Below are 288,358 nucleotides of genomic sequence, written 5' to 3' on the forward strand. Positions count from 1 at the left end.
CCTTGCCATCATCCCGATCCACCTCCCTCCTGCTACCCTTCCCCCCCCCCGGAGCAGAGGGACTTCTGAACCCATCCGCCTTCCGCTCGCCTCTCCTGCCACTGCCACTGCTCCCCTCCCCACCGCTATTATCGCAGCCCTGGGGCGCTCCTGCCATCATCCCCCTCGGTGATCCCCCCCTTTTCCCGGCTCACCTCCCGCCCCTGCCCTGGAGCAGTGGAATAGGAGACACAGCAGCTGCATCCTCTGTTGCCATTCTCCAAGTTGACATCTGCCAACCCTAAGCCTACGCTACCTTCCTCTATTCCTTAGACCCAGCCTTCCTCAACCTGATGCCTTTTGGACTATAACACCCAGAGTTCCTGACTACTGGCCATGCTGGCTGGAACTGATGGAAATTGAAGTCCAAAGTATCTGGAGGGCACCAGGCTGGGAAAGGCAGCCTTGGACACATCATAATGACCTTTGCCACTGAGGAGAAATAGGCTGCTCCATGCTCTGTTAAACTGAGACAATGCCCAGCTTAATATAAATGGATCCTAGACATCCTAGACGCCAAAGAGCTTCACATTATCTGAAATTTGCCACAGAGAAATGAGCGTTCTGATTTTAGGGTGTGTGTGTGTGTTTTCATGAAATAAAGCTTTAATGAAAATAAGGCTTTTCACAAGAGAAAAGTTCTCACACTTTGCAGTACACATCATACTTTAGCTTTGCTCCCAGCTTGGTTCCTGCTAAACACTCCTCAAATTTAGCTTCCATTGCCTGGCTCTGTGCTTCGTCAAAAAGGCTCTTCCAATCTCCTACTACACCTGGAACAAGAAGGAAATGGGGGCAGGGAGGCAGATATTTAATACTTTAAAAATATAAAGATCATTTGATAGTCAAGAATGGTTCACCAGCTTCATAATTTGCCAGGTAAGGGGAACGCAGCCCAGACAATTAATGGCTGTGCCATGTTCCGGTCCTCCTTGCACCCGCAGGTTTGTTGGTTGCTCTATCAGCCAGCCCTCGGGCCTCCAGATGCTGCTTTTAAATGCCAGATCGGTGCATAATAAGACCTCCCTCATCCACAACTTAATTGTGGATGAGGCAGCCGATCTGGCATGTATAACCGAGACCTGGGTGGGTGAGCAGGGAGGAGTCAGTCTCTCCCAGCTATGCCCACCGGGGTACCTGGTTCAGCATCAGGGTAGACCTGAGGGCCGGGGAGGGGGGGTTGCTGTGGTCTATAGGAATTCTATCTCCCTCTGCAGGCTCCCTGTCCATGTGACTACTGGTCTGGAGTGTTTGCACCTTGTGTTGGGTCAGCGGGACAGATTAGGGATTCTGTTGGTGTACCGCCCACCCTGCTGCTCAACAGACTCCCTAGGTGAGCTGACGGAGGTGGTCTCGGCTGCAGTGCTGAGATCCCCCAGACTGTTGGTTCTGGGGGATGTCAACATTCATGCCGAGGGTGCCTTATCCGGGGCGGCTCAGGATTTCATGGTCTCCATGACAACCATGGGACTGTCCCAACATGTCATCGGCCCAAAACATGTAGCGGGGCACACTCTTGACCTGGTTTTCACAACTGGACATGGAGATGGTGATCTGGAAGTGGGGGACCTTACATCAGTCCCTTTGTCATGGTCGGATCACTGCTTGCTGAGGTTTAGACTTACAGCAGCTTTTCCCCTCTGCAAGGGTGGGGGACCTATTAAGATGGTCCGCCCCCGGAGACTAATGGATCCGGATGGTTTCCAAAGGGCTCTGGGGAGTTTTCCGGCTGATAGGGCTGGCTCTCCTGTCGAAACCCTGGTTGATCTGTGGAATGCAGAAATGACCCGGGCAGTTGACAGGATTGCTCCCGAGTGCCCTCTCCTGAGTAGAGTTCGTACGGCTCCGTAGTATACCCCAGAGCTGAGAGCGATGAAACAAAATAGGAGAAGGCTTGAGGGCAGGTGGAGACGAACTCCTAGTGGATGCAATCAAATATTGGTAAGTGCCTATAGTAATGCATATTCAGGGGCACTGAGGGCAGCAAAAAAACAATATTTTGCTGCCACTATTAAATCTTCAATTTGTCGCCCAGCGGAGCTTTTCAGAGTTGTCCGGGGGCTATTACATGCTGGCCCCAAGGACATGGTAGAATCATCTGAGGCCCTCTGTAATGAATTTGCCAGGCACTTCCAGAATAAAATCTTTTGCATCCGCCAGGACTTAGACTCCAGTGTCATAGCAGGTGAATCTAGTGAGGTGTCCAGAGTACAGTCTTGTCCTGTAATCTTGGATGAGTTTCAGTTAGTACAGCTTGAGGATGTTGACAAGGTGCTTGGACAGGTCCGCGCAACCACCTCTGCTCTGGATCCTTGCCCCTCTTGGCTAATAAAAGCTAGTAGGGATGGAACAGCCGGCTGGGCCAAGGAGGTGATTAATGCCTCTCTACGAGAGGGAGTGGTCCCAGACCGTCTGAAAGAGGCGGTAGTGAGACCACTCCTGAAGAAAACTTCCTTGGACCCAGAAAATCTTAGTAATTACAGGCCGGTAGCAAATGTTCGATTCCTGGACAAGGTCCTTGAGCGGGTGGTGGCGGGCCAGCTCCAGACACTCTTGGATGAGACTGATTATCTGGATTCATTTCAGTTGGGTTTCAGCCTGGTTTTGGCACAGAAACAGCCTTGGTCGCCCTGTATGATGACCTATGTCGGGAGAAAGACAGGAGAGGGAGTGTAACTCTGTTGATTCTCCTTGATCTCTCAGCGGCTTTCGATACCATCGACCATGGTATCCTTCTGGAACGTCTGGCTGAGCTGGGAGTGGGGGGCACTGCATTGCAGTGGTTCCGCTCCTACTTAGCAGGACAGCTCCAGAAGGTGGTGCTTAGGGGACATTGCTCGGCCCTGTGGACTCTTCGGTATGGGGTTCCACAGGGGTCGGTCTTGTCCCCCATGCTGTTTAACATGTACATGAAACCGTTGGGTGCAGTCATCCGGAGTTTTGGGGTGCGCTGTCATCAGTACGCTGACGACACGCAGCTCTACTGCTCCTTTTCAACTTCATCAGGTGTGGCTGTGGCTGTGCTGAACCGGTGCTTGGCTGCGACAATGGACTGGATGAGGGCTAATAAACTGAAGCTCAATCCAGACAAGACTGAGATGCTGCTGGTGGGTGGTTCCTCTGATCGGATGGGGGGTGTTCAACCGGTTCTGGATGGGGTTGCACTCCCCCTGAAGGAGCAAGTTCGTAGCTTGGGGGTTCTCCTAGAACCATCTTTGTCACTTGAGGCACAGGTGGCCTCGGTGGCACGGAGTGCCTTCTACCAACTTCGGTTGGTGGCCAAGCTACGCCCCTATCTGGACAGGGATAACCTAGCTTCAGTTGTCCATACTTTGGTAACTTCCAAATTAGATTACTGCAACGCCCTCTACATGGGGCAGCCTTTGAAGACGGTCCGGAATCTGCACCTTGTGCAAAATGCGGCGGCCAGATTGATAGCTGGACAGGAAGATTTGAGCATATAACACCGATTCTGGCCCACTTGCATTGGCTGCCTATATGTTTCCGAGCCCAATTCAAGGTGCTGGTTTTAACCTATAAAGCCCTACATGGCTTGGGACCACAATACCTGATGGAACGCCTCTCCCGACATGAACCTACCCGTCCACTGCGCTCAACATCTAAGGTCCTCCTCCGAGTGCCTACTCCGAGGGAAGCTCGGAGGATGGCAACAAAGGAAAGGGCCTTCTCAGTGGTTGCCCCCCGACTGTGGAATGATCTTCCCGATGAGGCTCGCCTGGCGCCAACGTTGTTATCTTTTCGGCACCAGGTCAAGACCTTTCTCTTCTCCCAGGCATTTTAACAGCATTTAATAACATTAAGTTTGTTTTAATGGACCCCAGAATTGTTGTTTTAAATGGATACTGTTGTTGTTTTTATACTGTTTTTATGTTTTTTAAAAATTTTGTATACTTTTAATGATTACTATTTTTAATTGTTGTAAACCGCCCAGAGAGCTTCGGCTGGGGGGCGGTATATAAATGTAATAAAATAAAATAAATAAATAAATAAATAAATTGTCAGTATCCAGGCACAAAACTAGTTGCTTGGCTTGAGGAATTTGGAAAGTATTTTAACACAGACACAAAAGCACACAGTCCCTTTCTCTGACAAATCTACCAGTCTTGCTTGCAACATTTCTTATTTGGTAGAAATAAGATTCATTGTCAGCTGCTCCAAAACATATGGGGTGGGCAACTTGTCACCTTCCAGATATTTTGGCCTACAACTTCCTCATTGACTATGCTGGCTATGGCTCATGGAAGTTGTAGTCCACACTACTTGGAGGGCCACTAGTTGTCTGCCCCTGCCATACCCACTTACTTGGAAGTAAGACTTACTGAAATCAACATTCTGAGTAGAGATGCATACAATTGTGCTGTTCATCGAAACAAAATGGAGGACACCATGATTGCTCATAACTTAGGGTGACCATATGGAAAGGAGGACAGGGCTCCTGTATCTTTAACAGTTGCATAGAAAAGGGAATTTCAGCAGGTGTCATTTGTATATATGGAGAACCTGATGAAATTCCGTCTTCATCACAACAGTTAAAGGTGCAGGAGCTATACTAGAGTGACCAGATTTAAAAGAGGGCAGGACACCTGCAGCTTTAACTGTTGTGATGAAGAGGGAATTTCACCATGTTCGCCATATATACAAATGACACCTGCAGAAATTCCCTTTTCAATACAACTGTTAAAGATACAGGAGCCCTGTCCTCCTTTTCATATGGTCACCCTACATAACTTACTCCTCCAAAAACCAAACCATAGCAAAAACAGAACACTATTTCCACCTAACTCTTTTTAAAGCAGTTTACCTTTCCGAAAGAGAAGGGGACCAGCCACACCATGCGTCTCCTGTGACCTGGCCCGCACTGCTTGGAAGGCAGCCCTGCTTGCAATCGACTTAATTTGCTCTGCTGTAGCTGCAAACCCAAAGAATTCGGCTATTCGCTTCACGCCAGCAAGCAGGTCCTGAAAGCAATTGAGTGATATGATCATATAGAGAGAGGAGCAATTTTTTACACAGTAAACTAGACCAGCCAATATTGGATTCAAAACACAGAGTCGGTGCTCAGTACAGATCTGCTTGCTTTGTCCAAATACTGGTGACATCACTACAGGTAGATAAAGAACCAGAACAGGCTTAGGACTCAGGGCACAGGGAGTGCAGGAATTCAAACAGGCATTCAGTGTTCAGTTCCCTCCCCAAAACCCATCACAGATCACCTTATTGGACTATGCAATCACTGTTCATGCCATTAATATGAATGTTGGGGAGAGTCACCCTAATTAAATGGCTGACAAAACTGAGGCAAATCTTAAAGGAAACATGGCATCCCTCTCTAACAGAGCTTGCTCTTCCCACTTCTTTGGTCTGGTTAGCCACAATAATTTCTCAGTTCTGTAAACTTGTTTTAGCTGCTACAGCACTGCCAGTGATCACCTCAAAACAAAGTAGGAATTTTTACTCAAAACAAGCTGGGAATTTCCCAGTTAGGCCATTTCTACACCAGCCCGATGTAGAGGGAGGGAGGGGGAGGATCTTGCGATATCCTGATTGTGAGATCCTCCCCCTAGTCCACATGCGGGCATTACATCCAGGGAAGAAGGAGGGTGTTGCACCCAACATTAAAAAAAAAAATTTAAAGAAGCTGAGTGCACGTGTGCTCCAACGAAAGGTGACTTTAAAAAAAGCCCCGACCCCTTTCCCCTCCACCCCTGATTCCTCCTGGCCCAGCTCCTTCCCTCTACTGCTCCCCACTACTCACAGGGAGGAGAGAAGAAGCCAGGACGGGCAGCCAAACCTCCTGCGGTCTTGGGACGATCCTGAGAACGTGGGAAGAATCCGATTTTCCCAGGGAGTACTTATCCCTGGAAAACCCGCGCTCATCCCCCCCTGCCCTCAGGAGTCCCTGTGCGTCATTTGGGTGCACAGGGACTCAGCTGTGACCAGCCCATGTTTGGGGGCAGGTGTAGAAATGGCCTAAATGGCATTATAGCAGGGATGGGCAACTTGTGGCCCTCTAGATGTTGTTTGACTGCAACTACCATCAACCCTAGCCAGCATAGCCAAGGTGAGAAAAGGTGCCGACTGCTGGCCAAAACATCTGGAGGCCTACAAATTTTCCATCCCTGCATTACAGGGTAACATTGTCACCAAGATTGCTAGGTTGTTTCACTCATGTGCTTCAAGGATGCAGGCAAAGATCATAGCCCACTAATTCCAGGTGCATATGGGGTGTGTGTACGGAGTTACTCAGTGGTGAGAAAAATATGCGAGTGGTTTTTGTCTTTCATTCTCTCCTTCCTTTATTTTCATTCAGATGTTTATTTATTTACTTATTGAATTTATATACCGCCCCATAGCCAAAGCTTTCTAGGCAGTTTACAAAAGTTTAAAACAGCAAATGTTAAAAACAAATATACAAAGTTTAAAAACTTAAAAAGCATAAAAAACAACAGTATCCTTATAAAAGCAGCTATTCTGGGGTCCATTAAAAACAAACAAACTCAGCTCATGTTGTTAAATGCTGTTAAATGCCTAGGAGAAGAGAACCTAACCTTAGGTCTAGCTATGGCCTGAGTTTTTGCCTTCCAAAACCAATATGAGTCTGGGACCACCCCTTTTTAGCTTCATGCAGAAAAATAAGCCTCGCTAGTGATTACGCATACACCCACCTCTTTTAATTCTTCATATGTCAGAATAAAAACATTTTCATCATCAATGTGTTTGTTCCAGGTAACTGCCTGGTCAAAATAGGATCCCCAGGCAACTGCAGATCAAAAAAAAGTAACATGCATCAGAATGGTTTTATTTCAATTGGAGACTGCCAAAATCTTAACAGCAGGCTATTTTAAAATATTTTTGTGTGCATACAGTATCAACTTATGTCCACAGTAGTCATAGGATTGTATCCAGATTTCATTATAATTAGAGTAGACACACTGAAATCAATGGGACTTAAATTAGTCATGACTAACTTAAGTCCCATTGATTTCAATGGGCCTACTCTAGGTATGGATCCATCTCGATCCAACCCACATACACTCACACAGAAAGGGGGGGAGAGTGATTATTTCCCTTAGGGGAATCACTGAGAGTATTGTTACTTTTGTCTGCAATTGAATAGGTTCAACTCTTGAAGAAGGCCCTTGCGAACATTCTCAGTTCTGCTTGGGCTGGAGAGACACAATGGTGTTCTCGGTATGAATGCCCATGATGCATATGCATGTCCAGCAAATAGGTTTTGCAGGTTTTATACTGCTTTGAAAAACTGCCAAGTTTATTTGACTGGAGATGAACGTGAGACAAAAGAAATAAGTGTACGTACCCCACGGACAAAGATGCCTCTATTATACCATTTTCAACTCTCATAAAAACTATGATCAGTTGGCAGTCCAGGTTCATCAATCAAACTTACAGAAGTTACAGATCTGTCACCTCCAGACTGCACCTCTGTTGCTAGAAAAGCATTTTTTCCAGCACGCCAATAAGGAGGGGCCATAGCTCAGTAGCAAAGCTCCAGCTTTGCATCCAGAAGGCTCCAGGTTCAACCTCCAGCAGAAACCCTGGAGAGCTGCTGCCAGTCAGTGTCGACAATACTGGGCTACATGGATCAAGGGTCTGACTCAGTATAAGGCAGCTTCCTATGTGCACATCACGGTTGTGGGCAAAATCCAATTCTTCCCCTGCTAGGGCCACCATCAGCAAACCTCAAATAATCTCAGTAGAACTTAATTTAGCCAACCTAATATATTTAGCCCAACATATTTAGTCTCCCAAATCTATTCAGAAGTAATAGAGTACCTTGCCCATCCATAAATGCCGAAAAAAACTCATCCCAGGAGTTATAACTTGGAATACTTGGAGCGTTGTTGTGAAAATGGAAAAATGATGCAGCTGCATCTTTAGGGTTTCGAAATAACACCAGTACCTGAGATGAAAAAAACAGGATAGCAATTGTTAGTGCCTCCCGGCATGAACAAAAAGTACTGCCCTATCACCCCCACCACCACACAAAAAGCCACTTCACTATCCACTGTATGTGCTTTGTGCTCTCTAAATTACAGCTCGAAGAGAGTGATTCTTTTGGAAGAGAAGGGCAGGTTGAATTAATGGCCACGATTATTCCACGAGACCGTCCCCGAAAAAAGCATGATCTCAGGCACTCCGACCTTTCTTGCTTTGCCTGCCTTAAAGTGGGTACGCTGCAATGTTCTGCATGCAGTCAGCACCACACAACTACCTCTTTGCCTAGCTGCATTTTCTTGGGATGAGTTGTGTTTCTAGCACGTGTCTGTATCTTACCTGCTACCAAAACCAAAACATTTGGTATTATGAAACTTACATTTGGATATAGGTACATACTACAAAGAATTCCTGACTGACCTAACCCAGAAGTAGGCAACCTTTTGGGGCCCTGGGTCCATTTGGCAATGAGAGAAACTGTCTTGAGCGTTGCTGCCAAACGGCTGGCATGGGAGTGTGACAATGGACAAAAACCCAGCTCAAAAGATTGTGTCTTTGAACCCAGAGTTTTCAGCACCAACAGAAACCTATTTTACATCAATCCCAGCTGCCAGTAAAAAAAAATGTGTGTGTGTGTGTGTGTTTTATCTGGGAGGGGTAGGGCACCTTGGAGGACACCCAGAAAAGTGTTGGGGGGCATTTTTGGTGCCTATGGGCACTATGCTGCCTACACTTGACTTAAACTCTTGTGTTACATTATCACCAATACCCAGGACTCATCTACACCAAGCAGTATATTCCACTATGAAAGCAGTATGAAAGCGGTATATAAAAGGCAGGAGACACACAACTGCTTTATAGCGGTATTGAAGTGCACTGACAACTGTTGGGCCCATTGACACATACCCATATACAGCTTTCATATCACTATATCCTGCTTGGTGTGGCTCCTGCCTTTTATATACCACTTTCATACTCCTTTCATAGTGCTATATCCTGCTTGGTGTAGATGAGCTCCCACTGCCAGAAATCTGTTAATGTGCTCACGAGGTTCTCATTGGCTCAGTTCAGACAATACATTTCTCAACAGTGGTTTTAGAACTCCGTGGTGGAGTTTTTACACCACCGTTGGGAAATGTGTTGTCTGGTGGGAGAACTCCACCCCACGGTGGAGGGGTTTTTTTTGGAAAATACTCCATGCTGAATATCCATACTGTGCAGAGGAGAGTTCCCGCACAACCATTGTGTTGCGTGTTGTGTGGAGGGCTCTGTGGAGTTTTCCATTGCGTTGAGTTGACTTTTCCCACTGTCTACAGAGTTCCCTGGCAAAAACAGCAAAAAGAGTGAGTGCTGCTCTAGCAGAGCCACCGGGATTGTTTTTTGGCAGCAATGGCTTTAGGGATACCATTGGGAGGACCGGGGGATGAGACAGGGTGGAGGAACTGTCAATCAAACATTGCAATGGATTTTATTCAACACCACAGTAGCCCATAGACACACAACGGTGGAGGTAGAACATGTTGTGTAGGAAGTACCCCCTAAAAATTCAACCGTTGAGTGGAATTTTCACACTGCATTGACAAACGTGTTATTTGAACTGAGCCATTGACTGATCATTCCTTTCAAGTTATAAATCACTTCTATAAATCTACTGACAAATCATAGAACTGGATATTATCATTCAGGGTAGGCACCTACCTTGGCTTTATTTTTGAAGATGGACTTGGGAATATTGTTGTAATGAAGATGTGTAGCCACAATCCTTGGAGATGGGAACTGCTTCATCCGCTTTTTAAAAAAAGAAAGAAAAAAGAACCGCCACACATACATGATAGTGATCAGCTCTACTGACTCATATAGACGATTCCTCACTCTAATCAAAGGGCAATTGCAATAATGTTGATTTTCCAGAATAAACCTGCATAATTTATCATCCTCCAAGCTGAACAGAATAGCCCTACACTTCTAGGTTCACCACCTGTTTTGGGCCACTGGGCCCATTTGGAACTGAGAAAGTGTCATGGGAGATGCCAGCTCACAAAATGGCTGTCACAATGGGTATGGCCATACACAAAACTTCCATTTCATAGAAAGACAAACTGATGATGGCTATATGACAAATAACTTACCCAAGAACCTGGTTTGACTGGTATCTGAGCCCAAAAAAACAAACCCGCTCCTTTGAACCCACAATTCTCTCTCTCATACAGGATCTTCACCACCACCCTGATTTCACAATTCCACACCAGCTGGCTTGGTGGATCACACATAGAGTGGGGGACCTCCAGAAAAGCACCCTGTCCATATTGCTTTATTTCCTTTCAGTGGGTTGGATCAAGACTTAGTCACTGAAATTAATTTAAGTCCTATTGAATTCAATGGGTCTACTCTAAATCTGGATCCAATGCAATTACTGCTACACGTGCAATAAGTGAAGCCTTTGAGGCTGTCTTTGCAGCTTACTAACCTGATACTTTTCTGGATCGCCACACTCAATAAATGGCAACTCTGTGTTCTCATGCTTAGTTTTCAAAGTTGTAGCAATCAGATCGTTCACAATCTGAATGAGCCAATTAATACCTGGAACAAACAAGGAAAAGCGTCCAATCCATTAATGCTTATAGAAGACTGCAAGACCTTTTATTACCCCAACTGATACAAAATGATTTGCCCTTCAATGTGGTGGAAATTCTACACAAGCTACATTGAAAGGCTTCATTTAAATTAAGTGAACTTGAGGCTGCTGATTGACAACCTATAGCAACTATTATGTGGATTAGTCCAGTTAACACAGAGAGACTTTAAGCACAGGGAATTCTGCACTTGTAAGCTAAATTAGAGTAAGCTATACAAGAGAGAAGACCCCTGTCTATACGACAACGGGATTGCTCCTCATTGAATATAAACCCGAAGTTTTGTTGATTCGAATCTAGGCAAAGAGTGTCACACTGCAGCAGCAACAGCGATTTATCCACTGAATTTTTTTTTTTTTTGAAGTGCAGTTATTAATGCGCACATGTGTACATACGATGCTATGATGCTATGGAGAAGAGAGGAGCGAAGCTATACATTTTATCTGCGGAGCTCCGCAGATTCCTATAAGAGAAAAACTGAGAGGGGGAAGGAATGAGACAGCAAAGGAGGATGCAAGATGGGGGGGGGAACAGCGCATTGCAAAGGACAACCCTCCAAAAAGAAAACGGAGGCTTTTCTCCAAGGAGCGAGATGGGGACTGAACACGTCTCTTCCCTCTGGCTGCCTGTGCCCCCTCTTTGTTTTAATATAATAAGCTTTATCTGCGGAGCTCCACAGAATCATATAATTTAAAATGAAAATGGCAAGAAGGAACAAGGGAGCCAGTGGAAGACGTGATAGGTGGGAAATTGACCAATCTCTTTGTCCTGCCCTTAAAGCTACACCCACATGTCAAAATGTGATTTAACTCCCCCAATGACATAACATGGTGCAAACTCAGACGTTGATCCAAAATTCATGGTAAATCACAACTATGAATATGTGCATTATTGGGTTAAAAAACAGCGCTGCAGCGAATGGACAGCGGCGTCAAGTGTCCTGAAACGTGAATCTGCGCGTTTAGGTCAGGGTAAAGAACCCGTATAGACGTGCCCAAGATGTCTGTCAAAAAGAGATGAAAGTAAATAAATATTTTTAGAGGGAAAAGTTAACAGTACAACATGCAATAATATTGGCTCAGCTCAGAGGTAGGCTGCTGTGCCTCAGGCTTATGAACTCCATGCTCTACTTCCTTCTTTCCTCATGTGCTCTGACACCCGCCCTCATATAATAATAACTGCAGTTTGCAGTGATATCTAAATTGGGCAAACTGTAGTTGCCACAAACCATAGTTAGCCTCTGAAGCAGAACTGAAATTCTACTTCAAGTTGTGATTTCCAATTCAGGTTTGGAGGCAAACTATAGCTTGAGTTTACCATACAGACATCGGAGCAAAAAAATGGTTACCATCAACGAGAAGGGGAGGGTGGAAATTGGAGCATTCAAGAAGAGGAAGGAGGAAGAAAGAATGCATAAGCCTGAAGCGTAGCTCCAATGGCAAAGCTATAGACTGGCCATTGTTTCTTTGGGTCGGTTCACTCAAAGTGTTAAAACAATACAAAACACTTTGACTTAAAGTGCTTTAAGGAAACATTTGCCCTGAGATGGTCAGGACAAAAGCAAAGTTGTCAGTCACATGGGACATCACCACCAAGGCCGTTTCCTCTTGCCACAAGAAAGCCTGGTCTTCCAAGCTTCAAAGCCAGTTAGAACTACCTGCTGAGAAAGCCTAATGATAGCACTTCAATCATTCACAGAAATTTTATTTATCACTAAAACCTTTTACCATGAATCCCCTCTTTTTAATGGCTTGCACAATGCAGCAGCTAGATTAGTGTTAATTAGTAGTAGCAGTGTTACTTAATAGTAGTAATGTCTGAGAAGGTGGACTAGAACAGAGCTTTCAATAGCTGTCAAATGCATCAAAATATTTATTTATTTTATTACATTTTTATACCGCCCAATAGCCAAAGCTCTCTGGGCGGTTCACAAAAATTAAAACCATGAAGAACATAATAAAATAAACAAACAACAATCTTAAAACACAAATACAAAATACAGTATAAAAAGCACAACCAGGATAAAACCAAACAGCAGAAGTTCATATAAGATTAAAATACAGAATTAAAACAGTAAAATTTAAGTGTAAGTTAAAATTAGTTGTTAAAATACTGAGAGAATTCAAAGGTCTTCAGCTAGCGACGAAAGGAGTACAGTGCAGGCGCCAGGTGGACCTCTCTGGGGAGCTCATTCCACAGCCGGAGTGCCACAACGGAGAAAGCCTTCCTCCTAGTAGCCACCTGCCTAACTTCCTTTGGCAGGGGCTCCCGGAAAAGGAGTAAGCATATTGGCATTGTCTCCCAGTAAAGCAGGGCTGGGGGAACCTGCCAATGTCTAGATGTTGCTAGACTACAATGTCCATCATCCCTGGAACTGGCCATATTGGTTAGGGCCAATGAGCATTAGAGTCCAACATCATCTGGAGGGCTCAAAGGTTTCCTCCCCGCCCCTGCTGTAAGCCGTTTAAACGGCAACAATTGCACACACTTTCTCAGCAATAGTATTTCATGCCTCCATTTCTACCAAGGATGGGCAACTTGTGACCCTCCAGATGTTTTGGCCTACAATTCCTATCATCCCTGATCACTAACTATGCTGGCTAGGGCTGATGAAAGTTGTAGGATCAAGTTGCCCACCCCTGACTTATACAGTATTTAAAAATGTCACTTTGCTATTTTTCTCATTATTTCCACAGCAGAATAATTTAAGATTGTATTCACCACATTTGGGATAGGACACCAACACCAAATCATCTTTTCTGCTTTCAAAATTCTCCAGAGCTTGGAATGTTTCTGCGCTGCATACAGTGGCCGGGTAGACAGTTCCCTGATAGGAAAACAGAAGTTCGCTGAGGTTCAGGCCTTTGGATTTTTCTAGTGCTTTCTCGATTTCTTCTACAAATTTTTTGTCAGACATGGTTGCCTTCTCTGTCGTGGGTGACTGCAGCATTGTTAGGGCAGCAAATGCCTTTAAAGAGGGTATTTCAAAGGGCGGAGTCATCATTCTCAGCACTGTGCTTATCTTTTTACCTTTTCTATATTTGATGAGAGAGCAAGACAGGCAGATTGGATCAGTTTCCTTTTCTCCTCCCATTCCATTCTCCAGAAGAGAAAAACAACCCACTTGTCCAGCCTTAAGTACTATTTACACACTGGAGTTAATCCCCACTGAACCCAAACAATCCGGGCATGGCTGGGTCTGCAAAGTAAAACAGTCACAAGAATTCTATCACTTGGCAGGCATATAAGAGAAAGTATCACATTTAAACTTATGTAATGTTCACAGGAGCTGAGTTTCTCACATTGTGATCACGATGTTTGAAAGGTACTTTGGAAATCAGCTGAATGCTTAATGCTCTCAATTTCATTTCTTTTATTACTATAAAGCAAACATGATGGGTGTTTCAGTAACTGTCTTACATAATACTTGTGCTATACAATTCATTTCTGATTCCTCATGACTGCTCTGTGAGGTAGACCCTTATTGTATTATACTAATGGGCTGAAGCAGAAAGCCAGGGATGTAGCTCATTACATTCGTGGCCAAGATAGGATTATAAATCAGATTTTCGACATGCAGAACTATCTCTTTGAACTCTGGGGTTTAGACAGAATATGTGCAGCAAGACAAAGAGGTGTAAATCCTAAAAGAAACAGTGTAAATAATACTCTAGTTGTTAATTAACATGACTTAGTGATCAGTATTGCACCCTTGTTCAGGAAATACATGTAAGTTTCAATTGGAAACTAGATAAATGTAATAAATAAATAAATAAATAAATAGATTTAAATCTGTGATTTAAATCGATCGTTTTTCTTCCCAATTTAAATCAGTGGTTTAAATAAGTCTGATTTAAAATCAATCCACCCTGTCTATAGTTAACTACAAAACGGTAAATTTACCTGATAGCTGTAAATTATTATTAAAGCCTGTTATCTTTCTGTTTTTCCAGCACAATCCTATGCATATCCATTCAGAAGAAAGTATCTTTAGTTCAATAGAACTTATGCCCAGGTAAACATGTATAGGATTGCTGCCTAAATGTTATTTTGATGGAATGTAAAGAATAATTTAGAAAGGGGGGGGAGGATTAAACTCTCCACATAATACAAAATGTTAATGATTTTAAAATTATCTCTCAAGGCTCCCTAAAAGCAATGGAAAGTTAACTGCAAGTGACTTGTTTCAGTAGGAACCTACAACTGGATCATTCCGACAGAGCTTAACAGCGCTCATGGCTAGGGCATGCTGGGAGTTGTAGGACTTTTTCTATCTAAACATTTTGTGAACCGTCCAGAGAGCTTCGGCTATTGGCCGGTATAAAAATGAAATAAATAAATAAATAAATAAATGCAAAGAATTGCACCCTTAGCTGCATTTACTAAGGGTTGCCTCCAATGTTAATCCTTCTTAGAGTAGACCCATTGAAATGAATGGGGCTTAAGTTAGTCATGACTAATTTAAATCCCATTCATTTCAGTGGGTCTCCTCTAAGTAGGACTAACATTGGATACAACCCTAATTCTCCCCCTTAGCCTGCTGATTTTCCGCTTCAAGAGAACCGACAGCAGGACGCAAAACACACCGCTAGGGGCCAGTACAGAGAGAAAAGGAGGGCACACGCATGCGCAAACGAGAGAGACGGTGTAAGCAAGTCAACGAGCCCGGAACGACAGAACAAATTGCGCCTGCGCAGGTTCGTCCTTCTCCTTTCCCCGGAAGTAGAGATCAAGGAAGTAGTGCGTAAGTGACAGCGAGAGTAGAAACCCTGTCGTGCTGTGGAGCCTGTGGTTGGTACTGCGCATGTGCAGCCAGCGGTAAGTGCTGCTTGGAGGAGGGCAGAGACGCGTCTATAATGCCTGTGATGCGTAGAGGGTTAGGGCTCTCGGCATCTTTTGTGCATGGATAAAACTACCGGCGCAAGCGCGCCCATATCGGCCTGGAAGAAAATGAAGGCTCTTCCTTTCCTTATCTGCTGCCGAAAGGAAAAGGGTTAATCACGGGCGGGGGTGTGGTCTGTAGGAAACAGGCCAATGGCAACTCGAGGAGAGTTTCGGTGGGCGGGGAAGAAGGGATGCTCCGCCCAGGCCGTTGCTTTGGCCGCCAGAGCCCTCGTGGCACAGGCAGCCGTGTGTACTTGCGGCCGGCCGGGGAAGGTGGCGCGGCGCTTAGCCTCGAAACCAGGCATCACCGAGGCGGACATGGGTCCCGAAGAAAAAATTGCACGAATCCTGCGCATTTTTTCCGCGTGCGAATAAGTAGACACGTGTCTATTCCATACGTGGCAGTGTGCAGCAAAACGGACATCTCTCTGTGTCACACATGACCAAATTCACGCGTAGGTTTGTGAAGTTTCTTACCCACAAGTGGTTTCCCTGTAGGAAACTTCCTCTTCAGTGAGCCCTCTGAGCGCCAAGTAGATATTTCTGCACCTGCAGCATCTTTCCCTCAGGACTGAAGGACAGATTTACACATGCATGAGAGTTATTTATTTTTCACCTGATACCCTTCTGTTGAAGATACAAACTGTCTCCGTTGAAAAGTACAGCTTTTGAGTTGATCTTGGGTGAAATGAAATCTTCTGTTGTGGTGACTATTTCACCGGGCCGATTTCACACCTGCATGCCATCACTTTATTCCACTGTCAATGTGTGATTGATTTACGTATGTGAATCAACCCCATTATCAGTCTAGCACCTATTTCAAGTGTAAGGAATCGATGGAAGGCTTGAACCTTGGCATATCTTTTTTAAAAGAGCAAATTCCAAAGAATATTTTACACTAATATTTATGCTTTAGAATGTTCAAAGCACTTCTACATTCGTTATCTTAGTTATTGTCTCTGTAAAGTAGGTTAATATCCCCATATTGCAGATTGAGGGCTGAGAGAGTAGTAGGCCACCTAGTGAACATTTAGCTGAGATCTGAACTGTAACACTAGTTCTCAGTAATCACATAGCAAGTGTGCCATTATTTTCAATTAGTCTATAGATATTCAAAGTGGGAAGGGAATTTACTGGAAGTTCCAACTGCATCGATAGTCTGTTGCCTAAAACCCATTGTCCGGGTTCAGATGACACGCCATGGCTTGGCATGGGTTATTCAACTGATTGTGAGGCTGAGGTGTGTGTGGTTAACATTTTTAATATGCAGTTCCTGATTGGGGGTTGTGCCATGTGCACCCAGTGAGTGAGGGTTAAACAACCCCCATATAAACCTAAAACAAGCTCACGGTTGCACAGCATAACAATCCCTGAGTGGGGGGGGGGTGTATATTCAAAATGCGAGCAGCCCCATTTTCTGAGCCTGCCTTCAAATGTTTCAGCCTCCATGCAGCCAAACTATACAGATAGGGTTCAATCCTATGCATGTTTAGACAGAAAACAGTCCTACAACTCCTAGGCTGGGGAATGCTAAGAATTGTAGGACTTTTTTCTGTCTAAACTTGCATAGGATTGCATCCTTAGTTTCCTACCTGTTGTATTATAACATTTTAATATATAACCAGTGAAATGTTTATTCATCTCTATCACTAGAAGTTGAGATTGGCTGTGCAATGAACCCCCACTTAGGAAAAAAGATCTTCAAAGGAATTGTATTTATGGAACTTCTTGGCGTTTTTGGTGCATATGGGCTATATTTCAAAATGGACAGAAGTCAAGGTAACAAACTATAAATTGAAATAACTCATTTTATTGCATTGTATTCGAGTGTCCTTCCAAGTGGAACGGACACCACGGGTAACTTGAATTCCTACTCCTTCCTATGTGCCCTCAAACTCTATACTGTACGATTTGGAGTAGATATCCTTGCATTGGGGTTGCCCATGTGGTCTGCCCACAAAGAACCAAGCGGGGACATCTACTCACATGACATTGGAGGATCCTCTGGAGCAGATACAGGGGGTGAAGGGAAACTCCAGGCTTAGAGTCCGCTTGCATAATGTTAGATGTATTTATATTCAATTTTTTTATATACTGAGCAGCTATGTCCCATTTCTATGGGTTCCCTACATTGAGTGCTAGTATTATTTATTTATTGCATTTTTATACCGCCCAATAGCCAAAGCTCTCTGGGCAGTTTACAAAAAACATTATTAAACATAGAAACCATAATCTAAGTGACCTTGAAAAGCTATATTTTTTCAAGTTCTGTAAAACTCCTGATGTAGCAAACCAGGAATGTATTTGGATCATTTGTCACAAAAAAAAGTCAAAATAGCAGTTTAGATTTTGAAACTGATTTAACCACAATACAGTAGGTCTTGAAATCTAGAATGTTAACTGTGTGTTGATGTTTGATACTAGCCGGTTGGCATTTATTTAATATTGTCCCAGTTGATAACAATCAAACAACCCATGTGAACAAAGTATGGATTTTTAGTGAGCAAGCATGCTGATTCTTAACCACTTCCCTAAACAACCTAGGAGCATCGAAACCTGGGACTCGGGGTTGCTTAGGGTTAAACAACCCAGGGTTTGTTATGTTAAAACTCTGGATTGGTCAACCCCAAACAATCCAGAGTACCAGGTTCAGGTGTCAAAACAATAACCCATGAACGTTCCTGGGTTGCTTAGGAAAACAGAAGCAATGAGCACACAGGAGGCAGTGTGCTTGCTGCTGCACAGAAACAACTACCTTGATTAAACAACTCCTAGTTGGCAGTTATGTGCTAATCGCTGAACTGTTTAAGCCTATTTTCACTTCTATGTACTGACTCTAGCATAAGAGCAGGGACATCCTGGGTGGGTTATACATTTGTATAATAATGTGACTGTAGGTAGCTTCATGCATTATCTAGGACTGGTAAAATACAGCAATCTTGCACTTCACATTTGCCACACAAAGGACAGGTAATCCACCTCTAATCTAGGGTAGGAGATACTCAGAATAGGTTGAGGATAATTTGAGATACTGAGAGTGTGGTTGAACATTTTGACATAACTTCAACTAAATTCTGCCTTAATACAGATTTAATAAATTGAGCTAGATCATGGCTAGTCCCAATATGCCACACTCTCAAAATGAAAGATGGGCTGTGCCATTAAGATCAGAACAGGTAAGGTGATATATCGTCCCGTAATATCCTTCTCCATATACTACATGCAACTTTGTACTACCTCCTCATCTGATGTCTTAAGCCAATGGAGCAACGGATTGAAGTTTAATTTCTGCTTTTCTAGAGCTCCTACCATTGAGATTTTAAAGAAGATATGAGCCCAAATAGGCTCGCTTTTTTGTGTGTTTGTTTGCTTGCTTTTTGCTGCTCTGTCCAGTGTGACAATAATCAGAACAAACCAGTTCTCTCTCCTGTCTCAGCTGAAGGTTTGGCTTGAGGTGGCTTGCTACATAATCTGCACTTGCCAGTCCCCTAAAACCATTCACCCTATTGTGAGACTCAGGGAGTATAACTCAATAAACAAGCTTCAGGGCAGAGCTTGCACAGATATATGACTGACTGAAATTAGGATATATATTCTCAATGTAAAAATATATCCTGTATAATTGCTGTAACTAAAATCAGTTGCAATTCACTGTTCAAAACAGACAATTCTTATGTTCTCAGATTTCAGGCAAAAAATGAACAGGAGATTTCCTTCTATCTTGGAAGGTAAGTTTGACTAACACATGTCTAATAATTACTGCTGGTGCAATTATTTCCTTAGACAATTAAAAACGAATTACACACAGCTAAAATTAAGGTAGGGCTTCCATATTAGAATGAGAGTTCAATCACGATTAACTTCAAAAGTCCATCATTGCTCAGCCGTGCATAAGATAAGAGACTCTTTTTATATTTTCACAGTTTATTACAAATGTAATGAGTGGTCTGGTATTTATGGAATAAGGGAGAGAGATCAAGAGACGTGGTTAAGCAACAAAAACTAGATGTAAGTAGAAAGAGCCTTTAAATAGTTTATATGAAAGGTTCTATATTGATTTTCTGTTCTTTTTGCTTCTGTCTTTGTTTTTCAGCATTTTGTGCTTGAACTTCTTTTTCTGCTTGATGATACTTTTCACATCTCTATTGTGAATCCAGTTGTCACGCTCTGCCTCCCACCTGAGCTGTTTGAAATCTAATGGAGGAAGACAAGAAGCAAGTTAGATAAGTTAATGGAACAGTAGCATCCTCTGAAAACTTGGCACTGAGTTTTCATGTAGATCTGAAGAATACTGCCTAAGTCAGAGATTCAAAAGACCACAATAAAGCATGAATAACTTTCCGATTTCTTTTGTCCTCAAAAATAATGCTACAAATTCTACAGAGTGCCCAGACCACAACAGACAACCTTATCTCAAACTTCCACTTTTCAAAAATGTGAAATTTTTCAAAGTAAGCAACCCTATCCTTTGGAGCAGCTTTTGAGGGGCTGGAAGGGGAAAACTCATGAAAATCACCCTTCCCTTCCATCAGTCGGAGAGTCCTGTGGGCAGAACTCCACCCACATATAGTCTGAATCCAATTTTATAAATGTTTCTGGCAAAGTAAGTGATTATATAGTGTACAGTGTTTCCAGAGGAGCTTTTATTTGCTATCTTAAGTACAGGGTTGAACCTGTACTTAATCCATATAGGAAAGAATCCGTGCATGAAAGGGCTGAAATAAAACCTTTATTCCAACCCCACAATCTTCAATGCTGGAGTAAATGGGCAATTCATCCAAATTCCATTTTACATTCTTAATGATTGCCCCTCTAATAGTAGAAAGCTCAACAGCAGCCTCTTATCAAATGTTACCTAGGAGAGGCAAGTGAGGAGGAAGGTTGATTCCAGTGCTGTGCCTCGACTGTAAGTGCTGCCAGCCTGAATTATCCATGCTCTTCTCCAAAATGGCTCACTTCCATCTCTGAAGGTTCCAATAATAGCGAAGTACCTACTATTATCCACTTTCCTTACTAGTGACAAAATCAGACCTGCGGGGGAGTATAAATGCTTGGGACTTACCTTCATTAATCCGTTTGAAAATGCAAGCTAAAACATAACTGTTGTCAGGCTTAAGTAGTACACAGATTCCTATCCCGGGAAGCATGTAGGTTAGTTTACTCCACATGGCATAAAGAACTTGTCAATTTGTAACATGCAGGAAGTTTCTTAGAAATTAAACACTGGCTTTCTGGACAAGTATAATTTGCAGAGAATGAAGCTAAGTTTGCTGGAGGGAAGTGTTAATGAAAAAAGTAATTTACAAGAATATAGAGGTGACTGTGCAGCTCTCCTTAAAGCTGCAAAAGAAATAATTTGGGATAACATGCAAGGGAGGTCTAACATATCAATGTCCACTAAATCCACAACTAATTCTCTTCCATTCTGAAAAGTTCAATTTCCCGGTTCTAGACATTCTATAAATGAAATGTTACATCAGAAAATGTTGTCCACATAAATTTTGGATCGGTGGACAGGCTACAACAGGAATCTAGAATCCACATGGGAAAATGAATGTAGATAACAGGTTCTGGTGCACAAGGATGAAGACTCAGCAGTACTTCAAAAGGCCAATAAGTGAGCAAAACACTATCTGAATTAACCCCTAAATTGTGCACTCTGTTGGAATGACTCACTTTGTTTACAAAGTTTCAAGTAAAAGGAAATGAAAAACACTGATAAAAGATCATTAAGAAAGTTTGCTATCACTACAATTAAGGTAAGGTAGTAAATACATTTGCTGATTGTGTCATGAAAAGTAACTTACTTGCATTATCTTTGTTAGCCATTGCATTCATCCCAATACTGTCAAATTTGGACCCAACGTTTTCATCTAGTAAGTAACCAAACTTCAAAAGAAATGGAACACAATTAGTGCTTTGAATGCCAGACCAAATGCATTTGAATAGAGATAGAACTTAGGGACACCTACTTCTTCTGCAGCAGCAAGAATGCCAGTATCTTTGAGTTTTCTTTTCTTGCTTTCCTTCGACCCTTTAAGTAAAAACACTACAATTCAACCATTGCTTCTACATAAAGAGACAAATATGAAGACTATGCGGACACTGCTCTACCCACTGCTGACATGACAAAGCAGCAGGAGTAGGGAGGGACGACTTGAGCAGAAGATGGAAAGAAGGAAGCACAAAACAGGGCAAGGAATGGAAGCAACACACAAGCTGAAGTTACAGTTCTGCCTCTCAGCTGTGGTTCTATCTGCAGTAAGCCACCACCTTTTCAGATTCCAGCCTTCACAATACAGTCCACCAATTCACCTGAGGTAGCCTTATGCCGATAGATCTTTTAACGTTTAAGACATCCCTCTCCCCTCAGACTTTTAAGTAGTTGGTGTTATATCAGCTACTTCCTATTCACATAGTAAAGAAACTATATTTATTAATAAACTACTTAGCAGTTCAACAATTTTATTTCAGTTGTTTTGGGAAATCTTGGAGTAAATGGCATCTGACAATACTGATTTTTAACTTTTTATTACCAAATCCTAAAATAGCTATCCTATTTGATAGATTTCAGATGTACTATTGGAAGAATATGACATTGTTGAAAAACTGAATATATTGCACTGTTCTTCCTTCAGTGTTCCTTTTGCATCTTATGGTCCCTGCTGCCTTTCCATCCAGCTTCCTGTTTCTTATACATGACGGACCTCTGCTCATGCAATGGGACTTTTCCCTCCTTCCCCACCCCCTGCACTCACTGAAAACTGCTCCAGGGGATCCCCCAACCCTCCAGAGCAGATTGAGAATCTGAGGGGGGCTGCAAGGGGGAGAGGGAATTGCCCCCTCCCCATTCTGCTGACAAAAGCTTCTCAAGTCAGCCAGAGGGATAAGTGGATACCACCCTTACTAAGAAAGATCACTATCTCTCGTTTTCTTCCCACTTTACAAACTTGTAATGATTTGAGACATGTCTCCACCAGAATTACACAAGCCCTCAGCATTTTGATGCCCAAACCTGCATAGGCTTCTCATGCTCCATATCTAAACATTACCTTTAATTGATCCAGCAAAATCCATTTCTTTTTTTCGTTTACTTTTCTTACTAGCCAGTTTGACTTGAGTTTCTTTATTTTCACCTGTTATCAAAAAGGAAAGCTATTTTAAAAAATATTCCAATCGTATAATAAAATTGAAGTTTGTCCGTGTGAGTATTCTTGTATCTTTCATGTAGGGAACATTACTGAACGTTGTAAACATTGGGTTCTCCTCAATGCATGTGATATTTTAAAAATGGTCCTATGTACAATATAAATATTTAAGCCATGGTGGCATATTTAAATCATGGTGTGTGCCAGGTGTGATTTGAATAATCACAAACCATGCATAGCTTGTCATGTTACCCAAACCAGGGTGGCATGGCTTGGCCGGAGAAGGAAACAGCCCTACAATAGCCCTGCAACAGCCCATAGGTTGTGGTTGTTCAGGTCGCACTCTGCACACACCATGATTTAAATAAGGCTTATTTTGATCATGCAAACCAGATAAATGTGTCAAATTCAGCCATCTCCAAAGGATATTCCTCCTAACTCCAATTCTCTGGAATGTCTACATTGATGTCAACACTGCAGAACACATTTTCCTGTGTGGGATATTTTCCTTAGGCCCCACTGTCTCGCTGGCAACCAACATGTATCTTTCTTTTAAGCAGCATGCTGCCCTTCAGATCTCTGTCTAGAAACTCACACTCCAAAAGGCAAGGCACAGAGGAGATGGTACCCTGTCTAGGGAAAGTACCCTGGAACTTATCTTCAGCATCAAGCCCAAGGTCTGCAGTATATCAAAGGAAATGCCTCTTGAGCATATGCATTTTCCTACTGAACAACTGCAGCCTGCCACCCACTTTTACAAGTAAGGATGCAGGTTTACATAAAGAATGACTGCCATACAGGCCTGAGCCCCAGCACCTCTCTGTTAGAAAATCATTCCCACCTCCTTTGCCAATGCAGTACACTGAGAATTCAGTCCTCCGAAAAAATTCCACTCATGGTCTTGTCCTATCCTTGTGTAGAAGGACAAAAATGTTTTCCCTGCATTTCTAGATCAAAACCAAGTTCTCTATTCTTTGCTCCACTGCACAGAGCCAAGACTCAGTCAAGGAAGCCATTTCTAATACTAGGGATGAATTTCTCTCCACAAAGACATCCACACCACAAATCCCAAATTCCTTTCTTTCCATTCATTTGTCTCCATCTCAGAAACATCCCTGGCTATGCTTCACTGCTATAAACACTGTCCTATTGACTAAATTCCAAGTTCTCATTTAACCATGCTTTAATATGCCTATATTAGAACAGTCCTGGGCTCTAAACAAAACTCTTCCCCACTGATTTCACTGCTGTCTGCTATAGCACCTGCCCCTTTCTAGACTTTGCTCCAGGCAAATCCTGTCGATTATCTGATAGAACCCTATGGTAAATATATGTCTTAAAAAAGCATACTTAAGAGTTTGAATTCAAAGCTTAAGAAGGTGAGCAATTTTAATTTTGAAGTATTTGTTTTTTACCTGGAGTATTATCATCATCAGACACATCCATGAAAATCCCTCCTTCTTCACCGTCTTCCCCAAATTCTTCATCCATACTACCCAGAGAGACTTCCTCATCATCAAGTTCATCGAAATCGTCCTCGTCAGAAGCTTCCCACTCTACTTCATCACTTCGACTTTTCTTTTTCCCTTTGCCTTGTATATTTCTGGAAATAAAAAAAACTTAAATAGAAGTCCATCTTTCTTCAAGTACTTGTGTAAGAAGTTCATAACTAGTAAGGAAACTAGAATTTCTGGTGTACTTAAGTCTTCAAAAGATGCTTAACACCACAATTTTTAAAAGTCTGTCATCCTCTGTAAGAAGTTCTGAAGAACCCAAATAAGCAAACTACAATATTGTTCAAAAATGTTATATATGGAGGGATACAATCTTTGCCTGTGTGAGGATTTTCATAGAGCTCGAAAGCATGCGTGCACGCACACACACACACACACAAAACATATAAGCAGGCAGCACACCAAGGCAGTCTAGGAATAGGACAAAGGATGTCTTGTGCATCTCTTCCTATCCCCATGTAGTTGTTCTCTGCTCAGTCAAGTTATACGGGCTGACCTGGAGTGCTACCTGCACACATGCCAAGGGAGGGGAGAAGAAAAATAGGGCTCTCGTCAGCACTGAGGCCCCTTCTGCCTATTAGTATTGTGCCTGTCTAGAGAAGGATGATCTCACATGTGGAATTCAAGCCTACAATAACTGGGATACCAGTAAACAAAATTATCATCATCAACAAGAGAATGAATCCAAAGTGATTAAGAGTGATCATTTGTGGAAAAAATCAACTTTAAGCTGGTTGTTTTTAAGCTTTATTCCAATGAGCTTCCTTTATTTAAGATGAAAATATTTCAAGGCTCGTTAGATGTAAATAAGGAGCACACTCAAAATCACTTGATACAGAGGATTTGCCTTGTTATGCCATTTGATCCCACTAAGCCACAGTGGTGAAGCACTTTCATCTAAACGTTATGGCTTAGCATGTCATGCGAACTATGATGTAGTGTGTCGTGTACCTAACCATGGTGGCTACATAGCCATGGTATAAACACACTCAATAACCATTTTGCAGCCTAACCATGGCTGAGCGTATTATCTGAATAGGCCCTTTATATTACTCACAATCCATGTAATAAGGGGGGGCGGGCGGTTTCCACTGTTCCAATGTGTGCTGATAAATTAAACAGGAATTCTAATTCACATAACTGATTATGGGAATGGAACCTCCAGGAAGGGGTTAGTTCAGGCCCATTCACACAGTATCAGGATTGTTATCTCTCACATATATCTTGCAGGGCAGCACTCAGTCCTCAGCATTCAAGGTAAGGAAACCAAGGGTGGGAGAAGTCATATTGTCCCTCAGCATAGTTTAGAGTGTAGAAGCCAAATATTTACGAAAACAAGCTCTATCTCTTTCCATCCCCAAATAAAACAGTTACCACATAGGTTGCAGCCAGAGTCTGGCTGGGCCAAAAGGCAGAGAAGAGCCCTCCGCCATTAAACCAAAAAATTGGAAAGACCTTGTTCTAGCCATCAGTCACCTGCAACTACCTCAGATTCTGAAAATTTTCTCTGCCTAAAAGCTAGACAGTAACTAAGGACGTAATCCTATGCATGTTCAGACAGGAAAAAAATTCTATAACTCCTAGCATGCCCCAGCTAATGCTGGGAGTTGGAGAACTCTTTTCTGTCTAAATATCCATATCAAGAAGATCAAACAAGGATAAAGTCTGAATATATTTTATATAAAAATTACATTTACTTCATAGTAATTTAGTTGATTAATAATCCCACAAGCAATGTAGTCATGTTTCAAGAAGGAAGAAGCACTCCATTTAGTAACTGAAGCTTCTGATTTCTTAAAGAGAGTGAAGAGTTTTAGTAAAGCCTTGAGAACCTCCACATGCTACACAATCAATTTACACAGTTTGCCGAAACTTCTAGAATTCAGATATTTTTCTTTTCCATAAAAAGGGGGGAAAGCTTACCCAGCAAAATTAAGGTCGTCCTTGACAATTGTATCAAAATAACTATCTTGTTCAAATGAGTCTGAAAGAAAAAAAATTACAATTTATTATTATTTGCAATAGGTGCCCTATACTCTTGCAAGAAGCAACTGCAATCTGAAAACTTTTGAAGAACAATCCTTACTTTATATTCATGCAGATGTGAAATTTGGCATTTGCCTGGTCTCCTCAAGTAACTAATATCCCCAACTGAGTATTGCAGTGCAAACTAATGTTAAGCCAACTCTCAACACACAGGTTAGTATGCAAATCAGTCCTTCAGCTGGATAATGGATGACTACCCACCCGTGTCCCCTTCAGATTTCTCTGGAGGATTGGGGCACCCACCAGAGTGTTTTTGGCAAGGAGCTAGAAGGGTAGGAGAGCAAAGTCCACTGCATGAGCAGAATTCCACTCCTACAACATTCGATTTCACCCACATCTTTGAACTGGGACTCCATATAGAAAGTCATCTTGAGTTTCATCTATTGATCAGACTTACATGTACTCTCAAAGAACTATCTTCAAGGGAAGTCAAATGTAGTCTATGTACATTACGGTCTAGTTGGGATGAAAAACAGGACAGGGTGGGTAGCCTTACCGAGTGCTCTTTCAAACTCATCGTCATCTACATCTTCCACACTTTCATCATCTCTCACAGGTTTCCGTTTCTCCTTCTCTGTGTCTAACTTCTTATAAAATCTGAAAAATTGAAAAAAAAATGTTGTTGATATAAAACTTGGTTACAAGGTCATACTGATTTGTTAAAGTAATAATAGGAATCATTCAATAGGTTTTAATTGTTTAAACATCAAGTAGCGTTGCATTGTTTCAAATCAAGGGTGAAGGTCTTTCAGCCCACAGGGCCAAATTTCAGTTTAGAGAAGCTCAAATTAAGGCTTAGGAGAGGCAATTCAACCTTTGCACAAAAGCCAGGAAACGGGGTGGGGCAAGATAATGGGGCATAGCCCTCTGAGGAACCCCAAGAGGCTCAGATTTGGCCCCTGGGCCGAGGTTCTGCGTCCCTGTTTTAAAGTCATTAGTACTAGGTTCCAAATTTTATTGGGCTGGTATCTCCTTGCAACATCAGCATAGTAAGCTTTATCATGCTGTGATGTCACAAATTTCCATTCCCCCCACCCCAGCCTAGGCATTATTTGCTGACACAGAGACTGAGTTCTCACGATCACGGGGATAAAAGAAGCCATTGCGGCTTCTTCCCCAAAACGCACACTGGTTGTTTACGTAATTACCCACATTGCAGTGCCGGTTGGTGTGTCGTCCAAACCCAGCACGTGTCACGAGGTGGCTTTGTGCCCACCTCACAACCCCTACTGTACATCGTGGGTGTTAAGATGGGTACGAAGCCACCTGTGCTGCGCCATCTGCCCTGGGTTCAGACAACACATCAATACGTTCTGCAGTGCAGGTAATTATGTAAAAAATCAGCATGCATGGGGACTGGGAGAGAGAAGCTACAGTAGCTTCTTTTACCTTCATTGTGCTCACCCAGCCAGAGCCTTTCCTTCAGGTTAACTGTGAAAGCATTCCTTCTAATGTCATATGGCACTTTGAAGTAAAAAAAAAAATCCTCTCCTATGGTAAAACACGACTGTAAACATTTACAATGGCTTTGATGTGCTAATGTTATATTGTGAATGATAGTATAGATTTTATTTGGCCTGCTTTCTAACAGTTGCAGTTATCTACCTATATTTTGCATTTTGCTTAAGCTTTCCCTGTCCCTTGTGTTCTGCAGGTCAATTCATTCATTTGTAAACCGCCCAGAGAGCTTCGGCTGTGAGGCAGTATATAAATGTAATTAATGATAATAATTCCTTCATAACCATTTTGACAGAAGAGGGCTCCTACAAGCCATTCTCAGGAGGCTCATAGAGACAGGACTAATTGTGAATCACTTATATGTGGGTATAACTCACTGTTGCCAAATTCTTCAGCAAGCTTTCTTGCAAACAGACATCTTTTTTAAAACATATATTTATATGTATTTGCTTTCTTTAGGGCTGAAAATCCAGGAGTGACAAGTTAGTGCAGGCTACCACTAACAGATGATACAGATGATGCCCAGGCAGACACAATCTGAGCCAAGATGGCATAGTTCTTTGGGAAAGTTCCTTACTGGTTTTCTGTAATGTATGTAACCTTCCTAAGGACTGTTATCTAGATGGGTATATTTTACCTGACACCCTAAAAAGCTTTTTCCTCCATGGGTCTTAAAAACTCTTCTTAGCATTAATAATTTGATGTTTTTCCAGCAGCGATCACCCTATTCTATAATGTTCTATTCATATCAAAGACTTGCAAGACTTCTTTCACAAAGAAAGATGTAATGCCAAAAAAAAAATACACACGAAGGATCCCTCCAGACAAGAAGCAAATAAGAGTACTAGAACCACAACAGTATCATTAAAAACAATATTTCCTTACCTGTGGAAAAATAGTTCATCTACTGGGATTTTGCTTTCATCTTGTGCAAGGAACTCCTTACTATTAACTAAAAATAAAGACATAATAGTTGCTTTGTCAAACAAACTTGCCATGAATATCATTTGTATGCCATGTATTGTATATATTTTTTCCTAAGCAATGTTGCTAGCTCTAATAAGTTAATCAATGTGGTCAACTAAACCTTTGTGCAGATTAAAATTTGTCCTCTAACCAATTGATGCAGGACTAACAAAAAGCAACAACTATGAAACCTGAGACACTTAAAGGATCTGTTGTCATGCAAGTTAGGGCAGCAGATCCACCCCCTCCCCAATACCAAATCCGATGAATAAGGAACTTAAACATGGTTCTTCCTTTTAGTTTAGGTCCAAAGATAGAATATACTGCTTACTTTATGATTAAATTACTATAGCTTTCCCAATACAGTAGAGAGAACCCTGTTTGCTTCACTCCCTAGAACAAGTCACAGTAAATCCAATTTTCCAATCTCCTCTGAGCCAAAATGGCATCAGAGGAGGAGACATGGCTGTATCACAAGGGCATTGCCTTCCATAACTGTATACCGAAACCACTCGGAGAAAAAAACACAAGATCCCCACCCAAGCTTCTGTCACTATATCCAATCAAGAATCTTAATATAGCAGATTGGAGTTAGACAAAAGATAGCCAGATTTTTGGAACCAGAAAAACATATTGCCAACATAATAGCTTTTCTAATCCCCCAAATGGTTGCCAATTAGAAATTTTATCCAATAAACTATCCTCCAGTAACAAGTAAGTCCATTATATAATCCTTTCAAGTAAGTTTAAATAACAATCATTTATAAAGAAGAAATGTAGTTACATGATATCTTGGGAACATGGATTACAATAGAAAGTTGAGAGGTCCTACAAAATCACTATTTTATTTACATCACAGCTTTAGTGGTGTTAGCATAACATCATAACTAAAGATACTGTCGAGGAGTTAACTCTTACCTATTCATTTGAATCTGAGTTTTGAGAATTTAATTATTATCTATGTATCTTATTATGTCCCTCTTTTTAAAGGAGGAGCTGGGTCTCCTGAGAGGGCTATTTTAATTAATCCTTCAATGTCAAAATATTTAATGAGTTTAACTTCCATCACCTAAGTGCAAAACCAGAAAATTTTTGAACTATCTGCTATTGAAAGATTGATGATAATTTTCCAGGAGATGCAGTGTAAAAAAGTAGCTGTACCCCTTGCCTAACCAGCTGTCTGCTGAAATAACAGAGGTCAGCAAGTTTTAAGCAGGGATAAGTTAGGTGTTACTTACTGCCTGCGTTTTCCCAGATTCTGTTTGCCCTCCGAATCCTACCACCCCCACCACCCCCAAAATTTGCTCTGGAGAATTAAAGGAACTTCCAGAACACTATGGGCAGTGACATGGGCGCTGCAGGAAGAATTGGTAAGAACCACCACACACACCCTTCCATTCTCAGCATCCTCCACTTTGGACAGTGTTCTATTCAACACCACTGCTAACATAAATTACGTTGCACTAGCATAAGCAACCTCCAGTGCAATGCCAATAGCATTTGCTGGTGCAACAGGTTTCCCAAGAAAACACATTGCACAAGCAAACACTATTGGCAGTGCACTAGAGGCTGCTTATGCTAGCACAATGTAATTTAGCACTATTGTCGAATAGGATACTGAATAGAATGTCATCACTGGATTTCTTCTACTGAAATTGATGGAATTTATAACACTGCATTGTATTGATTGTACCACCAACTACAATCTTTGGATTGAAATGTCTTTACTTACCAGCAAGATTTCGCACATCATTCATTGACTGTTTCTTCTTTGGTTGCATTACCACACTGCTGGTGTTCTCTGCATAGGAAAGTAAAGAGGTCATACAAAGCTAATTGTCACTAAGGTTAACCTGTCTTAGCTGATCTGCTACCCTTTACAAAAGTTGATAGGCTTCATACCTTTGCCCTTACGAACTTTGGGATTTCTGTAAACAAAACGATCCAAGAATCTCATTAGTGTGAAATCTTGCAGAGGATCTCCCGAGTATTCAATGTAATTGCCCTGAAACAAAGTCAAAATTCGCTATGTCAATTCACATTAACAAATACATAGGTGGAAGTTGCAGGAGAGCAACATCTGTTTAAATTAGCAACTAACAAATAGAAGGAACTGTCACAAGGTGGTGATCTGGAAGATCTGAGTCAGGGGAGGGAAAGCTGAAATTTGCTAGACTAGTTTGCTGCTATGTAACTGGGATCAGAAACAGCTCTTCAAGCCTCCTAAAGCAGAGTCAAAGCATCAGGGGAAGAAGGAGGCAGAAAACAGGACTATAGAAGAAACACACAGAAACATGGCTACCTTGCCTCCAACTTTAGTGGGAGACTTAAAGGGCTGTGTCTAGGGAGCAAGCTGTCAACCTTAGGCCAGACTGGTTCCCCAGGAAACACATCTACAACTGAGTATGTTGACATACTCAAGCTTTTTCTTTGGGTCTGGAAAGGGGCAGGGAAAGCCAAGCTACACACACACGATCCCATCAAAGACAGGACAGAAGAGATGACAACCAACATAATGAAAAAATGAAGAAATTCAACTAACCTCTAGGATTGTTTTTGCAAAAAGGGCCACCGATGGATGAAAGTGTTCTGAAAGCTGGAAAAGCAAGATTTGTTTATTAATAATATTTATATACTGCTTAATATAAAATCACTAAGCAGTGTTGTAAGATCTTTGAAATTTCTATAAATGTTTATTTAAGCATACAAAGGGTTCTTTCCACCAAGATGGAAGAAATTAAATTACATAATGTAAAAATATATATTAACACAGTTTTTTGGCATGCTATTTACAGATTAAATAAAAATCTTAACCTAAAAAGGTGTGAAATTGCTCCAGCTATTACTACATGGCCTAAGTAGCTTTGAAACCAGGAAATGGGAAGGGGGGGAGCAATGTACACATTGCAATCCCCTGCATGGAGGCTGTTGAAAACAGCTTCTGTGTGGCTGCTTTTCCACACAAGTAGTGTCACATTGCATGGATCTGCCACAATTTTTTCTCCTTCTCTCATAGTACCTGAACCCAGGAGTGATGAGAGGTTCAGGACAAACAAGGAAGTATTCCTTCACAGAATAAAGAAATACTAGTTGAATAAAGTTCAACTAAAGAATTTCCTACCACAAGCTATAGTGATTGCCACCAACTTGGATGGTGTTAAAGGGGATTAGACAAATTTGTTGAGGATAAGGCTTTCAATAGCTACTAGTCTTATTTGCTTATTGCATTTCTATACTGCTTAATAGCTGAAGCCCTCTGGGTGGTTCACAAAAATTAAAACCATGAAAACAATTCAAAGTATAAAACAAACAGTATAAAAACGCAGTATAAAAGTACAAGATAAAAGCACAATCAGGATAAAATTGAGCAACAATGCAGAGATTAACATAGATTTAAAATTCAGATTTAAAACAGCAACGTTTAAAACTAAGATGATACTGTTAAAATTCTGGGAAAATAAAAAGATTTTCACCTGGCGTCAAAAAGAGTATAAAAGAGGTCCCAGGCAAACCTCTCTAGGGAGCTCATTCCACAGCCGGGGTGCCACAGCAGAGAAGGCTCTCTTCCTGGTAGCCACCTGCCTCACTTCCTTTGGCAGAGGCTCACGAAGAAGGACCCCTGAGGATGATCTTAGGGTCTGGGCAAGTACATATCCTTCAGATAACCTGGCCCCAATTCCAGTAACATTACTGGAATGTTAATACCAGCTCTCTGAATCGGGGCTAGACCTGGACTGGCAGCCAGTGAAGCTGGAAAAGGACTGGTGTGATGTGATGTGGTCTTGTTGGCCAGCCCCTGTTAACGAACTTGCTACCTTGTTTTGCAACAGCTGAAGTTTCCAGACCATTTCCAAAGGCAGCCCCAGTCTTGGTTTTATGCTACATCCAGCATCAGAGGCAAAACATCTCTGAATACCATTTTCTGGGGGAGGAGGGTTGCCTTCATCTCCTGCCTGTGGGCTTCTTATGGGTACCTGATTGACCACTGATGCAGGAGGACTCTTCTTATGTTCTTATCAGATCCTGCCACACAAAAGCTCTTTTCAGCAGCTCCATGTGGGGGCAGTAACATACAGGTCAGCCTTTAGTCTACTTTTATATGTTAGATCTGGGAATTCTTTTTTGTACATGCAACCATGACCCCACTCTAAACCTCAGAAGAAAGAGAAAACAAAACAACTATATCGTTTCCAACAAAATTGCAGTAGAACTGGCCACACATTTTGTACATTAGCTCTACAATGAACATAAAGCATTTTTTTTACGGGCTGAATAACCCCTACATATCAACAATAAATATTGTAAAACAGCTGGCTAATGCCCACAAATCTGGAAGAAAACCCTCATACGCTCTCCTTGCCCAGAGTAAACATTGTCATAAACTGTGGTGAGTCACAACTCCACTGAAAATGATTGTGAAGCAACAATAAGCTCAACATTTAAGTGTGGAATTCTCGGGCCTGCTGTAAAACTCTAATTAAAAGCCATTGAGCATTTAAACAGAGCTCAAGTCCCCTTAAATCAGGTGGTGCCACTTCATTTAAGGCTTAAATAGTAGACAATGAAATGACACCACGAAGTTTCCGCAAAAGTCTAGGTTCCATCTCATTAAAGCCACATCTTAATTCCTGGTGAATTTTGTGTCCATGAAAATCTGAACAAAAGTACCTTCTTTAGTTCCCAAAAACTTGTTCTATCAGCTCCACAGTATGAAGGATTTCGATGTAATGGATCATAGCCACCCACATTCTTGCCACCTGAAAAAGAAAACGCATTTTATGTCAACAAACACAAGCAAATGTACATATTTAAAATGGGAACACACAATTATCTAATAGAACAGGAGAGGAGAGAGGCCTCTTCTGCAGTAAACATCTAACTAAATCTGTGTGCTCTAATCCAGTTTCATAAAACCTGGTCCTCAAATGCCTAAAATTTAGATTGCAAAAGCTAGCGAAGACAGTAGAAAAGGGAATATGCTGGGTAATTCCACAAGGCTGCCAAATGTCTAAAATGGAGCAGGAACCAGTGTCACCAGAGTAATATGAGTGCTGAATAAATCTGGGAGAATTACTCATGTGACCTAATCAATATCTCATGGCTTCAGCTCCACTCTGTAAAATGGGAATAACAGCAACGTAACTCAAAGGATGGTTTGGAAACCGAATGAGAGATACAATTTTAGTTTTTCCTTACAGGAATGGAAATAAGAGGCACAAAAAGACCAATTAAGAAGTGTACAGCAGTTACCACAATTATATCTTAACTACTGGTGGCATACACTTAGCACACCCACTCTCTAGTTTCTTCTATCTCTTTCAAAGCAACAAGTGTTGGAAAAGTGAAGTCACTCCTGAGCATTGTCCTTCAAATTAAAATTTGTGGATTTTAAAACATTCTAATAGGACCTCAAGCCATTACATTCAGTGTTTGCCAGACTCTCACAGATTTACAAATATTTTTACCTGTTAGATTCTGGTGATGTACCCATGACGCTCCTGAAACTGGGTCATGAGGTTTCACAGCCTCTCCAATTCTTTTACTTTTGATCTCTTTGTCTGCATCTACAAAGCTTTCTTCCTCCTCTCCGGCTTCCTCATGGTCATGAAAATGTTCCTCATCATCAGATTCCTAGGAAATTAATCAGTCTTAAACAGAGGGGAACCATAAAATGGTACTGATAAGGAAATGCGAGCAACCAGAGGGATAAATCTTTGAGAAGGCAGCTCAAAAAGAGAGACGGAAAGTTGCTGCTAATTCATATGAGCAGACTTTTTTAAATTTTGTGACATTTTGTTTAGTCTCAACAAAAGTATTGTCTGACTGTGCATTTTAAAATTTGTGTTTTGTATGATATATTATTCATAATTTGTCCAAAGCAAAAGATGTAATTAGACAACGCCTATATGATATTGAACAACAGAACAATTTGGCCACTTTAAGAAAATTTTGTCCATGGTATGACTATTTTCCATCCCGCCTTTTTGACACATTGGCATCTTATTTGCAAAACTCAACTGTTTTAAAATACAGATGAGCTTTTACTTATGCAAGACTGAATATACTGCTATTTATTTATTTATTTATTTATTTATTACATTTTTATACCGCCCAATAGCCGAAGCTCTCTGAGCGGTTCACAAATCAGCTGTACTTGAGGGCCGATTTAAAAGAATCCCATTGGAAAACCGTTTCTGCCCATGTGGAGATGGCAGTATCGAAACAGTAGCTCATGTATTATTATTTTGTACTTTTTATAGAGACTTGAAGAAAGAGGTGATCACTCCACTACTGTTATCTATTCCAGGGCGGTCAGTTATTGCTTCTGTGTCTTTCCTTCTTGCAGACCAAAATAAGCAGGTGACAGCAAAAACTGCAAGATTTTTAGCAGGTGCTATCAAAATAAGTTCTACCATCTTATCAGAGTCTTAATTTCTTACAGCTCCTTTGACTGAACAGAAGTTTGTTTTATTTACTTATTCCTATTCTATGTGTAAAGACCTGTATTAATTCTGGAATTTGTATTTAATGTAATTTTTAAAATGAAACTTGGATAATTTTGGTCAAGTACAATCTTGCTTTTATTCTTTTGTACATCTCATTTCAAATGCTAAGGCCTGTGGCTGATGCAAATAAAGGAATTCATTCATTCATTCATAATTTGTATAGATAGCTACCTTGAAGAAGAAATTAGTTGAAAGGCAGGTTACAAATACTTAAATAAATACAAACTACAGCTCTGTAATTACAGCTGCATAATTTCTAAGCCAATATATGGCTTTTCAAGTTTTAAACTACTTGAGGTTGATATTCTACAATACTTTCACTCAGAAAGTAAATGCAGAATGTACAGTATCAGTGACATATTTGAAGAAAGATGCTACATTAAAAATAAATCAGACTGCAACCCTATCAGGTTGCTGCTCACTAGATGGAAGTGTCAGATCTCAGAGGCATCCAAGTATCCTATGCTCTCCCAGCTTCCTGCAGGCAGGGTGGAAGGAGTGACAGAGGCAATTTTGCCTCTCTGTCCTCCTATTTTTCCTTTCTTCCCTATATGTGTCTCTGACCCCATATAAAGTAGTCGTGCTGCTAGGGTACCACTGGGGAGTCCATAGGTTTCTGTGTATCCTGGCCTCTCCTCTCCCCTTCCCGCCCACAAGAAAAACCCCTTTTCAACCTCAGCCACTTTTGTGAGCTTGGAAAGCAGGCGCTGCAGTTTTTTCCATGGTGGCTGTGAAAGAGAGAGGGAGGGATCAGATCTTGAAGTCTCCCTTCCAAATTAATAGCAACATCTACAGCTTCAGGAGGGGGAATCTGAAAAATCCTATGGTTCCTGGGATGCTTTCCAGGTACCATAGGATTGCACCCTTATTGCACAGTTTTTAAACAAATCTAAACCACTCATCTCACAGAAAGGATATTTTCTAAAGCAAAACAGATTGAAAAGCAACTTTTTCAAAACTGAGGTCAACAGCTAGCATTTATTTTTAGTTATTCTTTTACACTTTTAGACTATGCAGTAATCAAAGTTCTCTGGATGATGTATAGGTGAGTTAACTTAAAATCATGATAAATAAATCACAATAAGATAATAAAATAACACAAAGCAGTTTTTAAAAAAAATCACCAAGTAATACAAAGACAGACTAATAAAAACAAGGACATCATACCACATGATCCTGTAGCTGCACCCTTAAGCCTGGTTTTACTTTGAGAAGTTCAGACAGAAGGTACAGGGCTCCACAGGTGAAAGTTGGCATTTGTCCACAGGTGACTTGAAGCAATCGCTTCACAAAAGCTTTCACCCGACGTAGTACTATATCAGCCTTCAAAGATTTATAGACAAGGTTGAGAAACATAGACTGCTTGGCACATAATGCTAATCCTGGATCCAGCAGCTTCCTGCAAAAAATAATGTCATTCTCCACATTAACCTCCGATTACGAATAAGGCTATGAAATTATTTTAATGGATTTTCAAAGTATGAGTTATGTCCCATTCTCAACTTGCTCACTACTATTGACACACCACATATTTTACCCATCCTAGTTTAAAGTGGACAACTATTTTAAATGGATAAAATCCAAGAATAACTGACATTTAATTAAATATAATGAACAATGCATTTCATTTAAAAGGCTTGTTTCCACAACCAACAAGCCTGAGTGAACAATCCCTGTATTCACTTTAACCTTTAGTTTATTTAAACGTTAAAGATGTGAATCAAAATCTGGAATGAGTTAAGAGACAAGACAAAGAAAAGCTCTGGTCCATGGATAACCAATAGAATTCCAGGTGAGTAAAAAAAAAAAAAAATCAGGCACCTTAAAGCACAGGGGTAGACTTTGTTTATTACTTGTACCCTAAGATGCACCAACCAGAGTTTGGTGCAAAAAGACATAGAATTCTGAACTCAGATATGTGCTTTGAGTGCCAGAACTGAACCAAGCTCATTGTCCTTCCACATAAAAATCCATTCCTGGCTACCCACCCAACCTGCTCAGCTTTCATGTCAGCACTACAATTTGGGGAAGGGGGTAGTTTTGTTGCTGTTGTTAAAACATCTGATCTACTTCAAAACACCCAGAGATCTATCAGTAAACCCTAATCCACCTTATGAACACCCTTGGCTTAAAGACCAACTAGTTTACCCTGGCATAAGTTTTCAAGCAAAACAGTTTGCGTATCAGTTGTCAAACATGGCAGTTATTGCTGGTTGATGGAAGCGCCGTTTACATGCCATTACTGTATATTCACAATTTAAACACGTATATCCCATCCAAAAAATTGGTCAGTCGATAATTACTACTCCAAAAAATATTTGATTGATTCATCAAAATGTATGTAATGCTTACTTGTACAAGGCTATGTAGTATCGGTCAGACACGGTCTGGCTGGAGTCCATCACTTGGAACAGTAACATCAATGCCTGGATGCTGGTGCTGAAGTTCACAAGATGCAAAACCTTAAACAAAGTATCCATCTGCTCTTTTATTTTTTCATCGCTAGCCTGAGCATAAGGGTAAGCTCTGTTCACCCCTGTCAATAGTGCACTAAGCATTTTGGATTCAACATCTTTCTTCTTGACGCAAGACCGAAAAAAGCAAAAGTAAAGTGTTACGAGTTTGTTAGCTAATTCACACTCCTCGTGGCTGAGGACTATCTGATTCAAAAAGCAAACGGCATAATATTGTGCTTTGGGGTTAATGTTTGATCTGTAGAGAAGCCTCTCCACTTCATTACACACCACTCCTTTCATGTTGGGGTGCTTATGAAGCAAAGTCTCTAGAAGATAAGATGCTTTGGTGGCTACTTTGTTTTGAGGATCTCCCAGTTTATTTACCAACTGCACCAGAAAGGCTTTCTCTTGCTCTACTTTATTACAAAGAAGTTCATGAGCAACAGCAAGCGCACGAGCCTTCGTTGCCACAAGGGGATCGTGGGTCAGCGATTCCAGCACCTGCACAAATTCAGCCACCCAGTGCTTCAGGTGATGCTCAAAATACCACAGTATCAGGCGTCTGTCCCTCGAGTCCCTGTTGCCACTCGAAAGCTTCTCCAGAGTGTCAAAAGGATGTTGAGAGAAAGTGTGCAACTTCCGACTGTCTGGTAAAATATGTGTTATGAGAAGCTCCTTGAAAGTATCCAGGGCCATTAAGCTCTGTCTTCTGCTGCCTTTCTTTTTGATCAGATTCACCAGGGTCTCTATGAATGAAAGTGAATGGACAGCAGCATCTTGGATAAGAAGGGTCATAGCAGCCATTCTGTCAGCAAGAGTACCTGATGACACAACGGTTTTCACCCAAGCAGATGACGATCCTTTCCGCAGATTTGTCTTGTTCTTGTAGAGGTCTGCCTCCTGCTGGTACAGCTTTTCAGCCAAAGCCTTATACCTGGATACAAGAGACTGATTTTGAGGCTCAGTAGAAAATTCACTTGTATACTCCAGATCATACCATTTGCCCCCTGGTTTTATCAGCAGCACCTGCCGCTCATGAAACTGAAAAGCTTCTTCTTCCTTTGCTTTCTTTTTCCCCAGCAGCAGAGCACTGTTCTCATTACTACCAGGAACTGGCTTTTTCTTACTATCTTTGGCATTACTTGACTGTATGTTTTCTTTACTTCCTTTTACTTTGTTTTCTGTTTTTCCTACTGTAGTTATATCTACTTCCTTTCGGTTAATTTTTTCTTTTTGTGGGGGCTTTCCCACCCTTTCTACTGCTGTTCCATCCTCTTCTTTTTCTTCTTCCACCAGGAATTTTTTTGAATATTGGCTCACACCTAGTGAATTTATAAATGCCTCCAATTCTCCTTGGTTTAGATCATCGATTGCTCCTTTTTTGCCACCATCTACAAGTTCTTCCATCTCATCCAAAGCGGAAAGCATGATATAATCTTGCTGTGTAAAACAAAACAATGTCTCATTAATGTGTTTACAGAATACAACTGAATCATTTGACAGTGATGAACAGCAAAGCACACATAGGTTTACCATATATGCATCCAGAATCACAAAGAACTTAGTAAGTTTTTAAAGTCAGAGTAAATGAAAAGTAAATGAACAGTAAACAGACTGCATTTTAATATTCATCCATAAAAAGACTTTGCTTCCACATTAGACTGAGATTTCAATAAGCCTAATAGGCAAAAAGCAGTCACAAGAGTACCAAGGAAAGCAGGCCACACTGACGCACCATAAGAACATAAGAAAGATTCCTGCTGGATCAGGCCAAAGATCCACCAAGTCCTTCATCCTGTTTTCCACAGTGGCCAACCAGATGCTTCTTTGAAAGGCACAAGAAAGATAAATGAAAGTGGGTCATTTACTCCAAGCTCTGTAGTCTACAACCAATGCTGTCATTGTGTTTCAGTCCTTCATCACATGCCATTAACTATCACTGCTTATAACTTTGAAATATCCTTCAATGTAAGCAATATCCTACTTACCTTCAACGCAGTATCCACTTGCCCTCACAAATGTATAAGAACATAAAAAGAGCCCTGCTGGATCTGCCCAAGGACTTTATTCAACAATCTGTTCATGCAGTAGCCAATTAACTCCCTTTGAAAAGCCCACAAGTAGGACTTTAATGCAATAGCACTCTGCCACTCATGTTCCCCAGGAACTGGCATACTTGGATACTGGAGATAATATATACCCATCATGACTAGTAGCCACTGATGGCCTTATCCTCCATGAATTTGTCTACCCCATGCCCTTTAAAGCAACTGAAGTTGGCTTTCGTTGACTAAAGGCAAGTTTCTTCTACAGCCAATCTATGATTAGAATGTTCTTTGCACAAAGCCAGTGAGAGCGAGAAGCTGGAAAATGAAAAATACTGACTTTCTCTGGAACACCCCAAAGTTACACAGACACTAGGGCTGGGAGCCTTCCCCAACCCGGTACCCTTCAGACGTTAATTACTTTTCCCATCATCCTCAGCCATCATAGCCATTGGCTGTGCTGAGGTGATGATAAGAATTGTAATCCAACACATCTGGAGGGCACCGGGTTGGGGAAGGCTGCCCTACAGCTTCCACTTCGTAGGCATTGGGTCAGTCTTTAGGCTAAAAAGAGCTGCATGCCAGGCAGAAACTTAATAGACGAAGTCGCCCTCAGGACAGGATATGCCCTCGTGAAGAACCTGCGCCAGACCAGTTCAATGTCTGCCTTCCAAGGCATCCGCGCTCTGTCAGGAGAAAACCTCCAGGCGAAGCCGAGGCTCGCAAGGCTCTCAGCCCCCTCCCCGCCACGTGCGCACACGCAAAGAGGTCCACACGTGCGCCCCCGTCCGCCTTTCCTCGGCGCCTCAGGGACGCTCTCCCTTACTTTGGTCCCGCCGAGGCGCAGCACCTCCTGCAGCGTAAAGCCGCTTCCATCGTCAGCCTCTTCCTCGCCATCTATCCCGTCAATCTGTCTGAGATTCTGCTCCGCCATCTTCACCCCGTCAAGTCACGCATGCGCTACTCTAGCTTCCGGGTAGCGGCGATGACGACGCCAGTTCGAAGGAAAGGTCCTGCAAGGTAAACAAACGTGTGAAATAAACGTCGATGGCTTAGGAAACAAATACGGGGAAGCAGCCTTGCTCGTCTCTATCTATGTCAATTGACATCGCTTAGAACAGACGCGGCCTAGAACGTGGCCCCGCTTGGCGCATTTTCAGAAAAGCTGTTTTACTCAGCTGCCAGGAGCAGCCGGTCGACGAGGTGAAGGAAGATCAACGTGAACTACGGACGGCGTCAGCATGCCGCTCGCGCTCTCCGGGCAAACCCTTCTCCGAGCCGCGCGTTTCGTCGCGCGAAAGGACCGCTTTCTCCGTCTCCATGGTAACGACGGCGCTAGCTGGGCCCGCTCTCTCGCGGGGCCTACCAAACAACCCAAAGCCCTACGCACGTTTACTCTGAAGTAAGTCCTATTGAGTTCAGTTGGGCTTAAGCTCAAGTATGTGCATAGGCTTGCAGCCGAAGGGCAAAATCCAACCTAAATCCCACACAGAGTAGACCTATTAAAATAAATGGAACTTAAATTAGTCGTGACTAACAAGTCCTTCATTTCAATGGGTTTACTCTATGTAGGACTTACTTTGAATTTTGCCCTAAGTTAGGTTTTTCCTGAGCGCGAGCTGGGCGAATTTTCGTTGTCTCGCTCCCCTCTTCACTCCTCGACCTAACAGGACCACGTGCATCTCCTGTTTGGAGAGTGAAATTTATTTATTTATTTTACCTCAGACAAGCACAGCCCTGTACTAAGGAGAGACGCCTCTGAGGGCTTAGTGGTTCCACAGAGCTCGAGCTTAAATACTTCAGCCCTAGAATCTAGTTCCAATCGTGGAATGTGTACGGAAATAAGTGCCCCCACCCCGAGTTTCATTTCTTCCCCGTCATTGAGGATTATGATTCATGGCTGCAACGCAGAACTGTCAGTGTCAGCTCCAAATGTTGCAGGAGGGTGGAGAAGGCTTCCATAAGATGTCCACTTTCCTGCTGTCATGCACTAGTCACTCCGACCTATTGTTCTCTTGCCCAGACGGGTGCTGAATCTCAAACACCTGGAGGGCACCAGGTTGAGAAGGCAGCTCTTTAGACAAGGCAAGTGGCGATGGCTGCTCCTTTTCCTTGCTCTTGACTCTGCTCACATGCTTGGAGAGGGCACCTGAACAGTCAGCAACAGCAAGGAATAGGGCCAAGGGCTTTGGGTGTCAGTAGTAGGTCTAGTCAGCTGCCTTAACAATGCTTTTTTCTAGCTTTGGGGTTGTAATTCTCAAAAAGACATCTTTGCACCACAAAACACCAATTCAGATAGTCCAAATCTGTACTTATGAAAACAGGAGAGGAGGGGGAGGCAACAAAGAGGGGGAGGATAGATGCACACACAATTTGATTCTAGATGTTTTCTTGAATTCTGTTAATTCACTTCTCAGGTAAGTATGCTAGGATGACAGCCAATTTAAAACTGTACCATAACAAAACAACAGGCGTAAAACCAGCAGCAAGCAGCATGAAATCACTAAAACAAACCAGAAGACAAAAGCGACATAAATAAGGAGGGAAATATTCTAAAGGGCAAATCAGATGCAACTAAAACCCCAAGAGAACAGGGTGACACCTAAAACATAGTATCAACGGCAGTCGGTGCACATTTTTACAGAGGTAGTGGGCATTGCTAGACGTGGGCATTGCTAGAGGTAGTGGGCATTCCCTTCCAGCAGCTGCATACCTATGCTCAGGAGAGCAGGGGCACCCAGAGAAGGGTCTCTGGTGAAGGTCTTGATTGCCAGGGAGGTTCATTGGAAGGAAGGCAATCCTTATACCCTGGTATTTGTTATCGGCAGTATATAAATAGTTTCAACAAAGTTATTTTGGCAGTTTAGGGCTTGAAAGTTCAAACCCAGCACTTTTAATAGAACTTAGAAACAAACTAGTAGTGCAGCAACTGACCTTAAATAATTATTTGAGCTTAAATAATTATTATGCTTAAAAGCACAACTCTATTTTCTAAGTTCTCAAGGATCTCTAAAACATTGATTGTTACACACAGTGGGTTTTTTTTAATAATTAAAATGATTGTCTCATTTAACACTTGACAGTGTTGGTCACTTCCAGAGAGATTATTCAGATGGACCACTTGAGGATGGTTAATGTTACATTTTTACACAGGTTGTTCCACTCTTTTGAGATGCCAGTGCTTTAGTTCAGAAAATAAAGCAGCAGAAAATGGCCCAGTGACTCCAATGTTGAAACATCTCATGATGAAAATAAAGTCAACTGGTCCCATTACAGTAGCTGAATATATGCGAGAAGTTTTGACTAATCCTGTGAAGGTACGAACAGCAATACCACTAAATTTGTGTGACACAGATTTGTCTTTGAGATTGAAACTCAAATCTCAAAGACAAATTTGAGATTTATATTTGTCTATTACTCAAAGGGCAGTACCCCATGGTGAGCAGCAGCCCACAACCAGTCCCGTTGATTCTGTTATACAAGTGGCCCCCACCACTTGCACAACAGAAATGTAGCACTTCCAGGGCTTTGCACAACAGACAGTTAGCACCTCCATGAGCAATCTGAAATGAGCAGAAACGAGAAGTGTATGATCTATGAGAGAGAGGTCTATGATTCTATAGAAGTAGATGTTTATATGAGAGAAGTGTATAATTCTGTAGTAGTAGTAGTAGTAGTGTGGATGATTATATGAAGACAGCGGGAGGCAGATACTGGATATGAAGGATTGGTGTGAGATATTGAGTTGAGAATATAGATATTAAGATAAAGAATAGTAGAATTCTATGGAGAAATCTTTTAAGAAAGAACTGACAGAAACCAATAGGCAAAGAAGCCTTGTAATCATACGCATTGCAACTAAGGAAACCATTAAGCTTATGTATACGCACTTACTTGTGTTAATAAATTCCAATTAATTTCAAACAACTGGTATAGTCTGCGGAAGAGTGACTGAGGAGGGAACAGTTAATGGTGGCAGCGGAAAGGGAAACTGAGGGCTGGGTTGCTGGGCTGTGGGGCCTAAAAGAGTAACGGCAAGACAGGAGCAGCAGCAGTAAACCTAAACCATCAGCACAGGGGAGATTGAAGTAGATCCTGAGTGCTAGTGGCGTGGATAGTCTTGTCAAGTAGCCCATGGGTGGTACAGGTGAAGGCAAGACTTCACAGGTCGCCCCCAGACTGTGGAATGGCCTGCTTGAGGAGATTCATCAACTTAACACTCTCTCTGAGTTTAAGTCAGCCATAAAGACTAATCTCATCCAGCAGGCCTACCCAGATGAGTGTTAAACCAATAATTTTTAAGATCTGTTGATCTTTCAATGCTGTATTGATTTTATATGCTCTTTTAATTAATTTTATGTATCTGATTTATGCTGTATTGTACTAATGTTGTAAGAAATTATTATTGTTGTTGTTGTTGTTGTTTCTGAAAGGGGGCAGGTCAGCGGAGCTCGCATAACAGAACTCTGCCAACCTGTCTCCTTATAGAAATGAGCATTTCCAGTCATTTCAGGGCTTCACCCTAGAAACACTAAATCTCCATTGCTCAATTGGTGGGGACTACTCGCACAACAGAATTGATAGGATTGGCCACACGTGAAATGGAAGCAACAGTGAGCCCTAAGTGGAAGAGCAGGATTGGATACTGCCCCAAGCTTTTAACATTTTCTAATAAATATTGTTTAAATATTTCAAGCTCCTAACCAAGTTGATACCTATTTATCAGGAATCATTACTGAAAGCATCTCTCTATGTTCATTCCTTTGGGCAAACCAAATATACGCAGCAAGTGTTAACAGCCTCCCAACCATTTTCTTTATTTTGTTTGTTATTAAATGAAAAGTAGGTTGAAGAGGCTGTCAGTTTTAACACAGGAATACTGAAGGGTGGGAGGAGACACACAAAATGAAGCTGCTTGACCCTTTTCCCACCTGGCTATTTTTCTGTTCCAAATTGCATTTCTCCAGGCTGTTTTTGTACCCACTGAGGAGAAGGTACAATCTTTCCTCTGGAGGTTGAAAAGCAGCTTGTATTGGGGCAGCAATTTTAAGCAACAAAATAGCCAGAGGAGAAAAGGTTAAGTAGCCCACCCTCCTTTTTTTTCCTGCACTGAGACTAAAATTTGGGGGGGGGGGAATGGGAGATGTAAACGTGTCGTTTAATTGGCTTTTTTATTTCATTGAAGGACCACAGTGTCCTGCTCTCCTCGCCCCCCATTTTATATCATGTGTGCTTTGTTGTCACAAACAAGATTCCATCCTAGTCTCAGGTTACTGCTTCTCAACCCACTGCATGTGTCCCCTGGCCTTAGGATTCTCTGCCTGTTCAGCCTCCTGGGCCCTCTTTTCACACAGCTTCTTAGCTAAGGTAAATCGTTTTACCATATCAGCAAATCTGCTGTTGTATCCAGTCACCCTCCAAATTTTTTCTGAGAAATTATGTTGCAGAATGAGGAAATAGTTTTTTTTAAAAAATGCTCTTTTTTTCAGAAGGTTATTTGCTTGTTTTATTATAATAATAAAGCAGACTAGCTTTATTAATCAAAGTTTGGGAACTTTAGTGGGATAGAAAGCATTGACCATAAAAAGGACATGCAGTGATGAGTGCATCAAATGATACATTCCTTCTTTTCCCATAGGGATACTATATGCACCAAGACATGCTAGGAGAAAAAGGAGATTTTGTTACTTCACCTGAAATAAGTCAGATCTTTGGGGAGGTAATATTTTTAAGTACAGTTATTTCTTAAGGAATATATGTTATGAGTGTTCGGTCATGTAGATCCTAACAAGTTATGAAATTATGGTGTTAGTGTTTAAGAGGGCAATCCAACAACCCTTCAACAATGTCTGAGATGCTATAGGATGCTGCAGGTCTCCTCCTCTGCACCTATAGACAGAAGTCCGAGTGTGGAGAAGGAGATCTGATCATGAATCTTCCTGTCCCCACTTCTCTGGTGAGGTTACAACTGTGACCTCATGAGAGAAGTCAAAGGGAAAGGGGGGCATGCTGATGGGCGGGGGGGGAGGAAAGTTTTGGATACACAGCATCCTATGGCCTCTCCAGTCCCCTCTTCACCTGCTGAAAGATAAATCAGCCCATCTAGCTGCTTTTTGTATTTTAAACAGAGGAAAAATTGCCTCCATTCGCCAAACGCACTACCTGGCTCTTGCCGGCAGAGCATTGGATAGTCTGAGGCCTTTGTCTATCAGGAGCACAACCCATAAGGTTGCACTCTTGGCCTTTATTTTGTCAAGCCTTTTGTGCACTAGCCCTTTTAAGTACAAAATGCATGTCACAATTATGTTTTTGAAGGTCAAAATATTATTTCCAAATGTTCAGTTTACAAATTACAATGTGCCTTTTTTCATCTGATAAATCTGATACTTCTGCATCTAACGCTTTTTATTTGGGACCTATTCACACATCACATTAACCCATGGTGGCTTATAAGCTAAGCACAGTAGCTTATTTGGCAAATAGCCTACTGTCCCCCAACAGATGATTGGACAAATAAGCTACACAGTGTTGTTGATTCGCTTGCCTGACTACCCATCTGCCTGTACCTCCTCCCTCTGTAGTTCTCCTGCCCAGCCAAGCAGGTATCCAGGCTTCCTTTGTGGATTTTCAAGCCATTGCCAGGTCCTCTTCTCCACCCATGTGTAACAAAAGGGGTGGGTGGGTTCTAACTCCTTGAAAGTTTGCAGAAATTGCACACAGTTAAGCGACTTAACTCCTATTGATTTCAATAGTATTTAAGCAGCTTAACTGTGTGCATGGTTACAACCTTGGCACTTCAATTACATGTGTGTTTTTAAATGTCATGATAAAATACGTCTGTGCCACTCAATTTATAATGAAGGTGTTTTAATAGAAACAAATATCACATGCCTCTTTCTCTTCTGCAGTTAATAGGTATTTGGTTTGTTAGTGAATGGATGGCCACTGGCAAACCAAACAAATTTCAGCTGGTGGAATTGGGCCCAGGTAGAGGTAGCCTTACAGATGATATTTTACGGGTAAGTAAACACAGCCTTTTTCTCCACAATACTGTAGGCTAAAACTTTTCTTTATTGTGTATACCTAGAATTCTGCATATGCCACCAATTAGACTACACAGAAAGATTTCATGCAGTACAGCACAGTTGTAGTCTTACAGATTTTTAGATATTTTGTCAGTATCATTGATTTTCAATAGTTAGGTTCCAGCTTGCGCTTTTGGCCTGCAAAACAATAGCATATCCCTGGCGTTCTGAAGTAATGCCATCATTTTCATCATACTACCAAAGTACCTGATGTTCCCATTATCCTGAGCACTTGAAAAAAGTCACTTAGTCACATCTGAAAAATAAGGAGTATATCCAGATAATTGAGAAACTATTGTTAGAATCTCATTTCTAAGCACAATCTACAGGAATTCTGTAAAATCACTACACATACTTTAGTTCTAATACTACTGTCCTGTTTTTAACAGGTTTTTAATCAGCTGAGCTCTTTGCTTAGTAAATGTGATATTTCTGTTCATTTGGTGGAGGTCAGTCCCAAATTAAGTGAGATTCAAGCATCAGTATTAACAGAAGAAAAGACAGAATTACAAGAGGGGCCTTCCGCTTACTTGCAAGGGGTTACTAAGACCGGACTGCCAATTTCCTGGTATCGAGACTTGAATGATGTGCCAATAGGTAAGATTTTGTTGGGTTTGTGCTTATTTAATTATATGTTCAACAACCAGTAGGTATTTTCTTAGGATTAGGAACAGTTTTGCAATTGGAGCGGGGGAGAGGGGTCACAGGGAAGATAAATGTAGATGTGATTCTGCCTGAGGCTTTTTAATATGAGTAGCCTGAATGCAAATGAAAGTTGCCTTTTTGTGGTGATGAACACAATATTATAGTAGTTCTTCATTTTGTGATTGAAAATTATTGTGGGAAACATTACAAACTTGTAGCATCCCCAACATCATGGTACATTCATATAGACTTGCACCTCTGCCTGGCCAACCTTACTGGTGTGCATAGACAGGTTTCCACACCAAGTAACCCTACTGAGGATGTAAAGCAGGGGTGTTAAACCTCTTTCAACCTGAGGGCCGAATTCAACTTCGGAGAATCTCTTGGGAGCCACATTCCAATGATGCGCAGGGATGAAGGCAAAGTGAGCGGGACCAAAAACAAAATAAATAGTACCAAAATTACAAAAAATAAACAGCATATTTGAGCATAAAGCTCTTACTGCCAGTAACTAATCCTTAGGAGAGGTGTTTTAGCGTTTTAGAATGAGAAAAAAAGCCTCCACAAAAGTAGGGAACCCACTGAACGGCTGGTGGTTTGGGTAAAGGGAGTGGGGCCAGGGGAAGGAGGGGGCTTCTGGGAACCCCCAGAGAGCCAGATTCCCCCCTCCCTGGGCCTGAGGTTCCCCACCCCTGTTGTAAAGGATAGGGTGGGATAACCATCTAGCAACCAGGGTACAAATGGAAAACCCTGTACTAAGTGCACACCCACTAATGGATTGTCTGTGGTCACCAATTAAACATGGGGGAAGAGGTGCCTGGCCTCAGTCAAATGTCATTAGTTACCTCCTTCGAAGTGGGTGCTAAGCATTTTTCTCTGTCGGTGCTAATCACATCTGGAGGGGAAGGGATGCTCCGTGAAAGTACTGCAGGTGGTGTGGAAGCACCTGCAGTGCTTGCAATGCCCTAGATCTGGGATAATAGTGTGAAACAAGGTCCTACTTAGCAAACAGAATGTTTGAGAAACATATAAACATGGCTCCGCACATTTTGCTAAGAAAATGTTATCTATCAACAAGAGAGACAAAGGACACAGTGCAGCACAGAGCAAAACATGCAGATTTGCAGCTAAAGTTGGTAGTTACTCACAAATGATACTCATAAAGATGTATTATACTGTTACTCGATGTATGGGTAGCAGCATTCATTGATTATACTGTGAATCCAGATTCCAGAACAAATACCAGTGCTGTTTTGAGAAATTCAATTAATATTGATATCCACCATGGTGGGTTTTTAAAAAGCAAATCCATCTTTATTAATCATCATCATTAGGATTCCCTTTTGTGTTGAAGTACTTCTTTACACAGCATGTAGTCAAATATGGAATTTGCTACCACAAGACGTAGTGATGGCCACCAATTTGGATGACTTTAAAAGGGGGTAAGACAAATTCCTGGAGGAGAATGCTGTCAACTGCTACTAGTCCTGATGCCTCTATGCTACTTCCATTATCAGAGACAGTTTGCCGGTTGCTGGGGAACATGCCTGGGATGGTGCTGAGGCACTTCCTGTCCTGCGGGTGAGTTTCCTGCAGGCAGCTGGTTGGCCAGAATGCTGGACTACATGGATCCTCGACTGGATCCAGCATCGCTTTTCTTACATTCTTTAAAATCCTGGTGAAATATGACCATTCTGTAACAATTAAATGTGTTAAGAGAAGATACCTGCATAAAATAGTCCTAGAAGAATGTAGTGATTTTGTTAATTGTGTACTTTCTAAATAAAGCAGATGGTAGAAAAGAGGCGATGAGAGATCTTCCACTACAGCTACAAGCATTTATTTGCTAATCCAAGATAATGTATGTGTGTCAGAACTACTGTTTCTGAAGCAGTGTCTACACAATGAATCCTGGAAAATAAGTCCAAAACTGAAATAGGAAGAATGGTATTTTCTCATGATGTGAAAACAATTTTGAATATCACATGATTGCCGTATTCAAGTTGTGCATAACCGTAGAAGTAGTTGTTATTGTCATAAGCTCTTATGATCAATCATTTCCATGATATTTCCATGTTTTGGAAGGGGGGGAGTTTAAGTTTGACAGTGAATTACTTTAAAATCCCATTCATTATATGACTTAACTTCTTCATTCATACAGAATCCATGCCAAGATTTCCTTCAGTTGATTAGCAGAATATCTATGTGTCTCTAATTTATTAGATTTATAGCCTCTCATATAACAAATGCTCAGGACATGTTATTGTTGTTATTTTCTTACCCACCTCTCCCTCTGGATCAAGGCGGGGTACAACACAAATACAAAACACCATAAAATACATATAATTGATTAAAAACATATAAAACTAATACATTATTAAAAGATAGCACATTATTAAAAGGCATCTTAAAATTCAACTGGGTAGGCTTGCTGGAAGAGATCAGTCTTCTTGAATTCGAAAAGACTGTTAAGTTGACGAATCTCCTCCTTCTGCCATTCCATAGTCTGGGAGTGGCAAAAGAGAAGGTCCTCTGGGTAACTGTTGTCAGCCTAGTTTTTGCTGACCAGAGTAAATTCTTCCCAGAGGACCAGAGTGTGGGGGGGCAGATTGTAGGGGAGAAGGCAGCCCCGCACGTAACCTGGACCCAATCCATGTTGGGCTTTAAATTTATTTATTTATTTATTTTATTAATTACATTTCTATAACGCCCAATAGCCGGAGCTCTCTGGGCGGTTCACAAAAATTAAAAACATTCAAAGTATAAAACAACAGTATAAAACCATAATATAAAATACAATATAAAAGCTTAACCAGGTAAAAAGAGCAGCAATGCAAAATTACAAATTTAAAACACCAAGTTAAAATTTATTTATAGACTGTTAAAATGCTGGGAGAATAAAAAGATCTTCACCTGGCGTCTAAAAGCATATAACGTAGGTGCCAAGCAAACCTCCTTAGGGAGCTCATTCCACAGCCGGGGTGTCACAGCAGAGAAGGCCCTTCTCCTGATAGTCACCTGCCTCACTTCCTTTGGCAGGGGCTTGTAGAGAAGGACCCCTGAGGATGACCTTAGGGTCCGGGCAGGTACATACGAGAGGAGGTGTTCCTTCAGATAGCCTGGCCCCAAGCCGTTTAGGGCTTTAAATGTTAATACCAGCACTTTGAATCGGGCCCGGACCTGGACTGGCAGCCAATGAAGCTGGAAAAGGACTGGCGTGATGTGGTCTCGTCGGCCAGTCCCTGTGCTGCCCTGTTTTGTACCAGTTGAAGTTTCCGGACTGTTTTCAAAGGCAGCCCCACATATAACGCATTGCAGTAATCCAAACGAGAGGTTATCAGAGCATGGATAACTGTAGCTAGGCTATAGCTGTCCAGATAAGAGCGCAGTTGGTATATCAGCCTAAGCTGATTAAAGGTGTTCTTTGCCACTGAGTTCACCTGTGCCTCAAGTGACAATTCTGGATCCAAGAGCACCCCCAAACTATACCTATTTAAAGGTAATAACCAACACTTTATACTTTGCTGGGGAACTAATATCCAGTGGAGTAGTTGTAAAGCTGGTGTAATATGGTCACCCCTAGGTGTACCAACCTGGATGCCATATTTTGCACAAAAATAGCCTCTCCAACAGAAGAGAATAAAATGCAGTCAAATTCACTGAAATTATAATCTTGAGCCCCACAATCTAGTTCATACAACAATCCCAAATGAAGACTTTGGGTATTCATTCAGAAGATGCTGTAAATGTGGGAAATGTTAGTTTTTATTGTTGGAATTTAATTTACACTTTGTTTTTCTCCTAGGCTATAGTTTTTATTTAGCACATGAATTTCTTGATGCTCTTCCTATACATAAATTTCAGGTATGATCACAAGCTGCCATATGACTTTGTTTAAGGAGCATGTACAATAGAAAGAGAAACACAAACACATGAAGGGAGTGTGTGTGTGTGTGTGTGTGTGTGTGTGTGTGTGTGATGAAACTGGCACATTTTAATCTGGTAAAAGAAATCTCCCAAATAAATATAAATTAGGGTGAAATCCTATGGGATTGCCACCTGCTAGAAACCTGTGGGGGGTACTATTGACCCCTAATACCATTGGTTAAGGAAAGTGAGCAATTTGTCTATTATGAAAACAGACCATATATATTGTGTCCCCTATGCTCCTTTCTCACAAGGAATGGAAAGGACAGGTTCTAAACCATGCATATGTAGACATGTTGAGTAACTAATACATTTAAACAGTATTTTGTGGCAGTCATTTTGAGCCCTAGCACCTTATGTGCATGTTTTTTTCATTTAACAGTCATTCCAGTATGGTTAGGGTTGATCTCCAAAACATGTAATGATATGTGAATAAAAACATTATTTTTTCTCTAGATATGGGGGGTCAACCCTGAAACACCACATGACAATTCACATCTCAATGCATGGGCTTGTGGAAGATTTAACCCTACCTGCTAAAGAAAGATAGTATAATAGTGATACAATGCATGTATCCTATTTTTGGAAGCTCTGAAATCAGTTCATTGGGAGTAGTTATCATATAAACGTTTGAGAATCGAGACTTGCATAATAAGGCAAGATGCCGTCAGCTTACACCTATTTGTTTAAGTTGGCAAATATTTTCAGGACTGAATTTAATTTTAATTTTTCTAATTGTTGATCTACAAAGATTTATTGCTGATAAGGAAAGGATATTGAGCAGCTAAGCAGGAGGTAAGTGCAGTGGTACACAGTGGTAAATGAAAATATGTTTGCAAGTTGACTTTTAAAGAGCTTCACTGAATGGTAGAAGAATTAATTATTTGGAGGTCATATTCTTGTCTCATTCCTGAACAAATTTACATGAAAAGGTAAAAGTTGTAGCTGACTGATCAATAAGATCCATATCAATCTAACTGTATTTTAAATTAACAGAAAACAGAAAAAGGGTGGTGTGAGTTGTTGGTTGACATTGATCCAGAAAGTCCTGATAAGCTGCGATTTGTCCTTGCACCATCTGTCGCTCCAGCTACAGAAGCCTTCATACATGTAAGTTTCTGATTATATAATTGCATTTCCAGGCTGTACAATCCTCTCCATTAAGTTAATACTGCCTTTGGCCCATTTCACACATAATAATATGTGAATGAGGCAGCATGCTACTTACTGTCAATGCAGGAGTAGCTAAGCAAACCATGTACCTTCCATCTGTAGTTTGCTTATCCTTACATGCGAACCGAGAACTCTAGCTTGTCTCTCCCTTGAAAAAACTGGAGTCATAAGCTCGAAACCCTGTCTTATTGTTGTGCACAAACCAAGCCAAGGTGTTAAATATTTTGAGATGCCCACCACTTTTCAAAAAGTACAATTGAGGTTATCATCACTGTTTCAAACATACTTACCTCCAGATTTCATTGAATAAAGTCCATTTCATGCATTTGTTGTGCTATAAAATTGTATGAAAAAGTTACACGTCAATCTGAACTACAACAGGTAATAAATGTTTAATTTTAGGAAAGGAGGGGGACAGGCTTTTTGTTTTAGTAGCAGAGTATTAAGCTATATACTCCTTGACAGAAACATCCTAGGATCATCTTTATCATCTTACCTTCTTGTTTTAATGAAAACATTCAGTAAGTATTTCCTAAAATAAAACAAAGATCACATCTTTGTTCTAGTTCAGTCTGACAAAGGGGTCTTCTATCTATAGTATTGCTTTGTTGCACAGCAAATGCAAAATAATTACATTGTTGCAAGATCCAGATATCTTTTTCCAGGCAGTGTTTGTTACAGATTTGTGCCTTATAGGTTTACTGCTACAGCTTCCTACAGAAGTACATTTCTTTTGGAAGACACAAGTTCCCTCATAAAACTCTCAACACCCTTAAACAATTCCCAAGATTCTATGAGAGTAACAGCAGCTAAATCAATCAAAGGTTATAGCATAGAGAAAACATGGCTCTCCTTTGTACAAGATGTTGCATTAATTGTGAGATTGCTCCTATCTTGGAATCATAGAATAATAGAGTTGGAAGGGGCGTATAAGGCCATCAAGTCCAACCCCTTTCTCAGTGCAGGAATCCACGTTAAAGTATACCTGACAGATAGCTGTCCAGCTGCATCTTGAATGCCTCTAGCATGGGAGAGCCCATGACCTACCCTAGGATATTGGTTCCATTGTCATATTGCTCTAACAATCTGGAGGTTTTTCCTGATGTCCAGCCAGAATCTGGCTTCCTGTAACTTGATCCCATTATCCCATGTCCTGGACAGCTTCAGCCCCTATTCTTCATAATTGTTTAACTTCTGAATTCTATTTTAGAGCAAAGAATCCAGAAATCATGTGGAAGTGTGTCCTGATGCTGGTGTTATCATCCAGAAGCTGGCCCATAATATTGAAAAGAATGGAGGAGCTGCACTGGTTGTAGATTATGGTCATGACGGAACCAAAACAGATACTTTCAGGGTAGGTTGATTCATGTAGATGTCCTGCAGGCTAAGACAACAGTTAGAGTGTGTGAAGAGACTGACTGGGTTTGGATGATCGCCCGGGGGTGGGGGGAGAGAAGTACCATGACTTCTCCCCACTCCCTGTGTGCCACATTCATGACCGCCATTTGCATTATTCCCCGTGCTGCAGCACGGATTGGTGTGTCGTCCAAACCGTGCATGGGGGTAGCTTTGTACCCACCCTACAACCCATGATGTGAAGTGGAGGTTGTAGGATGGATAAGAAGCCAGCCACACACACCCCACACACAACGCACCATCTTGTGCTGCAGCACGGTGAATAATGGCTTCTCCCCCTGCCACAATCATCCAAACTCACCCACTGTTTGTTTGTTTTTAAATACTGGCAAAAGAAAACAGCTGAAAGTTTCTTCAAATACCCAAATCTATTGCACACTGTTGCCACTAATGCATATCCAGAGAAATGTGGCATCCCTTAAAAAATGGTGAGGAATAGCTAAATTGTTGCTTAAGGCATACAACCAGGGTTCTTGCTTTTTAAGTTGTATTCTTCCTATTTTTCAGGGTTTCCGTGGTCATAAACTTCACGATGTGTTACTATCCCCAGGAACAGCAGATCTCACAGCAGATGTTGACTTCAGTTATCTGCGAAGAATGGCACAGAAAAGAGTAGCCACATTGGGTCCCATAATCCAACAGGAATTTTTGAAAAACATGGGCATTGATACCAGATTGCAGGTAGGGCCATTCTTTGCATCTAATATTTATTTAAAAGCTTATTTAACTAAATCAGATTTAGGTTGTCTAAGGGTACAATCTTATGCATGCTTAGACAGGAAAAAAATGTCCTACAGCTCCCAGCATTCCCCAGCAGCAATGCTGGAAGCTGTAGGACTTTTTCAGCATAAATATGCATAGGAATGCAACTCATTTGTCCCTTTGCAACAATTGAATTATTTCTACTTCCATTGCATCCTTATTCAGCAGACAAAACATGAATGTAACTTAATGACTATAACAACTTTAGGAGATATATAAATTGGGAAAAATATGAGTCAGTGAATGCTAGGATGGAAATAACTGGAAAGTGATAGATTCTGTATGCACTAACAGGTAACGCTACAGTTTAAAGGCGTATTAATTCATTTTTCCATTTAGGTACTATTGCAGAATGCTAGTGATGCAGTTACTCACAATCAGTTGCTCCGAAGTTATGAAATGCTGATGGACCTAGATAAAATGGGAGGGCGCTTCAACTTTTTTGCCATTGTGCCTCACTACAGATGTATGGCTTCAGACCAGCTAATGAAGCCGGGTCACTCAACATCACTTTCAGCACCTATTGCTGGCTTTGGTGAACTTCTATGGAAGTGAACCCTAAATGTGAAAATTTTTATGTCAAATATGCAGGTGTCCTATAGCAATCCATTATGGAAATAGGTTTCAGATAAAACGAACATGACTTATGTCAAATACCCAATAATTCCATTATTATTATATCATGTAACATGCTCCCAGAATAAAAAATTATGGCTTCAGTAAAACTGGGTGGAAAAATGCATCTCTTGTTCATCTAATATTGTGTTAATATTGTAAAATGTACGTGATTGTACTACCTAGTATTAAGCCTTGTGGTAATTATTTTATTTATATCATTTGTAATACCACTCCACATCTAGAGAGATTCTGGAGCGGTGAATAAGAGATAAAATGAAAAAAGACACCTGCCACAGGCATTTACTAGAAAAGAGCCTAGTTAGAGGCAGAAAAAATTAGGCATGATACAAACTGAGGGGGGAAAGTGTATTTTCTTGTCTTTTTAAGTGTTAGGCCTTAACACTTAGCACCAGCCTCTCTGCTGGTTTGGTGCAAAAGACAGTGTGTTTCTGGGTTATGAAATACAGTGATTATAATAACGTGTATAAGTGATGTCTCATTCTTTCTCCCTGAGCAACAACTATCTGTCATTTTTAAAGAATCCCAGTAAACAGGAAGACAGACCTGCTAGGTAACCTGAATTGTAATGTGGTGATGAAACTTCTGACACTGTTTGAATGGTGTGTGTTTCAAATGTTCAGAGCATGAAGTTGTTCAAAGGTTTACAGCCCAGCTACTTTGAGATTAAAATCTCATACATTCCCTAACTGCAGATGTGGAGATGTAAGGCAGGCATACCTCTGGGAAGAGGCCACACGAAGTAAGGAAATTTGGAGACATGTGTGCAAGTAATAAAAACCTAGACTATGGCAGAGCAACCCAAAAGGGCATGGGGTTGCTAAAAATGGCACAGAAGAGGCATTTCTGGCAGCTGCAGCTTCTGCCACTACAATACTGTGGCCTAGAAAACCTAAGCATATTGAGGGCCACAAAACATTGAGAGCAGGTGTTAATTTCACATTGGTTATTAAATCAACCAGTTAATTCACTGCATGTTGCTATGCTAATAACTGCGGTGCAGCAGAGCCGTATAATTCTCTTATAGCCATATTACTTGTTTATATTTTTAGCTATGCTTATATAAGGGATTCTGTTACATATTCACCAAAGGTAGAAGAGGTACAGAGGATATGACAGAGAAAAAGAACACACATGATAGGGAAATAAAATTTATTTTCAAGCTTAGAGGATATTTACAAACAATGGGACATATAAAAATATAAAAAGTACTTGACAGTGTCTTTTTGAGGCTACAGGTTTTACATGAATATCTTCTAGCATCAGTACAGCATTATTACTTCAATGAATGCAACTTAACTCAAAAACAAAAATAAATGATAATGCAAGACTGGGTACAAATTAATCTGGAGCAAATGATTAATGCCAACCCTTTTGTGACTTAAAGCTTTGATTTAATAATATTTTAGGCATTCATAGGAAAGTAAGAGTGCAAGCTATGCAATTTTATTTATGGTTTGTAAAGTGTGTGTAACAGCAATTACAGAGTAGAAACATTCCAGTTACTTCTCTTAACCACAACAGAGTTCCTACTCTACTGGTTCATAACATTGCTGTCCTGAAAACTAAAGTTAATCCAGGAAGCATAAATTACACTGTGCCCTCTTGACTTTGTTTGCTATTTAATATTCTATACTGAAACTGATCTTAAGGCTGCATTCTGTATATGCAGTTACATGGAAGTAAGCCCCATTGATCACACTGAAACTTACTTCTGAGTAGACATATAGAACAGCAGTTAATGAGTAAAATTGGGAACAGTTTTGACGCTATCTTTTGGTGCATAAGTTTACAAAGAACAATGAAAAAACAATGGAACACCTATGAACACATTCACTTCTAGAAGATACATTTTACTCTGGCTTATCTAACAGTTTTGCTCAAACAGCCACTTTCAATGTGCAACCCTACCCTATAAATACAAATAGTTCCAACTGTATCTTCAAGAATTGAGTTCCTACATGATTAGGAGTAGTTTAGGGCAGACTCTTCCAAGCATTCCACTGATCCATGACATTTTATCTGCATCATCTTCATTCCTGCTGTGGATGATTTCTTTACACCGAGAGCACTACCTCTAGCATCTACTGTGGGAAAGGTCAAGTAGCAGATGACAATAAAATTACAATATTACTAATTAAAGAATAACATTCTACGAGTATTTTCTAGATTTCATTCTGAATAAGTAAATTATTACAACCCACATGTGAAAGACAAATCAAACTGCAAGAAAAAGATTAATGTGTGCAATCCGTTGACCAGTTTACTACAGCTCTTAGACCCAATTTACTTACACTTTATCAATATAGCAAAGTTTCTGCCAAACTGGTTCCTCATGGTCAGCACATGTCAATATGAAAACACTATTCATGTGGGTCACCCAACCCACAGAAGTGATGGGTTTCACATTACCATGTGAAATGCAAATTTACCATGGGGGTAGCAAACACAGATAATGTGCAAATTGAGCCTGAGTCACATTAAAATAAAAATAACTAAATAGGTTTCAAAGTACTAAAAAGTATATCAGAACATGATGGCAAACACATGAGGAATAGCTCGCTCTCAAAATCTGCTAAATATACCCAGAATTAGACCAGTGTTTCTTGTGGGCCCACCATGATAATCAATGAGTTAGTGAGATATTATTCTACAATACAGGACAATCCATATATCAGTTCCCTCTATATCAAGCTTCTTCTGCAGGAGGAGCAGTTGCATTGAATAATTCACAGAAAACACCATCTGTTTTTGCCGGCACATTCATACAGCTTCTTTGAAGTGTAGACTGCATTTCCCTGGAAATATGAACTTCCCAAGACAATTTGTTTCTCAATAATGTAATATAATAAAACTTTTGATTAGAATGCCGGGGGGAGGGGGGGGAATAAACCAAATTTTGGTTTTAGGCTCTCAGTTTTCTTTAACATTCAAAGACTCCAGTCCTACACACACATTGACGAGGCTTACTTCTAAGAGACATGTATAGACAATTTAGAAAAGTGGTGGTACAAGCTGATACATCCAGACACAAAAAGCTTATTGCATCCATATTTACTGAGGTAATCACAGTGAACGTTTACCCACATAGATGTTGCTGGCACTATGAGGCCAAAATACCTCTGCACTTGAACCCAGCATTCATATCCCATCCCTGCTGTGTTCAGGTTAGCTGGATGAACCCTTTTTGGAGATGTCCCTGTAATTTATAGGGCAGATGTTAGAGCACATTGAGCCCTATTCCGAGTATCTAAGTGTAACTTAATACATTCTCTTCTTCAATCCATTATGATTTAAGAGTAACCATGAAACTTTAGGTTATGTACCTAAAGCTTCACTTCTGAAGTAAACTGCTGCTTCTGTTACTTCTCATGTGGTGTCTGGTTAGAAATCTGGACTATAGAAATCATAGAAGAATTGATCTAACCCAACTTAAGCTATGTATGCACTGGACCATTCCTTATTGGGGGTGGGGGGAAGTGCTATTTTCAAGATATCCCTTCTGCTTTATTCCAGTCCTGCTCTTTACAATTCACAGAAAACACTTGTGGCATTATAGAATGCAGGACAAGGGATAAATAAGTTAGTTGTTGACAACTGGAGAAGGAAAGAACATGCTGATGACAGATCTGGAGGAGGAGGAAGAAAAGTAAATAGTCAAGACAGCAGAAATGAGAAAAGCAGGTGCAAAGCAACAGAACCGACAGGACCTGTAACAGACTATTCAGCCAACAACAAATAACTAATACTGTAGTCATGGAATACATAATAACTTGGGCTCATTTGTGTTTGTATATTCATTGGGGGGGGGGGTTAAAATTAATTGGTCATGTTGATTTTAAATCCATAAAACATAGTACTGCTCATATCCTTTAGACTAAATAGCGATTGCCAATCTGCATGTCCTCATCTGTAATTGAGAACTGTGTGTATCACACAAGAGGCACTTACTCATAAGCAGACCCACTGGTAGGAGAGAAGGAAATGGGGAAGTCAGCCTTCAGGCTTTCCTCCAAGCCACTTCCCATCCCGTCTCTTCCAGTAGATCATTTAAGTGGAAGGCAACTGCATCATCAAGCCGAGTGCCATTCAAATGGATCTATGGGACAAGGAGAAAGAATGGAGGCAGACACTCTTCCCCATCCCTTCCTTATCCCTAACTACTGTTGATGCAGCTGCCTTTGTTCTAGAGATCCACCAACAGGGAAAGGGTGGGGAGTGGCCTGAAGGAAGGCATTAAATCCAGTTTGCCCCTCCCCACTTTGCCAGCAGGATGTGTCAAGTGATACAAAACCAGTAAGTGGGAGGCAAAGGTTAATACCATACCATACCCACCCCAATCATCAGTAGCCAATAGAAAAGCTGCTAGTGGTTATGGTGGTCTCCAAGGTTTAAAAGAAGCAAAAGAGAAGCGAAGAAACAAACTCCTTTCCACAACAACAAACTGGAAAACCACGTGGGGGAAATTGCACTGGGGCCTCCTCTAAAGTTCCTTGAATTAACTGAAAATTAAGTAAAGTTAAATCCTTAACCATATTCTTTCTAAAATTGAAAGCTGCTTTTAGGCCCAACTGCTGCAGACAGATCATGCTTCCCAACCAAAAGTGAACAACACAGAGTCATTTTCCCCCCACAAAGATATCTGACATTTCTACTACCATAAACTTCCTGCTACAAATAGTTCTTTCACAGTGGAAGGCTAAGTTATCCAAGATCTTAGGCATGCACTCTAGTCTACTTGCCTGGGCAAAGATGTAATATGTGCATGCAAGAAAGCTGTATATACAGTTGGAGCTTCAATTTATTGTGTTAGGTACAGCAATTCCCACTGCAGAAGAGACAGGTTATTTTTTAAACAAAACAGCAGCTTATGTCTAGCAAATGGAACTGGTATGACAAGTGAAGCATTTTCTTCTGGTAGCATGCAAATCGCATCATTGAATCTTGGCCCTCAGACAAACGAAGGCACAAAGCCCTTTATACAAACCAAAGTCACACTAACATCTGCCACACAGTACTAACCCACCATGTTTATTGCTCTCATAATACAACTGAAAGGGTGAAAACACCGAATATCTAGATTCAGGAGGAATGTGAAGTACTTTTACTGCTATGACTTTCCATGTATCAAAAGACTGCAATTAAGCTGTAGGTCCTAACAGTGAACATTATGGACTCCCTTCACTTTTATATTTTTCCCAAATCATGCCTGTTAAATAAATATTCTACCAGTGTTTTGTATGGGTTTTAAAAATCAAGGGTTTTTCTGTCTGTCATGATATACTTCAGGTTTCTTTACAGCTTCCCAGTAGATGTGTCTAAATACTAGAAAATAGTATTCTATGGCTTAATAGGTAGGAACTAGAAAACCATTAAAATTGCTTTGTTATTGTGTAAACTACAAAAAACTTGGAAAATTCACAAACATCAAGTCTCTGTGCACTTCATCTGTCAGTAACATCACTGTGATGTACCAGTAAGGCAATGTTACACAAATACTTCATGGCTTTTAACCCAGTGCTGGATCACATTCATAGTTGTAGAAACTAGAGAAAGAATTACTTTCCAGATCATCTAGTCCGTCCACAAACTGATGCAGGATCCTTCGATGCTTTGCAGACTGAATCACCTGGAGAACAGAGGGCAACACTTGGTTCAAAAAAAAATCAGTATTGATTTAATTTAAGTGCCTTTCCCTGGAGAATAATTATGGGTCTTCCTCCATATCATCTGGATTGGGGGCCATAATGAAATGTTTGGGATATACAAGGTGGTGTTCATCTGCATGTTCTTCCCAGCGAGCATCATCACTCTCATGGGTAATGTAACGCTCTCCAATGCGAGTTTCAAACTCCCGAAGGTCAAGCCAAGTTTGATAATCCTGAAAGAGAAAAGTTTAGATGAGTGATTTCGGAAAAACAATACTAAAACAAATAAACTTAATGGAGCAATGATTTGCCTGTAAAAACACTGTATGTTGCCTAGCAGGATTAAGCTCCAAGGATGGGGAAAGTTTGTTGCCTGTGACTCTGCCACTACCACTGCTTCAGTATACTTAACATTCCCTAGTGTAACAGTTTGTCTGTATGCTGCAGTAAGCTAAGGAATGTCCACAGGCAGAGCACCATCTCTAGAATGTGGAGAAAGAGGCCAATATCACAACAGCAGGACTGAACAGAGTTGCAAAAATTCCAGGATGTTCTATCCAACACCTTCATGCCTCAACAACAAGGCAAGCCAAAGCCTTTTCACCTTGAGATACACAGGCTATCCCAGCCGAATAAAATAGGCAAAGATTATAGTAACAGACCACCATGGCTATAAAGCCCACTGTCCTCATGCTCTCTGTCAGGGTCAAGTTTAGAGGGAGGCACTTGTGAATTCCCTTCCCATTTTGACTTGCTCCAAAAAGGGCGAGGGGGGTTGTATACCCATTCAGATTACAGCAATTTCTTTACATTTGTACATTCTATAGAAATATATGTATCACCTTCTGGGTGATAAATATGATGCAAATAGAAAATATACCTTTGTTCTGCTTCCTCTGTTTGTGACAATACAATCAGTTCCTCATTCTGACACAGGCTGAGTCCAAATTATGCAGAAATCGTTCTTAAGAGGCAAACACTGGGTTCCAAACCCCATGTTTTCCTTGGAACAATAGGGGAGAACTTGGTTTTCTCCTGCAGACTCCTCCCCCACCTCAACCCAATTTTAAGTTGCTTTTTTATCCTCTCCAGCTGGGCTCCAAAACTAAGAGGGCAGGAATGGTCTGGAGAGATTATAGCAGGTAAAACAGCAGTTGTTGTTTTTTTTAAAAAAAAAACTCCTCCCTTCTATCTATGGATCCTCTTTTGCAAGCATTGTATCCATCATGAAGCTAGTCACTTTATCTTGTCAAAAATACGGATGGAAGACGTGGACAGGATCTACACTACACCATGTACATTGATGGTGCTATATAAATAAATAAATAAATAAATAAATAAATAAATAAATAATTCCTAGAATGTAATTGATATTAGACACAGCATTCTAAGACTTATGGGATGAGCTAGAAAGAGAGAATCACACAGGTTTAATGAACTGGATTCAAATAGGAGATTAAAGAAAAAATTTAGAACAACAAAGAAATTGAGAATAGGTAGGCAGTTTCAGGTTTAACTCATTCTATCCCAAGTGTCTGGGCAAGCATAGCATATAGGAATGCATAATACAGCATCTCAAATGATCCAATGCATACTTCTCATTGGCTCACCTAACCCAAATTAAAAGGTCTCATTTCATGTCCAAAAAAAAAAGAGGTAGGAAAGAAAATTGAATCAAACAGTAGCACTGTATAAAAAGTTCTCAACATCTAAAATTATAGAAGTGTTCTCAATTGTTAGTCAGATTATGATTCCTGTAATTGGCTTGGGTAACATATAACATAGTAAAATAGATATAAAATAACTGTACCTGTAACCAAGGGTGACTAAGTGATTTGTCGACACTGTAACGTTTTCTCATCTTCACTTGAAGCAAATTGTTTATTAAATCAATAGCTGGAGAAGGAAGCAAGAGAAAAAGTAATGAAAATAAGTATTTTATTCCTTCCTATCCTTCACAATAATGATTCTGATAGGAAATGATAGTTCAGGACTACAACGTATTCAAGAGACAAAGGAAAGCTCAAAAACATGTGTAGACAGACAGTAAGGGTGCAATCCATCCTGCTCTGATGTCCACAGCAAGACTTTCATTTATTTTAATGGTTGGACTGCATTTGAACTCAGCAGAACTTACTTCTGAGTAAACATGCAAAGGAACAGGCTGTTTCCTAAGTTTGGATCCTTTCGATACAAGTTGATACCTACCATTAAAACTGTTCTTAGTTATTCCCTTCAGACAAGTTTGCTATGCCTGAAAGTTTGTATTTGCGGCAAGGTATGTAGTTGGCCTAAATAATGAGTTCTAAATTGACAATTCAATACACACCAGCACTGATACGCATTACATAAACATACTTGAAACACAAGTAATGTTCCTCTTCTGGGGACCGGCAGCCTACAGGCACTACCAAGTACTCTGTAACTTCAGAGCAAACAAAAAAAATTGGGATGTGTGTTAAGAAGCATTTGGGAATAGGATGTGTGCTAAGAGAAGTGTGTCAAGAAGCATTTTGGAATGACGTATTGCACCAACTGAAAAGCTCTGTGATGGAGCAATTGGGGCTTCTTCAGTACACAGGTCTCTCTCCCTTTCTACAGCTGGGAAAGCCCTGAATAGACTCCCTTACAGTACCATAGCCCCAGGAGCCTACTAACCTCTAAACCAGGCCCTATACATGAAATAGAAGGCTTCCAACTTTAGAATAAAAGCCATTCCTCCATCTGCTTAATTACATTGATTACCAATGGGAACTACCCTATACTGCCTCTGCACTCTTGCTGATTGTGTGGCACCAGCAGGAGCCAATGCTAGCATAACAGGAAACTAGTGCATCCTTAAACCTGGAAACAAGTGGAAATGCTCATTTCCAGATCAGGATAGGTCAGCAGAGTTCCCTTCTGTGAATTCTGCTCACCTGCCCTGTTCTTTGCTTAAGGATCCACTAGCTTCCTGTTGCACTAGCGGTAAGACACGCAGAATGCTGCCCCGACTCCTGAATAACAGCACCTGTCTCCTACTAACACAGTTTATCACTCCAGGGTTCCATACATCATAAATGCTATGCCTTATTTTCCAAGATATAGAATAATACTACCTAGAAAATATTATGCACCAAGATATTATATCCAAAGTATCCTGATTAAACTTACCTTCACTAGATATTTCCTTCCAGGGATTTGGCGGATACATAAATGCTGCGTTTTGGATCTGGTCATTTATATCTTCATCCTCATTAAATGGAAATGTACCACTAAGGCTCACATAGATGATGACTCCAACTGACCACATATCCAGGGATCTATTGTAGCCCTTACTCCTGAGCACCTCCGGAGCAAGATAAGCTGGGGTTCCCACCACAGACCTCCTGAAAGACTTTTCACCAATAATGCGTGCAAAACCAAAATCACACAGCTTCACCTGTAAAACAAACACTCTTTGATTAAATTATCATACATTTAACATCGAAACACCAATGTCTAAAAGACACAAAACTGTGATGGCTGCCATTTTTTCTTTAAGTTCAGGAAGTTGTGTGAACTATTTTACCCAAAAAATGTCTCTAGAATAACAGCATTATGCAGTCCGCAATAATCATTAATACCAAGTGGCCTGACAAGACACAGTGGGCTGGTTCGAACATAATGCCAAACCATAGCTTAGCATTAAAAAAACAAAGTTAGCCTCACATGAAGCTTAACATTTTATCTGAATTCAGACAAGCTGTGATTAATCTTAATTATGGAAAGTGAAAACAAGCCAACTTTAAACCATTGTGTGTGTGAAGATGGCTTGTGGCTTAGTCAAGTTAACTGTGCCTAAGATTAATCACAGTTTAGGGTTTGGATGACACACTAAAGTATGGTTAAACTAAAACAAAAATGTAAGCTTCCAGTCCCCTGTGGCCACACCAGGAGGAGTGCATGAGCAATGGAAAAAAACTAGCACATTCTCATAACATTAATCTGTGGTCTCAGACATCTTTAATGCTATGGTTTCATGTTACATCTGAATGCAGCCAGTAGGTAAATCGTAAGAAATGATTCTAGCTAACAGTTCATTCAGATGCCTACAAATACTGGAAGTTCCAAAATGGCATAATAAAAAAATACAAGAATACCGAATTAATGAAAATCGTATCCTAGATTTGCTCTTGCAGAATATACAGTCATCAGAGTTACTGCTTCATTCCTTACTCACTTGAGGAAATGGCTCTGCTGATGCTAAGAGTACATTTTCAGGTTTTAAATCACAGTGCACTATATTCTTGAAGTGTAAATTCCTCAAAGCAACAAGTATCTAACAAAAGGAAAAGAAAAAATATTTTCAGGATCACTTAAATAGGTGCAAGTTATTTGAATGTAGTTCAGGATTTCCCTAAAACCAAGTGCAAAGTCTTCAGATGAAGTGTTTCCAAAGTCCTGCCCCTCCCCTCTTTTAAAGACTGGGGGTAGGGGGGAAGAAGAGGAAACACTAACCCAACTTCACAAGAGTCGGAGTCATTATTCAAACGTTGTTTGTGAGAGGTGCTTCTTTGTAGTTGCAATGAAGAGAAATCTCAGTCTCTTACCAGTTCCCAATGGTTAACAGAATGCATTAAGGTTAATGCATTCCGTTAACCATTTTGTGGTTAAGCAGCATTTAGTGTGTTGTCTGAATGGGGCCAATGTTTCAGAGGTTCTTAACATTATTTTTCACATACATCTTTCTAAAATAATTATATTAAGTAACAGCTCCAAAAATGCAGTATATACATGCTGTTCAAATGCCTTTAGAAACACATTTTTTACTAAAGTTTGTGAACTCCGGCTATTGGGCGGTATAGTGAAAGATTCCTTCACAATAACATCAGAAATTCTTCTTTCATATAAGCAGAAGACAGCAGAGAACAGGAATATACCAGCCATTGCCAATGAAAGACCCACCTGGGTGACCATGAACTTGGTGATTCTTTCTGGAAGCCGGCTTTTCTCACTGGAGAGAATCATCTCCAACATATCTCCATGAAGTTTTTCCATCACAACAAAAACCCTTTCTGGAGTTTCAAACATACATTCCAGGTTTACAATCCCAGGGTGGTGCAAATTCTAGGAAAATATTTAATATTGACATGAACAACATACATTATGTACTACATGTCAGGGAATATCTACTACAAATAGGCCGTGTTTCGTCTGGATACTAGCTATGGTTTAATTGTTTTGAAAGCACTCAAGAAATCCCTAGCAATATTTATAGACAAACAATATACACAATGGCTCTGTTTATAGCTTTCCTGTGCAGTTCAAACTGTTACTTAACAGAAATATTAAATATACAAATCTGAAAAAGAGTACCAAGAAATTGCACTTTGCCATATCAACAGTAATCATGTAAACACTCTGATAATCTAGCCTTGTCTTTCGGATAAAAATGAAAACTAGTCAATGAGTACAATTTGAGCCTCTGATTGCTCAGTCTATTCACAATCTTGCAATAATAAATTGATTCCTTTGATGTAACGTAAGAGATTCAAATCATCCTCTTTGTACCTGCAAAATGGCCACTTCATTGCGCAGCTGACTTTCCTGTTTTGTAGGGAATCGCATTTTATCAATGACTTTAATTGCCACATCCCTTCCGGTCTTCCTATGTTTTCCTACACAAACACAAAAAAAGGAAAAAGGAAAAGAAAACTAAGCATCTCCAGCCTACCTAAAAGGAGAGAATTCAAAGCAAACCTTTGGCACATAAAGGCAAAGGTTGGAAATAACATGTATCATAACACTGAGATCAGGAAAAAAAATTACTCCTGTACAGAAGTTTAATCTGTTCACATCGTTGGGATCATGCTAGCTTGCTCCCAACCACCTGAAACTTGTAAGCTGAGCTTCACATTTGCATGGGGGCTTACAAACTTGGAGCCCACCATGATAGGTTCTAGCCATATGACCTGTGTACAGCAAAATCAAGATGTACAGATTTCGTGGATAAGTCCTACATCTGTTGAAGCATGCAGGCTGCTAAGCAAACATGAAGTCCAGTGCATGAATATCAAGTGAAGATGTGGGTAGGGTCGAGTTCTGCATTCCAAATCACTATCCCAACAGAGATCTGCACTGTGCTAAAGATCGCACCATATTAAAATACTCCCCATGACTTGTTCTGCTAAGACAGTTATTGTCCAAGCAGCTTAAGGTCTAATCTTATCTTAAGACTACATGCCTTGCATGTCCAAGATGAGAAGAGGATGTGGGGAGCCTTTCTCAATCTACCAAAAGTCAGAAGGTACTTGAAGATAAATTACACCTGTCTCACTATATTAGTTTACCAATACTTGGCAACAGTCATCCATGGCTGTCTATATGTGCTCAAAGCCCCACAGTGGCCGTGAATGGGTGCTGAGTCAGTTATATGATACAGCTGCAGATTCACAGACACCGCGGGGCTTTTCCATGAAGCTGAGCAGTTAAAAAGTTGTGGACTTACCACAACTTTTTCAGTGGAAGCGAGATCACCCTGGCTATTCCGCCATCTGACCTCGCTCTGTGGTCAATTGGGGGGGGGGGGTTCCAGGAGGATGCTGATGGGCAATTGGTTGCTGGTAGCCAGGAAGGTGGCGGAGGGGGGCAGTTCCAGTACCCGGATGACAGCTGGAAACCCGGGGCTCCCTCTTTGGTATGGGGATTACCAAGTGCAACCCCACAGGAAAGAAACCACGGGGTTCAGGGGGAATGCGGTGCCAATGTGTCGCTGTCAAGGCAGCCCCCAAGTCTTGATTACATCATGTTTATTGCAATGTTCTCTACATGGGGCTACTGTTGAAGACCATCCAGAAGCTACAATAGTGAAAAATATGGCAGCTAGGCTGCTAACTGATGTTTGGTGTCTGAACCATATTACACCTTTTCTTTCTGGACTCAATTCAGAGTGTTGGTTTTAACCTTTAAAACCGTAAACAGCTTAGGATGGCTATCTAAAGGACTCCCTATCTTGCTATGAACCTGCCTGGGCATTAAAATCTGCAGGAGAGGCCCTTTTGAAGCACCAGTACACGCAGAAGCCCATTTGTTGGACATATGTAAAAGAGCTTTCCTCTGCATCACTCCCAAACTTGGAAATGACCTCCCCTCAAGAACCACAATTGGCTTCCATTCTCTTGACTTTTAGAAAGGGTGTGAAGACTTCTCTTTAATTTAGCCTTTTAAATTATGTAGTTGTTATGTTTTACTCTTTTTAATGTTATTTATCTTTAAATGTTTTATTGTCTTAAAATTGCTGTGCACTGCATTGATGAGGCTTTTAAAAAATAAAACGGTATATAAAAGTTAATAAAAAATAAAATATGGGTATAAAAACTCAATCTACAAAATCAGGAAATGCAGCTCCACTCTCATAGATTGTAGTCAGAGGCAACTTAATTCTCTTCAAATGTGCTCTTTACTTTATATCAATTCAACAGAAAACAGAATTTCAGAGGTTGCTCTATGTGAGATTTTATAGTGTATAACTAATTTCAATAACAGTTTCAATGTGCAAAATGTCTTGCATCTAATTACGTTCTTAGCCAGTCACTTTTATTATTCATCTTCTACAGATGAGAAACTCTGGCGAACAGATCTGTCCATATTTGTCCAGTGAGTTAATAAAAGAGCTAAGACTAGAAAATCCAGATTCTGCCTACAGTACAACTCTAGCTGCTAACACACTCATCCTCAGTTAAAATTGTTTGTGTATAAAATGTACAAGAACCTTGATATTCAACCCTGATACTCTAACATATTAAAGGAAAATGGGAATCTAAGAATTGAAGATACACCTGTTCAAATAAACAGCTTACCAGTCTATTTGAGGTGTGTGCAACATATACATAAAGGGGTACAAAGAATGTTAAAGAAATACTACAAGGACATTGCACCACTAGAGGCCTAGCTAGACCTCACCTGGAATTCCTTATTCAGTACTGGTGGTTCTGTAACAAGTCAGGGTACAATAACTGCTCTGGAAGAAAGTTGCAAGCAGAAAGAGTACCTGCCTTAAAGATTTGAATATAAGTAAGAGGTACAAAAAATTAGGATTAATTTTCATTAAAGTAAAAGGCAACCTAACAGCAACATTGCTTAACATTCACAAGGTAGCAGGAGAGCCAACTAAATAGGAATGTAAATTGTTAAAGTTGTTAAAAGGCTGCATAAGACAAACAGCGACCACTAAGTCTTAAACCAGGAAAAGAAACGGCATGAAGCAAGATTGTCCAAGCTGAGGAATCAGTCTGTTAGGATTCTGAGAAATCTTTCTAGCCCTGATGGCTGCTGAGATCAGTTTGGACAGAAAACTGAAAAAAGCAAATCAAGAAAAATATTTTATAAAATCTCAGGTTTAGGAAGTTGGTCCATCAAGCTCCGTATTGTCTACGTTGACCAGTAGCAGGTCTCCAGGGTCTCAGAAAGAAGTCTTTCCAGTCTTACCTAGAGATGCCCGGGATTGAATCTGGGACCTTCAGCATGCAAAGCAAGGGCTCTACCACTAAGCTACAGCTCTCAGCTCCCATTATTGTTCCATAACTCTCATCTTTTCTGCAGTCACATATCATTTTATAACCAAGTGCCAAGTTTGTTTTATATCTCAGCCTTTCACAAAAAGAACATTGCATAAAAGTCAAATATCTCTTTCACAAGTCTGCACTTCCAGCGATGTTTATTCAAGCTTACCTCCATACACAATTCCAAACTGACCAGAGCCAAGCACCTCATCAGCAAAGATCTGATATACCGAACTGATATCCTGGAGATGGGGAGGGAGTAGCCAAGGGGAAAGAAACGTTAGGCTAAATTACAGATGGATGGTAACAAGAGGTAGAAACTAGAACATTAAAAATTGCACTACTTACACACTAAAATAGGGAAGAAAAAAGTTGTGACAAGCGTTTTTAAGGAGTTCTGTCCGTTCCCACCTGAAAGAACCGTTAAACCCTTCTACTGCTATTTACCACGTTTGACATACTAAGGGTGAGATGGAGACAGCACACACAAGTGACATGCTCCTCAGTCAAAAGGAGTAACAATCTCCACTGCAATGTGTATTCCAAAAAAGGTGTCTCCAGCTGCATCCTGATAGAAAAAAAATCAGCCTTCTAGTCGGCATGGAGGTATGCTTGCATGCTAAGGCCAGTCTACATAAGTAGCAGCCTATAAATCCTCTCCGCTCCCAGCAAGAACCATGGCTCTTTGTTTCTTTAGCACATGGATGCCCAAGTTATGCATCAGGAACAATGTCATTCATGCTCCAGTGAAACATTCATTAAAAAGAGAGTGGGACAGGGGGAGTGCAACTCTACTGATGCTCTTGGACCTCTCAGCAACTTTCGATACCACCAATCATGATATCCTTCTGGATAGGCAACCTGGGCTGGGAATTGGAGGTAGTGCACTGCAATAGTTCTGCTCCTACCTGGATGGCTAATTCCAAAAGGTGGTGCTGGGTGATTATTGCTCTGTTCCTTAATGTTATACCACGGGGCATCACGGGGCTCTATTTTATCCCCTACACTGTTCAACAACTACATGAAACTGTTGAAGGAGTTTATCTGGAGATATGGACTAAAGGGTCTCCAATGTGTGGATGACACGCAGCTCTATCTTTCCATTTCATCAAATCAATGTGAGGCACTGGCTCTCACTGGGTGCAGTAATGGACTGGATGAGGGCCAATATACTGAAGCTCAATCCAGATAAGACAAAGGTACTGTAAGTGAATGGTTATTGGCCCAGATGAGTGATATTCAAGCTGATCTGGAGGGAGTTGCACCATTTTAAATTGTGGCTTTATATTATGTTTTATTTTGTTATTATATTATATGGTTTTAAGCTTTGTCTTACAAACCACCAAGAGAGCTTCAGCTAATGGGCTGTATAAAAGTGTAATAAATAATAAGTACAAAATAAAGAAAAGTCAGCCCCACCAAGAATAGATTTAAAAAACACCTTCATTCACATCCAAGATTCAATAAATGCTGATGGCTTTAAATTATAGCTTCAAAATTTGGCTACTGACATCTATTTCATTTAATTCAATTCGTTCATACCAGGGGACGGACGGACGGACAGACACACACACACACACACACACGTTAACAGTATCATTTACAAAGTTTCTAGTTACAATAGTATTTATACTTTATGACTCACCACATTTTCTTGGATCTGGCAATTTGAAACAGAAATGCTGACGGACAATTCTTCTGCAATGAGAAAATACATGTGTTTTAAATGTGGAGGCAATACTACGGTGAAAGACAAATGGCCAAGCAACCAAATTTAGAAGACAAGTTCCAGTCAATATTTAATATTCAGCTACAATTAAGTTTCCAGCTGCTTGGTGAAGGTCCTCGAACCCGCAACCTGCAACTTTTCCCTCGCATTGATGACAACACCATCAAACTCCTCCCCTCCTTAGACAGTGTGGAACATTTTCCTCCAGCAACGTTCTATCACTGGCCATCAACTTATTGTTTTAGGTCCCTCTTGCCTTGAAGCCACATGCTCTCCTTAGGTCTGTGCTGCTCAGGAACTGAGAGACTTGCAGACACCAATGCACAAAATTGGATTTCCAATGTCCAAAAATGGGGGGTGGGGAGAGAATCAGCCCCAAACTGCAGAAAATATGTTGAACTGCATTTGTGCCAAATTCTCAACCCTGAAATCTATTTTTAGTTCCAGGCCCAAGTCCTGCAATATGCGAGAAAGGGTGTCTCTAGCTATGTGGAGAGTACACTTTCCTCCTACTGAACACCTGTATCTTATCCACCTTCCTGCAAGTAAGCATGCACTTGTACAGCTTGTGTGACATGACTATCACACAGGCTGGAGCTCCAGCACTGGTCTTTTTGGAAATTAAGCACTGCTACTGCCTCCTTTATTAATTTGCAATCAGATAACCCAGTCTTCTCAGCCAGCATCCATTCCCTGTTTTTCTCTATCATTTCCTAGCAGCTTCTCAAATATGATTTTCTTCACATTCTTTGCCCTGACCAACTTCTCCATTCTTTCCCCCAGCCCAGGGCTACACTGTGTAAGGGCTCAATCCAAGAATCTGTTTTTAATACTAGGGCTAAATTCAGACTCCCTCCACAAAAAGAAGCCCACTCCAGGTTTCCACCACCCTTTCCCTTCTTTCAAGCCCTCCTTTTCTCACCCGCCCCTACATAGTACACGCATACCACAAAGGAGATAGAAATTGCACGTGGAGCAGGGAAGCAGAGGAGGAAGAGGAGGAACCCACCCAGCCACCAAACCCAGATTGCAATTTTTCGTGGCACCTACAGACATGTTTCAAAATGTAAAACGTGTTCACTGCCCTAAAAAAAAGAATTGCCAACCCCTGATATAAACACTTCACGGCTTCACAGTGCTTTAGCCAAAGGATATGGCTGGGTTCACATGCCACAACAATCCATCATGGCTGACAAGGCCTGGCTTGTTGTAGGGGTTGTTGAACCCATGGCACTTCCAACCCTTCTTGGGTTGCAGGCATCAGTGAGCGAGACACTCAGCAATTTGAAGGGGTTGTCACTCATTCGCTAACCCCCTTTTTTGATTCTTTGTATATTTAGGAAAATATATTATTTGTATATTATGGAATGTGTTTGAGATATGTATGTATGTATGTATGTATGTTTGTTTTATATATTCATTTGTTTACTCTCCTTATGAACCACTTTGACCATCGTTTGGAAAAGCGAAATAGAAATAAACTTAAGGCAGAAGAGTACTAACATTGCTTACGTGAATGACGTGCCGCACAGTTTCACATTGAAATCAACCCTTTAGCTATTACATATGTAGAATTATCACACCAAGAATCCATGACCCCCAGGGGGCGGGGGGGGCACACTAATATATTAATGTCACTTTCTGTCACAGTTGGGGGTTTAATTTTAAGATGAAGCCAGCCATATCAAATGTTGCAGGCTTAAGCGATTGTGCCCCTGGGTGGGATACACTTAAAATAAAACCTTATTAGATATTACTGAAAAAAGCAATGCCTAGCAGGAGATTTTTGCAACAACGATCACTCGTTTAAGTACACATTTTGGGAGCAGGGATGAGCATACGATTTTCAATTATGAAGAGCATCAGGTGCATGAAAAGCACAAAGGAACTTTTAGATTTGAGTTTTCAGGAATGGAACTTACTACTGAATGGCATAAGCCAAATATGAAGATAACAGAATGGGTAACAGAAAAGGGTAACTAAGAATTTGCTCTTCATGTTGTAAGTCAAAAGAACTGCTAGACATGAAATAATATCACTCAAAGTGTATCCATACTATGGAAGAGGACCTCAATACTGTCAGGCATTTGCATCTACAAAAAATACAAAACTTTGTTGAACCAAGGCCAGTTACTCAGCAGTTACTTACTATGATCTTTCCCTTGGCCTGCCGCAGTGCAAATGCTAGCCTGAGGTGTGACCGGCATCAAAGCCTGACAAATAGCTTTCTCCCAGCTCTGTGCTACATCCAGTCCAACTCCAGTAGCAGCTAAAACGGGGTTGTGGTGGTTGCTGCCGTTGTTCTCACCAACAAAGTACACCATTGTGTCAGTTATTATTTCAAAGCAGTGAGGGTTGCTGCCCTGCACCACATTAGAGAAATCCCGTGGTTGAATCACCTGGAGGATTTCGGAAAGCGGAATCTCCTAAAGGGAACACAAAGTGTAAAACACACACACACAAAGGAGGGGTGAAACAGCAACCTATGCAAGTCAAAATCACAGTAGTGAGACAAAGTAGTAAGCACTACTGCTGCACTCAACTAGGAATGTTTGGGTAGCATTGAGTGGTATAGGTCTTATGCTCCCAAGCATTCCACAAATACTTCATTAAAAAAGTCCACCAATGAAGTTTGGGTTTTGCTGAAGACCCAAGTTTCCATTTCAAGTTATGACACATATGGCCCAGCTGTAGACAACATACTGCCCTCGGGGTTCTCTCATGTGGCCCATTGGGTGCCATGCTCACTGTCCAAGTTCCCACCCTCACTGATTTTGCAGTGTCCAAGCTGTAGCTGCTGCTCACATACTCCCAAGGTTTACCAATGATGCCGATAGGCCCTTTGGAGCCTCTAATGAGCTGGCATGCCATACAGTCAGCCCTCCAAGCGTGGATGCCAGAGTGTCATTTGGCAGCCACATTCGGAAGGCTGAGCATAGAGAGCACCAGGTAAAGCATCCACTCTGGCATACTCTGTATTTGGGCTGCTGTATCCTTTGGGCGTTTCTATTCTTGCAGAGGACAGAGTTTTGGAAAAAAAGGAAGGAGCAGACCAGGCAGGCGTACTGGCTGGTTTGTGGCAGGAGAGGAGCCACAGTGGGAGCTTTTGCATCTGTGAGACAGTAAATGCAAGAAAATGAATGGATGAAGGGGAGAGAAGGAGGATATTTGTGTGCACAAGTGCGAGTGAGTGAGTGAGTGAAAACGAGAATATAAATGCATGAAAGATTATAATGAATGAATGGGGGTGAGGTGGGGAAAAGGGGAAGAAAGAAAAGCGGTGTCTCCACCCAATGAGAGTATGCGGTTCCCAGCCACTTTCCCACAATGGAATATAGCTATGTCCTGTCCCGTCCCCCCACCAAAATTGCCCTCCCTTGGGTTATGGCAGAGGTGCAGAACCTCAGGCCTGGGGGCCAAATCCAGCCTTCTGGCTTCCAAACTAGCCCTTCAGGATTCCTTGGAGAGCCTTGCCCCCTTCCCCTGGCTCCAGCAATAGTTTGATGACTTCTGAGCTTTTGTGCAGTTTTTCCCATTTTACGTGGTTGAAATGCCTCTCCTAAGGCTTAGTACTGGCAGGAAAAGCTTAAAGCTAAAATATGCTGGATGGGTGGGTTGTATTTTGTTCCCTCCCCTTTTGCCTTTGGCCCCACCCACCACAGGAATGCAGCATTTGGAAGCTTCTCCAAAACAGAATTTGGCCCTTGGGCTGAATGAGGTTTTGCACCCTGTGGTACAGGATGGAATCACCTTTCATCTCTGGTGCTGCATTGTCAACTGCAAGCCATCTTTTACCTCAGTACCACTGTTGGCAAGCTAACAACCCGACTTATATTTCTGAATCATTGTGCTGTATCCAAAATAGGAGAGTCTCTCCACACCTACTCTACAAACAGGTGTGGGAGGCATATTTTCATAATTTTATAGCATTTCAAATGCTTTACAATTCTCCTTATTTACAGCTACCCTTTGAACTATGACACAGGCCAGGACTAATTTTGGCCCTTTCAGTTGTCTTTATGCACAGACAGCAGACACTCTCTCCAGACGGTATTCTACTTCTGTTATTTCTTCCCCTCAAACATTTCCTAAGTCTGGTTTCAAAAGGAAGAAAATATCCATATATGGCTGGGTATTGTAGTGCACAAAACAACAAATAGAAAAACCATACACTGGAGACACAGTGCAGCTTCAGCAAAAGCTCATCTCATTCTAAACATACCTATGATGTTCCATTTTCAACAAATTAAAAAACAACAACTACGGAGCTTCATTCAGAAGAAAAAACAGCAAATGAAGGGATTCAACTAGAGATGAAATAGGCAAGTGCCATTTTCAATGGGAGCTAGCATTGGTAAGCAATGAGATTTGTATCATCATTTACCTTGTAATACTTTGTCCCAGATTCATTCTGAAATAACGTAAGACATTTGCTATCCAGTCTCCAGTAATGTCTTTTTCTCTGCAACAAACATAGAAAGGTTTTGCATTAAGACATGGCTGCTGGCACCCTCTACTTGTATCGGTCCTGGAAGATTCAATGGCATTTACTTCAGCTTGTGTTTATATCTTTGAGGTCTTCTTAGCCACTGTACTGTTATTTATTTATTTATTTATTTATTGCATTTATATACTTCCCCATAGCTGAAGCTCTATGGGTGGTTTACAACATCTCGAAGTATGCAGTATGTCACATACTGCATACTTTGGGCTGTCTACAATCCTACACAGCACATACAGGATCTGGATCAGTTTGCCGGTACCTGCTGTGCCCATTTTTGGCACAAGGTGCTAACCCCACCTTGTATCCCAGGTCAGCAGCAGTAGGTACGACCACCATGGTCCCAATACTTTGGAAGAGCCCTCTGTGCGGCCTAAGAGAGCTTCTATGTGACTTGAGGGGATCAAAGAGAGCAGGTGGGGAGACAAAACTCTGGCCCCACTTCCCAGCTGCTCCTCAGAGGCTGCAACAGAGCTGACACAGGAGGCTTGCCTTGGATAGGGATAACGGAGAACCTTCCATAACCTAGGGCCAGCCTGCAGTGTCGGGAAGAGGAGAGAGCCTTTCCCCCAACTCTTTGGTCCACAGCCATTCATTCAAACTGATGTTATCAGTACTGGAAAAAGAGAGGACAGGCCCAGGCCCCAGAGTATGGAGTAAGGGAATTTGGGGGGGGGGGGGGGCATGTTGATTTCACAGGCATGTTACTATCTCATGTTAAAGAGCCTCTGCAACAGCTATGATCCTGAACCGAGCATGCACACAGGGCTTCTGTTGGTTGCTATGGCAGTCAACTCAGCAAGCACACAGGAATCTTGTTTCCTTTCATAGCTGGCAATGGAGAAGTCCTGCTTACACAGAGCTACTTTGCAGGATCATTGCCCTTCTTGGGAGTTTGCAGAATGCTTAGTTTAAAATGTAAAGCAATATACTGAAAAGTAAGGAACCTGAGATGACTGACCAGGTTGTCTCTGCTAGTATAATGAACCATCCATCCTTCCTTCACCATTGTACTGCTCTTTCTCTTTGTGTGCTTGACTGATTGCACAACCCTCATTAATGGAATATTATTGCTCGCCGATGGGCTGTTGGAAAAAGAATTGCACAGCTTTAATCATACATATTTTGTCACACCCAAGAGTAGGGCTGTAATTCAATGCAAATTTCAAGGGGAGAGTGCCTTCTTGCCGGTAAATTCTACCTCAACAACCATCTTCGAAATATAACCATCATAACATAGGTCACATCTGCAGTGAGCATTCAGATGAGAGGAGCTTTTTAAATCACCCATCCACCCCAGGATCAGGCAAAGTCATTTTAGCGCATTCAGGGCTTACAGTGCAGAGTCTAAGATGAGTGCCTCAGGATCCTTTGCAATGTGATAGGAGATGCTGGGACACACCTGTTACCTCTTGTGTAGCAGGTGCTAATAGTGTCTAAGCCATGTTCTGATCATGCACTGCATCTACTTTTGCCAGCCATTCTGTGCTGGAGCATGAGTGCTGCTCCAAACAACCTCTTAGGGTACTTGTGCATTTTGGCCAGCTGCATTTCTCATGACCACAAAGCTCCTCATATTTTCAAGTTCATGTACATAATGAAAGAGAAAGGTTTTATATACTAAGCTGGGATAAATGTTTTTGGCCCAATGTAAGGTCCGTAGATTATGCAATGCTAGACCACAAATGTATCCTGAATTAGGATTAGTGTACCTGAATCTTGTAATCCCTCCACAACTCAGTTACTAAATGCAAAAATGTCTGAACCAAACCAGAAGATAAATAACTCAGCACCCTTCTCACTAGAAATCAGGAAGAGAAGACGAAAGCCCACGCTTAACATGAAAGCAATCCTCCTGTGCTCCTCTCTCCTTTGCAGGGCAAGAAAGATACTCTAAGAACCAATCCTGCACGGTGTTCAGTAGGATGGGAGCTCAATACCACTTCCACTCCTACATCCATAGGAGGAGAGGACATAGGATGAAAAAGATGGTGCCCAAGGAGTGCCTTGTACTCTGATTCCCATTTGTTCAATCAAAAAGCACACAATGGACTGATGGAAATTATATCTTAGGTGGACAGGTAGCACTTTTACTGAACAAAGTGTCCTATAATCATTTCTTTCATCTTCACAATATCCCTGTGAAAACTTATGCTTATTATTTCCATTTTACAGTATGGAACTGAGCCTGAGAGATTCCATTCTTAAGGCCACGTAATGAGTCCATAACTGAGAATTGACCCAGGTCCAGTGTTCTATCCCATAAACTACACTAGCTTTCTTCTTTTTAATTCACCCTTGTATGTATACAAGAAAAAAAATACAAGTTACCCTTTTAGAAGTGACATTCAAATTTGCTTCATCTTCACTTCCAAACACACACAAAAGGTGCTAAATTGATTCCTTATGCAACTCCATTTAATCAATTGACTTGCATTAGGATTGGAATGAGTTTGGCCTAAGGTCAGGAGAATAAAGTAGTACTATAAATCTAGGTCAGCATAGCATTTTCCATCAACTAGACTGTATAGCAAACCATTCTTCAATAATGTACTTTATTTCAATGTTGACTCTCATAGGGGACTCAGCTTCTGAAAGATTCATGTCTACATACTTCTGCATTTATCAGTTCTGTTAATTGAGCTGTTTTCACTTCTGCTCAAGGGTGGAAAAGCATAAAACCACATAAATGAAAAAAGCGAACAGCAACTTTCATTTGGGATTGCACAGAAAAATGACTTTAATATGGGGCTTCATAGTCTCTCAATTTCACAAACCTGATGGTTTTGACAGCCTCTTCATCTTTGTCTCCATCGAGATCTGCTGGATCCATAAAAAACATTTTGTCTTCTGGAGGAGAGGGTTCTTCCGCATCATCCAAGCCCCTACCACCATCGCTATTCATTTCACTGCTGTCAACCTCCATTGGCATATCAATATCTTGACCTGGACTAGCCGGTTCTTATTCCAAAACAAACACAAAGAAAATAAAACAGGACGTCATTATTCATTTCCGACCAATGGCACAAACTTTTACCACACAGTTATAGCCAAAAAATCTAATCAGGAAAGATATCAAATTAATGACAATATTAGTTAAGAATCTGTTGCAACCCTCTGTTCATATATAGCAGAATTACAGAAATTCAGCCAAACGCAGCCAAGACAGGAGAACAGGCAGAAACATTTGGGCTAAGCTTTTTGTTTTGCTAAGGCTACTTCATGCTATGTAGGTACTTCCTGACACAGGGCAATTCTCCATCAGTGGAAAGTTGGCATATATATAGTTCTTCCACCTCCTGTGCCAGCTGACTCCCTATCCTCTGATGCAAGAACATCATGACCAGGTCTTTCCAGGAAAGGGTGTGGACAGGATAGGGATCCGAGAACAAAATTCCCTTTACACCTGGTTCATTACTAATGCAAAGTGCAGCCCCAAACACATCAGAGCCCCAAACACATCAGAGTACTGAAGGATAGGCAGCCATAACACACTCTCTCTCTCCCTCTCTCTCTCTCTCTCTCTCTCACACACACACACACACACATACACACACATAGAAACAATCCTATCTCTTCAGAAAGCCACAGGAACAAAGCTACAGAAAAGGAACTTGACAGAAATAGCTAAGCTCTCCACCACTTCATTCAATCAGCTTTAGAAATGATTCTAGTAATGATCTCTACACAGAACAAATCAGAAAATGTATAATGCTTTACAAAAGACACTCCTAATTGATGCTAGTAATTAAAACAGAGGTGTCAAACATAAGGCAGCATCTGTTTTACACACCACACAAATGACTAAACTAATGTCAGGGATAGGAAGCCAACTTCATAAGAGAGCAAATGGTGGGTATTACGAGAGCCTGGCATCAAACTTTTACCTTTGGTTAGTGAAGAGGGAGGGACAGCATGTCATCCCTGTTTCATAGCTACCATTTACAGATAGGAATGCTTGCTCCTGGAATCCCCAAGATACAGCAAAACATACCATAAAATTACATATGTGATTTTATTTATCGTTCACCACCCTGACAGTTCTGTTACTGAAGGGTGGCTTATAAATTGACAGAATAAATGTATTATGACAAAGCATAAATATTTAAGAAAAGATAAAAGCTGCCAAAACAACTTCTATTCACAAAGTATATATATAGTATCTTACTGAAGTGAAATGGATCATTTAGTGTCAAATCAGGAGGTAATTTTTCCCCATAAAAATCTGTGCCTGTTCCCCACAGCACAGCATCAGTTGGATAAGGAATTTAGTCTCTCACCTCATTTGAGTTCAACACCATTGAATTAAAGTTATACTAATACAGCTTTTCCCAAACTGATGCCCTCCAGTTCTGTTGAACTACAAATCCCATTATTCCCAGCCAGTACGGCTGATGCTGGCTGAGGACACCAGGTTGGGAAAGGCTGCAGTAGTAGAAAGAGAATGTGCATCTGTGGGAATTTTCTTTCCACGTCTTTTCAGCAACAAAGTCTAGTGCATCTCTGAAAGAGCTGACCAGAACAGATAGGACATTTCCACTGAAAGAATTAGAAAGAATACTCCTATCAACTCTGCTGAGCAAGACAAGACATTACTGTTTCATTTTAGCAAAGATCAGTTCTTAACTACTTCATAATAAAATTTACAAAATACAGAAAATTACTCCACTCTTCAAATACTTTTCAGGTCAGTTTACAATATGATGTAAAAATGAGGCAGACATGTATACCAATATTTCGGGTTGAAAAATATGCAGAAGCTAAAACTAAAGATTGTAATTGTTACCTTTCCATAGCCCCTTTACTGTTTCAAAAACATGTTTGCTCTTACCTCCATTGAACACTACTTCTCCAAGACAATCTTTAGGTACTTTAGAGGCACAACGTTTGTGACAGTTAAATCTGCAATCTAAAATGAGAAAAAATGCTTATGTTTTCATAATTTTGAGAAGAACTCCTACAAGGCATCCCTTTATTTTCCAGATATATTTTTGAAGTGATCAGGAAATACAACTGCAAGGTTCTTACGAAAACATATGCTGCGAGACCACCACTGCATATTCTTTCCTCTTCTCAACTCCAAGTTATTAATGGGAGTGATGGGAATAAATTGTTGTTGTTGTTGTTATTAAAAAAAATCTTACCCGCCTCTCCCTTTGGATTGAGGCAGGGAACAGCATTAATACAACAATATAATATAAATCAAATGCACTCTTGAGAAGCTACCTTAAGACCAACGTTCAACATAAAAGTAGCATTGCCAATCTCTTAAGTGCAGTTAAGGCTTCAGGTTCTCACCCTCCTTGTCAACATTAGACAATGCACAGTGTTACTTCTACAATTGCACTAAGCAGGTTTAGCTTTTAATCAGAATTTGGGCTCGTTCAGATGACACGCTAAGCCATGCTTAGACTACTAAGCCTTTTGCAGCAAATGGTTAGTGTGTATGATTAAAATGTGATTATGTAGCCACCATGGTTAGGAATGGTTTACACAACACGCTAAGTCATGGTTCACACAACATGCTAAGCCAATATGTTTAGCTCATAATGCTTAACCACAGTGTCATCTGAACAGGTTCTTTGTAATCTGTTCCCTAACCACGGTTTGCATCAATCGAGATATTAATGCTACACAAAGATTATGCTGACAAGGAAAGAGATGGGGAGATTGTGAAGGAGAGGAAAGAAGTGAACATTAGGAGTTTCTGCATACAGACAAGATAGGAGTTTCTGCAAAGACAGGGGACTCCCCAGGTATGCAGAAAAAAAGTCGTTTGCAAGTTTAAAAAAGAGGACACAAACAACCCCAGCCTAATCAGGTCAGAGTGGAATAGTTCAAAGTTTGCAATGTTACTTTTTGAAACAATATTCATTCAAGCTTTTCTTTGATGGTTGAGTGTATTCAAAGCCTTAATCGAACAGATTAACCTTGCTATGGAAAAACGGAACTCCTACCTTTACACTGCATTCCTTGGCGAAAGAGGCCCTTGAGCAGCCGTTTGCAGTACTGGCATATAGTGGGTCGACCGTAAGAATGAACAGCAAAGGTATGTGGAACCTTCACCCGACAGAGGACCATCTTTTCCATCCATATTGGACGCCCACTCCAAGAAGGAATCCTCTTACTGGGCTCTGGATGACAACGCTGAAAGAAAGAAAAAAAGAGATAATACAAGTATAATGCAGACTTTACTCTCCAGGTCTTTTTCCTAGCCTCCTACTTTTCCTAGCTCCTAAATCCTTTTCAGCAACAGACTATCGCAAATTAGATCTCTAAGAAATGAAACACTGTTTCTACTTAAGGCTGAAAAAAAATTATGCCTGATTAGTTCTATACACAGAAGCCAGAATATTACTAACCAATGCTGGTATGAGCTGAAAGCAAGAACTTTCAGCATTTGCCAGAGGTATTTCTCTGCTCTTCCGAACACATCCACCATTACATTTGATAAGCTCATGCCTTGTTTTAGCTAAGGACTGCTGACAGGCAGAAGTAACATCGGGGCCTGCTCCTGCTGGACTCTTCCCCCCCCCCCACAGGGCAAACTGCCATCTTGGCCCTGTGGGGAAGAAGAAGGACCGAGGGGACAGGAGCAGGCACAAGTAACATCGGGGCCTGCTCCTGCTGGACTCTTCCCCCCCCACAGGGCAAACTGCCATCTTGGCCCTGTGGGGAAGAAGAAGGACCGAGGGGACAGGAGCAGGCAGAAGTAACATCGGGGCCTGCTCCTGCTGGACTCTTTCCCCCCCCCCCCACAGGGCAAACTGCCATCTTGGACTCTTCCCCCCCTCACAGGGCAAACTGCCATCTTGGCCCTGTGGGGAAGAAGAAGGACTGAGGGGACAGGAGCAGGCAGAAGTAACATCGGGGCCTGCTCCTGCTGGACACTCTCTCTCTTTCTCTCTCCTCCCTCCCTCCCTCCTTGACTCCTTTTCCTTGTGTGTCATGTCTTTATTAGATTGTAAGCCTGAGGGCAGGGACTGTCTTTTTTGCTAAGTGTAAGCCGCTCCGAGAGCCTTTTTTGGCTGAAGAGCAGGGTATAAGTATGATAAATAAATAAATAAATAAATAATAAATATATACAATGGCCACCAGGTGATGCTTAATTCCTGAAATGAGAGATGTGAGCATTCAAGCCTGACTGAAGTCACACCCTCTAATCTGAAAATCCTTCATGTTGTTTTGGAAATAAGTTTAGCAGTTTCATACTCCTGTAACACCTGCATAAACAGAATAACGTGCACCAAGACATTGCAGAACTGTCCACTTATCCTTTTACATTCAGGTATTGTTAAATTCTAATTTTACAGAATACATATGTAGCACTTTCTTACGAAGTCCTATTCCTAACCTTGATTAAGTCCCATTGATTTCAATGGGTCTACCCCAAGGGTGATTAAGTCTGGATCCAACCCATAACGGTAAGCGATTCATTTTAATTATAAATATACAAAAGCTACCAAGAAAAGGCACAACAAATATGCAAACACACATATTACAGTGCTTTGGAGGGGACTGAGAGAAAAGGGAAAGATATCGTGGGTGATATCCAACACTGGCCAAGCAGAAGACAAGCTTGCATAATAGATCTTTACCTTCTTCTTCTCCAGAATGCTATAATGAGAGAGAAGAAATCACCCAAAATTGGGGAATCAGGCACTTCTTGCGCAAGGTTCTCGATTTTGGCAATTTCCCCTCTCCCATTGCAGCTCTATCAGCCACAGTTCAAAACATTTTGTAGGTTCCCCCAGACCCTCTAGAAAAGCTTGTGGGAGACCCAGGAGGCTGCAGTGGGAAGGAGCAGAAGAGAAAGGCCTACTATGCAAGCTTGCTTTCCACTTGCAAAACACTAGATTTTACCCATAGTGAATTATCCAGGAGAGCCTTGCATCATATACATAAAATGATCAACAGCATCAATTGCCATACTAAAAAGGCTTTCTGTCATGCTGTGGCAAGTTCACAAGTTTAAACTACTGCTGTGTTTACTATTTTTAAACATCACCTTTAGATACTTTTTATAGGAAAGTGATTTAGAAGTTTTACAAACAAATTTGCAGGGCAAAAATTTCTGGGAATGAAAACCAATGCAGGAATTCTGGTGTTGTGCTTTGATTAGTGGGAGTAGCTTATCCAATTTGATTTGACAACATTTTTTCCCTTCAAGTGGGCATAAAATACCTCTTCCGTGGCAGTGACTGTGTATTCAGTTTGTACTGATCTTGGGACTGAAAGTGAAGCTCCAGGCAAAGACACGTTAGATAAACGCCTCTTTCTTACTCCGCTGCAGTTGTTTGGGATCTTGAAGGCACATCGCTTATGGTAGTTCAATCCACACCCTAATGGAATTAACATTTGAAACAGGGAGGGGAAAATATAAACTACTTGTTGCAAATGAAACTACACATTGAAATAAAATTAAGAGTGATTGTTTAGGGAGACATTTAAAAAAAATGGATCAAAACCCAAATATGGCAAAGCTAACCTCAACAGTTTAATTTTTAATCATCACCTATAATACTGCAGTAGTCATGTAATTAACAGCAGATTTCTGCAATGCATGGACATTTTTGGCTTCAATACTTGCTTTTCTGACCCTGCTTCACCCTGACTAAAGCCTGAAAACAGGGCCTGTTATGCAATTCATGTTGCTGCTGATCTTCCTCAGCTTTCTTTCCCCTGGCAGACTATCTAAACAATGTACACCTGGCTATGCTAGAACTCCAGGAGTTGTGCAGAAGCCAGTGGGCAAGACGTGTTGGGTTACTAATACCTGGATGACAGCCTGTTGACAGGACAACTAGGGAAGATCCTGCAGCCAAGTGAATAAAGGCCACATGGAAAGGAATCTCCGTTTGGAACTTTCTTCAAAAGCTATAAAAAGCCCAGGCAAGCAAAAGAAACCTTTCACTAATTAACACTTCAGCCCAAAACATTTGCACCAGCATGTCTTGCCTGCACAATGGCATCATGTCATAACTTCTCATGTTACACTGAAATTGTATTTTGCACACTCTAAATCTTCTAGGATGCCCCCCAAAGCCTTAGCCTATGTCTCAGCATCCCCCTAAAACGAACATTTTACTTGCCACAAGAGAAATTCGTCATGTCAGGTGGGGGTGGAAGTGTGGGGGAGGATTATTAATTTCATAAGATTTTTTTTCAAAACCAAAAAATAAAAACCTGCCTTGCTTTATACATATATATTAAAATATATCGAAGATGTACATTGTATATCTGTAAGTGTATACTGGCCTTTGGACACACATTGTCCATATGACTCACTTTTATTTATTTATTTATTACATTTTTATACCGCCCAATAGCCGAAGCTCCCTGGGCGGTTCACAAACTTACCTTCACATTTCAACCCTTGCCGTACCAAGCCCCAAAGCATCTCTCCACAATAGTCACAAAAAGTGGGGGCCTTGTAAGAATGCACGTAAAGCATGTGAGGACGAATCTGGAAGTCTTCAACTGTAGCCAACGCTTTAAAAAAAAGTGATGAAAAAGAAAAAAGTTCTACTCTTCTCCTGCAATAATTTTCAAGTACTGACTGAAACATTTTTCTTTAAAATACTGATAGCTTCAACAGACTGCCCTGTGTAGAAACTCTAATGGCTACGCTCAAATGCTATGACACATACATTGTGAAACACTTCTGTACACAAAGACTTTTACACAGTGTTTTTGAATATGAGCCACATTTTGAAGTTTCTACTGTTTAAAATATCACAACTGCTATTACAGAACAGAGAATTTACTAATCCCACAACAATAAGATAAATTAAGATGATACAATGTATTATATAAGAATTCAGGAGTTTTCATACTTGAATCTGTGGTTGAACGAGATGTCATTTCATCAATTTTGTGCCAAGAAACCTTTCATAAATATTTATGTAGCAGCTTACACGTTTCAATTACTTCATAGCAATGGCAATATCATGATTTTATGTATCAGATCCCTTGTGTAGTCAAGAAGAGTGCATCACGGAAAATACAATATCCTTACCCGATAGAACAACCTCAACAAGGTCACCTTCACGTATCTCTTCAGCCGACGTAATCCGCTGTAAAATATTTTCTGAGTTCAGGTCATGGCGGAACAGGAGAATTTTGTCATACATGCCAAAAAACCCACACTCTGGAAACTGCAATAAAAAAGCAGAGTCCGAATTAGAACATGCTGTAGCTTGCTACTCTCATAAACTTGTGGTATTCTTACTTATTACAACTACAAAAAGCTTGAGTGTTCCTTCAAATACACCATTCCTTTTAATACATTAGTTTCTGGGCGTGGGAGGAATCTCCATTTCAGCAATGTATCTTTCTAATTGCTAGATTTTAAAACAGCAAATTGAAATTTGTTTTCTCCATTTCAAGCCTAATTACACGTTACACTAACCACAGAGTTGTGTGCTATACTTATAATAACCCCCCTGAACAAATACATAACTTTTCAGACAAAAGAGATAGCAAATGAAGTTTGGCACTTAACACTGTTGGTATGTAAACCCACAAGGTATATTGTCAAACAGAGCAAGCATTGGATAGAACAAGTCTACTATATTTGTACTGGCACATTTGGATCTTGGCAAAACACACACACATACCATGTTAGCCAAAAGCTAAACATCTTGAGAAGCTGTCGTCTAGGGGCAGGTCCTGACTCTGCATTTTTGTATTATATAGAAAAGCATCCAGAAATCAGCTAAAGGTGTATGATTATAGACCTAGGGGGGATCTACACTATTGCTTTTAAAGCGCTTTAAAGCACTTTGAAAACATTTTGAAACCTGTATATGCAGTGTGTCCTGGGCCCCAACAGTTGTCAAAACTGTTATAAAGCGCTTTAAAGCAGTAGTGTAGATCCCCCCCTATTCACCTGAACGTGTGAAGGCTTAAAGTGGGTAGAAGGGACTGTGCACATTGGTCCCACCTTCCATCTCTGGGTGTGCTGGCTTCAGTTCAGACCTTGTCTTGTTGAATCAGCAAGGTCTGAAAGGAAGTTGTACTCATCCTTCTACCCAATTTAAGCCCTCACGTGTTCAAGCAAATGCCTGAACAAGAGCTAATACGTTGCAACGTTCAGACCTGGACTATGAGATGCATAAACTCCAGAAAAGGTCTGACCCTTCCTGCTTTACAAAAGTCACCCTGTTGACTTTCTCCTGAGTAACCACCACTGAACACAATGGAGCCTATTTCAGAGTCAATATGTATAGGCCAGTGCTGCTAACCTGAAACTATCATGGGTACTGATAATAAAAGAGACCCTATATAGGAATATTTTAAAGACAGTCTCTCTATAGGAAAAAAAGAAAGCATGAAAAATATATATAGTGAGACAAACAGATGCAAACCCCATTTGTAAGAATAAAACTGTAAATAATACTCTATTTAGCTGTAAATCAGCATGGTTTAGTGGTTAAATTTGCACCATTGTTCAGGAAATAAATATAAAAGGTTCAAAGGGAAACTTGATTTAAATCAACCTTTTTTCTTGCCGATTTAAATCAATTCACTCTGCCACCATATCCCACAGTTATTGTCTCATCATCTGTTGACATCTAATTTCTTTGGAATCACAATTCCAGCATCATATTAGCCCTTATTATTATTATTATTATTATTATTTATTTATTTATTTATATAGCACCATCAATGTACATGGTGCTGTACAGAGTAAAACAGTAAATAGCAAGACCCTGCCGCATAGGCTTACATTCTAATAAAATCATAATAAAACAATAAGGAGAGGAAGAGAATGCAAACAGGCACAGGGTAGGGTAAACAGGCACTGGGTAGGGTAAAACTAACAGTATAAAGTCAGAACAAAATCAAGTTTTAAAAGCTTTAGGAAAAAGAAAAGTTTTTAGCTGAGCTTTAAAAGCTGTGGTTGAACTTGTAGTTCTCAAATATTCTGGAAGAGCGTTCCAGGCATAAGGGGCAGCAGAAGAAAATGGACGAAGCCGAGCAAGGGAAGTGGAGACTCTTGGGCAGGCGAATTATCACATTTTCATTGTGGAAGGGGAAGGCCAACAGAGTTGGTTATGTTAAACGGTCTTATTTACTCTAACATTTAATGTGATGGTTGCATAACTGCTTTCAATTAAGAATTTTACCAAGTAGTCACTATACTATTGAAGGTCATCAAATGGCAAGCAAGGATTTCAGTGAATGCGAAAACTATTGTTCGGGGTGGGGGCAGACAACACATGCTGATGTTCCAGAAAGGGACTTTTGAATGGACATCATGAATTACTTTTGATGTAATATAAGGAATGACCCCTGAAAATCATGATGGTGCCCAAGCAAAATGGTTGCCACAGGTGCAATCACATTTTCATTGGACAGGCTGACCAACACAAATTCCAACAACTTGGCAGGATTCATACCGAAAGGCAATATCTAGAACTTCTCTCATCTGCATTTCTCTTCTCACTGCCCCAACTGCTGACTGAGAGGCTAGTTGCAATTCATAGAATAGTTGCCTGTATAACACGTCTTAATAAATGGCACTTTAGAACAAGTCATATTGCAACATCCATCAATTTTCTCATACCTGCCAAATCTGTATTGAACAGAAAAAATATAAATGAATCACCATCCTTTGCCCACAATGTAAGTTATATAAATTTTGCCCAGTATATACTTTTTAATTCACACAGTAAATGAAAAATGATAACTGTAACATTTCTCAGGGATGTAACTGAGCTCCCACTTCTCCACTTTAGAGTCAAGATCCTTCATCTGTTCACCATTCATAGCAAAGTGTTCCTAAAGTTTATTGCAGTGGTCAAATGGGACTGTTTATTTACAAGCAAACAGACCCAGCTGTGCACAGGTGGGAATAGCCCTTACATTGATATGGTGAAGGCTGTAAGCAAACTTACACAGCTATCACAGCTGGACACATTGTGCCCACCTTGTCTCAATGAATGTTGGCACTTCTAAACATGACCTCTGCCATGGTGCACTCCATTCTCTTGAAGAGGGAGGCTGCCCGACATCAGGGGAGAGGGAGCAAGTATATAACTCTGTTCCTCAGCTTACTAAATAACCCTTAGTTTGATTCAGTGAAGCCTTCAAACAATCCTACACAGTGGTCAGAGAGCAGGACCCACTGGGCCTCCCTCATCTGAGTGGAACCACACATCTCTAGACACAGGTCCTACTAGGTGCACTCCTGTAATCTCTTAAGTGACGGGTCTGTCCATTTTAATGTCGTGGGGGACAACTGCCCCACAGCAGCAGGCAGGGGGCACAGACATATGTGTCCCGTGGCCAACTAATCTCCCCTGGCTTCAAACTAGTTAGGACACTCTGTCCCTAGTCACTAAAAATGAACTGCAGGCTTCAACAAATGGTCCCTTTAGTACGCATGCCAAGTTTCAGACATCTAGATTTCATAGTCTTGAACCTATGGTAGTGATGGACAGATAGACTGGATTTGCATGATTGCAAGGGGAAAAGAAGCCATCACTCTACTCCCCATGTGCGTGCTGTACGCATGCTAATTGTTTACATAATTACTCATGCTATAGCATGGGTTATTGTGTCATTAAACCTAGCACGCAGCACAGCAGGGTTAGCATTGCACCACCTGCTCAAGATGTGCAGTAGGGCTTGTAGGGTGGGTATGAAGCCATCCTCGCTGTGCACTGGGTTTGGATGACATGCCAACCCACGCTGCAGTACAGGTAATTATGTAAAAAAACGGCATATACATGGCATGCACAAGGATGGATAGAGAAGCCACAATAGCTTCTTTTGACTTAGAAAGTGCTTGGACTGCAACTCCAATCAGCCTTAACCAGCTTAGCTAGCAGTGAGACGTTATGGAAGTAGTAGTTCAACATCTGGTGGGCCACATGTTCTCCATCCCTAGGTTATGCAATATGTTAAAGGTTTCTGTTCTCTCAAAAGTTCCAAAGGTCCTAAGAAATTAGTTAAAAACCGGGCTGATAAACTGAAATTTGATTCACAGATGCATATACCCTTCCTTAAACATATATACTCCTTTGGATAAAATAGAGGACTTATGTGTGTAAAAGTTAATGACACCTCTGTGTGATGTACCAAAAGCAAATTATTTTGCATGTACAATCATCAACATAAGGATCTTCATTTCAGTATGGAAAAATAAAATGCAAGGAATCAAAATATGCACTATATAGTGCATATTTTGATTCCTTGCATTTTAACATTTATCTGTTAAAAGAGCTTATCAGATTCAGAACATATTTAAAGGGTCAGCGCTTGCTGATGAAACTATAGCTACTACACTGATACTACAGGAAATAGAGACAATGGTCAGATGGCCTGAGACACTAAGTGAACAAAATAGCCTGTCTCTTTGCTAAGAAAAACTATTTCTGTTTAAAAGCAAGAAAATGGACACATAGGGACAGATTTTGCTTCAAAGTTTTATGATCCATTAATAACTCTCTGGGTGATCAGAAGCTGGACCCAAGGACACAAATCCTACTTCTTTGGTACAAGGATATGATAATTCTTTCCTAGCTCTGCATTGTCCTGAAATCTATGCGCCAATTTTCTTCCACACCCCTCCTGAACAAGAAAACAATGGGTATCTTATTTTTGGACTCTGCTTTTTACTAAAGCAACCCAACTTCTTGGTGCTCACCACCCCATCCTAGTCTAATAGTTTTATAACCATGTTTTTAAAAGTATGTGCATTAGGTGCAATGAATTCCAGGTTCACTGCCTGAAAACCTCTGAACCGGTTCTTTCGTATGCAGCGTGAAAATGTCTGGGAGATAAGTAAAATTGTGAAAGAGTACGAATTCCACATACTATTCAAGAAAGTGCTTTTGTTTCTTAGCTATTTTCTCTGAATCTCTTGCACTCTGGCATTCTTTTTAAATGCAAGATTTCTGTACAAGGAACATAAAGTATACCTTCTGATCAAGTAGATGACACACTTTTCCAATCCCAATTCCCTGTTAAGTACTGTATTTTAAATAGGCAACAGCACCAACATTTTATGCCACTGAGATTTTTCCAGCCCTCCAGGGTATACAACATGTGAACTACCAGTTTAATGTTTTTATCCATTTGATCTGTAGTGAAATAAATTCTACATATTATGGAAGGAAAATGGGGCCCAACAACTGCTGAGTCACAATTCCTTTGCAGTTATCAGTTATCTTAGAACAACAACTTCTGAAATCTACTTCAATCCCTAGTAAATTAACCAAAATCAATTGGTTAATTCAAGGCAGAGACTGATGTAAAGTGTGTTTGAAGTCCCTCTCTTCCTCCTGATATGCATCTGTGAAGGTCAGAAGTGCATTTTTAAATGCACTTGAATCAGGGTTTTTTAAAAAATAATTTTATACATCAGGAAGATGGATTTACAATTACAGTTCAAACTGCTTATAATTTGCTTGTTACCAAAGCTGTGAAGTGTTTTTATCTGAAGCACATTTTTAGTTCCATACCCACCATTTTTCCATAGAGCTGTGTACATTTAGGAATGGTTTCCCTCTCCCCTTTCCCCCCCCCAGCGCCCCCCATCTCTCTCTCTCACACACACACACACACACACAGACTAACTTATCTTCCAGTTATGGAAGTAAATCTTGCATCACTATTAACAGGCATAATATTTTTAAAATGAGAAAACTTTGCCACCACAGGGAGGATGGAACAGCATCAAGACTGCTATTTGTCCTGGGATGAAAGTTGTTGTTGGTGCTTTCACGCAGTTAATGGGAGGGAATATTCCTGTTCACAAATTATGCCTCTCGTGGCTTGATTGTTCTTACTATGGTGGTGGGAATTATGCTAAGATTAAAACAGCAGCAAACGAACAATGAGGGATAGTAAGAACCAGCATCCACGAACACCAATATATTTCTGAGTGAGGCTGAGTGCTTCCCTCCATTCAAACAACACCCTCACCTTTGAACTATTGTCTCATTTCAATTTGGAGGAATACAGCTTAATCAAGGCCACTAAAATGGTAGCCACTAGAGAAGGAAACTTCTTGAGTGTGCAAACTTACTGCCAACTCAACACAGATGTTAGTAATTTCTGCTCAATGTTCCTTTGGCTAAGGAGAGAGATCGAAGTGCTTTTTTTGTACAGGAGGGACAATTCTAGAGAGTGTGAGGAGGAAACGGAACTACTAACATTGTCAGAGATGGCCTTATGGGTTCCCTTCCTACTGCCACTAGTGAAAGAGGAGTGTTAGAGAAAAAGGACAAATTGAAAAGGGAAAGGAAGAGTAAAGAGGAATGAGATTACAAGGGAAACAGCAGGGTGACTCTGTCCCAAGAGATTTGGGAGCTCTACTTAAGTTCTGTTCTCAGTTCCAATCAACAGGAACAGTCTGGGGGCCTTTATATACCCTTGTCTGAAATAAAAAAAAACTTTTATTTATTTTAAATAACAGTCTGGGGGACTTTGGATGAAATAAAAAATATTTATTTTTATTTATTTTAAAATTTTCTAATACTGTGCTTTCATCCAGATACAAATCCCAGGGCAGTTGACATAAAATGTCCAAATAGCCAAACAGAATTAAAACAATAGAGTTTGAGAGGCAAAGGACCAAAAAAAACCACAAACAAACACTCAACCAGCTAAAACCATGGTCAGGAAATAAAAATATTTTGACCTGGTGCTGAAAAGAATACAAGATTGGCACTAATCTTATCCTCTTTAGGGTACAATTCACCAAAAAGTGTCTCCTTCACAGATGCAAAATGTACTTCTCCTACAGATGGAGCTCATATAAAGATCGCATGAGATGATCTTAATGCACAGGCAAATTGATGTAGGAAGAGGTGCTCTATCAGCTATTTGGGCCCAGGTTAAGCCCCAGCATCTTGAATTAGGCTATGAAACAAACAGGCAACCAATGTAATCCCTCCAGGATAGGTGCAATATGGCTCCTCCTAGATAGAGCAGGCAGAACTCTGCTCTAGTTGCAATTCCCAACCAGTCTTCAAGGGCAGCCCCATGTATAACACACCACACTCTTCTCCCAGGCATTTAACAGCATATGTTGAGTTTTTAACTGACCTGGAATAGATGGATATTGTTTGTAATCTGTTTTTATGCTTTTCATAGTTTTAAATTTTGTATATTTGTTTTTAATGTTCCGTGTTTTAATCTTTGTAAACTGCCCAGGGAGCTTCAGCTATGGGGCGGTACATACATGTAATAAATAATGATGATGATGATGATGATGATAAAAATAATAATGTCACACTTATTCTGTTAGTCACATCAGTCACCGTCATCACATCAAAAAACAATACAGAAAACCTTCAGAAACTGGGCCTACCAAAATACATCCACACCAACATCCAGAAAGCAGCCATAATTAAAACATGCTCAACTGTCAGGAAATTCCTGAATCTGTAAAAGACTAGAAAAAACACCATGAGTGAGAAAGAGATTAACAATAATAATAACAACAACAACAAAGTAATCCAAGCTAGAAGTTATCAGAATATGGATCACCTTAGCCTGAAAGATGAGATATTCAAGATACTGAGGTGGTGTCCACCTCTAAGACACTTTCCAATTCCCAATATATTTTAACAAAGGCTATTGATTGAGGATAAGAAGCCTAAGTAAGGCATTTAATGTAGACATGCCTTCAGTGATCTGCCTTCAATTAACTGAGCTTTGATAGAAGAAAATAAAAAGCTGCTATGAAAAAGCTCACACTAACCAACCTCCACATGAAAAGATTTGTTCTTACATCAAGATGAGGTAATAACAACTTAGACACCTTTAAAACGTAATTAAACAAATGCATGGAGAATAAACTGTCAGTGACTACTGGTCATCATGGCTATATGCCACCTTCAGCATCAGAGGCAGTATGCCCAGTAGGGCTGTGCATGGACCCCCGATCCACTTCTCATCCAGAGCTGCAACTTCCGGATCGGGTCCACTCCTCTCTGCAGCAATCCACCTATGGTCCGCTCCGCTTTGCTGCGGAGCTCCAGATCCGAATCAGAGCTCCGTGTTTTCCCCCATAGACTTGCATTGAAATTCACACGCCTATAACTTTTTTTTCTGTTAACATGAGAAACCTCAAAATCAGCACCATGAGACCTTATCCATGTATCCACATTCCTGCCCAGCTGGAAGCAAATCCAAGCATCCCCTGATTTTGGAGGAATTTTTGAAAATCCTACACCCCATTTTCAGAAATGGGATTTACTCCGACATTTTAACTGATACAATCTTGAAAGTGGGCACCCTCACAGATGCCATCTAGATCCACATTCATGGCAAGCTTCAAGCAAATCCCATCATCCCCTGATTTTTGGCATTTTTTTCCCTTTTTAACTCACCCCAATTCAAGTCCCATGCTAGAACACCGTCAGTTTTCACATTAGAAACCTCAAAATTGACACCATGAGAGCTTATCCAGGTATCCACATTCACACCCAGTTGAAAGGAAATTGAGCATCCCCTGATTTTGGGGGAATATATGAAAAATCCCCCACAAAAAGGGACAGTATGTCCATAAGGAAACCATACCTGCCCATAGGGATCCATTGCAAAGTGCTTGCCCATAGCAATCAATAGCACAGATGATTTGGGGAAATCAAGATTTTTTCTAAATAAGGATCTTCATCTCAGGTGAAACACTTCCAAAAATGCACACACACACAAAGAAATCTTGAACAGGGTGAGCACGCAATGCAGCTGCCTTTTATCACATGGAAGGATACCGAGTCAAAGCAAGATACGCACAAACCATCCCTGTGAGGCGGGCACAGAGAAGGACAGGCATCATGCCCCATTAGCACTGGGAGCAAGCATGCCAGAGGCTTGTGGGGTTGAACCACAAAGCCCATCATCTAGTACATCTCCCAGGCACCAGGAGGGTAGAGAGGCAGGCAGAGATGTACGACTATGCCATAGATCTATAGGGAAATAAGTCCCAGCAGATACCCCAACACAACAGCACCCAGGCGGAGGCGGGAAGGCAGGCATGCAGCAGACATTTTTGGGGGCACAACGAAGTGAGCCAAGGATTGTTTCAAAGCCAATAATGCAAACCGTCCCTGTGAGGTGGGAACAGCACAGAGAGATGCCTTTTCTTTTGCATCCCATAACTAGGAGGCTAGGAGGATAAGAGTAAAGCTTTGTGATCCTTGCTTCAGAGTTGATTGACTGCACTGTGATCACAGCCATTAATAACGTTAATAGCAGTACTAATATTAATAGTAATAATAACAACCACAACAATAAGGAGTTGAACCACAATGAAAGCCTGCCTGACTTCACTGAAGAGGGAAAGCCAGGAGAGCTTGGGCTATGGGGTGTATAATAAATGTAATAAATAAATAAATAAACACAGGAGGGGTGGAATTAAAAGCAGCAGTGTTGATGAAACACAACAAGAAGATTTTTTTTTTTTAAAAAAGGCTATGTCTGTCTTTTACCAGTAAGAGGAAGGTGGACGTGCCCAGGGGGAGGGGGAATTATCTAGGTACCAGTCTTTCAGATGCTACCTTACACTTCAACTCATGATAGGCATAGGTAGCTTCCACTGGTTAACCTTTGGAGGGTTCTGATGACCCTCCAAGGACAGGAGTGTGCACTGGGCACATCCACATGCCCTAGGGGACCTCATCCCCTTGCACCACATCTATTCATTTGTTCACCAAGGTTAGGGTGGGTAGCAGTGCTGTGTGTCCTATCTGTTATTTATTTGCTTAGTATATGATTGAAGGTTGTGTTTGTGCATTTGGTGGGGCTACTGTTTCAAAAAACACTGGGAAAAGTCCGTTCAGAGACTAAGAAAGAAAAGTTTCCCAGTATCCCAAGTTACTAAACATCCCGTTTTGTTTATCCACCCCTCCAACTTTGGGATTGGACAATGCTTCATCAGGTGATCACGATTGGGAGTTGACTGCCTCTCAGCGCTTCAAAAAAAGGTACCCCTCCCGCTTTTTTTACCCTATTTTTAAAAAAATTATAGCAAGCAAACCGCAGCATGAAAACTGCTAAAAATAGGCACAAATGACCCCCACCCACGACTAAGCACATTCAGTTTCAAGGAGATAGCTTGAAAAACAAAAAAGTTATATGCTAATCTTTTCCGCAATGCAATCCTATGGGGAAAATATCCAAAACGGCGGGTGTAGCACTCATGTAAAAGTGAATTATTCGCTTTCAGTCGCTTCTCTTCGCCATGCTTCGCTAGCCACCCGATCCGCTTCTCTTCCACCTGTAATGAAGGCGAAGTCCCCCGCTTCGCTATTGCTTCTCCGAACTGAAGAGAAGCGGATCACAGCCCGTCACTGGGGAACAAGAATGGAAGAGAGCTACTACCCTCATATTCGGATTGCAAGGTTTGTACAGCCATTTGTTTGGCCACGGTGGGAAACAGACTACCTGCTGAACTACATAGACCTTTGATTTGATCCTACAGGGCTCTGCTTATATTCTTATTTGGCTCAAGCTACACAGGTATCTATCACTTTGGCCAATATCAGATGAACAAATTACAATAAACTGCCCAGAGAGCTCCGGCTATTGGGCGGTATAGTAATGTAAGAAAGAAAGAAAAAGTCTGCTTAAGTCACTAAGCAGATCCCCTTCTGCCCGCTGTAATAGCTGGCCTCAACTAGTATAGAAAGCTTCCTTATCTTGCAGATATAGGACTGGATCCAGATTTAGTTGTTACTAACTCAAGTCTCAGCCTAGTCAAAGTATGATTAAATCTGGATCCAACCCTTTGGTTATTTATGCACAGGACACACACTCTTCCTGTTACAGGAGCCAGACAACTGAGCTATGCAACAGTTCAACTATGTGACAAAGACCTAGTTCTTACTGTGGTGATAAAATTGTGTCTCAGCTTTACTACTCCAAACAGCAGTCAGGGGTCACATGACTGAATATGGCTTCATACCAAAAAAAACCCCACCAATATATTCCTGCATGTAGAAAACTAGGACTCTCCTCCCTGACATCTAGCTTTCAGTGATCAGGCCATTTTTTGTATGGAGGTGCATTGAATAACATGAGACCTGCCATCTCAAGCAATATAGCCAAGGCACAGGTTTACCACCTCTGTGAGAACTAGGCCAAAGTCATTCTTTGATCTCAGCTCTTCCGCTGAATCTGCATTCTCTGCTTTGTGTATTCCCTCCTATTCAGTAACATTTCTTCCCGCCTTCAGTCTCTGGAATGCATCAGCCAGAGCTCTACTCTTTGTCTTTGTTCACCAGCTGTATTCCCCACTGTAATGGTCCACAGGTGTTTCCTTAGAGCAAGCGGCTGCAGAATCAGCTTTTGACTGGATCTTCAACTGAAGCAGTAGAACTGGTAGCTTTGCTCCTATCTTATACAAGCCCCCAGCAAATTTACATGGGCTTTAGAAGAAAGAAGGTACTAGTTCCAACAACTCCCTTAGTAAGAAATCCACTAATGGAGCTTTATTGCTGACTTAACTACAAAGGGCTACTTTTTAGTTTAAAGTAGGCCTTTCAGCAAGACAATTTACCTTTGTATGCAGAGTGTTAGTATAGCCGAGTGGACCTGAAATGCCCTATTTCAAATCAGACATACATTTCAGGCTTGTTTACACAAACAGGAATACCCAGGATTGTAACAGGCACGGCTGATTCACACTTCATGTATTATAAGCCAAGGTCTAAACTAGAAATCGTTGGCTGTTTCAGCAATACACTATTGCTCTCTCTCGCTCTCTTTCTCTCAGTTCATTTGCAGGTCACTCATGTTTATAGGGAACTCCACATTCTGACTTCAGAATAGCAAAGAATAGCAAACCTGCTATTGCTTACACTGGCAGTGGCCAACATCATCGAAATGGAGATTCTCCCCGCCCCCGCCCCAAGGTGTTTGGATGCAACCATCCCAATGATGTCAATAAACCCACTTACTCAAACTGGAGAGAGCCCATTCCAATACGACTGAGAAACCTAACAGGCAGATACACTACCCATTGTAAAATAGGAGAGCACCCTAAGAATAGCTCTGGAAGACCTTCACAATTACCAATTAGATGGGCATTTGTTTGCATCTTGAATAATGTTTTCGGATGAGCAACAGAGCTGTCTGAAAGAGTTCCCAGCTCCCTTGAACACTGATTTTGAAGCATGCTGGCTGAGGAATGCTGGGAGATATAGGGCTTTTTTCTATCTAAATCTGCATAGGATGGATAAAAATCAATGTTTTTTTAAAAAAAATAAAAAACGGATTTTTTTAATATAAATTGGATTTTTTTTTAATAAAATGCTTTTTGAGGAAAAATCTATCTAAAGATAGTTTTCTATTTAAGATACATTATAGTCCAAAGGTTATTCATCATGAAATAAGGATTAGTTTTTAATTATGTAGCATGAGGCTGTTTAAATTTTTTGGTAAATGAATTCCATTAATCCATTCACAATGTCATGCTCTTCCAGAGGTTTCTGTAAGATTATTTTTCTCCTTCCAATAAAGTACAGCAGAAAAGTTGTCCTATTATACTGGAGATAGTTCACCTCACAATAATTTCATAATTATCTATCTATGATGTATTTATTTATTTATTTATTTATTTAGAATATTTATATAACGCTCCCCATTGAAAAATTTCGGAAATAAAATGAAAATAAAATGAAAATAAAAACAGAATAAAACAGTTAAAACAAAATTTAAAAAGAAGCAAAACAACAACAACACAGAAATCCAAGGCTGCATGTTAAAGAAAGGCTTCTTGGAATAAAGATGTTTTCAGGAGGCGCCGAAAGGAGTACAAGGTCGGAGCCTGCCTAACCTCCAGAGGCAGGGAATTCCACAGGAGGGGCACCATCACGCTGAAGGCTCTTCCCCTGGTGGATTCCAATCGGAGGATGGATCTAGGTGGAACCACCAGGAGCAGGCCCTCGGATGACCTCAGTGACCGGGCAGGTTGGTAAGGGAGAAGGTGCTCTCTCAGGTATCCTGGTCCCAAGACCATTTTTATCTATGATGTGTTTCTAATAGTATAACCAAATCACTTTTTAAACAAATATGTATAACTGTAAAACAACTATGAAAAGTTGCTATTCTAAAAATGAAACCTACATCTGGTTGTAAATGTTACGATTATACCAGCAAGAATGAGTCTTTGGTAACTCTGAGTTGTGTAAAATATAGCGAGGAAGAGTGCACTTTTGGAGGGGGGGGGAGTCAAATGATTAAATTGAGTCTTTCTGAGTAGTGATTTAAATCAAATCCAGCCTGACAGGATTGCACCCTAAATGTAACTTTTTAGTTTACCTTCAGGATAATTACTAAAAATAAATAATCTACAACTTTTCAATCACTGAACTTAGTATAAATCTTGTAGAAAACTAGAATCTGAAATAAATAAAAAGAGCTTGGAATTCCCTGGTGTGGTGCACCAAACAATGATAAATTAAATTATCACAGAAAAAAGGTATGGCCTTGTTTAAAAGCACAACCACACCAAATTTCCAAATATATACAACTGATAGCTCCTCCAGCCGCTTACTGAAGTCTCCATTTTTGCCAATTTTGTTCCATGGCATTATATTAATTTGAAAAACCTATTCTAGGTTAGCTCACTATTTCCTAGAAACATGTTTTTTAAATACAACAATTATTTCTAAATACAGGAAATCATCTTTGAACACCCTTTTTCTGCAGTAAGCCATGCCAAGTTTTCACTGGTGAAACATTAATGAGAATCACACCAAAAGGGAAATTAGTTGTGTCTGAGCTCTTGTGATCTAGTTTAAGTAGACAGTGCTTTATACGTTCGAATATTTAAATACAACACTAGGTAAGATTCTATACATAGTCCATATCATTTCTTCACTTTCATGCAACAGTATGTGTGTGCACAAGTAGATGTGTGTATTATAATGGTTCTAACACTTCATTTACTTTATCAAGAACCAGTGGCTACATAAAATTAATGAACGAAGAGCCAATTTTAGGCAAGTACCATATCCCAAAATGAAGTACCTTGACTTTCAACATGGCAGAAGCAATGCTTAATATTTGATAAAAATATTTTAGGGTTACAAAAAGACATTATAACCTGCAATTATTGTACTTCCTCTAATTTTCTTTTTCCTTCCCAAATATACAAACCTTAACCTATAAGGGAAGAATCCTATTGTGTCAATCCAGTAATTTAATTTTTTGAAATAAGCATAAGGAACCTCTACCATTAGCTGGTGCAACAGGATTCTCAAGGAATCTTGTCATGTCAACTAAGGCAACTGCCATTGTGCTAGAGTTCCCTTATACTAGTGCAACATAATTTGTTAGTAGATTGACATAAGAGCACAATCCTCTGCATGTGTAGACAGAAAAAAGTTCTACATTTCCCACCTTCCCCTGCCAGCTATGCTTCTTCAATAATGGCATGGATTCTAATAAGTATATAAGAATCCATGCCATTACTGTGGAAACTATGGGAAGTTCCACACACATCCCCTTTTGATTCTTTATGATATGTACAAATGTACACAATCTGAGTATTGATGTTGCTGTAGAACCACACTCACCACAGTTTGTTCAAATGCATTATGTTTTCAGGCGGAAACAGTTCTACAAATGGTTTTGACTGATCACAGCAGCTAAAAGAATGAGTCAGTTCGCACTTAACATTAAACCACCATGGATTAATTGACCTATAGGGGCTTTGCAGCACATGTCAACTGCCATTTTGAATATGCAAGTTGCAGCGGGTGCCAAATGTGGTTTGTCGTATCATGTGAGCCTGGGCAGCACTGTTTATGTGAGGCTTAAACAACTCTCTGATAACCCTAGAACAAACCATGTGTCCAACCCATACATTCAAATGCATATTGTGTGTAGCATGAAGCCTCACAGGTTAATTAATCCATGGTGGCTTAGCGTTATATGCAAACTGGTCCAATAAGAGGAACATGTGTTTTCCATTAATAAATATATATTAAAAAATCCCTATGGAAATCAGAACATTGTACTAAAAGTATTTTATGACAATTCACTGCTGCCTAGGATAGCATGGAACTTAAATGCCTAGCTCAGCTTTCAAAAGAACATTATTCTTGCTTAAAATGCAAGTCTCAAGCATAACATTTCTGATAAGCTACACTATGTTTTTTTAATTATTTTCCACCTAAACACTTGCACTACAACTTTTAAAATAAAATTATATAGGACTCTCAATAGGCACAATAAATAGGTTAGCTTCTCAGGATATGCAAAGTCTATACCGTTTCAGCAACATTTCATTTTAACTGCAGTCATCTAGTAATGCTTCATATACATAAAGGAAGCCACAACTCTTGGAAGATTATTTAAGAAAAGAAGGGATTAACATTCATGAGACAAGATGAAGGAGAGATAGGTCAGGTCTGAAATGTATTCTTTGCAGATGGCATAGAATACGTTATGATCAAAACGACAGACAACAATGGAAGGCAACATCGAAGACACAGCTAAAAGGATAGGGAAGTTGTACTCAGACATAAGCAGAAACAGCTCACATAGAAACAACTTTGATGCAGTGAAATAGGTCAAAAAGAGTGATGTCTGTAGAGGGAGAGAAAGCACTTTTAAAAGAACTGAAAAACATTGCTTTTAATAGAAATCTAAGAGGATGAGGCAATCATAAGCTGTTATCATGTGGGTCCCAAAGAATAAGGGACAACGAAAAGTCAATTCTTCTGCTGCCCCATTCTCTGTTGATTTAGGACTTGCAAACTTCTAAGTTATAAAGGACTCTCAACAGGCTCAGTAAATAGGATTAGTTCTCAGGATATGCAAATTCTATACAGTAGACTTGTTTCCACAACAGTACAATGCTCCTAACCCCCAGTGCTCAATGTTGTGTGTTTGTAAAATAGTAAGATGCCAGATCCTTTTGATCTGAGAATAGAACAGTAGCATTTGTAACAAGTCTTGCTGTCTATATCAGTGGTTCCCAAATTGGGTATCCACAAAAGAACTCATGTGCCACACGAAATCGATTAACCTTGTGAACATGAAGTATCCATCTGCAAAGGAGCCTTTCTTTGCAATGTATTTATATGTTTGGCAACTATCTTGACAGTCTGTAACCACCCCCACCACCCTTTCTGCATTACATGTCCATCCACCCTACCACCATTTCCTTTCTGGCCTCTGATGAAACTGACAAAATTGAGGGGAGCTTTATCAGTTTCATCAGTGAATGGATTTTGTTGGGGGTGGGTTTCCTTCGAAGGGGCACCTATATGCCTATCAATGCTGGTGCATACATACATTCCTTTTTAAAGAAAAACACATAACAGTGAAATTAACAAGTCTCCCCATAAACCTTGTCAATTTCACCAGAAACCAGAGGAAGAGGAGAACTTTGATGGAAATGGTAGCACAGCAGATTCCCACAGTCATGGGGAAGCAGCACAGAAGAGGTAACAGAGTCATGCCATGCCAGATAGTGCTGAGCAAAAGGACACTTCCCTACAGGAAGAAAAGGCTAAAATGAACTAAAACTGCATTTTACATAAAATGCATCTGTTCACAGGCAAAACAAAACACATTGGAAAGCTAAAATGAAATTGTCAATCCACCTTCTTGCACTGCCAACTATTTTCAAAACTGATACAAGTGGATTCCAAATTGCATTCCTATTTTTCACACATGTATATCAACAGCAGGAAAGAGACTCAAAAGTGGTCTATGTGAAATTAATCTAGGATTAAAATGAGAGAAAGGGCAAAAACAGTGAAGGCCACATAGCACTGCATCATATTTTAAGAAAAGGGTTACTAGCTGAGAAGACAATGCAATGAGGAATAATTAATGGAAATAGAAAAAAGGTGTATTAGATGCAGGTTAACTTTTGGAGGAAGTCAATTAAGGATAACAGGAAAAGCCAAAAAGTTTCTGTAACAATGCAAGGGATGAAGCTGAATCATCAGGGAGAGGCTGGCTGCAAACCAGAAGAATGCAGAATCAGATGAGTGCTGGCAGTTCAAAGAAATTAGAGCACATAAGATTGGGCAAAAGAAAAGATAATGGAGAATAACACTTTAAGGGATGCCAGAAAAGAGAACATGAACCATTAAAGGAAACAGCGTGGGAGACATTCGTTCGGATAATAGAAGAGTGGAACTGTAATGAAAAATGAAAAGCAAATCTGGGGAAGATGAGTAATAAAGAACAGTAACTTTTAGGGGGGGAATACTTTTGATCTAACTTAATTATGATTACTGATTTAAGTTTCAGAGGGTGGGGTGGAGAATGGCCAGCTTGCAGAGTAAAAAAAAGTCTGTACATACATTTTAAGTTTCTCATCCTGAAATAACGGATTCCTATCAAGAAAAGTAGAATTCCCAATTGTCTATTCTAAAAACATAAGATACTAGAAAATGCTTCACCATGCATGATTAGGTTTAAAGCTAGTAGAGAATACTGGACCACTTTAATTTATTACTATAGTTTTCACCTTTCACAAGTTACCTTGAGGATCAAGGGAATCTGGTCCCAAGAGAGAGCAAAAATAATAGGAAAAAATGGGAAAAAACATGTGAGTATTATAGACAGACAGCTGTACTGGTCACAGACTGAAATGCAGAAGCAAAGGACATGGAAAAAGAATAGCTATTGCTCTTATTGAGGCAACAGTACAAGAGAAGGAGCAGGTTAATTACTCCATGATTTGCCACCATTTCATGCAAACAGACCCATTAACTTATCTCCAGTATAGTTATCAAAATGTCTCCACTTTGGGCTTGCTAAAACAAGAACAGCTTCAATTTGTAGTATTCTATTATTATTATTATTATTATTATTATTATTATTATTTATTTATTTATATAGCACCATCAATGTACATGGTGCTGTACAGATTACACAGTAAATAGCAAGACCCTGCCGCATAGGCTTACAATCTAATAGAGTTGTAGTAAACAATAAGGAGGGAAAGAGAATGCAAACAGGCACAGGGAAGTGTAAACAGGCACTGGGTAGGGTGAAGCTGAACAGTATAGAGTCAGAACAAACTCAATATTTAAAAGCTATAGGGAACAGAAAAGTTTTTAGCTGAGTTTTAAAAGCTGTGATTGAGTTTGTAGTTCTCAAGTGTTCTGGAAGAGCGTTCCAGGCGTAAGGGGCAGCAGAAGAAAAAGGACGAAGCCGAGTAAGGGAAGTAGAGGTCCTTGGGCAGGCGAGAAGCATGGCATCAGAGGAGTGGAGAGCACGAGCGGGGCAATAGTGTGAGATGAGAGAGGAGAGATAGGCAGGAGCTAGACCGTGAAAAGCTTTGAAGGTCAACAGGAGAAGTTTATATTGGATTCTGGAGTGAATTGGAAGCCAATGAAGAGATTTCAGAAGTGGAGTGACATGGTCAGAGCGGCGGGCCAAGAAGATGTACTGTACCCAAACACCTCAAAAACATATTACAGTACTAATGAGTAGATAGTTTACTTCACTCCTGAAGAGAGCAGGGCCTGCAAAAGTACTTTCAGTCAACAGAGTTCAAGTTAATTGAAACATTATAAAAGCAAATCATAAGTTTGTCATTTTGAGTGACATCTTACAAAAAATGCTTGTTTATACAAGACACACTGTTTGTAATTTTCCCTCATGTACCTTAAAATAGCCAGTGCCACGCATGGGTAACATACCTTGTCCATGTTTGAACTACTACCCTGCAATAAACAAATATGTAGATGAGGATCGTTTTCTGATTTTTTTCCCTCAATGCTGCTTTAAGAACTTTTATTTTAATGCAATGTCATTCAGGCACAGTATTATTATTATTATTATTATTTATTTATTTATTTATTTATATAGCACCATCAATGTATATTGATGGTGCTATATAAAGTACTACTTTTGCAATTATTTCTGTACATTGAGTAGAAAAATCTGAATTACGAAGATGCATGTCTTTTCTTTTCTGGGTATTTTTTTAAATTAAGTAGAAAAAGCCATGTCTTTTAAAAACTCTCTTAAAAGGAGTCTTCATGCAGGTCTGCAAATTCCTGCAGACTTGCCTTTCATGAAAAGTTAACTTTTTTTCAACCTAACCCTTTTCACATATTTTTCTCTACAAGTATAAATTCCAAAGACATCCACGATGAAGGAAAATGTTGCATTAGAACTCATTCGCCTGATCTCTTTTGGAATACTATCCATTCCAAAACCAGTACTACTACATAATTATGTAGGTTACACAGCTAATGAAATAGCCAAATAAGAAATTAAACTCACTCAAGAACAGGTGACCCCCAAAGTTAACAATCTAAAATTATGAACTTTAAAAGACCATCTTTCAACTTAACTTTTTTTTTTACAATATCCCCAGAAAAACCTTTTAAGATGCTTATAAAAAGGAAGACTGAAAGCATAAAGTGCTACCAGAACTGATTAGAAAGAAGAGTCCATAGCTCTCTTCCCCCATTATCCATATGAAGGGCATTCATAGATAGGACAAGTGTAACCACTAATATCTGAACAATAATTCCTACATGTGAGGCGCTACTTATACTTATGGGTTCTTCTTCAGGCATCTAGCTAGACCACATGTCAGAGGTAGGAGAAGCAGTGGCATGGCGCCAATCTTGTGTGGAACTGCCCTCTATGCAAGTAATACATGAAGAGTGATAGTGTAATCTGGTAGACAGATTCTACTTGGATCAGTGACCTTGGCTGAGTCTCTAACCAGCTATGGAACTCACTGGGTTACCTTAGACCAATCACACACTCTTGAATATAGAGAGGTTAGCATCCTTTTTTGGCCCTAACTTGCTATAAAGTTGACAAAGCAATCAGTTCTACAGAGAAAAACTCTGCCTCCTGTGGAATGGCACAGATAGGAGATCCTTTAATATTATAGAATTCAAACAGGATTGCTACCAGCTCCTAATAGGCAGAGAAGTGCTTTCATGCTGGACAACATTTACAGTATATAATAGTTATACATGCCTACAATCTCAGTTTAGATCTCTTTGCTAAGACTTATAGATATGTCTAACCAACCTGGCTGAGGATCAGATTCACTTACAAGACACGCCTGACCTCTTGGAGTTATACTGCCACCTGTGCACCAGCTGCAGGAGTACTTATGAAAAAGAAATCCGCTATAAGTAAGCACCCCTCCTCCCCATTTCCTGATCAGAAGTCTGGTGCCTGCACAGGACATGTGTTCACTCTGCAGCTGCTGCTGGCATAATTAGAGCATTCGATCACATACAGCTGTACTAAAGCCAACTGGAGAGGACAAGACCAGAATCTGAAGTTCTAGTGATTTTACAGTACAATTGGCTCCCTATACAATATGCTTCTGAACTTTAGCTGTGTGCTCATTCAAGTGGAGATTGCCAAGAACAGACAGGAAGACACACACTTAAAAGGCTAAACCAAGGGGGAAAAGGTGTGACAAATGTGAAGTCAAGAAAATCAGGAAGTAGATAAAGTGTTAGAACACATCTCTCTCTCACACACACACACGAAATGAATTCAAAAGAGAAAGCATGAATCATTAACTTGAAATACAAATGCTAAGGTTTCTCCCTAACAAAATTAAGCATGTTGTCCAACTATGGAAGTGAACTACACAAATGGTTATGCAAGCTGCCAAACTGACAAAATAGAAACAATAATCTGTCAGAGGTGTGATTTGCCAGGAAAAAATATATCAAAAGAATTATATTTCTTAAAATCCAGTGTCACTTGAAACCCACTTAAAATCCATGAATATGAGATGACTGAATGCCAGATTTAACAAGACTACACACAAAGGAAACAATTTAGAAAGGCATAAAACTAGAAAATTAAAACAACTTGTCAGTGCACTATTTCAATTCATTTCTCATGTTGCCTCACTACATTTTGAAAAGCTGGGTCTGATCATTTTTGACCATGGAAGAAAGTATTGGATTTACTTATCTTGAGATCACTTCTTGAGAATTCAACTCAAATCCTTCCACCAACTACTCAGACCCATATCCATGTACATTGGATCCTTTTCACAGGGCATGCTGGATTTTTGGTGAGCCCACTATATACTCTGTAATAAGCAACCAAACTCACCAGTAACAGAAAGAAAGACCAAGCCTTTCAATGCCAATATGTAATGGAACAAAAGCACAAGAGTCTTATCAGTGCCAGCATCAACAGTAGGCATGGTAAGGCACCTGCAAAGGACACACACTCCAGCAGTGGCCCACTGAAAAGGAGCCCCTGAATTTGCTCTCCTCTTCCTCATTCCAACCTGCCTGTTCACCACCTTCTCACTCTGACCCAGACAATGGTGGCAGTGAGAAAGAGCAGTAAATGCCACTGCCTTCTTGCTCCCTCAATCGCTACCTGTCAAGCAAGCAAGTGGAAGCAATGATGAGAAAAGGGTTGAGGAAGAGTAATAGCCATTGGTGACAATGGTGTTGAGTAGATAGACACACTGACCTGGTTCGCATGACACAACAGCCCACCGTGGATTTACCCATGGGGGATGTTGTGTTATACCAGGTGCCATTTTTGTATGGCGCCCATGGGCACCTGACTTACCATGATACAAACCCTGGTAGCAGGGGTTGTTTGTGAGTTAGGCAAACCTCAAATATCCCATGGCTTGTTTTAGGGTTATTTGAGTGTTGTCTAAACCTCAAACAACCCCTTACGCCTAGGTTTGCATGGCACAAAAGCCTGGCAGCATGCAAAAATGGCAGACACTGGCACCCAGCACAACACAACCAGGCTACTGAGGGAGGAGGACAATTGAGGATGCCTTGCCCAAGGGCCCTCAAAAATCTGGAGAGAGCACTGAGTGTTATGATCTATTTTCATTCCCCATTCCTATGGAATTGCCATGCCTGATAATCTCTTACCCAGCAAAGTAATGTAATTCAGATATGAGAGTAGCAAGTTCAGATGTGGAAAACTCGCAAATACTCATTTGGCTATGAACTTTCCTCTGTAGCCTTAGGCAAGTCACCACCAACCTCTCGAGCTGAAGTGCCCCCCTAAGATTTTACCCAGGTTGACAGTGGACCTTGGTATTATGGACCCCTTTTCCGCTCCCTTCTCCATAGGGAGAATACAGGACCTCCTGATTCAAAGATTCACTTCTCCCCATAGTAACTGGAGAAGGGATGACCAAAAGAGTACCTCTCTTCTAATCTCTCTGCAGGTACAACTGAGGTAGAGGTGTGGGGGGATAGGTATCCAAAATGTGAACAGACCTTCTCTGTCAACGAGGCCTGCTGTGGTGCTAACACATGACTCTGAGGCCTTTGGAAAGTAGAAGATACAAATATAATAAATGTTTCTAAACAAGATCATACCATGCATGTACTGGACAGTGTAAAAATTTGCCAGTAACATTCAAAGATGTAATCATACTAAAATGCTGAAAGAGCCAAGAATGTCAGTAGTTCCTCTGGATAAATGGTAATACTACAATCAATTCAATAAGTAATTCCGTTGAGCACTATATTCTCGATTCAGAGCAATACTTAAGCTGAAATCCTGTAAGTAAGCTCCAATGAACTCAATGAGACTTTCTTCTCAGTAGATATGTATAAGATTGCACTGTTGACTCACATTTGGACATTTCTTGTTTACTCAGGCCCTATTCAGGCATTTGCTTCAGGGTTTAATAAATAGATGAAGAGGGGAAGAAGAAAGAGGAAAAAAGAGGGAAAGAGCAAGGTTGAGCACGCTAACTCCATGGTTCCCCCTCCCACTTCACTATTCTCATCACCCTCTACATGCTTGGGGTGAATTTCCACAGCAAAGATGCTTCCCATGCAATTTAGAACTCTTGATTTTCCAGGATAGTAAATCTTGGGAGAGTCTACATCGATACAAAAGGCTTCCTGATGCAGAGGGTCACCAAAAACATGTCGAGGGTGATGAGGGTAGTATCCGAGGGAAGATGGAGCTAGCATGCTTATTCTCACTCCTCCCCACCCCGTGTGGTCATTAAGCACTGAAGCAAATGCCTGAATAGGATGTTAGATGATAGTAATAAGACAATTAAAATCAGTAACATTCTGTGTTGTACTGTACCTTTTGATAAACTACAGAGCACACTAGGTCTTTGACAACAGAAAGGGAGATATCTTGAGCCTCAATTGTAACAGTCTCGCGAGTGAGACCAATCTGCAGTAGGAAGGAGATTCCATGCACAGAGCCCCTGGAGTTGGTGAGACTTTGTGTGCTGAAGCTGCCATTGGACAGCCGGCCTGAGAGCCCAGACTGAGGACTTGAAGATAAAGAAGGGGTAGGTGGAGCGGCAGCATGGGACACAGATGGGGAAAACTTCTGTAAGGATGGAGGAGAAGATTCGTTTGATGACATCTGAGTTGATTTAAATCTGTCAAAAACTGTCCAACTGTCAATAAATGTGTTTTTTCCTCCTTTACCTTGCAATGTTGCAAGTGTAATTTCACGTTTCCCTTTTATAGTTCAAGAAAATGTCCTCCTATATAAGTCATCTTCATTTTCTTTTTCATTTTGTGCATGATGATGTTTAAGATTATTTTGGCCAGAAGTTATTTTAATGAAAGGTCCTCTTTGCACAGCTTCACATCAGCTGATCAAAAATGCTTTGCCTTTAGCACCACATCCAGATGTTGGGAGAGGCTTACATCATTATGAAATTGTTCTCTTCAGAAACAGAAATAGACATTGTTTTTTCACACAAGCTCTTCATTTCACTACTTTTGAGACAACTTTAGACTTTGGGGGGAGGACAGTGGCAGACGTATCAAACGCCAAACTTAGATGTATTGCACTGAAAAATTCAAAAACATGCATGCAGTTATAATTTATGCCAATATGCTTGTCAGTTTTTTTAAAAAATGGATAATGTCCTGGATCACAAATTCTGTCTTGGATGAATCTATTCCGTTTCTAGAAGTTCTTGTTGCATTTAACAGAGATGAGAAAATAAGGTTACCGTCAATGATCAGGTTTTCATCTTTGGAAGATATTCATCTTACGAAAGGAAGGAACAAAATTTCGACAAATAAAAGTACAGTGAACAGAAGCGCTGGATTCACAGTGGTAGTCTGCAGCATTTTGAACTGTAATGTACTGCCTAGTGGAAGAAAAAATACATTATTTCACATATACTACGAAAGTTACATAACACCATAATCAGTCTAGTAAAAGCAGAAATGATACCGTACTCACAAATCCACATGCTACAATCTGTTTCTGCTGTTATTTTATTAGATAAAAGAAACTTCACTTTATTCTTGTATCCATAGCTTGGTGATACCTTTTTATTCTCCCAGCATTTTAACAGTCTATAAATAAATTTTAACTTGGTGTTTTAAATTTGTCATTTTGCATTGCTGCTGTTTTTATCTGGTTGCGCTTTTATATTGTATTTCATATTATGGTTTTATACTGTTGTTTTATACTTTGAATGTTTTTAATTTTTGTGAACCGCCCAGAGAGCTCCGGCTATTGGGCGGTATAGAAATGTAATAAATAAATAAATAGTATGATGAAGTTCCCCAGTTCAACCTGTGGCTTCTCCATTTAAGATCAGGTACCAGGTGATGTGAAAGACCTCTGGCTAAGACCTTGGAGAGCTACTACCACTCAGAGTAAGTAGACATTTCTGGGCTAGAAGGACAAGTACTCTGACCTACTATAAAGCAGCTTCCTACGTATATGATGCTTATGGTTCCTTGACAAAAAAATGATATCTGACACAATGATTACAGAACTTGTCTAAAAAGATATTGCAGGTATGAAGAGACCCTAAAAATAGTTCTGTTCAAAAAGACATAACATTAGGAGACAATTCTACCATGTAGGCACTTGTCCAGAATACAGAGATGCAAAGTAGGTAAATGTTAGACAGAAACATTACACTGAAAATAATAAATCCTCCAGACATAACATTGAGGGCTGGGTCCAGATATGCTCTTACTTAGAACAGATCCATTTAAATCAATGGGTCTTAAGTTAAGCATGACTAAGTGATGTCCCATTGATTTCACTGGGTATGAGGTATGAATAATTCTGGATCCAACTCAAGAGTCTTTAAAAACTGCAATATGTTGGCATTTTTTATACTATACGGGGCACCCACAAAAATTTCCCCACAAGAAAACCAACTATCCAACTTTTTGTTTAAATATATTCCCTCCAAAGTATTCATACAGTAAAATAGTTTTGTTTTCATTTGTAAAAGTTATATCTATTCTTCTAAACCAGCCTTCCCCAACTTGGTGTTCTACAATGTTTTAGACTATAACAGCCTTCAGCTTCAACCAGCGTGGCCAATGGTCAGGAATGCTGGGAGTAGTAGTCCAAAATATCTGGAAAGCACCATGTTGGAGATGGCTGTTCTAAAATAATGTCCATTTGAGTGCCGAAATCTTTATTCAACAATCCTGATATTTTACATTAGCATTTCTTGATCGTTTTGTTAAGAGTATGTATGCGTGCGAGTTTCTCATGCTTCCAGCCCAGTGTTTTTACATGATCAGGAAGCAGCTTCAATGAAGAAAATAGAATTTAGCTCTTCCCCACAATAACTACCCAGCACATGATCTCTCCCCTATACATATACACACACTCACACACCCCTCCCTTCTGCCTTGTAGATGCAAAGGGAATGAAGATGGTGAACATGGATGCCATGTATTAATACGTGCCCACAATGGAATTCTGTCTTTGTTTAGAAAACACTCATCATTCCCACAACTCCTCTATATTCGACTTCTTGTGTCACATTCCCCACATTCCCTCTATTGCAATTTTGGTTAACCTATGATTGAATTCCCCTCAAAAACTAACAATGATGGGTCCAAAGTATATTTTAGACATTACTGCTTCATACTATTTCAGTGTTCGTGCAACACATTGCCTTCTAATACAATGAACCACTTTGCACATAACAGCAAATTGTGGGCTAATCAATCCATGATTTGTCATGAGTAAGCAGCAAAGAGCAAGAGTACTAGTTCCAGTGCGCTCACTTCCACTTTCTGTAAAATACCTACAATTGGCCTTTTTGTACGTTATGAGCATGATGCCCGAATATGGAACACTGTGTTGTTCAGTAGCTAAACAAATCCATACTGAATCTGGTAACAAACCACAAGTTAACCACTGGTTTCTTTAGCTCCTAAACAACCCAGTGCTCAGACTTCATATTTCACACTCAAAACCTACGAATGGGCCAATCTAGGTTGTTTACGGAAAGTGGAAGTGAGGACTGTGCCACAAGCAATGTGCTCACTTACACTTGTGTGATTTGTCATAAGTGCAAATGTATCCTTTTGCAATTATTTTAGCTTTGATTTTTCAGAGCTCTTTGGTCATTTCTTTTTCCAAAATAGTAATATTGCCTAAAATCAGCATCTTTTTAAAGAAGTGCCAAGTGTCATTTCTGCCCAACATATCAACATGTATTTTCATTAGCAGCAATTTGGTATTTTAACTGAAATTCAAAAGTGGTTGAGTTTTAACTTATAGAAGAAACAGGCAAATGTGTATTTCACAACAGAAGTCAAAAGTAATTGTTCATATAACAAAGCCAATTCTAGTTATTGACTTGGGAGTCCTATCTCAAATTTACATTTCAAAAACTGCACAGTGAGTCCAATCTTCTGAGAAGAGACATGATGTAATGGGATTTGAGAACAGCCCACATTATTCAACATCAAGCTGCGGAGACAGCAAAAATGCATGGGGTGAGATCCACACATCCCGTATACAAGCAGGAAATACTTCCATTTGCAATGAGAGAGGGGTAAAAAAATATTTCCAATGGGAGCTCCTCATAACTTATGCATTGCTGTTCCTGTGGCCCCTAACTTTGGAAGAGGTTTTTTGTGGGGGATGAAGGGGATGCCACTCAGAAACATGGAGCTTTTAAAGGCCTCCATGTGCAAGTGGAACAGCTACTCACACTGGTCTTCATCCTAGCCATCATTTACCTTCCTACTAGCTCAGTGCAAACTTGTACACACTTATCAGTGACTAAGTCCCATTGAATTCAATGGGACTTACTTCTGGAGTGGACATCTATAGGACTGTGCTATAAGATAATTAAATAGTTTTGAGACTATTTAATAACACCTAATTTTGAGTGTGAGTGTAAACAGAAATTCATTTGGGGTGAGAGAGAAGGTACATACTGCACTGTAAACAAACGACAATGCAATATGTACCTTCTCTCACCCCAAATGAATTTCTGTTAACACTACACTCAGTCTCAAAACTAGGTACCTTTTTCAGATAAAGCCGTTCCTTCTAGACACAAAAGAAAATCAGGCTCATACTGCTTTTTCAAGATATTTGGCATAGCAGTATACTCTCAGGAATAGCATCACTGTCTTGAACAGTAAAAGAATGCTGGAAGGACAAGATATATCAAGTGCAAACTGCTGATTCAACGGTTGCCTCTTATTTACAGTGGGCTCGATCTAGACTTTGTCAATGTTAGAGAAGTCCCATTCAAATCCATGGAACTTAGGTTAAGCATGGCTAATTTCATTGGGTCTACTCTAAATATTACTAAGTCTAGATTCAAGCCAATATTAAAACATGATTCTCTTTAGTGGAATAAGTGCTAAAGTTACATAACTTTAACATGAATAGAACCAAAGACAAGATAGCAAATTCAGATTTTCACAAACTGATATAAATCATTAAATTTTCAAGGCTTCTATAGTAGGAAACATTTCCTCAACAACAATAAAACTACAAAAAGTAGTTGCTAAAGAAACCAATTTTTGCAAATTCAGAGGTAAAGGACAAAATCAGAAATATCAATATGTTTCATATTCCCTGCAATAACCACAACGTACTGTTAATCTTTACTAAAACAACAACAACAACATAGAACTGGAATGTAACAAACACTCTTATAACCTGGCCAGTTAAGAATGGATAAGGAAAGAGACTACTTGTTCATAACAGAGAAACATGCTTTGAGAAAAGGCAATTTGAACTGAACAAATAGCAGGGAGCCAGCAGGAGGGGAGGAAACTGCATTAACCTAGGTGAGAGAGGATCAGGTAGTAAATGCAAAGAAAAGTAGAATGCATCTTGTTACGAATTTAGCAGCGAGAGCACTGCTGGTATTATTGCTATTAGTGCTACTTCTCATAGGCAAGGCTGCATCTATGTGTTCCAATTTGAGATCCAAATGAACAAAGAAAGCAACTATTCCAGAATGGCTCATGCTTTTCCACAAAACTAGCTGCTCTAGTTTGAATAACTTGATGATTTTTGCCTCAGTTAACTTTGGAAAAGCAACTCCAAGTATAAAGGCCAAAATAAAAAGTGCATGAATCTAAGCAAGAAAAGATAAGCAAGTCTGGCCAAGAGAAATTGCTAGAAATCAGGTCACGCTGCAGAGCTTGCCTGAATCTTCCCAAAATTTACTCTCTCATCTAATGAATTTCACTACCACTCTAAACCTTGTACAAACTATCTAAATTCCCTGTGTTTGGAGTGTGAAAAGAAGAACCACACTGGTCAGACCATTGCTTCCATTTAGAAATGGCTCTCTTCCACTTTCTAAATTACAATAGCCTACAAACTGACTCATCCAGGACTAAAAGGCATTATTAACTTGTGAAATTCCATTTTGTAGCCATTTTTAGTACCTTCCTCAAAAAATCACTGATTCTAAAAGCTGAATTTCAAATAATCAGTTTCTAAATCAGAAGCTGTCAAAGCCCTTATGTAATCGGGCTTTGGAACCAATTCAAATCCTTATCTATTTCACTACCTTGCCAGTTAAGCATTTTGCCCAGCTTCTGCTGTTTTGCCTAGACCAATTTCAAGAATCACAAGCAGGCTTCCACATGTTCACTTTCCATGCTCATGCCCTCATGAACATGGCAAGCCCCAAACATCCTCCCACTCTTGGAGCAGAGAGGTGGGAGAACTAATATAATCCTTGTAGTTGCATGCTAATCCCTTTCCCAGCTCCAAGGTGGGAAAGAAGGTTGGTGGCTGTTTGGCTTCTGAAGTGCCTCAGCTGCACAGCGGCTAAAGTGACAAGCTCGATGCCACCTTCTTTGCAGGGAAGGGAGGCTTCCATGCCACTGTAGGGCCAAGGCACCCAGAACAGGAAAGAATGGCAAGGAACTCCTTCAGCCATACAGAAGCTAATTCAGCAAGGAAGGGGCAGTTCCTGGCAATCACCAGCCATGAGGCTTTCAAAGCGTTTGCAAGTTTTTCCTAATGTTCAGACTAATGCTTGGTTCACAAAACATCCTTACCACACCACCAATTTAGTGCTGCAGCCCACCATCAGCTGTAGGGGAAGACATTACTCAGTAAAGAGGTGCCCAATTGACAAGGCAACTGTGCAGCTCAATAGAGTACATGTGTATCTGGAAGGAAACTGGAATTCAGTGGAACTCACTTTCTAGTAAGCATGCCAAAGATCGCAGCCTTAGCCTTGCGGAACTACCTGAAACACTGACAGCCTCCTGTACTCTGTGGAGTCTAATACACTGCAGCCTAATCACAGCTGCAACCTATTCAAAAGGGAACATGCTTAATAAAATGCTGTGCATATGTTGAACTTCAAATCAAAGATTAGAAATAAAGATTACAATAACTTCAACTACAACTATATAAATAATAATAATAATAATAATAATAACAACAACAACTTTGTGAACCGCCCAGATTGCTTCGGCTATTGGGCGGTATAAAAATGTAATAAATAAATAAATAAACACCTGCAAGTGACTAGCTGAGAAATAAAGTTGAGGGGGGGGAGGGCAGCTTGCAATGCACCACTACCCTTTTCACTAGACTACATCACTGCCACCTATTAGCCTCTGGTAAAGCCACACTATCAGCAATCACCATAGGGAACAGCATAATCCTCATGTGGTTTGGGGTGTCAAACAAAATGGGAAACTTTCCACCTAAACTGACTCAGTTTATTCTCCATTCACACCTCTATTACTCCCCAATCATACATTACCACAGCCTTGAGCCTAGCAAAACACCCCTGTCTTATTATGAGATTACCATCAGATCACCAACTTGCTTCATTAAGCAGACTCTTAATTACACTCTTCCCACTAAAGATTAAGCTTGCCATTCAACAAGTCACTTACACTCCTTGAGCTATTGTACTACCACTGAAATCAGTAACGCACTTGATAAAAAAAGCTTAAGCGATGCGTGGATCACAACGAAAGCATCCAGCACCTTTAGAAATGATCGAGGCCTTGGCTTCTGGACTTCATTCTCTTGCGGCCCAACAGGTTGCCAGGCTGAGAAGTTGTGGCCGGGGGAAGGGGTGCGTTTTCCCAGGGCCAGTCTGTTGAACACACGTTGCAACTTTTGGGTCAAAAGGCTGTTTGAAGGACAGGTTCGGGATCAGAAAGTCCTTTTTCCTGCATTGGGGGGGGGCAAGGAAAAAGAGAAGAACACAGGGCTCATTTCCCTTCTGGGGTTCCGACTGGCCAGGGCGAGTAGACATTTACTCGGGAAGGGGGAGTTGGTTTCAAGCACCAGGAGATGAAGCGGTAAACTCTGCCTGGAAGCATCCCTCACAGCTGGGGGGTGGGGGGGAGAGCAGGGATGATGTGGCCTCAGAGAGTCGCTCCCCCGCCCGCCCCTCCACATTTGGGCGCCCCGGCCTCCCCTTCCTTAACCCCATCTGGAACGGGGGGCAGCCCCCGTCCCGGCGCGGGAGGAGGGGCACACTTCGGACTCACCTCGCGCCCGCGCCTGCTGCTGGGGCTTCGTTTCTCCCCTCCCCCGGTATCCCGGGAAGGGCGGCGTTGCCGCCTCCTGTGGGACTGAAGGAACTTCTCCCCGTCGCCCCGAGCTGCCGTTTCACCTCACCTCCCCCACCTCCAGGACGCCCCGCCACTCACTTAAGGCTCCGAGCAACTCCGTCTCCTCCCGGGACTGGGCGGTTTCACACGCATCTCATTATCGCCGCTCCCACTTCGAGCACACACAGATACACACACTAAGAGAAGCCTCAGCCGCCCGAGATGGGACAGGAGGGCCGCGAAGGATGCCGGGAAGTGAAGTTTTTCCTCCCCCTCCTTCTTCCCCAGACGAACGGCTGCAAGAACTACAGCAACCGGCAAGCCTGTGCGGGAGCGAGGCGGAGAAGTTGGGATGGCGCAGGCGCCACGGCGCGGGACAAGAGTTTCCGTTACTTCTAGTGCCTGTGGCGGTTGGTCTTCTGAACCGCTAGCGCGAGGGAGCCCGCGGGAGGGGGGAGCGGGAGAGACAGAGAAAAAGAGGGCCGGGAGAGAAAAGCGCTGTAGCAAGAATGAGATAATAAAGGGGTAGGAGATGCAATAGTCAAAGGGAGAAATAGGGATTTACTACTTTTTCTTTCTCTTTTTACGAAGCAGCGCGGATGGAGAAGTAAAATATTGGACTGGAAAGCCCTCGCAGAGACTTAATTTGTCTAACATTTTCATGAGGGGTTTATTGTTAAGCGATCATCACATCTTGGTCGTTTGGCAAAAGCTCTTTACTGCGCCGCCCAAGAAGTCAGGTTATTTGACAAGCTGTGTGGCTGCTTGGGATCTGCAGCTCCGCTAGTTCATGGCCCAAATTCCAATTGCATTTGATCATCACCTTCTCTTCCGATCCTAGTAGAGACCGAACGCCTTGGCTCTCATTGTCTTCTGCTTTGAAGACAATCCAACTGCGTTTGCCAATCAGCACTCTCCAAAGGTTGTTGCACCGTCTCCCTTTTTAAATAAATTAATAACACAATCTCACTTCAGATTTTATGCATATTTCCACTGTAGGGCCATCCACATTATTATCCCAGTCAATTGAGAATTTGTATTGCTTTCTAGCTTTACATACTCTTTCCTCTACATTGTTCCCAATAAACTGTAAAGTTGCACCTTGTCCTGCATTTCATTATTCAAAAACAACTAATTTTTCAATTATACTTGCCTGTTTATTTCTTCCTATTCATTTAACAATATTCATGAATTGCTTACATTAAAGGAATTTCTAAGCGATGTACAAAAACAAGTCTTGATAAGAGTATAAGGTTATCTTCCTGGGAATGTTGTTGGGAAAGGTATGTTTTCAGTAGGTCCCAAAAGCCCAGAAAGGTTGAGTGCCTGCATAACTTGTAGTGGAACTCTTTTTATGGCCACAGTAAGGAAGGCTCCTGCTACAAACTCCATACTCCAAGTCCAGGGCTGTTAGGCACAGTAAGGCAGCCACCTCAGGCAGCAGATGCTAGGAGATGTGGAGTAGCAGCAAGGTATTGGAGGAAAGAACTGTGTGTGCCACATGACCTTCCCTGCGTCTCCTAATCCAGAGAGGTGGGCAACTTGTGGCCCTCCAGGTTTTTGGCCTACAACTTCCAGCATAGCTAATAGCAAGTTCCTTATCCCTGGCCTAAGCTAACCGGCTGCCCTCAGCTGTGGTGGAGGATGTTGTCCTGTTGTTAGTATTGAAATAAGATTCAACTGCCAATATCTTGGCCTTTAGTTCTCTTTTGTAAACCGCCCAGAGAGCTTCGGCTATTGGGCGGTATAAAAACATAATAAATAAATAGTTCAGGCCTCAAAAAGCCTTGGGTGGCCCTGACTCTAATCCAAATAATCGAAGTTCAGGGAGAGGGGAAGTGGGAAACTTTGCTTGCATTTGCATGTTTTGTGAATTCTCCATGTCACTGTGTCATTTGTAAAACAAGAACACCACTCTTCAGAGTGGGCTAATTCTTCTTTCATGGATACTGTGGGTGGCTGTTAGATAATAATTGGTCCTGAATAATGATGTCATGAGTGACAAAAGTCTTGGGGATATGGTGTATGTGCAAACCTATCAAAACCCATCAATCACTTAAACGTGCTTTTCTTCTCCCTTAACCATATCCATTTAGTACTACTGTATTTAATATAATTGCATTGTTTTACTTAAGTCTGGAAAACGTCTTCATTTCATCTATTACATACATAGTGATCTCACATGCTACCTAAAAGTGTACAGTAGACCACCATAAGTAAGCACATAAAGTGGGGGGGGGTGAGAGAGTGTGAGTGAGTGTGTGTTTAAAAAAACACCTCTGAACTATGTTTCTTCTATCCAGCTTCCCCTAGATTGAACTGGTGATTATCAGTGAAGCCTTAGACTTTGCTCTGGAACATTTTGTCCAGATATTTGTCAGTTAGCATTCATAAATGACAACAAGATGGGTAAGTGAGAAATAGGTTGTTTTTAACCTGAGAATATAGTTAGTTTTCCAGAGGTGAGACACAAACCACACTAATCCGTCACACTGGGCAAACAAACCTCTAATGATATATTAGCCTGTTTGGAGGACAATCATACCTCAGCCTAATAAGACGAGATATGTGAAAATCTTTTGCCTCTGCACTCCATCCTCATGCTGCCTCTTCTTAATGTGTCACAATAAGGAAGGTTTCAGTTAACATGGAAAGTATAATCACCAGATTTGGAACAAGTCAGGGTTTAAAATCAACTTTAAACTGGTTCAAAATACTGTCTTCTTCTGAACCTGATAACCATAGCTTCCTGGACATAGTTCAAGCAAAATGGTAAACTATGGTTAATTGAAGTCTTCCAGGTTTAATTATGGCATACCAAGACGAGAGAAAGAAGGGGCTGCTTACACAGGTGCAAGGCTTATTCATTTCTCCGCTTATTAAATCAAGATGCTTGTTCAGACATAGCCTTTATGAAATGTTCATGTGTATTCCAAAGGAGGAACTGTTTGATGATGAGAATAGGACTCAGACATGGGATATGTTTCACTGTGTTATCCCCTAAGCATTACAGAGATTACATGCGCATATTTAACTTTTATGTACTGTAAGACTGTTTTCAGTGAGAAGAGTAAGTTGAGGGCATGCATTTCTTTTTCTTTTTTTTAATTTATTACACTATATAAACATACAACATTACAATAATAATGATAATAAAAAGAAAACATCAAACAACTGCTACATACATGTTGAATAAATGTTGAGTACATATATGTTGAATAAGTATTACCTATACATTATCATACTACAACATAATCATTCTTAACATAAAAGTGCACCCCCCCACCTCGGGATCTATTCCTGAGTCCAAAATCTTATCGTTTCTTCTGCTGGCGGTTTCCCACTTCCCTTAGTAAACACGAATATTAGGAACTGTTTCCAGATTCCTTCAAACTCATTTATTTTAGTTACGCCTTTTCTCCACTTAATATTACATGTCAGTTTATCATTAATGGCTATATCCCATACTTCTTTATACCATTCTTCAATAGAATATTCCCCTTGAATCTTCCAGTTCCTGGCTACCATCAATCGTGCTGCAACCAGCAAACTCGATATCAACTCTATAGTTTCTTTTCCACACTATATCTTCAAATAGTGACAGTAATGCAATCTTTGGTGTTTGTTCTATTTTCATTCTCACTATATCTTCAATTTCTGAAAACACCATCTTCCATAATCTTTGTACATATTTGCATTCCCACCACATATGTAAATACGTTCCTTTTTCCCCACAACCTCTCCAACAATTTGCTGAATGCTGATCATTTATCTTATTCAATCTAATCGGGGTTAGGTACCACCTCCACAAAATTTTAAAATAATTCTCCTTTATTCTCACTGACAAACTTCTCAACACTCTTTGTTTCCATAGTCCCTCCCATCTCTGTCGCCCTATTTGTACCTTCAAATCTGACTCCCATACCATTTTCTCTGAGTTCTCTCTAAACTCCTTTTCTAACAATATTTTATATATTTCACTCATTAACCCTTTTAAAACTATACTACCTCCTTTACCTTTTTCCTTATTTACTATTAACTCTTCAAACTTCGTCATCTTTCTGCAAACTCTATTATCTTTAATCCACTTTTTGTTCCATTGTTCTAATTGCCCATATTCTAACCAAGATAATTTTTTCTCCTTTAACAATTTTTCCATATCTTTTCTTGTTTTTATATCTCTTAACCAATCCTTTAATTTCATTTTATTTTTCTCTTTTAATATTTTACATAATCTACCCTTCAGATCCTCTGGGAAATTCTTTAACATTATTATCGGTGCTAAGGGAGAGTTGCTCGGAAGCAACTTCCCTTTAAATTTACTCCAAATTTCCCATTGAGTCCTCAAGAGTGGATTATCTATACTTCCAACCCACTTTCTCCCTCCATCTTTAAAAAAGACATTATCCAAACTCATCTCTACATTACTTATAGTTTTTTCTTCCATCGAATGTAAATCTCCTACTCCTATAATTGCTTCTACAATATGTCTTAATCTATTTGCTGCGTAGTATAATTTTATATTTGGGAGACCCAATCCACCCTTTTTTTGGCTTAGATACCAATTATTTTTATTCACTCTTACTCTCTTTTCTCCATTACAATATTTATTAATAATATTTTGCTAACTTTTTATCTCGGTTTCTGATATTTTTATTGGTAGCATCCTAAACACAAAATTAATTTTAGCTAAAATCTTCATTTTTATTAAAGCTATTCTTCCAAACCAAGATAAATTTAGTCTTTTATATTTCTCCAATTTCTCTAATACCTCTTTCTTTAACCTCATTAAATTCTCCTTTTCAAGATTCTCTAATTTTTTTGTAATTTTGATTCCCAAATATTTAATCTCCTCCTTAACTCTCATTTCTATTCCCTTATGTTCCCATTCCTTTTCTTCCTTCTTAGTATAATTAAACAGCATCATCTCTGATTTAGACCAATTTATTCTTAACCCTGTAATTTCTTCAAATTCCCTCAACTGATATTTGATTCTTTCTATTTTTCTTATTGGGTTCTTAATGGTCAATAAAGTGTCATCCGCAAACATATTTAACTTTATTTCCCTTACCTCTCCAATTCCTTCTAACTCTTCATCCTCCCTTAGTGCCTTCGCCAATATTTCCATGACTATTACAAACAGGACCGGCGAGAGCGGACATCCTTGTCTTGTACCTTTGGCTAGTCGTATCTTTTCAGTGAGTCCATCGTTTACCACCACTACAGCTGTATTTTGGGAATATAACTGTTCTATTATGCATTTCTGTTCTGAGACTCTTTTGGTTCTTGTGAGCTAACAGTATTAGAGAATGAATAGTATGAAATATGTCTTTTCCTTCTAAAATGCTTTTGTTTATTCAGTTGTAACATCTCTTAACTCTAACTTCAGTATACCATCTAGTCTAGCATACTTTTCACACAGTGGCAACTAGCTGCCCACGGGAAACCTACAAGCAGGACATGAGTGCAACAGCACCCTCCAGCCCAAGTTCACTAGGAACTGATGTACATAAGCTTACTGCCTCTGATACTGGAGGCAGGGCCGGCGCCAGACTATATTGTGCCCTAGGCAGGCGCGTTCTGAAGCCGCTGCCCCCCCCCCGCTCGCTCACTCACTCACCGCCCCTTCACTCGCCTGCCGACCCGCTCGCTTGCTCACTTACTGCTCCCCGCCGCCCCCCGCCCGCTCGCCGCTCCGGCTCCCCCCTCGCTCACACACTCCAGCTCCCCAAATCGCTCGCCCGCCGCCCCCGCTCGCTCGCTCACCACTACGGCTCCCCCTTGCTCGCCCACTCACCGCCCACACCCTCCCGCTCCCAGCTTTGAAGCCAGGATGCTGGGGTTGGGGGGCGGGGCAGAGGCTTTGAAGTAGCGCACCTGGAAGTGGCTTCCTGGCGCACCGTACTGAAGCCTCCGTCTCCAACCGCAGCATCCTGGCTTCGAAGGAGCCAGGATGCTGGGGTTGGGCGGAGGCTGGGGCGGAGGCTTTGGAACAGCACACCCAGAAGCCGCTCTAGGAGAGCAGCTTCCGGATACGCTGTTCAGCGCCCTCGTTTGCTTGGCGCTCTAGGTGGCTGCCTGAGTTGCCTCTTTGGCAGCACCGGGCCTGACTGGAGGCTGCACATAGGTATCAAGATTAATAGCCATTGATAGCCTTCTCCTCTAAGAATTTTTCTAATCTTTTAAAGCCATCCAAATTTGTGGCCATCACTATGACTTGTGGTAGCAAATTCCATTGTTTAACTATGCTCAGTGTGAAGAAGTATTTCCTTTTATCTGTCCTAAAGCTTTATGAGATGACCTGTTTCTAGTAATATAAGAGAGGGAGAAAAAGGTCTCCCTATCCACATTCTCCACACCATGCATGATAGAAATGTCTCTATCATGTTTCTCATTACTCACCATTTTCCTAAGCTAAATAATTCCAGACGTTATAAACTTTTCTCATAGGGGAGTTGCTCTAGCCCCTTGATAATTTTAGTTCTTCATTTCTGTACTTTTTCTGATAGCACGATATATATATATATATATATATATATATATATATATTAGGTGCAGTGACCAGAACTTGTACACAGTATTTGAAGTGCGGTCACAGCGGTAAAGCAGCAGTTTCTGCAGCTGAAACTCTCCCCACGGCCTGAGTTCAATCCCAGCGGAAGCTGGTTTCAGGCAGCTGGCTCGGGTCGACTCAGCCTTCCAGCCTCCCGAGGTCAGTAAAATGAGTACCCAGTTAGCTGGGGGAAAGGTAATCACGGCCGGGGAAGGCAACGGCAAACCACCCCGCCATAAGGCCTGCCAAGAAAATATCAGCGAAATTACTCCCTCCAAGAGTCAGTAATGACTCAGTGCTTGCACGAGAGGATGATATTGGCAGTTTTATTCTCAATTCCTTTCCTAATTATGCCTAACATGGAGTTTGCCTTTTTTACAGAAGCCGTACACTGGGTTGACATTTTCATTGAGCTGTCCACCACAACCTCAAGATCTCTTTCTTGGTCAATCACTGCTATCTTAGTTCCCATAAGCTTATACTTGGTTGGGATGTTTTGCCCCAATGTGAATCGCTTTACACTTGCTTACATTGAACTGCATTTGCCATTTTGATGCCCACTCTCTCAGTTTGGAGAGAGCCTTTTGGAGCTCCTCACAATCCCTTTTTGTTTTACCCACCCTAAATAATTGCTCACTCCTAATTCCAGATCATTTATGAACGTCATGTTTATTCTCCGAGAATCTAAATTTGATGGCCAAAAATAATCAGTGAATATTTCAAAGATATAGTTTAATAACCACCCTAAAATCTCAGAACTCCATCCGGTGTCACACAAATAAATCTCTGCTCATATGATAACACTTCCCCCTTCCTCTCCTCCCTATGGCATCCCCCAAATTTGCTCCAGAGCGTCCCCTACCCCTCTAGGGAGCTGCACAGGAAAGAAGAAAACCAGCTATGTCTGTTCCACTACAATCCGTTACTGTTTTCATCATAAGTATGTTAAACTTAATTATCCAAAAGATCCATAGGGGAAATTGTTATGGTTTTTGGCAGACAACAAGAAAAATCTTCTTTTCTCTTTTCTTTTCCCCAGTTCTGAGATTGTTCATGGCTTGAGGTGTCATGTGACCCAGTCCATCTCAAAGCATCTGAAGGATGAAGAGGCTCAAAAGGAAAAAATTTGGAATAAGAAGATCCCCTTTTCCCTTTGGGATTTGAGGTGGTGCTTCTTTCACCAGATTTATAACAACAGAAAGACAAACCCCCGGCTTAGCAAACTGTATAATCAAACATTAGATATTACCATGGTCTACACTATGCATTATAAATTTGTTTTTATTATTAGCTCTTATAGTACAGCAACATAGAGAGGGATAGCAGGAAACCTTGCATTATTATGTGATCTGTAAAATTTCTTTTTCATGGGATAAACATAGCAAATTTTGAAAAACAAAGGATAGCAAAGTTAATGTTCTTGTGTGATCTAAATATTCTTAACTCACTTTGGTTGCAATCCTATGCATGTTTAGACAGGAGGGAAATCCTAGATGGCTGGAAGTTGTAGGACTTTTTTCTTTCTAAACATGTATAGGATTGTGCCCTTAGTTGCAATCCTATACACATGTATCTTGGAGTAAGTTCCATTGAAAATAATGAGACTTATTTCTGAGCAGACATGCATATGATTTTGTAATAATGATTTCTATAGCTGTTTTGTTTTTGTAATGTAGTAAAAACATTTTTAATTAAAAAAAAAGAATTCCTGAAGATAAAAATCCTTTCCCTTCAATGTCTCCCGTCCTAGAATGTTACAAAACTATTTGCAAATGAACAGCCAGATGATGTGCTTAGAATGTATCAGTGAACTGTTGAAATCTTGATATATTTTAAATAAAATTTGTAGAGGCATATTGCTTTGCACATTTGAAAAGTTAATACCTCCTAGGATTGTTTTCATGATGGATATACAATGAATAGATGTACTTTTTGCTGCTAAAGTGTTGTGCTAGATAGTTCAGAGCAATCATTGTTTCTTTTTTCACCCAGAGTGGGGCTCCCACACACCAGCTTTCTGAACATCATCAGGGATCGGCTGTATAAACAGTTTTAAAGGCAGAGCTATATTCACTTTAAGTGAAGCAAGCTCTCTTGTATACAGATAATATTTTTCAGCCCTTCCCAAATATGTATCAGTTTATGAGCAATAACAGATGGCTATTGGATATTGCCGGAAACATTTTTGGACAACAATTAAGCTTCTTTGCAAAGCTTAGCTATGTAACATCGAACAGATTCAATGCTTCTTTAATTTGTTGCCTTGAGGCTTAGCCATACTAGCTGCTTTTTCATAGATTAGAACAGAGGGTGGATTAGGTGAAATCATTATTAATAGCCTGTAAAATAACACCAGCATCCGTTTGGGAAGCTTTTGTTAGGCCCTTCTATAAGTCTACATTTCTAAAGCAGAGGAGTCATTTTGTTTTTGACTATTAAATCTCAATGCAGCTTTTGACTTGATCATTTATAGTTGCACACTTAGCCATGTAAATGCAGGGCTCCTGCATGTGATTACACTCTACAATATTACTGAAATCCTGTGTTTTAGGACACTGATTATCCAAACTAATTTATGGTGTAAGCAAGCTAATTTAAATCATTCAAAAATTGTTTTCTTTAGCCAAAGGCAATAACAAAAAATTTAAAACAACAACAACAAACAACCTGCCAGTTTAAAACCAGACTTAAGGCTATCTCATGTTGGCTCAAGCTCCACATAGCCAGGAACTAGAAGGTAAGGCTGATGCCTTAGCAGCCACCCATATTAATACGTAATGATGGTATCCAATGTCACAAATTGTGCTTGCTTACAACTTACCCGCCATTTACCCACAGTTTTCCTAGGTCTTTCAGGCCCAAATCCAGATGGGAAGAGTGGAGTCCCTGGGACCAGAAAAGATTGCCCACTGGTCTTATATTGTCTTATGAAGCATCTAAGCCTTAGAGCTCCATCCCACCTACTTTTTTTCCTGGTTTCCGTGATTTCCACCTCTGTTTCATTAGAGCATCAAGCGCTGGTCAATTTCTCATGCATGCGTTGTTGCACTATTTTGCCTTGTTTACCTTTTCACCTGTGCCAGCTTGTACTTCCCGGTATCGCTGCACAACCCTGCCCCTTCTCCTTCCAGTTCATTGGTTCTTGTGGTGATGAACATTCTGATGGATGTAAGCGCCTTCTCCCCCCCCCCCCCCCCTGGTTTTGTTGTCTAAAATTTAGCACTTTAGCATTTCATCAGCTGGTAATCTCAGACAGCAGGCAAAAAAAGAGGGGAGTTGAAATGGGTGGATGACAGAGCAGAGAGTGGGGTTGGAGCAGCAAAAGTCTGTTAGACCGACTTGGCGCCCCGGAGAACCGCCCCCCCTTTCGTCAGCAATACCACCCTTCAACGCACATACCCCCAAGGAGGGACATTCATGAGGACGGCAATACACGAGGACAGGAGGGCAGTTTTATCCTGTATGGAGAAAAAATATCACGCTTCCCCCACCCCAGAAAAACATGGAAAATGGAGGGGAAGAGGCAAGATGACTGCAGGACAGGGACAACGTTGTGTGAGGGTCATGGGGTAAAATGGTAAAGAAGGCAGGACAAAGGTGCAATAAAATGCTGGTGTGATGAAACACTTACTGTATTGCTAGAGGAATCATCCTGTGAGTTGACCCACGCCTATTTGTTGCTTGTAAACAAACAACTGTTTGTGATCAAGGGAGACATCTGTTAAGGCATCAGCCTTAGCTTCCAATTTCCTGGCTCTGTGGAGCTTGAGACAATGTGCCATAGTCTTAACTCTCATCTTATAGTAACACAGGTTTTTTATCATTAAATTTCCCTGGTTTTTAAGAAGGAAATGTTTTATCTCAAAATTCTGAAACACACACACACGTCATTAACTGAGTGATTGTGTGCAAACGAATAGATATGTCCCTATATGTTCAGAACAGCTTGCTGTGACATTACATGTTATGAATGTGTGGTTATATCCGTGGATTCCTGTTATGACTCTGAGTTTTATGGTGAGCATATCTAAAGTGAGAGTGAGATGAGTGACAGGATGCATATGTGAGGTGATTGGCTGAGTGTAGGGTGACCATATGAAAAGGAGGACAGGGCTTCTGCATCTTTAACAGTTGCATTGAAAAGGAAATTTCAGCAGGTATCATTGTATATATGGGGAACCTGGTGAAATTTCCTCTTCATCACAACAGTTAAAGTTGCAAGTGCCCTGCCCTCTTTTAAATCTGGTCACTCTAGTATAGCTCCTGCACCTTTAACTGCTGTGATGAAGAGGGAATTTCACCAGGTTCTCCATATATACAAATGATACCTGCTGAAATTCCTTTTTCTATGCAACTGTTAAAGTTACAGGAGCCCTGTCCTCATTTTCATATGGTCACCCTAGCTGAGTGAGTGTGATGGGGTGAAGTGCTGTGTGTGTGGAGGGCAGACAGGGCTTGTGGGGAGAGAGATAGGGTTCATAAAGGGATAGGGATAGGGCAGGGAGAGAGTGTGTGATTAGAATTTGGGTGGTTAATATTAGAGCAGTTACTTATTGTTCAAAATCATGTCTGTAAATAATAAAAAATACCCTGTGGTCAGAGTAAAAAGTCAGTGTGTCTTCATAGCTTGAGGATTAAGTGTGTTGAACCCTGAGGTAAAGGTCCCAGTGACAGTGGTACTGAGTGTGTGTGGTAGAAGGTGTTGCCTGCCATAGGAATGGCCTTATAGAAGAGGTGTTCTCACTGGGAAATAGGCAGGAATGCACACTTACCTCTGGGGCTGTCTATATGTTCTTCTAAGCCCTGCAGTGACTGCGAATCGGTGCTGCACCCATTGTATGACACAGCCCCAATTCGCAGCCACTGTGGGGCTTCTACATGAAGCTCCGTGCTAAAAAGTCAGGGACTTACTTTGACTTTATTCTTCAAAGCAAGGTCACCATAGCCCTTATTTATGTAGTTAGTGCATTTTTATACTGCCCAATTGCCAAAGCTCTCTGAAGCTCCCTTCTGCTATGGTGACCTCTCGCCTGGCGTCAAGGTGGGGGTGTTCCTGGGCAGATAGCAACCCTTGATTGATTGCTGGAAGTTGGGCAGGGGATGAGCCCAGCAAGCCAGATGCCCACTGGAAAGACCGTGTTGCCTCCTACCATCAAGATTACCCGCTGCCATACCCGCAAAAGAAAAACCACAGGGTTTAGCAGGTAAGCGGAGGCAACACAGCACCTTGAAGGCAACCCCTCTGAGGAAGCCTGCACAGGATTCCAGCATAGTTTTTCCCCCTTTTCCTCCTCCTGTTCATGGTGATCTATCAATCAGTGAGAGTGATTCCCTCAACCTTCAAAATTACCTCACTTCTATCTCAGTTGACAATTCCCTGCTACCTCTCCCCCACTATTAGAATGGTGACAGAAACAGTGGAATTAAATACTGGGCCGCATTCTAGCTTAAAGAGCATTTTTTGGCCCCTAGACAGTGTCTGGAGGCCATGGGATAGTTTGGATTCCAGGATCCAAGAATAACCTGTGGATGGGGAGGGGGGTTGTGTAGCCTCCACTCTCCTCGCACTTTGCATAGGATGCCCATCAACCTCCAAGTTCGGAGGCCAACAAATCCCAATGGGATTGTGCCCTTAGTTCAGCCCCTAACATGGCTCCTACCTCTTTGACGCTTTCCCCCATATTATGAATCTCAATCACTTGAGACAAAGGTAAGGGCAGGACCAATTCAAAACTTTTTGCTGCTCCAGGCGAAGGAAAAGATGAAAAGGAACTGGACTGACAATTGGATTTTACTTCAATACTGCCAATGGGACAGTTTCCTCCACCACACCTGAGCACAGCAGGCTAGCTTAAAGGATGGAGGATAGGCCATGTGACACATATAGCTCTGTCCTCCAACAGAGGGGAATAGCTTGGGGGGGGGGAGAGTTGCTGCTGCACACCCTGCCCCTGCCCCCCACATCTGCTGCCTGAAGCAATTGCTTCACTCTGCCTGATGGTAGCGCCTGACTGCTTTTCAGGGATCACTGATGATTGCAGGGGGGCAGGAGCACAGGGAACTTCCTTTCCATGTGCTTCCTTACGTTAGTTTATCTTGGGATCTGAGCCACTGTAAATAAAACGCTTCATTTCATCAATGCACCTTTTGGTATCCTGTCTAGAATAATATTTTGTTTTCCAAAACTAGAATCTCATTTCTATTATATTTGCTTGTGGCAAAATAAATTATCACTTCCTGATAAGACACTGGAGTGGTTTGAGGTTTCCTGTAGAACTCTTGTCTATTTGAAACTGAAAGGTTCTCTCTGCATAGTCTCAGTTCACAGAAAAAAGAGGGAAGTTAATAAATTATGACTTCCCACCATGTAATTCAATGACATGGTATAAGAACCATATTTTTTTAAAAAATAGACTTTGTAAAATACTTTTAGAACCTGTTGATTTTAATTGGGAAACTGTCACTGCATGTGCTTAACTCTTCCATTGACATTAATGGGATGTAGAAACACTTATCAGGGTTGATCCAATACTTCTTTTTTTTTTTTTTTTTTTTTTTTTTGCTGCCTTAGGCAGCTCGGCAAATGACACCTTCACCATTCCCCAACAAGCCAAGGTGCATAGCCATGGTACCCAAAGGCAGCCAAATTGTTTTGGCACTTGAGACAGAAAACCCCACAATCCCCCTCTCTGTTTACAACAATAATAAATTAAGGTCACAATCCTATGCATGTCTAGACCCAAAAAAAAATCCTACAATTCCCAGCATTCCATGCTGGCTGGAGTATGAGGGGAGTTGTAGGGCGTTTTTTGGTCTAAACATGCAAAGGATTGCACCGAAAATAACTCAAAATATGCTCCTCTTTCACGACATCCAAAATCAGCTGCATGAGGCAGCTGCCTCACTCTGCCTAATGGGAGGTCAGGCCTTTAGCTGTATCTTGTAGCTTAATTTTAGATACCTTATTTATTTTTCATCCTGAGGCTGCATACTTACATGGGAGTAAGTCTCATTGCACTCTGAGTAGACATGCAGAGAGGACTGCGCTGTAAATGTGACATTTAGAACTTTTGCCAAGAGACCTACACATATGGCTTCCTTTCTTTCTTCCTTCACCTTCACCATTTTTCAGCATAACGCTCTCAAAGTAGTTTACACGGTAAGAGCATAAGAAGAGCCCTGCTGAATCAGACCAAGACTCCATCTAGTCCAGCACTCTGTTCACACAGTGGCCAGTAGTAAAAAGTGGTATCAAATCTTTCGCAACCATGTTGTTTTCAATCTCAATTGGGGTGGGGTTTCACACATAGATCTTCACCCAGAAACAAAAGAGCAGACTCCTTCACCAATGTCTTCCTGGAAGTCCTCTTCACCCCACCCCACCCCACCCCACCCCACCCCACCCCACTCACACATCAAGAACAAATTTGGGAACATATCAGATAGTGTCCTGGCCAGGAGAGCTGCAGGGCTGCTCCTTCCAAAATGTTCTTCCCTCAGGCAGCTGACCTGATGACAGTTGGATTCCACCCACAAGAGTTGCCTCCCTCCTTCACTGATGTCAGAACAGTTGTGAACTTGGCAAAGAGCAACTAATTTCTAGAAGCACCAGACACCCAGGTAAGATCTTAGGGCGTGCAGTAGGTAACTTTGCCCAGGCCAGAAAGGCGGAACTGCTCCTGCCACACGATTCTTTTGTGGGACAGCTGACTTGGAATCTTTTGCAATGTTACATACGGCAGTCTGGTGTGATGGAGCCACTCATGTCCTTTCTGTAGCCTTGGCTACACCAGAGAAGGATGACAGAAAATTTGACAGTGACTGAATTAAGATGCAGTTTATAACTGAGGATAAAGTTAATTAGACCTCTGATTTTTGTGTGATGTGGGGAATACCAAATTTTGCCTTTCGACTGCTGCAGGGTGGGAATGATAAATCGCAATGGCAGGACAGAGCATGGGCTCTCCAGCCAGAAAAGCCACAGCACCGGCAGCCATTGGGCTCGTTGAGCCCACCCCCCCTGCATGCTGCCGTGCCTCCCTGTGGTTACCCAGACCTACCCAGGGCTTCGATCTGCTCCCAGAAATGCCCACTGGCTCAACCCGAACCAAGGCCACCACTCATAGACGGAGGAAAGAATGTGGTGATGTTGGAGCAACTTTAAAAATTGTGGTAACTCAACACTGTGAAAAAGCACAGTTTCAGGGGAAGACACCCGATGTGGCTGCAAGTTGGTGGCTTCGTCATATAAACAACGCAGTGCCACTGCACAGCCAGAACAGGCTAAACAGGGCATATAGACAAGACCTGAGTAAGCCCTTTTCTCTTTCTGCCACTCTCTTTTCTCTCTCTTTCTGCCATCTCCTTTTCTCTGTTCTGGTCCCTTCGCATGCAGTGGGATGCCAAGGAAGGGACAGATTGCTCTTGCCAGTTACCAGAGATCTGAACTGCAGGTTGCACACCCCGATCTAAAATTATCTCCAGCCTTGTTAATAGAAGAACTGTCTAGTTCTCTCTATTTCTGTTTTCCATCTGTCAAGGAAGCTGTGTGCTTTAGCTAAGGATGGAGACAGTTCCGAGTAAGAGTTTGAATTTATCTTATCAAAATAGGGGATCTACTGGTATTTGCTTGTTTCTTTTCCTAGCATCTTTGGGACCGTCCCTGAAACCATCATGTCACCTCATAAAGCCAAATTTAAATTCCTGCAACTCCATCCTTCCCCATTTCGTCTTAAGACTCTGACAGTTCAGACTTCAATACCAAGTCAGCCATGTCCCCCTCTCTTGCTTGATGAAGTTCTTGCTTGATGAAGAGTTTTGGAGATCTTGAAAGCTTGCACATATTTGTTGAAGTTTAAGTTGGCCTAATAAAGATAACAATGAGTCTAGTGACATCTTGAAAACTAACACATTTGTTTTGCCATAAGCTTTCATGGGCACTGTCCAATTCATCAGTTGCATCTGATGAAGTGGGCAGTGTCCATGAAAATTTAGGCCAGAGTAAATGAGACAGTTTTTAAGATGCCACAAGATTCTGTTGGTTTTGCTGCAAGAAGAGTAACCTAGTAACCTTCTGGAAATTGTCCTAATAAAGGTATTATCCTAATATAAATGTTGGCATTTTATATAAAAGACTTTAAAAGCTTTTTTTTTCCAGTAGCCAACAGGTGGCACTGTAACATTATCTTCATCAATAATTGAGTAAGGCATTTTTAAAATGAATGTGTGGTATGGCACTATTCTAAGAAAACCATTGCAAAGAAGAATGATTCACCCCCTTTCTTTTACATTTTGAATCCCTATTCAAAATAATTAAGATATTTTCCTTACAGTTCAGATTTATTTTAGTGGCTTATACCTACTAGTAAGAATATCAATTTTTTTCCAGTCTACTTTTTATCATATCACAAGCAGTGTTGTGGCTTTTCCTGTAAATTTTGAATTGGTTTTCCAGAAAATCTTGAAATTTTTCATGACAAATTTCACCAATGCAAATTAGGTTCATTTGCATAGGTTCATTTGCATAGGAACATTTTTGGGTTACATCAGAAAATGTTCTGATACCCTAGAGCAGAGGTCTAGATCTTTTGACCTTCAACTCTCATCATCCCTCACTATTGGTCCTGCTAGCTAGAGCTCATGGGAGCCATAGGCCAAAATATATGGAGGGCCGTAAGTTACCCACCCCTGCCATAGAGAGATCAAGGAGTTCATTAGACAAGCGCTTTGTCGCACATTCCCTACTACCCACTCACGGTTTTACAGCACGAAAAGCAGCGCGAAAATGTACATGATATGCTGACAATCTATTTCAACAGAGTTCAACTTCCTTCCACAGAGGTTGTTGAATATTTTTGGTTTCAATCTCACTGTTCCTTCAATTCATTTCACTCTGAGACACATATGTATTTCAATAACATATATGTATGCTAGGGAATAATCACATGAGAAACATTAAGTACAACTTTGAAACTTCCATACTTGAATAATAATTGTATTTGCAATTGGCATACATTTATTTTTACTAATGAACTTATGAAATGGAAAAAATTCCATGGAAAAATAAGTACTGGAAAACTTTCTGGGAAGTTTTCCACCCCAAATAACTGGTCATAAATAATTTCTTAAGAAAGACTCATTCTTAGTTAAATTAATACAATTTAAATACTGTTTTACTCTGTACAGCACCATGTACATTGATGGTGGTATATAAATAAATAAATAAATAATAATAATAATAATAATAATAATAATAATAATAATAATACATGCTTAAGTATTTAAGTAAGTATCCTCTCTTATTTAGGCTTCTCAGACTTTTCAGCTTTCCTTATTTTGTACATGTTTTAGATTGCCCTGCTTCTGTGTACGTGCTAAGGTGGGGGAGGGGATGAGTGTGCTAGCTCCATCCTGTCCATAACCATTCTTGTTGCCCAGTACATGTGGAGCATAGCCGTGCACAAGGGAGAACATCCCCTCTCCGTGGAGGCCGACCATATGATTTAGAACCTTGGAAGAGATCCTTCTCTTTGCCCAGGGAACTGAGATACAATGGATGTTCCTGCTGGAGAAAGGGAGGAGGGCAATTTTTGCTGGTTACCCCCTCCCCTGCAGTCAAAGCCACTCCTCACATTGTTCCAGAAAGCCCCCAACCCTCCAAGGAAACTTTTTAAGGGGATCCAGGGAGAAGGGGGAATTCTCAAAAATCATCATCTCCCCCTCCTTCCTCCAGTAGGAGCATTCCATAAGTGGAGTTCTGCTCATGAGAACTCTGGATCCAACACAAGATTTATAATTTCTTGACTGGGCACAGTCTACCTGGAAGCATGTTTTGGCAGGCTCAGATCCCAAAAGTCTTAAAATTTGTGGTAGGATCAGACTGTATGTAGGAAGAGGAAGTTGGCTTTAGAACAGGTTGGGACCTAGAGCAGGTACTTGGAATACAGCTTCAGATGTACAATCTGAGTCTGAAGCCAAAGCACTCACTGGGAAACTTGGATTGCACAAAGATTTGGGGTGGGTGGGGAATTATTTATTTATATGAAGAAAGACCAGTGAGCTGGCCAATCATACTCCCACAATTCCTAAATGATATGATACCTGATTGGTATGTTTTGTTTTGTTCTGCAGGGCAAATTGAAGCTTGGGGAGGATGACTTAATATGGGGAAATAATGCAGGGAGAAAGGTTTACCCAGCTTCCCCCAGCCCCATGGTTCCAATACAAATTGGAATGCTCTGAAACTGTTGCTATTATTTTAGAAACCCACAGGAGATCCCTGAACATGATCTTCCACATCATATCTAGTTGTTGGGGTCAGAGGTCACGTGAATGCAGAATGCATTGATCAGTCGTAGCATGCCATTATTCTACATTGGGGTGGGCAACTTGTGGCCTTCTAGATGTTGTTGGACTGCAACTCCCATTATCCCCCACCATTGGCTGTGATGGCCAGGGCAGATGGCAGTTGTTCTCCCACAACATACAGAGGGCCACACGTTGACCATCCCTATCCTACATTATCCTGTCAGCCCCTAAAAAAGGGAGAAAAATGCTCCCTTATGTTTTCAATAAGACAGGGTGGCTACAAGGTAAAGGAATATTACTGGAATCCTATTGTTACTTGAGATTTATGTCAGCTGAATTATTAAAATAATTATAGAGTAGTACCCAGTACCATCACTGTTCTTCCACTCATTCTGTTGCACCAGCAGGTCACACCACTACCGCAATGGGGAGTCAGCACTACCTAAAGCGAGTATGAATGGGAGCAGGGGAAAGCACCAAGTAACAGGTGTACATAGGAGACAAGCTCTGGTGCTGTGAGGTTTGCCATCACTACATCTTGTGGTAGTGAATTCCATGGCTGTGAGGCCATCGAGTCCAACCCCTGCTTAAAGCAGGAATCTACCTTAAAGCATACCTGACAGATGGCTGTCCAGCTGCCTCTTGAATGCCTCTAGTGTGGGAGAGCCCACTACCTCCCTAAGCAATTGGTTCCATTGTCGTACTGTTCTTAACAGTCAGGAAGTTTTTTCTGATGTCCAGCCAGAATCTGGCTTCCTGTAACTTGAGCCCATTATTCCGTGTCCTGCACTCTAGGAGGATCGAGAAGAGATCCTGGTCCTCCTCTGTGTGACAACCTTTCAAGTATTTGAAGGGTGCTATCATGTCTCCCCTCAATCTTATCTTCTCCAGACTAAAAATGCCCAGTTCTTTGAGTCTCTCCTCCTAGGGCTTTATTTCCAGACCCCTGATCATCCTCGTTGCCCTCTTCTGGACACGCTCCAGTTTATCTGCAACCTTCTTGAAGTGTGGTGCCCAGAACTGGACTCAATACTCAAAATGAGACCTAGCCAGGGCCAAATAGAGTGGAACCAGTACCTCACACCTTTTGGAAGCTATACTTCTATTAATGCAGCCCAAAGTAGCATTTGCTTTTTTTGCAGCTACATCACACTGTTGGCTCATATTCAGCTTGAATTTTCTACAACAATTCCAAGATTCAATTACCCATTGAAGAAAACATCCACAAACTGTAGAAAACATTAATGTTCTTCTGTCAGGTGCCTGGCACTGGTGATCAAGGCAGCCAAATTCACAACAGGATGTTGAATCAGAACTATTTCCCCTGCAGGCAGCTCAAAGGTGAAGGCCCTTCCTTCTTTTTGCTTGCTCTTATTTCCCCACTTAAAGCAGATTGATCTGCCCAGAAGGGAAACACTAAGTTTGCATTTCAAAAGAGTTGGGGAATTAGCTTAGTTCTCTTGAGGTTGAACCCAAGGGTTCCTGAACAAACCAAGCCCTGGACATGCACTGACAGTCCATGATCTAGGATGGGCCTGTCAGTGTGAGAGATCAAAGAGGTGGGGGGTTAAATCGGACTCCCTAACATTCTTGGGAAAGAAAAAGGAAAGCTTTGAGGTCAGCATTAAAGGGTGGGGAGAAGGAAAGGGCTTAAGAGAGGTTGTCCTAACAAGAGGCAGTGTGCTCAGGCTAGTCCTGATACACAGTGACAATAACAAAAGGAGATGGGAGAAGGAGCTTACTTAGACCTTAAAATACATTCACCTCGCTGCTTTGTGCACTCTACTCCTGTTTCCTCAGAAAGAAGGGAAACAGGCTTGCATTTATGCCCACTATTACCACTGCATTCCTCAGCTGCCATTAGCCATGACCACCATCAGCCTGATTGATCCTTCCAGAAGACTTGATCAACTGATGTAGGAATAGAGAGGGAACACAAGTAAGCAACTAGGAGTCCCACTGCAACCAGGAGTCCTACTTCAGGGACGGTTCACAAGGCAGATGGGGCTCCAACCAAATCCAGTTCTATGCATAGACCAAGTTAGCGTGCGCGCGCACACACACATCATAGAAAAGTGGGAGTAGGATGGGATGGTACAATGTCTTGAAGCAGTTCCTAAAGATATTATATGGTTTGAAAGATACCCCTTGCTGAATTTATCTGCCCCATTCCTGAAGTTGAAGATTGGGGCCCGTAGAAGGAAAAATGTGTCCATTTTAAAAGGGCTTCTACTGTGGCAAGGCAAGGACCTGAGCTGCCAGACTAGACAGCACCAGTGGAGGAGAGACTGAATCAGTGGAGGCTGGTGGCTCCACTGTCAAGTGGAGTAGTGAATCCGCTCTGGGTTTCAGTCAGAGCCAATCAGAACTCTAAAGGAGCTATTTAAGATGGTTCACACCAGCCTCCACTGGACAGAACCAAAGTTCCCAGCGCCATTTATGCCATTCTTTCTGGGCTTGTCCAAGGGTGACGGGACTCCAGGGTTTTTCTCTCTCTTAGAGAGATTGGTTGAAGCTCCTGCCAAAAATGTGGTTTGGCCAAGAGCCCAAAACATCCAATAGTGAGGAGCCAGAAACTACTGGTTTGTCAGGCTAGGAACTGATCACAAGCTGGCACACTATGTGCAACAAAACTCAGGGTTTTTAGACATTTTACACAAAATATTTGACAAAAATGTTTTGTGTAAACATGGCAAAAAGCACAAAAGTTGCAGGAAGATTCTCAAGTACCAAGAATGAGCATTCCTAGCTGAAAAGAATGGGGTTGATCACCCTCTAGCAGACAAATCAATAAACACAAAAGTGGATGATTCTTGAAAATAGTGACCCATCCTATGGAGCTGTGTCCCAAGGATGCAAAATGGTAAATCTTTACAAACTAGATGATTTCCCTTCCTTACACCTGGGCAGGAACTACACTACTGCTTTAAAGCACTTTATAACAGTTTTGACAACTGTTGGGACACAGGACACACTCCACGTACAATTGTCAAAACTGTAATAAAGCGCTTTAAAGCAGTAGTGTAGATCCGGCCCTGGAAATCTAATCCAGAGGAGGATTTCTTCATTCATTCATTACATTTCTATACCACCCAAAACCCGAAGCTCTCTGGTCAGTTCACAAAAATTAAAACCACAAAATATAGCTAAAACAACAACAACAACATAAAAGCTTAAAATCATAGTATAAAAGTACAACCAGAATAAAACCTAGCAGCAATGCAGAGATTCACTTCAGGGCTGGTTTACCATAATTGTATTAATTTTACCTTTTTGCCTGCCTCAAAACTTTTTGCATCTATAAAGCATCAATTGTTTTGTTAATACCAGATCTAGCCTGGCGCACATGACCAAAGCTACTAAATAATCTCCTTTGTTCATGTCAAAAGTCTTTCACCTTGACTCAAGCTAAAGTTCCTTAAACACATCAAGCTTATGGCTGCCAGTATTATGGAGGGTGCCAAGATGCCTGCTAACACAATGTAGTCCTATGCATTGGAAGTAAGACCCAGTACATTCATAGAATCATAGAATAGTAGAGTTGGAAGGGGCCTATAAGGCCATCAAGTCCAACCCCCTGCTCAATGCAGGGCCAGATCTACACCAAGCAGGATATGACACTTTGAAAATGGTTTGAAAACTGTATATGGAGTGTGTCCTGGGCCCAATCAGTTGTCACTACTGTTATAAACCGTTTTAAAGCAATAGTGTAGCTCCTGCCCAGGAATCCACCTTAAAGCATACCGGACGGATGGTTGTCCAGCTGCCTCTTCCCTCTTGTGTGGGAGAGCCCACAACCTCCCTAGGTCATTGGTTTCATTGTCATACTGCTCTAACAGTCAGTGAGACTTACTGCCAGGTAAGCGTGCCCAGGATTACAACCTTAGATCATTAGAGTATTATCAAGGCTCGTGCAAGAAGCTTAATGTTATCAATAATGTCAAGATTTATTTTTTCTTAATAAAGAATGTTAGGCTCACAAGGTTTCTTTAGGGAATTCAAGTCAGTGGCCTATCCTCCCACCCTCAAATGGTCTGTAAATTTATGCTAGCTGTTGGCGCTCACCACCCTGGAATGCTATCCTATCAAAAGAAATAATGTGCTTTGATTCCCTCCACAGGGATTTTTTAAAAAAGGAGTCACAAAGTGCACCTCGGTCCTCGCTGCTCATCTGCTAGTGAAAAACGCCAGCTTCTGTATAACAACACTGCCACATCGTGGGGGTGGGGGTGGGGAGGCGGGGGCAGAAGAGAGACCGAGGGACATGTAGGCGGGGAAAGAGCCCATCCCGCTGTGGCTGCTGCACAGGGCTGAGCGCTTAGTCACGGGCTGTCGTCCTCCTGATGCTGTTGGTGTGGTGCCAAAAGTCACATCCCTGAGGAAATGATAGGAGGCGACGCTGGACTGAGTCTGAGTGGCTGTGTGAACAAACATCTCTCTCCGTTTTATGCAGAAAGGCAGGAAGCCGGGGAAGAGGCAAAATAAGCTAATGAGGCAGAGGCTGCCGAATGAATCACAGGCAGCCCCACGGCGCTTCCAGCCCAGCCGCTCTCAACCCGAAGGCTGCTCCGGCACGGGCCCCGTTCCCTCCTCCTCCTCCAGCCTAGTCCCCCTGAAGCTGCCTCATCTGGTCTACCCAGAGATCCTGCTCAGCACGAGGACCGGCAGCCCGCTGTTGCCACATCGTTCTGAAGAGGCATGGCTGGGCAAGGCAGAGCGAGCCCGGGTGCAGCCGCATCTCTGTGCCTGGCCTGGGCTCTCTCCCTGGCCATCGCCTCTCTCTCCCCGCGGGTGAATGGCAGGGAAGGCAGAGCAGACTGGACTCAGGAAAAGGTGGGTCGGCCGTCTTCCTCCGTTTGCCTGTGTTGTATTTCCCTCACTCTTGGGGGGCAATGTGAGCAGAGGGGGGATCTGTGAATGGCAGGGGAATGAGAGCCAGCAGGGAAATTGGCGTGGGGGAGAGGTCATGGGCCTGTCAGTCATGGGGTCTGGATTTAAAATAGTCTCTCGTGATCCTTTCTCCTTCCCTTATGAGCAAATGTTGGCATGAATGTGCATTTTAATGGTGATGATAAGGCAAACGGGAAGACTGGCATCTCTGCATTTTTCTACTGTTATGTGTTTTAACATTACTCTAGTACTATGTGCATTTCTACATGTGGCTCGCCAGAATGGGGTTTGCATAACTGAAAAACAGGTGACCTGGTAGGTTGGTTGCAGATTTTAAAAACAGGTGATCCAGTAGTGTGATCGATGTACAGAGAAGTGCCTCCCACACAGCCCAATTATCTCAGGACAAAGCAGAGCATGCAGACACCAGAGAAAGAAAGTGCACACTAGATACGGGCTGATAGTCAAAAAGGGGCACATAATACAGCAACCTTATTGAAGCAAAGCAGGTCTGGGCATGGTCACTGCCTGGGTGGGAACCCTGTGCTCCGCATAAAAATAACACAAAGTACAACTAGGATATTCTTCAAAGCAGATGTAACCACTCAATCCTATGTATGTTTTACTCAGAAGTAAGTCCCAATTAGTTCAATTGGCTTTACCCCCAATATGGTGTGTATTGGGGAATTTCCTCTCTCCAGCACTGCCACCATCTATGGGGGAGCTGCTCCTTCTCTGGGCAATCCCACCTATGGGGTTTCTTATTTAGAGAAAATGCTTATATTTCTGGGCCTAAAGAACTCTCTGCCACTCTAACTCGGAGTTCCACGAGCTGACCCTTTTCTGCTGCCAGCAGTTCTGTTAGAATACCTTCTAAAGCTGGTATAAGAGGTTTAGGCATGAGATGTGCACCAACATTAGAGACAAGATGAACTATTAAACAAATAATTTATTAAAGGGATATTTTGTACATAAGGGATTACTAATATTTACTTAGGAGTTTTCAAAAGACTGCTTAGTGACAATTCTCTAGGACTCAAGAGACACTATTGCTGTTACAAGCCTGTAAGGACTTCAGCCAAATTCCCTAAACCTGCACCCTAGTCAAATAGCTTTATTGCTAGGTCTGTATTCTGGATAGTCTTCCTGTGACACCAAAGCTCTCTGCTTTGACATTTTAACTGAATTTTTACTGCCTGCTTATATAACCTCCTTCTGGCAAGATCTTAAGGCAGCCTCTTGGCATAAAACAGCCACCTGCTCCCTATTCCTCATCCGAACCAATCACAAATGGGTATCCCACAGAGAAAGAATAGCTTAATACTCAAGTCTTAGCTATTCAATTTCTCTTCAGATTTCTTATAGCCTTTTTAAAATACCAGCAGACCTTCTCCCTCACAGATTGTCCTCGAAAATTACCACTTTAATATACGGGTCTGTCGGGACTTTTTCACACCACCACAGTTGGTTATTCAGCCGAAATAACCAATGCAAATAACCAACGCTGTGCAGAGTTGATTATCTGAACAACCGTTGGTTTCCATGTCGTGCGTCAGACACCATTATGTTGGGCACACAGTTGGTTATTTTCGGCGACTGCGCAGTCCCCTGGCAAGAGCGACTAAAGCAGCAATTGCCACTCTAGTCCAGCCAGCAAAACTTGCAATAGCTAATGGGATACCAGTGGGAGAACTGGGGGGGGGGTAATGTTAATCAAACACACCATTAACTAATAGTCAACTCAATGCTGGCCCTAATCCACAAAATTGTTGATTATAATCACGTTGTTTGGGGAGTACCCCCTCGATAATCAACCATGGAGTTGACTATTAACCCACCATTGACTATTGTGTTGTTCGAACGCAGCCACTGACTCTCCTGTCCACTGCCATACTTTAACTGTCATTTCCCAACCACTCTCTTCCACCTAGCTAAAATCCCCAGCCAATCAGAATTGAATATACCTGATCCAGGGCCCTTCTAACAATATTCAAACCTATTGTCCCTCCTTTTCCCTTCAGGATGTCACTCAACAACTACTACACAGTATTTTGACAGTAACAAAATAAAACCTCAAGCCTACTCGGATACATTATTGCCTCACAGAGGCTACACAAAGTAAACATTAGGTAACAGTAACCGTTATATAAAAGGCATTTCTTCACAGTGTGTATAAGAATTGCATGGTTAAGTTAATAAGGTATGTTCTATGATTTAACTACTTCGTGGCCATGCAATGAGCCAAGAGACAGACCACCCAACATACTTATTTATTAAGGGAACGATCTTATGGCACCTAGACATTGTCTGAGGGGTCCATAGGATACTAGAGATTCCCCCCTCCAAGGTGGGAGACAGTGCTCTGACCTTGGAAGGGGGAGTCAGAGATCTGACCCCCCTCCTCCACCCCCTTGTAGCTGGCATGGGAAGAACTGTGCCAATGGGCATCTGAGTGAGAAAAGCGACCTCAGGGAGGAGGGAAATGGGGTATTTCAGTGGGCAGGGAAAGAAGAAGACTGGAGAGCCCAGGATACAAGCCAATCTGCAACTGCTCCAGCCTCCTTTCCTCCCCCTCCAAAGCACCGTTGCTAGACAGGGAAAAAAAGCCTATCTAGCAAAAAATGCAGGACAGGAAGATGGGGAGGCAAACATCACCTACACCATGCCTCCCACCCTACACTGGATAATCAGAAGCCTCCAAGTTCAGGAGCTTCCTAAAATATTTTGATCTTGCTTTTTTGTCCACGAGGGCCATTTTCAAGTGGCTCACAATACACATAGATATAATGCTATTACATTTTTTTAAAAGCACCATTATCCAGTAATGTAAAACATCACAATCAGTAAAACAATCAATAAAACAGCAGCAGCAGCAATTATTAGAAAACAAATCAAAGAGTCAAGGTATTTCAGACATCACCCAGATCAAATGCCAAATCAGGGACATCTTGTTCTGGCATCTGAAAAATAGGGAAGGAGACTCATTAAATTCTCAGAGCAGTGAGTTCCCAAACCAGGAAAGGCCCTCTTGTACACCCTATGCTTCAGATGATGGTGGAGCAAGGAGCAGGCCCTCAGCCAAGGATCTCAACAGGCAAGATAAGGTGAAATCTAGCTGTGTTTGTCAGCCAGTGAAATTGACATCATTGGCAGGATGCATTCCCCCTCCCTTCTGCAGCCCTCTGTGCTCTCAAATCTGCTCCAGAGGGGTGGGGGATACACACACTTGAAAAGATTTGGGGGGAGCAGGGGGGAAGTGAGGGAGAGGAAGTCCTGTTGTGTGAGGAGACGTCCACTTGCATGATGTTGAATGTTGCCATAGACTGGTGGGCTGGCAACCTATGCAGATACTCTATACTGTTTTACTTACAAGCAGTACATCTCTGCGTAGCTGACATGGCATTTTGAACCATGAGAGCCAGTGCCATGATTAGAGAATCAGAGTAGGTGGTTTGTTTGTTTGTTTGCAAAAATTGTCTACTGCTCCATATCCAGAACTGATTCTGGACATAAAACACCAAAAAGAAAAAAAAGAAGAAAAAGATTAAAACACCATATTAAAACTATACTTTTCAAAAAAATCAAAATGCCTATGAAACCATGGCTGCCAGTTAAGGAATAGAGGTGTTTTCAGAAGGTGCCAGAAGCAACACAGGGTCTTTTGCCAGAGAATTCTGTAGCCAGTGGGAAAAGCCAACTCAACACAATGGAAAAGACCATGGATTCTGCCATACCAAATCTTTATTGCTTGTTAGCCAATCAGGCCATTCACAAACAAATAAAATAGTAGCAAAATAACATACTAACATAATAACATAATGGCATATCCAAATTCAATCTCACCACAATCAGAAGAATAATACAAGCTAATAATATAAAACTGATAGTAGGCTCAATTGCAGTACCTGTACTGGCCCGCAAGTAATCTCAGATTAGTAAAATTTAATCCTATATGGCAAACAGAAGCTTCCGTACCTCCAGCGCCCGCTGTACAAATTTTGCAGTCCTGTACGATATATAATGATCAGAGCCTAACAATAATATCTGGGTTACATTTTTAGGTGACATGTGGTTGAACCCGGGAATCAGGGGCACAAGGTATTGCTTCCTCAGCTCGACATACACTGGGCACTCAACTAGAAAGTGTGTCATGTCCTCAGTTTTGGGGCAGCCGGCAGGGCAGTCAGCTTTAGCGCGTGGATGGGTCCTGTAACGTGCTTTCACCTCCATTAACTGGAGTGAGTTTAATCTGCACCGGGTAAATAACCATCTCAACTCATGTGAAGTAACAGAAGTTAGGTATAAAGGGGCTTTTCCCGGGGCAGTAATTATACTTTGGTATATCGTATTTGAATGGCTTGCTTTGATGACAGCCAAAGAAGATTGTATTTCACAATCATACAGTCTTCTTGAGATCTCCTCTTTAGCCCCATCAAACCCTCTTGTAAGGAGATAAAGTTGTGAGCAGCCCAATTTGGATACAGAATGGCTCATCTTTTCTGCCCATGAATCTTTCCCCATATCCTCGTGTGTGGCCATAACCAGTGGAGAAACCAACTGGAACAATATCTTTAGCCAGAAGAAGATTGCTGCTTTTAGAGCTAACGTTTGAATTGAGTGACACGCTGTTTCCAGCCGGACAATATCTTTGGATGTAGATCTGGGGACCCCAAGCGCTCTGGATAGAAATTTATGTTGCTCAATCGCTAATGGTGTAATATCAGCAAGGGCCCATACAGGCGCCCCATACAGAATCTGTGGGAGTAATTTAGCTTTAAATAGTTCTATTAGGGGAGCTGTCATCTTCCCTCCAGGCCCAGCTGCAAAACGGAAGATAGCATTTGCAGTTACATTGGCTGATAAAGCTGTTCCTTTTAAGTGCTCAGACCAAGATCCCGAACTCTGGACTGTTATTCCTAAGTATTTGTATTTATTCACCTGGTCGAGCTGGCGGTTGTCAATCTGCCAATGGTATATCTTCCTTTTTTCCCAAAAAACTAAAATTTTGGTTTTGTCATAATTAATCTGGAGAGCTTCACTCGTACAGTATGCGCTTAGAGCTCTTAGCATCCTTCGCATCCCCACTTGAGTGTATGAAAGGAGGACAGCATCATCTGCATACAATAACACAGAGATGTTCCTATCCTTCAGGTGGGGTGGGTTGAAATCAAGGCTGGACAAGGAGGAAACAATATCATTTACATATAAATTAAATAGCAGTGGAGCTAACAAACACCCCTGCCGTACTCCTTTGTTAGTGGCGATGGGCTCTGATAAATCACCATCCTTGGAGGTTCTCACACATAGGCTAGAGTTATAGTACAACCCCTGTATTCTTCTAAGTAACCTCCGGTCTATATTTAGTAGTGTTAACTTCCGCCACAGGCGGGGTTGGGGTATGGAGTCAAAGGCCGCTCTAAAGATTCTGCCATACAACATGCAACACAAGGGTTGTGCAGGAACTCTCCTCTGCACAGCATGGATATTCTGCAAGGAGTGTTTTCCAAAAAAAACCACCTCTATCGTTGCGTGGAGTTTTCCTGCCAGACAACATGTTTCTCAATGGTGTTGTCAACACTCCACCATGGAGTTCTAAAACCACTGTTGAGAAACGTGTTGTCTGAACTGAGCCTTTCTCCCAGCCTGTAAAGTGTGCCCTATGAAACTCAAGGTAAGATAGGGAGGCATTCCTAATATTCTCACAATCCAAATTGGCATCTGGTTTCATAACTAGTTGTGGGGTTGTTATAAACATTGTGATATCCCACTTTCTATGGGTTCAGTTTCAATTTTCTGTATATTAAAGTTGTTGTTTTCGAGGACAGTCATTTATCCTACAACCCATACTTCCTTCGCCTATGGACTAATGGTTTTGAAGTTGTTCCAAAAGCCACAAAGAGCTGCTATGAACTTAGAGATCATGTTGCAAGATGGGATACCTCAGCCATTTGTGCAAGTGCAGAGATGCACTGTTAAAGTGCACTTTTTTGGGTTTTTGTGACAGACACGGTGTAGCATGTAGTGTGAGATTAGAGAGTGTGTTTTGAAACTTCATACAAAATACTAGCTTTACCCATTATGTACTGTACTATTAAACTGTATCAATGCAGTGCATTACAACAGATGTGGGCAAAAGATAGATTGGGATCTATTGGTAGATCTCTGGATGATTTGCAGTAAATCATTAAGAGTTTCTGACTTCCAGTTGCTTAACACTAACAACAAGGCTCCCTCCCCATCCTAAATTAGGCTTCTAAAATAAAGAAAACCAGAACTGAGTGTTTGAGTGAAAGTACTCTGCACTTAGTTTTGGTACTGAAAATAAAAAAGGAAGCTTTTTCCTTGATTTTGAGTGTATGATCTTCCCTTCAATCCTACTCAACCCAATTTTGCAACTGTCTCCACTTGATGGAACTTGGGGTTCAAGTAAGAAAGAAGACCCTGCAAGCTTAAAGTCTGCCCACTTTTGCATTACATCACAGTGCTGCTACCCACTTAATAATTGCCTGATGAGAGCTCTTTATGCTGCTATAAAGAAAATGCAAATTGGGCACAGCGAACCCAATCCAAATCCACGTGAAGGCAATGGAGCAGCGTGTATAAAAGATGACAGGAGGAATACAGCTTTACTATGCCAGATGTGTCATTAGGCTTTAAGTTTATTATTTTCTCCCCTCCCAGTTTCTATTGTCCCATGTATGATTAAATGTGTTGATAGCTACTGAAAGCAAAGTTGCACCCATAAGCTACTCATTAGAGCATCGGAACCCAAGCCTAAATACAGACTTTCTCCTTTTCCCAAAGAGTTACCTAATATTGTGCTTTTGCAACAGCTTCATTTTGAAATAGTGATAATTGCAGCCAACATTAACAGCTGTCCTGTTTGCTTGTTCTGCTCTAGTTATGTCCTCCATTTTCAGAGAGCATTTCATTTCCCAAAGCTAACAGTTATTTATTAGTTATTATATTTCTATACTGCCCAATAGCTGAAGAGGTTCACAACATGTATTTTTATGTACAACACAGGCTGCACCACATTGTGTTAAACTTTAAAGCACGTGCTGTGGCCCACAGACATGATCCAGGGTTTATGTAAAATGGTGTCCTCTGTAGATTGGGGTGGGGGGGCACTTTGAGGGCAGGATATATCCTCCACAGAACACCAAAAATTCATCTTAAGGCAAATAAACTTGATATTTAATGTATTGAAATGAGCATGTTTGGGTTTGGAGTCCAGTCCAGTTATTTATTTGCACATGACACACCATAATAGGCTTCTAAACGCTATTTAAGAAAACCTGCAGAATTTCTAGGTGTGTTTGCCTTTGTGAACACACATTTGAACCCTGTGAGGAAGTGTGAGGTGGGGGCAAAAAGGAAGGATTTTGAGTGGCAAAACTACAGGCCAGAAAGGGTTAACTGACAGTCTTCCCTCCCCCATATCCACCCCACTTCTTTGCTCTAAATTCCCTCTTTAGAACACTTTTTAGCTTTGGGGGGAAATAATAGGGATTGAGGATCTATTATAGAGATCAGTTGTAATACATAATTAGCCCCTGGCCTAAATTAGAAAGTACTCTGATAAGAGAGTCAAGGCGATCAGATAAGGAAATAATGAAGCTAGAAAGCTAACACTTGGAACAGACACATGAAACACATCTTACAACCTGTCTTGACTTTCATGGCTAGAATGGACTTGAGTTCATGCAAGTGGTCACTTGGAGAAGTTGTTTAATTGAAATGATTAAACAATAACTTCTAATAAAAATAAGATTGCCATATTATGCATACCAGGCATTGAAAATAACCAAAAGAAATGAACCAGCAGTCCTTGGTAGGCGTGTTTATATTTACTCTTGTGGCAATTCTGAACTTGTGCTATACCCTTCATGTGCAGCCCCTGCCCTGTGTTGAATTGGTTGGTTTTGCCCGGAACTGTAATCTCACACACAACTTCAGATGTATGGGAGTCACTTCCTGTGGTGCAATCCCGTGTGACTGTGGACTATGTGTGAATACCAGAATGGAGGGGGGGGGGCAAGTTGAGTGGGTCTTTCCTATCCAATTATTGCCGTTCCTCCCAATGGAGTGGTGACTGGCCCCACATAACAGGTCCCACACACATATGGCTCTGATACACACATATTGTAGCCAAATGGGTCACACGGGGAAGTGGCTCCCATGGTGATATGGAGGGCATGAAGGCAGATTGTATTTGGCTCGATTGTCTGCAGTATTACAGCCCAAATTTGTTTATATTTACACATTTGCTTGGCCTGAATGGAATGTCTTCATGAGATAAGACAAAGTATATATTTTTCTTCCATTGTTAATCATGTTGGATGTTGGTTTTAACAGAAAAATAGGTAATAGGTATTTTTAAATGAATAAATATATTCTTCGCTATTGTCAAATACAAAGCACTACAGATAAACATCTTATGGTAACCTATTATCGTCATCTTGCCTTTGTTACTTTCCTCAGTATACCCACCGTCCAACCATTTTAAATGCATCCAGCATCCGGCAAGTTGCTGTGCACACCGATATCAATCAAATGTGGCAAAATGACCTGCAACCGATACTGATCGAGCGATACCCAGGGTCACCTGGAAGTTATGCTGTACGTCAGGTAAGGCTGAACAGGTTCAAAATACAGTCCATGCTGATATCTGTTCTGACACTTTCCCGGTCTCCTCACACCATTTGTCTCCCAGTTTGAGCCACCCTGGTACACACTGCTTCTCGGTAAACTACTCCACAAGATGCCTTGATAGGTGGCATCTCCACTTTCAACCATAACCTCTCTCTGCATTCAGAGCAGTGGAAGGGCCACCCAAGGCAGTGGTTAAACGGGGGTTAAATCAATGTCATGCAAGAGGAGTTCTCCTTAGTTTCCTCCACCCTACAACCCCCACATGAACCAAATCTGCCAAACCAGATTTGGTGTGGGGAGGGGGACTCACAGGGAGCTGCATGGGTGAGGGGAAATCTGTTCTGCCAGTAGTTTCCATTCCACCGGCAGCCAGCCAGTGTCAGATCCAAAACAATATTCTTAATACTGTAATCATACAATTTCTGATTTAGCACCAGTAACATAATCTCCAATTCCCATGTAATGGATTGGATAGGAATAGACTTGCTGTAGGGGTGATAAAGCCCTACTGCCCCTCAAAAAGCCAGCGTTGTGTGACTGCTCCTGCACTGCGCTAGCATGGCAGGCTGTACACAGCTAGCAAGGACAAATATGAATGCTGAAATAAAAGCTTCCTAAAATGACAGGACAGTTCAGTTGGGAGAGGGAACACTGAATTAAGATATTGTAACAAACACATCATAGAGGAAATACAAGCTGATTTTTTAATTACATGGCTAAAGTTTTTGGAGTTGAGGTTGCAATTATGTCATCATCACTCATAACATCACAGGTAATAGCCACTAGCAATTGATGTATTAAGCCAGAAGAAGAATGGTATCCCCTTGTTACAAAATATATCCACAAGTATGTAACTACTGAGCATTTCTCATGCCAAAGGCCCTAATGCAATGGTGATCCATCTTAGTACAGCTGGAATTTGACAAGTAAGGCTGATGATCTGCAATTATTGAAATGTGTGTGTATGCCTATTTCAAAGAGCATCTCTTGCACCTAGTGCTGTTGTTTCCTTGGAGATTTACTGGCAGATAGCCTAAACAAAGAGCATAACCGTGACATTTCTGGCACAGCAATCATTGGGCATGTTCAGGCAAGAATCTGTGCTGCTATGAGAGAAGAACAATACCTGAAAATTAGAACTTCCTGGAAAGAATATTAAATGCTTCCTTGTCAGTTTCAAGAACATTGGCAAAGGCTTACCAAATTGTCTTCTGTCCTGCATGGGAAGATCTCTTGTGGTGTGCCAACAGCTTGGTGTAGACAACACTGATAATCTATGGGGATGGATTAGACTCCATTCCTCGATAGGTGACCCATTGCATGGAGTTCTTGGTGTCCTCTTCCCCTATATTATTGCCAGTTTGTTATATGTTTGTTACATTTACATTGTGCTCCTACAGTAATCTCTGAGAGGTGTACAAGCTGACCTCTTGTTCAAAAACTGTTTGAGCTTTGACCTGTTTAGTTTCAGGGATGTGAATTTATTGGGGGTTTTGCCCTAGTAAATGCCCCACAGGCCAGGGTGGCCCATAGTTTTCTTCATTGCCAGTGGTCTTCTGATATTTAATTGTGTCTTGTTTGATTTCATTCTCATAAACATTGAATCATGGATTTCCTATCCATTGATTTGATTTCACGGAAGATACGGTTTGCATCCTTCTGAATAAATTAACCAGTCTGTAGTCACATCACTTTTACTTTGGACAGCATGTTGCTTATTGACAAGTATCAACATGTTACATAAGACACTGAAGAGCCTTTTAGACCTTGAACCCAATAACATTAAATGTGCCACAGGGATCAATTCTAAAGCAGGTGAGACATATTGCTAAGGAAACATCCAAAGATATACCCTCAATGGGGGGTGCAATTAAATATCATTAAGTGACAGCAGCTGGGGTCCAGAACCTGGTTGCCTTTCATTTCCAGCTGGATTTGCAGACTGAAGAGAATTGCACTCCCTCCCTCCCACTTTTAACTACTTCCATGCCTTTTCTGATTAGGAACATGAGAAAGTGTGAGAAAATGTTGTAGATGATGCATCCGTGCCCATGCACACTTTTCCAGAGCTGGCCATAACCTTTTAGCTGCATATAGAGGTGGGATATGACATTTCCTAGTTTTCTCCACTATGTGTATGTGCTGGGGTTTAGGAGAGAAGTCCCAAGACCCCACCACATGGAGAAACAACCTCAGAAACTGCAGAGTAGGGAAAGGGGAAAACCATCCTTCCACCCGCTCCCTGCTTCTGCCACCCCTTCCCCTTTCTTTTCCCAGGCTCCCACAAAGTCCTCCAACCTTTCCCTCTTTCTGATCTCCACCCCACAAGCCTGCTTCTTTCCCTCCTTGTCCTCTCTCTCTCCCTCCCTCATTCTCTGACCCTTTATTTTACTTTGAAATTAGTATTTGGAGGTAGCACTTATTGATGAATGGAGTAATTCATTGAAGGGGAACTGGATAAATTTGGGAGCAGAATCTGGAAAGGAATTGGGAAATGAATTGAGGTGACTCTCTGATTCACCCTTGGCTTGATTTTGGTGCAAAGGTTGCCATGTTCAGGATGTGTGTGAGAGACCGAGAGGGAGAGGGAGAGAGACCGAGACAGCATTCATGAAAAAACATACCAGCCACTCTCTTTTTTGCACTTTTTTTTCATAGCATTGCAAATTAATGATGTAATTGAAGAGGAACTACTGATATGAGATGATCTGGGATAGGATGCAAATTAATTGAAGAATTTATTTGAAGCGATTTGCATGAGAACTTAATTTTCTACCTTTGCCTTCTATGAAATTCAAATAAATCCTAGTAATTATTTATAAGATACATAGATATAGATGCATATGCATGTTTTACACAGATTTCCGTGCTATCAGCCTGCCTTCCAAATATTTTAAGCTCCTAGCAGTGCCGTCTTGAAAGAGTCATTCCCCTGTTAGGCTACTGCCTTCATAGGGGAGAGGTGTACGGGTGTACCACAGAGGGGCTGCCAGGGCAGGACTTTGGGGCAGAAGACCAGGGCCCCACTCAGCAGAATGAGCAGGAAGGCCCCCAAGCATAGCAGGGCTCGTTTACCACCTTTTGAAGTAAGTAATGCATATTACCATCCAAGGGGACTGGATGTAAGACTATTAAATCCAGAAACTAAAATTACCTAACATCACCACTGGTGTGCAGCTTCTCACTCCAAAATTTGATTCCTCCTAAAGAGCAATCCAATCTGAAGCAGAGCACGCAACCACTTCACAATCCAGCAGGGCGTGTACTTGCCTGAAATAAGTCCCTAAAGAAAATGAATTGTTGATAAGAAAGCTATAATGGGTATTATTCGAATGTTGAAGTATCTATGCACAATGCTAAGCTCTTTCTGGGCATTCTCTAGTTCCTGCAGAGTTACTTTGCATGGCCTGGCTTTCAAATAAGCCATTTTAATCTCCTTTATATGTTTCAGCATATCAAGCACCGCTTGCAAGGACTGCAGGCTGGCTGGGTTGTTGAAGAAGACACGTTTCAGAGCCACACTCCTTACGGATACCGCACCTTTTCCAATATCATCAGCACCCTCAATCCCCTTGCCAAGCGCCATTTGGTGCTCGCTTGCCATTATGATTCAAAATACTTTCCACCCCGGTTTGACGGCAAAGTGTTTGTTGGCGCCACTGACTCAGCTGTGCCTTGTGCTATGATGCTAGAACTGGCACGTTCCCTAGACAAACAGCTTCATCATCTGCAGGTATGTTATCTCTCCAGCTGTTTCTGCATTAACTGTGGACCCACTGGAGGCTGATGGCTCTGATGTCAGCGGGTCGGTGAATCCGCTCCAGGTTTTGGTCAGAGCTCTAAAGGAGCTATCCAAGGTGCACCTTGGCTAGTTCCCTTAGCCTTCTGACTGGTTCTTGCTGAAACCCGGAGCGGATTCACCACCCCACTGACATTGGAGCTATCATCCTTCACTATGTGGACTTCAACATGGGGACTGAACTTGCTTTTTGTTTCCCCTTCTTTTCTGCAGATGATCAGTTCAGGTGGCAGGCCAGATCTCTCTCTGCAGCTCATCTTCTTTGACGGCGAAGAAGCCTTCGTTCGATGGACCCCTTCGGATTCGCTCTATGGTTCTCGGCACTTGGCCCAGCTAATGGCAACAAGCCCGCATCCACCGGGTGCCACATATACAAACCAGATCCAGGGCATTGTAAGTGAGAGTTCTATAGAGATGGAGGGGAAAGTGGGTGGTTTAAAAATCATGGATCTAGGTAACAGATATGAAAAACGTCATGTGAAATAACTGGCATGATTTTTCATTGGTGCAACTGTCTGAATTGCTTTGAAGTAATGCCAGAAAAAGTCAGTGCTCAGGAGACAAGATGGGCAAAGGCACAAAAGTGTGTCTCAATTGTTAGATGGGTGAAAGGTATATAAACTGTCTTTCTTTAGCTTTATATAGGACCTGTTGTTCAAATTTTGGCACCATCCAACCAACGGTAAGCACTTTGAAGATATGTTGATTCTAATGGATGACAAGTATGTACTCAACTCTCCCACTGAAATTAATACCAGGAAGCATGCCTATATTTGGTCTGGCAGTGAACAGCCATTTGGTCCTACATGAGCAGCTGTCCACAGCAACTTAATCTACAAATCTGAACAGTACCATATGGTCTCTAACACAGAATCAGGTAGCTTCCATAGAAGCCCAAGAATCTGAACTTACTTAAAACTACCACCCATCACTACAGTTCTAGCTCTCAAAGTTGTGAAGAAAGACCTCCCTGCCCCCACCTAACCTGTGCACATCATCTAATACATTTTTAGAGCTATGTGTAGTTAGTGGGGTGTGATGTTAGTCTTTCTAGAGTAGAATTTCAGACACCTCCCCCATATAATAAAAGCAAATCAGATGATACTGAAATACACTATATTAATAAAGCCAATGTTGAAGGCATATTGGGGGAAATCCTGATAATACTAAAGAGGGAAGGCAAGTGATAATTAAGACTAACTGGGTGAAATCTAATTGTGTCCATCCACTGACAAAATGGTATCTCCCAGTGGAGGGTCTTCCTCCCCCCTGCACCCCCCCACCTGCTCTGGAATGTGGGGGGGGGCTTAGGCAGGTTTTGGGTTGCATAGGAGGCTGTAGGAAGGAGAGGACGGAAGCAGTCCATTGTAAATGGACTTTAGTCATGCAATGTTGGATGTAGTTCACGGACCATTTCAAATACAATTGTTGATTTAATTGGAGACAATGTTCTCTTTTTCCTTATTATATGCAACTATTTGCCATCACATCTAGATTTTATTGTAATTTTGTCTTCAAACTGATTTCTTAAAGAAACACTGAAGTCTTCAATATTAATTCTAGCCATCAAAATAAGAAATAAGAAATTCTCACTGAGAATAGTCAAGAGAAAGAAATTAGACCATCCTTCCACTTTTACTAATGTCTTCAATAGGAAGGGAACCTCTCGTGCAAGCACTGAGTCATTACTGACTCTTGGAGGGACGCCAGCTTTTGCTGACGTTTTCTTGGCAGGCCTTATAGCAGGGTGGTTTGCCGTTGCCTTCCCTGGCCGTTTTTACCTTTCCCCCAGCTAACTGGGTACTAATTTTACCGACCTCGGGAGGATGGAAGGCTGAGTCGACCCGAGCCGGCTGCCTGAAACCAGCTTCCGCTGGGATTGAACTCAGGCCATGGGGAGAGTTTCAGCTGCAGAAACTGCTGCTTTACCGCTCTGCGCCACACAAGGCTCAATGTCTTCAATAACCATTCTATATTTGTTTTTTAAAATCTCTGAAATTTGGTGATGTGAATGTTGTCAAGCGCAGGTGAATCTGGTGATTATCCAAAAGTTTAGAGATGTACTGCTGAAAGCTGATAGACTAATACTATACACTGCTGAGCTTAACTCAAGTAAGCCTCACTGAAGACAGTGGGACTTCCTTCCAGGTAAGTATGTACTGTATAGGATTGCAGCCTCAATGAAATTGTCACTATTAACCCGTGGATGTTCGACAAGTGGGCCATTCATAAAATTTGACTGGGATTGCTGACATACATTGTGACTATCTAAAATCAGTGTACAATAAGAGCTCTGAAAGTGACAAGGCTTATTTCTTTACCAATTTCTCATAGGACCTTTTTGTGTTACTGGATTTAATTGGTGCCCGGAATCCAACCTTTCCCAATTATTTTCTCAACACAGCTCGATGGCTTGGAAGACTTGAAGCAATTGGTAAGGACAAATTATGCAAAGCATACTAAAAACACACGTCTGTGCATGCACGCACGCGCGCACACACACACACACACACACTGTCAGTTCCACATAGTAGAAACTCTAGAACTGTTTTAGTTTTATGCACTGGAGTTATTCTTGACAAAATACTCTTAGAATTTTACATTAAAACTCTGGGTGTTCCCATCATTTTTCCCGCTTTGGGGAAAGCCCTTAAAAAAAAATCCCTCCTTATTTCATTAAAGAATGGGATTGTAATTAGTTACATAAATGTTTTCTCTTTCTTTTTCAATCAGAGCAAACAGTACACTGCTCTTTAAGATAAAGAACAATGTGAGTGGGCCAAAACGAGAAGTGCTAACATAGCAGCTAACCAGATTAATCATTTAAAAATATTCCCTGCAAGAAGAGTAATTTGAAGCCATTTTCTGGGATGTGGTAATAACAATAATAGCAAATGGGACTGTATTCATAATACCACTTCATTGTGAGAAATTGTAGGAAAACCTATTTTCCACCTCAAAGTGTTGTTTTAATCAGGCGTAGGGATTCTTTAAAAGAGTGATTTTATTGCCATTCACTGCTTAGCACAGTTGTTTGTTTGTTTTTTAAACAACTGCAGAAAAAAATCTTCATGATTTGGGTTTGCTAAAGAATCACCCTTTTGAAAGGCAGTATTTCCGGAGAGACTTACAAGGACAACCAGTTGAGGACGACCATGTTCCATTTCTAAGAAGAGGTATGAAAGCCCTTATTTAACTACTTTTTGGCTAGCACACAAGAACATAGATTACTTCATTACCAATTTCTCATAGGACCTTGGAAATTGCATTCGTCCCCCACATAGTACAAATTGATCCACGCTGTAAACAATGAAAGAGGGGTGCTAATTTTTTCAAGCATCACAGGATTCTCCATGAATCAATATATCTATTTAGGGCTAGTTGACATGGCTGCTGGGCTTAGTGGCCTTTTCGTTCAACTGTGGCAGCCACAGCTTGTAGAAAGCAGGTCAGATAAATTATACACCCCAGTTTCCAGTTTTGTATGGCATCACAAACAACTTCAGTATGAGTTGGCAGTAGGGTATGAAAGTTGGCAAATAAGTTGCACAAGCAGGAAACTACCATAAGCTGGAACTGCAAAACAAAATAGTTGGCATGGTCTATTGACGATGTGAATTAAACCTCAGCTGCCTAACTTCAGGTTCCCAGTTTTGAAAACCTAAAACATAACTTATCACTTTTATGTAAATGTTCCAGCTTCGTAAGTCTGTCCTCCAACCCTTGCTTTGCTGATCCTGGTGGGAGCGGTAGAGTCAGAAAGTAGTAAGAAAGGGAAACAGGCTGTTTTTGAGAAATCTACCATCTTTCAGCTGTGAGAGTGCACCATTTCCCCTGACAAGTGCAGAGAGTATGAAGGAAGGAGTGACTTTCTAGTGTCAACAGCCAATAGACAAATTGCTTTCCTTTGTCCATACAAGTGGTGCCTTTTGTACAAATTCCAGAAGAACAGTCATACTTGAAAGACTCAGTTTTATTGTGGCATAAGCTTCTGTGGGCCAAATGCATGAAGCAGTTGCTTAGGTCAGTAGTTACATATACTCTGAGTTAAGAGAAAAGGGAGGTTCTTCCTGTTGTTGTATACAGGGGAGGTCAAAAGATCGAACAATGTCGCAATGTGATGCTGAGCATAAATACATAATCTAATCAAATGAGTAAAATCTAATCAACATGGGTGTGATCCATTCCTGACCGACTGCCAATGATAATCTTAATTATTTGAACACCCAGCGTAATCTTAATCTTAATTACGATCACCCAAACAGGGCCTATTAGATTGGCCTCACAGATCATGGAAAGTCCTAGCTTAGTTATAGAAATTGCTTGTCCTTCTTCATGGGTTTGTCTACACTATTGATATTGCTTTGTTTATTCATCATTAGCAGATGTTAATCATAAGTGTCTTACATCAACACTGTTAAGATCCTACACATTTGTGTTCTGCATAATACAATGACACATACCAGCTACTATCTCTTGCACTTTTGGGGCCCACTTGGGATGGGGGGCAATTATTTTCTCTGTTCTCAGGATATACCTACCTACCCACTTAGGCAACCATTAAATGCATCAGATGCATATTTATGCAACAATAAATCATTAAGATGCCACCAGATTCTGTGGTGTTATTGTACCTTGCGTGTATTGACTTGTCTTACAATTAGGTTACCTCATGCTTCCTTCTCAACAATACACTTGTAATATTATTAAGGTTTGGTAATTTAAACTATTTATTTAAATGGAAATCAAGTAATTGGCCGTATAAACCAGTGATTATTTATCTGTCATTCAACCATTTGTTTTAATTGGTTGACATCTCTACTGCACGGCATCTTGCTAGTGGCAACAGGCCCCAAGCATGATTTTAGTAGAGGCCCAGTACAAACATGCAGCATAGCCCCTCTCCCACCCAATACCATGATCCCATCCATACAAACTCACGATTTGTATTGATTGCACACATGGCAGTATTATATTCGTGCATACGTACAATAGACACTTAGTCACATATATTTTGAGCCTGTAAATATATATTTTGAGTCTCCCACTAACCCTGGGAAGAGTGTCCCTGATTATTATGGTGCTTTGTTCCTCCTACGAACTGTCTCTCCTTCCTGCCTCTGCACAAAGAACTCTGGGACTGGTGGTACTTGAGAAAGCATGTCACATAGGAAAGCACAGACTTTTCTCTTCTTTTCTCAAAGTCCTAATTTAACTGTACAAGCACACCCTTGCTGTTATAGAGAAGAGCCTAGGCCACAGTGCCAGCAACTCAGGCTGTTCCTTGTGCATGAGTACATAGATACAGGGAAATAAGTGTGCAGAAATATCCTCTAGCGTGATCTGCAATTTAGCATCAAGTATTTTTCCTCATGCTAATGGGCTTAGAGTTGGGTGGGGTGGGTGGATGGATTTCTGGGCCTTGAGTGGCAATATAAGTTAAGGAAGGAGATTTTTCTTTATACTAGCAGGTGTCAGCTAATGCAATATTCACCATAGAAATATAAAAGGGGATGTGTATGAAATGGAGACAAACTACATGAGGTACTTATTACCACATGTTTCATTTTTGGTCTACAGTAACTGACAAGCATCTGCTGGCTGGCAACTGGGGGTGGGGGGTCAGAATGCTGCTCCTCCTCCTCCCTTTTTCCTGGGCTTTTCTCCACCTCCTTAATAGCTCTTTTAGTTTCTGTCTCTCCCTCCCTTCACAGTTTCCTCAGAACCTTTCTGTACAATATTGTCTCCTTTTCTTTCCTCAGACACTCTGCCCTCTCCCAGGACCAACCCACCACGACGAACCTGGCGAGTGTGGGTTATGCAAGGGTTAAATAACCCATAAACAGACCATAGATTTTGTTTAACCATCACATAACCCACACTCACCAGGTTTGCATGACACAACCCTCGATTGGAGGTTGCATATTCAAAATAGCAGCTGCACACACTCTACACGTGCCGCAGCTTCACTGTGGGTTAAATAAACCACAGTGGGCTGTTGTGTCATGTGAACAAACTCACTGTGCTCACCCTATTCACACACGAAGTGGGCATGAGCAAGTGACAATGCATTGCACCTCCCCTCAGTCTGTTGCCCCCAACACTTCTCCACACATGGCTAACTTCTGGTATCAAGTTTTGAAACAGACTAGCACTTGAGGCAATTGTCTGAGGCAAATGTAAGGCAGTAATTTCAGCCTGGCTCTGCTGTATGCTCCTTTTACTGAGACCTGCCTTCCCCGTCCTGTTTTATACATGAAGGGGGAGGGGTACATGTACGGTGGTCCCATCACATCTAGTGTGGTCCTTAGTTTAACTTGCATAGCCTAAAAGGGTGCTTCTCAACCTGTAGGACCTGACATGTTCATTGGCCCAATGAGGGACTCTATTTTTTTTTATTGCTAGGGACCTTTCTTTTACTGGGCTAACAGCATAGCATTGGTGCCGTGTCATCCCTTTAAGACTCAAGCTCACTTCCTCCCTCACTCTGTCCATGACATGCTTAAATTCTGTTTGAATATATACTACCTATATCAGTGTTAAAATTGAAATAGAAACTTGTTCAATGTTAACTATTGATTTGATATTCTTGCGTTTTCTGAAGTTGAGGGTGAAAAGTAGGTCTTCAGAGGTACAGTTCATTTATGAGTGGTCCCAAAAGGTTAAGTTTAGATCTGGGTCCCACATAAGCACTGGCCTAAAATCATAATTCCCAAAACCTTACTCCTTAAAAAAAGAAAAAAAAGGAAGTCCCTTCTTCATTAACAATCCAATTGCTCATTTAACAGCAGTGGATTTAGAAATAATTTCTGATCAACCTAACAGAGCCATTAATTTATATCCCATGAAACAATGTCCAGAAAAACAATAATCTCCAGATGTTTAATAATCACTACATTTTTGTTCTCCCTTCCTACCAGGGGTTCCAATCCTGCACTTGATACCATCTCCTTTCCCTCGAGTGTGGCATACTATGGAGGACAACGAAGAAAACCTTGACAAGCCCACCACTGAAAACCTGAACAAAATTCTGCAAGTGTTTGTGCTGGAATATCTCAACCTGTGATAACACACTTCTGGTACCCACCTAGTTGCTACTCTGTTTTAATACTACCACTGTCCCTCTTTGGATGCTTTCAAGAAAAGGCTTTTGGATATTAAAGGGGGAAATTCCTGCTTTTAATTCTTGCCATAGATAAAAACTGAAATAGAATCAATCCCTTCAGATTTAATAGTAATATAAAAAGTTTTTAATGTATCTCTTCCAACACACATACGAGATAATTTAAAGATGTTTTCGGACTGCAACTCCCATCATCCTTCATCAATGGCTATACTGGCTAAGGCTGATGACAGTTGTAGTCCAAGAAATCTGGAGGGCCACAAGTTGCCCACCCCTGATCTGCAACGAATTACACCATTGTTAACACTGGGATAAAAATAATAATAATTACACCAAACTCTGTTCTACCAAAAGGAAAAAAACTTCACCATTTTTTATTTAAGTAGAAATAAATGGGAAGTATTAGTTTGGCCTTCCCACCATCTGAGCTTCATTATGAAATACAGGCCCGTTTTGCACATAACAACTATTCCTGGGTTGTTCAACGCAGAAATTGTTGAGGCCAAGCGTTACCCTAGAGTTAACCCAGCAACAAATACTGGGCGATTTGGGGTGGGTGAGTGTGTTAAACAACCCAGATTTCAGTGTTTAGATGTCAGTATGTGCAAACCAGGCCGCCTAATATAACTGCATATAACATTTTGGCTATAGCCATGTTTCAAAATACTGAGAGAGTACTATTTCCTTAACAACCCAGGGGTAAGAATTTAGACCACATTTGGTATGCAAATTCACCTAAAAGATAGGTGCTGCAGACAAACTCCCCCTTGTGGCTCATTTCTTCTAATATTCTGTGGTCTAGATAAATCTCATGAACTGCTCCACAGTTTGCATTTGCAGTATACATTTTCATTGCTTTTGTCATAGCTTGTACCGTAGTTGGGGGTGTGAGCAAAGAAAACGGAAGTAGGAGTCCTGTGCTTGGATTACAACTATGAACAAGGTGGAGAAATGATGGGCCCCAGCTTGTCACATGATAATGTCATTGTTTAAATGGCCCTGATGGTGTAACCGACAATCATTTATCTTGTCTGGGGTCATCTCCACTGTTATTTCTTTAGGCCTGGGAGCCATATCCATCCTGCCTGCCCGCGGTTCCCCAAATGGTCATGCCCCTTTCCCCCTACCGGTCCCCCAACTTTTGTGTAGAACTATTTTAAAAGGTTGAAAGCTTCTTCCAAAGCTTAGTTACTGGCAGCAAGAGCTTTAAGCTAAAATATACTGATATGTTTAGGACTTTTGGGCCCACCCATGTTTGCCTTCAGCCTCATCCTTCACAGGTTTGTGGCCTCCAAGAGCTTCTTCACAGTGGAATTCAACCTTTCCAGCTGAAAAGGGTTTTGCACTCCTGCTTTAAGCAATTATTCATCAATGGACGTCAAGTCTGAAGGTGAATCAGAAAGAGGTAGTAGCTTAAACTCAATACCATTGAACATATTGACTCACTCTGAATTTTGAATGGACACATTTTCAAGTTGTGAAGGATTATGTATCCCTTAAAAATACATAATTCACATCTATGTAATATTATCTCACTAATTTCATCCAACAGTGCAATTTTATAAGTCTGATATAGATTTAGCACAGAGGTAGGGAACACCTGGCCCATGGGCCGCATGCAGTCCCCCAGGGCTGTTTCTGCAGCTCTCTGCTCCTGGATTTGCCAGTGGCAGCAAAATATGGGGGATTTTGCAAGGAAACACAGTGCAGGAGTATGCACCTTGCTTGCAAGCAGAATCACATTTCCAGAAGCAAGAAAGAATACTTTGTTAGCCCTCCAAGAGGTCATTTTCATATGGTACACTTTTTCCACTAAGGAAAATGTGACTTTAGGCACTGAAGTTTTAGGAATAGAATGGAGAACTTTATTAATAGATAATACTCTTTTAATAATCATCAGGTAAAGAAAAGGATTCACATACTATGCTGTAATCTCTTATGAAAGAAGCAATCAAAATACGAATAAGCTCACTGCTTGTAAAGCTACAGCTTTACAGTTAGAGAGCAATAACCACTTCAAAGATTAAAATAAAACCATGAAGACGCATTTTCATGTTTATTGGAAATATTTGATCCCAGTTACCTAGAAAATTTGAATGGTCTTGTAGAAAAGTGAGCAATAAAATAGGTTAAAAAATATCCAACAATAAATAGGGGGAAATACTTTATTAGGGTCTGGACTGACCTCGAGTACCAGTTCCATATCTGTAGGGGGCATTTATTAAGCCAGTCCTGGATCCCTGGGTTGCTCCCATTCCCAGTACTCCAACCCCTTGAGTGAAGACATTGTTGTAAGGTACAGTCCCATGGTTGAAGCCTAGTCCATAGGGCCTTGTCTGAGTATTCAGGAGAATGACTGGGTTCATATTTTTGCCAGGTGTATTAAAAGAGAATTCAGGAGGTGGGCTGCTTGGTTTAGCTGGGGTAGAAGTAGCAGGGTTAGAGTTTTCTGCTGCCTTTAGAGGTGGCATTGGAATGATGTGATGATCTGAAAGATTCAGCATATTGTTTGCGATAGGTCCAGTGGCCAAGGTAGGCCTGATCCAGTCGTCTTTGAAAATCTGAACAGTCAAAGTAGACACTAATGTATACAACCGATTGGTCACATGTGCAAGTACCATTTGTTCATTGGCATCTCTTCGAATCCTCACATGTACTGATCCAGCCTAGAAAGCAAATGAAGAATAAACTAAATAAATTCATCAGTCCCTTTCAGATAGACTGGTCGCTATGTGTGTGTGCGTGAGAGAGAGAGAGAGAGACAGACTTTTAAAAGAACTTACTGCATTTATCTATATGAGAAACTATTGGATTTTATTGGTTGAACTATGTTACAAAAATATTGATTGATACTTTGTTTTTCAAGAAAAAAGTCATTGGGGGGAAATACATACCAGAGAGCCAAACCCCAATGTCCAGAAGTGTTCATTTCGAACTTCTAAAACACCATCCAAAGTAGAAACCTAGATCAAGACAAACCATGATCCATATATCAGTTTTAAAAGATGAAATATTTCAAATAGCTTAATAATAGAATCCTAAGTCAGTTATTAAAAAAAAAACAAGATTGGACTTAAGCCTCCTTGAAATCAATGGGCCTTCCAAAGTAAACATGCAGAAGATCAGGACTGAATTGCATCCAATCAACTGCAGACTTAAATTCTGTAAGGTTTAACTAAATGTTATATCATACATTTTTAAGTTTGGGAAATATTCCAGCTGCCCTTTTATTTTGTTGCTCCACTGAAACATAAATTTGTACAACAAAATTTCAGCAGGATCAGTGTGAAAAACATAAATAGAAGATATATTATATTATATGTATATAATATATACATGTAAAAGGCAAAAGGTTTTCATTATCCCCTTTAGCACTTGTGCTATTTTTATTTAAGTGTGGGATCCAAAGTGCACATAGGTTTAATTCCACCCACGCGTCTTGGCTCCCTGCTGCCAGTGGCAGTCCCAAGTGTTCACACCAAATCCTCTGCCAACACCAGGGGGCACTCTGGAGCAGCATGCCATGGCATGAGAGGAGCTTCTGCCCTAAGGAAATACTACCTCCTCCCCTGTGCATTCACTAGGGTGGGGTTAGTTCTGGCCATTGCGTACAAATGTAACATTTTATACTAATTTACCTCTCTTATAAGTTTATCTAGCTGTCCGATCACATGGGGTGGTGTTGTCTGGAAAAATAAAATACCAGTACAGTTATTTTAAAAAACAGTTTTGTCCGTCACAGCTTTTTAAATGTTTTATGATTCAACAACAACTAAAAATACAATTGCGTTACTCTGTGGTTAAAGTACTGTTGAAATATGAGCGTTCAAGGTATCAGGGAATCAGTTGGCTAACTGTTTAACTTTCGGTCAGTGGGAGTGAAAAGAGACATATTAGCCAAGCAAGTTTCTCCAAAAGAAGCAATGAGTGGGTGGCAGTTGATGAACAGCATACTTGTTGATTTGTTGAATAAAAATGTACCAAAGTGCATAGAATGAGTCCTGTTCTTTTGTGTTTTAAAGCTGATTTGTTACTTTTCCTAATAATGCCATGTGCCACATTCTTTGATACCACTGCCCCATTGTGAACTGGTCCTGAGACTTCTATTTTTAGCAATTTCTATACATACAGCCATGGGGGAAAGTATGCCACAAAGCTTTAGGAGAGTTACTGTGATCTCATAGATACCCAAGGACATACTTAAGGAAATTACAAATCAACATGTGGGACCTGTAGCTAAAGGTCATAGTGAATCCTCATCTTCTAACAGTAGTGCTGTTCTACTAGGTTCCAGTCCTCTTGTTTCTCTGTAATTCGGTTTTGGTTCCAATCATGACAGTGCTCACCATCTAAGTCTGCTATTCAAGGAATGATAGACCAATACTAAGCTTATGATGGCTCCCCTAAGTACAATCCAGGAAATACAAGGATTGGTTCAGTTTCTTCCGCCCTGCTAAATCCCCTTCTATCCAGTAACATTGAGCAGTACAGAAAAGAGATAAAAAATAAAATATATAAATATGAATGAGTTTTAATATTAGTAACTTCATGATGTAACTGAAGATCAGATAAACCAAAGCCATCTTCTTCTAAGACTAATTTCATTTCGTTTAACAATTTGATTTTTTAAGGCCCATAAGAAAATTATACCTTTCTAAACCTATTTTAAAAAACTTGCTGGAATTATAATTGAACGCACGCCACAGGAATGAAGAATTGGCCAAATTCACCTTACTTGCAAACCTTCTCCTATAGCAACCAGTATAAGAAAGCTATTCCACTCGATATCCTAATTGCAGTCCGTTCAAAAGAGGAATCCTGTTTTCTTCTTGAAATGCAATTAAATACATGCCTAAGCATTTTATCTTTTTAGAGATCCTGAGTAGGAGGCAGCTTTTCTTTAGATCAGGGATGAGCAACTTGGGGGGGGGGTGTCTGGGGCCCTTTGGGCCCTTCTGGATGCACTCCGTGGGATCCCGGGGGGGAAATGCTAAGGAAGACTAATGTGTCCAAATCTCTCTTATTTTCAAGAAAGATTTGGCTATTTTAGGCTTCCGTAGGGGCAAATGTTTTTGCTGGTGCTAATTTCAGTGGCGGCGGCAGGGTGGGTGGGTAGCAGGAGCAGCACCAGGGACTGGCAAGGGCCACATGTCACCCACCTGCTTTAGATCATTTTCCATTGCCAACATTCCAGCTTTTTGAAGGTTAACCTCATATGCTTCTGGCTCTCCTTTTTTGTATAGCTTCTTATAATGTGCAAAACAGCTCTTAGAACACTACTCTTAAGAAGTAAATTGTCAGCAAGTATTTTGTGATAGTCCCATATCTGCTTTGTTTTTTTAAAAAATCCTTTCTGTAACAATATTTTTTGACATTTCACACAGTGTGGGAGCATATATTTTTTTAAAAGCTATAGATTTAAAATCAAAATTCAGCACTATTGTCTGTAACTGAAATTCTATGCTACATATTTAATTGAATCACGTACCTTAGAAGATATATTTTGCCTGCTTTTTGTTTTTCTTTTGTTGAATTCATTAGGTAGGCTGAACTCTAAAATGTTATTAAAAAGCAGCTTCTCTCATTGTCTCACCTGAAGCAATACCTTTCCACTGTAGACGCTCATGGGATACATGGTACCAAACGTCATCAAGGCAATGGCTACTGCAGAAGCAGTATCAACAGCAAAATAATTACTGAAAGAAACAAGTGTAACATTAGAGAGGGTACACCTGCTTTTCAGCATTGAGTATCTGTGAATGTTACTCTTAAATCCAAGTGTACTTACTTAATTTCAATGAGCATGTATGTAATGCAAAGTGCTAAAGCCCCTGCAAGGTCAATCAAGATGAAAGGATTCATACGTGGAAGGAAGATGCTGCTCAACCCCGGAATGATACCACACACACTAAAATAAAGCAATAAATAATAAGGATTAGTAGTGTAAATAGCAAGATAAACAACAACATAGACCATTTATATGTGCAGTGGTATGTCTTAAGATTACATGTACAGTGGTAGTTCTCTGCAGACAGTAAAATGCCACTTGGCCAGTTACAATCTGATTTATTTATTTATTACATTTATATATCCACTCCCTCTTCCCTCCCCATCCACTTTTCCTTGTGTGTCATGTCTTTTTTTTAGAATGTAAGCCTGAGGGTAGGGACTGTCTTCTTTATTGATACATTGTAAGCCGTTCCGAGAGCCTTTTGGCTGAGGTGCGGGATAAAAATACTCTAAATAAATAAATAAATACCGCCCCACAGCTGAAGCTCTCTGGGCGGTTCACAAAAGTTAAAACAGTAAACATTAAAAAGTATACAAAATTTAAAAACCATCAGAGACATAAAAAACAACAGTATAAAAACATCAGTATCCATTGATGTCTCTAGTATATCTTAATGCATCTTGTTGAGAACATTGCCTTGTTAAGGCAATACCCTAAAGGCAAGGCCTATCAAGTCTTAAAACAAATTAATAAACATATAAATATGATTTGCGTTTATTCATTCATTGCATTTATATATGGACTTTCTGTAACCAATCAAGGCGGTGTAAAAGAATTTGTAATAAACAAATTCAAACATAATAAAAAAGGTGCATCTTACCCCCTTCCTAAACGCAGATAGAGTGGGTACCAGGAGTAACTCCAAAGGGAGTGCGTAACAGAGTTCAGGGACAACACAGGAAAAAGCCTTTTCCCACATGCCCAACAAGCAGACCCCTGCAAGACAGGGTGTCTTCAAAATATCCTCAAATAATCATATGCAATTCAAAAAACTAACACTAAGGCTGCTATCAGACTCAATATGTTAACATTAGATTTTGAGATGACAGGCAGGGTCAAGGATAATCAGTTCCAGTTGTGGGCAGTATCCAGCTTACCCCCCACATCAATTTGTTTGCACCAGTGCCCCACCACCACTAGCGCAACAGTGATTTAACACTTCCGGGGGCAACCCAAAATGAGTGCAAATGCTAGTTTCTGTAAGGGGGCAGGTCGGCCAAGTTCACGTAAGGGAGCTCTGCTGCCGTGCTCCCTTACAGAGACTAGCATTCCCACTTGTTTCAGGGCTTGCACTCAGAAGCACCAATTTGCCATTGTGCAAGTGGTGGGGGCCACTTCCGCAACGGAATTGGCGAGGCTGGCCATGCATGGAAAAGAGTGATGATGGGTCCAATAAGTGGACAGGTGGGATTAGAAACTCTGTTCCTATTGTTTGATTGTAGACCAACTCATAAAGAGGATATATCAGCCAAAACAAGAAACAAATAACATCCAATAGCCTTCTCTCAGACTCAGTCCTTTTCATGTATTGTGATCACAGGACAAAAAGCCAGTCTTCTCCACATTAAGCTGAAATTATCTGGTGATCCTCCTATAGGGAGAACCACCGAAGGAAAACACACACACACACACACACACACACACACACACTTTTGGGGAGAATGTGGTTCTGAACAAGCAAGGCAGGAAAATGACATTGCAGTAGATCAGACTCACACAGCTGGAGAGCAGAGTTCCTAAACAATACCTGCATGATTCAGATCTGGCAGCAAAGCAAAGTAACAAAGAAAGGCCACACAGGGAAATATGCAAGGTTCAAGTTCTGTCTGTGTGACACAAAGGCCAAGAAAGAGAAACTGTCTAGCTAACTTCAAAATAATCTAGGACAGCGTTTCCCAACCTGGCAGTCTCCAGATGTGCTGAGTACAACTCCCATCACCCCCAGCTACTGTGCTCAGTGGACGTGATGGGTGGGGACAATGGAAGTTGTGGTCCAGCACATCTGGAGAGCATTAGGATGGAGAAGGCTGAACTAGGATTTGACATCAGAAGGAACAAGCTCTACATGCATTTGAGCTTGCTTTTTTCTTAAGCATTTTAATTCATTTTCCAAGAATCTGCCCCTCCAGAGACCAAACGGAAGTCTAGAACAGCTGGCTTAACAAGCATGTCAGGCTAGAACATTACTAAAAATTAAAGCAAACACAGGCCATGACAACTGAATATTTTAGTACGACACAGAAGTTATATCAGTTCTCTTTTAAATCAGGAGTGGGGAAATGAGAGGAGGTTGCCCTGCACTCCTGAAGAAAGGCTATCTTTCTTCAACACTCAGCAAAGAATCCCAATTCTTATTTCCAATCAGTGAGGTAAGAATGAGAACTTTGTGCCAGACCTGGAAGGAAAACAGGGGGGACCTCCAGAAGAAGCCTGCAGGTTGGATGGTGAACCCCACAGGGTGGAAGTTCCTCATCCCTATTCTGATACTATGGGCAATATCCAATACTGCAACTGCTTTCCATTGCATTCTGCATATTTTGAAGTGCCTGCAGGATGAACTGCTAGCTCAACGGGAATTAGTGCTTTCTAAAGCAATCCTGGAAATGATCATTTCTGGAATGGGGCAGGTCAGCGGAGCTCCCTTCTGGAAGCTCCGCTGACCTGCTCTGTTCCAGAAGTGAGTATTTCCACTTGTTTCTGATTGTTTCTGGGATCGCTAGCTTCCCACTGTGCTAGTGGTAGGTCCCACTAGCGCATGGGAGCATTGGATACTGCCCACAATAACTCTGGTGCTCAGCCATTAATTTTATAGGTGAAAGGTCTGAGGTGGAAGGTGGCACTTCAATGGTGTCCTATATCTTGTTAAAGTGTGATGTCAGTGAAGTCCATGGTCACAGCCGCTGCTCCTTCTGCCTAACCCTCATCCCGGCTTGCAACAGGAGAGCCAGAATCCTGATCCCTACCTAATGCATATTTTATTATGGTATCATTCTCTATCTTACCTCCTACTGAGATCAGCGACATGTTCCTGAAGCCAGCTTGTACTTGCAGCTGCATAAAAAAGCAGGACTGGTCATCATGAAGAGAACACTCATTACATCATGGTCATAAACCTAATATTGCTGCAAATCTATGCCAAGTCATGTGATATATAGACCTGGGGTGCAGAATGTGGGAGTGTCAGGGCACCACTGGGACCACAGACATCTCCCTTGGCACCCACCAGGCTCCCTGCCCCTTGCGATGTTTTTTTTATGAATACTTTTTGATTTAAAAACATTGTTTAATTGGGAGGCTGGTATGTTGCAAAGAGACACTCTGGCCTCGAGCACCACCTTTATTTCCAAGAATGGCTTTGAGCCCCATGTGGGATCCAGAGCCATTCTTACAAAAGGAAAATGGCAGGTGGCTGCAGCTCAGCACTCTGTTTTGAAGTGTTCCCAGCCACCCAGAAAAGAAAAGGGGTGTGGTCCTTCCCTATTCACAATTCCACTTGCCTTCATTGAGTGTCCCCTGGCCCTCTGACAAACAGGACACCCAGTAGCACAGAGTTCCCTCATTAGTGGAAGTCTCATTTGAAGAGCAACGTGCAGAACGTAAGAAACAGCAGGAAAGACATCAGCTCTTCCTTATCTTCTCCATACTCTAGGACTAAGGAGGGAAAACAGCCTCCTCTTTCTCCCAAGCATACTAAAGGACTGTGGGGAGGGGTTTGGTGGCAACCTTACATGACGGATGACTACCAAGTAACATTGGTGAAGTCATGAATATTCACTAGTTTTAGCCAGGTATTTCACATCTATTCATTACGTACCTTCAGACACATAAGAAAAAGGCTTATTCCTAATAGAAAGCATCGTAAACAGGTTGAAAGAGAGCGCCACAAAGGTGCCAACCAACAATCGACCCCTAAAAAGAGTAAAATAATTATCTTCATGTTTTTATACCATTCACCAATCTAATTTGCTACCAGGTACAAGTACCAGTTACATCTATTTCTTTATCCTCCATTTTTCACCATATTTTTCAGCCTTACTCAGATTCCATTTAACTACACGCAATCAGCTAACTCAGCCTTCCTCAACCTGGGGGGCTCCAGATGTGTTGGACTACAACTCCCAGAATGCCCCAGCCAGCTCGGCTGGCTGGGGCATTGTGGGAGGTGCAGTCCAACACATCTGGAGCGCCCCATGTTGAGGAAGCCTGAGCTAACTGATTGCTTTAACTGAGAGCCCACACTTTCGTAATAGCTAAAACGGATGAAAGACAGTCTTATACGTTATGCATTAAGGTTTTGCTATATAATAAATATGAGCTTTAAATCCATAGCAGCAAATCAGTTTTTCAACTAACTAATTATGTGAGCCAATTTATAACTAAGGATACAATCTAAGGTGATTAAATTCAAATAGATTTTTGCTATTTCATGTCAGCATAAGCTTTACAGTTTTGTGCTACCAACTACAGCACTATGTAAAATTAACACTGTATTACTTTTACTTTATTCCAATATTATTTAATACTTTTGCATATTAAAAGGTCTTACGTGTGGATTTCTGGTTGTTCCAGGAAACGTTCAGCACTACAAAACACAAGAGATGGTTTTACAGTCAACATGCTAATATTGCTATTAAGAAAACTGTTAGTCACACATCATATTTATATTTCGCAGTGTAAGTCATCAACTGTAAAGGTTCTGCTGTAAATAAAACATCATACCACTATTTGGAACTACTGCTTTTAAAACAAATATCTTACAGTCTTACTTGAAAAACTGTACTAAAATAGGACAGTTAAATTGCCCTTGTAACGTATCAGTTGTTAATTACAAGCAAAATGGATTCTTACCTTTCTTTTAGTATAAAAAGAGCGCCAAGCTGTGCTAGAACTGTGGAAGCAAATACTGCTAGGACTTCGAATCTCTCAAACCTGAAATTAGGGAGTTTAAACATTTTTAAATCAAATGAATGGAAAAGCAAATCCCACAAAATTCAGAGAGACTTGTTTCCTAGTAAGCATGTGTGTGTGTTTTTTTAAAAAAACTTATTTAAATAGGTTAAATATTCTATTCACTTTTGTTTTGTTTTTTTCAATTAAAAAACTTGTGTATTACAGAAGTTTTTAAATTATTTGTGTGCTGCTTGTAGACAAATTTATTGTGGAATTGCCATGGCTCATCCAGTCACATATTACAGGATGTCCACACAATATCATGGCTGGCTCTGGAATGCTGGGAGTTGTAGCACTTTTTTCTGTTGAAACATGCATATGATCGTGCCCATAAAAACACGTTTCTTTTCCCTATGAGACAAAATGAGGGTAAATTGATTAAAATTGTGTAAAGCAGTGGTAGGCAACTTGGGGCCCATGGGCACCAATGCCCCCTGGGACAGCTTTCTTGTCACTCACCAAAGAGCCTTTCCCTTCCTGCGTAAAAGATGTTAACACAGTTTCTTACTGGCAACTGGATTGCTGTGAAATCGGTTTCTGTTGGTGCTGAAAACTACGTGTTCAAATGGGGTGTTTAGTGTGTTGGGGCTCAGATCCCACCTCTGCCTTGAGCTCAGTCTTTCAGACAGGTTTTTTGTTCTTTGCCCTGCCTCCATGAGAGCCAGGACAATTTCTCAAATTGCCAAATGTGCCCAGGGCCCCAAAAAGGTTGCCTACTGTCCATTACTACCCTGTTGTAATGTCTCCATGGCCCAGATTAAATTGCATTCAACTTGATTTGACCTATGGACCACAAGTTGGTGATCTCTGTGCTAGACGTCCCACAAACATGATGGTCTCATCTCTAGAATCATCTAATTTCTTATGCAGACATGAAGTGAAAACTAAACCTTATGTACAATGCCACATTTATATGCAAGTTCTAGCCTTTTTGTGTTAGGTTGAAGAGATTTGTACTAATTTGGCACATGTTCACAAACAGACTTCGATCCAATTTTTTATTTTAAAATCCATTCATTTTTATTTCATTCTTTAGAGAAACAAAGAGAGCTTCAGCTATTGGACGGTATAGAAATGCAATAAATAAATAAAGCAATCTTTCCAACATTTTAAGAAAACATAAAATATCAACATGTTACCCAAACTTACCCAAATGAATAGGCTGGGCTGGGCTTCTTCATCATTACCCAATAACTTATTAAGCATGTTATTAAGCTAAACAAACAACAAAAAGCAATGGGAAATTAAAATAAGAAAAATCTGGCTGTTAAAAAATCAGTTTAAAGAAGTCTCGAGTTTCAAAATCCAACTCTCATTTGAATATTTTGATAAAGGATCAGTAGTAATTTGAACCCATTTTATAGGCAGTTCATAACCTCGAGGCTTGACTTCTGCAATGCGCTCTACATAGGGCTACCATTGTACCTAGTTCGGAAACTTCAACTAGTTCAAAATATGGCAGCCAGATTAGTCACTGGTACATCTAGGGGGGAGCATATTACCCCAACATTAAAATCACTCCACTGGCAGCCAATTAGTTTCCAGGCAAAGTACAAAGTGTTGGTCATTACCTTTAAATCCCTACATGGTTTGGGTCCAGGTTACCTATGGGATCGCCTTCTCCCGCACAATCCACCCCACACAATCAGGTCCTCTGGAGAGAACTTACTTCAGTCAGCCAAAACTAGGCTGACAACTGTTACCCAGAGGACCTTCTCTTCTGTCGCCCCAGACTATGGAACGGCCTGCCAGAGGAGATTCATCAACTTAACTTTCTTTCCAAGTTTAAGACAGCTATAAAGACTAGCCTCTTCCGGCAGGCCTACCAAGATTAATTTTAAACAAAGAATTTTAAGATGACTTGATTGTTATTTTGATATTGCATTGGTTTTATATGCTCTTTTAATTAATTTTATGCATTTGATTTATATTGTATTGTTGTACTAATGTTGTCCCCCGCCTCGATCCAAAGGGAGAGGAGGGTAAAAAATAAATATATCATTATTATTACATAGTTACTCTGGCAGTGCAATGCTATACATACAATAGGGCTTACTTCTTGGTAATTGTATTTAGGATTGCAGTCTCCATTCAGGATTGCAAAATGGCTGTCACTTGTTTAGCAAGCTTAATAACTGCAACTGTGTCCATTATTACTCCAAATAGAGTATATTTAATAAAATGAATGGGGCTTAAGTTAGCCATTAAAACCTAACCATTTCAATAGATCTACCCTAAGTAGAACTAAAACTGGTTACACCTCCTTGCTTTCTAAGGGTTACACAGGGAGCTTACAACTAAAATAAACAAACAAATAAATATACACAAGCAACAATTATGACCAGGCGGAGGGAAGAGAAGCAGTCAGTTACAGGGAATTCAGCAGGCTTGAACACACAATACAAATACCAACTCAACTTGCAGGGTCTCTACCAACTCAGGCTGGGCTTTGCTTAAGGAAGGAGGGCATCCCCCTCCCCTTGGCACCAATAAAGCTGACTACAAATCACTGTTGTGCGGCAAATAAAGGGGAAAGGCTGCAGAGTCCTCAAGTGCAAATGAAATACTATCTCTAGAACGCAATGGTAGAACATTTCTATTTATTTGCAGTCAGTAGGATTAAGCATCTTAACTGCATACAATATGACAAAACTGCATATTTTGTCTTATTGAAAACATCTGAGCTGTTTTACAAACATCGGACCTGGAAAAACAATATGAAAAGATTTTATATAAAATGAGAACACGTTAAGCTGCAATCCTATACCCCCCTTACCTGGAAATAAGCCTCAGTAAGATTTATTTCTGTGTAGACATTGATAGGATTGCACTCTTAGGGTGCAATCCTATGCATGCTTAGACAGAAAAAGTCCTACAATTGGTTGGCTGGGGAATGCTGGGAGTTGTGGGACCTTTTCTGTCTAAACATGCATAGGATGGCCTATCACATCTCATACACTAACATAAGCAGGGTTTATTATAGAATATAAAATAGATGTCTACCATAAGCAATATTTTTGGCTAATGAGATAAGATACCATACAAATGTCTTATAATTAGGAATTTTAAAAGTAAACATACCTGAAAAGGTCAAAAATTGTTAGGTAGGTATATGCAGTTAAAGCTGTAGAAAGAAGAAAGTTAGACTTTATTCTCAGCACCTTCAAGTTTCTCTGCCTGCACAAAGGCTCATTTTCAATGGTACCATTTTGATTAGGGTTATTTATTTTTTTATCATTCATTCACCCTGAGCTACAGTGTAACTTTTAGAAATTCTTCTAAATAACTGCACCATTCTCTGCAAAACCACAGCATGTTCATCCAAAACTTAACCAAGAATAAAAATGGCAATCAGAGCAATGAAGGAGGACTCTAGAATGGGGTGGGGGTGGGGACGCTGGATGACCTCCCCCCATTCCAGCTCTCCACAAGGCAAATGACATCAGGGGGGGTGGCCTCATGATGCACCCCACCCCTGACATCATTTGGTCCCTGGCCAAAGCACCATCAGTAGCATTTCCACTCCATGCCTCGGCCTGATGGTTTTGCCTGTCCCACACCTTCCCCCATTGGGGAGGACATGGGGAAGGTGTAGAAATTAGCAACCGGGAGGGTGAGCAATGCACTAAGGGTAATCACTACTGCTATCTCCAATCACTGATTCAAGATAGCAGCAAGGATTCCTCCCTCCACTTTCCTCAAAGCGGTGGCGGCTTGAGGAAGGGATGGAGCACAGGGTGGGTGCCCAAGCCTCTGCAGCTTAAATGGGGAACCTCCACAGGCCAGAGATTCCCCATCCCTGCAATAAAGCTCACAAGTTTATGATCAGCTCCACTCACAAGTCACAGTTATAACACCCACGTTGTGGAATGTCTGTCTATGCACTTTTCCAATGTTGGGAAATTTACCCTTCTTCAGTCAGGAAATATTGACAGTCCCGTAATACGGCACCAATAACCAGCACCACAGATTTACAGATTCTTTCAACTCAATCGTTCAACTGGAAGGCTTGGCAAGGACTTACACATTATAGGATTAATTCTAACTGTTCTTAGTATCCTATTAAATCCTGCTTGAGGAAAGGCAACAAGAGGGAATACTCTGATGATTCTAGAATATCTTTTGGAGAATATATACAAGAGAATGACACTACTAGATATCATATGATGCTCACAGATCTACAAATCATTTTATTATTATACCAACTGTCTAAATTCTGTTGTACACCAAAAACAGCTTCTTTTGTATATTAGTGCTATAATCAATTTACTATTCAGAAGCCCTTAAATCCAAAAGGAGAGGCAGGTAAGAAATATTTTTTTAAATTATTATTATTATTAAATGTAGGAACAGAAACATACCTATACTGTTCGTGGAACTGCACCACATAAGTAGGAAACCAGTACATACTATGTTTATTGCACCAAAGAGCAAGATCTTCCAGGACTGTAAATGACAACAGTTAAAAGTAATTATTAGCAAAAGAATTGAAATAAAACTTAATAAAGCTTGACTTTATTGAAACACTTACAATCCTGCAACATACATACACACACACACACACACACACAATTTTGAATGATTAGTGGTTAGGGAAAGGGGCATGGGCCACCCGAGGAACCCAGGAGGGCCATAAGGTTCCCCACCCCCTGCACTAGAATATCTTTAACTGGGCTGAACCAGATGGGTGCACTTTTAGTGCAACATAATGTTTCATATTGGGTTCTTTGTTTAATATTATATTTACTTTTATGTGATCTCAGTTGCTTTGGGCTTCCTTTTCAAAGGAAATGTGGGATACAAATAAACTATCAAATGGGACACATTGTTGTCCATTTGGCTACAAAGCATAAGCAGGTGGGGGGTTTTATATTAAGCCTGCTACTTCCCCAGCCTTATTACCATGATGCATTCCATTAATTTTTCTCCCTGCAGGCTCACTTCTGGCATTGGAGCCAGGCTAGGGAAAAGCAACGGAGTGCAACAAGGTAAGCCGGGAGAGGAGTGTGTCTCCTCTCCACTGTGTGTCTGTTTAGTATAAAAAGTTAGAACTCCCTAATATTGCTTTATATCCAAATGTCCATGTGCATGTTTAATAAACCCAGATCTGGCGTGGTTTAAATTAACAGGTAACAGAATAGCCAAAATTGAATCCTAAAAGCTCTCTGGTTTGTTTGTGGCAAAGCAAAAATCTTTGCAACACCTTTTCTCCTTTGGCTATTAAATATATTTAGACCCCTCCCCGCTACCCTTAATTAGTACAAACACTATGCTAGTTTATGTTCAGCACACCGAAGTTATCATCCAGTTCACAATTTAAGGAAAACAAACAGTGCAAAAAGTAAAAACGTGTCAGATAGCAGTTAAAGCGTATATTATGATACTCCAAGCAAGGCTTTGCAGAACCATATTTTAAGAAGGGAACTGACAATAACGTAGGGGAAGAACACTGGTAGCATGTGAAGCAAGCTGAAAGAGATTCAGTAATGGTTCATGAGGAGAAATCCAGAACAAGTTCATAGTCTAATTCTCCTACGCATGAGCAGCTCTTGTGCTGAGATTGCAAGGGAACATTAGTATGATACAGCTAATGCACACAAATAAATAAAAAGCAGCCATTCCCATCACCACAACACCACTTTTGCTAGCCACTGCAATAATTAAATATTGTAGGATGTAGCCATATAGCCATACAGTGATATATTATAATGTATCACACAATTCACACAAACCAGTGCAGCCATGCATGTGGCCAAAGAAGGATTGGAGCTGACCACACACAGGAGAAGTGACCCAGCTGTCCAAGATGGAGAAGCCAGCAAGTGAACAACACTTAGCTGCAATCCTATACATACGGACCTGGGAGCAAATCCGTTGGACTAAATTGGGACTTCTTAGTAGTTATGCATAAGATTACAACATGATGGAAGGTCAGAGAGAGAGAGACAGAGAGAGGGCACAAACTCATATACTCTTCATAGGATAGTGTGGAGAAATAGTTGCATCCCCCCTATAAATTAAGAATTCCAATAAATCAATATTTATCAAAATCATTTTTAAATAAGCAAGATAAGAGATATTTCTCTGAAATGGTATAAAACTGAATTATTATTTTTGTTCACTATAAAAGTCTCACCCTTCGATCAGCCGCTACGGATCTAAATTCTTGTGTTAACTTGCCAAGTAGAGATTTCTGTGATTTGCGAAACAAGTGAATTGTCCCCTGTAACAAAAAAAGTAATGATACTAATCTGCTGAATTACTATTTTTTACGGAATTTTCCATTTTTCAATAATATTCCCATAAAATGAACTTGATTCTGATCTGTCCTTTATAACAATGATGGCACCAGGAGAGATCATAGTTAAACTATGGAATTCACTATAACAAGATGTGGTGATGGCCTCCAATTTGGATGGCTTTAAAAGGGGGTTGGATAAATTCCAGGAGAAGAAGGCTATCATTGGCTACTAGTTCTGATGGCTATGTGCTACCTCCAGTATCAGAGACAGTAAGCCTGTGTACACCAGTTGCTGGGGAACATGGATGGGAGGGTGCTGTTGCACCATGACCTGCTTTGTTGGTCCCTGGTCAACAGATGGTTGGCCACTGTGGGAACAGAGTGCTGGACTAGATGGACCCTTGGTCTGATCCAGCACGTCTGTTATGTTATCATTCTAAAATTCAGGCGCCACCACCAAGAAGCCCCTCTCTCTTGTTGCCACTCTCCAAGCCTTCTGAAGGAGGCACCTGAAGGAAGGCCTTGGATGATGAATCTAGTGTACAGGTCAGTTCATCAGATATTGTGGTCCCAAGCTGTGTAGGACTTCATAGGTCAAAATCTGGCTCAGAAACATACAGCCAGCCAGTGCAAAGTTGGCCAGAATCAGTGCTATATGTTCAGACCTTCTTGTCCCTATTATCAATCTGGCCACCATGCTTCAGAGGCAGCCCCACAAAGAGTGCATTGCAGTAATCTAACTTGGAGGTTATCAAAGCATAGATAACTGAGGCCAGGTTATCCTTGTCCAGATAGGGGCATAGCTAGGCCACCAACCAAAGTTGGTAGAAGGCACTCTGTGCCACCAAGGCCACCTGAGCCTCAAGTGACAAAGATGGCTCCTGGAGGCTTCCAAGCTATGGACCTGCTCCTTCAAGGGGACTGCAACCCCATCCAGAACAGGTTATTTATTTATTTAAAGATTTTTATGCCGCCATTCAGCCAAAAAAGGCTCTCACGGCGGCTTACAAAAGTATTTCTTGACAGTCCCTGCCCACAGGCTTACAATCTAAAAGACATGACACAAAAGGAAAGGGGATTGGGAGGGAGGAGGAGGAGGGGGAAAAGGAAAGCAAATTCAGGCACTACAATCTTAGTTGGAAAGTTCAGCAGTTACAGGTGACAGCAGGAGGGAGGGGGCTCTCAGCTGGAGCTGGACCCAGGCACGGTGGAGAGGTGCCTGGCTGCTGCTTCCTCCCTCACTGGTGGCCTATGCAGAGACAGTTGGTAGCAGGAGGGAGGGGGCTCTCAGCTGGAGCTGGACCCAGGCACGGTGGAGAGGTGCCTGGCTGCTGCTTCCTCCCTCACTGATCCAATGTATATGAACACAAAAGAGTTACAAGGCACCCTGTCTGTTTAAGGACAAATGCTTTTATCAGCTGCGTAACAGGCAGAAATGCAACAGGTAACTCTCTCCCTCTCACTGTATCGCCACATCTACCCCAATCATTCTCCAATGACTTTGGATTCTTAGGTAGTTTTATCCTCACTATGCCACAATGAAGTTCATTACTCTGAGAGATGGTAACTTGCTTGGGGGCATTCATGAACTTCATGCCTGAGAAAGGGTTTGAACCCACTAAGATTAACAATTGCCCCCCTTTCCAACCCTCTTGTCCCTTCAAAAGAGAGATTTAATGTCCAAAAATGTATTACTAGTAAGATTTTATACCCTGCCCTTCAATCAAATTATCAGGGTGGCTTACAACAAACATTACAACAAGCTTTTTCCTGGCATGGAGCCCAACCCCTTAACCACTACACCATGCTGTCGCTTTGGAAAAGATTCACTCTAGGAGAGACTTCAATTGCTGTATGTTTAGTCATCTTGAAGCCATTACAAGGCACAAAAATCTACTTTTAAAAAATAATGTCAACCTTAAGGACTACACTTTCCTCTTTAGAGAGGAAACACAGCTCTGTGAAAGAGGACCTGCTTTGCATGCAGAAGATCCCAGGTTCAATCCCCGGTATCTCCAGGCAGGGCTAGGAAACAATCCTGCCTGAATCCCTGGACAGCTACTGCCAGTCAGTGTCGACAATACTGGGCTAGATGGACCAATGGTCTGGCTCAGTATAAGGCATCGTCCCATCTTCCCGCCCATGAAGGGGAAATAACACCCCCCCTCCTTCAGAACTGGTGGTTCTGAAGCCAACCGAGGATTTGGAGATGACCCAGCTCAGACCCTCTCTCGCCCTATAGCCCATCACCGGGCACATTATAAAGCAACCCTTAGCTGCGCGTGCGCACAGGCTCGAGCCCCAGCCGAGTCTGAGGCCTTAACCGTCTCCACCTTTGGGGTGAAAAGAAACCCAACTCACCATGTTGAGGAACTAGCGGCTCCCCAAAGGGGCCGGAACAGGCGGGCTCCTCGTGTCACCATGGGGACAAGGCCGGAGTTGAATTTGCTGACGTGTAATTGGTCGATCCCGGAACAGAGCAGGAAGTGACGCTAGGCTTTGCCCGGCCCGGCCCACTCAAGAGGCGGCGCTCCTGTCAGTTTTGTGGCGGGCGTGGAAGATTGTAATGCGCACGCGCCAATCGTGAATGTAGAAACTGGGGCGGGGGGCTGTTGACAAGGCTGGGAAGACGCAACCGATGGTCCCGTCCAGGAGCGACGTACTTTCCGTCATTTTTAAGCGCCCTTCCAGAACGGGATGTACTAAAACGAATGATAGGGAGCTACCTGACGGCCCATGGAAAATAATGGGGGAACTGTGAATGCCGTTTATTTACTTATTTAGAGTATTTCTATCCCGCTCCGCAGCAAAAAAAAAAAAAAAAGGCTCTCGGAGCGGCTCACAAATAAATAAGACAGTTGCTGCCAACAGGCTTACAATCTAAAAGACACAACACATAAAGAAAAAAGAACAGGGAGGGAAGAAGGTGAAATGTCTTCCAGCAGGGCTGGTGGGACGGCCTTGCTTTGCCCCTCACTCCCCCTTCGGCTCAGCCTGCAGGGAAGGCTGTGGCGGTGACAGTTGAGAAGGAGCCTTCATACGGGGGAGATCTTCAGCAAGGCTGGCGGATTGGGCCCGTTTAGGAATGGATTCTGAACGAGGACACGGAATGGGTCAAGCCTTCCCCCGAAATTAATGTTTAAACTTCCAACCAGCTACCGCTATAAATGGGAATGAAAAAGACAATCCCTCTCCCCTATGCTAGCTCTTCTTAATAAACAAATATTATTGCACCAAACAGTAAGACTGAAGTTAACTATAGCGTCCCCCAACTTGGGAGCTGTAGTCCAACACATACGGAGAGTACCAGGTTGGAGAAGGATGCTATAAACCCTTACTCGGGGTTCCATAGGTTAACATTGACATTTTCTGCTTGTTATTGCTGCCTCTAAAAATAATGAGATATAAAAATGAAATTATAAGAAGCATTTCATTCTCCAGCGCCACTCCCTACAGATGTTCAAAAATGGCGTATAAATTAAGGCAGAGCACCACAAATAATCATATATTTGTTTCCCCCACCCACCCCAGTTGCTAAGAAAAGCACAATTACTAGAGAATTCCAGTATAATGAATAGTAGGTGTTATGATTTGCATCTTCCTCCACAGGCTTGGTAAGAAAGGTACATATCTGTAAAAACGTCATCTGGGGGTGAAGAGGTACGTTTTAGGATTGCTGCACTAGGAAACTAACCAGATGGCATCTACATCTGCTTCCAACAACCTTAGCACTGCCTCTGTGGATCCATTTTCCCATCCAGTCTTTAGATTATGGTTTCTTCTGCACTATATTCATGTCAAACTTCAGTTAGAGAGCTAAACAGGCTTGTTAACTTCAGCTTCTGAGGCTGCAATTCTATCTGCTTTCACGCTCATGAATAAATTGCACATAATATCAGCCTACAAGCCTATGCACATGTTGGATGCTCTTTGTTGGTTTTTTAAACAAAGCCACTGGAAATGGGAGATTTAATGTGGAAGGGGAAGAGGAGCTTATCCCTTTCCCCTCTACTAAATCTCTGCTTTTTCTCCCACGGTATTTCAAATGTGTGCATGCAAACACATTTGAACCAAGGGTTTGGGACCAGATGTGGAGTAGCTTCTCTAATTCCCCCATTCCCCCCAATCAGCTTTGCTTTTTAAAGAAGGGTGTTATATGTGCTAGCATCTAATGTAATTTGCCCTTCAGTAGGACTGAGTTTCAAACAAACATGCTTAGGAGAAAGCATCACAAGTGTTTCGAGGCTGGAATGTTCCACCTCTGTCTTTTTATATAGCATCATTAGTATGCCTGATGTTTTACAGCATAAAAAAGAGATCCCTGCTCCACAGAACCTACCATTAAAATTTAGTACAGGGAAGGCAAATGAAGGAGGGGAGGGGAAAAGCGAGTGCTGAATGCAGATTGTGCCAAAAGCAAGAGGCAGGGATATTACTTGCCGACTGAACATGGAGAGCAAAAGACAGGGAAGAATCAAAGGTAAAGCCAAGGCTTCCTTCCTGGTCAACAGGGTGGATGAGGATGCCAGTAGATACAGAAAATGTATGAGAGGAAAGACAAAAAGTGTTTTGGGTTTGGTTTTTTTAGGGGGTAAGTAAAAAGTGGAAGGCAAAAGGAAGAGGGGCTGACCAAGGGCAAGATGGATGGATGATATTCTGGAGATGACGAACTCGACTTTGGGGGAGCTAGGGGTGGTGACGGCTGACAGAAAGCTCTGGCATGGGCTGGTCCATGAAGTCATGAAGAGTTGGAAGCGACTGAACAAGTAAAAATCCAATTTTTTTTAAATGATTTAAAATCAGTAAAAAATGTAATTGTATTGAGATTTAATTTTAGCCAATCTACAATTACATTTTTTACTGATTTTAAATCATTAAAAAAAAATTGGATTTTTACTTGTTGTTCAGTCGCTTCCAACTCTTCATGACTTCATGGTACCTTATATTTCTCACTCAAAACCAAATCAATAGGCCTCTAACACACAAGTGGGATTCAGCTATTAGGCAGTATAGAAATATAATAAATACTGAATTAAAGGCTATTTTTCTGTATAGAGAACCATGGGGAAAACAGCTTTAACTTCAAGAGTTTTAAATGTGGCACAATAGGCATATGATTATTATGGGATTGATCCTGGAGTCAAGACTGGTGAGTCATTGGGGGGGGGGTAAGGAAAGTGCTGCCCATGGGCACCAGTGCACCCCATAAATTGAGTGGCCCATAAATGCCACTTTTTAAAAAAAAACTTATTGGCAGGAGGAAATGCTTCAGAGTAGAGAGCCTCTAGCCACTGCCCTCTTCACATGTGGGGCAGAGATATTCTTAGGAAATGAAGTGGGTGGACAGTTGCAGGCTGATGCTTTTTTCTGCAGCTCACTCAGCCAAGAAAAGCAAGGGGGGAAAGAAAATGGATCTCCTGTCATTTCTCTCTGGTCAGCTGTGGGGAGTTAGACAGGGCAGCAGTAAAACAGTTGCGGGAGGGACCAGGGAGGGTGGCATGTTTGTCTTCCAAACGGGGACTCCATGTATATGCAAAAGACAGAGGACAAGAGAACTGGTTTGGAGAGGTTTTGGAGAGATCGTTTTAAAAAATGCTAGGATTTTTTCATGTACATGTAGTGGAGGAGGAAATGGGTGAATGCACTGCATGTTTGTTTCAAATTCTGAAGGATGGGGCCTGTGGTTGATTGGTGTGTGAAAAAGAAAGTACACCCTCTTGGAATTGTATGATTTTACATATCAGGACATAATAACAATCATCTGTTCCTTAGCAGGTCTAAAAATTAGGTAAATACAACCTCAGATGACACCGTGTCATGATTTATTTAACAGAAATAAAGCCAAAATGGAGTGAAAAAGTACACCCTTACTGATTCCATAGGAATTAAGATGCTAAGTAGCAGACAGGTGCTGCTAATCAAATGCCCGTGATTAATTGATCATCAGCAAGTATGACCACCTCTATAGAAGCCAAAGTTTTTTCAGTTTGCTGGTCTGGAGCATTCAGGTGTGTGTTAACACAATGCCAAGGAGGAAAGACATCAGCAGTGATCTCAGAGAAGCAATTGCTGCTGCCCATCAATCTGGGAAGTGTTATAAGGCCATTTCCAAACAATTTAAAGTCCATCATTCTACAGTGAGAAAGATTATTCAAAAGTGGAAAACATTCAAGACAGTTGCCAATCTTCCCAGGAGAGGACGTCCCAGCAAAATCACCCCAAGGTCAGACCGTGCAATGCTCTGAGAAATTGCAAAAAAACCAAGAGTTACATCTCAGACTCTGCAGGCCTTAGTGAACATGTTAAATGTTAAAGTTCATGACAGTACAATTAGAAAAAGACTGAACAGGAAGGAATCTACACATCGTTGTGAGGGTGCTTGCATGCGCCCCCAGTGCGCCCCCACAACGACTGTGTAGACAGAGAAAGAAGAGACAGAGGAAGAGGAGGAGGAGGAGGCTGGGGAACCGGCCGCGTCCTTTTTTTAAAATTTTATTTTATTTTATTTTATTTTTTATTGCTTTTCCACATTGATTAAACATACATTACAATAAAGGAAAACATCAAAACAACTATTACATACTACATACATGTTGAATAAATGTTGAGTACATATGTATTGAATAGATATTAACTATAAAATATTATACCATAACATAATCATTCTTGACATAATAGTGCTCCCCCCACCTCGGGATCTATTCCTGATTCCAAAATCTTATCGTTTCTTCTGCTGGCGGTTTCCCACTTCCCTTAGTAAACACAAATATTAGGAACTGTTTCCAGATTCCTTCAAACTCATTTATTTTAGTTATACCTTTTCTCCACTTAATATTACAAGTCAGTTTATCATTAATAGCTATATCCCATACTTCTTTATACCATTCTTCAATAGAGTATTCCCCTTGAATCTTTTGGCCGCGTCCTTGCCGCTGCCGCCTCCCCCCTGCTGCCGGGATAAGAGCCACCCAGGTCGGAGAGCTCGGCGGAAGCGGAGCTCTCCGACCTGGGTGACTCTTACCCCGGCAGCAGGAGGCCGGCGGGGAGGCGGCGGCAAGGACGTGGCCGGTTCCCCAGCCGCCTCCTCCTCCTCCTCTTCCTCCGTCTCTTCTTTCTCCGTCTACACAGTCGTTGTGGGGGTGCACTGGGGGCGCATGCAAGCGCCCTCACAACGACGTGTAGATTCCCTCCCAGGTATGGTTTGTTTGGAAGGGTTGCCAGGAGAAAGCCTCTTCTCTCTAAAAAGAACGTGGCCGCATGGCTTAGGTTTGCAAAGTTGCATCTGAACAAACCACAAGACTTCTGGAACAATGTCCTTTGGACAGACAAGACCAAAGTGGAGATGTTTGGCCATAATGCACAGCGCCACGTTTGGCGAAAACCAAACACAGCATATCAGCACAAACACCTCATACCAACTGTCAAGCACGGTGGTGGAGGGATGATGATTTGGGCTTGTTTTGCAGCCACAGGACCTGGGAACCTTGCAGTCATTGAGTCGACCATGAACTCCTCTGTATATCAAAGTATTCTAGAGTCAAATGTGAGGCCATCTGTCCGACAGCTAAAGCTTGGACGAAATTGGGTCATGCAACAGGACAATGATCCCAAGCACACCAGCAAATCTACAACAGAATGGCTGAAAAAGAAAAGAATCAAGGTGTTGCAATGGCCCAGTCAAAGTCCAGACCTCAACCCGATAGAAATGCTGTGGCGGGACCTTAAGAGAGCTGTGCATAAACAAATGCCCTCAAACCTCAATGAACTGAAGCATGTAAAGAAGAGTGGGCCAAAATTCCTCCACGACGATGTGAGAGACTGATAAAGTCATACAGAAAAGGATTACTTCAAGTTATTGCTGCTAAAGGTGGTTCTTCAAGCTATTGAATCATAAGGTGTACTTCCTTTTTCACACATGGCTTCTCCATTTTGGCTTTATTTCTGTTAAATAAATCATGACATGGTGTAATATGTCATGTGTTGTTGTTCATCTGAGGTTGTATTTACCTAATTTTTAGACCTGCTAAGGAACAGATGATTGTTATTATGTCCCGATATGTAAAATCATACAATTCCAAGGTGTACTTTCTTTTTCACATGACTGTATGTGTGTTTTGGGGAGTTAGCAAGAGTATGAGTGGTAAGTGTGGTATAGTGGCTAGAGTGTTGGACTGGGAGTTGGGAGATCTGGGTGCTAGTCCCCACTCAACCATGGAAGCTCAATGGGTGACTTTGGGCCAGTCACAGACTCTCAGCCCAACCTACCTCACAGGGTTGTTGTGAGGATTAAATGGAGAGGATTATGTACACTGCCTTGGGTTCCTTAGAGGAGAAAAGGCAGGATATAAATGTAATAAAGTAAAAAAAAAAAAGCCAGGGTGTGTGAGATGGGTGATATGAGTGGTGATCCAGAGAGAGAAAGATAATAGGGGGCAATGAATTGGCTGGCAGAGGTGGAGTTGGGGAAGAGAAAGTGTTAGCTTTCTATCAAATAGGTTTCTCTTGGTGTAAAACTAAGGATTCAAAGAAGTTCAGTATGTTGAGTCCAGACCCCCCATCTCTGTCTTTTATTCAGGTTTTTTTTTTAGGCTTGTCCTTTCGTGACCAGCTATACTTCTCAGGCATCCTTTTATGGTGCTGCCCAGGACAGTTAATACTATTGACAGATGAGCCCACAAGTTAGAACGGTTACTTACTCCTTCCCTAGGAGCTGCCATTAGATACAGCCCACCTGATTGTTCTTTATACTACTACTGTTTATGGATGAACCACCTGAATTTAGCCATTTGTTCAGATCCCAGTTATGAATATTAGCTTATTTAAGAACAAGGACATTTCATATAATGAAAAGAAAATGCTCGACCTAGTAACTAGCCTTCACTTCTGGAATACCCTGGAATTGTTGACTCTAGTAACAGGCAAGCACATATGGTCTGAAATTAGCAATTTTGGATTGTTACGGCAAGGTAGGAGAATTGTGCAGTATAAAAGCAGCCACACTAAACAGAACAGTATAAATGCTCTATTTAGCTATAAATTAATCCAGTTAGTCTACATCATTGTTTAGAAAATATTCACTGGGAAACTTGACTTAAAAGCAGCCTTTTTTACCTTGGCAACAAATCCATCCATCCAGGTCTTTAGCAGGTGGCATATGTATATATGGAGAACCTGGTGAAATCTCCACTTCATCACAACAGTTAAAGCTGCAGGAGCTATGCTAGAGTGACCAGATTTTAAGGAGGGCAGGGCTCCTGCAGCGTTAACTGTTTTGATGAAGAGGAAATTTCCCCAGGTTCTCCATATATACAAATGACACCTGCTGAAATTCCCTTTTCTATGCAACTGTTAAAGATACATGAGCCCTGTCCTCCTTTTCATATGGTCACCCTATTGTAGGCCTTTTCTCCTATGCTCCTAGGCGAGCAGTTGGAGACCATGTGACCTCACCCTCTCCAAACAGTATTCAGAGAGAACTCTTGGGCTGCTGCATTTTCAAGGGGCGCTTTTAAAAATGTAAAAAAATTGAAAGAAGAAAGGAACAATTGCTTAAACTTCAAAAGGTGGAAACCCTGTCCCTTTCCCCAAGGAGAAATTCTCCGAAAATTTCTCCTTCACCAAGCCTTTTTCTTCAGTTTTCTTTTCCTCCCACCCCTCCACGAAATGCCAAAAAATGGAACAATCAACACTTTTGGCCCAGCTCAACTTTTTGCAATAAACCGGGGGGGAAAGTGACTTAGAACAAAGCAGTCACTTACCTTGAAAGATTGGTTGTTCTTCACGAACACTAACGCATGTGTAGCAGGTAACGATAACTACAATAATGCACATGGTGTACAAAAGAGCTACGTCGTAGCTCCCAAGATTAGTAGAAAGAAATAAGGTTGGGCCAAGCTGTGCTGCTATGTACTTGTAAAATAAACAATTTATAGTTGAGAGGCTACTCACACTTTCCCTGGAGTCAGTCCAAACTTTCTCTGGGGAGGCGTACCCCACCGGTTAAGAACCCCTGCATTAGATAGAAGGGGACGTGGTGGGGTGAGGTGGCTATTGCTTCCATATAGGTACTGCTGAACACCATGCAATTTAATGAGGACAGCCAGGTGATTTTTCAGAATATTGATATGGCTGAATACTGAGGGCTCTTAAAGTTATCGCTTTTCAGTCAATATTAAACTACATATACAAAGTTTGTTATAGAGTATATTGAGATATACAGAGTGCCTACTCCAAGGGAAGCTCGGAGGATGGCAACAAGGGAGAGGGCCTTTTCAGTGGTGGCCCCCCGACTGTGGAATGATCTCCCCGATGAGGCTCGCCTGGCGCCAACATTGTTATCTTTTCGGCGCCAGGTCAAGACTTTTCTCTTCTCCCAGGCATTTTTAACAGCATTTTAACAGCATTTAACAACGTTAAGTTTGTTTTTAATGGACCCCACAATTGTTGTTTTTAAATGGATACTGTTGTTTTTATACTGTTTTTATGTGTGTGTGTGTGTGTGTGTGTGTGTGTGTGTGTGTGTGTTTTTAAATTGTATACTTTTAATGTTTACTATTTTTAAATGTTGTAAACCGCCCAGAGAGCTTCGGCTGTGGGGCGGTATATAAATGTAATTAAATAAATAAATAAATAAATAAATAAATAAATAAATAAATTACTGTAACTTGCTCCCAGTAGGTATCAGTACAGTGTTCTCAACCAAATTCCAGGAGGGAAAGATCATTATGGCAAGAGCTGTGTGAGAAAGTGAGTGGCAAGGTTGATAGGATACTTAGAAATACATTTGGACAAGTGTTGCATTTAACATCTGGTATAAGTACAAAAACTGACTTTAAATTCAGGTACACGTCTCATCTGACAAAATCCTGCCTTGCTTCCATTATTTAGATAAGGATTCAGTAGTCACTCAAATTATTGTTTTCATTTTTTTTTATTTAGAATCTAACAAAATTGAGGTAATAAAAATTAAAAAGCTTGTTTCAGCACATTTTATTTAATTAGAATTTACATTAGAGTTAAGATTTAGTCTCATTTCAGAGAAACCATATGGAAATATTTGACAAAAATCTTTCCATGATCTTATATCATATGAGAAATATTAACAGCAAAAGGTAATAGGCAACAGATTTGAAAGGCATGGGTCTGAACCAAGTAGTAGAATAAAACTTGACATGAAAACAAATTGCAACATTTTATCAAGGTAAATCAAGTTTGTCAATCTAATCCTATATGAACACTACATGCTTTTACACATTTTGTTTTCCCAATAAAATTTCATATCTTGATACTGAATAGCAATGTCTAACATTAAAAAAATAAGGTTTGTGAAAGAATGTCTGAGAATGTTTTCACAAAGTGATCTCTCTGTAGCTGAAAATTTGGATAAGATGAAGAAAATTCCAGTTTTGGCAGCACCTTTGATTTTAATTTCAAAACAGCTATTCATATCTCCAGGCCCTTCTTAACAGGATGCTACTTTAGAAGAAACCTCTCAAAGTAAAAAAAAAAAAAAAAGTTGACAGCTGCCTAATAGTATTTTCAGGATGAAGTCAGTGTAATCTTTAATATGAATGCTTTGTTCTGCGCTTTGCTCTAAATAGTTTAATGCATTTCTTAAATGTCTCATAGTTTGTTCTAGTTTCCCATTAACTGCCTAGGGCTCCAGTACTTTAATGAATGATCTCTCAAATGGTCACACACAGACATTGCAATATGTACATGGCTTCACCAATGAACAAATCCCATTTCTATCTTGGATTGCAGAAAGAATTATTACCAGGTTCCCGATGGAAACCATATGTACTTTCTTCCAGGGAAATATCAGAAGACTGGGGCCAAGGGAATTATTAGAATGGTGTGTTACAAGTCTAAAAGGCCCATATACCCATCTATCTAGCAACTACTTTTACTAAGGCAACTCAAAACGACCGACCAAATCATATTACTGAACTATGTTTTTAATGAAACTGCATTAATGATGCCCCTATCTGCCTTAAAACAGAGCAATATTAGGACTATAAAAGCAGGCAACATTATGTAGACACTAGTTATCCCACCCAGCTCTCTTTTGAATTTGGGAAGTATTAGAGTTAATTTGTATAACTGAACTTTGCATGTCCTTTAAAAAAAAAAAGCTTTAGGATTAGAGGGATAATCTTCCCTTTCTCACCAAAGGATAATAACACATGAAATTCAAACTAGATCCTTTTGTATTCTTGTGAAACCTGAAATACAGAGAATAGTCAAAGCTATTACAGAGCACATAAGGACATAAAGTAGACTACGAGGAAAATATATAGAGTTGTGTTCTGTTCAAGTAAGTGGCTGAAGTCTTCCCAACACATGCTGTAAAAGCATTTCATCCAGTCAACTTAGCAGTTTTCAATCAATATTTAATATACCTAAAACTCAGTTTGAATTTAACCTTCAAAGAGCATGAACATTATTCTCCACATTTTCTGGATATTGTCTTCAGAGGGCAATTTCTCAGGCAGCAACAAGTCTACTATTTCCTACATAAAACTGTAAAATCTAGAATTCATTTGGTCTTGGCTACAATTGCTCAGTCCAATGAGCACAAAGTTAGGGCAAATTTCAGCCTTTGGGTGGAATTCAGTTGATTCATTCCACTGATGGAATGGCTTCTGTTAGCAGAACAGGGATGGGGAGCCCTCCTCTACCCTGTAGGGCTTGGAGCAGATTTTAAAAGAATGCTGGGGGTAGTGAGGAAGAAGTCCATTTGCACCACACTGGATTCTGCCCCAAGTTTATAACTAATAAGCAACTAAGATTACCACATTAAAAAAAAACCTGAACTGTATGAGTTTTTAAATGGCATTTCTACTACTTTCCCTTATTGAAGAACCCCACTGCCACCATAAGGTTAAACTACATTAGGAAGGTAAATCAAAATGTAAAAGCTCAATGTCCTAGGACAAAGTAAACCTAATTTGGGAATTCAGGCTAGGATGATCTGGCAGGTTTGGACAAGTACATTTTTCTCAAGGGTTAAAACCATGATATTCGCTTATAGTACTTACGTTTAAGTAAGATAGAACACCGTAATTAGAGCCACTTTCTACAAAATAATCTCTATCTTTACTACAACAGTGCTGGATCACAGGAAAAACTGTATGAAGAGCAGACATGTATCCTTAATTTAATGACTAGCTATTCAAAACTTAGGATTTGTCTCTTCATGTAGGCAGTTAACTTGTGCCACCATAAAAGGTCAACTTTACAATTAATGGAATGAGGGAGATACTGCACAATATTTCTGCCTTCAAACACACGAACGTGACCACAGAAGAAGAAAGGAAAGGAAGTTTTAAATTATGACTTGTTATGTATCCGATATGATCAACAGTCCATAATTAATATGCACTACACATTTTAGCCCAAGGTGGAAACAATGCCATACACATTCCAGTGAGGGAGGAAGCAGCAGCCAGGCACCTCTCCACCGTGCCTGGGTCCAGCTCCAGCTGAGAGCCCCCTCCCTCCTGCTACCAACTGTCTCTGGAGAGGCCACCAGTGAGGGAGGAAGCAGCAGCCAGGCACCTCTCCACCGTGCCTGGGTCCAGCTCCAGCTGAGAGCCCCCTCCCTCCTGCTACCAACTGTCTCTGCAGAGGCCACCAGTGAGGGAGGAAGCAGCAACCAGGCACCTCTCCACCGTGCCTGGGTCCAGCTCCAGCTGAGAGCCCCCTCCCTCCTGCTAACAACTGTAACTGCAGAGGCCACCAGTGAGGGAGGAAGCAGCAGCCAGGCACCTCTCCACCGTGCCTGGGTCCAGCTCCAGCTCAGAGCCCCCTCCCTCCTGCTACCAACTGTCTCTGGAGAGGCCACCAGTGAGGGAGGAAGCAGCAGCCAGGCACCTCTCCACCGTGCCTGGGTCCAGCTCCAGCTGAGAGCCCCCTCCCTCCTGCTACCAACTGTCTCTGGAGAGGCCACCAGTGAGGGAGGAAGCAGCAGCCAGGCACCTCTCCACCGTGCCTGGGTCCAGCTCCAGCTGAGAGCCCCCTCCCTCCTGCTGTCACCTGTAACTGCTGAACTTTCCAATTAAGATTGTAGTGCCTGAGTTTGCTTTCCTTTTCCCCCTCCTCCTCCTCCCTCCCAATCCCCTTTCCTTTTGTGTCATGTCTTTTAGATTGTAAGCCTGTGGGCAGGGACTGTCAAGAAATACTTTTGTAAGCCGCCATGAGAGCCTTTTTTGGCTGAATGGCGGCATAAAAATCTTTAAATAAATAAAATAAAAAAAAACACACGAACGTGACCACAGAAGAAGAAAGGAAAGGAAGTTTTAAATTATGACTTGTTATGTATCCGATATGATCAACAGTCCATAATTAATATGCACTACACATTTTAGCCCAAGGTGGAAACAATGCCATACACATTCAACTTTCAATGCAAACAGAATTAGATTATTTTTTAAAAAAAATCTAGAGGGGAATATTAAAGGCATTCAATGAGAATAGCAACTTTTTTCAAACTTCTGAAACAGGTGGATCACAATTCATTTACCATGATGCTTCAGCACTTAAGACAGCAGTGGGCAACTTGTGGCCCTCCCAACGTTTTGGCCTACAACTCCCGTCATCCCTAGCCAACACAGCCAATGATGATGGCTGATACGAGTTGTGGGCCAAAACATCGGGAGAGCCACAAGTTGCTCACTCCTGCATTAAGGCATTTGCTTTTTCTAATCAAGAGCCATTATAACACAGTATTTTAAATCTAGTCACAATTCCTTAACAAATCTTGTTAGCTTCTAGCAGTCACTCTAGGTTTTAGAACTATTTCAATTTTCATTTGTACCTCTAGCATGGCTTTGCACTTATGACATTGTCTCTTGACTGATATCTAGCAGTAGATAAAAAGGCTCTACCGAAGTGCTAAACACTTATCAGTTCAAGATCAGTAAATAGATCAAAGATCAATATATTCTCCAAAGAATTATAGCTGTCCCATTTCACATAAATAAGGTCAAATTAAATCTTGGCATTAGAAAGCATAAATTACAAAAAATGAGGTGAAGTGCATACATTTATTCTCCTAACAGAATATATTTTTCTCCTTTTCGATCTTCCCCATAACTGCTACATGAGCAAAACTGGAAACCTTGTTATATTTACTTGATAGCACTTTTACCACAGTAATTGAATATATTAACAAATTATCCATTTTGTAAACAAAACTCCAACTGTATAGGGACAAATATGTCTGTCCCTTTAATATTAAAAGGCAATAGATTTACATGTCATTCATATAATAAAAACTTACAGAAAGTGTTTGTTTACTGTACTTTTAAAAAGTCAGCTGTGTCCCTACAAACCAAAGCACATGGAAGATATAAAAGTCAAATGCAATTAAACAAGTAACCACAGCTATGATCACCTGCATCAGAGTAGGAACTTGTCTGGCTCTCATTCACAGTAAATACAAAACCAACACGAAAAAGAAACACTGCAGTTCATTTGACAGCTAATACCACTTACTCTTTTTTCTTGGTCTCCAAGTCTACAATATAAGAACAATGATTCTACCATAGAAACTTTATAAATGCATTAGAAAAATACTGCAGGAAACAAGTGACAAAGACCATTAACTTTAAGCCATTTGGTGTTTTAATTGGTTGTACCGGCCATTACTGTTCTGTGAAAGATTGCTTTCTAAGCTGTTCTAATGACTGTAGAGTTCCATTAGAACAAAGAGCAGCAGGCTAGCTGCTTTGCATTGTGGACTTTTCACACCAATGGTATTCCCAATGCTATCCCTTCCTGATGTGTAGGGAATATTTTTATTTGGCACTTTACTGATACATAGATAAAGAAAATGAGAATCAGACTCTGACAGTTAGCAGTTAAGAGAAACAAAGCAGAATTAAATGCAATGAGCAAATTAAAAAACAATCAGTTTCCCCAACTGATAATGCTAGTAGAATATTTCAGTCAGCAACAAAATATACAAATTATTTTTCCTATCATCATTCGATTGCTAGAGCTCTTTCCCATGTCTTATTGTGCTCTATCTTACAATGCCCTGGGTGTATCCAGATGTTAAAATTTATGAGAACTTCAACACAGTTCTATTCGTTTTTTCCTTAAATCAGTCCCATCTTTTAGTGCAGATATTTAGAGATCTGAAAAGTCTTGTAAACTCTGGCTGCATTCCAGCAGCAGTTTGCATCAACTGTCTCTTGCTGGCAACATTCCTCCCTCCCCTTTGACAAAGGTGCAGATCAAACTGTAGTGTCTCCAAAGTCTTTGTTCCAGCGAATATAAGCTTCCAGGGTCTGAGGGCTGAGACTACGCTTTATTTTCTTCAAGGACTCCGTGAAGTCTGACAATCTGATGTTCCTCATCTATAAGCAAAGAAAGCTTTTTAGATTAACCATCTACACACTATGCCTGCTCCAAACTGATTTTTTGACCAAGACATTAAATTGACTTTAAAAATGCCTATATTTAGATTTCAAAGGATTATACCCAATGTTAAACTAATTTAAGTCCCATTCAATTCAATGGGTTTGCTCTAAGTACGACTAACGTTGGTTACAACCTAAATTTTCAAAAGTGACAAGCATGGGGGGAAAGCAGAACAAGGCAGAAGAAAATAAAATTTCTATTTCTGTATTAGTGCCTCTATTCCACTAGATGGTGCTAATACATGTGAACAAAAGTCAAGCAAGAATCTCAGGCTCTTTTTTCTTCTCTCTACTAACATTTGACTGGTTTAAACACCGAGGACTGTATCCAACAAAGTGCAAAGAGAAAGCAACTCGTGGAACTGATCTTACCCTCCCCACCACAACCCCATGCAGCCTCTTGTAACCCCAAAAATATTCTCTAGGGAGGAAGGGAACTAATAAACATTGCGGACTGTTTTTTGTGGGTCTGCAGTGGGAGTGGGGAATTGTCTACAATTGGGTGGAGGAATCGTGCAGGAACAGCATTGTTTGATCCAATCCTGAGTGTCTTTTTAACTTGCACTCATACTGCATTTGAGACAGCATTCGAATGTTGTGAAGATTAGTTCTACACAAGTAATTGATTTCATACACAAATACATTTGGGCTCCTGAATTTTTCCATTGCTATATTAAACATATTGATTAGATGGCTAAATATCCTTATTATGAAGTCTTGCATAGCACAAATCAGACAACTCACTTTATTAGATGAATTGTTACAACAGTAAGTATTAAAAGCTAGACATCTTCACTGTGCTCTTAGAAATATTTCCAAAAGTATAGTGAACATGTTTACAAAACCCATGCAACAACTATAAAAAGCACAGCTCTTCTCTCTCCCTTCTATGAGATCTGAAAACAAGAGATTGTATTCCACTTTCTAAAATTTGTAAGGGGAACAAAACATGAAAGTGCACTATTTGTTTTGTGTAGCAAAACAAATCTTAAATAGCGTACCTCACTAGCAGACATGTTCTTCACTTGCTCGGGTTTTAGTTCTGTAAATTAAGGAAATCATTATTGCTAAATTTCAAAACAACTATATTTGAAACAAGCCTTATTTGAAGCATCACTGTCTACACTTGAAAATCAAACTCACGTTATGTTTGATCCAATCCATTATATTTTCAGTCCCAATCTGAAGTATTACTAAGGGTAATGTAAGAATTACTACAAGCACGTTGCCCTTAAAGGCAGCCTAGCAATAATTTTAGGTAGCTAGATAGTAAAATTAATATACCCAGGAAAATAATGAGATAGGGAGAAATGAATTTGAGTGTTTAAAAGCAGCAATTCATCATGTTTCTTTAGCACTTCAGTCTTGGATGCTAACTTAGAACAGTGCCAGATGTTTTGGAATAAGCTACTTGTACAGAAGAGGGAAAACTCCAAAGCTGCATGACCAAATATGAACTCAAACAAGACTTTCCTTTCCTTTCCTCCAGTCCCCTGTGCTCCTCCAAATCTACTCCAGAGGATCCTTCAGCAGATGGCCAGGAGGAATCACCCCCTCCCCATTCCCCTGACAGACGCAGTTCCGTTGGTAGAAGAGATTAGTTGGATACCACGCAGAGTATTTATACTACTGGCCAAGATCTAAAGAGGCATCAAGGTTCATCATCATCATATTTATTTCTTACCTGCCTCTCCCTCTGGATCGAGGCAGGGAACATACAACAGGCTAAGATTATGGTCCTTGGCACTGTTGATACAGTCAATGATGGCCAGCATCCTACATTGCAATGATAAATTTATTTATATTTATTTATTATGATGATGATGAACACTGCCGGGAACTAGAAATTATCCCATATTTTTCATATTCTGTATCAATATCATGTAATCTCTGTTCGTAGTAAAGGGCACAATAAGATTGCTTGTTAAACAATCAATCTGTGTTTATTTTTATCTTTTTTAAACTTCGAAAACAAGATCTTTATCTAACCAAACACAGAACAGAACTCACAATCTCATTGATTTATTAAAATGGGTCAACTTAAAGAGTTATTAGATAGTGACCAGGATTCTAAACAGTGTTCATCTAGTTCTATGTGCCCCAGGCAGCATCGGGCTTTAGAACAAAAGCTTCCATCCATGCTCTTGTGAAGTTTAGGGGAGAGTGTGCTGCTTAAAGTAAAAAAGCATGCCTAAGGCCTTCGACATACTAAAGTAGCTCTTTATATCCTGGCCCATGTGAAGCGGGGGACATACAGCTGGACAAGTTTTTCTACCCATTTCACAATTGCCTTTTTCTCAATAGCTAATCATGCTTACCTCGTATAGGACCCAATGCTGCATCTTTCGCTAATGCTGTTAAGTCACTCCCTGAGTATCCCTCTGTCATTCTTTGTAAAAAGGAAAAGCAAACACACTTAATTTTAGGAATTTCACAATGACAATTGCCTTATAGAAAACTAAGCAAACTTACTATGTTTTACTCTGTTTTCAAAACAATTTTTTTTTATTGTAAGCCGCTAAACATGTAGAAAAAGCAGCCTATAAATGTTAAAATGAAATATTAATTTACATTAAGCACTAAACTGAATGTTTTGATAGTAATATAACTAAATACATTTAGCCTTAGTATCAAAATGCCAATGGTGTTATGTTTGTGGGATGTACATCTCAAATATTGATATTATTTATATAAAAAGCCACGAAACCTGTGTGACATATATTCAAGAACAATTATTCTCAGCATCCCTGCCGATGAAAAAAGGCTGCTAATACCACCACACACAAACCAACTAGTTAGCAATGAGCTAGAAAGTTACTCACCTAGCTAGCTGTGCCAACTCTTTTTGGGTTAACGGATTTCCTTGCTTGCTCAAGAGATTTTTTAGTAAAAGCAGCCGCGTCTATTTGTGAGTACAAAGAAGAAATCTCACTTAACTCTTTAAATTATAGAAAAACTTAAAACAAAGGCACAATGTGTTTGAAAATTATGTGGTTTCATCTTGCAAAGTCAACATATTAGATGGGGTCCAAAAGCTGCCCTTCTGCTCACAGTTGTTTTCACTCTCTCATACAGCAGCACATGGTGTAAAATACATGCTAAAGCCACTTGATGAAGAAAGAGAAACTCTCCAAAAGATAGTGTTCTGTTTCTGCAAGAGGCTGCACAAGTTCTGCATAAGCAGAACTATCATAGCACTGTGCAAACTATTGTGAAAATATTTGCAGAATGCTAGTGCCTATTTTCATAGTTCTTTAGATCAAACTTATTGAATGGGTTTTATTCTCACACATATGTTAATTTGGGGCATTGTTATTTCTGAGGCAAAATGGAAATTGAGCGAGATGCCCCCCCCCCCCCCAGCGGAGACAAAATATTCAAGTAAGACCTGTATCCAGATCCTGATGGAAGAAACTGCCTGACTTAAGATGTCCATCCCCTCCAAAGAAGAACTAAATGAATAAGCGAATAAACCTAGAGTTGCGTCATTGTTTAACTCTTAGAACCTCAAACACACACACACCAGTTCTACTATCATAATGTAGTGTGTAAAATAAACTGGTGTCTCTCTGATTTGATTATCTTAATAGAGAAGTTCAGAGGTACACCAAATTTCAGATTTTGGCAAAACTATAGTAATAGAGAAGCAAAAGAGAAAACTAAGAGCTGTGTTGGAGAAAAAGAAGTGAAAACTAACGGAAGGAATTCTGCAGTTTTAGCAGTTGCATCTAATCACAGAACTCTAGTTTCATAAACTGTATCAGGTGTCGCAGCATAGGATCAAGATTTTTCTTCCAGACGCATTGTCAAACATGAAATATTTTAAATTGAAAGCTGAGATTTTCAGAAGTGTAAAAAATAAACTGAAGTAAAAAGATGTATTCAATGCTATAAATGGGCTATGCTGTCCTTTCATAAACAGTGCACAAAGAGAATCCATGGATGAGGCACCTATGTGAAAGATTTCAATCTATGGATTACTATCACTAATTTACACCTACAAGGAACTAGTAAAAAGGCATTCTCCTATGTGAATATGCACTCTCAAACTACATACCTCTTCATTTGGTAAAGATACATACACTCGCTTGATGAATCGCCTGAAAAACACAGATATTGATACATTTCATTTCATTTATTGTATTTCTATACCACCCCATAGCTGAAGCTCTTTGACAGGTTCATAAAAATTATACAGAAGCCATGTAAGAGCAAACATCACCATTTTCTGGGTAAGAACACAAGAGCTGCTGTAGTCAGAGGGTACTAAAGTTAGCTAGATTTTCCCAAACAAACGTTTAATAATTGAACATTCAATTTGTCTATTAAATGTAAATAAATATATCTGAAACAAAATTAAAGCAGCTTAAAAGCTTCTGGCCAAAACTGATGTCTGCGAAAATTCAAACTTCTATTCACCAATGCTTTTTAAAATAAAAGGTTTTTTTTTTTAGTAAGTCTGTTAGCTAACTCAGTAAATCGTAGATTGCTAATGAAGTGGCATGGCCCCCAACCACGAAGATTTAACTGCTAGCGAGCAAAAATTGGTTCTATAAAGATTTTGAGGGTCAAAATGTATACAAACCTAACTTTTGCTTATCACCATGGGTTGGATCCTAAGATCCTACAAAGAGAGTTCTACTCATGGAAAAAACACTCCCTGCACCTAACGGAAGGCAGGAGGATTTTTTTTGCCAATTTCCCTCCACCTCATGGCCGTAACGCTCCTGCCTGATTCACATGCCTAAATTATTCTCTAAAACAGGGCTAGGCAACCTGGTGCACTCCAGATGCTGTGGACTACAAAAATTCCCCTCTGCCCCAGCCAGCATGGTCCATGGTCCAGCATTATGAGACTTATAGCCCCAAACATCTGGAGAGTATCATACTGTCTATCCCTAATCTAAAATATTGAAATCCACTACATATGGCTTCTCCCGTTAGTGAGTTTAAGGGCAGCTCAGTTGAATGCAAATCTTTATTATGCATATGGCTAGTTAGTAACATATGGTTTAAAGTACCTGAGAACAGCATCATCAAGCTCCTGGGGCCTGTTAGTTGCTCCCATGACAAGTATTCGGTCTTCTCCTGAAGACTGTACCTATTTTTTCCCCATAAAGCAAAGCTTGAGATGTAACACTGCAATGAGTTAGATACACTAAAAAAGCTCATTATAAAATGGTACAGTTTTCTTTGCTCAACTTTGACTGTGCAGTTGTAAAAATGCCTATAAAACAAATACTGTATTTAGTTCCATACTTCAAAACTTTGATCAATTTCACAGGCTTTTGTGACTTCTTAGTATGCCAGTTCAATAATGTGCCAGTTCATTTTAGAGAACATTTGCAGTTCAGCAAAATAGAAAGACAGAAGCAACAGTTCAGTTTTGCTTTTCCTAGCAAAAGGTCACCTGTCCCTTCTCTGAATTTGCTATTAATCCAGATGGGAACTCAGTAATAAAAGGGAAGCATGTGTAGTGACTGTCTGAGGGCCTTGGAATGTTGGTTGAGTAAAGTGGGAGGGGCAAAGAATGGAGTAAGGGAAGAGCAAAACCTCTGTTGAAAAAGGGCAGTGGGGTTGGAGGAGTGAAGAGGGGGAAGAAGCAGCAAAAAAATGGAGTGAAGGAGGAGAAAAGGGAAGAAAGGACGGAGAAACCAGCAGTGTGGTGAAGGAGACGGTCTGCAGTTTGATGAAGAGTCCACTCCACACGGAGAGACAAGCAACCAGGGGACTAAAGAATGGGAAAAAATAACTGTTGTTGGTCCAGCAAAACTAATACTGTCCTTCACAGAGAACTGTGGACTGAAAGGAGAGTTGAATATATTTGATTCACATTCGGGTTAATTGTTTTCTTCGTGTTATTATTCACTAAACTTTTTTGAGTAAAGTAAATTCTGTTAAATATTTGGTTTTGTCTCTGGAGTGACTGAAATCTGTCTCTCTGTATCCTAGTTATAGAAACCTGAAATATTACACGTGATCTGTAGAATTTAAAACACAATAAATTGCTGCCATTGATATCTATCACTAATATCATATCAAGGCCAGTACTTACACCATCAAACTCAATTAAGAATTCAGTTTTTAAACGTCTACTAGCATCATGTTCACCTTCTCTTCTTTCACATAACAGGCTGTCCACTTCATCTAAAAAATAAATGTGCCAGAATTGTAACATTTGCTATAGTAGAAAGATAACTAGAATAATTGGCATTTTAACCAAAATCTATGAGCTGCCCAATAAATTACTAAAAACATAAATACCTGAAGACATTTTTCCTTTTACAACTAACTCCATAATCCAGTCTCTCTGTACATTTATTTGTTTATTTAATACCCCAGTATTAAAATAAAAAGTAAGTTAAAAATTAACAACTTGATATAGCACATGCTACTTTTTAAAAAACTGTAGAACTAACCAAATAAGGTGAACAATAACCTACGATGCAGTATGACCCAATCACAGCAATACCTTGGGTGTGTGTTTTTCGCTTCTGCTACTTGCCTTTTTAAAAGACAAATACTGAAGTTTTACCTATAAAAATTATAGAAGGCTGAAGTTCTCTGGCTACTGCAAAAAGAGCACGCACTAATTTCTCCCCTTCACCAACCTGAAAAAGAGAATGTTGAAGTAACTACTTCAGAGTATAACTTCGGCTGATTCACATCCTTTTCATTCACATATTACAAGCATGTTGTAGAACAAGTCCAAAGTGAATTTGGCTCACTATATAGGCTCTCTGCTTTCTTACACTCAAAAAATGTATGTAATGGATTGCATCTTAAGGTAACTTAAAGAAGTTCACGGAAAAAACTTCCCATCTCTACCTTTCCCTGAAGTGACCCCAATGAGTTCTCCTGAATAAAGTAGGATGGAACAAAGGGAGCTGCTGACAGAGGAAAATTCCCAAATATTTCAACAACCTGCACCCCATTCCATATCATTCAGGAGGGCCTGCAAGCATCCTAGTGAGACTTTTTGAGGGACATCGGCTACTGTGGGGCAAAGAAGGGGAGAGGAAGCTTTTTCTCTGAAAAGAACTTATCTTAGGATCCAAACCAATGACTTAATGACCTAGCTCACATGACCAAAATATGGTCATGTGAACTAGGCCATGGTGAGCTGCGTTGAGCGCCATTCAACTCCCAACTGGAGGTTGTCATTGCATCTAAACCCAGCCATCATTTGTTATATGAGAGTTAAACGACCCTAGAATAACCCTACAACTGATCATGCATTATGCTTAACCTTCTAGGGTAGAATATGTAAAATGCTTCCTGACACATAACACAGCTCACCATGGCTTAAACAAGCCACGGTGGACTATGTTATTGTGCAAACTAGCCCAATAAGTTTTATAAGTTTTCAGTGAAATTAAGTGTTGGCCTTTTTATACTTAATCTAAAAAACATAATTATAATTAAGGACTTTTGCTAAATGTTTCTAACAAGCCCATGATTCATGAATTTTCAGCAAATTTATTCTGCCTACAAATTATACACTTGCATTTTTCATTTTTAAAGAGGTTTAATTTTAATTTTTTGCTTTTCTTTGTAAACAAAACAAAACAAAAAACAACCTAAAACCCTCAGAGGGTTGGAACCAGACTTAGACAGATGGGACTTTAACTATGATGAAGCCGCAATAAAATAGAATAAGCACAGTAATAAGCACAATATAAACACACATCTATCAGTAGAAGAAAAACACAGCATTATAAATAAAACATGTAGCAACAGCATTAAAAAAAGAGAATCAACCTCAATAAGAAACCAAAATAAATCCAGTATCCTCCCCAAAAGGGTTCTTTACAAAGCCATTTTTGACAACTCAGACATCCTTGGCAACAGTTTTGACAGCATTGGTTTTCCTATCTCTTTTACAGGAATAAGTTACTTTAGATAACAAAAGCCGGGAGAGCTGAGGAGAGGATGGTTTGAGATGTCATTAAGCAGAAACTATGGGTTATACCCAATAGTGTTCTTCCACCAATGGAATGGACACCAATAGCCTGATCAAACTATTCCTCCTGAATTAAATCCACACACACACACACACACCCCAAATCTGCTCTGAAAGGTCAGGGGATCACCTGGAGCATTTCTGGGGGACATGCACAAGGGGAGAAGGGAATCTCTCATTGGGTGAGCAGAACTCCACTTGCATAATTTTGGTTTTACCAGTTGAGTGGGAAACTGGCACTCTGAGGACAAGAAGACCAAGACAGTTATGTCAGAGAGTTAAGGTGCTATGAATGGCCTAAATACCCATGCTGTATATTGGGGATTGGCAAGTGGAAGACTACAGACCTCATCGCTACAGGGTTTATGAGAAAATCTCTTACTTTGAATGTTGCTTCATTAATCCCATAGTTTAAACCAGATCCTATTCTAATATTAGAGAAAGCTACAATAGAAAACAGAGACCCAGTACGCACATTGCAAGAACCCAAGGTTAAGTAACCACGAGTTGTGAAAAAAAGAAGCAGTTTCCAACTGTGGATTGTTTCTCCCCCCGCAACCCAGAGATTCAGATGCCACAATAAACAGCTCAGGGACAGAGCATCACTGGGTTGTTTATCACACCAAGCTGGATGGGGAAGCCAGGAACCGTCACACTTGCTCCCACTCCATTTTCAACAACCCACGGTTTGTTCATCATGGGTGGTTGCAACGTGCAAATTGGGCCGGCGTGCATGCTCATTTAACGAGTACATTTTCAGTCATGGTGAAACAGATGATTGGCGGAATGAAAAAAAGTGGGTAGTCTGGTGAAAGTAGAGCTAATTGAAACCAATGTTTTCATACCAAGATCCTCTCTCTGTACTGGGATTATCCCAATTGCAACTTAGAAGGAAGGCTGAGGTCAGATGCGTATGTATATGCAAGATATATTTCATTTTGGCTCAAACAGGGCCCATTTTAAGGCCCAGAATGTTGACTTATCTCTTTCCGCAAAGCCACAGACCCCTCTCGGCTGCAGCTCTGAAGGGGAAAAAGAACCCTAGAAGCAAAGTTAGCAGTTAGCAGCAGCTAAAGAAACAAAGGTAGGCAACAATTTCCAGTGCAGCACTTCCTGAGAAGAACCCACTGAAATCAAGAGCTCTTAGATATTTCCTTCAAGAACAGGATATAAAACTGTTACTTACGTATTTTGACGTTAGACTTGCAGCACTTATGTTAAAGAAGGTTGAATTTGATTCTGCAGCCACTGCTTTGGCCTTGAGTAAAAGAAATGCCAGATTAGAGCTACAGCACTGTACAAAATTTATACTATGCTTATTGAATCATGGAAGAAATAATACAGTATAAAATTATGGTTGTTTTATCAATTCCTATGCTGTCTGTTTTGTACATATATATCATATTGTATTTTATTCTTTTAAATATTTGTATTGTATTTTATATTTTCTTATGATTTTTTTAAACTTTGTAATCCACCGAAAGAACATTAGTTATTGGGCGGGATAGAAGAAATGTAATAGATAGAATATTCAGATTTTCCTTTATCTATCAACAATTTAGCAATGTATAGCATCTCTTTGGAGCATAGTTGATGCCTGATCAGCTGGGCTTTGGGCAATAATGGACAGTGCTCTCCAGGCCTACATGGACTACACAGAGAGTGATTAAGGTTGCCCACATGTGTACTAGAGCAAAGCAGATTCTCACCAGCATTGTCTTTCCATTTCCTGGTGGGCCAAACAACAGCAATCCACGTGCAGGAGCCCTAAGTCCTGTAAACAACTAGAAGAATAGCTGAATTATACAGTATTTCATCACACAAAGCAAGTATGCAAGCGATATGGATTTGGATTCAGAAGTGCTGTTCAATCACCAGAAAGGAAACCACTGGTGGAAAAGGTTTCTCCTCCACCCTGCAGCCCGGGGGGGGGGGGGGAGGGAGAGTAGATTTGGGGTGTGTGCAAGGGGCTGTAGATCCAACTCAAAATATAGATGGGTAGTTTTGCAGCACAAATTAAATAATGTAATGTTTTGGAAAAGGCACAAAGATTTAAAATATACAGCATTCAAACTGTTGGAAGCAGTGCCTTCTCAGATCACAATCTTTTCCAATTTCCATAATCACTACCCAGCCACAGCTTGTCATGTCATCCAAACCAGGATGGCATGGCTTGTTGGAGGGGGAAACCCTTCAAGAACCTTACAAAAGCCCATTGTTTATGGGACGGTTGTTTTCTCTGAAATAAGCCATGCTGTTTGCGTTCAGATGACATGACAAGCTGTACCTGAACAGTGTTTATGGAAATCGTGCCCCATATATGCTGGGCACACACTGTGATTTAAATTAGTCCCATTTATTTCAATGGGCCTACTCTATCTACGACTAAGTCCGGATTCAACCCATTATGTCAGCACAAAGGTATAGATATATCTTTGTAGAATTCTATGGATATTTATCAATCAGAATGGAGCTCTGTGTAAACCATTGTTTTTTGCAAGCTAATGCACCCCTCTTTATTTCCTGTGAGACTGGTATACTTTGGTACCTCAATGCCTTTCTTCAGAGAATATTCACTGTTCAAATCCATAAAGAAGAATGAGAGGTGGGAGCATTTTAGTTCTCATGTGTAGCACATGGGTAGCTAATAGTGAGCATACACCAGCATACTATTAGGCCTATGAAAGAAAGCTTACAAATATTTTAATAATTTAAAAAATATTTTAGGGACAAGACCTATGTGCAACTCTTGGCAGTTTTTCTCCACGGAAGTCATAGTTACTAACAATTCTCTTGGTCTATAATGGAGAAAAATCTAGATTTTTAATTACCAGTTGTAAGCAATAAATGTGGATATAACAAGGTTTTCTCTAGAAATAGTCTTGATTCTTTGTTGTTACGTAAATAAGTCCCAAACTGTGAAAGGTAGTTAGACGAAAGTAACCTTGTTTGGATACAATGTGTGACACCGACCACATGCCGGTACCATTTTGAATATTCAACCCGATTGGGCATTGTTGCATCCAACCTAGAAACTATACATTAACCGTGGGTTAAACAATTAGTAGTTACGTTAACTGTGGGTTGTTTAACCCATGATTAACCTATAATGTCTGGGTTCAGATGTCATGTAGCAACCCCACATCAAGCCAATCGGGAATTGATTATCCAAAACGGTCATAGAACATGCCTGGCATGTGCCATGGAAAATCGTGGGTTAAGTAACTCACAAATTGTTGCTATTACATGAGAATAGCACCAGTTTATCACATAACAAAAAACTCCGTAAGATGCAAGATAAAAACTGACAGAAATCAGATTGCTTACTTCAGGTCTAAGTGATGGAAGAATAACAATTTCTTGCAGCGCCTGCTTAGCCAGCTCCTGCCCAGCAATATCATCAAATTTGACAGATGGTCCACTAACAGATACAGAATAGCAATTAGGACAACAATAGACATTTCAGTCGTGTGGCGTGCAGCTGGCTAGTTTCATGCCCTTCATCTTTAAGCAACCCATTACAATAATGAAATTATCCGTATTTATATTAAAGTGCTCAATTTCCTAAGAATATGTCTGCATGTTTATCTCACCCTCCCAAGCTAAATTCTACTTTAAAAAGAGACAGAAAATGAATGTGGTTTGCGGTATTTGTCCTGTAAGATACACGCTTAGCTTTTCCTATGTGGCAATGCAAAATATTACCCGAACTTTATTAAAGCCAACCACTCCTGTTACTCACCTGTCTACAATTTCATTGAGAATAAGATTAGCAAGATTACTATCCACATTTCTAAAAATCTTTGCGTCTTTCTTTTTTCGCACAGCAGTTGTAGGAGTAGAAGGCTTGTTGGCTCTATTATTTTTTGGAGTCGCCTGAAGAAAAAATTGTTTCAAATATTTCAATATTAAATTAAATTAAACTAGCTCTCAGTGCATAAGATAGCCAGGGAAGCAACTTTCCTTTCAACATACGATTAATGAGGAAAGAGAAGTTGGACTTGGGAATGTAAGCCTTAAAGCATACATTCCCCAACCCAGTTCCTCCTCTTCTTTCAGGTTTCCTTATACAGTTTGGGGGATCTCTGCCCACTTCAGTGCTTAAACTGTCCTTTAGTGGAGGTAAATATGCATTAGGGGAAGCACTTCCTTCCCAGTCCTACCCTTTTTTTAAAAAAAAAAAAAAGCTTAAAGAAGAGTCCTAATAGCTTAAAGGATCCTGGAAAGGTGGGGAAATATGGGTTTTGGGAACTTGTACGCATTAGGTGTGGGGCTGAAAGGAAAGTTAATGGCCTCTACAACTTAATGGCCTCCCAGCACAATGAAGGCTCAGGCCTGTAATCTGTACTCTATAACTGGATTCAAAAAGGATAGTTACTGGGATGGGTGAAACAAGAAAATATTTGGAGTACACTTCATTTATCCAGAAATATTTTGACAAATCCTAAGAGCAGCTCTGCTGGATCAGACCAAACAGGCCCATCAAGTCCAGCATTGTATTTCTCACAAAATGTTTCAAGAATTCCACAAGGCAATAACCCATAATTTCTTCCCAGCAATTGGTATTCAGAAGCATATTACCTCTAGAATCTCCAGATTCAGAGACATCATGGCTATTGATGTTTACCCTGTCCTGGACGGGGTTGTACTCTCCCTAAAGGATCAGGTCCGTAGTTTGGGGGTGTTCTTGGATCCAGAACTGTCACTTGAGGCACAGGTGAACTCAGTGGCAAAGAGCACCTTTTATCAGCTTAGGCTGATATACCAAATACGCCCTTATCTGGACAGAGATAGCCTAGCTATAGTTATCCATGCTCTGATAACCTCTCATTTGGATTACTATAATACGTTATACGTGGGGCTGCCTTTGAAAACGGTCCGGAAACTTCAGCTGGTACAAAACAGGGCAGCCCGCCTATTAACAGGGACTGGCCAGCGAGACCATATCACGGCAGTCCTTCTACAACTTCACTGGCTGCCAGTCCAGGTCCAGGCCCGATTCAAAGTGCTGGTACTAACATTCAAAGCCCTAAACGGCTTGGGGCCAGGATATTTGAAGGAATGCCTCCTCCCATATGTGCCTGCCCGGACCTTAAAATCATCTACAGAGGTCCTTCTCCACGAGCCCCTGCCAAAGGAAGTGAGGCAGGTGGCTACTAGGACGGCTTTCTCTGCTGTGACACCCCGGCTGTGGAATGAGCTCCCCAGAGAGGTTCGCTTGGCACCTACAATGTACTCCTTTCATCGCCTTTTTATTTTCTCAGCATTTTAACACTTAATTTAACTTAAATTTAAACTTTGCTGTTTTAATTCTATATTTTAACCTATCTCAATTTTTGCTGTTTGGTTTTAATCCTGGTTGTGCTTTTTAAATTGTATTTTGTATTCATGTTTTTAAATTGTTGGTTGTTTTTATGCTTTTCATGGTTTTAATTTTTGTGAACTGCCCAGAGAGCTTCAGCTATTGGGTGGTATAAAAATGTAATAAATTATTTATTTATTTATTACATTTTTATACCGCCCAATAGCCAAAGGTCTCTGGGCGGTTCACAAAAATTAAAACCATAATAAAACAACCAACAGGTTAAAAGCACAAATACAATATAAAAAGCACAACCAGGATAAAACCACGCAGCAAAATTGATATAAGATTAAAATACAGAGTTAAAACAGTAAGATTTAAATTTAAGTTAAAATTAAATGTTAAAATACTGAGAGAATAAAAAGATCTTCAGCTGGAGATGAAAGCAGAACAGTGTAGGCGCCAGGCGGACCTCTCTGGGGAGCTCATTCCACAACCGGGGTGCCACAGCGGAGAAAGCCGTCCTAGTAGCCACCTGCCTCACTTCCTTTGGCAGGGGCTCACGGAGAAGGGCCCCTGCCAAAGGAGATTTATTATAAATAAATAAAAAATATTGAGAAGACCTTTCCTGGATGAATTTATCGAATTTCTTGAAGCCAACTAAACCTGGGGCTAATATCTCATCTTTTGGCAGTGAATGGTTACAACAAGCATAATAAAAAAATGCTAAAACAAATAATACATTCTGCAAGGTCAGAAATTTTGCTCTATACATTTGGGCTGTAAGAGCTAAGTTGGCTGATGCCAATATGACAATCTTGTTATTGTATGTAAACAAAAAGTATATTCTTTCTGAATCGGACTAGCTGGACTTATTCTCAAAAAAACAATCTAAATATTTAGAACGAATTTGAGAATAGATAGGGCAGTAGAGCAAATAACTGTTTCCAGGTTCAGTAAACAACCTACAAATACCCTGTTCAGACGTTGTTAGCATGATGTCCGAACCTGGACACTCTGGGGTGTTTAAGATTAAACACCCCAGAGTTAACCCAAGAACAAATCATGGGTTAATTCTGTATTGTTTAACCACTAAACAACCCTCAGTGTCCAGGTTCAGATGTCATGCTAACAACCTAAAAACGGCTCATTCTTAGGTTGTTCATTGAAACCGGAAATGAGACATAAATGTCCCTCCACAATTTGCTACCATGACATATGACATGTTTTCTTTGATAATCTACCACAATTCCAAGATTCCTTTCCTGATTTTTCAGCAGGAAAGATGCTAACGGCAAATTGAAAACTGTATGTAATGTTGTTCCAAGCACCAGGACATAACTGTAGCCACTCCCAATCCCATGCTTAAAGCCTTGGAACAGTTTTGTAACTGAGAAGATCAGACCATCTTAGCACCACTAGCTACTAATTTCTAGCACATGGGACAGAATTTCTAGCACATGGGACAGAACACAACTAATTCCCTCCAATGACAGAAGCCCTCCACCACAGAACAGGACGGGGTTTGACTTTCAGTGATTTCTACCCCTCGCCAAAAGATTTTGCTCCAGAATTTTGCTCCCAGTTCTCCAGAGCAGAGTGGAAGGCTAAGGGAGAGGAGGGAATTGCTGAAAATTACATCCCTCCCCAGTCTGCCGGTGGATACTTTCCATCAGAATGACCACCACTGGATGCAATCCAAACAAGTGCTACACTTTTCTCTAGAAGACACTTTGGAATTATAAACATGCAAACCTCCCTTGTACTACATCAGACCACTGGTCCATATAGTTCAGTATTGTCTATACTGACTGGCAGTGGCTCTCCAGGATTTTCCAGCCCTGCTTAGGGATGCTGAGGATCAAACCTAGAATCTTCTGCATACAAAGCTTGTGCTCTGCCACTAAGCTACAGAAATGAGCTTAAAGATTTCTAAGCTTTAATGTAAAGATTTCAACTGCCATTTATAAAACACAACTCCTCAATTTGGAATGGCAACTTTTCTATTAAAGACAAGCTGACAAATATGCAGCACACTGTACATGGAGTCTTCCATCTTACCTTCTGAGTTGAAGTTGCAGGAACTGTTCCCTGTCTAGGTACAGAAAAATTAGACACTCCACTATAACTAGGTGTCCTTTGGTGCCCTGAGAGGCCTATAGATCCAGTTTTTGCCACAGATTTTGAACGAGGAAGTGAGTTACTAGTGTGAGTCAGTGGATCCTTCTTTTTTGGAACAGCTCCACTTTCTACAAAAAGGAAAAAAAATAGGTATGTCAATATAGAGCATACTCAACAACAACAACAACAAAACCAGGCAGTTGCAAATCTCCATATAGCTGCTTAAAAATAACAAGTTGCATCTTAATCAAATGTACTGCTTTACAGAATTTCTTCAAGTCACCCCATATTCACAATTATGACCTAAGTATGTTTATATTTTTCTTGCTATTCATGTAGAAGTTTTTTACCTGCACTGTTGGTAGAATACTCCTGTAAATGGACAGAAATTAACACTACTGCTGGACCATCATTAACTTTAAGATTAGTTGTGTTAATTGTTTTATTACCAACTAGAAGTTAAACACAACTGGTGATACAGCCTGTGTATTATCATAGCTAATCCTGTTAATAACTTTTCTGGTGTTTAGCATCCTGAAAATAAGTTAATCCCCATAGCATGCATGATTATCGTATTGCAAAAATTGTTTAATCTTTAAGCTACTACAGCCTTCCCCACCTGCTGCCCTCCAGAAATATTGGCCATTGATGGGAGATGTAGTCCAACACATCTGGAGAGCACCAAGTTGAGGAAGGCTATACTACTTGACACAGTACTTTAGAATATTCAATACTCTAAAGCAGTGGCCTTGAAATGGTGGGTCGTGACCCAAAAGTGGTTTGTGAGATCAGTCCAGATGGGTCACAGCATTAGGACTATGAAGTACAATTCAAAAGTAAAATTGCGAAAATGAATCCCATGTTGCAGGTTGGAAGTCCGAGGTCAGTCTCAGGTCTGGACCTGTTGAAGACTACTGCTCAACAGAAATATTACGATCCTTTGAGAGAAATATTTGTCTAATAAATTCATAACAGAGATGAGATCTGATCTGGGGGCTTCCCATTTTAAAACTTAGTCACTACAGTGTAGTGACTAGACTATACCAGTATGAGACAGGCTATGTGCAATGATCTCTGTGGCATCCAAACAGCACTAAGTATTTAGAAAAGAAAAAAGCTGCCAGAAATATGGCTAATATTAGCCAAGCCCAACAACGTACACCAGGCCATACGCTTCTAGGAAACATGCAACATGCAATTTCAGCTATAGTTAGGAGTGTATGAGAATTTCGGTTCAGTTCACAAATGACTCAAAAATTGCCTGTTCGCAACCATGAATGTAAACAGGAAAACACATTCTCCAAAAATGTCCACAAGTTCTCAAACTTGCATTCACATTTGAAAAACATGAACTAAAAGAAAACCGCACACCACACTTTAAAAAGCCACACTCGCATTGATTTTTATCATTATCTGAATTGTGTTACATTGCTGAAGTTCAGAATTTAAGAACAATTCAGCCTATGCTATCTCGCAATGATTTTATTAGGCTTCAGTAATAATGTAATGGTTTTATTGGGCCTGAGTGAACTGAAGTAACATGCTTTATCTTTACCTAGTCACATTTTAATCACTTTAGATTTCAGTGTATAAGCTACCAGTGAGATAGTGAAGCAATAAAGACATTTGTTTTCCTCTTAGAATGTCAGTCTTCCCTTCTTAAACGTCTTGTACCACTCTTCAAGTTAAAGTTTTTCAGGGTGGTTCACAAAACATTAAATATGACCAAAATAACATCAATGCAAGAATAAACAATAGCAAACATTAAAAAAAACAAAGGGTTGTTGTTGTTTTTAAAAAAAGAACACAATGATTTTTTAAACCTTGGGAAATTATTATTATTATTATTATTATTATTTATTTATATAGCACCATCAATGTACATGGTGCTGTACAGAGTAAAACAGTAAATAGCAAGACTCTGCCGCATAGGCTTACAATCTAATAAAATCATAGTAAAACAATAAGGAGGGGAAGAGAATGCCAACAGGTACAGGGAAGGGTAAGCAGGCACTATATGGGACTTCCTAGAAAAATTCCACAAGCTGGGTGCCACAGCCCCAATCACCAACTCACATGGCGAAGGTATCCAGAGAAGGGCCTCAGACACTGACATTAGTACCTGGGCAGGTTGATGTCACAGAAGATGGTCCCCTAAGGTACCTTGGGTTACAAGCCATCTAGGGTTTTGAACTGTGCTTGGAGACAGACCAGAACCCATTGTAGTTCCTTAAGTGCTAGCGAAATGTGTTTGGTCTCTGTTAGTAGCCTAGCAGCTGTACTCTGAATTAACTAAAGCTTCTCAACATTTTTTCAAGTGCAGCCCTACCAGCAATGCAATAGTTATTCTGGAAGCTGCCAGAGCATGGATAGCTGTGAGCACACTCTCCAGAAGGGGTTCCAGCTCGCATACCAGTCTCAGGTGGTGAAAGACACCCCATACCACAAAACTGATCAATGAGTACATCCGAACTGTAGACCTGGTCTTTTAGAAGGATTGCAACCCCATCTGGAACAAGTTGACCACCCCTTCCTAGACAAAGCACCTTTCAACAGACCTTTACACAGTCCATTATTGATTTTATGAAACAGTTTAGTACTTCAAGCACCTCACTTAAATCCAATGCAAAGGAGAAACTGCTGAGTATTATCTGCATGTTGGTAACACCCAGCTCCCAAAACCATGGATAACTTAACTCAACATCTTCATGTAGATTTTAAAAGAATGGGTGACAAGAAGTAATACAGCATAAATGCCAGGGGATCTAACAAGTGGCACCCAACCACCATCTTCTGGAATCCAGATATTAGCGGAACCACTGTAATACCATGTCCCCAACTTCCAACTCAGACAGCCTATTAAAATGAAGAAAACCATGGGTAATGGTAACAAAAGCTGCTGAAGATCTGGAAGAATTTAGCGCTGCACTCCCCCTGTCCTTCTCCAAGAATAGATAATCTATCCTAACAATCAAGACAGTTTGAGCCAAATCAGGCAGGAAATTAGATTATAATGGATCTAGATAATTGGTTTCAATCAAGAGTGACTGGAGTTGCATGGCTAGCATCCACTGGCACATTTTGCTCAAGAAAGGGATATTTGGGACTGGCTGATTATTACAACCCTCAGAATCTTTAGAAGCAGCCTCATAGCTATCTCCTGCAAAACAGCCAAGACGGCTCCTTCTAAAAAAAGAGGCATTTATTATCCCCTGATCCAGCCTTCTATATCATGAAATAAGCTATCAGCAAGGGTCAAGCATCAATTCCAATCACCTTGTGTACATCCTAAGACTGCAAAAAAGGAAAAATTAATCCCACAACACTGGATTAAATGGTACTCTTGATACATCCACAGACTGAACTACAAAACTACTGAAATCCAATTTAATTTCAGTAGTTTTGCAGTTTTATCCTTGATGTGCATAGCAATGTCACAACAGGCTTCCAATATGATATCAGGCTTCTGATATCATCCTATGGGCCAAACTGAATTAGGCCTGAAGCACTCAGAAAAGCTCAGGTGGAAGTAGTCAAGGATGCAATGATGCCATAAAAGACTACTTCTTGGCTGTCATCATTGCCACAGTTTATTGATAATAAACTGTTCTCTGTGTTTGGCCGGATTCACATTGACATTTATGCCACTTGTATTCCAGTTGTCTTCCATTGAACTTCATTCCCCCTAGTTCACTGGTAAACCAGAGAGCAGACTGGGCTTTGTGGAGTAATCATTCCATACGTCTGCAATCCATACATCTAACTAGCAAAGGCCACTTTTGTCCCATGTTTTAACAGCTATCTCAACTATGATATAATCAAGAGCAGCCTTCCCCAAAGTGGAGCCATTCAATGTGTTTGACTACAACTCCCCATCTTTCCCCAGCCAAACATGCTGCGTGAGAGTGGTGGGAGTTATAGTCCAACACATTTGTAGGTTACCAGGTTGGGGAAGCCTGATCAATAGGATATTGCAGATTCCCAATCAGCAGGATTATTTATTTGGAGTATTTACCAGGAGCTTGCTTTAAAAGGAATCAAATTATGTTGCCTTCCCAGAAAATGTAATCAAACTCCTTCAGATATGTTAGGGCACAAAAGTTCCAGCTCAGTTCATCACACAAGCTAAAATATACCCAAGACTGTAGCAAGACTACAGAATAGCTGATCATTACAGCGTCCATGATATCATGGGTGACAGTGAGTATGTATATGTACATTACCTTAGTGTTATTGATGGAAAGGCAACAAACATTTAAAAATAAAGTAACACATCTCCACACAGTTTCAGAAGAGGCTTTTAAAAGAAGTGGAAAAATCAATCACTTGCTACTGTACTGCCAAGTGACAATTAATCCCTCTAAAAAGAAACCTCTGTGCAAAACTGCCCCCCTCATTCAAGAACATTTTTTTTCAAAAATTTTCTCAGATGCGCATCTTAATAGACCAGAGCTGATTACAATACAGCCTAATCAATATCCTTAATCCCACTTAGGGATTTTAATATATTAAGTGGTATAACAGCATTATAATATATAAATATTTGAGCTTTACAGAACAAGGGAAAGCAGTTGCATTTAAGAAAACAGAGCAAGCAGTGATTTCTTCTGCAATGAGATTGCACAAATAGAACACAAAGTGGGATCAGGGCAATCATCAAGCTCCTAATACAGTTAGACTGGGGAACCTGTTGCCCTCCAGTTGTTGTTGGGACTCCAAATCCCACTGGCATGGCAAATGTCCAGGGATTATGTTAGATGAAATCCAACAACTTTGGGAGGTAAACCCTCTCTCTCTCTCTCTCTCTCTCTCTCTCTCACACACACACACACACACACACATATATATTATATATATCCAATTAATATAGGATCGAAGTTAATGGTACTGTAGCAATATGGAAAGGTCACACACTGATGCCTTACAGTAAGGGTGAGTAGAAGGAAGATCTGGATTTAATGGTAAATTTATGGGGTGTTTGCAGTAGATCAGCAAGGATTTCCAACCCTCAGTTGTTGGATAATAGTAGCAACAAAAATGATTAACTCACTTTCCCCCACCTTACATTATGCTGGTGAAATGGAGGGCTTGGGATAACCAGGAGTGGATTTTCCTGTGGGAGAACTGTGGTTTTGTATAGTTCTAGTACTTAGAACAAATTGCTGGACTCAGAATTCTTTAATTCTTAGTGTTAAAAAAGTTTTTTTGCATCAGGTTTCAGTTAGTGGATCTCAGAGCTCTATTAAAACAGAAGTAGTCTTTACTGTTTTACTTTTTACCAAGCAGCCTGACGCTTGCCCACCTCTGCTCTACAAAAATATTGCCTGTACACATCATACCATAACAGAGAAAAATGCCAGATAAGGGTGAAAAGAGGGTATTTCTGCCCCAAATCCAACAAGCACGTGTTTATTTGTTTGGTTTTTAAAAAGAAAACTTAGATCCATAAAGCATTGTCAGGAAAGGCAGGACAAAAATCTAATACATCAGATTTCTATTAAGAAACCATGCTTACATTTTAGCATAGTTTACAAATTTGACAGTAATTGAATATTTCATCTGAAAGTGAAAATGACTGAAGTGATTAACTAAGAAATTAATAGGAACTTGTGGCAGCTAATTATTTTATCTAAACCCAATTACCAAACAGATTAAAGTTTTCCTTTAATATTTAGAGCATACTTTAAGAAAGTTAGGTGACAATGATTTCCCCACATATATAGTCTTTAAGCAGATTTTCTCAATCATAGCACTCCTGGTTAAATCAATAATTCTCTATTTTTACTTGTGTGAAGCCTTCTTCTGGCATTCTAAACTCACTTTGTGACAAACAAGACCAGAGAGCAATTTCTTCTAGTGGAGGTATAAACAAAATATCACTTGGCTGCTTTTAACAGAAAACAGAATTCAAATAATCTTTATGTCCTCTAGTTTACTACAGCCTATGAAAACTACCAGTTTATTTTTCCTGATGTTGTGTTTTTACAAACTGTTAAACTGCCTTTTAAAAGCAATTTTAGAACTATCTTGCCTTTGCGGTTATTTTATTTTAAAACACAGCAAACTTTAAAGTACAAGGAAAGCAGTTTAGCAAGAACAATGTCAAGGCAATTTTTGAGGATGGAATGAATGCACTTATACAAATTATTTAAATAGAAGACATTTTAAAATAGATTAGGAGCAGGCAATTTAGCACTGCATATATTTTTTTTTGTTTATGCTAGATACTGATAGACATCCCCTTAATTAATTAGGTGCTGGTAAAACTAAACCCACCTGACTGGAGATGTCCATTTCGGCATACCAGGTTAGTACTGTCACTATAGACTTCCATTTGCGGCTTGGGGATTTGCTTAACTGCCTGCATCTTCTCTATGCAACAAACAAAGGGGGGGAAAGGACAAATAAAAAACAAAAAATGAACAAATGAAAGTTATGTACACTAATCACACCAAAATGACTTTGCCATCAGTTGACCTAATATGGAGAAAGTTACAAAGTATATGCCTAATGTTCGCAATGTTATGAAATTACAAGTTCATCTAATAAATGAAGTACTGTTGTTATGAAAAAATTGTGAACTGCTGTCAACAACTGAGTTAATAAGAACTAACAACAAAAGACTGGTGGGGAATTTTTCAGCATATGAAAACTTATGATGGTCTTATCTATAGAAAAGAGACCAATTGGTACAAGTCTATAACCAATTGGTACAAGTTGCAACACCACCTTATATTAACCATGGTTGGCAAATATTTGTGTATAATTACTAATCCATAAACAGCTAATGCCATGACACAAAATGTCTCAGCTAATAACAAGCTGCTTGACAATTTTATAAATTATACTGAACAACTTTCTGGTCTGGCTGACATCCTCAGATTAACTGTGCAATAAATATTGCTACATAATTAAATATTAACTGTTAAATCTAACATCCCACTAGCTGATGTCTGCTAACGCAACAGGACTTTCTCCCTCTTTCCTCCTCAGCACATACAAGTCATATCTCCTTTCTGATTTTATTATGTCTACTTATATGCTTCCACATAAAGGATTAGTGCAACATATCTGTAACTTTAAAAAGGCCTTAAATGAAAAACAAATTCAGTTTGTAACAAACAGGTAAAAATACAGATTCTTACTCAAGCTCTTCCTAAGATCTTGAATGAAGGTGGTCATAGTTTAAAGAAATTATGGTTATCATCAATACTGATGGTTATCATATGACTTTCTGTGTCTTAATAAAGGCACCTTTCTTGCACTCGCTGTTACCTAATTGTCTTTAATAAAAAATATGACCTTCAGCAGTAGTAGATCGCACCTCAAAAAGACAAACGCACATGAAACATCCATATGTGCTGCCATACTACCTAAAGTATATGAGATTTACAGCCAAACATGTGGCCAATTATTTCTAAACAGTATTTGAAATTTAAGCTTCTCAAGCCTTCTTTGCCCTTCATTCTCTCACTACTCCTATCCTACATCAACAGGATACAGCCCTTCCTCCACCCATGGAGGCTACAAGCTAGCTAGAACCAGCTTTGGCTATTAACTAGAACCAGATCAGGAACATCTCACCAGTGCTAAAGCGAGCTCCACTGGCTTCCAGTTCATTTATGAGCACAATTCAAACCTGGTGCTTGCCTTTAAAGCTCTCAACAGCTTGGTACCGGGATACTTGAGGATACTTTTCTGTTTTGGTTGTGCTTTTATTAGATACTGTAAACCGCCATGGAAATTTTGAATTGAAGGGCAGAAAGATTTTTTTTAAAAAAAGTAACTCATGTCTTTATTCTCAAGATCTTTGGATCCTCTTGATTCTCAGTCTTCATTCATAAGTGATTCCAAATGAAGCACCCTTTTAGGTTAAACAGAGAATTCAAATGCTCTGTTCATTAGGAAAAACACTCCTCTCACTAATCTAATGCTTGCATCCTATTCCCCAAAGAGGTGAAACATGTGATCTCAGCCAGCTCTTTAATATTAGAGTCTTATAATGAATAAACATTTTCAGCAACAGGATCAGAAACAGGTGATAAAACGAAAGCACAATTCACATTTTGAGGTCACATCAAAGGAGGAATATTAATTATCAGCCCCAGCATTGCTTAAATATTTCATAATTGGCTGCAATCACTATAAGAACTTAAGAAATGCCATGCTGGATCAGACCAAGGGTTCATCTAGTCCAGCAGTCAGTTCACACAGCGGCCAACCAGCTGTAGACCAAGAACGCACAAGCAGGACATTGTGCAACAGCCCCCTCCCACCCATGTTCCCCAACAATTGGTGCACATAGGCTTACTGCCTCAGATATTGGAGATAGCACATAACCATCAGGGCTAGTGGCCACTGATAGCCTTCTCCTCCAGGAATTTATCCAATCCCCTTTTAAAGCCATCCAAATTGGTACCCATCACTACATCTTGTGGTAGTGAATTACATAATTTAACTATGCACTGTGTGAAAAAGTCTCTTTCTTGTATGTGCTTTTATTAGATACTGTAAACCAGCTTAGATCCCATTTACTGATTCTTCAAAGTTAAATGAAGTTGTTTTTCTATCACACCAAATTTCAACCAGACGGGGTCTGCCTTTTATAAACAAGGCATGTTTAAGTATTGCGCTCTTTGTTCTCTCCAGCTATACATTCACCATTGTTACCCTATGCTAAACAACCGTTAGCAATCTCCTTAAGTCCTATTAATAAAAGGTACAATATAAATTCTAAAGAGTCCAAGGCATTTTCTCCAATGTAGTGCATTATGGAAGTTAGTAACTTTCAGGCTTTTATATAGCCCTAACCTTCAGGCTACAAAGCATGCTTAATTTGAGAGTAAGTGTACTGAATTCAGTGAGACTTTCTTCTGAGTAGTGATTCATAAATTCATGCTGTCAAGGGTCTACTTTCTGGCCTAGGAAACTTAACACATTTTTCCCAAGAGGAAGCCATGTTAAGTCTTCTGCAGAAAAACAAAACATAAATACCTTAAGACCTCGCTACTACTGCACCCTTCACCAGGATCCTAAATTACCCCAAGCCCCCATCTCAAGAAGAAAGGAGCAAGAGTAAGTAAGAGTCTTTCACAAAAACAGCAAAGTTAAATTTAATCTATGCCTTGGGGGGAAAAGGGTTCCCTCCACACTTCTCACATAAGTGGAGGTGAAGAGGAGTAGGGGAAGCAATGAACAAGAGAAACGGCTCTAGCTTAAAGGGATTGCCATCTAAACTGGACATCCCATACATAAAAAGGCAAATTATGTTAACACAGCACATACTACAGCTATGTAAATTTTCATTCTTGCATAGTCTTTAAAAAAAACACAAAGTTACATATTGTCAATAATCACCAAACATGGTCCATTCTATACCAACCATAATACTTTACTTAACTTCAAGTACATACATACATCACTCATTTTTGCAACATTTAGTAAGATCGAATCTAAACTAGATGTAACATGCAGTGAGTTGCATGTATTTGCAGTATGAGTTGCATGTGAGTTGCATGTATTTGCAGTATCAGGAGGTTGCAGGTTTGAGTGGACATATGGTTGTGAGGTGGGGGAAGACTGCTTGATGCTCCCCCCACTGGCAGTATAGCTGGGGAGGGGGGCAGGATTATAATTCTAAGACAAAAATGAATAAATAGCCAGAGATGAGGCATTAAGCAGCCCTTCCAAATGCCATTTCTCCATTCAATTTTTTTAGCCCTATGAGGCTGCTTTTGGTTACTGCAGGGTCTCCAACCTGTTCAGCCCATGGGCACATTTGGAAATAGGAGAAACTGTCACAAGCACAACAAAATGGCTGCTATGGGGGATATGGCTAGTCACAAAATGGCTGCTGGGGGAACTGGCTAGTCATAAAGAACCAGCAACTTGCCCAAGAAACTGAGTACAAGATTGGGCTTGAACTCCAAAACAAAACCATGAGCGTGGGGGGGAGATACATTTGAATTGTATGCCATGTCTAGTTTCGCTCTCTGTTTTCCTTGAGTGAGAACAGCAAACGAGGAAATCTGGAGAATGTACAAATAATACTTATATATTATGGATAACATATGTAAACCGCCCAGAGAGCTTCAGCTATGGGGTGGTATATAAATGTAATAAATAAATAAATAAATAAATAAAAACCATTGATTTACTAGAAATTAAGACCATTTAAGGAGAGCCGCATTAATTTACTCCAATCACCAAAATAAAGCCCAAACTCATACACCTAAATGTAAGTGGGAAACACACAACACTTTTCATTTTGAGTCTTACAGCCAAATCTTATGCATGTTTACTTGGAAGTAAGCTCCACCGAGTTCAATACAACGTACTCCACAGTAAGTAAGTCTAGCTAGAATTGTAGTTTCTTAGGGAGCAATCCTATGCACTTTAGACAGGGCTCTGACCTCATAGCCAAGAAACCATGCTCCATTCCCCTTCCCTCTCATAGCCAGAGTTGAGCTAACTGCACTAACTACCTCTCCTTGTTCGGGAAAACAGAGTGCGGAGATGGTGAAAAGTTGACGTCCTTGGGGGCAGGGAGGGGAGGAGACTAGGGCAGCTGGCTAGAATCTATCCTGTGGCCACCCCAACTTGCTCCCCCTCTAAGGTGCTGTTGCTAGACGGGCGAAATCGTTGCTGGAGAGTGGAGGCGAAAAACTCCTCCATTGTCCTCTTGCCTTGGATTGGATACTCAGCAGCCTCCAAGTTCAGAGGTTGCTGGGTATCCACATAGAATTGTGCCCTTACTCAGTTTTAGAAATTGACTGGCTGGAGAACAGAACAGCAAGTTACCCTTTGAGAGAACTAGGATGGAAATACAAGTCTGAATTCCAAATGTAACATATTGGGAGCAAAAATCATTACTTGCAATGTTATTATTTAAAGTGTTCGATTACAGATTTATAACTTTTTGGATTGGCAATACTAGATTTCTTCGTCTCTCACCTGCTCCCCAGCTAGAACAGACTGATTTCAGATGACTTCCCAAAATAAAATATATTATTTGATTACCTAAAATTTAAATGCCACACAAGACTGCATGTGTTATATAGGAAGCTTACTACAGAAAGAAAATCCTAGCTACTACTTATAGTTTTATTATACTGCATACATCTACAGGGCACTTTACAGAGTAACACAAACAAAGATAGGTCTCTTATCTTGAAGATCACACAATCTTGAAGACATTGGTAGAAGGGAAGAGAAAGCACCAAAGGGAGGGGAAGGGAGGGCAGAGGATGAATACGTTACTCTGGGTTGGTTTTAATTGTGATAAGCCAAAGGCTTTACACAAGAATTGGGTTTAGAGAGGACTTAGAAGGGGTAGGGTGATGGCATTAGAGATTTGATGGCCAGGGAAGGGGAAAGCTTAGTCCATTTCCTCAAACATATATAACCCCAGGACTTCGTTTTCAAATTTTCTAAGGAAAAAATGGAAATTTGAGGGAACACTGAAAACTTATAAATTTGGGGAACACTTATATTTTCTCTTTTGGAATGAGAAAAATACTTTGAAGGTTTTAAGCTTTTGCTCACTCAAATGCATAGCATCCAGTTTTCTATATAAGGCAATTTACAACATTAGAAAAGTCCTGTGTATAGCATACACAGACATATACAACACAAAAATACTTAGAAGACACTGCTATATTCATGACAGCAGCATACAGTCTTTGTTTTCTTGTGAGTTGTTGGTTGCAGATTTTGTGAGGACATAGGAGACTGCAGGGGGTGGGGAATTTGTTGAATATTGCCTTCATCTCCCCGCTTCACCAGCAGTAAAGTTCCACTGAATAAAAAAATCTCCCATCTGCAGAAGGATTTTACTAGATGCAACCCATGGTCTCTGCCTCTGTATTTTTATTGCAGCTTTAAAAAAAATTAAATTGTTGAGTCTCTGCACGTAGTGCACAGGAACTAGGATGGGGTATAAATATCTACATATCTAAATAAAATAAATTATTTTATGTTCCCTGAGGGACCTGTGTGCCCTCAAGGAACATGAAAGTGAGGTAGGCCAGGGAGCTCATGCCATCAGTTCCTGAAGAGACCTTCAATAGGCTTGAAATAACTATATTCTGGTGTTTGAGGGTGTATGTTTTTAATATTTGTTATTACTTTTTTGTAATATTTGTTATTTGTTTACATGATTATTCAATTAAATGTTTGTTTGGTGCTTTTGCTTAAGGCTTCCCCCTCTTTCTGCACACTGCAATTGGTTGATGGGATGGGAAAACAGCTCCTTGACTGACACATAGGTCAACCCAGGAGCACTGGCCATAGCCCTGCTCTTAGAAGAAGGAAAGTTCCTTTTGGATTGGCTGCCTCCTGTGCCAAACAAAGGAGCTTACTTTCTTCTAGGATCAGGGATGGGTCCAATACTGAATGAAACTGGAATCAGCTGATCAGCAGTTTCCAAATTTGACTTCACCTCAAACAGGAAAATAAAAGTTCTATCTCTGGGAAGACTTCAAGTCTGTCGCAAATGTAGTGATTGAGCTTCACAAAAACCTCACCACTGAATTTTTAAGTCTATATACAGCCTTACTACCTTGACTTGATGAACTTCAACCTGCCTTCAGGCAGACGGAAATATGTGAACTTGGGCAACATGCATAAGTTGCAATTTTACAACATCTTAACTCCTCCAATCTTAATAGAAACTAGACAAAACAGCAATACAAAGGCTATGGGCCGGCAATCACTATGTCTTAATTAAACTAATTGCAAATGTGCTGTCAGTTTCCTGAAAATGTGCTGCTCCTTCACACTATCAGCACTTCACAAAAGTGGAATAAAACGTATGAGGAACTCATCTTCCCCATGCAAGTCCTCGTATGCCCTTTCCTCTACCTACTAAATGAAGGATTCCTGAGCCAAAACCATACTGTAGTAGCCCACCTATAGCTCTGCCTGCAGTGTAAACCGCACCACATAACCAAAGTAAGGAAGAGCTAGGGTTTTTAATAGCATCACAGAACAATGCAGGTGGCTTACATTCAATCCACCACAGTATAAATTAGTTGAGCAACATGCTTCTTTCAATGTGCATGTTGGTTTAAAACAGCAGTGGGAAACCTCTGGCCCATGAGAATCCCCAATCTGGCCCACAAGGCATTCCGAGAAGACTGAGCCATTCAGTGTTCACCTCTTCTGCGTCCAATGCGGAAAGGCACAGGGCGGGTGAAGCTAGCTCTAACTGAACCTAGACCCAGAGGAGCAGACTCAGTCAGAGCTTCATTTGCCCTACATCTTCTGCAATTGGTGAAGGTGTGGGGTGGGCAAAGCATGAAGACAGCAACTCAAGGCACAGACTCAGTACCTTGAATATTGGCAGTATCCCCACCCACTTTGGGCCATGACCCCACCCAGAGTAAGCATATAGCATGCAAGGGACTTCCTCAGGGGCAATCCAGCTTCTGGTGACACAGTAGCTCCTGACCCTGGGCTTAAAGGATTGCCATTGATGTTCATCGTAGCTTTTGACACTTCTAAAGCTAGTATCAATTATGAACAAACTGTCCATCTCAAGGTGTATTTTAGAAAGATCTACAGTTTTGAATTAGGACTCCAAATAATCAGACTGATTCAACAATTTACCACTTTGTCAATGTATCTGATTTATAGTTTGCATTTTATTTAATTTATTTTGCTCTAACTTCCATTGAAGGCTCTTCTATGCCTATTCCATTGCTAAATTTCCATCTTATGCTGGTCCTCCAAAGGTCACAAATGTACGCATATTTAGACAGAAAATGTCATACAATTCCCAGCATCCCCCAGACAGTCATGATGGCTTGGGGGTGGCAGCGATACTTTTTCCAGTCTAAACATGCATATGATTGTGCCCGAAGTACATTTATATAAGCTATATCAATTCTCTTAAACTTTTTAAAGAGCTGATTTGGCTCTAGCAGTGTCATTCTACATTTCTAGTACCTGATTTTTGCAGGCTATAGTCTAGTTTTTCCCACATCCCTTTTAAACTATCTGTGTCAGGCTCTGAGTAGTTAAAATCTAATACAGAGATCCTCTTTCTCAAAAAGTAAAAATTCAGAAGGCTCTCAAATTGTAGTTTTTTCTCCATCATTAATAAAAAATATTTTTAAATATATGCATTGTGTAACTATAATTTCTACAGTTTTCTAAAATAATATTAAGTAATACCTAACAGCTGCAAGCGGTCCTTGGCCATTGCCAAATTTGTCATCATTTTAGACTGGAGACGGCGAGCTCGTTCATAATGATCTCCTTAAAGAGAAAGTTAAATATTCAGACACAATTACAACAGCAATTTCTGTCCTATACTCTAACAAAACAATTAGAAGTAAATTTAAAAATTAGAACTGACTTAAAACATAAATGCATCTACAACTGAGTGACGTAACACAAAGATTCCATGATGCTCTGCATGGTTACCTATCATTACAAGACGACACATGTTCTTCTCTCTGTAGGGATGGTTGCACATATGAGCCAGGAATGCAGATGAACACAGTAATAAGAGAGCATGTACAAACCAGTTATGTTTCTTTGCTATATGCATAATTAGTTTGTTACCTAGATATACTTTCTATTCCCTCTTAACGTTTCAAAATGCTCACATGGAACTTGTAACAGCATTAAAGCTTTTTATGAAAAATTATGTATCTGCTGTTAGAGATTTATAAACCAATCGCAAGATCCCAGCAAAGATAAGTACTTTGAAGTACTATTGATTTCAATGAAGACAGTAAAGAATGTGCTTAATTCTCCCTTGTAGAAATCAATGTTACTTCAAAGAGCTTATATTTGGCCCCAAGAGTCTTTGATTAAAAATTGTAGTAAGATATTAACGAATGCTAATCATTAGCCACCTCACATGCACATTACAATTTTAATATATTGGCTTTGTTAATTTAGTATAAATCCCATGCCTTCTGGCATCAAAACTAAACATATATTTGAAAATTTGTTCTTGCTTTTAAGAGCAAAGACAAAAATGTTAACACGAGGGAGTCTAAATGAACTAGAGCCAAAAATTCCAGCCCTGCCCTCCAAAAAACAAAACAAAAAACATGAACCATAATCAGAAAAACTCACTGGAATCACAACCATAAATAAACTAAAATATAGAGAACCATGCAGGGCCAGCATCAAGGGTGGGCATGGTTGGGCACCTGCCAAGGGCACGCACCCAAGTAGGGGCCCATCAACAACTTCCCCATGGAGTTGCTCCTCCTCTTTACCATTGAAACTTGCTTGTTCACCTGTCTTTCACTCTGGCCCGGACAATGATGGTGGCGAAAAGGAGGAGCAATAGATTCCACTCCCTACTTGCTCACTGGCTCTCTGCCTGTCAAGCAAGCAAGTGGTAACAATAATGAAAAAGATGAGGAGAATTATAGTTAGTGACAATGATGGTGAGAAGACAGACTCACTGAGGAAGGGGCCCAACTGAAGATGCCTTGCCCAAGGGCCATTAAAAATACAGAGCTGGCACTGGATCCATGTTATCCATTCAAAATCAGTATTCAACTAAAAAGAACTGCTGGAGAGTACACTAACAATCCTCAACTACAAATGAACCACAAACACATAAATACAGTATCCAGGAGAATTTTTATTCATTCTGCATTTTCCTAGTCTTCTGCATTCTGCTTTTTTGAAGAGCTAAGATGCAAAAGACAAGATGAAGAACAGGTGGAATCATAGAATAGTAGAGTTGGAAGGGGCCTATAAGGCCATCGAGTCCAACCCCCTGCTCAGTGCAGGAATCCACCCTAAAGCATACATGACAGATGGCTGTCCAGCTGACTCTTGAATGCCTCTAGTGTGGGAGAGCCCACAACCTCCCTAGGTAACTGATTCCATTGTCGTACTGCTCTAACAGTCAGGAAGTTTTTCCTGATGTCCAGCCGAAATCTGGCTTCCTGTAATTTCAGCCCATTATTCCGTGTCCTGCACTCTGGGAGGATTGAGAAGAGATCCTGGCCCTCCTCTGTGTGACAACCTTTCAAGTATTTGTAGAGTGCTATCATGTCTCCCCTCAATCTTTTCTTCTCCAGGCTAAACATGCTCAGTAGTTTCAGTCTCTCCTTATAGGGCTTTGTTTCCAGACCCCTGATCATCCTGGTTGCCCTCCTCTGAACATGGAGATAGTGGGAAAGTATACCTGGACACTGCAGAATAGTTCTCCCATGCTTTAGTTCATATTGAAACTTATTTGAGCTTCAGAATTAAGGCCAATACACGCAGAGTACTTTTATTAACAAAGTAAGTTTCCTTATGAATAGACTGTATTTGTGGTGATGAGGACTGCAGTGCTTTAGGCAGTACAAAGTGCAGCCATCTCTAAGCATTCCAAATAGTTCTTAAAACCTAATGCTACAATCATGATAATCTAAAATTTAGATAGAGCATTTAGATTCTAAATTATGGTTTATGGTTGTCCAAACTGGGTTTAACACTGCTTTAAGATTGATGCCTAGACAATCAGATTTGTTCCACCCCACTTTGCAAAGCATCATCATTCAACAGGAACAGAATCAGGATCAGTTTAGGACCCAGTGTACCAGTCAGATATTCAATCTTTTACCTGCCTGAATAAGAATTAATCCAGTATAATTTAAATTACAGCCAAATATTAAACACAAAGTAAACAAATTACTACTAGGTTTTTTATCTTTTCAACTTGTTAGTGTAGCTGTGCCTTTAACAATAGCTTACTGTGTAGGCATTGGACTGGGATAAAGTTTATTTCCATGTTATACACAGATTCACATGCTAATTTCTGCACATCACACCATCAGTATAGACATAAGAGGAAGCCAGCATTTTTTTGTCCTATCAGCTGGCAATTCTGTTGTCAAATACAAAGTGGACAGCGAGTAACCTCAAGGAAACTTTACTTAGCCAAGAACATGGCAATATGGCTTGCTTTTTTTTCATTCTACCCCAAAAAGTATACTAGATTTTTTTTCTGAATTGTTTCAGTACCCCCTTCCTGTTTTTTTTTTTACTCAAAATGTTCAAATTATTCTCAATTTCACATACACCACACAGCAGCTTACCTTGACCGGTAACTAGCACAGCTATTCCTTTCTCTAGTTCTTCAATCCCCTTTGTGTACCATTCAACAGCTTGTTCCTTTTGTCCTGCTGAGAAAAAAGTTGATTGCATTCTTTTTCATTTTGAAGAAGCAAGTAATAACAACAACAAATACTACATAGTGCCTGCTTAACTGTGCTACAGTATACAAAATTTGAAAGATCTAGTCAAACAACACTCCCAGCTACCTTTACAACGAAAAGGTACCTTCTTATCACTCAATTTAATCAAAAGAATCATCAAAATTTCCCCAGTATTAAAATTTGTTCAACAAACAGCATAATCACAAAATATTTGCATGGAAATATTCTTGGAAGACTTCAAGAAATACATACAGCACTTTTATATAGTGCCTTTGAGTGCTGCATATGCTTCATACACATTATCTCAGCATAGCAGCCTGCAAGAGAGCTCCATAGTATCCTGAGACGCAGATAGTATCCTGAGACACAGACAGTTGAGACAGAGATAGTGAATTGCCTAAGAGCATCTAACAAGTTCAATACTGGTGCAACACTGCAACTGATGACTCTCAGATTCAGGAATTACACTCTCACATAACACTATTCTGGCTACATTCATATACTATAGAAGTATTTAGATAGGGGGGGAATAGAATTTAAGAGGATGTGAGGAGCCAATGTATCCACACTGGCTTCTTTTTAATTAATTCAGATAAACACGAAGAGATTAGCACCCGGAAATAACCGAATGCAAGTCAGAAGGGACCAAAGGCTGCCTGCTTCAGTTCCACACAGGAATAGAAGGCTAGATTACCATGGGCCACAAATTTAAATCAGGTATACCATTGAAAAGTAGCAGGAAAGTGAATATCTCCAAATGGCTCAAGCAAGTCAATCCACAAGATAAAGGGAGAAAACCACAGCTAAGCAAGGTAATTAGCAAGTACTGAGAATGCCTTCCAAGCAATCAAGATGCTGAACTATGCAAATTGCATTAAAAGATTCTTCATAAGAGAAAGATAACTGTATCCTGTGCCAACATGTTAGAGCAGTCTTCCCCAACTTGGTGCCCTCCAAATGTTCTAGACTTCAACTGCCACTGGTCAGCTGGTCAATAATCAGGAATCCTGGAAGCTAATTCCAATATATATGCAGGGCATCAGGGTGGGGGACACTGTGTTAGAGTGCTGTACTAGAGTTGGAATACTCAGGTTCAAATCCCACTCACCCAGCCACAGTCTCTCAGCCTAACCTACCTCTCAGGGTTGTTGTAAAGATGGAACAGACAAGGGAGAGAACTATAAGACTGTCCTGAGACCATTGGAGGAAGGGCAGGATAAAAATAAAAATGTATATTTATACCTAACTGGGACAATTATGATGCTCCAGAGTAAACAGGAAATGGCACACAACTATGGTACCACAGCAGAACAAAATATCTTTCATATGTTTAGCCTAAGCAACAATGAATTACTGTTTGATTGTAGTGTATAAGTAAAAGGATGTAAAAACCTTGGCATCACCAGAAAAAAGAATCTTAGGTAAAATTTGCGAAAGACCTATGCTTGGAGAACCACTTCCAATCAGAGTACAAGGCCATATAGGGCTAGAATCAACCAATGGTCTGACTCCGTATAAATCTGATTTAAAGTAAAATCTGATTTTTTTTAAAAAAAAAAAATTATCTCCTCTGCAACACATTTACACTGTGGAGTTGCTTTTGGCTGAAGACATTTAAGTTAACCTAGATTTTAGATAGCAAGTTTGGGTTGTTGTTTTTTTTAAAAAAGCTTTTATCAATTATTTATCTTTAGCCCAGAGCATCACTGTTAGCAAATATTAAATTATTCCTTTGTAAGTTGACAGCACAAGTCACAGCCTGTAATTCTGAACATGATTCACATAGTCTCTCATAAAACTAGAAACTCCTACTTAAGTGACTATACCTGTCCAACAGTAACAAACAAAATGCCATTCTGGACAGCTTGCCTCCATATTCTACAGGTATTGTTTTTTCTCCTCCACATTACCAGCCATGGAAATACTCTAACACAGCGGTTCTCAACCTGTGGGTCAGGACCCCTTTGGGGGTCGAATGACCCTTTCACAGGGGTCGCCTAAGACCATCGGAAAACACATATTTCCGATGGTCTTAGGAAACTGTATTGACTGAACTATGTCATGTATCATCTTTTGTATTATTAAAGCTATTGTTATGTATTATTTTCATTAGCAAACCATCCCATGACAATGGATCGTGTAGAGAAGAACGAAAATAATTTTATGGTTGGGGGTCACCAGAACATGAGGAACTGTATTAAAGGGTCGTGGCATTAGGAAGGTTGAGAACCACTGCTCTAACACCTTAGAAACTTGAGTTTGACATGCAGTATAGCGAGGATAAGGAAAGAAAGCAGGGGGATTATATGGTGAAACCCCAGAAGTACAAGCTGAACCCGGAGAACAAAGAGACTAACCCAGTAGCACAAAGTCTCTTTCAGATCCTCAGCAAAGCCTCCTTCAAATGGACTCCGCCCACAGTGCTTCATGTCAACACCCTTCACACGTATGAACACTTGGGTTCCGCTTATAGTGTGAAAACACCTCCACCACTCTTGTCTCTCTGGGGCAATAAACCCTCCTACATTCCCCCTATTCTAGTACTGCATAATAGCAACCGTTATTTGCTCATATCCAACTAACAGATGATTGAAAACGCAGCCTGCACACCCTACGCTAACACAAATTAAAAAGAACATTGACTGAAAGGAGGAACCGAAAACCCACGCTTCGCTCTTCAACCACCTGCATTGCGAATACAAATGAGCGACTTAAGTAGCGCATCCGCATTATGGGATTAAGGCCAGGTGTGAGGGGCTAATAACGGGGACGGCTTGTTCAGTTCCAGTCTTGACCCGTCACTGTTTAAAATGTGGTTAACACGAATTCGAGAATACCGAGCCTACATTATGAGCTGACAAGCGGTTACTGAGGGTTGCGACCAACGTTGGTCTAACTTAAGTCCAAGTCATTCCCATGGTTGTTGTCTAAGTGGAACTAACACTGGATGCACCACCCTCAGGCTTCTTCACCTAATCCCCACCCCACCCTGAACCTTGCTCGCTGTTTCCGCACCCCTTCCCCCCCCCCCCCGCCGGGTCTCTCGAGCTATCCCTTCGCCTTCCTCCTCCTCGGAGCCGCCCGCCTTGTGCCTCCCGCAGCCTCACCCGTCTCATCTTCGTCGATGCGCAGCGCCGTAGAGATGCACTCGAAGGCGCGCTTGTGGCAGGCTCGCACCTTCTCCGGAGCATCCCCGGCGGGCCCGGCCTTGCTGGTGCCTTTGGCGGCTGCCATGAGCGCCCTGCCGCGGGAGAGTCGCTCGCAGAGCCAGGCAAAGAGCAGCCCGAGCTGGAAGGCCAGGAAACGGAGCAGCGCGAAGACGGCGAAGAGCGGGTAGGAGAAGTAGTAGAGGTTCCGCTTGTGAGGAGAAGCCACCGCCGCCTGCTGGTGATGCTGGACGGATGGAGCTGGCCCGGCCGCGGACGAGGGCGAAGGGGAGGCCCCGACGGCCCGGGTCGGGGAGCTGGAGGCGGCGAAGCCCTTTTTCTTCCCTCTCCCGCCCGGAGAATTCATTCACTACCGCCGTCGCCATAACCCGCTGCCAGGGACTGACAACAACCACCCGCGCCGGCCTGCCATAGCACAGGCTACGCCCCTTTCGCTCAGCTCCGCAATCACACGCGCGCCCGCGTACGAGGATCCCGGCGCAGTGAGCCTTGCTGAATAAGGACCACCGTAACGGCCTTTCGCCCACTGGAGCGCTATTGTTAATTTGCGCCTGCGCGAATGACTGAAGCGACAATAGGGGGCGTGGCCGACCCAACAGGCAGTAGGAAAAGAGGGCGAGGCGACCCGAAAACTACCAATCCCATTAAGCAATGCTTCCCTTCACACTATTAACGGGGGCGTGGATTGGCAGCAGAAGGACTGCGCTAGGGAGCCTTTTTCTCCCACTCGCCCATACTCCCCCCTTTTTATGGAAGAGTTGCATTCTGGGAAATGTAGTCAGTAGAAACGCATTGCGTAATGGGAGTCAGGATTTCTTTCTTCTTCTCTCCGTCACCTGTCAGAGCATCAGGCCTAGAAAGACGCTTGCTCAGCAGCTTCCCTCAATCGTTCCAGCTGCTTGACTCATGCCACGAATGGTATATGAAAACTAAATCGGATTGAAGTCAGGGTAACTTGTTTAGGACAGTACTGATCATCAGGCTTCTTGGGTTTTTCTCCTCCTTCGTTTAAACGAGATACTTATATTCTAGGAACAAACACATAAATTTAGGGCTTAATTGAGTCCAGGGGTTTTTCTCCTAGGAAGCATTATTCATTTATTATTCATTCAATTTGGACCCTGCTTTTCATCAAGAAAATGGTACTCCAGACCAGCAAGATTGCATTATTTACCATTTTTACTGTAGAGAATGACTACTGTACCTATTTGGTATACGTTTGGGCTTTGTATAGGGAATTTACAGATTGTGCCTCCTACATTTTATGGCCTTTTGGCCCCACTGTTTCCTTTTTCTTCTTTATGCCCGGGTGTAATATATTTTATAACAAACAAGGATCCATGGCTTGCATCTGATCGCTATAATCTATGAAGTTTATGCCTGTTAGGGTGCAATCCTATGTATCTAGTGCCCTGCGAGGCTAAAGCCAGCAGAGTGGGAGATGTACTGTCTGTCCTCTGGTCTCTGGGGTTTTTTTTGCTAGATGGGCTTTTTCACTTATCTAGCAAGAGTGCTTCAGAAGGGGAGGGAAGGAGGCTGGAAGAGATTCAGGATAGTTCCTATCCTCTCCGTTTTCTTGCCCTCCCTACCCACCGGAATGCCCCCTTTTCCCTCTCTCCAAGGTTGATTTTTTAGCATCCAAGGGCCGCTGGTGTGGTTCTTTCTGCACTGGATGGAGGGGGGTTTGTATCTCTGATTCCCTTTCTGAGGTCAGAGCACTGCCTCCAACCTCGGAGGAGAGAATCCCAACTATCCTATAGCCCCTCAGACAGTGTCTTAGGGGAGCATAGGATTGCTCCTTCTTTTGTCAAGGTGCCACAAAACTCTTTGTTGGTTTTGCTATTATAGACTAATATAGGACATCCCTCTGAAATTTGATATAGCCAGAATCTATCCATTAATAACCCTGTTCATTAAATATATATGAGACTTGTATATCTCAGCTGCTTCCAGGAAGTAAACATCATAGAAACTATGAATACACTACATTGGAAATGCTTTAAGGAGAAGCTTGATCTGAAAAAATATTTTTAAAAGAGCATGTTCACTATTAATTGTTGCTAGAAAAATGATTTGAAACAAAATATTAACAAATCCCTGAAAATTGATGTGCATTCATAGAAATTTTGGCTCCATATCATCATTTCAAAATCAAATCAAAAATAAAACCAAGGTTGTTTGCAATAAGGGGCATCAATTATGCTCTAAGGAAGTGTGAAGAATAACATTAAGAAACATATTTTACACTGTAATGTTTTGGAAGAAATAAGAACTATTTGGAAGCCTTATTCTGTACTCCAATGTTACCTTTGTTTATCTTCACAGCAAACAATCTCACCATCTCTTCTCAATATAATTTCAAAGAATTTGAACATGGTTTACAAAATACAAAGCAATCTATCAAATGAATAGGAAATGTTGAGTGCAATCATTATGTGTGTGTACTCCGATGTAAGCCTCACTGTTTTCAGTGGAACTTATTCTCACCTTTATGTACAGGATTGCAGCCTTAGAATGCAATCCTATGCATAATTAGGCATCACTGAACTTATTGATTTCAGTGGACTCAGGAGTGCCATAATGTATGAGACGAGGCTGTAAGTTGTTTATATGAAAGCTGCTTCTTAGGATGCTCTGTTTAATTTTCATGTCACAAATGAGAAGCATATCGAAGAGAAGAAGTGTAAAAGATTCCACTCCACAGCCTGTCGGCCTGTATAATGTGCTGCCAAGAAAGAGCAGTCAATGTTAAAAAGGAAAGGTGGTCCATCCTATGGGGCAAACTATAGGCAGGAACAAGTACTCACAAAAGACCCCAGGCTAGGACTGTGTTTCTCCAACGTTTACTAAGTAAGACACCATTTTTTCTTGACTAAAACTGGAGGCAAACTTCACTTTTTCACTCAAATTGGTGTACACACACACACACACACACACACATTATTGATAAACTTCCAGAACAATGAGCATCCCTGCAATCCTTCTTGCAACTGCAGGATAGGCTGCAATCCTATATTCCATTTTCTAGTAGTAAGACATTTTGCTGCCTAAGGCAAAGGACAAGATGCCCCCATTCCTTATACAGAAGCCAATTGGTTGACTCTTACTTCACATGGATGATGGGATAGTGTCCTCCATCATACCTTAGGGCAACAGACTTGTTTGGGGTGGGGGTGGGGGAGAGAACAGGCTGTGTGGCCTACATAGTCCTGCCTTTGAAGAGAGGGGTACAGCCAAGCTGCTCCCCAGTACCTGCTGCTTGAGGCGGTTGCCTTACGCTGCCTAATGGTAGGGCTGACCCTAGCCCAATGAACACAATGGGACTTACTTTTGAATAGGTATGTATAGGATTGTGCTGTTTATATTGCATCCCAGCATCCTAACTTCTTCCATCTGTCCAGTTGGTAAATGCTAAGGGATGAGACTGTGCTCTCTGGGACAATAGTCATGTTTCTCTGATTTCCCAATATAGGGGAGGTAGCAACAGGAAATGGGAATGGCTGCTTACTCTCTCCAATGGAATTATGTCAATGTCCATCTGCTGTCAGAGATGGGTATATTGGGCCTTCCCACTGTAAGCAGCATAGAGTGACAGATACGACCAACAGGGTGGCCCAAGCCATCGGTCTGAGGAGCAGCTGCAGGGAGCTATGCTTCCCCCCACTAGAAAGAACACTCAGCTCCTATTGCAGAAGGGAAGGGAAGCACTCTTTGGCCCCATCCATCAGCCAGGAAAGGACTAAGAGTTGCTGACTTGGGGGCTGTATTATTACAACCATTTGTAAGCTGCCTTTAGAATCATTGGCTTGAAAGGCAAGGTATAAACCAGGGGGTGGAGAACATGTGGCCCCCAGATGTTGAACCACAATTTTCATCATCTATTGGCCATGCTGACTGGTATGAATCCACAAAATAATTAAGGGTGCAATCCTATGAATGTTTAGACAGAAAAAGAGCTTTGTAATTTCCAGCATTCCCCAATCAGCCCTACCGGCTGGGAAATGCAGGGCATTGTAGGCTTTTTTCCGGTCTAAATGTACTTACGATTGCACCCTAAATAAATACAAGTGACACCAGAAAGCTAAAACTTGTCTAAATATGATGCTTCACTCATTAATTCAGTCCAGATCAAACAATTTCCTTTGTAAAGGAAAAAGTTGGATCTGCATAGATCTTTCAGGAAATCAGGATCTGTACAGAGCTAGTTTTGACACTCAGCTCAAGTCCTTCAAAATTAAAGGAGTCTGTCGAAGGAAGTGAATCAGAGCTCAGAAGTTCCCACTGAAGCGGTTCTAACTAGTGTCCAAGCCTGCTTAGGAATCCGGCTTCTTTATTGTTGGCTATGAAAGCCAGGCCTATTCTGCTCTGGCAGGACTCCTTTAGGATTCCTCTGCTAAGGATGACTACACGACCCGTCCCCTTTAAATTTTACAGCGCTAAAAGCATCCGCGAGAGAGAGAGAGAAAAGAGTCGGGATACCCGCGAAAGGGCGTCTTTAACGGCACCGAAGTCCCACCCCCCTCTCTCGGGGAAGCGAAAGGCTCCGATTATTACGCAGGCGCACTAGAGGCTGAGTCACTACGGCGGGTGAAGTGCGACATTTCTCTCTCTCTTCTTTACGGCACGACGCCCCCGTTTACGACTCGTATCGACAGTTGTTTCGTTGGTTGCTCCGCGACGGCTCCGTTCTTGCTGGTTTTGCCTTCGAACTAAGGCTCCTTAACTAAGCGGAGGTGAGAGAGCCCGCCCATCCCTCGCTTGGAAACCCCACACTGGGGATGTCCCGGGCCCTTCTGTTCCCTCAACGCCTCGGTATATCTGCTTGGGCTCCCGTCCTCTCGCGCCTTCCCCTTCCAGTCGTGCCTAAATGTGGCCGCCGCCGCCGCTTCCGTTAGGCTGGTAGGGTCGGTTGATAGCGAGGCTCCTTAAAGCACGGCAGGCGAGCCGCCAGGTTTCACGCGGGCTGTTTGGCTTGCTTCTCGGTCGCAGTGTAGTATGGATCGAGCGTTTCTTAGGGCATACAGGCAAAGCTGCAGTCCCGTGTACGCCTATCTGGGATTAAGGCCCATTGGGATTAATGGGGCTTGCTTTTGTGTAAAGGTAGATAGGTCACTTGTGCAGCAATAGGTGTAGTCGATCCTGATTTCTCCATCACCGCCCGCAGCAGTTTTCCTGGCTCTTTTCCCAGGTAAATCTGATAGCAGAATAGGCAATTCTTAGAAGTTAAGCTACTTGATTGTGTTCTTAAAGAATGTTCCAGGGGGTTGTAGGAAAGTATAGGTGAGAAAAATCTCTGACAAGAAAATCTGGACCCATACAGAAACACACTTGGATGTGTTCATAACAACTCCACCAACCATATTGCAGTATTGACTTTTAATATTTACTGCAGTGTAATCAACAACCTTGTGTGTATGTTGTTTTCTCCCACAAGATTTGATAACTCTTGCAGATCATGGACACAGAACAGATTATGGAGGGCCAGCCACAGGTAAGGCAAACAAACAAAAATAACCTATCCAACATTACCTTCTTTAATGCATCTAGTTCTTAAAAATAATTATTCATTAATTTTCATTTTACCATTGTGTGGTATTTTACAGGTTCCAGAAAATCCTCATGCAGAATATGGTCTGACAGAGAATGTAGAGGTAACTAAGATTATCCTTAATTATTATTAGTTGAAATTTAGCCACATCTGAACACTCAGCTGTAGAGCATAACCTTGGATTGTTCATTTATAGAACTAACTTAGTGAAAGAGGCATTGAGTAGGTTATGAGTTTTGATAGCTTGCATAGTGTGGCCACCCAGTCTTTAGTATGTATTTTGAAAAAAATGGTTGAAATAGTGGTACTAAGAAAGAGAGCTCTGCATTGGCTTTTCTATGGGTGAAGTCCTATGCAAGTTTAGAAAAAAAGGGGGCATAATGGTTGGCTGGGGAATGCTGAGAATTCTGCAACTTTTTTCTGTTTAAATATGCATACGATTGTGGCCAAAGAGACTTGGAATAAAAGAGTAGCCTATTGGGACCTGGTCTTACAAAGTGTGGCACTAGTGGTTCCTTGAATATGAAATGTATATATTAATACTTGCATTACTGTATGGAACGCTTTTGTATGTTTGTGCATACTTTGTGGATACAACTTTGAATCCCACATAGCTAAAACACCCAACTGTTTACTATGTCTTACAGAATCAGGCCACGCAATGGCTTTCTTTGGAGTTGCAGTCACTAATAAAACTTCTCTGTAGAAATGCGTAAACTTTGATAGTTGGAATTCTGTGTGACTTTTGGGGGAAAACATAGTTATTTCACTCAAGTGAACTAAAATAAAATGCATGGAACTTTAGTCACTTTTTGGATAATGTAATTCAGAAATGCAAAACTTCATATTTTTAACTGAAACACTGGATTGTTATTTTCATGTAGTATGTGTTTACATTTTTAAGCGCATTGTGGAAAATGAGAAAGCAAATGCAGAGAAAACATCAAAGCAGAAGGTGGATCTTCAGTCATTACCTACACGTGCCTATCTGGATCAGACAGTTGTACCTATTTTGCTACAAGGACTTGCAGTGCTTGCAAAGGAGAGGTAAGCTAATATGAGGGCTCCTTCAGACAAGTATTCTCATCCGAGTACTAATCGTTCCACTTTTTAGCCATATGTCTAGAGAAGTTCAGAGTAGTTTCCTCTCCTTTCCTATATTCCATTCCGTAGCAGGAGAGGACTGACAATAGACAAGGTATGCCTGTGCAAATAAATTGAAGCACTTTCCTCTCATTTTTCATGCCTGGCAAGCTTCAGATATTGATTGATTTAAGGTGCAATCCTATGCATGTTTAGACAGAATAAAAAGTCCTGCAATTCCCAGCACACCCCAGCATGGCTAGCTGGAGAGATGCTGAAAGAGGAAAGACTTTTTTCTGTCTAAATATTCATAAGATTGCACTGTTATAGTATTTTTATCCCTTTCCTCAGCCAAAACGGCTGCTTTAGCAGCTTACAATCAATCACATAAAAGCCACTCCCTGCCCACAGGCTTACAATCTAGATAGACAAGATACACAAAGAGAAAAAGAAGATGGGAAGGGTAGACCATCAGCAGGAATGGTGGAATGGCCCTGCTTCCCTTGCATCACCTGAGGGCGGGGCAGTCCAACTGGAACAGGCTCTGATGTTTCCTTTGTCTGCTCTTATCTCTCTTGCTCAGATACTGCTATAGATGTACAAATAAATGTTTATGCTGTTGACTAGGGTGACCGTATAAAAAGGAGGACAGGGCTCCTTTATCTTTAACAGCTGTATAGAAAAAGGAATTTCAGCAGGTGTCATGTATACATGCTGCACCTGGTGAAATTCCATCTTCATCACAACAGTTAAAGCTCCACAGGAGCTATAATAGAGTGACCAGATACAAAAGAAGTCAGGGCTTCTGCAGCTTTAACTGTTGAATAACATCTGCTGAAATTCCCTTCTTTATACAGCCGTTAAGGATACAGAAGCCCTGTTCTTCTTTTTCATATGGTCACCCTACTGCTGACTAGGCAAATTTGGCTAAAGGATTAATGAATCCTCAGGAATTTAACATTTCCCCAAGTTAAAATAAGACAGGAGATCAGATGAACAAATGTAAAAATTTGTCATTCTTCAAAGTTTTAAAATTTTGCCAGTAATACAGGGATGGGGAAACACTGGCCCATGGGCTGGATCTAGCCAGCAACACCTTTTCATCCAACCTGCAGCGTCTCCCATTGATCTCACCCCCTCCTCTGCATGTCCAGCATAGAAACAAAGCAGAACGTTGGAGGTGTAATGGATTGTTTCTGTGCTGGTGGAGGAAAGAGGAGTCCTAGGGAGGGGCTTCACTTCCTCTACAGCTAGTATGGAAGCAGAGTGAGCTGGCAGGAGAGACAGAATGATCATTCCCCCTCCCAAGAGCATGCTGCATTTCCATGATTGATGGCTGAAGTAGAGAAGCTTCTCTCACCACAAAGAGTAAAGAGCTGCCAGATGAGGTCCTGCAGAGTAAAATGGAAAGATATTAAGTTGGAGAAAATGGAAGATGTGGGAGGGGGGGACCCTAAACAGTCAACAAGGGTATGGAGAGAATTTCTGGGAATGGACCATGATGGCAGATGGCAGAAAGAGAAAAGGAGATGGCTCTACTCACTGCCAAATCAACCCTTGCTGGTGTGTGGCCCTTAAATGGAAGGGGATGTGTCCATTGACAGAAAAGTTCCCCCCGTTGATTATGTGTATTTTCTTCAACTTCTAAAATCTACTATGCACTCCAGATTCCTGTCCTGAAATTGCCTCAATTACATTATCAGAATTAGGAACGTAGATGTTAAAATGACTTTTAATCTGATGGCTATATAAGAAGTTACTGTTCTCTTTTTTCTTTTCAGACCACCAAATCCTATTGAATTCCTAGCAGCCTATCTGTTAAAAAATAAGGCACAGTTTGAGGACCGAAATTAATTTCATCTGAAGAGGACCATCTGATTACTCAGCTAAATAAACATGAATCATTGTCTGGTGTACAAATCCTACAGAACCAAAAATCTTGTTTACGCACCATTTCTTGAGCCTTCTTTTGAATTATTTAATAAAATACCTTACATTTTTGTTACCTCATTGTAAACTAGCATTTACGCAAAAAGGCCTCCAGTATAAAGTTTGAAACTTCACAGTTGAGTGAAGTTTCAAATCATTCAAAAGCTGCAAACCTGTATGCACTTACTTGAGAAAAGGCCCTGTTGAACTCACTGGTGCTTACCTCTGAGTAAACATGCTTAGGTTTGTTCTGGGATAAGATACTTAGCAGAGTAAATGAATCCTTTGTTGGGGGGAAACAGTCACAATTCTAAAACTGGTGAAGAGTGGAGAATATTGTTCTCCTAGTGTGGTATCTAGTACGTTCTACCAAAATGGGATAGGGCTGTTACATAGTCACAAAAAGAAACCCACTGCCTTGTGGATTGCAACTTGTAAATTATTTCACTGCGTAGTCTAACATATGCATTGTCTGAAAATCTGCAGTCTTTAGTTTCAGAATGTTGCAGGTAATTTACTACAATTGTCAGTGAGATTTCATGGTATACAGACCTAACGTGTATTGGTAATAAAAATAATAATGTATTGGTCATTTAGAAACATTGCTACTGTGTGGCTATAGCAATTAGCCACAGACCCTGTTAAACTGATATATTTGGGTTTAGCAGTTCCATCTTGTTGACACTCTTGAGATTAAACATGTTTTAAATCAAACACTTTAGTTAATAGGTGAATACAAGCATTGTTCGCATGTACACTGATGGTGCTATATAAATAAATAATAATAATGTTCGCTAATGTGGTTTGATCACACTGCAGTCTTCTCAAGCTCTGATGACTTCTGCAGGAGAGGCCATATCTCAGTGATGAAAGCACATATTTTGCATGCAGATTTCTCCTGAGTTCAGTCTCAAAATTCTCCACTTCAAAAGTATCTCATAGCCAGGTTAAGAAAGACCTTTGCTTGAGATCCTCAAGAGCTGCTACAAGTTAAAAGTGTTAACACTGGGCAGTACTTCGACCTGGTATAAGGCTGCTTCATATGTACAAAGAGTTCAGTGTGGCAATTCAGCTTAAGTCATATTATCACCTACTTGGGAGCACGTATTATTGGACTCTGTGGGATTTGTTTCAGAATAAATACACACAGAATTGGGCTGAAGTGCTAAATCCTGCTTTGTTCCTTTGGAGGCAGCTTAGGGAGGCCTATTTAAATCATAAGAACATTATACAGAAATATGCACAGTTCAAATCTGTATATATATTTTTGAAGTGTTCAGTCAACATTCTTCATACGGTTAAAGCATGAAAAGCAAAGCCTGAGTACTTGTTCTCAAACTACTCTGCTAGTAGAAGCCTCAGTAACGGTATTTTTTTTATCAATACATGACTTACCAGGCATAAAGAATAACTAGAATCAAAGTTCAGTAAGAAGAAAGTGTTTGAGTACTGTGATATAATTAAAGGCACTTCATTAAAATACATAACTAAATATAGATGTTTTGTGTGATAAAAGGAAATTCCAAAATACATCTTTTGATAAAATAATCTTACTGATCTATTTAAATCTTATATGTGCATTTTGTAGATATTGAAGGAAATTTGGAGAACATAACAGAAACCTCCATTAATTTTCAGAAGGAAAGGCCATCTAGTTTTTTACACTGGTAACAAACCAGAACCAAAATAGCCTCCACAAGTGTGTGCTTCACTTTCAACTCAACTGATGCATTATTTACGTTAGTTGACAAGCTCATCGCCCTAAAGAATAATGTAGACTTTTGAAGAATATTATTACTCATATTATCTTCAGACGCATGGTTTATTGTATTCAGTTTTTATGCCTGTGGCCTGTTTTTCAATATTACATGACACTATACACAGAACTCTTCAATGGTAACATTTTGCCTTGAACTCCAGCATGTTCCTATCTCAAGTTTCTCCAGTAGTTAAAAGTATTTTCTAATGGTAACTATTGTTATACTTAAATGTTGAGATACTGCCACCTCCCACCTCCCTTTTTCCCCCCCTAGTTAAGCCACTGGGTACTGCAGGCAAAAGAACTGCCAGGAGAGGGAACCCTTGAAGAAAAAAAACCTTTTAAAATACATGATGTAGAAATAAGGTTAAAGGCTTTTAATGTGAAAGTTCCCTCATCTCTTACCGAATACAAAACCACAATATCTAGAATAGGTATTGGCTTCTATTGACTTTTAAAATATATTCACCACCTAAAATTAATCTCCAGCTTTCTTAATATAAAAACTGTCCAGTTTCTCTGTCCTGTTTTTCACCTACCAAGGGGCCTGTATGTTTTGCCTGACAATAGAGACAAATCCAGGTAAGAGCTGGATTTTATATTTTCAAAAGTGGCAGTGGGGGAGGGAAATAAACCATTGCTTGTTTCTTTATTCCCTCACCTTTCTTTATTCACCATCTAGCCCAGCGGTGCAGAACCTAAGGCCCAGGGGCTGAGTCTGGTCTTTTAAGGGTCCCAGTCTGGCCATCGAGGGTTCCCCAGGAGGCCACGCCCCTCACCCTGGCTCCACCCCTTTCCCCTCCAACCACCAATTGTTTGGTAGTTTCCTGGCTTTTGTGCCGGTACCCACCGACCCACCCCCGCTTCTCAAAGGTTGAATAGCCTCTTTTTAGTAGCAGTAAGACCTTTAAGCTAAAATATGTTGGTATCCCCACCTCCGCCTCTGTTTGCTTTTGGCCCCTCCCACCACTAAGATATAGCCTCAAAGAGCCTCCAAAGTAGAATTTGACCCTTGGGCTAAAAGAGGTGATTCACCTCGGATCTAGCCTGATGAAGTGTTCTGGAGAACTCAAAAGCTTGCACACTATTTTGTGACCATTTTACCCTAATGTGGATTTTGGAGTTTAAAAATACTCCTATTTTCTGTGCCGTATTGACAATACTTACAATATACAATTGCCAGCTTTAAAGGCATTCCTTTTGACAACACTTTCTGAATCCAAGAAATCAGAGGGGTTGATAAGTAATATGGTTGCATTTTCTGGAGTTTTCGCATGACCCATCTTTGGAACATATGATGCCTTCTATTAATGCATATGTTTGTTAGTATCTTTTACTAAAGAAGAGTAGGATGGCCACCTGTTCTGGTTTAGAGGACAGACCTCTATTTGAAAGTATCCAGTCCACACCTGCTTTAAGATAAAGGACCATAAGAAGGGAAATCAGGCCTTTGAAGTTGCCAGTCAATAATTCACTCCCAGAAAGCAGCAGGCACATAGACCATCTGGTCACAGCCTTCCACACTATGATAAGATGTATTTCTATTTAAATTGCAGTAATTATTTATCAACATGCATTTGTACATACAATTAACATAAGCAATTTTATGCTCTCTTGTTACCATTTTTGGTGATGCATAAGTGGTCACCCTAAAGAGGAGCAATCTTCTAGTCCAGATACTCCTAGGTCAGGTTTTGAAGTGTTCCTATGAGAATGTACTGGAATATGGGACAACATCTATCCTCATTTTAAGTCTTATTGTTCAAAATTTTTCACAGTTTATTACTAGGAGTTCGGACCAGAGCTTTCCATATTTCTTTTCAAATGCTTTATACTGTTGTTCATACAAAATATCTCAGTCTCTATGGTTAAAAGCAACAACATAAACTGTAAAAATCTTTTAAGATGAGAGGGAAACAGAACAGTAAAAAATAAGGTGTGTGGGGTCTCAATTGCCAAAGGCAAACTGAAAAACAGACATGTTTTTCTTGCCTTCAAAAAATCAGCAGGTAGGACGTTGAACGATCTATTTAAGAAGTAAGTTCCACAACATCAGGGGTGCTATAGAGAAGGTTCAGCTCCTGGGTAAGGTGAACTAGCTGGTGTTTTTGAACTATCTTCAAAGGCAGCCCCACGTAGAGTGTGTTGCAGTAGTCTGGCCTGGAGGTCAATAAAGCATGGGTGACAGTGGTCAGGTCCATTGACCCTGGCAGCAAGGAAGAAACTAGAGTTTCTCACTCCTCCCTAACATTGGCCAAGGTAAATTAGTACTGTCCTGAGAGATAATGGGGTGGGGTGGGGAAGGGAGGGGAGGGAAACCCTGTTATTGTAATCAAAGCTAATTGCTAAAGAGAGGGGAAGATGCAGCACATCATCTAGGACCCAGCAACTGAGGGCACCATCTTGCTTCCTGGGTCTTGTGGGTGGACATTCCTATAACAGGAGGAGCAGAGCTGAGAACAAATGTGTAAAGAGTGAGAATGAGGATGCGAGTGAAGAGGCTGGGCCCCGAATAGTAAGCTTTTATTTCTTCTACCATCTTATAACACACTGAAAAGACACAATTGCTGAACAGCTGGAATCTCTTTCCAATGTAATTTTTAATTTAATATGGACTGCCTTAACCCCTCCCTGCACACCTTATAAACATTTCTTTTATCTCTAAATGGGTCAGTTTCCAGTACTGAACAGTTGGGCATTAATCATCCATTTGTCACCATCATCATTAAGATTGTTGGAAAAACATGTAAATGACTTTCCCCAGTGTTACTTTTTCCTCCCTACATCCATGCACAGAATGCTCCCATTCACCCCCTTTCCATTCTGTCATCAAAAGTTTCTATGCATCTGGGATTCAGAGGCTTGGCTTCCAAATCTAAGAAGCCTTGGCATTTGTTTTAAATGCCAGATGTCTATGCTAGAATATACATACATAGATTTTTGACATCATATTTCTAAAGAGGAGGCTTACCCTAAGGGCCTTGCCATCTAAAAATAGACGCACGAGAAACGACAGTGGAAGAAGAGGGCAGTGAAGGCAAGGTTAAACAAGGGAAGAATATACAATTACTTCAGCTACACATACATCAGGTTAGTTACAGTAAGTAACATTTAAAGCAAGAATACATGAAAGTATGCTGGTCTGGTGCAGAGTTCCTTTCCCTCATGACTATGTATCTTATGCTACAGAAGATGGTCTATAGAAGGATTGTCATAGAACAGGCCTCTGTTGGAAGGATTGTCTGGTCCAGGTCCAGTTTAAAGATAAAGGACCCTAAGAAAGGAGAGCAGGGGTCTTAAAGTTGCCCATCCACAGTTAACACCTGGCCAGAAGACTGAGCAAGGCACATAGGATAACATGGTCACAGTCTTCCCCAGTATGTTGAAATGTATTGCATTTCTCTGTAGATTATAGTAATTATTTCTAAATTTGGATCTATGCAGCATATTTTTCTGCATATAGAAATGTAATGCAACTCTGTGCCCTTTGTCCTTTTCTTTGTCATCTGTTATCAATTTGCCATCCTGTTTGAATAGTTTAACCACCATTTCTTTCCTCTGTCTTTTACTATGCACATACCTGAAAAAAGCTTTTGTTGTTATTGCTTTTAGCATCCCTCACTAGCCTCAGCTCATTCTCAGCTTTAGCCTTGCTGATGCCGTTCCGGCACTTCTGTACTATCTATCTATACTCTTCTTTTGTAGCCTGGCCTTCCTTTCACTTCCTATATGTCCTTTTTTGTTTTCAGGTCAGCTCTAAGCTTTTTCTGGAGCCACATTGGTTTCTTCTGTTGTCTTCTATCTTTTTTCCTTGTCGGAATTGTTTGTAATTGTGCCTTTGAAATTTCCTTTTTAAAAATCTCCCACCCATCTTGGACTCCCTTTTTCATTAGGGTCACTTGCCATGGGACCTTAATTATCATAGTTCTTATTAAAATCGGCTTTCCTCAAATCCAGAGTACACATATGGCTACACTCAGCTTTTGCTTCCTTTAAAATCAAGAACTCAAGTATGACGTGGTCACTTTCCCCCAGAGTTCCGGTAACTGCCACTTTATCCACTAAGTCATCCCTATTAGTCAGTATCAATTCAAGGATAGCTGATCCTCTAGTTCCTTCGTCCACTTTCTGTAGGAGCAAGTTATCAGTCACACATGTTAGGAATTTCTTGGAGGGGCAGGGTTAAGTATTTTAAACATCTAGTGCAATTCTGCCCCTCTTCTTGTTCCTTCTGTTCTTTTTGAACAAGTTATACCCTTCAATTGCTATATTCCAGTCATGGGAGTCATCCCACCAAGTCTCAGTAACATCTACCAAGTTGTATTTGCCTTCATGTATTAAGGGTTCAAGTACATTCTGTTTGTTTCCCATACGCTGGGCATTGGTATATAGACATCGAAGACTATGTGCTTTCCTACATTATTGTGAAGACTATTTTGGGGGGCTATTACAGCTCTTCTCTCTGTTATGGTTCATAAGCCTTCAGCAATTGTTGCCTCAAAGTTTATGTCCCCTCCTCCATAGGATTCAGTTTAAAGCCCTCCTAATGAAGTTCTTTATGTTGTGGCCAAACATATTCTTTCCAGCCCTTGTGAGGTGCAACCCATCCCTTGCCAGCAGTTCATCTTCCAAGTAGCGTAGCCTGTGGTCCCAGAATCTGAATCTCTCAGGTTGGTACCACCTTCATAGTCAGTCGTTCACCCAGAGTATTTTTCTTTCCCTTTCTATTCCTCTTCCAAGAACTGAGAGGATGGATAAGAAAACTATCAGGGCCCCAAACTTCTTGAGTTTCCTTCCCAGAATTCCAAAGTCTGATGTGATTTCTTCATAGCTCCATTTGGCAGTATCATTTGTTACCACATGGATGAGAAGAAAAGGATATGTGTCAATGGACTTTATGAGCTTTGGCAATCCTTCAGTCACATCTCTAATCTGTCCTCCAGGAAGATAGCATACCTGGTGAGTCCATGGGTCTTCGCGACATACTTGGGTTTCAATCCCACGCAGCAGGGAGTCTCCCTCAATGATGACTCTTCTCTTCTTCTTGGTCAACTGACCTGCCTCTTGCTCACTATTGCACAGGGTCCCCTGTAATTCTTCCTCTGCAGGCTGTCTTCCAGTCTCATCCTCCAATAGCTGAAAGTCGTTACATAGCTCTAATGGTTCCACTGATGCAGAGTGTCTTCTAATTCTTCTGCTCCTACTGTCACCCTTTTCCAGGGAGTTTCCTCTTCATTAGCTTTCCTCACCTCGGCATTCTCCACTTCTGCTTCAGGGTGAACGACTGCTTCAATTTGCTGTTGCTCTTCCATCTCTTGTGCTTCTTGTTGTTGTTGCAGTTCCACCATTCTGTCTAAGAACTTTTCACCTTCTCTTATTCCTTGGAGGGTGAACACCTGCCACTCAAGTACTCTCACTTTTTCTTCCAATAGTGCAACCAGATTGCACTTGTTGCAGGTGTACACCATGTTGGTCTCAGGCAGGAACACAAACATTGGACACACTTTACAGGTCACCACCACTGGAGATTCCTTTCCATCCATTATATGCTATAGAGGAAGGAAAAAAAGGGTAGATTTGTTAACTTGCATTGGCCGCTGTCTTGAGCCAGTCAGTTGAAGTCCAACTTCATTGCATTTTACCACCTATTTCTGGATTTTAAAGAGAAGTAATTTTGGTAGAATATCAAAGACAGCAAATAATTCATTATTATTATTTTATTATTTTATTAGATTACCAGACATGACAACTGTTTTACTATAGGAGTATTTAAATGAAAACAAATTTGCAATGAGCATTTAAGTAGGCAATCTATTAAAATATGTTAATAATGGAGGATTGATTATTTATGTACTGAAGCATTCATAACAGGCAGTTTGCTTACAAATAATAATTAATATGTTGTGCTCATATTAACACTTAATTTATGTAGGTTTTCATTTCTGCTAAAATGACCAGCTTTGAGAAAACATAAGAATATAATAACATAAGAAGAGCCATGCTGGATCAGACCAAGGGTCCATCTAGTCCAGCACTCTGTTCACGCAGTGGCCAATTAGCTGTCGACCAGGAACTTATAAGCAAGACACGGGTGCAACAGCACCCTACCACCCATGTTCCCCAGCAACTGGTGTATCTAGGCTTACTGCCTCTTATACTGGAGGTCGCACATAACCATCAGGACTAGTAGCCTTTGATAGAGTTCTCCAGGAATCTATCCAACCCCCTTTTAAAGCTATCCAAATTGGCAGCCATCACTACATTTTGAGGTAGTGAATTCCAAAGTTTAACTATTCACTGTGTGAAGAAGTACTTCCTTTTATCTGTCCTAAAGACACCCTTTGAGGCTGTTGAATGGGAAACCTCTTTCCATCCATTGAGTACAATTGAGTCTCAAATGCATTAATTATTTGGTTTTGTTGCAAGGGTAACCAGTTCAGGGGCTGTTCCTCCCAGTCATGAGGTATTTATTATGTCATAGGTTGTTTGGGGATTTAGGTCCATGACTACCAGCACCAGAGGCAGATAATTATGTCTAAAAGCAAGATAGTTTGAGGAGGTCATTACTATTGAAACTAATCTCCCATCTTGCTCCAAAATAATCCAAAGGGAGAGTGTGATATTGAAGCCATTGGTACTTGACACACTTGGGGAAAGATCCAGCAATGCCCATGCACTAGTGCTATTGATGTTACACAAGTGTTGGTTTCCGCTAGCACTATGTCAATAGCACTAGCACGTGGGCAACGTTGCCAGTTAATTTTAATTAATGAATGTATTTCCAGGTAATCCAACCTGATGCTTACTCAGAAGTGAATCCCACTAAGTTCAGTGGAACATATTCCCAAGCAAGTGCACATAGTATTGCTACCTTAAACTGAATACTCCACAGTCTACTCTATAACTATGATTGTTGTTTATACAACATTGAGCCTTAGGGTAAACCACAAAGGTTTCTCTGTGTCTCTACAGGTTTTTCCAGTATTTCCTGACTAACGTTAGCCAAAGGTTTTAATTACACTGAGTTTAAGCACATTTACTGAGAGTTTTCTATTTTTCCTTTAAAGGGATATTTAATCCTTCATTATACCATAATGAGACTTGAATGTATCATTGCATAGTTACTGCAAATATTGGGGGAAATCAATAATGATGCTCTCAAATTCAGCCACGTTGACTACTTCCTATGAATGATCAACCTAGAGATGTGATTATATTAAGCTGTAATATAAGTATTACTAATAAATAAATATTTGATTCTGGTAACATTTCTTCTGGGTTTGCTACATCAACATTAAAAAAGACAACCTACAAGTATATTGTGGAGCTGCGGTGAATGTTTGAACTTGTTCGTAGCATGATTTGATAGTGCAAGGCACGAATGTTCAAGGCATAGTCTAACTCCCCTCCATCCTCTTTGGAGCCCTGCCTTTGTTGCTCTGCTTTTCTTCTCTTTGCTGACTTCAATGGCTCTGCCTCCTTTTCACTCCCTCTCTCCACTCCAATGACGTTCCTAATTTTTCTCCCCTCCCCAGTTCAGTCTTGTTAGCTATTTTGGAAGAAGGGGCCTTTGAGGGCTGTTGGTGTCTCCATGGCAGCAGTCCAATAATATACCAGATGACAAATTAGGTGGGTGAAGAGCAGAAGTGGATTAAGTGGCTGCCTTTGTACAACCCACCATGATCCTGTTTCATCCCCTCCAAGTGAAATGAAGCAGGTAGCTGTAAAAACTTTATATGTTTTTCACTGAAGTCCTCCTTCCATTGGATTACTGAACTCTTAAAATTCAACATATATTTCCATGCTTGCAGGATGTTAACATTTAAACGTTAAATATTGGTCCTCTGTCACACTGTGACTCCTGAGCTCAGAGTTCATACTGCTTTCAGAATGGGGATGCTCTGATTTTGCTATCATACCCTTCTGCTTTTCTGGCCCTGATGCAAGATGAGCTTGTGCTCCAACCATCCCTCCCTTTAATAAATTGGGTGCCTACGGTCAATTTAACAATGGAGGCTGGCAGCTCCAATGTCAGTGGGGTGGTGAATCCACTCCAGGTTGCAGTGGCACTCTAAAGGAGCTATCCAAGGTGTGAACCCCAAGAGCACTGGCTGGTTCTGACTGAAGCCCAGAGCAGATTCACCACCCCACAGACATTGGAGCCACAAGACTCCACTGCAGTATAATTTGGGACCAGTCCAGTACATTTTGCCATTCCAAGCCACAGCAGAAGCATAATGCACTGCAGAGCTGAAGGGAAACACAACCTGGTTAGGGGCTTACAGGTGGCTGGATTGCATGGGTTTGCAGTTTGCGTATGGCGTGTGGGTGTTGTTTAGGGGTGTATTATTAATAATCTATTGTAAGCCACCATGAGGATCATTAGATCAAAAGGTGAGATAGAAGTTGTCTTAAAAAAAAACCCAGACATAAACAATGTTGCAGGATCTGCTGGGTTACAACTCTTGGATTTCATATAGCTGCTTCATTGGTGCCCTAAATACTGTCACCTCAAAGACAATACAAGCTACTTGTGCTAGTTGGGTCAGCTGTGACTTGTGAATCTGCTACAGTGACCTGTTCCAAGTGGCTCTGCTATATTATAGTATCTACAGTCAACAGACGGTGGGTGGGGGACAAGTTGGGTTGCTAGGAAAGTGGCAGCCTACTGGAACCTGAAAGATCAGCTACAAAAGAAAACTTGGTTGAAGAAGTTTCCATAGTTTTAACCTGTTCTCTCTGTTCCTATGTGCAAGTGAGAGCACATGGACACAAACATAAATGCTTTGTGGAACAAGGGCCATTTTGAAGAGGCCCTGTGGAAGTTAACCAAATCTAACAGAATAACACAAGTAGTTCAAATAATAAAATGGCAGCATTCTTTTCCCTAGTTCAAGGGTAGGCAACCTTTTTGGGCAGTGGGCACATTTGGCAATTTAAAAAACTGTCCTGGGCACGAACACAAAATGTCTGCTATGGGTGTGTGGGCAAAGAACAAGTAACACTACACAATTCCTTTAACCTCACTGTTTTTAGCACCAACAGAAATGCCATATATATAAATGAACACATGCAATCTATATCCTCTTTTGTCCTCTTTTTTAGGGTAATGTGTTTCTTCATTTTTGGTAATGTATAAGTGGCCACCCTAGTTTGCAAAGTCCAGAACACAGTAATTTGACTGATATATTATCTTTTTCTTCAATTGGGTTTATTATTTATTTATTATTTATTACATTTCTATACCGCCCAATAGCCGGAGCTCTCTGGGCGGTTCACAAAAATTAAAACCATTCAAAGTATAAAACAACTTTGAATTGTTCTGGGCGTGCCACCTATGGCGTTTCCCCACAATTGAATATTCTGTATGCATCTAGTTTAGTATGTCTGGTGAGTATGGAATGTTAGAATTGAGTGGGTGTGGTTTGTGATGTAATAGGTAGGGTGGGGGGAAGGAGTATATAAAGAGTGACTGAGGGGAGGAGGAGGTTATGCTAGTGTGTTGGGTAGGGTGACCATATGAAAAGGAGGACAGGGCTCCTGTATCTTTAACAATTGTATTGAAAAGGAAATTTCAGCACATGTCATTTGTATATATGGGGAACCTGGGGAAATTCCCTCTTCATCACAATAGTTAAAGCTGCAGGTGTCCTGCCCTCTTTTAAATCTGGTCACTCTAGTATACTCCTGCAGCTTTAACTGTTGTGATGAAGAGGAAATTTCCCCAGGTTCTCCATATATACAAATGACACCTGCTGAAATTCCCTTTTCTATGCAACTGTTAAAGATACAGGAGCCCTGTCTTCCTTTTCATATGGTCACCCTAGTGTTGGGTAATGTTGTTGGGAGTACAACAACATAGATTGGAATTGTACAACAACAATTCCAGAGATTAGAATTGTTTGTGGAGTGAGAGGAGATTAATTGCTAGGGATTTAGTATTAGAGTGGAGAGAGAGAGAGAGAGAGAGGTGGTTGGTGTGTTTGGGAAGTTTGGATTGGGCAGGCTTGGAAGCATTATATTTTCATTTAAAGCTTTTAACATGACAATAAACTTATTATTTTGTTAGCTACCAATTACCACGTGTCAGCTTGGCATTATTTACCTGCCTCACAGTTATCAAACACCCATCAGAATATACCCACAGTACATTTAAAAACAGATCCTATATTAAACCTGTTTCCCTCATAGATAGGGGAAAGATTTTATTTAACCCTCCCTCAGGTTTTCAGGTGGTGGTGCTTGGCCAGAGAAGGGTTTATGTGGTGGGCCTAGTATAGGAGTAACTTCGCACCTCCTTCTGCTGTTGCTGTGAATCTGATGTTGTGCTTGCAGCTTGGCCTGAAAACAATTTAACAGTAATCCCATTGATAACTCCAGGCTGTAGACCACGAGCTTCATCACACCAGCATTTTATCACACTGTTGTCCTGCCTTGTTTACCATTTTGCCCTGCGACCCTCACACGTCGTTGTCCCTGTCCTGCATCATCCCGCCTTTCCCCCTCCATTTTCCGTTTTTTTTTCTAGGGCGGGGAAAGTGCAGCATTTTTTCTCCATGTGGGATAGAACTGTCCCCGTGCATTGCCATCCTCATGCTATGTCACAGAACCTCCCTTCTTGGGGGCATCTGCATTGAAGGGCAGTCCTGCTGATGAAAGCGGAGGGTGTACTGAGTCGCTCGAATGTCTGGGCTTGTCCTGAGTCACTCAAATGTACTTCCGCTGCTCCAACCCCACTCTCATTGCTATTTCTCCCCCTCAAAAGGCAGAAACAGTGCCTAATTGATCAAACGCTAAATCGTTAAAACAGTACACAACAAAACCAGAGGGGGGAAGGCGCCCACATCCATCACAATGTCCATCAACCACAAGAACCAATGAACTGGAGTGGGAAGGAAAAGTGGTGGGGTGGGGTGAGCACAGTGGCAATATCAGGAAGCGTGAGCTGGCACAGGTGAAAAGGAAAACAAGGTAAAATACCATAACAATGCATACATGTGAAAGTGACCAGCGCTTGATGCCCTAATGAAATGGAGGTGGAAATCCCAGATGCATACCAGGAAAAAAAAGTAGGTTTGATGGAGCTCCGCGTCCCTGATGTAGTATTGTCTCCCTTCTATTGTTGGCTTGACAGTTAGGAAGGTTTCCCTCTTGTAGTGGATATGGAAGAAAGCAACATTCCCCACAGCACATGTTCCTTGATCTCCTTGCTCTGTGTATCTCCCCAGACTGACTGGAGAAGAACAATGGAGAAGAAAGGGAACACAGGCACTAAAGGTGCAATCCTATGCAGATTTAGACAGAGCAAAAGCCCTGCAACTCCCAGCATGGCTGGCTGGGACTTGTGGGACATTTTCTGTCTGAGTGCGCATAGCATTGTGCCTTAAAAGAGTACACTAAGGCGGGGGAAAGGAATACCTTTTAAAAACATATGTGTTTAAAGTTGATGACGAAATAACTGCACACAATGTAAGGCTGATTCCATTCATGCATGCAATTACAGAGACACAAAAGGTGAATACAAAGGCACACACTGATAAAAAGAGGAGAAATCAAAGGAAATCGGTCAATGAACGTATTTTCATTGCTCTACCTGAAATGGATTCAGTGTCAGGTTGTACAGAAATTGCTTCTCCAGATAACAGGATGCCAGTCTAAAACCTATTTGGTGAAAGCCTTCCTCATGGGCTTCCACAATAACAATCCGTGAATTGGTAGACTTGATTCACAACAACAAATGTTTTATGTGGCATTTGTCCCACACTTTTCTCAAATGTGGTTGAAGAGGCTAAAATTCAAAAGATTTTTTATTTTATTTTAATAAACTAGATCAAATTATCTCTATTTATTTGAGAGAGTACTAGAAAACCATAGCTCTGTGTCAAGCAGATGCTTTGCGCATAGAAAGTCACAAGTTCAATCCCTGGCACATCTAGTTAAAACGATAAGGTAGCAGATGCTATGAAAGGCCTCTGTTTGAGACCCTGGAGGGCTGTTGCCAAACCGAATAGTAGACAATACTGGGCACGCTGGACAAATAGTCTGAGCTGATGTAAGGCAGCTTTGTGTGTTCAGTCCTTTCCTTCATTTAGCAAATGAGGCTTTCCTGCCAATCCTGATTGGATCAAGTTTTTAAAATGAGGGAAGGGATGCAAGACTCAAAGAGCCTATCCAATAGGGCTTTTGAGGGAGAGCAGTTCGTTCTTTTGCTGATGCCTCCTTGCAGCACTCAGGGCCTTAGAGCTGCCCAGTCTCGGGAACATCTCTGCCTGCTTCCAGACACTAGGGGGTGATACAGAACCTGTTGTATCAACAGTTGTCTATCTTGTTCATCCCCCTTGTTCTGTCATTTGACTGTTTCTTGGTCCTTCTCCCTCCCCTTCTTCTCCTGTGGCTTTGCAACAAGCAATATTTGCTCTTTCCCTGAGGGAAGCAAGTGACCCATGTCTTCAGTTAATTACACTGATGCACCTGGGTTTAGGGGGTGCTTGTAGTTAAACAGGGTTAAAGAGCCTTCTTCGATGATGTGTAAAACACTAATAAAGTAAGTTGATTTGAACTTCTAAACTGGTTCCAGCCTGCATTTATTCCCTCTAATACGAAATGCTATGATACGATGCTTTCTTTGTATAAGGAAACTCTGCTGTAAGTCAACCCAGACTCCCCAACCTCCGGAACCCCAAGTCACATGGCAGATTCTATTTTGAAATGGTTTAAAACTGAAGAATCTTGAAAACATGTACATTTTGGGTGGATCCTGCCTGGACAAAACATCATTAGGAACCTTGTATTTTTCTACTTTTTAATACGTTTTTGCCAGTTTTCTTCTTTTTTACTTTTAAATGCTTTGTCAGTCTAGTTTCTTTTTTTAATAAAACCAGTTTTATTCTTAACTTTTGCATGCAGGACAATTGTACAAACGTATGCCTTTTAATGTGCAGGCATGAAATTGACAGATCTTTTGTCAAATGACTTTCCAAAACATGCTTTACAGCCCAATCTGTATGTGTACTTTGATATAAGTCCAATTTTGTTCAGTGGGGCTTCCTCTGAGCTAAGTGGGTATAGGATTGCAGCCCAAGTAAACAATTTTTGGGAGTTCATGTGCTCAATTAGATCCAGTACTACAACGGGGTGGGGGTAGGGAACAGTACTTACTATCTCAACCTCCCTCTGCCCTGACTCACAGCCTGGAGTAGCTGATTTTGGTAGAGAACAAAGCAGACACAACAGAGGGGGTGGGTGGGAAACAACCCCAAGGAACTTGATGTAACATTTAGCTTGAGCCTCAAATGTTGTGGTACTAGAGACGCCACACAAGCCTGGTAAACCTGCAGCCCAGTCCGCAGAGAGCAGAATAGGGAGGATGAAACACAATAATTCACAGACTCAAGGATGAGCAGCCAAGACCCTCGAGTAGGCAGCTACCCCAAGAAACCCACTGTCATGTTCACCCAGTCCTCCTTCCCTCAGATGCCACATAATCACATACACCACATGGAAACAATTGTTATTGGTAGAAAGCCACCAGTTTTATTGTTCCCCCTTCGGGGGATATGCAAACAAATTCAAAGACAGACTCATAGAATAGTAGAGTTGGAAGGGGCCTATAAGGCCATCGAGTCCAACCCCCTGCTCAATGCAGGAATCCACCTTAAAGCATCCCTGATGGCTGTCCAGCTGCCTCTTGAATGCCTCTAGTGTGGGAGAGCCCACCACCTCCCTAGGTAACTGGTTCCATTGTCGTACTGCTCTAACAGTCAGGAAGTTTATGAATGATGCCTGTGCTGTGGATACAGTGATTCTCAATTCCCTCTTAAAATCAGAATTATTATTATTGTTAAGAATAATAATAATAATAATATGGGTTTAGTGGACCTAAAAATAGATTATCTTGACCATCTTTCTACATGATAAAGAATATGCAGTTGCTGCAAGATTATTATTTTTTATGAATGAGGATGAACATTCTTGCTAAACACATTGCATTGCTGGCCCAATATTTTCTTTGCCTGTAAAATCTCAGTTCTCTCTACAGTGTTGTTGACTTTGTCATATACAGTAGAAACCATTCTACAGAGATATCCCTTGCAGCTGAAGGAGATGATAACTCAGTGCGTGACAATAGAAATGCTCTTTCAAGCTATAATTCCTCCTAAATCTTGAGAAACTGATTTACAGAAAAATAGGCTGCAATCCTATGCATGTTTAGATAAAAATAAAGCCCTACAACTTCCAGCATGCCCTAGCCATGGATTGCACCCTTAAGGTATTTACCTCTAGGTGTCACGAAATAGTTGATAATTAATTTACCTTTGAGATGGAATACAATAATAACTAAAAATAAAATTGGCACAATGTCATATTTCATAGAGAGGCCTGGCTCCAGGTTTGAGTGCTCAGCAAAGTGCCCCCCTCCTACATTCATAGCTTATGGTGGTGGCTGGAACTAACACTAGGCGTGTTCATTAAAAAAAATTAGACTAAAGTATTAATGTCTTTGTGAAAAGGGTCTCCCTGAAGACTCCCCAGACGAACTGTATTCTGAATACAAATGCTGCAATGAAATAGAGCAAAGCAGATAATGTGGTGCTTGCGGACACCCATGTGCCTCAGACACCTTTCATGGCATTCGCCAAGGTGCCCTATGCCTCCCACTTTTTTTTTTTAAATTATCACATTTTCTTACCTGCTGCTGGGAAATGGGTTTCTGTTGGAGCTGAAAAGTGTGGCTTCAACCGAGTTGTTTAGTGTGTTAGGGCTCAGCCTCCACTTCTGATTTGTACTCAGTCTTTTGTGCAAGTTACTTGTCCTTTCCATGCTTCCCATAGCAGCCATCTTGTGGTGGTGCCCAGGACAGTTTTTCAAATTGACCAAACATTTGCTTACCCTTGGAATGACTATGGTGTTATATGGCATCACAATATAAGACCATGTGCTGGTACTTTGCCACTTGAGTGTGTGTACAGCCCGTACGACTATAAACACTAAATAGATGCTCTATACATGTTAAATATTTGTGTAAAGAATTTTAATACTACTCTTCAATCAACAAGGAGTAGCTTACATACCTTTATAAAAACAAGAGAAAAGTCCATCCATAGATTTATCAGATAGTTTGCACTCTCCCTCATAACTCTCAAATGAGCTGCCCAGTTACTTTTGGGAGATGGAAGGTCCTCTGCTAGATCAACTTTTGGTCTGATCTAGTAAAACAAAGGCGAAAGCATACTTATTTTCCCGGACATTTTGATATTATTGTTTCAACTGTTGTGGGCTGCATTTGTGGTATTTATTCTAGGCTGTCAAGGGCAGGCGGAGATTTTGTATATTGTGGATGAACACTTTTCATAATGTATTTAAACTATGTTTTTATGCCGTTTATTTTTATTGGTATTATTGCACGGAGTATGGTTTATATTGATTTTGTTATTTTTCCGTTATAGATTACCGTATTGTAAGCCATTTCAAAGTTGCGGTTTGTGATGGGAAAAGACGCATAAATTATAACATCTTGGTAATGATTTTTAATTGCAAACTATCCAACATGTGCATTATACTGTTCTCTTATGGCATCATACAGAGACACACAGAGTACTCCTTTCACCCCTACCCTTTATTGAAGTGTAACTGAGGTTGAATCCGCTGCTCTATCCCTGACAGAACCCAACAGTATTTTTCCTTTCTGCGCTTTCAACACTAGCTTCAATTCCCGCACAGGCTCCCTCATAACTGCTGGGAGCAGCCAGGCGGCTTCACGTGGCCGGTCGGCAGCCAGCCCGAGCCTTCCCTGTCCAACCCGGGAGGTTGTCCCGCCCCCTCCTTTCACAAGCCAACCTCTTCCTCTAATCTTCCCTTCACCTCAGAGACACAACCCCGCCAATCAGCAAGGCCAGAAGCCATCGCCACGGCAACTCCACTTGACCAATCTTAAATGGTCCCGCCCGCCCTGCCGCTTACCCAATGCTGGGGGGGGTGCTTTTCAGAGCGCTGTCCAATGGGAAGCTGCGGTTGTGCCCGTCAAAAGAATAGGGGAAAACATGACCCAATCGCCAAAGGGCTTTTGCTTCCCTTTGCCCAATGGGAAGCCACGCTGTTGTAGTCCTTATGCCACAGGAGCCGAGTTAGGCCAAACCCGGCGGCTGCCGCCTGCTCTTTGGGTTTCGCCCGGGCGGCGGTCGCTGCCTTGGCCTTTGTCCCGCTCAGGCTCCCCTTTCTGTCGCCGCCGCCGCCGCCTCTCCCTTCACCCGGAACCGGCGGGCCCTCCGTCAGCTTGCAGCCCCGCACCGTGTGCCGCTTCCCGTGCCTGGTCGCCGGCCCCGCGGTGCCTCGAGCAGCGCCGCTACCCCCCTCGCGGGGGCTTTGACTCTGCCAGCGGGGGAGGAGGGGGATTAGCGGCGCCGCGGCCGGACTCGCCTCCCGCGCCCCCTCCCCTCACTCCCGCCTCCCCCAACACCATAGGCGGCTCAGGCACCAAGATGTCCAACCGAGTGCTCTGCCGGGAGGCCAGCCACGCCGGCAGCTGGTACACGGCCTCAGGTACGGGCTGGGTCGCAAGCCTCTGAGGGCGGCGGTCGTCTTCGGGGCCCGGGAGTGCGGTGTCTGGGAGTGGCGACGCGCTCGGCGGGTCAGTCGGGGCAGGGGAGAGCAGTCGGGATGAAGTACAACACGGTAGCTCGCCCTTCCCTGTTACTGTGAACTGCTTTGAGAGGGGACTCAGACCTGAAAGGCAGCCTTTAAATGTTCGAAATAAATCTGTATTCTGCGTTAATCCGGAGTAACGATCCGCCCGGTGCCGTACCCAAGATCGCTACAATGCGTTCGCTGTGCGTTGGAAAGGGCCAAACTCCAGCTCCCAAGAAGGAAAACCTCTATTGATCTGTAGGAGAAAAGAGGGATAAAGTGTGTTTCGGGTAACTAATCCTCGTTGAATTCCAGAGTGGGGTTGCAGAGGCGAAAACAAAGTCTTTTGGCACCTGAAAGACGAGCATATTTGTTGTGTAATAAGCTTTTGTGGGCAGAGTCTTTCATCCGATCTCTTTCAGCAATCGGAGGAAGGGAGGGACTCTAGTCGATGCACGTTTTTGCCACAATTGGGCTTCTGTACGCGTTCATTTAGGAGTAAATCCTATTGAACTCAGTAAGGTTTACATCTGGAGTAGACACCTCTACTCTAAGCCTGCTAAATCTTTTTAGGTGCCACGAGACTCACTGGTGTGTGTGTGTGTGTGTGTGTGTGTGAGTGAGTGAGAGAGAGAGAGAGTGTGTGTGTGTGTGTGTGTGAGTGAGAGAGAGAGTGAGTTTCATCGGCGTTAGGAACTCTTGATGGGGTGGGGAAGAGGATGTGCTGTTAAACGCGTTGGCACTGCTTTGACAGGAGTTGGGGAGGTGCCCGTTGCCTCTGGGGTGGCAGGAATAGTCGCGGAGGCCAGCGCGGGTTGTGCCGAGGAGGTTTTGCTCCCTCCCTTTCGCCCTGGCTGGTGGGCCTTTGACTGAATCAGCACTTTCCGCCTGGTGTGCTGAGGCCCTTTTCTACAACCTCCATTTGCTTTCGGCCTTTATCCCTTCTCTTTCTTCTCCATATCCCCACCAGTGAGTTTGCTCAGCCTGCCGAGGCTGGATTCCCGGCCAGGCGCCAGAGGCTCGATAGCGACTGGAAAAAACGATGTTCCATAAGTTGGTGGGCTTCGTCTTCTCTTTATGTCCACACTTTGAGAAAGCGGGTAGCATTTTTCGGGGAAGGTGGCTGAAAACAACAACTGGGAAGGATGGTGGTTGGGTGCTGAGTTAAGGACCGACAACGATCTGAAGCGTGTGAATGAAAAGGGGTCATTTAGGGTAATGCGGGGGAGGGGGAAGAAATGGATTGTGGGAACACAGCAATTGTAACTGGCTAGTAGGCATCTTGTATAGTAGGGCCTCTTATCGCAGCCCAATGGACCAACTGTTTTGATAATAACAAAAATGTATGCAATCCTTGAAAGTGATGCTTTGCAACACTCTTGAGTAGAACTTAACGGCTGCATTTGTCATAGGAAAAATACCCATTGCTTATATTTATTTGAATTTTTAAGGCACGGAAATCGTTGGAGAACATGGTGAATGTGGATGATACTTGCTCGCCAGACTATCTAAAATGAGAACAGATAGGATAGAGCAGTTGTCAGTCCTTTCACTTCCCCCTCCCCCCACCTTTGTTTCTTCTGGTCCACTGAAGAAATGCTGTGCACAGAACTGCCCTCTGCAGGATAAAAGGGGTATATTCTCCAGAAAGGAATTTCTTCTTGTGTGTATCTCATGCAGTGCAGTAACCAGAGTTTTCACTTTGCCCCTTCCTTGAGAAGTGCTTGGAGGGTGGGGCAAGAAATGAAATTGACACTTCATCTGGCTTGTGGGGTGCAGCAAGTTTGACAAGCATTATAAATACTACACCTGACTAGTTGCTACTTGCTAACTGCATGTTTAAAGCCAAGAATGCTCATCTACATGCTTCTTGTTAGAAACTGTGGCAGTAATCGGGTAGGTAGTCACATGAGAGTTTTGCATGCTTGCCCTTAGAGGCCCAGCAATTTAAAGAATTGGTGAGAGTCAGTGACCAGTTTGCATGTTTCATCAACCCCATGGTTTGTTAAACCGTGAGTTGTTGAGAGTGAAGCAGGAGCAAGCATGCTGGCTCTGGCTGGCTGCTACTGGTGGGCTTTTCCTGGGTTGTTGTCCGTGACATCTGAACCCAGAATGTTAGGTTGTTGTGGGGGAGGAACAACCCAGATAGGTTGTTTAGTTCAGCAAAAGCAGCTGGGAGCTGGCAAACACATTCACTATCACTTGTTTACCGCTACCCAGGGTTTGCTTAAACTCTACTGACATGCAAATAGTCAGTATCATGTAGTGGTTTGCCAATTGGGACTGAGATGACCATGTTCAAATCCCCACTCAGCTGCAGAGCTCAATGGGTGATCTTGGGCCAATAATTTTCAGCCTGACCTACCTCACAAGAGTTATTGTGAGGATAATATGGGGAAAAGAACCATGTACATAGCCTTATCCTCCTTGGAGGAAAGGTGAGATAAAATGTAGTAAAATTATTTTGTCCTGCTTGTTAATGTCTAGACTAGATTTAGCTTTTTGTAATATCTCTTGGTGTGAGTCTAAATTTCATTTTATATGAAAGAGATTATTAGGCATTTTTTTCTTTAGCTATAGATCAAACTTAGGGTAGATTATCTCTTCAAAGTTTGTTAAATTAAGTATGGTTGTATAATTGAAATGATTAGTTCATTGGATACATGGTATTTTAAAATTTGATTCACCTGCTTTATGTTGGAAGTCAGGGAAAGGACAAAGATTTAAAAAAAATGCCACCATCTTAACTTAGGTCATGTGGTAACTGAAGCCCATACTAGATCTGATTCTAAAGACAGGGTTGAGTCTAGTTCTGTATTAACTTTCAGAGGGTTAAAATATTGAGGTGTGAGTGTGAAGCCCATAGAAACAGGGAGGGGGTTGCACACATCATCTAACCAGGAGCAGGTGTTTCTTCCCCTCTGGCAAGAGGAAAGAGGTCTGGACTGCTGGTGCTTCTCCAGTTCCTCTTGGTGCTTCTGAGGAACCTGTAATTAGTTGTTTTTTAAATCCCTTTTACTCTAGCTGGCCCCTTCTCATGCTCACTTCCTCCAAGCAGCTCTATTTGTCTCTGAATCTCTTGGTTGTTTGCAATGGAATAGGGTTGGGGCAGCATCTCCACCTGAAGCACAGCCTAGCATTCTGGTGCATGGGCAGGTAGGGAAATGGGTCTGCCAGTGTCTGGAGTTGGGACATTCGATAGGGAAGAACCCCATTACAGCAACCTGCAGTGAAGGGGGGGGGGGACATTCCAGAGGCCTTGAAGGGAGGTTCAGTAGTAAGGGTGGACAACTACAAGTAATGATTGGCAGCTAAGCCAAATCAAAGTTTTGTGGGTCCCTGAAGAGACTAGAGTGGGTAGGCAACATGGTGCCCTCCAGATCTCTGGACTACAACTGCCCATTGGCCATGCATGCTGGGTCATATGGGAATTGAAGTTAAAATTATCTAGAGGAAATCAGGTTGCCTGTCCCTGAACTGACTAGCTTCAGCATATTAATAAATAAATATGACTCTGAAAAGCAAAAGTGAAAAAGGATAAAACAGAGGTATGAAAGATTATTTCATCTGTCCTATATTGGCCACTGAATCCAGTGTGGGTGAAACCCAAGGAAAAGGGGTGCAACAGGATGGAGGATAGAATTATTGATAGAGTAAAATTAGGGTGCTGAGGAGGTTGCTAGTTCACAACTTTTAATAGATGCAGCAATGGATTTAAAACTGGTTGGGTGCTTCTTCCCACTCAGAAAATGGCCAAACTTGCTGGATGCATTGCAGAATAAACACATTCCCTACCCCTGGGAGTTTGCAGCAAGACAAAGAAGGCTGAACAAGCTGGCTAGACAGGTTTGCTGGGGTCTCCTGCTTACTCTACCAAAGCTTTACATGAGTTTAGCAGTTCAAGAGAACTTGTATATGCTAGCCCATTTTGCTGAAGCAAGCATTTATTAACTTCCAAACTACAAAGTTATATACAAACATATTTTTCTTTATTCTTTAAAGAGTTTTGTGGCACCCTGAAGACTCTTAGGTTTATAGTGGCATATGCTTTCATGGACCAGAGTCTCCACCAGATGCATGAAATGGTATCTTCACTTGGCATATAGTCATAGTGAAAATATTATTAGCAGTTGGATCACAAGGCCACAAAATGGAAGAAGTTGTGATAACTCAACGTAAAGCTTCAGTGTTACAAGAGAAGCTCAATGATCATTCCCAACAACATGACCAGGTGATTATTTATTAATAATGGCTTGTCTTGCCTAGACCTCTCTGCACGCTAGTACTTTATTGTTCAATATCATGTTTTTCTGTGGGTTCCTGGAAAAGCCAGGTGCAAGGCCAACCAGGAATCCATTGGACTCCCTCCCCCCGCTCCCTCCCAGCTGCTCACCTGCCTGCTGACCCGCGAGACTTACTTGAGACCCTGCGCGCACACCGGCAAGCTGGGCTCCATCCCAGCCACTCCTCCCCACCAGCTGTGTTATGTATACCGTTGCTTAGCTACACAGAATTCTTCTCATAGCTCAGAACTTCCAACATGTCATAGCTCAAAACCTTTGTGCCATGCATTGCCTTAGCATTTTGTATATATAGGTAATATCTACTATAAGGACGTTTCGTTTAACAATGTGCTCATCAACAGTTCTTGGAATACTTTATACAAAAGGATTCTTGATCAGAATCATATTTTGACATGTCTAAAATTTGAGCTGAATTTCTCCTTTCAGTTGTCCATAACATTGCAAATATGAATTTGTTCACTGTGGTCTGTTTTGTGCCAAGATTGCAAGAATCAAGTTGATGTACTGAGATGAGGGCCTGCGAGGAAAAGATCTTTCCAGGTTTTTAATTGTGCATCCTCTTAAATGGCTTGATTTTAAATAGAATTCCTTGAAGTCCATTGAATTTCTCTTGCCTTGTCTGAGTTGCATGTTTTCCCACAAATGTCAAAACTAGTGCATGTGCTTGCTTGACTTATAGTCAAGCTCAGTTCGCACATGAAATTTGTGAGCAGCATGCTTGTGCACCCTATTTGATTGACCTTCCATCTGCTGTTTGTTTAGTGTGGCATGCAAACCAGGAACACTGGTCTGTCTTTCTCTCAACAAGCCAGAGCAATAAGCCAATACCAAACCATGCCTTAGTGTTTTGTCTGAACTGGTCCCAGTCTTACTGCCTCTTGGGGAAGTGCCCTTTTCTGCAGAGGTCTCTGGTTTGCAGGCATAATGCCATACACTTTTAAGCAGTGTGAAGTGTGCTATTGAACCAGTATACAGAAGAGGAGCTGGTCAGTCAAATGCATGAAATATGAAATACATATTTAGAGGACCATAATGAGATATCAAATTCCATTTGTCTCATTCTGTTCTACATTATGGTCTAGTCTGGAAATGATGACTGCTGTGCAATCGACTCTCTACTTTTTACTAGCTTGTCCACACATGAGGGCCTTGAGGGAACTTATTTCCAATTTTCAACTTCTCTGCCTGGTTGCTTGAAAGTGATTCTTATCATAAACAGACAGGCCAGAGGCTATGCCCAAGCCTGCATAACAGTTCGTTCTGCATATTTGATTTGGGAATATAGTGTCATAGAAGTATTTATCAAACATATCTGTGATCCATCTTGGAAACTTTTAACAGTGTGAGATATAAATGTTAAAATAAATCAAATATACAACATGTATACTCTATTTTTGCATTTATGAGTCATGGAGTAAATTGTTTGGATTGTGTTCTGAAATATACTTGCAAGATGGTCTTTGATCTTTGGCTAAATACTGTTGGACTCTTGCTGTAGTCTAAAGCCCCATCATTGCAGGCATCATGGTTAGGAGATCAGGACTATGCCACAGATTCACTCCCTTCTGCTGCACAATTTTCCTTCATACCCTTTTCAAGCTTTATGATTTACTGTTATTTCTGAATCTGCATTAATCTGGTTAGAGTTGACCAGGATTTTCAAACTAATTTCAAACCCTGTTTTCAAACCCTGGTTAAGAGGGGAAACTGGTTAGCATTGGACCATTGTTAGTGTTGAAGCAAGTATAACGCTTTAACCATAATGCTGTATGGGGGAATTAGCATGCAAGCTCTTAGCACGCTTCTGATCTTTTACCCACAGTTAAACGTCTCAAACTTCAACCTGAGGTGCTGTGATGTGTGCTTGGGCCTTAAGTTGTATGTACTTCTATTTTGCATCTTTTTTTGGACCATAAATGCATTCTTTTCAAAATATATGAAATTGAAATTTTATGTATTTATAAAATTTATATACTGCCCCATAGCCGAAGCTCTCTGGGCGGTTTACAAAAGTTAAAAACAGTGAACATTAAAAAGTATACAAAATTTAAACCATCAAAAATATAAAAACAACAGTATAAAGCAGTATCAATTTTAAACGTGGGTTAAGTCAAAACACCTTTTCAATTTGATTTTCTGAAGGTAATTAAAACTGAAGGTAACTTGACCAAATTCAGGGTCGTTGTCCCCTGAATTTGATTTGCCTGTGTCAGATTTTTAAGTTCCACAGTGAAAGATAATTTGGGATGTGGTGGATTTTAGAATTAAGATCAAGTCAGAAAAGTTTTGTATCTTTGTGTTTTGTTTTGACATAGATGTAGCCAATTCCCTCACAGATTGTACTATCATCTTGTCCTCTCATCATCCCACGTGGGTTTCTGAAAGCTGTTGACATTTTTTTACTTTATGACTTCTGTCCAAAGAAATTGTGAATAAAGTGTACTCCAGAGGCGGATACTCTTGCATTGTGCAATTTAATGCATCCTCTTTCTTTTTTTTTTGAGAAACACGTATTTTAGAAATGCACGGCAACAATGATATAACAACAAAAACATCGTATGCTGCCTCTTTTACATTATGCATCACAGGTTATATACATATTTTAGAATCAATGTTCCTGAGCATACACTTGTATACATTTTAAGCTTGATCACTTTTCAGTTATTACCCTTGGTAGTTATTACGTCTTCCAAAAGAAGCAATGCACATTTGGTGGATGCTTGTCTGTGGACCCTGCACTAATGTATCTAATGAAAGGGAATCAGGTTTCTAAGAATGAGTCCTGCTTCTTTATCCTTCTGATCAATCAGTTAAGTTGTGTTAATATTTCAGCAGGAACAAACTCCCAGATTCTCAGGAGCCAACAATCCATCCATTCGTTTTCCAATATCATGCTATAATCATCCTTGCCACTGTTAGTAACAGTAAAACTAGGTCTTTATGTAACAGCTGCTTTTGTGTATCATTCAAAATAGAGTAGAACTAGTAATGTGGCGCAATTTACTGTTTGTTTTGTTATTTGAAAAATGTAATTGAAAATGGCTATCCAAAGTATTTGCATATGTTCACAAGCCCACAACATATGGAATAAATACCTTTCACCTGACAGCCTCTCTAGCAATTTGGGGAAAGATTTGTGTTAATATGCTTTAGTTTCACAGGTGTCAGATGCCAACTGTGTATTAATTTTAGATATGTTTCTCTAATTGCTGCTGAAATAGACTTAAGGGGATTCTTTTCTCAATTTGTATTCCTTTAGACCTGCCTTGCAAGCTACTATGTTCATTTTTGAAGAATGTGAGGGATCAGGTTGCCTAATTTATTTGTTTTAGTTTTGAAGCAAATCCTTGTATTTACTTAAATGCATCTTCGAGAGCAATCCTAATCTCCAGATTTGCTGACTGGAGGGGATTAGGTTGGCTCATAAATGCCTCTCCTGGTAGAAAGCACAGATCCACCCTAGTACTCCTGTGGAAGTTCTGAAAATGTGGACCTACTACTGGCAGTAGGTGGGCCCTTTTCCCCAGAAGAAAATATGTTCTCCCCCACCTCTTCAAAATTTCTAAACAGTTTTATGTTTCTAGTCCTACCCAGCTCTTAAGCACCAACACATTATGGCATGACCTTTTGGAGGAAAGAGCCTACAGCTGCAATCCTCAGAAGAGGCCTTACTGGCCATTCCAAGATGAGCGGAATGCTGCCATGAAGAACCTCGATGGCAGGCCTTCTCTGTGGCGGCCCCCACCCTCTGGAGGACCCTCCCTCGTGCAGTTCGGGAGGCAGAAAACATACCTTTTAAATGCCTCTTGAAGACATATTTTTACATAGGTTTTCCCTGATTTTTAATATAGTTGGTTTTATATTGCCTTTTAAACTTTTTATCTCGTGTGGCTCAGAGCAGTAAAGCAGCAGTTTCTGCAACTGAAACTCTCCCCACGGCCTGAGTTCGATCCCAGCAGAAGCTGGTTTCAGGCAGCCGGCTCGGGTCGACTCAGTCTTCCATCCTCCCAAGGTCGGTAAAATGAGTACCCAGTTAGCTGGGGGAAAGGTAATAACGGCTGGGGAAGGCAATGGCAAACCACCCCGCTATAAAGCCTGCTAAGAAAAGGTCAGCGAAAGCTGGCGTCCCCCCAAGAGTCAGAAATGACTCAGTGCTTGCACGAGAGGTTCCTTTCCTCCCCCTCCCCTATATTTGATGGTTTTAATAGTGCACTGCCCAGAGAGCTTCAGTTGATAGGCAGTATAAGAATGAAATAAAGCCAATTACTGAGCAGAATTAGCCTAAGTTGTGAAAGTGGGGCAGAGAGTACCCACTACAGATGCCATTTTTAAAATTATATTTTGAGACCTGCGTGTCCGGGGGGTGAAAATGCCCCCCATACCTCATGACGTTACTCATCCCAGCCATTTAGGTCCAGTTTGCACAGCAAGGCAGATGCAACTCATGAGTGTGGGTTGCCATGCTGTGTGAAGTCGTCAATAGGTTATGTGAAGGTTGTTTAACCCTTGCATAACCCATGAAGCCGGGTCTGGCTGAATATGCAAGATGGTGCCTGTGAGGTCATAGTGATCTGACGTTTTCTTCTCAATGCTCTTCTTTAGTTGAACAGTTCAGCTAAACAGATCAGATCAGCTAAACAAAAAAGTGAGCAGTGGTGAAGAGGGAGCTATTTCACCAGCCTGATTACTGATGTGTGATTTCATTTTGGTTGACATAGGTCAAAGTACTAATGTGAATAAATATAAGACAAGAATCAAGCTACTTGTCAATAAGTCTGTTACTGTATTAATATCTTTTCAGTTGATTTAAACTTTTATTATGCAGTTTTCTCTCACAACTCTTGGTAATATACCAAATATATTTATGTTAAAAATGAAACTTGCACTGTTAAAATGTATTATCTTTGAAGCTGTAAAGAAGCATTAAAATGTCATGAAACGACGTCTAAGGATGCTTCTATGGTGCTGCCATTGTTTAAAAATCTGTCTCTTCCTGTAGGACCTCAGCTAAGTGCACAACTAGAAGGTTGGCTTTCTCAAGTACAGACTACAAAAAGGCCTGCTAGGGCCATTATTGCACCGTAAGTTGTTTTTGATTTCTTCTTCTTCTACATGTTGATTAGAAAGGGCTGCACAAAGCATTCATGTTCAAACATTTGGAGCAAAAGTGGTGCCCATGTAAATGGGGAAGAGGGAGTGAAGTTCTCCTCATCCCAGTTCGTGCTGGTTACTCCTGTCAGCTTATTTCTTTGGTGCCATTGTCTTAAATCTGTGGTGGTCTAATCTTGGGTTGGATCCAGAGTAAGTTAGTCACACTTTAGTTCCATTGAAATCAACAGGGCTTAAGTTCATGCAAACACATTCATTCATTTATACAGATATATATCACTCTGTTCCTCTTTTGCAGTCAAGTCAGTATGGAAAGCAATCAGGCTAGCGAATCAGCAGTTCTGTTTGCTGCTGCTGAGCTGTTTCCTGAGCAGCAGGGAGGTGATCATAGAGAGGGAAGCCCTTGGAACCACCACTTCAAGGCTCTAGACACCTTGGAAGTAGCAGCTCCCAATGGAGCTAGCTTCCTTCACCTTTCCTGAGGGAGCATGGCTTGGAAGGGGGAGGAGCCTTGGCAGGCAGACTAGGGAGGCCTGGCAGGCCATACCTGGCCCACTGCTGGATACACATCCACTGGTTGAACGTCACATAAGCTGAGCAGTTCCTTGATTTTAAAAATAACAGTTGGGCATGCTGCTATTGTATGTTTCAAGTATCATTTGGATATCTGTTGTTGGACAACTCCTTCATAACTTCAGCAAGCTATTTCTCTACACAGGTCTCCAGTACTCTGACTTGTTTCTATACTGAAGTCTAAAAGTTAATTTTATGCAATGTATCTATTTTTATTTTTTTGTAGACATGCAGGTTATACTTACTGTGGGTCTTGTGCAGCTCATGCTTACAAACAAGTGGATCCTTCAATCACGTAAGTAGAATTAGAAAATTCTTACATCAAGCAGGACACAACTTGATTTGCTTAGATGCTGGCTTTAAGACAAAAGAGGTTATTTTAGGTAGATAACTGTTCGACGGTGTGACAAAGAGAATGGGTTGGATCTAGTGTTGCACTGAGGGGAGCTCTTCTGATGGTACAGTAAAGGGGTGAGGTGGCATTTTTTGCTAATTCCTCCCCACAGCTCTCTATAAAGCTGCTTTGGAAGGTTGGAGAACACCACGGAAGGTGGCACTGGAAGCTGCAGGAGGAAAGGGGAGTTGGCGAAAAGCATTGCTCTGCAGCCTTCCTCCAGTGTGGAGCCTCCACTTGATCCTGATTCCCCCTGGCAGTGGAAGGAGCCCTTCCATTTGCAGGGACCAAATGTGGATCAAAACCAATGGTGATAGCTTGCAGCTTTGCCCCAATCATTAGTGCAGAGGGGTCAAATTGGTGAATCTTAGGCAGCTCGCCTTATGGAAACAAGAGCATGTGTTAATGCTTTGTTAGATTCTCGTGCCAAAAGCAAAACATCGTAACACTGGTGTCCCTTTCCCCTGTGCCCCCTGCCCACCCCACATTCTTGCATTACCTTTTGCATTCTGCCTGCCAACAGGATGTGAAATTCCTTGAGATCCAAAGTATAGAAATATGCATATGCACGTGAAGCCATTTGTATGCAGGGTGGGGTGATTTTTAACCACGTCAGCGGTCCTCTTCTGTGGAGTTGCTGATATTGCATCTCTTCTGTTCATCACCAGACGGCGAATCTTCATCCTGGGGCCTTCCCATCATGTGCCCCTCTCTCGATGTGCACTTTCCAGTGTGGATATATATAGAACCCCCCTATACGATCTGCGAATTGATCAAAAGGGTAATTATATATACACAGCTCTTCCAGTGCGTAATAGTTTAAGAACTAGTTTTACTTAATCAGTTATTGCTCTTGTTGTCACAGCCTTGCATTTTAACTTGCTTACCTCTAAATGTTTTCACATGATATGGTGCAGGAAGTACAGCTAAGCACTGATGGTTACTTCTGGGCCAGAGGTAGGTAACTTGCGGCTCTCTGGGTGTTTTGACCTACAACTCACATTAGCCCTAACCAGAATAGCCAATGGTGAGGTATGATGGGAGTTGTAGGCTAAAACATCTGGAGGGCCACAGGTTGCCCACCCCTGTTGTAGACTAAGTTCTCCAGAAATGGATGCAAGAGTGTATGTTGTTAAGTTTGGGGAACCTACTTAGACTGATTTGACTAAGCTGAATAAAAAAATCAAAGTCACTGTTCCCAATCCAGTTTCTCAACTGGGAACCCAGAATTCAAGATGCTGTCCAAGATGGTTTCTTGAACTAATTTTGCATGTTTCTATGGATGTATAAGACCTTGCTTGAGAGAAACAGCCCAGAACTGATTGGGGTTTTACCTACAAAATCAACAGAATTCATACGAAAAATGCCCCACAATGTCAATTCACGAAATCAATGTTGCATTTGTGGGGTCCAACAATCAGTTCTTCCCATAAACAAATGTTCTCCATCAGGCTCATTAATTTTCATAGGTTGTTTTGGAGTTGGCTTTTATCCAGTAGTTACTACTATTAGTCTCAATTCATAGTGTTTTCTCTTATACAGCCTTAAAGCAAATGCTGTAACTTGGCATTTTATGTTGCAACACTCAGTTGAGAATATTCACTCTGTCCTAGTTTAGGTTAAATTTGGTCTAACCAGGAAGCTTATGAAGTGGAAAAGACAGCTTCTCATTCAGCGGTTGCATTCATTGGCTATTTTTTAGTCATTCTAATATATTTGAAACTTCTCAGTTTATGCAGAACTGTGGAAGACTGGAATGTTTGAACGCATGTCTCTGCAAACAGATGAAGATGAACACAGTATTGAAATGCACTTGCCTTATACTGCTAAAGCCATGGAAAGGTACCTTGACTTTTAAAAAGCTGCATAATATGTAGAATTGTATACATGGACCTCATACCTATAGCTGTAGTTTGTAATAGTGGCATTTATTTCTCCTGTCTCACCAGTGTTTTAAAATGTTCAAAGCCTCAATATCCTTAGGATTTGAACGCACAAACACTCATTAAAAAGAGTAAGAGAACTGTGGATTGAAACTTTTAGACCTGTGGCAAGGTTATTATTTTAAAAGACTAGACATCAGAGGGGTGAGTGGTAGAGGTTTGGTAGTCAGGGTTTGGCGTTCTACACCCTCCTTTGTTTAGCCCAGTGCTCTTATTGTCCTCTCCTTCCCTGTTTGATTTTGAAAAATTGACAAAAGTCAAGATCATGCAGTGCCTCAATTTGCATAGCTTATTCCAATTGTATGAAACCCAAATCTTGCTAAATTTAGCATCTTGCACTGTAGAAATTATACGTAAAATTATATTAGTTTGTAGTTTAATGAGACAATGAAAAACAATTACCTTAGATAAGAGTAATGCGTTTGTTACAAAGGAGGATGCAGAAAGAGTAATCTGTCTTCAGTGCAAAGCATCCAGTCCTGATCCTAAACATTTTCACCAGTGTTCCTACCTGCAGTATACTGTCTTGGAATGCTGCATTGCTTCACTAGTTGAAGTACTTAAGCTCTTACCTGATCACGCGCAGTTCATTTCCCTAATGTGAAATAATGAAGTTGTCATTTATAGGGTACCTGTTTCTGATAATGAGACAAGACTACATACAGTATTGCTAGTGTGTATGTGTGTAGTGTGCAGAAAAGAGCCTGGCTTGGACTGGTCATAAATATAGCCTATTGTGCTTTCTTATAATATGTATTTTTTCATACTTAAATGCTATTTAGAGTGTGCTGGTGAGTGCAAACTTTTTTAAAAAAATAAATGTTTTGTGGAAAGTTACAAATCAAATTTGTGATTGTTAAACACACACACCCAACCCTATTCATTTATTAATTTTAAGAAGTCCTGAATTCACAATCCTGCCCTTCACAGCCAATTTGGTGTGTGCAACATGCTTGTACATGGGAGGGAGGCCTACAGGGTAGAAATTTTGCATGTGGGAGCAGCTCAAAGAGGAGGCTGAGGGCTGGTTTCAGCAGGGCACTGATCATGTACTGAATCTTTACAAACACAAGCTTCTTTTTTCTTCTTTAAGCCATAAGGATGAGTTTACCATTGTTCCTGTCCTGGTTGGAGCACTGAGTGAGACAAAAGAACAGGAATTTGGAAAACTCTTCAGCAAATATTTAGCAGATCCTTGTAATCTCTTTGTGGTTTCCTCTGACTTTTGTCATTGGGGTAAGTTAAATCATGTTAATAGTTGTGAACCCCTGTTGCCTAAATTTGCATATACTTCCAAAAATGCCATTTTAAATTAAAATGTTTTGGTTTGACATACCTGCTTGAACAAATTGAAGCTAAATTTGAACTTCTACACACTTGTATAGTGAGGTGGTGGTGATAACAGTGATGATCGTCATACTTAAGACATGACAGTTGCTTATCACACCCGAGGAGGAGTATCGAACTACGACATTCCATTAGTGCAAGTGATGTTTCACTAGCGGAAACCAGGTTCTGAACTATGTGCAAGAGAAGAATCAAACCAAAGTTATGCACAAGTGGTTGTGCGTTATGCTTGTGCAACCTATTGTGCAACTAATTGCGAATAACTCCTGGGCCAGCAATTGTGCATATCTCTTGGGCCAGCAGTCTTGTACCAGCAGTTGCACATAGCTGTTGTGCCAGCACTTGCACAACTGTTTGCATAACTGGTTGTGTAAGCGTAATGGGCAACCGCTTGCATATTGGAAAGATTCAGTGGAGCTTCGCTGGCGCAACTTGAGCTCGTGGAATGACCCAAGGACTTAAGAGCAAAATGTATTGTCCCAGTTCCATTTAATGAAGTATGTTACTTTCTAAACAAAAATAAACGCTCCTCCCATTATTAGGGGTGTCAAGGATTCATAAAAGCGTTGCAGAACTTGCATTGCAGATGTATATAAGACCATTCTTGTTTATGTTTGTTGCCTTCTACTCATGTTAGAATTGCAAGGCCAACAAAAAGGAATGCATCAGTGATCTACAGTGCTTTTTCTCTTCTGCCTTCTGTGTCATTTTAAAGTTTTCCAGGTTATTACCAGAGGCATCCCTATATTTCTGACAAGTGCTAGTGTGTGTTTTGTAGTACTAGCAATTTAAAAAAAGATAACTCATATTTTTCACAGAGCAGTTTCACATAGTAACGTAAACCAAAAATAAATCCCTGTACCAAATTTAGCACTTACTAGAATTTACTGTAAAATAATTAAGAAGAATTTAATGTATGACCATGCTGTATTTCTACAATACTAAAACTTATATTTGCATTTTAAGGCTGTATTTAATATGGTCAGTTGCTGCCTTGTTTGGGATTTTTTTATAATAATACAATGCAATGAATGATGATACTTTAAAAATTCAGTACAACATGTTTTTATCCTGCCTGCTGAGATGCCATTCTACTTCATGTTTTTTTAAAAAATCTTAGCCATATGTTTGATGTTTAGTTGCTTTTTAATTTGTTATGCTTTTGGTCTTTTGGTGCTCCCCACCCCCCATTTTTCAATATAATTTAGTACGATCCGAAGAGTAAACATTTGCCTCATCCCACTCTCTCTTGTCCCGATTTCCTCCCTTTTAGGTTTCTCCCTTTCCGCTACTTATCCTGTATTTAGAAAGTAAAGTATATGAGTAAAATAATTGTGTATGAATAAAATATATAAGCAAAAAATTGAATAGTTACGTATTTTTTTTGTTTTGTTTTCTTAAGGTCAGCGGTTCAGATACAGTTACTATGATGAGTCTCAAGGAGAGATTTATAGGTCCATCGAACACCTAGATAAAATGGTGAGTGTAAAAATTGTAACATTTCTTAACTTCCAACTCTGTAATCAGCTTCTCTTGAATATTTTGAATGCATCTTGAATTTGATCAGAACACCATTTACTACATGTTAATTACATTCCCATTTCCCGGAGTTGTTAGCTGTAAACAAACGTTTGCAAGGTTCTTCATTGTGAAAACTTAACAGAGCTATTTCAAGAGTTTTAAAAGGATGTGGTGTTTGTAATAAGCAGGAATCGATGCCATCTTGACAAACTAATAAACACATGCTCAAAAAAATGATAGAGCTATTTGTTACTTAAATAATATTTTCAATGTTTTTGTTGAACAACCAATACAAGGGGCATACAAATAGCCAGTGTTTTAGGTGAGCAGCACTGATTCGTTGGCAATGTAAAGAGAGCATAGTGAGTGTTGGGATAAATAAAATGAGAGGTAAAATGGCAAAAATGTGGCTTTGGGAACACAGTGAAGACCTAGTTGGGCATTGGCTGTCTAGAAATGGAGGTAGGGACTGAAAGCCAAAATAAATGAAGAAAAGCTTTCCTTGGGGGCTATTCTTCAGATCCTGGCACATTTTGGGTTAAACCAGTAATTTTAACAAGGAATGTTTTTGAGTAAAAACAACCAACATTTCACAGCACTTGGGTGAGGATAAATGTGATGCATGCTAACATAGAGGTCATAAGTGTATGTGGGAGCTAGAGTGGTGCCCTCTTCTCTTCCTTCCCCACTTCTGACTGTGACTGAATTTCCCCAGAAAACAAGCCTCCTTTCAAGGTTTAACTCATCAAATGTGTTTTGGACAAACTCAGGATTACTTTACTCTCCTAGTTCAAACAGCAAAAAAGCTTGCCTAGCAGGAAGCACGAGCTCAACTTCCAGCTTCAAAGCAAAAATGCTGCTGCAGAGCTCATCTGAGATCCCAGCTGTACCTCATGATCAGTTTAGGGGCTTTAAAAGCAACCTAACGCAGCTAGGATTCAGATTATTTTGGGATCTTATCCAAAGCAGAGAATGATCAGTTGTAATAGACTCCAGATACTGTGGTACTTATCAGAGATGCAGCAGCTGTGGTTGAGACTCAACTTGGCTCTGTATCAGCCATTATTTGTTCTCACCTGATCCTTCTCCAAGCCCTCTGTGCATGCCAGAGAACTTTGAGAAGGAAGGTTCTCCCTCTTTTACTAATTATTTGTTAGGTGTTTTTGGCTGAGGAGCAAGATAAAAATGGTAAATACTTCTTTAATTATCTAGATAAATTGTAGTGTCTTTCTCAAGGACATCTATTTGGCCACTGAAGGAAACAAGATTAGAGTGGATGAAGATTTGCTCTGATCCAGCAGGGCTCCTAGACTCCAGCAAGTATCAATGGTTACAAATCATGTTGTGCAGATCTGCTCTCCATTGTTCTTGGAGGCAATGTGGGCTCCATGAGAGGAGGTGGTCTTTCAGTTATATTGGGTGTTCTCACAGGAAGCTTGCCTTAGGATGTGTAGGTAAAATGCAAAGGGAAAACTCTTAATGGTGCTGGTGAGGGTGTAAAACACCTATTGCTTTACATTGATCTTGATGATAATCTGAACAGCCAGAATTGCTGTTTCACAGCAATTTGTTGAGCTGGTGTCAATCTTATTAACAGATTGTTCTGTATTCATAATATACAGTAATGCAGTTTTAACTATCAAATATAATGCTAAGCTGTATGACACTGGATTTGTTTTAAACTTTTCTTCTTACGTTCTAAGAATTGTTCTTAAAATAGTTACTTCTTGGAAAATATGCTTGGCATGAAATAAATGTTTGTGGATAAATGCAGTCCAAGTTAATAGCTTTAGAATTAATTCTGTATTGATCTTCTCTTTAGGGTATGAGCATTATAGAGCAGCTTGACCCTGTGTCCTTTAGCAATTACTTGAAGAAATACCATAATACAATATGTGGAAGACATCCCATTGGCGTTTTACTAAATGTAAGTACTATTAAACAAAGTTTGAATGCAATGATTCCCAAACTATAGAACAGTAGTGGGGAACCTCCAGCCCATGGGCAACCTCCCCCTCCAGCCAGTGGAGTCTTGTGCAGCCTCCATGGGCGCTGTTTGCCCCAAGCTCCACCCCCCCCCCCACACACACACATACACCCCCAGCCTGGAGGCTACTTGATGCTAGGGAGGAGGCAGAGAGAGGAATTGCCTTGTAATCTCCAATCACAGATCAGAGATAACAGGATTCCCCTTTACTTAATGCATAGCTGCCCCTTCCAGTAGGGAGAGGGAACCGCACACTAAGGCCTAGAAATACTTTAAATAAATAATAAATCCTTCCCACCCACCCCCATAAACTAAGCCCCACATTAGAAGTGAGCACACTTGATGGGCAGGGAGAAATCCTCTGAGGGTATCCACAAGGAATGATTAGCAAGTGCACGAAGTGCTATGTACTTCTACTCACCAGTCAACTCCAATAAGAACTGCCTGCATAGCTTTGGGACCATATGTCTGCCATTTGGCTCCTCCTCGTTGTCAAAATATTATGCGTTGTTTCCTTTTGCGTTATCAGGAATTTTGTTTCCTTAGTTTACATAATCTAATCTAGATCTACTGACAATTGGGAGTTGTTAGTGAGCTATGTGGAACACTAAGCTCTGCTCTATAACTAGTGGAAATGCTCATGAAACCCTTTGTTGCTCACAGTTTTCACTGGGCATTCCCCATACGTTAAAGCCATAACACACACAATTCTATCCACTACTTTCTTTCCTATTTTTCTGGAACAAGCTAGCGCTAGTTTAAGACTTTTAATTGTGGCAGGTTGTGCAAGAAGTGCTACTACTTTACTGTTGAATAGAGTGTGAATGCAATCGCATGTCACAGCAGCAAGTCATGGGTTAATTAATCATGATTTTCCAGGAATGCAGAGCACGTAAGCCACTTCCAGGTTGCAAAACAAGCTACAAATGCCCTGTTTGTACATTGTTAGCATAATGTGTGAATCCAGGCAGTCTGGGTTCATGGGTTAAACAACCCAAAGTTAACCTACAATTGGTTGTTAAGTTCAGTCTGGATTGATTAACCCATAAACAACCCAGAGTTCCCACATTTCGCATGTCATGCTAACAACCTATGAATCATAGATTGTTTTGCATCGCCAGCAAATTGTTGGTTTTGTTGTAACCTGATTTGTATGTAACGTCAACCCAGAGTATGAGTTGTTGTTGAATCATGGGTTGTTGTTACCTGTTAACCCTGCTAGCTAGCTATTCAGCCACAGTGCAGCCCACTGTGGCTTAAATGACAACCCAGACTATGGGTTGTCATGGAATCATTTAGTGTTACTACATATTAATCTTGCACTATAGTTTACTTATGGGTTAACCATGAACAACCCAGAATTCACAACTCAACAACAAACCATGGGTTTTCTTCCTGAACCCAGGATTCAATGATAATTCATAGAGGCAGTTTGGACAGTTGTACAGTCCACCGTGGCTTATTCGGTCCACCGCGGCTGCAACACATGCCGGTGCCCATTTTGGGTATTTAAACTGCACCTGGGGCTTGTTGTGCCATCCATACCCAGGCACCATGGATTATAGGATAGTTAAACAACCCTCACATAACCAAAAGTCCATGTGGCTGCAGCTTGAATATTCAGAAACCACCTGGTACACACCAGCACATGCCATGTAATCATGCAAACTATGTTCATTCTCAATCTATATTCTGGGTTGTCATTATGTGCGAACCGGGCCTGAGCACGAGAGGCTGGGATCCTAGCAATTTCTGCCTATAGCTCTCAAAAAAACACCACCATTTAGTTCAGCTTGAAACTTTCTCTGCTTGTTCAGTTCTTCACAACCAATCACTTGCTCACTCCCTTCTTCTATTTAGTGACTGCTTGAATTTTACTTTTGGGAATCTGGACTTCACCACCTGAATAGCTAGCAGACATATACTAGGGAGTAGGCTCTCCCTATGACTAATAGGAAAAATACAGAATTTTCTGCAAATGAAGATATATTTTAGTGTGGGGTTTTTTTAGTGTTCATTGTGGATATGTAACAGGTGTCAAAGTGCTGTTAGAAGTCGTTTTATTAAAAAAATGAACCTTTTGGCTTTTCCTCCCTCTAGGCTATCACAGAGCTCCAGAAGAACGGAATGAACATGAGCTTCTCATTTTTGAATTATGCTCAGTCAAGTCAGTGTCGAAACTGGCAAGACAGCTCAGTGAGTTACGCAGCAGGAGCATTAATGGTCCACTGAACCTCTGACTACTCAGGGATGACACCTGCACACTCAATGGGGTCCCAGCCTTGCCCTTACAAAGATGCAGTTCCTGGTCTTTGGGTACACTGAAACCTCAAAACTAATAGAACTCTTCTTTTTTCTAGTAGGTGTAGTCCTTCCTTAGTTACAACTCATTTTAAAATGCTTTCTTGTTTAGGACAAGGGAAGGAAGGCTGGTGTCAAAATGTTGTGACTTCTAAAAACCAATGGCTGTAAAGGTATGGTGGCAGACGGTCCTTGCAAATACAACATGTAAAGCATTTACCACATCCCAGATTTGCACTCTGCAGACCTGTGCACATGTACTCTGCTTTCAGAATAGTTTTGCAAGTCGTAAACAGAAAAGAGTGGAAGCTTTTTAATAAAAATGCATTTATAAAAGAATCCTGTATTAGAATATAATAAAACTCCAATATAGTCAATTACTACCCGTGTTGTAAAACAAATATCTTCTATTTTAGTTGCTAATAAAGGGCTGCACAAACCAAAATGTTGTGATGTGATTTACTTTGGGTGGTTTATTCTTCTACATGCAGGTTTTCTTATCTGTTCACTACTTCAGGAGTTCTCATGAGTAGTTTCCTTAAACCAAAGCGAACCCTTCTCTCCTAAAGCCTGAGTCTTGCATGCACCAGTAATAGTGTGCAGAGCAATTCCTGTAGGGCCCTTGTATAACCTTCCCTTGCATGTAGCCTCCTTACATGACACCACTCTCCTGAGCACACTATGGCTTGAACAGACAGTTCCTGTCCAACTGAAGTCCTTAGCCCTCCTCATGCATAGTTCTCTGTGCTAAAAGAACGTATGAGTAGACGAGTGCTCCAGCCCCGTCACTCTGTGGTCACATCCATTGCTCCATGCACATGGAGGGCGACAGTCTGAAGAGGAACACCTCCTCTATCCTTGGAGTACTTCCCTTAAAGCAAAATGAACTCTGCTCTCTTACAGTTCAAGTCTTGCATGCACCAGTAATAGTGTGCTCTACGAGATTAAGAACCTTAGAAATTCTCCAGGTTGGTGTGAGGAAGGCATCCCACAATGGGTTAACTCCCCCTATCGCCCAGGAAAAGCAGGGACTCACATGACTGAGTTTTAAGCCCTCTATCGGTCTGAAGCTCCTCCTAGCCAGTTCGTCCCTGCTTTTCGCCCAGGACAGAGTTACTTCTCATCTCCTCCTATCTCAAGCCTATACTTATCTCTATTTCTAAAGTTTTTTAAACTTCTTACCTCTTTGACTTTCTTTCTTATAACCAGCCTTTATTTTTTCATCCTCTCTTACCAAAAAACAAAACAAAAACCTTTTCTGCTTCTTTTTCTCTGCCACTTGCCTATCATTCTCCATGACCCCTAAAGAAAACAATGACTCATGTGAGAGTCGTTAGGAAGCCATCAGCAGACAAAAGGATGACCTGCCAGAAAGGTCAGGGAGATAACCAGTTTGCCAGCTTAGGCTGCCTACTGAGTCTCCCAGCCACGAGGATCAAAGAGATCACCAGCCCGGTGGCCAAGGCCCCTCGCTGACACCAGGTGCGATCCTGTGATCCCTGCCTCAAAAGACTCAGCTTCGGGTTCAGCATATCGTGGTAATTGCTTACCCAAAAAATATAGCAGAGTGCGAATAGCAGCAGCAGCGTGGAGCTGGAAATGGTTTCAGCTTGGAGTTAAGAACAAAAAAGAAGCACTCACGGTCTTTGGTCAGTAAGAAACTTTACTGACACTAAATAAATTACTTACAGAATAAATGGTCATATATACAGTCCTTTCACCAACAGTACAGCAACACAACGTAGCAGTAATATATCAGCAGTAAGATCACAGCAGCAGTAATCAGCAGCAGTAAGAAGCCTTACAACATGGACTTCTTAAATACACTTTTCTCCTTGGCCCAATTAACCAATAGTCTCTTCATCTTGTACTTCTCGTACCGCACGTAGGCCAGGGAAGAATCTGCTTCATACTGGACTTCTCCTGGCAGAGACAATCTGGCCAAGGACATCTTTTTAACTCTTTAGAGTCCTTTTCCTTCTGTGGGTAAAAACCAAACCCCAACACAGCACACCACCACTCAGAACAAGAGGAGGAAGCAACGGAGCAGCTAGATGCTCCAACAGCATCAAAGGTGAGATCAAATCCATTTTTTTCTCCCCCACGTGGATGCTTCCCACCAAACAAAGCGGGCGGCCATTTTGAGTTGCAGTTTCGATTCCAACTTGCAAAGGGAAGCCCCTCCTCCTTCCACCTCCTCCATTGCTCAGACACAGAATAATGAGATAGCCCCAACGCCTATCCCAAGCATGGCTCAAATAGATAAATCTGTTTTAGCACAGATCACTAAGGCAGTACTGGATAATCTGACTGACCATTTGTTAGATAAGCAAACCTTGAGATCAAGCCGTTCTGCAAAACGCACCAGAAGCTTGCACACTTCTGAGTCTTCCTCCTCTCCTCCTCCACAATTAGAAAACAAAAATAAAAACAATGATAAAACAAAAATAAGGCTTTCAGGTCAAAACAGCCCAATTCTTCCCATAGTCTGCACTCATCAGCAGGCTCTGGGGATGACTCCAGACCCACACTCCATAGCCAAAGGTCGCTCTAACAAATCCAAGACCCCCTTGGCTGAGTCCCACCATGACAGTGATTCCTCCATAATGTCACTGCAGGAGTTTTTTTCAGAAGGAGAGGAGGGTGGATATAGAAATTACATAGACATAGAAATTACAGACCATATCTCGGCTGATCGCTTCTTTAACAAAGGATTTTTTTACCTTTATTGTCCAAAGCAATTGTCTCTCTAGCTAGTGAGCCGGTACAACCTGACAAACAGCAATCTTTATCTAGAGGGGCAGCCATGTTTCCAGAACCCAAGCCAACCACCAGAGAGGTACCTTTTCCCAATTCCTTTAATAAATTAATGAAGGAGGAGTGGAAATCTCCCCTCCAGGGGAAAAAGGAAGTCGGTACAGCGCAGCGGTTTTACTCTTCCTCACAATGTGATGGAAGAATAAAAAATTCCATTAGTAGATGCCCCTGTGGCGGCCTTGCTCTCAGGCGCTGTATTGCCAAAAGACGGTAACTTTCCCCTAAAAGACCATGGGGAAAGAAGATCAGATACAGCTTTAAAAAAGGCGCATGAAGCTTCAGCATTAGCTTTAAGGGCCTCAGCAGTATCATCTTTTTTCGCTAGAGCTTCCATCTTATGGGTGGAAGACATAATAAACAATAAGGAATTAGATCAGCCTGCTTTATACAGAGGACTGCTCAAACTCTCTAAATCTTTTGCCTTCCTGGCTGATGCTACACAAGATGCGCTTCAGTTTTCAGCCTGCTCCATAGCAGCTGCTCATGTGGCCAGACGTTCCATTTGGCTTAAGCACTGGAATGTTGATCTTCCCTCAAGGGGAAATCTTGCGACTGTACCTTTCACAGGTGCACACCTTTTTGGAGAAGAGGCCTTAAAAGATGTCCTCATAGAGACTAAGGATAAGAAAAAAGTTATGCCTTCATCCTTCCGGCGAGAAGATAAAAAACTCACCCGGTCTTATACATCCTTTCGTCCATTCCGGACCACTAACCAATCTTCCTTTCGATCCAAAAGCTACAGGTTTCCTAAACCAGCATGGTCCAGATCCCGCTTCCAGCCCAGAAGCGCCAACTCCTCTTGCACTTCTGCCAAACCCCCTTCTACTTTCCAGGCCTCAAGGTCTGGACGACAGCAATTCTGACGCCAGGGAACCCTTCATCGGGGGGAGACTTCAACATTTCCTCCCAGCATGGGAACAATCCACAGACGATCGCTGGGTCCTGGACACCATTTCCCATGGTTATCTCATAGAGTTTTGGAAACAACCTCCCCCTCAGTTCATCCCATCCCCCACATCACAATCCGCCACCAAGAATCACATCATATCTACCACAGTACAGCATCTTCTTCAAATAGGAGCGATAGAACCAGTACCATCCATAGAAAAATACAAAGGTATTTATTCCATCTTATTTCTAGTAGCCAAAAAGGGCAAAGGCTGGAGACCAATTCTGGACCTCAAGCATCTGAACAGGTTTGTCAAATATCGAAAATTCCATATGGAGACACTGCAAACCATCAAAGAAGCCCTTCACAAAGCAGAATATTTGACTTCCATAGACCTCACAGAGGCATATCTGCATATTCCCATCTCACTACCTCACAGAAAATTCCTACGCTTCACTTACCAGAACTGTCATTACCAGTACAAAGCACTTCCATTTGGCCTATCCTCGGCACCCCGCATCTTCACCAAGATCATGGTGACACTAATAGCTCATCTCCGGCTAAAAGGCATGCATATTTATCCATATTTGGATGACCTTCTTATCCGTTCTGTTTCCAGTCAGAAAGCCTCGCAGGATCTACAGACAACTGTTGAGTGCCTAGAAAGACATGGCTTTGTCATAAACAGAAAAAAGAGCCATCTCACACCCAACCAGGTCCTCCCTCATCTAAGAGCACTCATCAACACCTCCAAGGGTTTAATATTCCTCTCCCCAGAGAGAATAGTGAAGCTTCAGGACCGCTCAAGGGCAATTCATTGGCAAAGAATAACCAACTCAATGGATGCTGCGCATCTTCTGGGTTTAATGATCTCATGCCTCGGCATTCTCCCATGGGCCAGGCTGCATTCTCGCCCCCTTCAGTGGTTCCTATTGCCCTTCCAAGCTCAAATAGCAAGGAGGGATCGCCTCCCAATACTTCTCCCTCTGCACGTCAGAGACTCCCTCATGTGGTGGCAAGACCTCCAAAATCTGCAGGTGGGCAGCCCCTTCCAGGAGCCTCAGAGGATCTTACTGACAACAGATGCCAGCCTCGAAGGGTGGGGAGCCCACTGCAACTCTCTCCTGGCCCAAGGAAAATGGAATGCAGAGGAAAAATGCCACAGCATCAACTGGCTGGAGCTCAGGGCAGTACACCTGGGTGTAAAAGCATTCTCACGCCATTTGCGACTTTCTCATGTCCTAGTCAGAACGGACAACACAACAACACGAGCCCACATAACACGTCAAGGGGGTTCTAAATCCCTCTCCCTACACCTGGAGGCCCGGAGCATGCTATTATGGGCCGAACAGAACTTAGCCTCCATATCAGCCCAACACATCAAAGGGACCCTGAACCATACAGCAGACTATCTGAGTCGGCAACAAATAGACCCAGGGGAATGGAGCTTACATCCAGCAGTCTTCCAGAGAATCATACACCATTTCGGCCCACTAACGCTGGGCCTGTTTGCATCCAGGCACAACCACAAGCTGCCAAGATTTCTCTCCCGATTCCAGTCTTATGGAGCCGAAGGAATAGATGCACTATATATCAGCTGGCCGAAAGAGAGGCTCTATGCATTCCCTCCAATCCCCCCCTTAGCCAGAGTTCTACAAAAAATCAGGAAGGAACAAGCCACTGTAGTCCTAGTAGCCCTCTTCTGGCCCCGACGCCCCTGGTTTTCCGAGATTCTAGCCCTAGCAGTGCAAGGTCCATGGTTCTTGCCCCAGATCTCAGATCTCTTGTCTCAGGGACCAGTACTGCATCCAGACCCAAACTGGCTCAAACTAGCTGCCGGGCTGCTGAAAGGTCCATCTACTTAACTCTGGGTTATTCTGAGGATGTCATATCCACCCTGCTGGCATCCCGCAAGGACTCCACCACCAGAATTTATGAAACAACCTGGAAGTCCTTCTGCAGGTGGAGTGAAAGGGAGAAGCTTATTCCACGGGCAACAGGTGTCAAGGAACTCCTAGCCTTTCTCCAACATAGCCTCCAGATGAGTTTAAAACCAGGTACCCTGCGCAGGCAAACGTCAGCCCTGTCATCAGTCCTTTCCAGACTTGGTAGGCAGCCACTAAGTTCACACCCTCACATCAAAAGATTCCTCCGTGGAGCAGCACTCAAGAGTCCTCCCATAGTCCATAGGTTTCCTTCCTGGAGCCTACACGTACTTTCTGCATTGACTAAACCTCCCTTTGAACCAATTGCCTCTATCCCACTACGCATTTTATTTATTTATTTATTTATTTTATTACATTTATATACCGCCCCCCAGCCGAAGCTCTCTGGGCGGTTTACAACAATTAAAAATAGTAGACATTAAAAGTATACAAAAAAATTTAAAAACATAAAAACAGTATAAAAACATTTTGTCACAAAAAGTTCTTTTCCTTGTGGCCATAACATCTGCGCGCAGAATCTCAGAGTTATCTGCCATCTCAGTCAGAAAAGGCCTCATCACTAGGGATGTGCTCCACTTCTCCTCGAACCGGAGAAGCAGGAGCAGAGCGGGGGGGCTTCGCCTACCCTTAAGGCGGAGGCGAAGAGGATTGGGGGGCCAGCGGAGCGTGGCGAAGAGGATCGAGGTGAAGGCGGATCCTTCGCCTCGATCCGGAGCTCTGCCAGAAAGGTAAGTGGAGTTTACCGGGCCCTGCCGCTGTCGCTGTCGCCCATGCAGCGACAGCAGCAGGGCCCGGTAAACCCCCCTCCCTTCTCTCCCTTACCTGCGTCCGTCCGCGGTCCCTCGGCTTCTTCAATTGAGCCCGTGGCTCAACCAGGAAGTCTAGGCCGCACGAGCTCAATTGAAGAAGCCGAGGGACCGTGGACGGACGCAGGTCAGCCCCCCCCTCCCCCTTGGTCCCTTACCGGGCTCTGCCGCCATCGCCGCACAGGCGGCAACGGCGGCAGGGCCCGGTAAACCCCCCTCCCTCCTCTCCCTTACCTGCGTCCGTCCGCGGTCCCTCGGCTTCTTCAATTGAGCCCGCGGCTCAACCAGGAAGTCTGGGCCGCACGGCCCGGATTTCCTGGTTGAACCGCGGGCTCAATTGAAGAAGCCGAGGGACCGTGGACGGAGGCAGGTAAGGCCCCCCTCCCCCCCTGGCGCCACTCCCCTCCACTGCGGAGCTCAGCGGCGAAGAGGAGCGGAGTATGGGCAGAGCGGAGCGGGCCAATGCGAAATTTTCGGATCGGCCCGCGGGGCGGAGCGGGGGTCCGTGCACACCCCTACTCATCACCTTCCATAAGGAGTCTGTCGTCCTTCAAACAGACCCAACCTTTATCCCTAAGGTCAACACGCTATTCCATAGGTCACAGGAGCTTATTCTGCCATCTTTCTGTCCTAACCCTTCTCATCCACAGGAGAAGGCCTGGCACAAGCTGGATGTCCGCAGAGCCATTAAAGTTTACTTAAGAAGGACAGAGTCCTTTCGAAAATCTGATTCACTATTTGTTTCCTTTCACCCTGTGGCTATGGGCAAGAAGGTTACCAGATCTACCCTAGCTAGGTGGTTAAAAGCATGTATTTTTTCGGCCTATGAGGCCTCATGCCTCCCCAAGCCATTAGGAGTCACAGCTCACTCCACTAGAGCAGCAGCCACATCAGCCGCCTTAAGTACTAATGCCCCTCTGGCAGAAATCTGCAAGGCGGCCACCTGGACAAGTCTTAATTCCTTCATTAAGACATTATAAAATAGACACATATGCCTCAGCGGATGCCTCCTTTGGCAGGAGAGTCCTCCAGCAGGTTGTAGGACTACAATAGACTCGGCTTAAGATTTTCCCACCCAAATAAGGGGTTTTAGCTTTTGCATGTCCCATTGTGGGATGCCTTCCTCACATCAACCTGGAGAATGGAACATTGGTACTTACCAAGAAGGTTCCTTCTGGGTTGGTGTGCGGAAGGCATCCCAACCACACCCTGAAACACCACCGAGTCTATCAGGCCACTTGTCTCTGCACTTAGCTGGCCAGACCTTTTCCTAAGGATCCTCAAAGTTTGTACTCTCAGATTGATTTCTAAGTACTTACTAATAAGTTATCTGTTCCTCTGGGGTTCTTCCTTATAAATGATACAAAGAGATACTTCCTTCCTCAATTTCTGAGCTTTAGCCATGGACGGAACTGGCTAGGAGGAGCTTCAGACCGATAGAGGGCTTAAAACTCAGTCACGAGTCCCTGCTTTTCCTGGGCGATAGGGGGAGTTAACCCATTGTGGGATGCCTTCCGCACACCCAGAAGGAACCTTCTCGGTAAGTACCAATGTTCCGATCTGACCAATAGGCGATTGATTCAGCGACAGAGAAGGGTAGAACTGTAGCACTCCTCATGTGTGTTTTTTAACACACAAAGAAGGCGTGAACAGTGCTCTTGTGTGCTTTAATTTTGAGAATCCCACCATTCACTTCTCCTCAGAGGTCTATTGTACGGTCTACATTTAGCAGAAGCAAAAGTAAAACCATGTGCCTGGGGGTGCCATTTGAAGAGCAGTGTTGCATGTAAAGCCAGCTTTTGGGGGGAGGGGCTTTTGGAGTCTCTCTGAAACCTTGTCTCCATGCTCACAGTGAAGGATTTCAGCCTAAAGCATAAGAGCTGATACAAAGGGCCTGTGCGCATGTCACTACAGCCCACCATGGCTTAACCTGTGGGAGCTATCCTTTTTGTATGCCGCCGTGGCTTGTTTTGTGCTAACACAGGCAGCAGGGATTGTTTGAGAGTTAAGACAATGCTCAAATAACCCTAAAACAAGCCATAGGCTGTCTGAGTTCACACAGCATAATAAGCCAGGTGCTTGTGGGCACCATGCAAAAATGGCTCCCACAAGAATCCATCACAACAGCCCCCCAGGTAAATTAAGCTATGTGGGCTGTCACATCATGTGAATCAGTCAATGACTTAATTGTGCCAACCTGTAAATACATAGGATGGACTACACCAACAACTGTCAGAATACCATTTTAAAAATGCAATTGGTTTTGTGAGCAAACTGATTAATATAAATGGTTAGGATCTGAATGTTAGTGCTAAGCATTGGCAAGGCTGCTTTTATTGATCATTTTATCTCAATATGTCGTTAGAACTGAATTCTGAATAATGAATTAAAATATATTTGGTATACTGCATTAAGCAGACTTGCATTGTCACTCCAAGTAATGTTAGTTATTGTTTTAATATTTTACTAATGTTTTACTGTACAAAAACTTCTCTCAAGTAGAAATTATCCTTACTGTGCAAATCAACTTGGATATTGAGCCAGAGCTCCAAGGCTATCAGAATAGCTATGCTTCCTTAAAAGACAAAGACTGGGTTCGCAATAAACCATGAGGGTTTATTTTTCTGAATAAGTGATGATTTATTGTGTAGTCTGCAAGAGGTTCCCCCCCAAACATGGTGGATTATTCAGCCAAAATAAGCCACTCTGTTAAGCCATGGTCTGCAATATAGTTTATTTAAACCATTGTGGCTTATGGTGTTGTCTGGCTCTCCACAGTAGCTTATTTATTTATTAAATTTATATACCACCCCATATTTGACGCTCTCTGGGTGGTTTACAAAAGTTAAAGAGTGGATTAAAGATCAGCTACAGAGTTGTTTGGCAAGAGCAGTCCAACCACTGCTGCCCCTCTTAGGCCATGAGCCAGGACCTCAAATTTAGGCCATTGGTACCACTCGGGGGGATGGGTTCTAATACGATTTTTTTTGCAAGGTATGGATGCCTAGAGATGGAAAATATGTGATAGCAAGTCATAACTCTTTGCCTTTTGTCTGATATTATTGGATTAGCAACTATAGGCAAAAAAATGGTTTTCATATTTTTGATAAATAGCATACAAATTCATCATAATATTTTGAAAAATAAATCTAATTGCACCATATTGATTAAATTCAATAGTATTTAAAATAATTATGATTATTAATTGTAATAATAATATAGTCCTTATAATAATAATAAAACTATTGTATTCCTTATATATTGATATAGATTATATGCATAGCTTTTACTGACAATTACTAACAGTAGTAGTTGTTACATCTTACATAGGCATTGTATGTCAAGATTGAACATAAACACAATTTTATCATTCACATTCGTCATAATCATCTTCTTCTTCTGAACAGGCGTCATCACTCTCTGCGTCTGTTTGATTTTCACAGCCGGGAAGTCTGCACATGTCAGTGCACTTGAGGTCATTTAGACAGCAGACACATGTTGGCAGTTGGCAGTTCCTAATGCAGTTGCCAAGCTAGTAGTTGCCAAGCTGCGGTGCTGGCTGCCCCTTGATCCAGTCCACTACCAGTTGCTCTGCTCCATCTTGTTTTTCCAACTTCCACCCTCTCCCAATTGCTCTAGGTGTCTGGATCATTCAGAAGACACCTCTTGCTTATAGAGGCTTGATAATTTGCACATTCAGCATTTCTTCAGACAGTCCCTGCAAGTTGGATGTTGATGACTGTCTATCTCACCCTTCTTTGTGCAAAATAGGTGATATCTCAAGTCATTCACGTGATATACCAAAGATTTTGGTGCATACACTAAGCACGAGAATTGTTCCAATTTGTCCATTGGTTCTTTAGAGAGATCCCATTCGTCTCCAAGCTGCAAAAATGTTTCTTGTGTATGTCTGTTTGCAGACAATATTTTGAATACACTTACTTTTCCTTTCAGAAACAGTTGTCAACTTAGTTGCAGGGGCATTAATGGTGGGCGCCAATGGAATCCTGTGATACACTAACTAGGTCTCTAGTACTAATGTTAAATCCTGCCCAACTTGGTATTATCTGTGCGAGGCTCCCTTCTTGTCTTGTAACAACCCAGATTATGTTCTTATTTTGTGCAAGCTTCAATTGGGCAACACATTCCGGCATGACTTCGGTTCTTGTCATCAATGGCCCAACTCGTTCACCAGAAACATACATGAACAGTTCTTCAGTATTTGTGGTGATCAATGTTCTTTGCTTTTGTTTCTCAATGCTTGGGAGAGGAGCTTTAAAAGGTTGTGGTCCAAACAACTTGGGCTGCACAGCTGTACCGTTGACTCAATGAGTTGTCCCCTTACCACTAAGAGTCTCTTCCAGGCTATCAATGTTATCCCATGCTAAGTTGGCAGCTGGAAGAACAATTTGTTCATTTAAGGTAGCAGCAAGTTTCTGAAGACATAAGGCGGTATCATTTTCTTCCAGTTGTGAGTATGAAATCCCATGACCAAGTTTGTTTAGAGTGTGAATTATTTCAACACTGCCTGTCGGCGTTTTTACGGCGTATGGGAGCAACAATTGCTTTGGGGGTTTCTGCTAGCCATTTGTCACTGCATATATAATGTCCTGACTGAATGATTGCATAAGTAAGGTGACCCATTTGGAGGCCTTTGTGTCTTCTGGATCTCCAGTCAGAAGTCCTAATAGGAACCGTTTAAGATAATCAGGCACTGTAAATGAATCTTTGTCAACGTCTGAAGGATGATATGGCCATGGTGTTGATGTCCAGTTTGTTTTAATCATTGTTCTTATGTGCAATGATGTTTTATCAATGAACTTGTTCATGTCTGTTGCCTTAACCTTTAAAAATGGTAATTCTCTTTTCAAACTCTGGTTTGCTCTTACAACATCCTGTAGCATGACACTATCAGGTTGGGCCAATAATTTTCCTTGGTTGTCTGGGAATATTTGGAGGCTGTCACCAAACTCGGATTCCAATTTTCTTCTAATATGCTTCTTGGTTGATTTGTCTATTCCCTGTATCCCTCTGCATGTCATGAGGGTTTCAAGCCTTTCAATGAGAGTCGTCACACGTATTACCTCTTTTTTAGGAATAATCACAGTTCTAATGTATTGAAATAGTTCATCATATGCTTCATCTCTCATATTTTTGTAGTGATGATCGGTTTGAATGCTAGATGCATGATCTTCCTCCTTTGCTTTAACCCTTGTATAGTTCTCATAACAAGATGCATGATAATGGGCTTCTGCAGCCACTATGTATGTCCCTACTACAAACTGCTAAGATCTTTGAATCATGATTAATGGTTGCGCACTCTCGAAGCCTTTTGTCAACTCTAAGCTCCGTGGCCTTAATTTCTCCCTCGTTGATGTTCCCTTGTAGCATTTTATCTTTCCACAAAACATACATTCTTCAGCATACTCGTTTGACCTTAATGATGCTCTTCTGTTTAAGCGTTTACTCGTGCACTCACTTGTTCCAGCATCATCACTGACACTTGCTTCCGCTTTTCGCTTAATACTCTGTATCTCTCTTCATAGTAAACAGGCTCCTGCACTTCCTGTGGTAAAATACTTTGGGAACCACATTTCTTGCAATGTCTAACAGTGGAATGTGATTCCTTACTTGAGGAAATCCTTACTTTACTGCAAATTTCCAACGGCTTAGGGTTGCCACCCTCTTTTTGATCCAAAAATGTTTTCGCTCATATGTCTTCATAATCGCATAGAGTTTTAGTAGTGCAACGGGTGCCTTCCTACCAGGGGATTCTGTGTGTAAAGTTTTTTCCCATTCCTGCAAACTTCTAAGGGTTTAGAGCTATCACCCTCTTTTTGGTATGGAGGCATAGCAACACAGGTTTTTTATTGTGCGTCCCCATAATGGATGGATGGGGTGATGGTGGTGGGGATGCTGGGAAGCAGGTAAGAATCAATGCTGGGTTGAGATCAGTGGTGACAAGGCAGAGAAAGAAGACACCCCAGAGTGCACAGCTTGTCAGTCAGAGAGGAATGTGATGGAGCTGCAGTGCAGCCGATCTCACCCCTTCCCCCAGCAGTGCACTCTACAAACTTCCTATGTGTCAATACCTTTTTGAGCATGCAGCACTAGCCATGCAGGGTTTTCACCGTGCAGTGGCTGCATCCTCACAAAGGGCACCCTCATGTGAGTTTCAGATGTAGTCCAGCAAAGTTCCACAGAGTTACAGCCCCAATCCTCCCCTCATCACATTTCTGTGAAAAAGAAAACCAGTGCAACATTTGGATGCTCCCTATGAGGAAACACCCTCCCATATAAAATTTTGCACCATTCCCCCCTTTTTTGGTGCACACATGGGTGGGGATAAGGGAACGGCTTTTAAAACTGGCTAGGAAGCAGGCGGCAGCAGTGGGAGGAAGACCAGGAAGGAACGTCTTGAGAAATTGGGGTGCTGCCGGTGGAGTGGGGTGGGGGAGCAGAAAAGCAGTTAACCATCGGCAATGTGCCGATAATGGTGGGGATCCAGGAGAGACAGAAGAATATGCCCCTAGCACAAGACAGGCCAACCAGAGAGGTGCTGGTGATGTGGTGGCAGCATGGAGTTGGTGGAATTTGGTTTCCAACACTAAAGGAAGCTGGGATACTGTTGAGGGAGGAGGCACAAGGGCGGGGAAATAAGCTACACACAGTTGCTTATTTGTCCAATAGTTTGGGGGTAATGGTATTATATATTTGCATTATATATTTGCACTGATTTGCCTTTATAGTGTAGCTGGGCCATAGATCTCAGTTTCTTCATGATTTGCTCTTTTTTATAATAATTACCAAATTTCACCAAAATATCTCTAGTAGCCCCTTTGTAATTTTGCCCCCCACTCTATGAACTCGATCAATTTCACTTTCTTCCATTTGCAAGTCAGGCATCAACTCTTTAAACCAATTCAGGATGATTTCTCTCAAATTTTCTCCTTGCGTTTGAATTAAATGTTTTATTCGAATCGTTGAACGGCGATTTTGATCTTCTGCCGCTATCAGCCTTAATTCGTGGTCTTGGAACCGCACATTAGTCGAGTTTTCAAAAGCCTCTTGTTTCTTCTGGATCAGGTCTGCTCCCGCCTCCAAATCCTTTATAGCTTTATTGTTCTGTGAAATATTATCAGCTAACACACGCATCTGTTGTTTAAAATTTTCCGTTTGCTGATCCATTTTTTAAAAAACGATTGTGTTGTTTTCTGCAATAACTGCTTTGATTTCAGCTAAAGTGGCTGGCTGACTGCCAGCTGCTTTTCCACCTTCGGCCATGTTTCCTTCTATAGCTGGGTCTGTGCTTTCCTGTTCTTCTTCTGAGACTGATTCTTCCAAATGGGGGAGATTATGGTTACTGGGTCGTGTTTTTTTTGACCACTTAACTTTTGCTATTTCTTTTTTAATCCTTCTTTTGATATCAGACATGGGGCATGAATCTCCTCCTTAATTAGCAGTCTGTTTTTATCTCTCTGTGCTCCAATACTTAATCACTCTTTCTTCTTTGGGGGGGGGGAATTCCTCCACACATCAAAACAGCATTCAC

At 41.2% G+C, this 288,358-nt stretch overlaps 10 protein-coding genes across 21 annotated transcripts; 5 read left to right on the forward strand and 5 right to left on the reverse strand.

Moving 5' to 3' along the window:
* Positions 1–681: 681 nt before the first annotated feature.
* SULT6B1 (sulfotransferase family 6B member 1) lies at positions 682–13,566 on the reverse strand. The gene is made up of 7 exons (XM_063125411.1): positions 13,371–13,566; positions 10,484–10,596; positions 9,715–9,804; positions 7,855–7,981; positions 6,726–6,820; positions 4,862–5,018; positions 682–812 (listed from the first exon to the last, which is right to left on the reverse strand). The coding sequence occupies exons 1-7, from the start codon at positions 13,564–13,566 to the stop codon at positions 682–684; spliced, it is 909 nt and encodes a 302-aa protein (XP_062981481.1).
* A 1,789-nt stretch (positions 13,567–15,355) lies between these two features.
* Positions 15,356–24,202, forward strand: CEBPZOS (CEBPZ opposite strand). Of its 3 annotated transcripts, none has more exons than XM_063124285.1 (5): positions 15,356–15,467; positions 17,187–17,312; positions 19,217–19,261; positions 19,457–19,541; positions 24,118–24,202. In XM_063124285.1, exons 2-4 carry the CDS (start codon positions 17,207–17,209, stop codon positions 19,537–19,539), a joined length of 234 nt encoding a protein of 77 aa, XP_062980355.1. In that variant the 5' UTR covers positions 15,356–15,467; positions 17,187–17,206; the 3' UTR covers positions 19,540–19,541; positions 24,118–24,202. The 3 variants fall into 3 exon arrangements, with proteins under 3 accessions (XP_062980355.1, XP_062980356.1, XP_062980354.1); XM_063124286.1 differs by lacking the exon at positions 24,118–24,202 and adding an exon at positions 23,672–24,100; XM_063124284.1 differs by lacking the exon at positions 24,118–24,202 and adding an exon at positions 19,627–19,871.
* Positions 19,535–40,607, reverse strand: CEBPZ (CCAAT enhancer binding protein zeta). The gene is made up of 16 exons (XM_063124283.1): positions 40,499–40,607; positions 37,524–39,067; positions 36,339–36,570; positions 34,131–34,296; positions 33,334–33,422; positions 31,208–31,261; positions 30,568–30,670; positions 30,398–30,466; positions 28,585–28,651; positions 26,738–26,838; positions 26,119–26,179; positions 24,097–24,284; positions 22,586–22,669; positions 21,506–21,567; positions 21,341–21,422; positions 19,535–19,727 (listed from the first exon to the last, which is right to left on the reverse strand). The coding sequence occupies exons 1-16, from the start codon at positions 40,604–40,606 to the stop codon at positions 19,582–19,584; spliced, it is 3,156 nt and encodes a 1,051-aa protein (XP_062980353.1). The 5' UTR covers position 40,607; the 3' UTR covers positions 19,535–19,581.
* A 290-nt stretch (positions 40,608–40,897) lies between these two features.
* NDUFAF7 (NADH:ubiquinone oxidoreductase complex assembly factor 7) lies at positions 40,898–58,546 on the forward strand. Of its 4 annotated transcripts, XM_063124290.1 has the most exons (11): positions 40,898–40,995; positions 42,826–42,989; positions 45,311–45,391; positions 46,581–46,691; positions 47,147–47,354; positions 51,208–51,266; positions 52,326–52,439; positions 53,713–53,856; positions 54,426–54,599; positions 55,020–55,244; positions 58,408–58,546. In XM_063124290.1, the coding sequence occupies exons 1-10, from the start codon at positions 40,914–40,916 to the stop codon at positions 55,233–55,235; spliced, it is 1,353 nt and encodes a 450-aa protein (XP_062980360.1). In that variant the 5' UTR covers positions 40,898–40,913; the 3' UTR covers positions 55,236–55,244; positions 58,408–58,546. The 4 variants fall into 4 exon arrangements, 3 of the variants coding, with proteins under 3 accessions (XP_062980360.1, XP_062980359.1, XP_062980361.1); XR_010025371.1 differs by lacking the exon at positions 58,408–58,546 and having other exon boundaries at positions 54,469–54,599; positions 55,020–55,108; XM_063124289.1 differs by lacking the exon at positions 58,408–58,546 and having other exon boundaries at positions 55,020–55,666.
* Positions 58,547–58,691: 145 nt separating this feature from the next.
* On the reverse strand, positions 58,692–116,701 carry PRKD3 (protein kinase D3). Of its 2 annotated transcripts, XM_063124287.1 has the most exons (20): positions 116,558–116,701; positions 115,884–116,071; positions 108,741–109,773; positions 85,735–85,873; positions 85,077–85,208; positions 83,901–84,058; positions 81,674–81,863; positions 80,548–80,625; positions 78,494–78,677; positions 76,678–76,801; positions 75,600–75,677; positions 73,365–73,641; positions 71,132–71,184; positions 69,656–69,728; positions 66,497–66,603; positions 65,891–66,052; positions 65,166–65,264; positions 64,118–64,385; positions 62,775–62,860; positions 58,692–61,197 (listed from the first exon to the last, which is right to left on the reverse strand). In XM_063124287.1, exons 3-20 carry the CDS (start codon positions 109,029–109,031, stop codon positions 61,024–61,026), a joined length of 2,673 nt encoding a protein of 890 aa, XP_062980357.1. In that variant the 5' UTR covers positions 109,032–109,773; positions 115,884–116,071; positions 116,558–116,701; the 3' UTR covers positions 58,692–61,023. The 2 variants fall into 2 exon arrangements, with proteins under 2 accessions (XP_062980357.1, XP_062980358.1); XM_063124288.1 differs by lacking the exon at positions 115,884–116,071.
* A 21,949-nt stretch (positions 116,702–138,650) lies between these two features.
* On the forward strand, positions 138,651–162,780 carry QPCT (glutaminyl-peptide cyclotransferase). Its single transcript, XM_063124295.1, has 7 exons — positions 138,651–139,151; positions 147,693–147,839; positions 151,315–151,596; positions 151,876–152,055; positions 153,997–154,096; positions 154,722–154,838; positions 158,583–162,780. Exons 1-7 carry the CDS (start codon positions 139,017–139,019, stop codon positions 158,726–158,728), a joined length of 1,107 nt encoding a protein of 368 aa, XP_062980365.1. The 5' UTR covers positions 138,651–139,016; the 3' UTR covers positions 158,729–162,780.
* SLC30A6 (solute carrier family 30 member 6) lies at positions 160,937–178,230 on the reverse strand. Of its 2 annotated transcripts, XM_063124292.1 has the most exons (14): positions 178,129–178,230; positions 175,663–175,749; positions 173,888–173,972; positions 172,608–172,650; positions 170,676–170,741; positions 169,425–169,505; positions 169,123–169,158; positions 168,391–168,485; positions 167,579–167,627; positions 164,574–164,693; positions 164,379–164,481; positions 162,424–162,471; positions 161,680–161,748; positions 160,937–161,451 (listed from the first exon to the last, which is right to left on the reverse strand). In XM_063124292.1, exons 1-14 carry the CDS (start codon positions 178,129–178,131, stop codon positions 160,954–160,956), a joined length of 1,383 nt encoding a protein of 460 aa, XP_062980362.1. In that variant the 5' UTR covers positions 178,132–178,230; the 3' UTR covers positions 160,937–160,953. The 2 variants fall into 2 exon arrangements, with proteins under 2 accessions (XP_062980362.1, XP_062980363.1); XM_063124293.1 differs by lacking the exon at positions 170,676–170,741.
* Positions 178,231–190,059: 11,829 nt separating this feature from the next.
* SPAST (spastin) lies at positions 190,060–228,375 on the reverse strand. Of its 4 annotated transcripts, none has more exons than XM_063124297.1 (17): positions 227,868–228,375; positions 224,641–224,724; positions 221,756–221,839; positions 213,857–213,952; positions 207,521–207,708; positions 203,900–204,033; positions 203,485–203,578; positions 201,867–201,941; positions 201,344–201,415; positions 198,730–198,805; positions 198,250–198,341; positions 197,216–197,295; positions 196,252–196,294; positions 195,017–195,096; positions 194,513–194,583; positions 193,196–193,236; positions 190,060–192,131 (listed from the first exon to the last, which is right to left on the reverse strand). In XM_063124297.1, the coding sequence occupies exons 1-17, from the start codon at positions 228,271–228,273 to the stop codon at positions 192,009–192,011; spliced, it is 1,839 nt and encodes a 612-aa protein (XP_062980367.1). In that variant the 5' UTR covers positions 228,274–228,375; the 3' UTR covers positions 190,060–192,008. The 4 variants fall into 4 exon arrangements, with proteins under 4 accessions (XP_062980367.1, XP_062980366.1, XP_062980370.1 ...); XM_063124296.1 differs by having other exon boundaries at positions 224,641–224,727; positions 227,868–228,374; XM_063124300.1 differs by lacking the exon at positions 213,857–213,952.
* A 4,181-nt stretch (positions 228,376–232,556) lies between these two features.
* Positions 232,557–236,563, forward strand: DPY30 (dpy-30 histone methyltransferase complex regulatory subunit). Of its 2 annotated transcripts, none has more exons than XM_063125635.1 (5): positions 232,557–232,660; positions 233,362–233,418; positions 233,531–233,578; positions 234,380–234,522; positions 236,340–236,563. In XM_063125635.1, exons 2-5 carry the CDS (start codon positions 233,383–233,385, stop codon positions 236,410–236,412), a joined length of 300 nt encoding a protein of 99 aa, XP_062981705.1. In that variant the 5' UTR covers positions 232,557–232,660; positions 233,362–233,382; the 3' UTR covers positions 236,413–236,563. The 2 variants fall into 2 exon arrangements, with proteins under 2 accessions (XP_062981705.1, XP_062981706.1); XM_063125636.1 differs by lacking the exon at positions 232,557–232,660 and adding an exon at positions 232,717–232,739.
* An 18,051-nt stretch (positions 236,564–254,614) lies between these two features.
* MEMO1 (mediator of cell motility 1) lies at positions 254,615–274,793 on the forward strand. Its single transcript, XM_063124301.1, has 9 exons — positions 254,615–254,785; positions 264,173–264,254; positions 265,082–265,150; positions 265,918–266,030; positions 266,980–267,091; positions 268,286–268,428; positions 269,942–270,018; positions 271,883–271,987; positions 274,148–274,793. The coding sequence occupies exons 1-9, from the start codon at positions 254,725–254,727 to the stop codon at positions 274,277–274,279; spliced, it is 894 nt and encodes a 297-aa protein (XP_062980371.1). The 5' UTR covers positions 254,615–254,724; the 3' UTR covers positions 274,280–274,793.
* The last annotated feature ends 13,565 nt before the right edge of the window (positions 274,794–288,358 follow it).

The sequence above is a fragment of the Elgaria multicarinata genome, chromosome 4 (genome assembly GCF_023053635.1).
Source record: "Elgaria multicarinata webbii isolate HBS135686 ecotype San Diego chromosome 4, rElgMul1.1.pri, whole genome shotgun sequence".
In the NCBI taxonomy this organism is placed as follows: domain Eukaryota; kingdom Metazoa; phylum Chordata; class Lepidosauria; order Squamata; family Anguidae; genus Elgaria; species Elgaria multicarinata.

What these genes read in the sequence shown, in the direction of transcription:
- SULT6B1 (XM_063125411.1), bottom strand. Translation starts at nt 13,566, where the DNA reads ATGTCTGACAAAAAATTTGTAGAAGAAATCGAGAAAGCACTAGAAAAA. An exon ending in GCGATCCAGAAAAGTATCAG is followed by an intron (nt 9,805 to 10,483) that starts GTTAGTAAGCTG and finishes TTTTTTAAAAAG; the next exon opens with CGGATGAAGCAGTTCCCATC. An exon ending in TCCCCTTCTCTTTCGGAAAG is followed by an intron (nt 813 to 4,861) that starts GTAAACTGCTTT and finishes TTCTTGTTCCAG; the next exon opens with GTGTAGTAGGAGATTGGAAG.
- CEBPZOS (XM_063124285.1), top strand. Translation starts at nt 17,207, where the DNA reads ATGAACCCCCACTTAGGAAAAAAGATCTTCAAAGGAATTGTATTTATG. An exon ending in CAAAATGGACAGAAGTCAAG is followed by an intron (nt 17,313 to 19,216) that starts GTAACAAACTAT and finishes TTATGTTCTCAG; the next exon opens with ATTTCAGGCAAAAAATGAAC. An exon ending in ATTTCCTTCTATCTTGGAAG is followed by an intron (nt 19,262 to 19,456) that starts GTAAGTTTGACT and finishes ATATTTTCACAG; the next exon opens with TTTATTACAAATGTAATGAG.
- CEBPZ (XM_063124283.1), bottom strand. Translation starts at nt 40,606, where the DNA reads ATGGCGGAGCAGAATCTCAGACAGATTGACGGGATAGATGGCGAGGAA. An exon ending in TACTACATAGCCTTGTACAA is followed by an intron (nt 36,571 to 37,523) that starts GTAAGCATTACA and finishes TATTTTTTGCAG; the next exon opens with GAAGCTGCTGGATCCAGGAT. An exon ending in ACATCACCAGAATCTAACAG is followed by an intron (nt 33,423 to 34,130) that starts GTAAAAATATTT and finishes TTTCTTTTTCAG; the next exon opens with GTGGCAAGAATGTGGGTGGC.
- NDUFAF7 (XM_063124290.1), top strand. Translation starts at nt 40,914, where the DNA reads ATGCCGCTCGCGCTCTCCGGGCAAACCCTTCTCCGAGCCGCGCGTTTC. An exon ending in TAAGTCAGATCTTTGGGGAG is followed by an intron (nt 45,392 to 46,580) that starts GTAATATTTTTA and finishes TCTCTTCTGCAG; the next exon opens with TTAATAGGTATTTGGTTTGT. An exon ending in TTCCTATACATAAATTTCAG is followed by an intron (nt 51,267 to 52,325) that starts GTATGATCACAA and finishes TTAAATTAACAG; the next exon opens with AAAACAGAAAAAGGGTGGTG.
- PRKD3 (XM_063124288.1), bottom strand. Translation starts at nt 109,031, where the DNA reads ATGTCATCAAACGAATCTTCTCCTCCATCCTTACAGAAGTTTTCCCCA. An exon ending in CAGTCACTGCCACGGAAGAG is followed by an intron (nt 81,864 to 83,900) that starts GTATTTTATGCC and finishes TCTTTCTTTCAG; the next exon opens with CGTTGTCATCCAGAGCCCAG. An exon ending in TTAGTCACCCTTGGTTACAG is followed by an intron (nt 61,198 to 62,774) that starts GTACAGTTATTT and finishes TTTCTCTTTCAG; the next exon opens with GATTATCAAACTTGGCTTGA.
- QPCT (XM_063124295.1), top strand. Translation starts at nt 139,017, where the DNA reads ATGGCTGGGCAAGGCAGAGCGAGCCCGGGTGCAGCCGCATCTCTGTGC. An exon ending in GAAGTTATGCTGTACGTCAG is followed by an intron (nt 147,840 to 151,314) that starts GTAAGGCTGAAC and finishes TATATGTTTCAG; the next exon opens with CATATCAAGCACCGCTTGCA. An exon ending in CAAACCAGATCCAGGGCATT is followed by an intron (nt 152,056 to 153,996) that starts GTAAGTGAGAGT and finishes AATTTCTCATAG; the next exon opens with GACCTTTTTGTGTTACTGGA.
- SLC30A6 (XM_063124292.1), bottom strand. An exon ending in CTTTTTATACTAAAAGAAAG is followed by an intron (nt 169,159 to 169,424) that starts GTAAGAATCCAT and finishes TGTGTTTTGTAG; the next exon opens with TGCTGAACGTTTCCTGGAAC. An exon ending in GTCGCTGATCTCAGTAGGAG is followed by an intron (nt 164,694 to 167,578) that starts GTAAGATAGAGA and finishes GCTTTATTTTAG; the next exon opens with TGTGTGTGGTATCATTCCGG.
- SPAST (XM_063124296.1), bottom strand. Translation starts at nt 228,273, where the DNA reads ATGAATTCTCCGGGCGGGAGAGGGAAGAAAAAGGGCTTCGCCGCCTCC. An exon ending in AAATGGACATCTCCAGTCAG is followed by an intron (nt 207,709 to 213,856) that starts GTGGGTTTAGTT and finishes TCCTTTTTGTAG; the next exon opens with AAAGTGGAGCTGTTCCAAAA. An exon ending in GAGTTGGCACAGCTAGCTAG is followed by an intron (nt 194,584 to 195,016) that starts GTGAGTAACTTT and finishes CTTTTTACAAAG; the next exon opens with AATGACAGAGGGATACTCAG.
- DPY30 (XM_063125635.1), top strand. Translation starts at nt 233,383, where the DNA reads ATGGACACAGAACAGATTATGGAGGGCCAGCCACAG. An exon ending in TTATGGAGGGCCAGCCACAG is followed by an intron (nt 233,419 to 233,530) that starts GTAAGGCAAACA and finishes GGTATTTTACAG; the next exon opens with GTTCCAGAAAATCCTCATGC. An exon ending in GCAGTGCTTGCAAAGGAGAG is followed by an intron (nt 234,523 to 236,339) that starts GTAAGCTAATAT and finishes TTTTCTTTTCAG; the next exon opens with ACCACCAAATCCTATTGAAT.
- MEMO1 (XM_063124301.1), top strand. Translation starts at nt 254,725, where the DNA reads ATGTCCAACCGAGTGCTCTGCCGGGAGGCCAGCCACGCCGGCAGCTGG. An exon ending in GCTAGGGCCATTATTGCACC is followed by an intron (nt 264,255 to 265,081) that starts GTAAGTTGTTTT and finishes ATTTTTTTGTAG; the next exon opens with ACATGCAGGTTATACTTACT. An exon ending in TCTGCGAATTGATCAAAAGG is followed by an intron (nt 266,031 to 266,979) that starts GTAATTATATAT and finishes GAAACTTCTCAG; the next exon opens with TTTATGCAGAACTGTGGAAG.